The 243,793-nt window shown below is 45.6% G+C and overlaps 4 protein-coding genes across 13 annotated transcripts; 2 read left to right on the top strand and 2 right to left on the bottom strand.

Annotated features, from left to right (window-relative positions):
• The first annotated feature begins 5,905 nt into the window (after positions 1 to 5,905).
• UGP2 (UDP-glucose pyrophosphorylase 2) lies at positions 5,906 to 101,757 on the top strand. 2 transcript variants are annotated; one of them, XM_078786642.1, is made up of 11 exons: positions 5,906 to 6,089; positions 6,190 to 6,293; positions 56,474 to 56,592; positions 57,249 to 57,356; positions 57,514 to 57,699; positions 93,408 to 93,541; positions 98,022 to 98,313; positions 98,475 to 98,672; positions 98,849 to 99,091; positions 99,191 to 99,295; positions 100,707 to 101,757. In XM_078786642.1, the coding sequence occupies exons 3-11, from the start codon at positions 56,479 to 56,481 to the stop codon at positions 100,812 to 100,814; spliced, it is 1,488 nt and encodes a 495-aa protein (XP_078642768.1). In that variant the 5' UTR covers positions 5,906 to 6,089; positions 6,190 to 6,293; positions 56,474 to 56,478; the 3' UTR covers positions 100,815 to 101,757. The 2 variants fall into 2 exon arrangements, with proteins under 2 accessions (XP_078642768.1, XP_067955398.1); XM_068099297.2 differs by lacking the exons at positions 5,906 to 6,089; positions 6,190 to 6,293 and adding an exon at positions 7,966 to 8,020.
• A 5,559-nt stretch (positions 101,758 to 107,316) lies between these two features.
• On the bottom strand, positions 107,317 to 137,806 carry RAD52 (RAD52 DNA repair protein). Its single transcript, XM_078786641.1, has 9 exons — positions 137,529 to 137,806; positions 137,104 to 137,205; positions 136,922 to 137,015; positions 136,768 to 136,835; positions 136,367 to 136,485; positions 118,473 to 118,548; positions 110,509 to 110,702; positions 110,212 to 110,363; positions 107,317 to 108,596 (listed from the first exon to the last, which is right to left on the bottom strand). The coding sequence occupies exons 1-9, from the start codon at positions 137,583 to 137,585 to the stop codon at positions 108,397 to 108,399; spliced, it is 1,062 nt and encodes a 353-aa protein (XP_078642767.1). The 5' UTR covers positions 137,586 to 137,806; the 3' UTR covers positions 107,317 to 108,396.
• Positions 137,579 to 145,643, top strand: LOC144894268 (uncharacterized). The gene is made up of 2 exons (XM_078786640.1): positions 137,579 to 137,857; positions 141,708 to 145,643. Exon 2 carries the CDS (start codon positions 141,725 to 141,727, stop codon positions 144,380 to 144,382), a length of 2,658 nt encoding a protein of 885 aa, XP_078642766.1. The 5' UTR covers positions 137,579 to 137,857; positions 141,708 to 141,724; the 3' UTR covers positions 144,383 to 145,643.
• An 11,116-nt stretch (positions 145,644 to 156,759) lies between these two features.
• On the bottom strand, positions 156,760 to 187,491 carry LOC137436658 (E3 ubiquitin-protein ligase pellino homolog 1). 9 transcript variants are annotated; one of them, XM_068130645.2, is made up of 8 exons: positions 187,203 to 187,491; positions 182,370 to 182,501; positions 177,873 to 177,985; positions 177,453 to 177,573; positions 172,633 to 172,731; positions 172,331 to 172,513; positions 158,863 to 159,039; positions 156,760 to 158,720 (listed from the first exon to the last, which is right to left on the bottom strand). In XM_068130645.2, exons 3-8 carry the CDS (start codon positions 177,926 to 177,928, stop codon positions 158,115 to 158,117), a joined length of 1,242 nt encoding a protein of 413 aa, XP_067986746.1. In that variant the 5' UTR covers positions 177,929 to 177,985; positions 182,370 to 182,501; positions 187,203 to 187,491; the 3' UTR covers positions 156,760 to 158,114. The 9 variants fall into 9 exon arrangements, with proteins under 9 accessions (XP_067986746.1, XP_067986747.1, XP_067986748.1 ...); XM_068130646.2 differs by having other exon boundaries at positions 187,360 to 187,491; XM_068130647.2 differs by having other exon boundaries at positions 182,471 to 182,501; positions 187,203 to 187,460.
• Positions 187,492 to 243,793: the final 56,302 nt, after the last annotated feature.

Raw genomic sequence — 243,793 nt, 5'->3', positions numbered from 1 at the left:
TCCCAGACCATTCCTCCAACATCTCTATGGAACCCAAATCCACATCACCTTCCTTCTCATTCTCTTCGGAACGCTTCCTTCCCTTAGCAGAGTCACTGCACATGATGGAAAGATACCCGGAATTCCTGGGTTGGAGGTAGTGCACTTAGCAATGGCTGACAGGATGGATTGGAGGTAGTGCACTTAGCAATGGCTGACAGGATGGATTGGAGGTAGTGCACTTAGCAATGGCTGACAGGATGGGTTGGAGGTAGTGCACTTAGCAATGGCTGACAGGATGGATTGGAGGTAGTGCACTTAGCAATGGCTGACAGGATGGGTTGGAGGTAGTGCATTTAGCAATGGCTGACAGGATGGATTGGAGGTAGTGCACTTAGCAATGGCTGACAGGATGGATTGGAGGTAGTGCACTTAGCAATGGCTAACAGGATAGGTTGGAGGTAGTGCACTTAGCAATGGCTGACAGGATGGGTTGGAGGTAGTGCATTTAGCAATGGCTGACAGGATGGGTTGGAGGTAGTGCACTTAGCAATGGCTGACAGGATGGATTGGAGGTAGTGCACTTAGCAATGGCTGACAGGATGGATTGGAGGTAGTGCACTTAGCAATGGCTGACAGGATGGATTGGAGGTAGTGCACTTAGCAATGGCTGACAGGATGGATTGGAGGTAGTGCACTTAGCAATGGCTGACAGGATGGATTGGAGGTAGTGCACTTAGCAATGGCTGACAGGATGGATTGGAGGTAGTGCACTTAGCAATGGCTGACAGGATGGATTCGAGGTAGTGCACTTAGCAATGGCTGACAGGATGGATTGGAGGTAGTGCACTTAGCAATGGCTGACAGGATGGATTGGAGGTAGTGCACTTAGCAATGGCTGACAGGATGGATTGGAGGTAGTGCACTTAGCAATGGCTGACAGGATGGATTGGAGGTAGTGCACTTAGCAATGGCTGACAGGATGGATTGGAGGTAGTGCACTTAGCAATGGCTGACAGGATGGATTGGAGGTAGTGCACTTAGCAATGGCTGACAGGATGGGTTGGAGGTAGCGCACTTAGCAATGGCTGACAGGATGGGTTGGAGGTAGTGCATTTAGCAATGGCTGACAGGATGGGTTGGAGGTAGTGCACTTAGCAATGGCTGACAGGATGGGTTGGAGGTAGTGCACTTAGCAATGGCTGACAGGATGGGTTGGAGGTAGTGCACTTAGCAATGGCTGACAGGATGGGTTGGAGGTAGTGCACTTAGCAATGGATGACAGGATGGATTGGAGGTAGTGCACTTAGCAATGGCTGACAGGATGGATTGGAGGTAGTGCACTTAGCAATGGCTGACAGGATGGGTTGGAGGTAGTGCATTTAGCAATGGCTGACAGGATGGGTTGGAGGTAGTGCACTTAGCAAGAGCTGATAGGATGGGTTGGAGGTAGTGCACTTAGCAATGGCTGACAGGATGGGTAAAGGTAGTGCAGTTAGCAATGGCTGACAGGATGGGTTGGAGGTAGTGCACTTAGCAATGGTTGACAGGATGGGTAAAGGTAGTGCATTTAGCAATGGCTGACAGGATGGGTTGGAGGTAGTGCACTTAGCAATGGTTGACAGGATGGGTTGGAGGTAGTGCACTTAGCAAGAGCTGACAGGATGGGTTGAGGTAGTGCACTTAGCAAGAGCTGACAGGATGGGTAAAGGTAGTGCAGTTAGCAATGGCTGACAGGATGGGTTGGAGGTAGTGCACTTAGCAAGAGCTGACAGGATAGGGTAGACCCAGGTTACACCAACTCGCCTCTAAGCTGTCTCGCCTGCATTCGTATCACCGCCCCAGCTATAAACTGTCATTCCGGTGTTCACAGGAAGGGTAATTCATCAATGTATGTGCCATCCATATGGATGTTAAACTGAGCGTCACATCTGCTGGATTTTCAAACCCACCCTTTCCCCTCCTCACTCTCCCATCCCCCTCCTCATCCCCTTAGCTCCCACACACGTCCTCCCACCTTCTCTCCTCCCCTCCTCATTCCCCCAATCCCACTCCCCTCCTCGCACCACCCTTCTTTTCCAGAATGTACAGTATAGTGATGTGTGGTGAGACTTCGCTCTCCCACCTCCTTTTTCCCTCCCTTCTTTCTCTTCCCCCTCCCCTCTCTCTTTCTCTCCCCCACTCCTCTCCCTCTATCTCCCCCACCCCTCTCTCTTTATCTCCACCCCCACCTCTCCCTTTCTCTCCCCCCCCCCACCTCTTCCTCTCTCTCCCCCCCCTCCCACCTCTCCCTCTCTCTCCCACCCCCACCTCTCCCTTTCTCTCCAACCCCCCCCCCACCTCTCCCTTTCTCTCCCCCCCCCACCTCTTTCTTTCTCTCCCCCCACCTCTCTTTCTCTCACCCCACCTCTCCCTTCTCTCCCCCCACCTCTTCCTTTCTCTCCCCCCACCTCTCCCTTTCTCTCCCCCCACCTCTCCCTTTCTCTCCCCCCACCTCTCCCCCCACCTCTCCCCACCTCTCCCCCCACCTCTCCCCACCTCTCCCCCCACCTCTCCCTTCTCTCCCCCCACCTCTCCCTTTCTCTCCCCCCACCTCTCCCTTTCTCTCCCCCCACCTCTCCCTTTCTCTCCCCCCACCTCTCCCTTTCTCTCCCCCCACCTCTCCCTTCTCTCCCCCCACCTCTCCCATTCTCTCCCCCCCACCTCTCCCTTTCTCTCCCCCCACCTCTCCTTCTCTCCCCCCACCTCTCCCCCCACCTCTCCCCACCTCTCCCTTCTCTCCCCCCACCTCTCCCCCCACCTCTCCCCCACCTCTCCCTTTCTCCCCCCACCTCTCCCCCCACCTCTCCCTTCTCTCCCCCCACCTCTTCCTTTCTCTCCCCCCACCTCTCCCTTTCTCTCCCCCCACCTCTCCCCCCACCTCTACCTTCTCTCCCCCCACCTCTCCCTTTCTCTCCCCCCACCTCTCCCTTTCTCTCCCCCCACCACTCCCTTTCTCTCCCCCCACCTCTTCCTTTCTCTCCCCCCACGTCTCCCTTTCTCTCCCCCCACCTCTCCCCACCTCTCCCCCCACCTCTCCCTTTCTCTCCCCCCCACCTCTCCCTTCTCTCCCCCCACCTCTCCCCCCCACCTCTCCCTTTCTCTCCCCCCACCTCTCCCCCCACCTCTCCCTTTCTCTCCCCCCACCTCTCCCCCCACCTCTCCCTTTCTCTCCCCCCACCTCTCCCTTTCTCTCCCCCCACCTCTTCCTTTCTCTCCCCCCACCTCTCCCTTTCTCTCCTCCCACCTCTCCCCCCACCTCTCCCTTTCTCTCCCCCCACCTCTCCCTTTCTCTCCCCCCACCTCTTCCTTTCTCTCCCCCCACCTCTCCCTTCTCTCCTCCCCCCCCCACCTCTCCCTTTCTCTCCTCCCCCCCCCACCTCTCCCTTTCTCTCCCCCCCCACCTCTTCCTCTCTCTCTCCCCCCCCCCCACCTCTCCCTCTCTCTCCCACCCCCACCTCTCCCTTTCTCTCCACCCCCCCACCTCTCCCTTTCTCTCCCCCCCACCTCTCCTTTCTCTCCCCCCCCCACCTCTTCCTTTCTCTCCCCCACCTCTCCCTTTCTCTGCCCCCCCCACCTCTCCCTTTCTCTCCCCCCCCCACCTCTTCCTTTCTCTCCCCCCACCTCTCCCTTTCTCTCCCCCCACCTCTTCCTTTCTCTCCCCCCACCTGTCCCTTTCTCTCCCCCCACCTGTCCCTTTCTCTCCCCCCACCTGTCCCTTTCTCTCCCCCCACCTGTCCCTTTCTCTCCCCCCACCTCTCCCTTTCTCTCCCCCCACCTCTCCCTTTCTCTCCCCCCACCTCTCCCTTTCTCTCCCCCCACCTGTCCCTTTCTCTCCCCCCACCTGTCCCTTTCTCTCCCCCCCACCTCTCCCTTTCTCTCCCCCCACCTCTCCCTTTCTCTCCCCCCACCTCTCCCTTTCTCCCCCCCCCCCACCTCTCCCTTTCTCTCCCCCCCCACCTCTCCCTTTCTCTCCCCCCCCCACCTCTTCCTTTCTCTCCCCCCCCACCTCTTCCTTTCTCTCCCCCCCCCACCTCTTCCTTTCTTCCCCCCCCCCACCTCTTCCTTTCTCTCCCCCCACCTCTCCCTTTCTCTCCCCCCACCTCTCCCTTTCTCTCCCCCCCCACCTCTCCCTTTCTCTCCCCCCCCCCACCTCTCCCTTTCTCTCCCCCCCCCCCACCTCTCCCTTTCTCTCCCTTTCTCTCCCCCCACCTCTCCCCCCACCTCTCCCTTTCTCTCCCCCCACCTCTCCCTTTCTCTCCCCCCACCTCTTCCTTTCTCTCCCCCCACCTCTCCCTTTCTCTCCTCCCCCCCACCTCTCCCTTTCTCTCCCCCCCCCCACCTCTTCCTCTCTCTCTCCCCCCCCCCACCTCTCCCTCTCTCTCCCACCCCCACCTCTCCCTTTCTCTCCAACCCCCCCACCTCTCCCTTTCTCTCCCCCCCCCCCACCTCTTCCTTTCTCTCCCCCCCCCCCCCCACCTCTTCCTTTCTCTCCCCCCACCTCTCCCTTTCTCTCACCCCACCTCTCCCTTTCTCTCCCCCCACCTCTCCCCCCACCTCTACCTTTCTCTCCCCCCACCTCTCCCTTTCTCTCCCCCCACCTCTCCCTTTCTCTCCCCCCACCTCTCCCTTTCTCTCCCCCCACCTCTCCCTTTCTCTCCCCCCACCTCTCCCTTTCTCTCCCCCCACCTCTCCCTTTCTCTCCCCCCACCTCTCCCTTTCTCTCCCCCCACCTCTCCCTTTCTCTCCCCCCCCCACCTCTCTCTCCCCCCACCTGTCCCTTTCTCTCCCCCCACCTGTCCCTTTCTCTCCCCCCCACCTCTCCCTTTCTCTCCCCCCACCTCTCCCTTTCTCTCCCCCCCCCCACCTCTCCCTTTCTCTCCCCCCCCCCCACCTCTCCCTTTCTCTCCCCCCCCCCCACCTCTCCCTTTCTCTCCCCCCCCCCACCTCTCCCTTTCTCTCCCCCCCCCCACCTCTTCCTTTCTCTCCCCCCCCACCTCTTCCTTTCTTTCCCCCCCCCCACCTCTTCCTTTCTCTCCCCCCCCCTCTTCCTTTCTCTCCCCCCCCCACCTCTCCCTTTCTCTCCCCCCCCACCTCTCCCTTTCTCTCCCCCCCACCTCTCCCTTTCTCTCCCCCCCCACCTCTCCCTTTCTCTCCCCCCCACCTCTCCCTTTCTCTCCCCCCCACCTCTCCCTTTCTCTCCCCCCCACCTCTCCTTTCTCTCCCCCCCACCTCTCCCTTTCTCTCCCCCCCACCTCTCCCTTTCTCTCCCCCCCACCTCTCCCTTTCTCTCCCCCGAACCTCTCCCTTTCTCTCCCCCCAGCTCTCCCTTTCTCTCCCCCCACCTCTCCTTTTCGCTACCCCCCCCCCCGGACTAAAATCTCTTTTCTGGACTAAAATCGAGTAGGGATGGAATGAAATGAAGTGGAAAAGGATAATAATCGAGTAGGGAGGTGGAATTTTCGTAGGAAATATGCACCTTGAGGCAAATATTTATATTGACGCAACCGATATTTTCTGTGTTGTGGGAAAGCAATATGGCGGATGGAGCGCTTCCGGTGGCTTCAGGACCACCCGACCAATTAACGTTAGGCACCCTATCCAGTTATTATAGAGATCAGTGGTTTCTACTAATGAGAACAACTTGTAATGGCGAATGAATCAGTACAGCGAAGCATTTAACTGGTTAGAAGTTTAAAATGAATTCAATTTTTGAGTTGCTCCACCATTGAATGATCAAGGAAGTTCCTTTTCGACGAGGGGAAGTATTTTCCCCCAACAACTCGAGAAATGACGAAAAGTTGAAAATGTTAATCAAGAAAAACAATGTCATACCACTTACACATTATTTCTACTGATCGCTCGGATTTGACGCGGCAACAACAACAACCTTTAGAATTACGTCATGACGCAACGTCGTTGAGCGAATGATCTGCGTATTCACTATCAATATCGTTACCAAGGACGAAAGGGCCATAAAGTAAACCTTCCAAACTAAAACATCAACAATACCGATACCAGTGATACCACGACTACACCTAACAACAGCAGAAGCAGAAGCAGAAAGCGAGGTCGTACGAATGGGTTGTGCTGGTTGAAGTTCGAAGCTGCAGGACGTGTGTATAGTTAAGGTTAAAGAGAAGGAGACTGACTGGTTTTATCTCGCCGTAGTGGATTGACTGCGTGTGACGTCCTCTCCACGACTACAGTCTGCACTCTGAGTCTGAGTCCGAGTCCTGTTCCTCAACATCATCGAATCCGATCTTCATCTAAAGGTCATTTGAATGCCGCGGTGATGACTGCTGTGCTCGTCCTATCTGTCCCTCGTACCTCAGCTGTCCATGTCCATCCCTGTCCGTTTCTTCATTACCTCATCTCATGTGTTCCCCTTTTTCATTACCCTTGGTTTACTTGTTGGTTGCCATTATGATTATAAACCCGCGTTATCTTGATTGATGATAGTGGATCCTGATGTGGTTGAAAATGAAGGCTAACTTTACACTGGGTTGCTGATTTCCTGGATGTGGAGACGTAATGTGTCACTGGAACCTCGTCAGTGTGCGGTCAGCTCAATGTGACTGTCACTGGAACCTCGTCAGTGTGCGGTCAGCTCAATGTGACTGTCACTGGAACCTCGTCAGTGTGCGCTTAGCTCAATCAGTCAATGTGACTGTCACTGGAACCTCGTCGGTGTCCGGTTAGCTCAATCAGTCAATGTGACTGTCACTGGAACCTCGTCGCTCAATCAGTCAATGTGACTGTCACTGGAACCTCGTCAGTGTGCGCTTAGCTCAATCAGTCAATGTGACTGTCACTGGAACCTCGTCGGTGTCCGGTTAGCTCAATCAGTCAATGTGACTGTCACTGGAACCTCGTCAGTGTGCGGTTAGCTCAATCAGTCAATGTGACTGTCACTGGAACCTCGTCAGTGTGCGCTTAGCTCAATCAGTCAATGTGACTGTCACTGGAACCTCGTCGGTGTCCGGTTAGCTCAATCAGTCAATGTGACTGTCACTGGAACCTCGTCAGTGTGCGGTTAGCTCAATCAGTCAATGTGACTGTCACTGGAACCTCGTCAGTGTGCGGTTAGCTCAATCAGTCAATGTGACTGTCACTGGAACCTCGTCAGTGTGCGGTTAGCTCAATCAGTCGATGTGACTGTCACTGGAACCTCGCCAGTGTGCGGTTAGGTCAATCAGTCGATGTGACTGTCACTGGAACCTCGTCAGTGTTCGGTTAGCTCAATGTGACTGGCGCTGGTTACTGCACTAGAATCTCGTCAGAGTGCGGTCAGCTCAGTGTGACTGTCACTGGTTAATGCACTGGAACCTCATCAGTACATTAACCAATGTCAGCTCAATGTGACTATCACTGAAACCTCGTCAGTGAACGGTCTAATCAATGTGACTGTGACTGGTTACTGCACTGAAACCTCGTCAGTGTACGTCTCACGAGAATGTTAGCCATGATTGTGGCTTCACGAGAATGTGCTGTTAGTCACGATCCACGTCATTGTTCCACAATTTGTATTGTTTGTTCCTATTTAAGTGTTTGCTCCTATGGTTGCCTTAGACTTAGAAACAACAGAAGTTTAATTCAGTTTGCCTGAAAAAATACCACAATACCATATATGGTATACACCCAACCAACCACCCTAATCAAATTGCTACGTTTCATTCACTTTAACTGTTTGAGTGATTAATTTTTCAAGTATGCAATATATATGCAATATATTGCATACTTGAAAAATTAATCACTCAAACAGTTAAAGTGAATGAAACGTAGCAATTTGATTAGGGTGGTTGGTTGGGTGTATTAAATAAATTAGTTTTGTTCATCTTCTGTAAAATGAGTGAACTGACATTTGGAAGCAGAACCTGCAGGCAGGGAGGAGGTTTCAAATGCATATACTGTAAAACCAAAGAGCAAACTCTAAGCCTATAAGGGGTATGAGTATGTATATTTGAAGACTGAACAGCATGTCGTCTATCAGGAAAGAAAGGTACGTTTTGATTACAGCCCATGCAGAGGAAAGAAATTGAGGTAATGCTTGTTACCTTCACTGCCAAAGGTGGATGGAGGTTATGTTTTCACCCCTGTCTGTTTGTCTGTTTGTTTGTTTATGAACCAAATATCTCAAAACGTTGTGGACAGATTCGGACGAAATTTGGCAGAGATGTAGTGAATCTACTCAGCGAATCTAAAAGATGTAGCAAATCTAAATGTAGCGAATGTAGCGAATCTAAAATCGCGTATGTCACAAGGACGAAATGATTAAGATTTTGGTGAAGATCCGGATTCGGATCCGGCTACTAGAGTTTTTAAAGTGATTCTTCACCATTGAGAGATTGGGCCAAATGCGATACATAGCACGATATCTCAAAAAGTTGTGGACGGATTTGGACCAAACTTGGTGGACTGGTTGGGTGTCTGACAAGGGCAAGTAGATTCGATTTTGGTGAAGATCTGAATATGGATTCGGATATTAGAATTTTTAAATTTTTAAAGTGATTCTTCACCATTCGGGAAAAATCGATGGCCACAAAATAATCTTTACCCATAATGTTGTTTACCCAGAGGTCCTACAGTGACACCATTCCAGGCTTGGTTAACCACAAGAGGGCAACTACAATTTACATTTCAGGTATCTCGGATTTATAGACTAGACGGATTTATGGAAAAAGGCCATGTATAAGCTTCAAGGTGCATTTTTGGGTAAAAGTTGGGAACCTCACTTTTTAATATAATTGGGGTATGCTGAATTCGATTGACCCGGTTCCCAAGCCGAATTTTTTTTTTTTTTTTTAAGTTTTGAATAAACTGCTGAAGAACTTGGGCATTGGTGAATTCACAGAGGAGACAATCAAATCTGCAGAAGCGTTCGTCTGCAGAATATATAATGTGCACAGAACAAACAACATCTGATGTTGTTCTCCAAGACTGGTAAAACAGAAGCAATGTTACCGTGACCGTGGTGAATCACCATGGAAACGTGGTGATTCAGGACTAGAGCCTATTCTGATGTCACCGAGTCCTATCCCAGAAAGTTGCTTCGAGATGATTTGTTGTGCATGCCACAAGCAATGCAAGACTCGACGCTGCAAATGTCGCTATTCAGAGTTGAGGTGCACATCAATGTGTGCCTGTCAGCAACAGAGTGATGATCAGACCCCTTGTATGAATTTGATGTAGTTTGGCAAAACAACATGTGTGACATTCCTGAATGTTTGTGCTTCATGGCCATGTATACTTAATTTTAGAATAAATGGTTGTATGAAACATTCTTTTTTTTTTTTTTTTCTTTTTTTTTGTTGTATACAAGATCGAGGCTCGTGAAAGAGCGAACATTAATCACACAGAAAGACAAACCGACACATAAAACATATAACATCGGGAGCGGTAGACAAGATGGGGAGAGAGGGGGAAGGACACAAACACAACATTTGAGAGCAGGGACCGAGAGACATGGAGACATCGAGAGATCTGAGAGAGGGCGAGGGCTTTGGGGGGGGGGGGCATGGGAAGGGGGCGGTGGGAGAGGTATAAAACATATGGACGCTGCCAGGACTTCCAGGAAAGAAGTTGGAATTTCAAACAAGGTGGATCTGGGGTGAATTAGCGGGGGTAGAAAAGATCAAGGTTTTGGATGGGGGAAGATAAGAGATGGTGGTGAACAGCTGTTTTTAAGACCTGGAGGGAGGAGTGGGATTGAAGGGAGTGAGGGAGTTTGTTCCAGAGGCGGGAGAAAAGAGGAATGAAAGAGTGAAGGTGAGCAGAGAGCCGAGATTTCGGCAGTTTAACCATCAGAGGGTTGCTGGCAGATCTTGTGCGACCTGTAGGAATATTTGGGGGACAGAGCACAGAGAGAGCTGGGGGTGCAAGGCCGGAGAGGAGTCGGTAGAAGACAGAAAGACCACCTACCTGCCTGCGGTGAGTGAGTGAAAGGCCCTCAGAGATAGCTTCATCGCGGGAGATTCCAATAATTCTGAAAGCTTTGGTTTCAACAGCGTGAAGCCGAGCTAGGTGTGAGGCAGGAGCACCGGCCCATAGGGGAGAACAGTATTCCATTGAGCTGCGGATGAAAGCCTTGTATGTGGTGAGGAGCTCAGGTGTGCCGAGGAAGGACTTCGCACGACGGAGGATGCCCAGTCGGCGACTGGCTTTGGAGGCCAGCTTGGAAATGTGGTTTTCCCAAGAAAGATCATGGCAGATAGTGAGACCCAAAATCTTGAGCGACAGAACTTCTTGGAGAGGATTGTTGAGAAAGTAGATGGGAGGGTTGTCCAGTCGATCTTTTCGGAGAGACATAGTAAGAGTGTGAGATTTGTCAGGATTGAAAGACATGTTCCACTTGTTTGACCAGTCTGTGATTTTGTCCAGGTCTTCAGAGAGTGAGGAGGCAGCAGACTGCCGATCTGAGGGAAGAGGAATGGAGCGGCAGAGAGTGGAGTCATCAGCAAAGAGATAGAGAGGATTTTCGAGAGAGTCAGAGAGATCATTGATGAAGACCAGAAAAAGCACGGGGCCCTGTCATGAAAGAGCGAACCTTACCTTGTCTTATTAAAACCATTTCCCATTTTATAGCGTCCAATTTCAATATCAGTTTGAATGTCTCTTTCAATATGTCGCCAACCATAATATAGACGACGGATTTATGAAAAAAAGGCCATGTATAAGCTTCTAGCTGCATTTTGGAGTAAAAGTTGTAAAGTTAAAGTAAAAGAGCTGCATGTATATACATGATATAGAAATGCTTGTTCAAAGAAATCATACTAAAATACGCCATTTGTGTCTGTCTGTCTGATGAATTTTTGACGCCAATACATTCTGTCGTTACTTATCCAATCTCAACCAAACTTGACAGGATGACGAAGGGTTACACAATGAAGGTTGTAGCGGATTCATTTGCCCCCCTCCCCAAGGGGGTTTTCTCTCCCTGAGCTAGTTTGCACACCAATGCCATCAATGGGGTTGCACGTTGAGGTGTATATAAATTAGCTTTATCGTGGCGTATTTCCAAAGAAGATTTATCGTGGTGTTTTTCCAAAGACGCTTTTAAGAACAAAATTAATGATAATCACATATTGTTAATGTTATTACAAAACAATATTAATACTAATAATGTCCCACTTCCCCAAGGCGTTTTTCTTGCAGTGATAACGTGCATAAATAGCTTATAGTTATAATGGCGTTTCTGTGGGAGCAACGGCTTCCACAGAAGTAAAAATATTATACACCACAAGCACGTATGCTTAGCTTTTTAAGCAGTCACTAATGCTCTTTATAACACTAAATTAAGAAATTTGGAGGAATCCCGACATCCGTGAAGTAAGGTTTACTTACAGAACTGGGCGAAGATCTACTGTACTGTGGCGTACACGAAAGCCCACTGGCGTGGTGACATCATTCCGCGCACCAAGTGGGCGGTGGCCACGCCCTAGGGGTAGGCGTGGCCTCAGGATATACACCGGGCACGCAGCCCGCAGCGCGCCAGTGCTACAGTGACCTCTTTGGAATAAAGAACTATAAACTTACCGCGTTGTCCGCTTCCTCCTTGGTAGCAAGTCCTGCGCGTAGCACCGCGTGCTTCATTGGTGACCTCCGACATTCGAGTCAGCTGTCGCTGACTACCCGAAACCGCCGCAACAATGGCTACCAACGCGGTCTCCATCAAGCTCCCCGAATTCTGGGAGTCACAAGCCGAAGTTTGGTTCCTGCAGGCGGAAGCCCAGTTCCGACTTCGAGGCATCACGGTGGACGAGACCATGTACTGCCACGTGGTCGCCGCCCTTGGGCCCGGCACGGCCACCCGCGTCGTATCGGTCCTAAGGGATCCACCTGCCGACGGCAAGTACGAGGCGGTCAAGCGTCTCCTCCTCGCCACGTTCGGCCTTACGGTGGACGCACGGGCCGATCGCCTCTTGGAACTCCCCGAGATCGGGGACACGCGACCGTCGGTCCGTATGGACCATATGCTGGCGCTCATGGGCGACGAAACCCCGAACGCTCTATTCCGGGCGTTGTTTCGACGCCAGCTGCCAGCACGAGTCCGCCTCGCTTTGGCTGGTTCCGCGTTAACGGAACCCCGTGCGCTCGCTGCTGAGGCCGACAAATACTACGCGGCTTTGGACGCGCAGGCGAGTCTTGGCGCGGTTGCCGCTCTCGAGGCTCCCGAGGCTTTCCCCGATGCACCGCACCTCGTGTCCGGCGTCACGCCCCGCCCACCACCACCGCCGCCGCCGCGAAGAAAACCGCGGTCTCCGATGCCGCAGCTGCCCGCCTGGTGTTTCTTCCACGCCAAGTTCGGCCACGAGGCTCGGCAGTGTCGCCCGCCGTGCTCATTCGGCAGGTCGGGAAATGGGCGAGCCGGCGCTCGGTGGCAACGGTGAGCGTCGGCAATTCAAACAGCCTTTTGTACATAACGGACACCTTGTCCCGGCACCGTTACCTGTGCGATACGGGAGCGCAGGTGAGTGTCGTTCCTGCCGGTACGTCCGACAAGCACACCGCGGGCCGAGGTCCCGCGCTGCTTGCGGCCAATGGTACGTCTATACGCACGTACGGAAAATGCTGTCTCTCCCTGCGGTTCGGAGGTCAGGTTTTCCGTTGGTCGTTCGTTACGGCCGACGTGCCTATGGCACTGCTCGGCGCGGACTTCTTATGTGCTAATGGATTACTGGTCGATGTAAAGCGCAGAAGGCTTGTCCAGGCTGAGACGTTCAGCTCGCTCGCGTGTGCGCTGCTCGCCTCGTTGAGCAGCTCACAGAGCGGCTCATCGAGCGGCTCGCCGAGCGGCTTGCTGAGCGGTTCCGTTCCGGCCAGGTTCATCTGTACGCTTCCGGCAGCGGACGAATTTGCCCGCCTCCTCGCGGGTTTCCCGGCCCTCACGCGGCCCACCTTCTCGGCGGGGACCGTCAAGCACGGGGTGGAACATCACATCCCCACCGCCGGGCCACCGGTCTACGCCCGGGCACGCCGCCTCGAGCCGACGGAGCTCGCGGTAGCGAAAGCGGAGTTCGCTACGCTGGAGCGGCTCGGCATCGTGCGGCGCTCCGAGAGCGCTTGGGCGTCCCCGCTCCACATCGTGCCCAAGCCCGGCGGGGGATGGCGACCGTGCGGGGACTACCGGCGCCTCAACGACGCCACCACCCCCGACCGCTACCCCGTCCCCCACATCCAGGACTTCTCCGCCCGGTTGGCGGGGATGTCCTTCTTTTCAAAGGTGGACCTCGTACGCGGCTACCATCAGGTCCCTGTCAGGCCGGAGGACATCCCGAAGACGGCTGTCATCACGCCGTTCGGGCTTTTCGAATTTCTTCGGATGCCCTTCGGTTTGAAAAATGCGGCTCAGGCGTTCCAGCGCCTCATGGACAGCGTCTTGCGCGGCTTGGATTTTTTGTACGTCTACCTGGACAACATCCTCGTCGCCAGCACGTCCCGCGAAGAGCACCTTCGTCACCTCCGCACGCTCTTCGAACGTCTGGGCCAGCACAGCCTGATCGTGAACCCCGCCAAGTGCCGGTTCGGTGTTGCTGAAATCGACTTTTTGGGGCACCGCATCACCAGGCACGGGGCCGTCCCCCTACCGGCCAAGGTGGAGGCGGTGAAGGGGTTTCTGCGCCCCCGCACGATCAAGGGGCTCCAGGAGTTCCTGGGCATGGTAAACTTTTACCATCGGTTCCTGCCCCGCATCGCCCAGCTCCTGCGCCCCTTACACGAGGCCCTTCGAGGGAAGCCGGGCAAAGGTGACGTTACCTGGACCGAGCAGATGGACGCGGCGTTCTCGGGCGCGAAGCTCGCCTTGGCCAACGCCACCATGCTCGCGCACCCGGCGCCCGATGCACCGATTGCCCTCACCACCGACGCCTCGGACTACGCGGTGGGCACGGTGCACGAGCAATGGGTGCGTGGTGCTTGGCAACCGCTGGCGTTCTTCAGCCGGCAGCTTCGCCCGCCCGAACGCCATTACAGTACCTTCGACCGCGAGTTGCTTGGGCTTCACGTGGCGGTCAGGCACTTCCGCCATCTGCTCGAGGGCCGTGCGTTCATGGCCTTCGTCGACCACAAGCCGCTGGTTTTCGCGATGGGCAAGGTCGCCAAGCCGTGGTCGGCCCGGCAACAGCGTCACCCCGCGACCGTGTCCGAGTACACGACGGACATCCGACACGTCACGGGAAAGGACAACCCGGTGGCCGACTGCCTCTCCCGGGCCGTCGCCCACGCAGTCCACCTTGGCATCGACTATGCCCGGATGGCGGCGGACCAGGCCGCCGACCCCGGGGTCCAAGCCCTGCGGACCGCCGTCACGGGTCACCGAGGTGCCCTTCGACGGCGCGGGCACGGCCCTCGTTTGCGACGTATCCCTCGGGCGGCCTCGCCCCATCGTGCCCGCAGGCTGGCAGCGCCAGGTTTTTGACGCCATCCACGGCCTGTCCCACCCGGGCACGAAGGCCTCCCAGAGGTTGGTCGCCGACAAGTTTGTCTGGCATGGCCTCCGGAAGGCCGTCCGCGGCTGCACCAGGACGTGCCTCGCGTGCCAGCGCGCGAAGGTGCACCGGCACACCCAGGCCCCCTTGGCCCCGTTTACGGTGCCGGAACGTCGGTTCGACCACGTGCACGTGGACCTAGTGGGACCTCTGCCCCCCTCGCGGGGTTTCACCCATGTCCTTACCATGGTGGACCGCACCACCCGGTGGCCGGAGGCCGTGCCCTTGGCGGCGACGACGGCAGCAGACGTCGCGCAGACGTTCATCGCCACCTGGGTCGCCCGGTTCGGCGCCCCCTCGGACATCTCGTCCGACCGCGGCCCCCAGTTCACCTCGGAGCCCTGGGCCGCGGTCTGACGGGGGCTCGGGGTCCAGCTGCATCGAACCATGGCCTACCACCCCCAGGCCAACGGCCTGTGCGAGCGATTCCACCGCTCGTTGAAGGCCGCGCTCCGGGCCACCCTCCGCGACGGCGGTTGGGTCGACAGGCTCCCCTGGGTCCTGCTGGGCCTCCGGATGGCGCCCAAGGAGGACCTGCGTGCATCCGCGGCGGAGTTGGTCTTTGGACAACCGCTGCGGGTGCCGGGCGAGTTCCTCCCCGACTCCACGGTACCTTGGTCCGCGGCGCAGGAGCGTTCTGCGTTGCAGGAGACCGCCCAGAGGTTCGCCCCGGTGCCGACGGCGCACCACGGGCACCCTCCTACACACGTCGCCCCGGAGCTTCGCACCGCGGAGTACGTCTTCGTCCGGCACGACGCCCACTGGACACCACTGCGGCCCCCGTAGGCCGGGCCTTTCCGCGTGCTGGAGACCGGGGTGAAACATTTCACCCTGGACATCGGCGGCACTCCTGACCGGGTCTCCATAGACTGCCTCAAGCCGGCCCACCTCGACGTGGACCACCCACGGCCGGTGGCTCAGCCCCCGCGTCGGGGCCGCCCCCCTGCGGGCGTACCCCGGCACCGCCCAGCACCGCAGGCACGCCGCCCCCCGGTCCGGCACCCATCCCGGGTACAGCCGGGGGCATCCCACCTGGCATCCCTGCACCCCGGACGCCGCCGGTCGCCAGAGGGCGCTTCGGCCGGGTCATCCGTTTGCCCCGCAAACTGGCCCTCCAGGTGCGCGGGAATTCTGGGGGGGCGCGTGTGGCGTACACGAAAGCCCACTGGCGTGGTGACATCATTCCGCGCACCAAGTGGGCGGCGGCCACGCCCGAGGGGTAGGCGTGGCCTCAGGATATACACCGGGCGCGCAGCCCGGAGCGCGCCAGTGCTACAGTGACCTCTTTGGAATAAAGAACTATAAACTTACCGCGTTGTCCGCTTCCTCCTTGGTAGCAAGTCACGCGCGTAGCACCGCGTGCTTCAGTACTCTATATAACCCACAAATGTTGGGTTAATAACATGGCCCTTTCTGCTGCTACCGTGGCATTTTTTGTAGCGAACTTATGAAACTCGCTCCTGCTATTTCATACGAAACTGAAAGGGAGAAGCTCGGGTTGTGCTCCTTTACCAAGCAGCTAGCTGGCGCTTGCCAAGCCAGCCATTCCTTAACGGTTTTGAATGGAGTGCTTGCTCAAATGCTTAAACCACTTAACGATCTCTTCACAAGAAACTTGGTAAATGAACACACACCCAATGTTCTTGAGACCCGCCCATAGATCGACTGGAATCTATATACCCCAAAGAGGAATGACCCTTCCTGCCCCCCACCCCCGGAGTCTGCGGGTGTACGAGTTGTCCAAAAATGGCAATTTGGCGGCCATTTTGTTTATGCTAATTAGAAGGTCAAAAACTCAAAATTCGGCTTGGGAACCGGGTTATTCGAATTCAGCATACCCTAATTATGTTAAAAGGTGAGGTTCCCAACTTTTACCCAAAAATGCACCTAACATTCACATTTCTCAGAAATCCGTTTAGTCTATTATAGGTACACTGTATGTCACATGTACATGGCCATGTACATGTATTCATGTATTACATTACTTAATTGCTGGATCTGGCGAATTTGCAAGTGGCCATTTTGAAAAACCTTGCATGCATCAGTTAACTCAGGATGTCTAGATGTCATGCATGTCTTTGCCCATGGGTTTCCCATGGATGCTGGCCATAATCCAGTGCATCTTCATGGATGAGTGTCGATATCGATTGCTGTGTTAAATTAAAGAAGATAATCCAACTTTAGTTTTGTATGTAGCAGATGGGACCGACATTTTTTTCCCGCGCCATCCCTACATAAGTACTCTCTGATAAATCACTAGTAAAAAGCGTGTCAAAATGACAAGTTGGAACAGTTTATTTGACGGTGCAGCCTCGTGAGCGTGCTGAAGTCTGAAGCCTCGGCCCAGTGTCAGTTGTGCTTGTATCTTCTTTTTTTTATTAGACATCATACGGATGTAAATGAACACTTGTTTTACTCTGCGATCATTGCACATAACGTGCAGCAAATTCCACCTCCATGCACCTTGTATTTATTATTATTATTATTATTATTTTTGTTAACGCTTCTGTACACCGCCTTGAGCGCTCGGTTTACAAGCCACCGTCTACAATTGCAATAGAAGACATAATTACTCTTTTATGTAAAATGTTTTTCGAGTTTGTTTTATCCTCAAACATAGACCGAAGTGAACACAAATTTATGTTAAAAGGTTGGACTTTAAAACCTACCCTTATGAAGGGGGACAAACACCTGTACAAACACAAAAACTGACTGTGTTTTATATGGTAAATTGCATCCATAAATACGAGTGTAAATATGCATTGCTGTGCAATTGCATGTATCATCACATAATCATACATGGGTGTAGACATGGCTTGCTGTGCAATTACATAAATCATCTACTATATCTATATGTTACATAATGTATCATATCATATCATATTGTAGGAGCTGTGCTCCCACGTCAATCGGAAGAATGGACGCGACAAAAAGCTGGAATTCGTCCGAGTTTCTTTATTCAAACAAAACAACTCGGGTACTCTCCAAAAGCCCGTTTATCGGGCAGCAATATATATACACACATTATCCCGGAGCGTTTGCCCGGGAAAGGCGAGAGGGGGCGTGGCCAGGCGTCCCGGCCGAGGCCTGGCAAGTTGAGCGCGGGCCTGCCCGGGCGTCCTGGACGAGCCCGGCATGGTGATCGCTCCGCGTCCTTGGTAGGTGCAAGGCGATTGTGTAAACCCAGCGGTAGCCGCTACACACGTCCCCCCAGAATCGACTTGCACCGGCAGGGTCAATTTGAGGGGGGTCCTGATGAACCGGCCGAAGCGACCCCTGGCGGGTCATGGGGGGGGGGGGGGGTCCGGTGTGGTGGTGGGCGGTCGAGTGGGGGGCACCGTGGACGGGGGGCGGCCTCGCCGCGGCGGAAGGGCCAACCGTGGCGGTTGGTCGATGTCCACGTGCACCGGCTTGAGGTGGTCCACCGCAATCCGGTCGGACCTGCCGCCGATGTCGATGACGAACGACTTGTCGTCCCGGCGCAGGACCCGGAAGGGCCCGTCATACGGCGGCCGGAGTGGCCCCCGATGTGCGTCATGACGCACAAAAACGTACTCCGCTGTGCGAAGCGCTGGGGGGACGTAGGACTGGGGGTCACCATGGTGGGATGTTGGCACGGGGGCAAACCGTCCGGCGGCCTCCTGGAGGTCCGAGCGCTGGTGAGCTGCGGACCAGGGACTGGTAGCGTCGGGCATGAATTCACCCGGGACGCGTAGCGCCTGGCCGTAGACAAGCTCGGCGGTGGATGCCCGGAGGTCCTCCTTGGGGGCCGTGCGGAGGCCCAAAAGGACCCACGGCAGCCGGTCGGCCCAACCGCCGTCTTGAAGGCCGGCATGAGCGCGGCCTTCATGGAGCGGTGGAATCGCTCGCACAACCCGTTGGCTTGGGGGTGGTAGGCCGTAGTACGGTGGAGCTTGACCCCCAGGTTGCGGGCGACCGCGCCCCACAGCTCGGAGGTGAACTGCGGTCCGCGGTCCGACGAGATGTCCGCCGGTGCGCCGAAGCGGGCGACCCAGGTGGCGATGAAAGCCTGTGCCACATCGGCGGTGGTGGTGGAGACGAGGGGAACGGCCTCCGGCCACCTGGTGGTCCTGTCCACCATGGTGAGCAGGTGTGTGAACCCCCATGATGTGGGGAGGGGGCCCACCAGATCCACGTTGACGTGGTCGAAACGTCGTTCGGGCACGGTGAAAGGTGCCAGCGGGGCCTGGGTGTGTCGGTGGACCTTGGCCTGTTGGCAGGCTGTGCAGGTGCTGGCCCAATCGCGGACGTCCCGTCAAAGGCCGTGCCAGACGAATCGCGCAGACACCAGCTTCTGGGAAGCTTTCCGGCCCGGGTGGGAAAGGCCGTGGAGGGAGGCGAAGATGCGGCGTTGCCAGGTAACGGGCACGATGGGGCGAGGCTGGCCTTGGGAGACGTCGCAGAGCAGGACAGTGTCCGCGAAGGGGATGTCGGCCAGGCGGAGGCCCGTGTCCGCCGCCCGGAGGGCTTGCACCATGGTGTCGGTGGTTTGGTCCGCCGCCATAAGCGCGAAGTCCACGCCGAGGTGGACCGCGTTCGCGCTGGCCCGAGAAAGACAGTCGGCCACGGCGTTGTTTTTGCCGGCGACGTGCCGGATGTCCGTGGTAAACTCCGACACGGCGGCGAGGTGGCGCTGTTGGCGGGCTGACCACGGCTCCGTGACCTTGGCCATTGCGTAAACCAACGGCTTGTGGTCGACGAACGCCGTGAAGGGTCGGCCCTCCAGGAGGTGGTGGAAATGGCGAACGGCCAGGTGTAGACCGAGGAGCTCACTGTCAAACGTGCTGTATTTGAGCTCGTTCGGCCGGAGCTGCCGGCTGAAAAAAGCGAGTGGCTGCCAAAACCCTGTTCACCCATTGCTCATGTCCGGCGCCCACCGCGTAGTCTGAGGCATCCGTGGTGAGGGCGATGGGAGCGTTGAGCACCGGGTGAGCGAGCAGTGTTGCGTCGGCGAGGGCCCGCTTTGAGCTTTGGAAGGCCGCGTCCATTGCTGCGGACCAGACAATGTCGTGCTTGGCCGGCTTGCCCCGGAGGGCTTCGTAGAGGGGCCGCATGAGTTGAGCAGCGCGGGGCACGAAGCGGTGATAGAAATTCACCATTCCCAGGAATTCCTGCAGGGCCTTTATGGAGCGGGGACGCGGAAACGTGGTGATGGCCTCGACCTTGGTTGGCAGCGGCACGGCCCCGTTCTTGGTGATGTGGTGGCCCAAAAAATCAACGGCCGTCGTGCCGAAGTGGCATTTGGCCGGGTTGACGATGAGGCCGTGCTCGCTGAGGCGCCCGAACAGTGTTCGGAGGTGGAGGAGGTGCTCGGCCCGGGACGTGCTGGCGACGAGGATGTCGTCCAGGTAAACGAAGAGGAACGGCAGGTCACGCAGCACGCCGTCCATCAAGCGCTGGAACGCCTGAGCCGCGTTCTTGAGGCCAAACGGCATCCGTAGGAATTCGAATAAGCCGAACGGCGTGATGACGGCCGTTTTTGGGACGTCGGCCGCCCTGACAGGTACCTGGTGATATCCACGTATGAGATCGATTTTTGAAAAAAATGACCCGTCCTGCCAGACGGGCGGAGAAGTCTTGGATGTGCGGTGTTGGATACCTGTCGGGGGTGGTAGCGTCGTTAAGGCGGCGGTAGTCGCCACATGGGCGCCAGCCGCCCCCTGGCTTTGGGACGATGTGTAGTGGCGAAGCCCACGCGCTATCGGAGCGCCGCACGATGCCGAGGTGTTCCAAAGCGTCGAACTCGGCTTTGGCCACGGCGAGCTTGGCTGGGTCGAGGCGGCGGGCTCTGGCGTAGACCGGCGGGCCCGTGGTTGGTATGTGGTGCTCGATCCCATGTCGTACTGCGACGGCCGAAAACGTCGGCCGCGTGAGGGCCGGGAATTCCGTGAGCAGGCGAGCAAACTCGTTCGCCGCCGGGAGGGCGCATGCCAGCTCGGTCGGAGCGGAGCTGCTCAATGTGCATACCAGGGAGCTGAAGGTCTCGGCGTTGATGAGGCGACGCCGTTGGACGTCCACCAGCAGTCCGTGTGCGCAGAGGAAGTCGGCGCCTAGCAGAGCCATGGGCACGTTTGCGGTTACAAACGTCCAAGTAAAGCGTTGGCTGCCGAAGCAGAGGGTGACGTTGCGCGGGCCGAAGGTGCGGATGGCCGATCCGTTGGCCGCAACCAAGGAGGGGCCGCAAACTGCGGACTGCCTTTCCTGATCAGAGGCGGGTATGACGCTCAGTTGGGCGCCGGTGTCGCACAGGAAGTGCCGTCCGGACGCTTTGTCCATGATGAAAAGTAAGTTGCCCGTGTGGCCTGCGCTCATGGCTGGTAATGAACGCCGGCCCGGCCGTTTCCCGGCCTGCCGAAGGTGCACGGGGGTCGGCATGTCCGGGCCTTCTGTCCGAACCTGGCATGATAGTAACACCACGCTTGGTCAGGTGGAGGCCCCGGTCGTCGTGCTGGAGGTGGTCGGCTCGGCGTAGCGGCTGGCAATTGTGTCGGCAGTTCGGTCGTCGACCGTGCCAGGTGCTCGGGCGCCATGGGCGTTGCGTCGGACGGCGGTGGGCCCCAGGTCGCTGCTGCAATGCGTTGGCCTGCCGCGGAGATCTTGTCGGCTTCCCTGGCGAGGGCGCGGGGATCCGTGATCGTCGTGCTCGCCAGGGCGAGGCGTACCAGGCTGGGCAGCTGACGGGGGAACAGCTCCCGGAACAGGAATGCCGGAGAGTGCTCGCCGAGCAGCGAAAGCATGTAGTCCATTCGCTCGGACGGGCGCGTGTCGCCGAGCTCGGGCAGGTCGAGCAGGCGCCGTGCGCGTTCCGCGGATGGGAGGGCGAAAGCGTCGAGGAGGAGCTTTTTAAACGCGCCGTATTTGTCAGCGGCTGGCGGGCTCTCGAGGAGGCTCAGGGCACGGTCCGCGGTGGCTGAACTGAGCGCTGCTACCACATGGTGGAAGCGGGTGTCGTCGGCCGTGATGCCTCGCAGGGCGAACAGGGAGTCCGCCTGGGCGAACCAAACCGCCGCGTGAGCCTCCCAGAAGGTAGGCAGTTTAAGGGCAACTGCCGTGTCCATGTCGGTAGGTCACCAATGTAGGAGCTGTGCTCCCACGTCAATCGGAAGAATGGACGCGACAAAAAGCTGGAATTCGTCCAAACCAAAATTCGTTATTGTCACCAAACAACTCGGGTACTCTCCAAAAGCCCGTTTATCGGGCAGCAATATATATACACACATTATCCCGGAACGTTTTCTCGGGAAAGGCGAGAGGGGGCGTGGCCGGGCGTCCTGGCCGCGGCCTGGCAAGTCGAGGGCGGGCATGCCCGGGCATGCCCGGGCGTTCCGGACGCGGCCTGGCAAGTCGAGAGCGGGCGTGGCCGGGCATGCCCGGGCGTCCCGGCCGAGGCCTGGCAAGTTGAGCGCGGGCCTGCCCGGGCGTCCTGGACGAGCCCGGCATGGTGATCGCTCCGCGTCCTTGGTAGGTGCAAGGCAATTGTGTAAACCCAGCGGTAGCCGCTACAATATGATATATAGATTATATAGATATAGAGACATGGCCATGTAATCGGAAATGTGTAAACTGTTCTACATTAATCTGAAGACATCATTCGGGTTTCTTCACTTGTTTTGAAAGACCAGTACACATATTCCCCACGGGGGCTGCAGGAAGGGTCATTCCTATTAAGGTTATATAGATTACAGTAGATCTCGGGTCGGGCCTCAATAACATCGGGGGTGCATTCATTTACCCAGTTTCTTGTAGAGCGCTCGCCAAGTAGCTTAAGCATTCGAGCAAGCACTTCATTCGAAACCGTTGATAAGGAACGGCTGGCTTGGCAAGCGCCTAGCTAGCTGCTTGGTTACTGAACACACCTCAGGTTTCTTCCTTTTCACTTTAGTGTGAAACAGCAGTAGTGACTGCTTCAAAAGGTAATCAAACGTGTTCATGGTTTATCATATTTTTACTTCTGGTCGGGGCCGCTGCTCCGACGAAACGCCACAATGAGTTATTTATTCACGTTTAACAAGGCGTTTCTTCAAGGAGGAATAGCCCCTTGGGGAGAGGGGATATTCGTATTAATATTGATTTGTAATAACATTAACAGCATATTATAGTCACTAACTGTTAAAACTGCTAAGGTTTCTCAGTAAAGTAAATCGATGGAAAAATAATTATACGTTAATTGACTAAATAGTTTGTGTTTTTTATATATATATATTGTTACGGATCTCGAACGTCGGCTCTCCCCTTATCAAGGGGGGGTTAATCCCCTTGTCCTTTTATCTGGCCGACGCGATAGGTAGGGTTATTGGTCAACTTAGTCCCAAATACCTAATTACGAACACCGACCGCGAAGCAGGGAAATAACTCCCGCCCGAACCATGGCGTTGGTGGACACGCCGAGCGAAGCGAGCCGCGATTCGGGCCGTTAACAATGACTAGATCCGATTATGGCGGTTCCGATCGTGCCACGTTTACCCAAAGGAGAAAAGACTGATGCGATCGGATGGAGAGGAAACCCAGAAAATAGGAAGAACAAGCAATTTATTGTCCCCCGTCGCTCAGCGGAGCGAAAGGGGGACTATGGCTTTCCCCTCCGTCCGTGTGTCCGTCCGTCCGTGCAGGCGTGCGTGCGTGCGTGCGTAAGCGAAGGACCGCATTCGAATTTGGTGTGTGGGTGCAACCCACGTCAAAATCCAAGATGGCCGCCGCCATGTATGTCTGATGCCATGTATGTCTGAACCTTGTAACCTGCATATCTTGAAAAATAAGCGAAGTACCAACTTCTAATTTGGTGTGTGGGTGTATCTCGGCATAAGGACGAACGCTATTGAAAATTGGGTCGCCACGTCAAAGTCCAAGATGGCCGCCACCATATATATGTCTGAAACTTGTGAGCGAAATATCTCGAAAAATAAGCGAAGTACCGACGTCTAATCTGGTGTGTGGGTGTATCTAGGCACAAGGAAGAACGTTGTTTAAAATCAGGCCGCCACGTCAAAAGTCAAGATGGCCACCGCCATTTATGCCTGAAACTTGTGAGATGAATATCTTGAAAAATAAGCAAAGTACCAACTTCTAATTTGGTGTGTGGGTGTATCTCGGCATTAGGAAGAACGCGATTGAAAATTGGGTAGCCACGTCAAAATCCAAGATGGCCGCCACCATATATATGTCTGAACATTGTGAGCGAAATATCTTGAAAAATAAGCGAAGTACCAACTTCTAATCTGGTGTGTGGGTGTATCTAGGCACAAGCAAGAACGCTGTTTAAAATTGGGTCGCCACGTCAAAATCCAAGATGGCCGCCGCCATGTATGTCTGATGCCATGTATGTCTGAACCTTGTAACCTGCATATCTTGAAAAATAAGCGAAGTACCAACTTCTAATCTGGTGTGTGGGTGTATCTAGGCATAAGGAAGAACGCTATTGAAAATTGGGTCGCCACGTCAAAATCCAAGATGGCCGCCGCCATGTATGTTTGAACCTTGTGAGATGAATATCTTGAAAAATAAGCGAAGTACTAACGTCTAATCTGGTGTGTGGGACTGTGGGTGTATCTCGGCATAAGGACGAACGCTATTGAAAATTGGGGTGCCACGTAAAAATCCAAGATGGCCGCCACCATATATATTCCTGAAACTTGTGAGCGAAATATCTCGAACAACAAGCGAAGTACCAACGTCTAATCTGGTGTGTGGGTGTATCTATTGGGTCGCCACGTCAAAATCCAAGATGGCCACCGCGATGTATGTCCGAACCTTGTGAGATGAATATCTTGAAAAATAAGTGAAGTACCAACTTCTAATTTGGTGTGTGGGTGTACCTCGCCATAAGGAAGAACGCTATTGAAAATTGGGTCGCCACGTCAAAATCCAAGATGGCCGCCACCATATATATGTCTGAACCTTGTGAGAGAAATATCTCGAAAAATAAGCGAAGTACCAACTTCTAATCTGGTGTGTTGGTGTATCTAGGCACACGGAAGAACGCTGTTTAAAATTGGGTCGCCACGTCAAAATCCAAGATGGCCGCCGCCATGTATGTCTGAATCTTGTGAGAAGAATATCTTGAAAGATAAGCGAAGTACCAACTTCTAATTTGGTGTGTGGGTGTATCTCGGCATAAGGAAGACCGCTATTGTAAAGTGGGTCGCCACGTCAAAATCCAGGACGGCCGCCACCATATATATGTCTGAACCTTGTGAGCGAAATATCTTGAAAAATAAGCGAAGTACCAACTTCTAATCTGGTGTGTGGGTGTATCTAGGCACACGGAAGAACGCTGTTTAAAATTGGGTCGCCACGTCAAAATCCAAGATGGCCGCCGCCATGTATGTCTGAATCTTGTGAGAAGAATATCTTGAAAGATAAGCGAAGTACCAACTTCTAATTTGGTGTGTGGGTGTATCTCGGTATAAGGAAGACCGCTATTGAAAATTGGGTCGCCACATCAAAATCCAAGATGGCCGCCTCCATGTATGTCTGACCCTTGTGAGCGAAATATCATATCATAGCATGTTTTCTGCGTGTTCCACTTTGTCAACTCACATCACTTCCCCGACGGGGGACCTAGGCGTAACGCTTGTTACAAATGTACAAGAAGGAGAAGAGGAAACGAAAGAAATGTACAGGATAGGAAGAGGAAGAAGAAGCACACCGGGCAGCTTTAAACAGTCTTATTCTTAATACCCCAGGACAAACGGGCCCGTCTCACATACACACTCACACGGGGAATGTAGATGGTTGATGGTCACCAGCGCGTCCAGGCTCCAGCCCGGCTCCGGTCCAGGCTCCGGTCCAACGGACGAAACCCGGCAGGCAGCTTCGCGTATAGTGGAATGCGAACGGACAATTATATAACGGGAGGAAGGCTGGTGTCCTAGCGGCGGATATAATAAGTGCACGCTCGTGCCAAACGCCCCCACTCTCCAATGTTCTGCTTTAGTACAAGGTTCCAACCAGAGTCCTTTCACAAGCGCGCTCTTCTAGTCAGTCCTTCAAATCACAGTAGTCCTCCAAGTGTGCTCTCTGGTAAGTCCTGTGAAAGGGCTTTGCGTTCGCGCTTTTATAAGTCAAGCAGCGATCGCTCCGCGAGCCCAAAACCCACGCCTGTCAGGCGATCTTACTACAGCTCTGGTTGGCTGGTGCTTGCTTACCGGCCCCGCCTTTGACGGCTGGGTGACATGGCCACACCTTCTTCCTGGCGTTCCGCCCCCTTTCTCGGGCCTCACCTCGTGGCTTATGGCGGCATTTGGGCGGAAGCCCAGCGAGGCTGCGAACGCTGCTGGCAAGGCGCGTAACAATTGGGAGGGCTGTGGGGCACAGACAGGAGGGCGCGCTTAATGGCGTCACTTGGAGAGGGAGGCTGGCAAAATGAATGGAATGGGGACCTACTCCTTATTTGATTGACACAACACAGATTCAACTATTGGAAACATGGCCTTACCTATACACATACTAATGAAATAACTGAAGTCCTATGGTGACCTACATGTTGCTTGTGGCCTAACTATGGGGTGCAACCTTTAACCCTTTAATGTCATATTTACAAGTGTGGGTTCTCAAAACTGCAACACTGCACCCCCCCTTTTCCTAGGCTCGTCCCGAACCGAAACAATAGGACTATCTTTTAATTAGTGTGACACTTAGGTGTGGTTACCCTCTACTTTTAACCTACTACTCTGAGTGCGACAGTTTTAACACTAGATATGTCCCCCCTGCTGCGTTGCGTCCAATCTAACTGACTCACGCCCACAATTAACCGAATTGCGGAATGGTTCTCAAACTACACATAAAGCCGGTGGGGAGCATTATTTACAAGACTACTATTATTTACACGACAACCCGGGACCTGTCTTTTGTGGGAAAAAGCAGAAAGAATTTGATAAGAGGAAATGCCATTGCAATGCACTGCACAGATACACCATACCCATGTGTACCAAAATGCACCAATAAAAAAAAAATATGCACAAAAAGCACCAGCCCCAAAAATGCACAAAACAAAACATTTCAGAAATAAATCAATGATGTCTTCTGGGCTTCTCTGCTGGGCCGATGTATCTTGGCTTGATCTTCTGGCTTGATATTTATTTAATAAAAAGGGCACACACCGCGTCCGCTTTTTATTTATGGCCAGCAGGGCCAACTCAGGTGGTCCACTGCTGGGCATTGATGCCACTTAAAACAGTGGTCCGCAAGCCAGATACTGCTGGCAGCAAAGGTTTGTCCCAGCAGAGGTGCCAGGCCACAGAACGTGTGGTCCATAAGTGCCAGGCCACAGAACGTGTGGTCCAAAGGTGCCAGGCCACAGAACGTGTGGTCCATAGGGTGTACTGCCTGTACCGGTGCAGGCGGGCATGCAGGCAGCAAGGTGCAGGCAGCAAGAGTGCAGCCGCACAATTCAGGGCACCTGCACACTCCCCTCGGACAAAAGACCATGGTCCATGAGTGGGGAAGGAAGACAAAGCAGAGGTTAGCGGGGGTCAAGGGCGCAAGGGTACACATCAAAACAAGGCAATGCGACATGAAGGGCGCGGGAGAGCGAGCTGAGAAAGCTCGTCCCTAGCCGTACGTCACCCCCCATGTCAACCTACACTACCCTTGCCCTTCCCTGTATTTACACCATTTACAACTTTACAAATTCGTCTCTACTGTCACGTCCCCCATATCTCCCCTAATCCAAATTCGTCATCAATCCCTCCTAAGGAGGAAGGGATGGAATAACCAATGTCTCACCCACGTCAAGATGCGTCTCACATTTCCAACATTTGCCAAAACCTGGTGTGGAGTCCTATCACCTCGGTGAGTGGATGCGGATGGTGCGAAGAGACTTTCATCCTAGCTATACTTCTAATTTGACATTAACACTTTTAAACTACCCGGGGTCTCGCCCTGCCAATCCATTGGCCATCATTAAACTATGCGGTTCTAGAAACCAATTCCCATTGACCATCCCTGTGATGCTCACCAATTTGGGGTCTCACTCCCCCAATTTTTTTATACTGTGCCCTTGCACAATTTCGGGGCTGGGTCGTGTGGCTCTCCTAGCAGGTCCTACTTACCTGCGCACCTCCGCCACTGAACGTCACCACCCGAGCTTGCCTAGCTCCTCACTACCCTAACCTACCTGGGGAAGGCCCTCCCTGGCGCTTACCCCCTCGATGCCGTCTCTGGCATTGGGCTACCCAGGTCCTCTCTTTAGGATCCTCGGGCCCCGCTGAGCACTACTGAACTGAACACTAACTGGCTCCCAGAGCCTACCTGCGGCCTCACCTGGCCGACAGACTACCAGTGGCGGAGTGCTCATTTAACCATACGCACTAACAGGCCACACACCCAGCCATTCCACACACTAATGCACCCCTCTAAGCACTTCTTTGCTACTACACGCACCACAGATGTCAATATCCAACCAATTTACCTACTCCCTCTACCTAACGTTAAACTACCCTCCCCGGGTACTCGTGAAGGGGTCCATCCTTCCCCCATTCACTCCTTCGCACCATACGCTCCACTCCACTCATCCCACAATACTCACTCCACACCATTTATTCCACACACCTGTTTCCATACACCCCAAATCTCCACTTGCATCCTATGCAAGTCATTCACTCAACACCATTACACTCATCCACAATACCCTCACAATACATCACTTCTCCAAACCATTGCCTCATTCGCTCAGATTTTCCCACGCTCCAATTCCTCATTTCAACATGCTCACCAGCAAGACTCTCATTCAATTCCTCATTTCATCCTAAACTTCAAGCTCATACACACAGCATCATTTAATCTAACTATTTCCCCTAATACTGGTGCTTTCCCTGTCATCCCTTATACTCCCTCGTCATTATTATCCAACTACTCTACTCTACGTCCCCACTACCTGTACAATGTCACTACTTAAATCTCGGTCACCTACGGTCATCTCTAGATCCTAACATTATCCTAACCCTCCCTGGCTAGTTCGCACCGCCAAACCCCATAAGTCTATAGCTCCTTTGCCCCAGAGGATGTGAATGGTAAAACTACCATCCATCACTACTGCTATTACCAATCGTCCACTATACTTGAGCCTCTCGGTGCGGGAATACATTCTCGTCACAGCTCGGCTTCGAAAAACCAAGCCATGCGTGCGGATGGTCAGTCTCCTGTAGGTTGGGTCCGTCCGGCATTTTCGATTCTGGGGAGGAGGCATACTCGGACCGAGGTTCCAAGGTCCATCTCGGCGCAGAGCCCTGCGGTCTCCGGCCCGATGACCCAACCTCCCCCGGTCGGAACACCGCCCCCGCTAGGGGGCGAAGGTCCGACCTGGCCTTTCTCCCCCGGAATTGTGCCGGTCGCCGCTAAGACGCGGCACCGACCATACAGAGCGGGACCCGGCCCGAATCGTGCACGGCACTCCTTGCAAGAGCGCCGCGGCAACGATCCCCGCCGGCCCCCGCAGCACACAAAGCGCACCACGCCCCGAGAGCTCGCGTCGGCTATCCATCAGCCTAACCGCTGCCCAGGTCAGCGTCGATGCTCGGATCGCATTCTCACATCCACACCTCGTGACCCTTTTCTCACTCGCACATCCCATACACTCCGTCAATTCCGCCACCGCACTCTCGTGCACACCACCCAGGCACACTCACACGCTCCGTTCGCACTCCTCTCACGCACCTTCTTGCGCACTCTCCTCTGGTACGTACTCCGTACCACTCATGGGGGTGCACTCTTGCACATACACACTCAGCGCACACCTACCCACGGGTGTGCAATCCCCTGCTGCACACCCAATCACGTGCTCTGGTGTGCATCCCCGCACACTCTCCACAACCAACTCAGGTGTGCATCCTTGCACACTCTCTCCATCCATATCCATCTCACACTCTGTGTCGCTCTCACTCTCACTATCACACTGTGTTTCACACTCACTCTTCGGTGCACACTTTTTCCTCACACTCGTGCCATTTCCTTTCACACAGCGTACCACGGACCTCCCACAAGCGCCCCGGTGACGCCGGTATTCCAAGCGCGCGAAAAAGCCTCTCGCGCCAAACCTTTTCGTGCCATATACAGCCCGGCTTACCTTCGGGATCCTCTTCTCCACACGCACCTGCAAATCTTTATTGGGATTAGCAAGTACGGCATCATGATGCGAACACGGACAATTATATAACGGGGGGAAGGCTGGTGTCCTAGCGGCGGATGTAATAAGTGCACGCTCGTGCCAAACGCCCCCTCTCTCCAATGTTCTGCTTTAGTACAAGGTAACAACCAGAGTCCTTTCACAAGCGCGCTCTTCTAGTCAGTCCTTCAAATCACAGTAGTCCTCCAAGTGTGCTCTCTGGTAAGTCCTGTGAAAGGGCTTTGCGTTCGCGCTTTTATAAGTCAAGCAGCGATCGCTCCGTGAGCCCAAAAGCCACGCCTGTCAGGCGATCTTACTACAGCTCTGGTTGGCTGGTGCTTGCTTACCAGCCCCGCCTTTGATGGCTGGGTGACGTGGCCACACCTTCTTCCTGGCGTTCCGCCCCCTTTCTCGGGCCTCACCTCGTGGCTTATGGCGGCGTTTGGGCGGAAGCCCAGCGAGGCTGCGAATGCTGCTGGCAAGGCGCGTAACAATTGGGAGGGCCGTGGGGCACAGACAGGAGGGCGTGCTTAATGGCGTCGCTTGGAGAGGGAGGCTGGCAAAATGAATGGAATGGGGACCTACTCCTTATTTGATTGACACAATGCAGATTCAACTATTGGAAACATGGCCTTACCTATACACATACTAATGAAATAACTGAAGTCCTATAGTGACCTACGTGTTTCTTGTGGCCTAAATATGGGGTGCAACCTTTAACCCTTTAATGTCATATTTACAAGTGTGGGTTCTCAAAACCGCAACAATATATTACTTCCGGTAGATGAGCAAACCAACGACTGAGAATATACACCGCGTGCACAACAAAACTGAATCTAACTCGAAATTGCATGAATAATAATATTTGTAAACCTCCTCATGCACTGTCTGGACCCAAGAGCTCTCAAAATGAGGTGTAATTCAACATTGTATGTGCTATGGTTAGGACGTTTACCCCATTCAGACTCAATCGGGCATCTTGCATTTATATGTAGACAGAAGATAGATAGATATGCACAACAATGTGTATTCGTGCTGTTTCTAAAATTATTACATACACGGATTACACGCCAATAATCTAGAAGTAAGAAATAATTATTTTCTTTGTTTTTTGATGAGATGATTCAGAAATGTCATAGATTTCCCTGAAGCCTCATGATTCATCTGAATTTGATGAAAATACTTGCAAAACATGAAACTGAAGCAGCCAGGCAAGGTCCAGGTCTGACATTCCGAGCACCGAGCCCGGACTATGCAGGTGACGTGTGCCCAGAGTTAAGTATCATCGAGGGAGAGAGAGAGGTGTCATTTCACTGCAATTAATCAAATGGTGGACCAAATGTCCTACATTGTCCTACATTGTCCTACATCAATGTCTGACCAAATGTCATATCAAATGGATATGACAATTTTTGTCATAGGCGATGTTCAACTTCTTTTTTGTTTGTTTTGCATCAATTAAATTATGTTGCTGTTGGGTAATAATTATCACAAAACTGAGTATGATTCCCCTTTTAGATGGTGCAAAATGTATTCAAACAACAATTCTATTAAATCGTCATGCGTGCGGGCATGGAACGGCCTTTTATTATTTATTATTCATCTCTGCAGCAGTTTTCAATTTGAAGATAATTATCAGGCAAGGGTAGTTGTTGCACATACAAGTGGTTATATTTCACCACAACTGTTTATTATTCATCCGGATTAATACTCCAGTGTTTTCTTGGTGAAATGTAGCTATTTAAAGTTGCCAACATTTTTAGGGCTCTGGCACACAAATACAATGAGGTTGCAAGGCCATCATTTAATATTATCCCACACATTTTTTTTTTCTGTTTTTGTTTTTTTTTGTATACTGAATCGAGGCTCCTGAAAGAGCTGAAATTTGGTTCACAGACATTGTTGCATCATCTTATCTGAATGTAGCAGAATTCCTAGAAATGCCTCGTGGTTTTCAAGGATGGGTTTTAGCTTTTTATGTAATAGGTCGATGACCAAGCAAAGGCACCCCTTCCAACCGCATAACAGTTAATTATATACAATAAAGCAGGAACAGTCTGTGTCTGCTAATTCCTCCTCCAGTTTTTGGCCTATCTCGACCAAACGTGGCAGGCACGACTAGGAACGCCCAGAGGATGTTCTATTGTTCTAATGAGGTCAGTTTCACGACCTTTCCTTCATCACTAAGGTTAAAATTATCATTGAAGGTCTTGATGATGTAATGAGCAGCTGCAGAAACGGTCTTTGAGTAGTAATGCCCAGGTTTTTATCTCTTCCTTCTCAGGATCTTATTTGTCGGTCTCATCCTTCCTTGACAGGATAGAGTTGGAAAAACCGAACAAGCGCGCAAGGCAAGGCCAGGGCACCAAGCCACGTCCAAAACACATGTCGATTGGCGCAACTCCAGGCGCCCCCCACACGGCCTTCTTCCCCAGCATAGCTGCTGTCTTTGGCTGAGTTCTCACTCCCATCAAAGCCATTGTATTTGGTGCGGTTTTGGATCCCATGGAACTCAGCCCATGCGGGTGGAACTTGGCGAAAAAGGAGTTGTCAAAGCTCGAGTTTTCGTTCTCAGCATAATGGGGTCGGCAACCCCATCAAACCGCAAGGCCAGGCCACGTCACAAATGCATGTTGATCGACGCGACTCCGTGCCACATGCACAGGCCTTTGCCTCACCAAAGCTGCTGTCCTCGGCTCAGTTCTCACTCCCATCAAAGTCGTTGTATTCGGCACGGTCCTCAATCCCACAAAACTCAGTCTCTCTCATCCTCAACTGGCGGAACTTTGCAAGAGGGACTTCACCAATGTTCGGGCCTTCTCTCCCAGCAGCACAGTGTCAACAAGATCTAGGACTTGAAGTATCCACCCCTGCTTTGGTGAAGGGTTGCAATTCATGGGCTAAGTTGTGAAGTTGTGTTTTTCTCACAGGTTTGTTCCAAGGGCTCTTCTCAGGATTGTCACTCAGCTCCAGACAGCCTCAAGCTGTAGTTAGTTTGTGGTAATGTTCCCAGGGATGTTTTTTTTAAGGATATTTGTAAGGCTCTTCTTTATCATTCCTGTTGTTCCAATTATCACCGGTACTCTTCAGCTTCCAGGATCTTTTCACTTGATTCTTGAGATCCTGATATTTGGTTATTTTATTGCTTTCTGTGTTATTTAGCATAAAATCACTGGCTACTGAAACCTCAATTAGCAATGCCTTATTTTCCTTATTGTATCTGAGTACTATGTCCAATCACAATGCTTTATTTTCTATGTTCACACTGGATGGGATAATTAGGTTGTAAGTGAGCATTATGTCCTCGTTTTCAATGATTGCTTTTGCTTCATGTTTCCATGAGTTTTGTGGAATTAGGATATGAATTTTTTGCAGATGTGTCAGGGGATTACTCTACCTACCTTGTTATTCCTTTGTGTGTACAGCTGTTCTGACGAGTTTATTTTTTATCAACAGTTTTTTTTTATGTACAGCTGAACTTTTTTCATATAAAATTGTTGTGGTACAGCCTGAATTTAAAATGGATGAAATTGAGATTTGTTTTGCCTCTAATCTACATATAATACCCCATAATGTCAAATGGATTTTTATTTTTATAATTATTATTATTATTTATTTATTTATTTATTTATTTTTACAAAAGAAATAGAAATTATAGAGAGCTTCGTAAGCGAACCTCTATGCCAATTGCATGTATATGTAAATCCATTCAAAATTTCACTTTCATTTCAAATTTCCCAAAAAAAAAAAAAATTCCCCATCGCTTGGGAACAAAATTTCATGTTGTCATTTGAAATGTCCCTTCCATGATCCGCCATCTTGTCCCTTCCATGATCCGCCATCTTGCTCACGTGATCTTGCATTGGTCTGGCGCGACCGATAAATTATGTTCACCTGTTGATTAAAATCAATAAATTACAACACAGTACTGTATAGAACGGATTTTGATTTCGAAACCGCTCATCATTTACGCCAGCTACACCGACTTCATTTAAGCCAGGTACACCGATTTCAGTTTTCCGCCATCGACACCGACTTCAGTTTTCCGCCAGCTACACCGACTTCATTTAAGCCAGGTACACCGATTTCAGTACGTCCTTGCCAGTCGGACCTACGTACCTGGTCCAGTCGACTAGAAGTCTAGACTATATAATATTGGGTAATCTGTGGGTTAGATGCAAATTTAAGGGTGAATTTTGTGAAGAGAAATGGTGGACACTGTTTTGTGACACCATTATTGATCCAGGTGTGTAGACCAAAGTGTTGGAGGCTGATAAAATTGATAGGGTAGCAGGACACAGCTTTCAACTGGTTGCGGGGGCGACTGTGCCGATATTTGGGATGCTGGATCATGGGGATGTAGTTGTGTAGCCTGAGGGTCAACGTGGTGCTGTGCGTGTCCGAGGTGTGTGGACCATGTCTTCTGGGTGGGTCTCCTGGTGGAGCATGGCTGTCGACTGGACCTTGGTGTGGTCAAGTGTGGGTGAGCACTGGGGGGGGCTGCGGTTCTGTGGACTGGGGGACGAGAGGGCGGCGTCGGTGACGTGAGGGGAATGCCACGCACTGCGACCGTCTCCCCCAGGGCCGAGGTTGTATGTGCGGTAGTGTGTGTTTTGGCAGCAGGTGCTCACCACATTGGCCAGCTGGGGCTGGTGCAGCCGTGTTTCTCGCGGGGGGGCCGAAGGATGGATGGTGGGTCGCACCCTTGTGGACACTCATGGGCCATGTTGGCGTTTTGACTGCTCACCTTGTCCCGATGACCCTTGCACGGTAGAGGTGCAGGGCTGTCGTGGCCACAGGTAGTTGTGTAGTGATGATCACCGTTGGATGCGGATTCACATACCTGCCAGTGTAGTGGGGATAAAAGAGAAATTTGGAAAATTTGATTGGCCCAATGATAAATTTTTGGATTGTGATGGGTGGATGGCACTTTGGGCTTGACCAACCAGAAGTTACCTGTGCAGTGTGCATCAAGGTAGAGGTAAGGCCTTGATGGTTACTGTCCCACTACCCATGCCAAACATTTTTCACATTTTCCTAATCTCACCAAAGAAAGATGCTTTGCCATACACATTACACATGCCAGCCGAGCATGGCCCATATACTCGGCACGTTACACATCTCCCGATTCAACACTCCCATGGCTCTCTTCCCAAACCGAGAGTCCATAAATCATAACGGAACATCTGTGGAAGGTCACTCTCACACCATCACGTTCCACAGATGCCCCAATGGTTGTCCGGCAGGCTATCTCCGTTCCTCTCCATTCGGTTTGACCCGTGTCCATAGCCCAGCACAGCATGTCAGGTCACCACATACTGGCTGTCCCAGAGTCTCAGGAGGAGGGTGTCAGGCCGCATGCCTGGGTGGTCACTACATCAGGCCCAAGTTGGCTGTCCGCAGTGCCACCACCAAAGCACGACCCACAACACCTCCCCCTAGTGGTCCTCAATAAATGCCATCCCAGGCTTGAGAAACCACCTCAGACCCCCTGGAGGTCTTAACCCCCACCAGGGTCCGGTGACCCTGCCGGCCCGAGCCACACGCCCGGACGGCGCCCCGACGGACAAGGGACGCCACACTCCACCAGACCCTCCGTGGGGCCCAGGTCGTACCACGACACCCATGGCTGGACCCCATGTCCAAATCTCGCCAGCACAGCCCCCCAGCTGGCTGGCATGACCAATTTTACAAAGGGGCAACTTTTGCCCGAGGCCATCACCATTGACCTCCCCATGTCCAAATCCCGCAGCCCGGGGACCAACTCCAACCAAGGCTGCTCCAAATCAAACTCCCATTTTAATTTAATTTTAGATTTCCTCTTTACAATTTGCATTCCCCGTCCCAAACCGCAGCTGCAGGTAACAACTCCCTCGGGTTGTTCTGCCCCTCCCTGCAGCTGGTCCACATTCCCTACGGGGACCAAATCATCTGAGGCTCGATCTCCCGATCCTCCAAGATCCAAATCCAGCCCATAGCCAACACACTCCCCCAACTGGTTGTTCAATTTTGGAGCCTCCGTTTCCAAATGGCAGTGTATGGTGAGGGTCCCCTTGGTCACCTCAACCACCTCCTCGGACCAACTCACCTCATCCCCCAAGCTCATTTGGGCCCGGTCAACCTCTACCTCCATGGGACTGTCCCAGGTCCCCAGCCGCTGAATCACATCATCCTCATCATCATCCCCCATCAATTCCGGCTCTGACAGGTCTTCCCCAATATCCCCAATAAATACCCGGTCCGGCTCCATTACCCGGACCCCCCCTATTATCCCCTCTTGCTCTGCACCACCGCCCTGGCACAGCAAGGATTCCAATTCATCCCCCTGTTGAGGTGTTGTGGCATCCACCCGGTCCGGATACACAACCAGGCCAGCAGGTGGGAAACATTCCCTACTACAATTTTGGCACTCCACGCTCACCTGTTGGCACGCCCCATCTACCTGTACATTTGCAGTCTCCCCATCTACCTGTACATTTGCAGTCTCCCCATCTACCTGTAGGCATTCCCCATTAGCCTCTTCATTTACCATTCCCGGTGCAATTCCCAATTTGGCTTCCCCCCGTTCCGATTCAAATTCTGCCACCGTTGGCTTCTCCTGGGCCCCAATGGCACCATTCGTTCGTCCTTCCCTCAATTCATTCGTCCAGGCATCCATTTTGTTAATCAGTCCCTCAATTTTTCCTTCCAATTGTTCATTCCTTTCCTTCATTTTATTCCCTTGTTCATTCATTTGTTCATTCATCACCTCCATTTTTCCCTCCAATCCATCAATTTTGCTGTCCATCCCTTCGATTTGTTCTTTCAATCCCTCCTTTAATCCTTCAATTTGCCCCTCCAATTCTTCCTTTAGCCCCTCTATGTTTTTGCTTTGGCCATTCAATTCTCCCGTCAACCCCTCAATTTTTCCGGTTTGAGCATTAATTTGCTCCTTCATTCCCTTCATTTCAATCTTTTGTTCATCCATTTTGTTATTCATTTCTCCCATATCTTTACTCATTTTGTTTTCCAGCCCATCAATTTTATTACTCTGAGCATTCAGTTCCCCTTTTAACCTATCAATTTTATTTCCCATGCCTTCAATTTGCTCTTTCAATTCTCCCTTTAATCCCTCTATGTTTTTGGTTTGGGCATTCAATTCTCCCGCCAACCCCTCAATTTTTCCGGTTTGTGCATTAATTTGCTCCTTCATTCCCTTCATTTCAATCTTTTGTTCATCCATTTTGTTATTCATTCGCTTCAAGTCTCCCTTCAATTCCCTTTTCATTCCTCCCATATCAATTTTCATATCAATTTTCAATCCCCCAATTTTGTTATTTATTCCCCGAATTTCTCTTTTCAATTTCGCACTGGTTCGCTCACTGCACTCACTCTGAGCATTCATTTTATTGTTCCTTTCTCCCATTTGCTTACTGAATCCATCCATTTTGTCATTCATTCGCTTCAAGTCTCCCTTCAATTCCCCTTTCATTCCTCCCATATCCATTTTTATATCAATTTTCAATCCCCCAATTTTGTTATCTATTCCCCGAATTTCTCTTTTCAATTCCGCACTGGTTCGCTCACTTTGCTCCCTCTGAGCCCTCATTTCGTCCTTCATTTCTTTACTGGCTCGCTCACTTTTCTCACTCTGAGCCCTCATTTGATTCATTAATCCTTCATACATGGCCTGGAAATCCATCGGGGCCGTCTTGATAGCAGCGGGGGAAGCTCCATCACTACCCTGAATTCCCCCATCTACATCCGACCCACTCCCTATGCTTCCCACATCTTCCATCGTCCTTCCCTCCATACCGCTCACCTTCTCCTCCGTTGAGAGAAGGTCGCTACCCCGCATGGGTTCTATCTCCAAAAACCGAATTAAAATTCAATTTAATGACGCGCAGTCAGCGTCTCACGCACCGATCGCCGATGCAAAATTTTCGCCTCCGACTACAAAAAAATGTTTTTTTAAATTCTCCACACTCTTTACACCAAATTTACTACGGGGTTCAAATCCCACTCTTCGACACCAGTTGTCGTGCGACTCCCGGTTAACACCAGAAGGTCGTGGATAGGCCTGAATGGTTTATTCAGAGGCAACAACCAAACATGGATTTTACTATGTCGCACGGGAGGAAGAAGGAAAATGGAAGGCTGCGCAAGCGCTTACCTTCAACGAACCCACGGCAGCTTCGGTCCTGTAAGGGAATCGACTCAACCGGGCACAGGTTTAAAAGGGGATGGAAAATAATATGAGGGTTTATTACAAATAAGAAGGCAAGGACAGGAAAAAGCACGTGCCGGTAATAAAATGTCCTAAATCGGGACGTCCCCACGGACAGATATCAGAAACAAGACGAGGGAAGAATTAATAAAAGAACACGTTCGTCGTGTAATTGGGGAATGTGGGGTGCGAGCTTATCTGTCTGCAGTCTTGTAGTCGTGTCCACCGACGTCCCACGCGGCCCTCTCCGCCCGCCTCCGAGCACCACTAGGCCTCGCTCCAAGCGCCACAAGGCCTCGCTCTAAGTTCCAAAGCACCCACGAGGTCCCTCGCTCCAGCACCACAGCACCACAGCACCGAGCACCGCTCCAAGCACAAGCACCGCTCCAAGCACCACAAGGTCCCACAGCAGGAAAAGCACCGTGCGTCCAACGCAGGCTAGCGGCTCCAAGCGAGGTTGATCGATCGGCCTGCCACATCCCCAGTCAGCTCTCCCGAAGCGAACGTGCAAGAACGAGCGAACTCCACTCGGGCTATATCTCAACTCAACTCGGGCTGTGCAAGACCAAGCGCCGGATGTCCAAAAGGGCTAGCTGCGCAAACAAGAGCATGAACCGCAAGAGACTCTCCAGACCAACTCTCTCTCTCTCTCTCCCGCTCTCTTAAATAACCTTGCTGGTGACGTCACGTCAGCCTTGGCGCGCTACCAGGATCTGTTTTTGGATCTGTTTTTGGACAACAAACACCAGGATCTGTTTTTGCACCTTTTTGTGCAAAGTGGTGATGTTGGCTGATTTCCAAGCAGATGGCAGATGACCTTGAGCAAAAGAGAGGGTGAAGAGAACAGAAAGAGGGAGTGAAAGAGCGGAAGCACATGATTTTAGGACCTGTGGGCTGATGCCGTCAGGACCAGTTGCAGAATCAGAGTCGAGGGTTGACAGAAACTTTTCCACCTTGTCAGGAGGAAAGGACACAGAGTCCAGGAGCAGCTGGGTACGACTGGGTACGGTGGGTACAGAGAGGGATGGGTTTGGGACACAAGATTTAGAGGCAAACATAGAGTTGAGGCATTCAGCTTTTTCACGTGCGGAGTCAGCCGTTAAGCCGTTTGAGGTGAGGGAGGGGATGGAGGGGGAACAAACACCAGAAACAGATTTGACCAGATGCCACCAGGATTTGGAAGAGGGAGACAGATAAGAGAGTTCGGTCTTGAGAACGGTGAGATATTGTTTCCTGGCTCTCCTGAGGGTGGACACACACTTGTTTCGGGCTTTGTGAAAGGAAATGAGATTTCCTTCCGTTGGATTTGCTTTCCAGGAGACGAAAGCAAGTTGTTTCAGGGAAACAGCCTCACCACAAGATTCCGTGTACCATGGACGGGAGGAAGGGTATGACAACTGAAGATGAGATGGGATAAATCTGTGCATGAGAGAGAGCAATTTACTTTGAAAGAATTCCCAGGATGAGTTGATGTCAGAGGCGGTAGAGATGGGAGATCAATCCAGATGATTGATGGCTGCTTGAAGACCGTGCCAGTTGGCCTGAGTGAAATGCCAGACTCGTCGACGCTGAGGAGGCTCTCTGAGAATGGTCAGAGAGATGTCCACTTTGACAAGCACATGATCAGATGAGCCGATTGGAGCAGAAGAAGAGCAGCAGACATTTTCAGGGAAGTTTGTCATAACCAAATCCAGAAGAGAAGATGCTCCGTTGACTGAGATCCGGGTCGGGAAATTGACAGATTGTGTCAGTCCCAGTGAGTCGCAGAAGTCCTTTGCTGAAGAGCCATGGCTGGTGAGAGAGGTACCCACACCCAGCCAACTGGCATGGTGACGATTGAAATCACCACATGTGAGGAAGAGAGAGTTGGGATGGGTAGATAGAAGTTGGTCCATATTATCAGACAGCGAGATGTAGATGGAGTCATCGCTGTTTGGTGGACAGTACAACACACATATGAACAAAAGGTGGGAGCGAAGGGGAAGCCGTAGCCAAAGGTATTCCTGGGGGTGAGGTGGAGAGAGGGCAGTGGAGGGCGAGTGAGGAAGAGTTTTTTATAAAGATAGCAACCCCACCTCCAGGACGAGGCTCAGGTCTATCATACCGGAAGAGGGAGTAACCTGGGAGAGATACCAAGGCATCAGAGACATCATGAAGGAGGAAAGTTTCTGTTAAGCAGATCACATCTGGTTTGTCAGAAGCAACCTGTATGGAGAGATCAGTCAAGTTTGAGCGAAGGCCCCGGATGTTTGAGGTCCATACCGTTAATGAAGAGGAAGGGGGAGCATCGGGTCCAGAACTGGGGGGAGGGGTAGGGTAAGATGTGGAAGAGGAGGAAGAGGTAGGGAGAGCTGTTGAAGGTGTGTCAGAGATTTCAGAGATTTAAGAATAGCTTGGAGAAAGGGAAGAATGGGGCGGACAAAAGGTTTGATGGAGATTGGGTGAGGCACAGTGAGGTGTTATTTGAGGAGGAGGAAGAGCGAGGCAGAAGGTTGGGGGAGATGAAGGTGAAAGTTGGGAGGGGGAAGAAGCAGGGAGGATGCTTTGAGGAGGAGGGGTGAGAGGGGAGTCTAGGAGGGGAGGAGCGAGGGAGAGTCTCGGAGGGGATGGGTGTGGGGGGAGTTTAGGAGGGAGGGGAGGGAAGGGGCAAGGGGGGAGATTTGAAAGGGATGGGTGATGGGGAGGATTTGGAGGGGAGGGGTGAGATTGGATTTTGAAAAGTGTACGATTCATGGGAAACGAACATTTTTTGCAAAATGAGTTTGAGACCTTCGAGTCAAAAATATGTTTGAGGACACTGAAGGAGGGGTGGAGTTCTGGATAGTTTAGGGAATGTAGAAAGGAGGAACTGTAAGAGATGGTATTATATATATTTTTTGGAATGAATAGATTTGGTGAGCAAGACGAAAGCATCCTTTTGTAGGAAAAGAAGAAAAGGGTGTTATAATATATGAGAGAAAATAGTTGTTCAGGGGAGAGATTATACATTTCTAATCACGTGATCGCGTGATCGCGAACGAAGAACGAACGAACAAAAAAGAACAACAAATAAACGAATAACACCTGGGAAGGAAATATTTTTTTGGGTTTTTTTTTTTTTTTGAGTAGATATTAAACAAGGAGGTATGGGGTGAACGACTGGGACGAACCAGAGAACGAAAATAAATGCAGCGCATTCGGCGAATCGCTGAGAGAAAAACAAAACCACAAGGTCGGAGACGGTACGGTAGCCAAGCCTACGAGTACTAGGCCGCAGAATACTCGATACGCATTAACCGACGATTGTGTATACATGTACGAAAAATTAGCACCGAAAATTTTCCAAAAGATACGCTATAGGTACATACACCGAAAGATAGATACAGTCTCGACAAAAACACAATTGAGAAGGATCACTTAGGTTCGAAAGCGTGAGCGCATGGAACAGCTTCGAAAAGACGTGACCTCGCCGTGATCTCGCGAGATCTCCTCCTTTTTGTATATTTTGTTTGTCTGGTTGATTTGTTTGTGAAATAAATGTTAGCTCTTTCACAAGCCTCGATTCAGTATACAAAAAAAAAAAAAAAAAAAAAAAAAAAACCCCCCAATCAGTGCCCTCCACTGACTCGCCGGCTGGAGGTTCACGCCTACCACGCCATCCCAACTCTCGTCCCCTGTTCCGTGGTCATAACACGTGGCACTCGAGGTGGATAGGCCTGTCGGTGGTGTAATTGGCGGCAGCCATGCAGTGGTGTCCTGGCCTGGTTTCCTTCCGAAGTCATGTCAGGGGAAGGGAATCATTTAGTGTTGCGCTGGGGACCTATCTATGGTGTCTTCAGGTGTGCATTGCCATAAGGGACAAAGGTTTGGCTGACCAGGTGAGACATACAGGGGCGCTACTCTTTAATCCCTAACTCTATTTACCACTCGAACATCCTGGTATGCTCACAAGTATACTCCTACACGACAAAACGCCTACACATGAAACTTATTACAAGGTAGATTCCTTACCACGACAGACGAAGCACATTACCTACACAGATCTATCTGGCTCTACATATCACTACCCCACCCGACATAACAGTATTTTCATGCTCTTTCCAATGGTACCAGTTGCAAAGGAGTTCCTTGTTTTTGAATTTTTTTGTCACTTACCTAGTATATAGCCTACAGTAGGTAAGTCCTGCATTCTATCCCAATCTATCCATTCAATAAAATTAATTTGAATTTTAATTCTTAGCCCAAGATCAAACAACCTAGCCTGCTGTTTGCGAGGGCTGCGTACTCGATCAACTGACCATTGCCGACGAAGCTCTCGCTCTACGCAATGCGTATTCATATTATACAGAAATATCTAATTTACATAGATATTCAACCCCGAGTCGATAGTTCGTAGAAGTACCTTTGGTAGCGATTACAGCTTCGAGTCTTCTTGCGTATGTCTGTAATAGCTTTGCACATCTGAATTTTGGGAGTTTCTCCAATTTCTCCTTGCATATTTGCTCAAGTTCTCTCAAGTTGAATCGGGAGTGTCAGTGAACAGCAATCTTTAAGTCTTTCCACAGATTATCAATGGGAATTAAGTCTGGGCTTTCGCTGGGCCACTGAAGGACTTTCTCGTTCCTGCTCTGAAGCCATTCCAGTGTTGCTTTGGCTGTATGCTTTGGGTCATTGTCATATTGAAACTTAAAACTTCGCTGCACTTTGAAGCAGGTTCTCCTCAAGGATTTGCCTGTATTTGGCTCCATTCATTGTTCTCTCTATCCTTACAAGTTTCCCAGTCCCTGCCACTGAAAAGCATTCCCATAGCATGATGCTGCCACCACTATGCTTCACGAAAGGGATGGTGTTCGATGGGTGATGAGCTGTGCTCGGTTTCTGCCAGACGTAGTGCTTTGTATTCAGGCCAAAGATTTCAATTTTCGTTTCATCAGACCATGTAATCTTTTCCCTCATGCTCAGAGTCTTTCCTGTAGCTTTTTGCAAACTCCAGGTACGCTGTCATGTACTTTTTTCTCAAGACATTCTCCCATAAAGCCTGGATTTGTCAAAGGGCTGCAGAGACTGTTTCCCTTCCGGCAGGTTCTCACATCTCAGCCAAGGAACTCTGTAGTTCTGTCAGAGTGGTCATTGGGTTTTTGGTCACCTCCTTGACCAAGGTACTTCTTTTGCTCGGTTGCTCAGTTTGGTTGGACGGCCAGCGCTAGGAAGAATCTGGGCAGTTTCATATTCTTTAAATTTCTTAATGATGGAGCTCACTGTGCTCTTGGGAACTTTCACCACTCTAGAAATTGTTTCATACCCTTCCCTAGATTTATGCCTCCTCAAAATTATATCTTGGAGTTCTACGGACAGTTCCTTGGACTTCATGGTAGAGTTTCTGCTCTGACATGCACTATCACCTGTGGCACCTTATATGGAAAGGTGTGTTTCTTTCTAAATAATGTCCAATCAATTGAATTGGCCACAGGTGGACTCCAATCAAGTTGTAGAAACATCTGAAGGATGAACGTGTTATACCTGGCACACTAGTCTAAAGTTTGTAATTGTGCTGGGTCTGAAGGATTACTTTGCCGCCGTTGCCAAAGGCATTTCTTTTTCAGGTTGTCTGCACGTCTGTGCATGATAAGTTTTGTTGCTGTGATAAATTGTGAACCGCTGAAGGGATATTTTACCAAATCTTGTACAAGTATGTAATATGACACAAAGATAAATGAATAAAATTTTGGCATCAACAGTCATGTGACCTCTAGCTGAAAATACCAAGTTTTCTTTGCCATGATAACTTGCGAAATGCTGAATTGGATATTTACCAAACTTGGTATGACTATGGAATGTGATACGGAGATTAACTGATTAAATTTTGGTTTCAAAAGGTCGAAGGTCAAGTGCCTTTTAATTGGAAATCTATTATTTGCACATTCTCTATGACAAATAAAATTGTACTCCAGTGCTGTATTTTTTCAGTTATTTGATTAATGCATTAACTTATGAAGCACTCAAGAGATTTTGACCATACTTGACACATGTATGGACGATAATACATAGATGCATTGATTCAATTTGAGGTTCAACAGGAGAAAGGTCAAAGGTCATGTGCCATTTTAAAGTCATTTTGCAGACCATAACTGAAGTTAGCGGCATGTAATGTTCTTTCTTCTACTTATCTGTCTTTTCGTTCTTTCTTTTTATCTCTCTTTCATGCGACCTTTAATTGAGATCAAACATAACAGTGGGTTGACATCCATTGTGGGTGGAGGAATATCCATTGAAGCATTTGCATCAAATTATACAGTCTAGTATTGATTTTTAAGATTGGTGAGAAGAATTGTGCTGAAAAAAAAAACGTTTTCCATAAGTCAATAAATTCCTGTCCTGGTTTGTTGAATTAACCAGGATTGTCATTTAAGCATGGTGTGGCTATTCAAGGAAGAATGGACAGAGAGGCAGGAGGTGGTCACTATGCTGTGTTTGCAAGGGAACTGGATGTTTGTATGTGTGTAATCAAATGCCCCCTTAAAGGTCATTTTGCCATATCTGAGCACTCAAATTAGTGTGACATTTGGTAGTGCTTGTGTGTCGGTTAAATATAGCTACACTGCCCTTAATTTTTCTGCCTGTTTACTATCTGTGTTTGCTTCGGATTCATCTTCTAATATGATGCACAGTAAGTCTTGTTTGTTGCTTGAAGCACAAAACTCTAACTGGCGATTTGTTTGTTGTGGTTTTATTTGTTTAATCTTACTATAATTCACCAAATGTCCGTCTGTCTGTTCGAAGGTACCGTAAAAACTGCTGAACCGATCGCAAAGATATTTTGGGTGGGTAATCCTGGGACCGCTGGGAGTAAAATAGGCTATTTCGTTTTCCCAATTTCAGCTTTGGTCTCCAGCATTCTCAGGTTTGGACTCCCGCATAACATTCGCGTTCGCATAACGTTCATTGTGACGTTGTTCTCATTATGACGATGTTGTGACGATGTATGTGTTCACGGTAGTGTTTGACGTGACGGTGTGAACGTAATTTCGTAATGTTTTTCGTTTTGTAATCCTTTCATGAACGTTTAATGTTTAATGAACGTTTAATGTTTAATGAATGTTTAATGCCCTTCGATGTCCGGGGCCGCACGCGCGCTACACTGGACGGGCCAGCGTGTACTTTGCCCTTCGCCATCAGGCTCGGGTAAACCGCTGAGCCCCATCCGTGATGGGGACTGGGGCTTGAGACAGTGTCCCACGAACGAGGAATTCCCAGTAAGCGCGAGTCATCAGCTCACGTTGATTAAGTCCCTGGTCTTTGTACACACCGCCCGTCGCTACTACCAATCGGACGGTTTGGTGAGATCCTCGGATCAGCCCCTGCATGGGCCGTTCTCGGCTCGTGCCGTTGCACCGAAAAGATGAGCGAACTTGACTGTCTAGAGGAAGTAAAAGTCGTAACAAGGTTTCCGTCGGTGAACCTGCGGAAGGATCATTATCGGGACAATATGAGAGTGAGCGAGACGCGAGACGTATGTGGTACGTGATCGTCCATGTACTGTTTAGCAATGTACTGTTTAGATTTTGATGATTTGCGTGTGTTATGATTCAACAGATGTTTATATGAATCGTTTAAAATAAAAAAGCCTTCAATTTCTGATATTTTACCTTTTCTTTTGGGCTTCCCAATTGAAGCCCCGCCCGTAGGGCGGGTCGTGTTGCTCGTATTTATAATTTAATTTCCAGGCTTTAACAAGTCCAGACCTCATTTACAGCTCGGCCATGATTTTATTTTTGATGGGGCAGCTATTTTGTTTGAATATATTTTGCTATTGCAGATGACTGGTTTTGAGCAGAGTCTGCAGTTGCCCAATCACAATCATTGTAGGCCCATATGCTGGGGATTTAAAAAAAACTGGTCTATGGATTGCTCAGTAGGATCCCTATACTACCATGGACCACCAAACCGAAGGGTGCAGTTGTGCGCGATAATGGTCACTGGATTTTTCACAAGTTTATACCGACACAACCAGAATTATGTTTTTAATGAGAGGATGTACTTGTGGGATGATGTCGTAAATAGAACGATGAGGTATGAAAATTTTTCTCGACAACTGTAGGCTCTTCGAAACGAGAGGGAACACTGCTTGGTATCGGATGTGTACCCTCTTGGTATTATATGGACAGGTTGATTGGGCTGGAGTGGGTTTTAAAAACAACCCAGGGTTCATGTGTTATCGATCATTTAGGTCATCGAGCTGAAATTGTTTGGATGTAAATTGTTTTGCTTGTCTTTCTCCCTGAGTCTTCAGCAAAGTTCTTCCCACTCGATCACCTTGATTATTTTTTGCTCTTCCATTGACCCAATTGATGATTGAGATTTGAAAGTATATAAAGTGCCTCGTGTTAAATGTTGAGATTTCAGGATACATTATAAGATCGGTTACAAGATAGGAAAGTGCGACTTTCCTTGTGATGCTTGTACGAGGCTGGTTGTTTGAACATAAAATAATCTACCCTAATTTTAACATTATGTAATGAAACGGAAGACTAAATACTGCATTGGAGTCATCAGAAGGAACCCGAATAAGAAAAGAGCAAAGATGGAGTCATCAGGATAGGATTTAATTCGGGTTTCAGCCGCTACTCTACTACCCTCAAACTCATCCAGGCGAAGCCAAGTGAGCCCCCACAGAAAAAAAATTCTGCAAGAATTCATTTCTCCTTCACAAATAGATTTTTAAAACAAAACAAACCAAGTACAGATACATTCAAAGTACACCTCCCCCATGCCAAATAAATTAATATCCTCCAGTGCGGTATTGCCAGGGCGCCTTCGATGCCCAGCGATACCGCCGTGCAGCACATAGAGACGGTATTGGGAAGGAGAGGTGTACAATAATTGATTGATTAATTGCATAATTAAAATCAATAAATATTAATCGGAAAATAATTTCTTAATCAATTAGCTAACTGTTTCATGACCACCAGCGTTTCATCCAAAGCTGTAACTTTTTGAAAATGAATTTAATTGATTAATTGAAAATTAAATAATTAATTGCTTAATCAATAAATAATAAATCAAATAATTGATTGTATGGTAATAAGTAATAATGGTAAAATAATTAAATTATTAATCAATTGGCTACTAGAATACCTAAACCACCACCGTTTCATCCGAATCTGTACCTTAATTAAGTCATTAATCGAATAATTAATTGATTAATTGACTAATCAATAAATAATCGATTCATTGATTAATCAATGAATCAAAAATATCCTTTATAGCCATATCACTTGGTCAGTGTCATGTCTGAATATCAGCTTCCAAGCTCAAAAGGTGTCTCAGCTATTGCCCAGATGAGAAAGAAAATATATGTGATTAATAACGGAAATAAATAAATAATAGTCGTAAAATAATTAAATTATTAATCAATTGGCTAATAGAATACCGAAACCACCACCATTTCATCCGAATCTATAATTAAATATATATTTTAATTAATTAAGTCATTAATAGAATAATTAAATAATTAATTGATTAATCAATAAGCTCATGGAGACTGCATTGGGAGGGAGAGGTGTACAATAATTGATTGATTAAGTGCATAATTAAAATCAATAAAAGATTATCATAAAATATTGTCTTAATCAATTGGCTAATAGCATAAGTAAACCACTAGTGCTTCATCTGAAGATGTATCTTTTAGAAATTTAATTAAATAGGTCATTAATAAATAAATAAAAATAATTAATTGATTAATCAATAAATAATCGATTAAATGATGAATCAATAAATCAAAAATATCCTTTATAGTCACATCACTTGGTCACTGTCATGTCCAAATATTAGCTTCCTCGCTCAAAAGGTGCCTGAGATATTGCCCAGATGAGAAAGAAAATAAATAAATGATTAATAATGAAAATAAATAAATAATAATCATAAAAATTTAAATAGTTAATCAATTGGCTATTAGAATACATAAACCACCACCATTTCATCCGAATCTGTAACTTAAAAAATAATAATTAATTAAGTCATTCATTGAACTATTAAATAATTAATCGATTAATTAATTCATCAATAAATCAAAAATACCCTTTACAGCCAAATCACTTGGTCATTGCCTTGTCCAAATATCAGCTTCCTAGCTCAAAAGGTGCCTGAGATATTGCCCAGATGAGAAATAAAATAAATAAATAATTAATAATGAAAATAAATAAATAATAATCATAAAAAAATGAAACAATTTATCAATTCGCTAATACAACACATAAACCACCACCATTTCATCAGAATGTGTAACTTTAAAAGGGAAAAAAATTTTAGTCATTAATCGAATAATTAAATAATTAATCGATTAATTGATTCATCAATAAACCAAAAATAGCCTTTGCAGCCAACTCACTTGGTCATTGGCATGTCCAAATATCATCTTCCTAATTCAAAAGGTGCCTGAGATAATGGCCAGAAGAGAAAGGAAATGTATAAGTACTTAATTAATCGCTAATAATTAAATAACTCATCAATTAATTGATTAATCAAAAAATATATATACTGTTTTTGACAAAGTACTTGCTCACTATTGTGCCGAAATTTGAGCTACCTAGCTCAAAAGATGGCTGAGATATCGCCCGGAAAAACAAACAAACAAGAAAACAACCAGAGTAAAAACTGAGTACAGCAATACCCCGGCCTACGTCATTAATTGGTTCCATAAGCCGTAACGTAACTCGGTTTTTGACGTAAACCGGGCGTAATGCCTTAAAAATGCCTTAAAATTAAGACAAACACCGTAACCATGCAGCATTGATGTTAAGCACTGCCTGGTAGATGTTATAGTTTTTCCAAAACTGCCGGATGTTGATGCCTTCCTCCTCCGACGTTGCATCGACAGCCTGACGAAGATTGCGGCGGAGATAGTAGCGCTTAAAAAGCGCTATCACACCCTGGTCCATAAGCTGGATGAGCGATGTGGTGTTCAGTGGCAAGTACACCACCTTCGCATTGGGGTCGAAATCACCGAGGTTAGTGGGATGGCCAGGTGCATTGTCCAAAATCAGCAGCAATTTAAATTGAATTTTCTTCTCTCGACAATAGCTCTTGACAGCCGGGATGAAATGATTGATGAACCATTCTTCAAAAATTATGACGGTTACCCATGCCTTCATATTATTCATCCAAATGACGGGAAGAGACACCTTTGGGATTTTCTTAAGTGCCCGGGGGTTCGCCGCATGATACACCAAGAGCAGCTTCAGCTTGAAGTCGCCGGTGCAATTACCCCCAAGCATTTGCGTTAGCCTGGCATGGTCTGCTCCTCCTTCGAGATAAAGGATCCGTCGGGCATCCTCTTCCAAAAAAGGCCCGTTTCGTCGACATTGAAGATCTGCTCGGGCAAGAATCCCTCGTCCTCAATGATCTTCTTCAATGTGGCAGGAAATTCCTCAGCGGCTATGGTGTCGGCAGCTGCGGCTTCGCCCTGAATCTTGACGTTGTGCAAGCTGAAGCGCCGTTTAAAGCGTGCAAACCATCCAGAGCTTGCAACGAAGGTTGTGTCCTTATCCTCTGGGTACTTCTTCAGAAGATCCTGGAACAAAGACTTCGCCTTCTCCTGTATCAGCAGCTGGCTCGTTGGTATGCGTTCGTATTGGTATGCGTTGGTATTATGATGTAGGAGTGACGTAAAGTCGCACATAATGACGTTCGCTGAACTGAAATTTACTCTAGAAGAGTAGCGTAAAGTCGGATTTGACATAGGTCGAAATGGCGTAAAACGGGGTATTGCTGTACTCCCTTTCAGTGTGCGTCATTGCCGAGCCCCCTACGGTGCCCGGCAATGATGTTATGCAGCGCCTGGAGAAGGCATAGGAAAGGAGCGGTGTACAACAAGTACAGATACATTAAAAGTACACCAACACCATGCCAAATAAATAAATATCCTCCAGCACGGCTCATAGAGACTAAATTGGGTGGGAGAGGTGTACAATAATTGATTGATTAATTGCAGAATTACAATCAATAAATAATGATCATAAAATATTTTCTTAATCAATTGGCTAATAGCATACCGAAACTACCAGTGCTTCATTCAAAGCTATAACTTTTTGAGAATTAATTAAATAAGTCATTAAATGGAAAAATTAAATAATTAATTGATTAATCAACAAATAATTAATTGCTTAATCAATAAATCAAAAATATCCTTTATAGCCACATCACTTGGTCACTATTGTGTCCAAATATTAGCTTCCCAGCTCAAAAGGTGCCTGATATATTGCCCAGATGAGATTGAAAATAAATAAATGATTAATAATGAAAAGAAATAACTTATAATCATAAAATAATTAAATAATGAATCAATTGGCTAATATAATACCTAAACCACCACCGTTTTTCATCCAAATCTGTAACTTAAAAAAAATAATTAACTAAATAATTAATTGAATTATTAAACAATTAATCGATTAATTGATTGATCAATAAATAAAAATAGCCTTTTCAGCCAAATCACTTGGTCATTGTCATGTCCAAATATCAGCTTCCTAGCTCAAAAGGTGCCTGAGTTATTGCCCAGATGAGAAAGGAAATAAATAGGTACTTAATTAATCGATAATAATGAAATAACTAATCAATTAATTGATTAATCAAAAAACAAAAAATACAGTTTTTGACAAAGTACTTGCTCACTATTGTTCCCAAATTTCAGCTTCCTAGATCAAAGGATGGCTGAGATATCGCCCGGACAAACAAACAACCAAGAAAACAAACAACCAGAGTGAAAACTGAGTAATCCCTTTCAGCGTGGTCATTGCTGGGCCCCCTTCGGTGCCCGGCAATGACGTCATGCAGCGCCTGGAGATGGCATCGGAAAGGAGCAGTGTACAAAAATAAAAATCATGAATTAGAATGAATAAAGAGAAATGTGAAAAAGTATAAAGAAGTGTGAAAGGAACAACGAACAAAGATGTCGGGAAGAACCAGGATAGATAGATTTCAGAAGCTACTCCCTAGGCTCAAACGTAGCAACAGATACAAGCAACCAGAGGTCTGTAGTAATCTAATAATAGCTTAAGGTCCAATCCTATTTTTGTTCTTTTGAGAATCGCTGATTGTGTGATCTTGGTGACTATTGCAAAACTGGTGAATGTCACCATGTGAAAGTTTTGTAAGGCCCGTTGAGAATCCGAATGATGTGAATGAGTGTGAATATTATATACAGTCACGTGAAAAAGTAAGTACACCCCATGTAAAGTTTTGACTTTTTCAACATATTTCAACATACAGCTATTTCATCTTCATTTCAACAATATTGATAGATAAAGGTGATATAATATAACAAATATCATGAAACATTTACATTTTGTAGTCCATTGTATAATTTAAATAAACATAAATGCAAATTTCGCAAGTGGAAAAAGTAAGTACACCCTTGGCTCTAATAGGTGGTATTGCCCCCTTTGGCAGAAACAACCTCAAGTAGGCGTTTCTTATAACTGTCTTCCAGTCTCTGACATCGACTGGGAGAATTTTTTTCCCACTCCTCCATGCAGAATTCTTTCAGCTGTGCAATATTTGAGGGGTTTCTTGCATGCACAGCTCATTTCAAATCCCCCCACAACATCTCGATGGTATTTAAATCCGATTTAGATTTTCAGGTGATTCAGAACCCTCCATTTCTTTCTTTTCAGCCATTCCTTGGTGGATTTACTGGTATGTTTATGGTCATTGTCATGTTGCAAGGTCCACCTTTGGTTGAGCTTCAACTTTCTGACAGATGGCCTCACATTATCGTCAAGCACCCTCTGGTACAATGAAGAATTCATAGTGGATTCTATGATGGTGAGCTGCCCAGGCCCTGATGCAGCAAAGCTGCCCCAAACCACAATATTTCCATCACCATGCTTTACAGTTGGTATCAGGTTCTTGTGGTCAAATGATGTCTTTGGTTTTCGCCAAACATGTCTTCTGGTTCTGTGGCCAAATAGCTTTACCTTTGACTCATCTGTCCAGAGCACATTGTTCCAGAAGTTCTGGTCTTTGCCTAGGTGTTCATTGGCAAACTTTAGTCTTGCCCTGATGTTCTTTCTGGACAGCAAAGGTTTCCTCCTGGCACACCTCCCATGTAGATCAAATTTGTGCAGCCTCTTTCTCATGGTAGACTCGTGCACTTTGACATCAACAGTGGCAAGAGCTACCTGTCGGTCCCGTGATGACATTCTGGGGTTCTTAGAGACTTCTTTCAGCATCTTGCAGTCTGCTCTCGGGCTGAACTTGCTGGGGCCGCCTGGCCTGAACAAGTTGGCAGTTGTTTGGAATCTTCTCCACTTGTAGATGATCTTCCGTACAGTCGAATGATTGATTTAAAATTGTTTGGAGATCTTTTTAAATCCCTTCCCAGACTCGTAGGCATCTATAACCTTCTTTCTGAAGGCCTCAGAGATCTCTTTTGAGCTAGGCATGATGACACCGCACACTTCAACAACAAAGAGCAAACCAAACAAAATGTCAGGTTTAAATAAGACAGGTTCCTCCAAGATCTTCTCTAACGATGTTCTAATCATTTGCACCTGAGCTGGTGCACCTGATTCTAATTTTAGGTATTTGCAGTAGTGATAAATGTAGGGGTGTACTTACTTTTTCCACATGCGAAATTTGCATTTATGTTTATTTAAATTATACAATGGACTACAAAATGTAAATGTTTCATGATATTTGTTATATTATATCACCTTTATCTATCAATATTGTTGAAATGAAAATCAAATAGCTGTATGTTGAAATATGTTGAAAAAGTCAAAACTTTAAATGGGGTGTCCTTACTTTTTCACGTGACTGTATTTTTATCGACCATTGTGCGGCTTGAATTTTCTCTTCACAAGTATGTTGGGCATATTCAACGTGATTCAAGTATGTTGGCAATGTGCAGGTGGCTATGTTGGGCTATTTTTCTGGCATCGCATGTATGCCGAAACCCTTTACAATGGATTTCATCAACCGGAGGCTGATAAGAGTATGTTAGGCACCATGGGAAGCGAGGTTTCACTTCAAACATTAGCCCTTTGTCGGAGAAGAGGTGAATAGGGAATATAATCTTTTTAATGTTTGACTGGTAAGAGGATGAATATATAACAAACTGGACTGGCACTCGGAAGAACACATATAATACCTTCGGAAAGTATTCACACCCCTTGACTTTTTCACATTTTGTTATGTTACAGGCTGAATTTAAAACGGATTAAATTGAGATTTTTTTTTGTCACTAATCTACACGTAATACCCCATAATGTCAAAGTGGATTTTTTTTTAGAAACTGTTACAAAATGATAAAAAATGAAATACAGAAATATCTAATTTACATACAGTAAGTATTCAACCTCCTGAGTCAATACTTTGTAGAAGTGCCTTTTGCAGTGATTACAGCTTCTAGTCTTCTTGGGTATGTCTGAATCAGCTTTACACATCTGGATTTGGGGAGTTCCTCCCATTCTTCCTTGCAGATTTGCTCAAGCTCTATCAAATTGGATGGGAAGTGTCGGTGAACAGCAATATTCAAATCTTTCCACAGATTCTCAATGGGATTCAAGTATGGGCTTTGCCTGGGCCACTCAAGGACTTTCAAATTTTTGTTCTGAAGCCATTCAAGTGTTGCTTTGGCTGTATTATTGGGGTCATTGTCCTGTTAGAACGTAAATCTTCGCCGCAGTCTAAGGTCTTTTGCCCTCTGAAGCAGGTTCACCTGAAGGATTTACCTGTATTTGGCTCCATTTATTGTTCCCTCCATCCTCACAAGTCTCCCAGTCCTTTCCACTGAAAGGCATCCCCATAGCATGATGCTGCCACCACCATGATTCATGGTAGGGATGGTGTTAGATGGGTGATGAGCTGTGCTCGGTTTCTGTCAGACGTAGGGCTTTGCATTCAGGCCAAAGAGTTCAATCTTCGTCTCATTAGACCACAGAATATTTTGCCTCATGCTCAGAATCTTTCACGTGCGTTTTTGCAAACTTCAGATGTGCTGTAATTTTGGTACCATTTTGTGCCTTTTTCTCAGGAGTGGCTTCCGTCTGGCCACTTTACCAAAAAGCCTAGATTTGTGAAGTGCTGCAGACACTGTTGTCCTTCTGGCAGGTTCTCCCATCTCAGCCAAGGAACTGTAGTTCTGTGAGAGTGATCATTGGGTTCTTGGTCACCTCCCTGACCAAGAACCTTCTTGCCTGGTTGCTCAGTTTGGTCGGACTGCCAGCTCTAGGAAGCATCTAGATAGTTCCATATTCTTTCCATTTCCTAATGATGGAGCTCACTGTGTTCTTGGGAACTTCCAACACTCTAGAAATTGTTTTATGTCCTTCCCCAGATCTATGCCTCCTCACAATTCTATCTCTGAGTTCTACAGTTTCATACTGAATGAAAAATGTAGAGGTAGAGCATGGCGATTGTGATATATGACAGGTTCTATGATATGTTCGGCCTGAACGGCATATAAATCAAAATGGTGGTGTGTGGAGTCGGCCGTTGTACGCCATAATGACATTAGACGTAATCACACCACCTTGTCATGTGACCAGATCCTCAGCTCTGATTGGTATACGTTTGAGGGGACATGCATACATACATACATATGGACGGACAAACCCTGTTCTAGACGGCTTTGCCCTATGGGTCACGCCGTAAAAAACAAGGTCTGTTGAAAATTTGATGACAAAAGCTCAAATGGTAAAAACTTTATGCCCTGGGCAGATAGACAATCATTATCATTTTGTACCATTATCATTATTGTCGTTATCATTTTTGTTATGCACCATTGTCATTATCATTGTTATCATTCTGATTATGTACCATTATTATTGTCCTTGGATGTCGGAGGAGTTCAGTATGTACATCGGCTTGAGGCAGAGATGCGCTCTCAGCCCACTCCTGTTTATCATGGTAATGGAGCTGGTGAGAAGGGAGGTGAACATGAGAGGTAGTATGGGGAGGATATTGTATGCAGACGATTTGGCTGTTGTGGTGGAGAGTATGAGGGAGATGCAGGAAGTACTGGGGTAGTGGAAGGAGGAATTTGGGATGCATGAGATGAAAATGAGCATGGTGAAGATGGAGGTGATGTGGGTCGGTCATCACAGGAAATAAATGAATATCAGGTTAGAGGGGAAGAAGATCAGACTGGGAAATAGGTTTGAATGAACAGTAACCGGGAATGGTAAGTCAGAGACAGAGGTGCGGAGTAGGATTCAGGTGGGTGAGAATGCGTGGGGGAGGGTGGAGGGTGTAATAGCAGACAGAAAGATTTCAAGGAGATTGAAAGGGAAGGTTCTGATGCTGTGTGTAATGCCGGCCTACCTTTATGGTCTGGAGACAGTGGCACTGGCAGAGAGACAACAACAAAGGCTGCAGGTTTGCGAGAACAACTGGGTCCGGCGGATTGCGGGAGTGAAGAGGGTAGATAGAAGAAGAATGGATGAACTGAGGGAGGACATTAGTGTGCAGATGAGCTTGACTGGGAGATTGGTGAAATGCCAGCTGAGATGGGCTGGATACTTGGTATGGATGGTGGACTAGAGAATGGCAAAGAGAGCAGATAGGTTGAAGGAACAAGGTCAGAGGAAAAGACGTGGACCGTGGTTGAGATGGAAGGATTGTGTGAGGAGAGATTTCAGTAAGGTGGGGGTGATTGGAAAGTGGAGAGAGTTGGTTGAGGACAGAGGGGAGTGGAGGAGTATCATGGGAAAGGCAGGACAGAAGCTTTATACCATTTCACCTCACCACTTATAATTGGGAAGAGGAGGAAGAGGAGGAGGAGGAGGAGGAGGAGGAGAAGAAGGAGAAGAAGGAGGAGGAGGACGAGGAGGCCAAGAAGAATTATTATGTATCATTATCAGTACTAGCAAATTCTATACGTCGATTCACTGACGGGAATATATATATATATATATATATATATATATATAGAGAGAGAGAGACAGACAGACAGACATATCGATCGATCGCAAGTTAGCGTTTGCAGTTTTGTCACGTGTGCCCATACACAAACCTTTGTTGTTTGTATTTTTATTTTTGCCTCAAACCTTCCTGGGAATTCCCCGAATCGACCTTCGTTGGGTTCATTGAAATCCGTTAATCCGTACAGATCTATCGACTCCTTTTATAATACTGCATAGATCTGTCATTGTCATTATCATTATGTACCATTATCATTATGTTACCATTTTAATTATATATCATCATTACCATTATCACACTGTGTTTACTGAAGAATCCCTGAACACTTTTGATCGTGCCAATAAATAAACAGTTTACGTGGTCTCCATGTTATAGAGCTTTTCCACGAGCAACCGCAGTCTGGAACTCGTTGCCAAAGCGAAAAAAACAGTGTCTCGTGCATCTCGCACAGCTGTGCTGTAGCTGGACCAGTAAGGGCTATTTATAGTTGCCATGACCCTGCACTTTCACATTTTCACCCAATTATTAATTATTTTTCTCCGTATTCTCGTATTAAATGTTTGTTGAAAATCTGATGGCAACAACTCAAATGGTAAAGAAGTTAAGGCCTGAACAGACAGACAGACAGACCCCGTCTCCTGCTTTACGCCCAAACTCCCTCGTCCCGCTGAGCAGGGGACAGGATCACTATATGGGTTGTGGTGGCAGAGTCAGTATATTCATTTTTTTTTGTTTGTGCAGTTGTGATGGCCGGCCAAGATCAGGCAAGTTTCAAGGCACAGGGGAAGAGGGAGATTGAACAGGCAATGGAGCAAGAACTGAAGAAACTGATTGCAACAGCATCACCTGCACAAGTACAGGTAGGTATTTATGAAGGGTGAATGTGGTAACTGGGCTGTCAGGACAGCATGGAAGTAGCGCAATTTTCAATCTGGGTGTCATTCCCTACCTAATTATAAACTACCACCCTGGGGCTTCGCAAGCAGAGCATTGCATCAATGAGGCCTTTGGATGGGCATTGAGCAGGGTCTCCTGGCTGCCGGCGTTCGCTGGTGGACGTTAAAAATCACACAGTGCCTTTCAAAACGAAGAGGCTGTTATATGCAGGCTCCCTGGCCAAATTCCAAATTGTTGCCCAAACACGCAACCTGGCCAAGGTTGGTTCTCAGCCATTGAAACTGCTTCAGCAGTTTGGAAACAAGAGTATGCTGATAGAGTGTGGTAACTGATACCTTGCTCCCTGTCCTATCGCTTGTGGCAATCGAATGAAAGATTCTAATCGTAGTACATTTTATCATTGTAGCTTCTAAATGTGAGAAGTTTCATATTTCTAGTCGAAACGCCTTCTAACTTGTACATTTTCTTCCAAGTGAGTCAGCAAGATGGTGTATTTTACGCCACGTGAAGCATGTAGCTGATAACCTTTCCACCTTTGTTCTGTCTCACGAACGTGGTATAACATTCTTGTTTTGGCAAATTGGAGCAGTAACTTCACATGCATCTCTCTTGCTTCCAGGATATAAAAAAAGATTTTGATGGTTTTCAACGACTCTTCCACCGTTTTCTACAAGAGAAGGGCCCATCGCTTGACTGGGACTGTTTGCAGCGTCCTCCAGCTGAATCGGTATTGTCCTTTTTTTTTCTTCTTCTTCAGCCTAATCAAGAAGACCAACCTTTTGTACTTCTTCTCTCCTGAAATCCACTATTTTGCTGTTTGTACTTTATTTGCTCCAAATCCTTTACTAATCATTCATTAACTCGCTGCCTTCTGCCACTCTTAGGTCATCCCATATGACAATGTGCGAGAACGACCACTTCCACCTGATGTTTCTGACCTGTTAAACCAACTGGTCGTGGTAAAACTCAATGGAGGTCTTGGAACCAGCATGGGATGTAAGGGCCCCAAAAGCTTGATCAGCGTCCGGTCGGACAACACCTTCCTGGATCTCACTCTGCAGCAGATCGAAGTATGTGGCCTCCAACTCTTTCTGGATCTTCCTTGGATAATTGTGTTCCACACTTGCTTTTACATGCTAGTTACTATGGGGGCTTGCTCTTGAACCGTGAAAAGGAAAGTAATCGAAGAACGTTTTTGGATCCCAAGATAAATACCGTATGTCACTTTTTAAAAAAAAGATTAAATAATTTAAATTAAATTTAGGAGATTTTGGACAGTGCGGTCTTTTCAGATTTATCATTTTATTGCCAATCTCAGACCAGGGAGGCATTGTAATACCTTCTTTGTGAAGGTCATTTGTGAGTCACAAGGGTTTTTTTCAACTACTTGATGGCAATATGGTAATTTTTCTGAGTAGTTCTGTTTCCAGAAGCTTATAATCCACTGTACTGTTTCTTTTATATTGACAATATAAATACATTATCAACATGATGGTATTCATAGAATACTTACCCTGTGCAGTCAACTTGGTGTGAGCCAACTCTTCTGTTTTTGTCTTTGATCCAATATGGCTGCCAGACCACATGAGTGATGACATAATTAATTTATATTCTCTTCTTTAATTGTTGCGTAGATCACGCTCGATAAATTTCAAACTGATCAGACTAAGCGTTGTCACTGTCGAATTATGACGTCATAAATATGGTACCAATAACGTCATTGTTAGAACACTTATTCCTCACGTAGAGTTCTTTACAATTAGCCACGTTTCAATTTATTCCATGAAGCGGTTTCGGAGATATAGAGGTGCAACGTTTTTCGGTTTTTCCAAGATGGCGCCTGTACTACGTGACCTATGACGTCATAACCATCATTAAAATATTCCACAGGAGGAGGCGTTCATATGGTGAAAATTTCGTGTCCATCAGACTAAAAATTTCATAGAAAAAAAATTCATACTGATTTCGGAGATATAGAGGTGTAAAGTTTTTCCAAGATGGTGTCCGTACCACGTGACCTATGACGTCATAATTATGAATAAAAAATTATGCAGGTGTAGGCACTCCTATTTTGAGAATTTCGTTTCCATCGGACTAATGGTTGCTGAGAAAATAAATTTTAAAAATGCAGAGTAAAGTTTGGTTAGTGATGTTGCATTGATGGGTTGACTGCCTGGAGGCAACTGAGGTTGTGGATCTTCTGATGTGGGTAATCGATTGATGCGGATCTGCCATTTGGAGAGGTCCTGGGCTGTAAGGATCAAAACCTCAAGGAAGAACTGTGCCCATCTGATGATCCACACAGTCAGGAAACTCGTCAATTGCTTACAGGTTAAGGTTTTTACTTTAGGTAAAGGAACTATGGTTTGAGGATTATATTTTAAATACAATTGAATATGGGATGTTGTGAAATTAACATAATGATTGCAATCCTTCAAATTATATTAAAGTTTAGGAACAACCGATACTGTACAATTAATTAAGAGTGTATGCGTGCACGTATTCATGTGTATGGCCCCTCCCTGAACCGCAACAAATCAAAGATGGGAACCGTGCGCTTGCGGAATTTATATTCTGCAGATGTTAACGTATTTGAATGTCGCACTACCCAAATGGTCGTGTTCTCACACATGTCTAAAACACATGGGATAGGACAAAGGATTACCCAAATTTACTTATTTTTTTTCAGTTAGAAGATTCAGAATCTCAATTCAGAATTGAGGACGTTAGAAGTGGAGGAATGGTTGATCAGAGTAGTGATGGCAATGTACAAAAGAGCGCGAACAGTGGTGAGTTTGAGGTGAAGGTGGGAGTGCATTAGGGGTCGGTACTAAGTCCACTACTATTTGTAGCTGTGATGGAGGTGCTGGCTCAGAACGTAAAGGAGGGTTTACCGTGGGAGTTGTTGTATGCAGATGATCTGGTGTTGATTGCGGAAAGTATGGATGGATTGAAGGAAAAGATGAACAAGTGGAAGGAATGTATGGAGACAAAAGGTCTGAAGGTGAATATAGGAAAGACGAAGGTGATGGCAAGTGGTAAAGCATGTGGTGAGGTGGAAAGAACTGGGAAGTGGCCATGTGCTGTGTGCAGGAAGGGTGTCGGAGTGAACTCCATTCAATGTACAATGTGCGCTGAGTGGGTTCATCAAAAATGTCGTGGTCTGAGAGGGTCATTAACCAGTGTGGCAGCTACATTCAAATGTAAGGTGTGCACAGAGGGAGCTGCAGATGGAGGAAATGTTGAGTTGGATCTTGGAGGCGGCGTGAAGCTGGAAGGTGTGAAAACATTTTGTTACCTCGGAGACATGCTGAATGGAGAAGGTGGATCAGACACGGCAACGGTTGCTAGAGTGAGATGTGCATGGAAGAAGTTTCGGGAACTGAGTGGCGTGCTGATGAGGAGGGGAGTGTCGTTGAAGCTGAAGGGAAAGGTGTATGCTGCATGTGTGAGAAGTGTTATGATTTATGGGAGCGAGACATGGGTCATGAATGTAGAGCAGCAACGAAGGCTGGAAAAGGTGGAAATGCAAATGGCTCGGTGGATGTGCGGAGTATCGTTGAGAGAGAGGAAGACAAATGATGAATTGTGAATGATGATGGGAATAGAGCCTGTGATTGATGTTGTGAAGAGGAACAGGTTGGGATGGTTTGGTCATGTGTTGAGGAAGGATGAAAGTGACTGGTTGAGAAGAGTGATGGAAATGAATGTAGAAGGAAGTAGAGGACTGGGAAGACCGAGAAAGACTTGGCTAAAGATGGTGGAAGAAGAAATGCGGGCAAGGGGGTTAACAAGGAGAGATGCAGAAAATAGGGCAAAATGGAGAAGATTGTCATGGGGACCACAAGGCTAACCCCCGCTCTAGCAGGGAAAATGGCCTTAAAATGCATGTTGTAGTTAACTGAACGTGGGAATGATGTTGGAAACTAGGCACGCACACATAAATTCCGAAATACAGTAAATCATTTAATTGCACACACAAAGCCTGGTGTTGGCTTAGCGGTTAGGGTGCTGGCTTGGGATCAGAGGATCCTGGGTTTGAATCCTGGTTGATCGCTGAATTAATGCCAGGGGGGTTGACTCAGCCTGTCATCCTTCCAAGGTCGGCAAATTGAGTACCAGTTCACTGGTAATTCCCTGTGTCGCAAGAGGTGACTAACAGGGTTGGCGGCAGTAAGGGCATTCGGCCATAAAACATTGCTTCAAAAAGGGGACCACATTGGCCGCCTTGCGACGGCGACGGGTGGTATCGAAATCCCAAACATAAAAATATGATACCATGAACACCATTATTTTAGTACAATAAACTAAACATTGTTAAGGGCCCACACACAACTGTCATTCACAATGAACTGGACAAGATCATTAAAAGGGGGTTTAGTGCATCCCCAGAATGAACACAGCGGGTTCTTTCTTGCTGGAGGTGGGTGAAGTTCACAACTGGAACGTGATGTACAGAGAGAGAGAGAGAGAGAGAGAGAGAGAGAGAGAGAGAGAGAGAGAGAGAGAGAAAGAGAAAGAGAAAGAGAAAGAGAAAGAGAAAGAGAAAGAGAAAGAGAAAGAGAAAAAGAGAAATAGAGAGATGTATATATATAGAGAGATATAGAGATAGATAGAGACATAGACTTTTGACATAAAAGTATAAAACCAAAGTATTCCAACTCCACTCTACATACAAATCACAACCTCATTTCTAATGCATTTGCACAAAACACCCTCCATGCCCCATAACTCTTCAAACACAAGAAGGTTCCCCATGTTTATTTGATAAGGATGTTCAAGCTTTATACGTGCTGACACCATCCCTATGAAACAAAAAAGTGCATTTTCATTTTTTCCACTACCTAATCTGGCTTTTCTGGTTTTATAAATTGCAAGCTTAGCAATTCCAAGCAAAAAATTCAAAAGCAAAATCACAGAGTTTTTCCTAGTATTACATGCAAGTCCGTAAACAAAGATTGTAACAGAAAAAACAATTTTGAATTTACAAAAGATTCGGCTCAGATACAGAAACAGAGATGACAATCTCTTGCACTCAATAAACACAAGATACAAATGTTCAACATTACCACAAAAAGGACATAAATTAGACACAGCAGGGTTAAACTTCTGAACTAACACCTGTGTGGCCAGGGCGTGATGGACCAGTCTCCAATTTAGGTCTCCTGTACGACCGACAGTAGGACACCTGTACATTTCATTCCAATTTGGAGTGAGAAATGCTCCTGCAGGTAAAAACTCTTGCCACTTGTTCCTTAAGGGTGCTGCACAGCCCGGTAAGCACACCTCTAGACAAATTCTATACATTGCCCTTTTTCCCATGATGTGGAACACACCGGATTCTTCGCTGTTAGAGGAAAACATACCATGTTGTTCCTGGGCAGTGACTGAGAGTTCAGGGAAGGTTAAACGAAAATCTACTTCTTCATTTACCCCATTCCACCCAATATTTAAATCTAAAAAAGTCTGGGATACAATCTTTATGACCCTACTCACTATTCTAATTGAACGCAAGCCAATTTTTCCAGAAACAGCGCTGGCAGACAACCATCGCTTCAAGGATAGCTCCATAAGATCTCGCACTTTATTAATCCCATTGTTCGTAAAATGTTCCATAAAAGCTCAGCTGGAAGATACTTCAGCGAATAGTGAGTTTTGGAACAATGGCTCATGCACAAACCTCCTGGGATCATGAGATCTCCAACCGCTGCACTCCTAGAGCTTGCCAGGCATTCAGGAGAGACCGATGAAATGGAAGGAGCCGAGCTCTGTTGACCTGCTTCAAGTCCAGAAGGAAAAGTTCCCGGTCATAGTCCATTCCACCTACTTGCCTGAGCAAGGTATTCGTGAGAGGACGCCAGGGCACAACCTCGCTGTACAGCAGACGTTTTATTGTCATTAGCCGAAAAAGCCATTATTCGACTAGGGATGTGCACCAGGTTTTGACCACCTGAATTACGTGGTCTGCACAACACATCTGGCTTAAGCCAGTGGTGGCCTCCCCAGAAGAAGTCAACTAGACCCCTCTGAATGTTGTTGATCAGAGCTTGAGGAGGCTGGAGTGCTATGATCTTATGCCATACGATTGGAAGCACCAGGTTGTTTATTATATTGTTACTGATCGCGGATTAAGATGTTATTTACCGAGCGGTGGTATTGCCGCGACCGTTACAGGATCCCTGACTCACCCGATTCACCCAGAACTTTGGCCGGATCGCACCGCAGCTGCTCAATGAGGGGAAAAGACTAAAACGACGAATGCAAAGAGGAAAAGGAATAAAACGAATAGACGGACAGAAGAGTAATTGGATTTATTATTTACACAAGCAAAAAGGAGCAATCAAGGTTTATTTACAACACATAAGACGCAGGTGACACAGTGCAAATTTTAGCTTACCTACAGACTTAATTAAATACCCAGGGACAGAACAAACAAAACAAACTCACGTACACAAGAAGGGTGGAAAGGCAGGAGGTGGATGGCTGGAGGGAGAGGAAAGGTCCAAGGGGGTCCTGCAGCTCAACCGGCGCGTTTAGCAGCCGCCGTTCCTTTACGGTCCTGCTCCAAACCGCCGTTCAGGCCCCCTTTGGCTGTTGGGTGTTCTTGCTGCGGCGGCCTCCGCTGCGTTCCCAGGACTTGTCTGACTCGTTGGTCCACACCCTCAACTCTTTCTTGGTCCCTCACTCTTTACCACCGACTCCTCACCGCAACCAACGCAACCACTTGACCACCACCTCTACTGACTGACTCTTCACCACTCTCCACTTGACGACCGACTCTCAACCAACTCAGACCAACTCACAACTCACTTCCGTTCGCGCCTTTTATAGCGCCTCCAGCGATTCAGCCGCTGACGTTTTGGACACGCCCATCGGGGTGCTCACCTCGGCCCTGGTTGGTCGCGCGACCCTCGGGCTCCGCCCTGGATGACGACGGGCGGGCACGCCCCTCTTCCCCTCTATGACGAGGTGGAGACACGCCTTTCTTCCCCGACTCGAGCCTCGTGGTCAATAGCGGTTATTGGAGGGGAGGTGATTGGGAATCGAGGGCTCAGCAATGACGAAAGGGGATGTGATAGGAAATGGAGATTTTGGGGATGGGAAGGAAAGGGGATCTATTCTCTTTCACTGGTGCAATGGAGTACTTCAATTAATGGGAGACACAGCCTTACTCTAAAACACAGAATAAGAGATAACTATCAACAGGGGTATTCTATTATTTGGCTGACGTGTATGCTTGTGGACTAATTATGGGATGCCCTTTCACCTTTACACAGCTCCGGAGGTAGGGGGGCGCAGAATAAACAATAATAATAATAATACAGCACACAATCAAAAAATATACAGTCCTCATCTCCGCAACACTGCACCCTCCTCCTCTTAGGCACGTCCCGGGCCTACAACTTTTATTTTTAGTGTGACACGTAGGTGTAGTTCCCTCTACTTTTAACCTGACCCTGAGCGCGACAGTTTTAAAACATAAATAAATGTGTCCCGCTGCTCCATTGCACCCTGCCTAACAGACTTACGCCCACAGTTAACCGAATTGCGGAATGGTCTTCAAACTATACACTGACGGTGGGAAGCATTATTTACAATGACGCTATTTTTATTTACAAAACTAACCCAGGACCTGTGATTGTTCTTTCTGGGGGGGAGACAGTCTGCTCTGCATCAATGCACCATTAAAGCACCCAACAACGCACCAATATACACCCAAGCACCAATCGGTGCAGTTACCACTGTTCATCAATAAAGTAAATCCAACAAACCCAAACCCTGCAGGTGATCTCTTGCTCTTCGGCTCCCTCTGCTGGTTATTATTATTTGGTCTTCCAGATGTTGTCATTCTTTCATTTTCTTACTGGCAGCCTATTTTCAATAAAGTGTGCCCAATGTGTCCTTTTTATTTGCTTTATTTATGGCCCACAGGGCCGACTACGTGTGGTTCACCTGTGGGGCATCGGTGCCCTGTGGCCAAGGTCCGCCAGCAAGATTTCGGGCCCTCATGGCCGGTTCCAGCAGAGGGGCCATGCCCCAACCCATGGGGTCCATAAGTGGTGCTCGGCCACAGGCATGTGGTCCATAATGTGGTGCATCGATGCAGACAGCTGGTTCTGGGAATTTCGGGCGCACAATGGCCGACCCACGCACGCTCCCCTCGGCACCCAGTGGCGCACAGGTCATGTGGGAGACAAAAGGGGAAAGACAATTGAGCGAGGGGTAAGGTCACAAGGGTACACATCAATAAGGCAATGCAAGGCGAAATGCGTACGGAGGGCGAAGTGAGAAAGCTCGTCCCTACCGTACGTCACCCCCCTGTCACCTACCCTACCCTTGCCCTTACCCCATATGTACAAAAATCTACACATTTACAAATTCGTCACTACTGTCACGTCTTCCCCATATTTCCCCTATACCAAATTCGTCTCCACAATCCCTCTACTTCAAAATTTGCCATCACCAAATTTATCATCAATCCTCATAAGGAGGAAGAGATGGAACACAAAGCACAATGTCACACCCACGTCATGATGTGTCTCACAATCCAAACATTTGCACAGTAAAAATAATTAAACATGGCATGGTGCGGAGTACCTGTCACCTCAGGTGAGTGGGTGCAGATGGTGCGAGGAGACTTCATCCTAACTACTTTCTAAATGACATTAACACACTTTACACTACCCGGGGTCTTTCCCTGCCAATCCATTGGCCACTTACACTACGGGTTCTAAAAACCAATTCCCATTGACCAAACTGTGGTGCTTCTCAATTTGGGGTCTCACTCCCCCGATTCCTCTCCCGGTGCCTCGCACAATTTCTGGGCTGCGACGTGTAGCTCTCCCAGCAGGTCTACCCACCTGCACACCTCCACCACTGCAGTTGCCTCCGAGCTTACCTGCTCCTTACCCTAACCTATCTACCTGGGGAAGGCCCTCTGGCGCTCTCCCCACTCGGTGCCCTCTCTGGCACTGGGCTACCCGGGTCCGTCCTCCGGATCCTCGGGCCCCATCCACTACAACTACCGGCTCCCAGAGCCCACCTGCGGCCTCACCTGGCCGACATCCTCACAGTGGTGGAGTGCCCAAACCAACTACACACACTAACAGGCTACACGCCCAGCCATTTCCACAACACTAATGCACCCATCCAAAGACCATTCTTTCACCCGCACCACAGATGCCAATATCCAACCACAATTTACCTATACCCTCTACCTAACACTTACACTACCCGCCCCGGGTATCCGTGATGGGGGTCCACTCTTCCCCCATTCACACCTTCGCACCATCCACTCCACTCCACAATTTCCACCATACTCACTCCACGACCATCCATTCCAATACTCCATACCATTTATTCCATACACCTGTCCTTCATTCACCTGTCGTTGCACACCTGTGCAATCCTACCTGGTGCCACCTGCACCCTCCTCCTCTTCCTGGACCAGTTGGTCAACACAACACACATCACCATCACTCACTCATACACTGCTCCACACACCTGTTCAGTTGCACACCTGTGCAATCACACCTGTTCAATCACACCTGTTCAATTCTCAACACACACGGCATCATCTCAGCTAACTACTCCCCTCTGAAACTTGCGCTTCCCAGTCGTCCCTTTAAACTATTGCGCTCCCACGTCATTATCATCCACACTAAACTACCTGCGTCCCCACTACAGGTATCAGTCACTAACTAAACTTAACGTCACCTAATGTCATCTTCGCTAGATCCCTAACAATATAACCAAACCCTCCCTGGCTCGGTTGTCATAGCCACCCCATAAACTATTGCGCATTTGCCCCCACCTGTGAGGGATGGTGGATTTGCCATCCCACCACATCGGGGGTCTCTCACTATAAATTTTGCACATCCAAATCCAACAAATCAAAAATTTTCCATTTACTGCCAATTCTACTCACTTTTCTAAATTTCGTATCAAATCACTATCACTATCACCATCACCCATCTACTTATTAGGTCCTCTCGGTGCGCCAATTCACATCTACAGCCCGGCTTCGTACAGCCGAGCAATGAACGCGGGTTCTTTTGTGCCAGCGGCTGGATACGTCCCGCATTCGGGGCAGGGACGGGGGCTTACCCGGGCCGAGATCCCACGCACCACCTAGGCGCGTAGCCATCCAATTGCCCGATCTCGACCTGCCGGCACGTCTCAATAGAAAGTGGTCGCCATGACGACCCTTCCTATCGGCCTGCCCGCTCCGCCCAGTGGAGCCCGGACGCGGCCGTTCCAAGCGAGGCACAGCGTGGATCGCGTACGGCGGTTCTTTCGAAACCGCCGTGGTTCGGATCCCCGCTGGTCCTCGCGGCACGCGAAGCTGCCCGACGCGCACCGAGGGCCCGATTCGGCTATAAGTCGTTCTAACCTTTAACCCGGTTACCGTCGATGCCTCACCTGCATGCTTATACGCATACGCTACCCCTTTCTTGCTCATACATGCAGCCGTTTCCATGCTCCTCGTCGTACCTTTTCTTACACACCTCGGTACACTTATTCCGCTCACCGACTTGGTCACACACCTGACCACCGAACACCTTGGCACACATTCGTCGCTCGCACACCTCACCAACACACCTCTTCGCGCCCCTTCCTCGGGCACCTCTTCTGTGACAATCACAGGTGTGCTCTTACTCGCACACCCAACCACGTGCCTCACGACCAACTCAAATGTGCATTCCCACTCACGCTCTACCATTCCAGGTGTGCATCCTTCCATTCCAGGTGTACATCCTCGCTCACCTGCCACAACCAACTCACGCTCCATGTCACTCTCACTACTCTCACCTCCATTCTTGACAGCGCACTCACCCTTACTCTCGACAGCACACTCTTTCCTCATGCACCCGTCCGTTACACCCCTTTCTCGCGCACACTCTCCCGTTACATCCTCTGTAACACTCACCACCCCGCGCTTCCATGTACCCCCTCGCACACGCGCTTCGACCAACTCACTCTTGACGGCACACTCACTCCTCGGCGTGCACTTTTTCCTCACACACCCCATGGTCGGACATTCTCGCACACCTCTTTTTTCGCACACCAGACCTGTCGCACACTTCACCAACGGCCTTTCACGAACACCCGGATCCAAACCAATCCCCAAGCCGACTGTAGCTTTCCTCACATCATATACATTGCCACTCACCTCCGTACCTCGTCTCCGCACCTCCTTTGCCACCTGCAAACTCTTTATTTGGTTAGTGAGCATCACATCATGAGTTGAGCACCGACCTTGCACATATTCCATCACCTCCTCCTGGATTTCTCTTTTAGTTTCTGTCCGTCCCTTCTTAATTTCACTCACCTCTTCTTCCACTTCCTCTAATTTTTGTTTAACCTCTTTTATTTCTCGGTGCGTCTCCTCAAGTTCGTCCTCTAAGGCTACCGTGACCGTCTCTATGTGCATACTCACCTGCCGGTCCTTTGTCTCCATTATCTCTGTCACCTCGTCCACCCTCATTGTCAGTTCCTCACGTACCATCTGACATTGCCTCTGCGTCGCTATTAATTCGTTTTTAATTTCTTTTTGTGTCGCCTTTAACCCTCCTAGTACCGCAGTGTTCTTTTGAACCTGCTCCACTAGTTATTTTTGTCCCTCCGTCAGCTGTTCTACTCCCTTCGTCAGATCCTCTATGCCCCCCCTGTAACCTAGCCGTATTATTTCTCACTTCTTTCTCCATACGCTTCTCACCTCGCTTTACCTCCTCGCGTAGCCCCGAAACCTCCTCACCCACACCTCGTCGTATCTCCTCTTTCATCTCCTCCCTCTCTTTTGTGGATGCTACCCTCATCTGTCCCAATTCATCCCTCTGAGCATCCAGTTTACCTTCTAACCCGATTTGCACCTCCTCTATCTGGTTCCCCATCCGTTTGATTTCCCGGGCAGATTGTTCCCCTATTTCCTGCAATTTGTCCTCCATCCTATTTTCTAACCCCATTAACCCATTTTTCACCTCTTCTAACTGATTCTCCTGGGCAGCCATTCTATTTTCCACCCCCGTTAACCCATGTCTCACCTCTTTTATCCCGTTGTCTAACCCCTCAAAATTATTGTCTAACTTCCCAAATTTCTTGTCTAACTCCTCAAAATTATTGTCTAACTTCCCAAATTTCTTGTCTAACTCCTCAAAATTATTGTCTAACTTCCCAAATTTCTTGTCTAACCCCTCACCGGTACCCCTCGCTTCGTCCCTCATTACCCCCAATTGCTCACCCTGAGCATCCATCCGGTTCCCCATTACCCCCATTTGGCCCTCCAATCGCTCACCCAATCTGGCTTCCAATTGCTCACTATTCTTGTCCATAAGGGCCTTCATTTGGATCATAAAGAGATTCCAATCCACCACTGGCGCTGCTACGGTCGCGGGTGCAGCAAAATTTGGTGCCGCTACACCCACATGCGCGAGGACGCCATTTTGTGCGTCTGATACTCCCTCAACCGCCTCCTCATTGCTCCCCTCCATTTGATCCTGGGTTACTCCTAACCCCTCTATCTCTCCCACCGGCATCCCGTCGCCTTGACCAGCCATGGCGCGATTTCAAAATTCGGGTTTTTCTTAAAAAAAAACAAATTTCGGCAGCTCGTAATTTTGACCAAATTTTTTTTTCTCTATTCGTTTTAAAAATTTGGTTCGGGCCTCGAATCCCACTCCTGACACCAATTGTTACTGATCGCGGATTAAGATGTTATTTACCGAGCGGTAGTATTGCCGCGACCGTTACAGGATCCCTGACTCACCCGATTCACCCAGAACTTTGGCCGGATCGCACCGCAGCTGCTCAATGAGGGGAAAAGACTAAAACGACGAATGCAAAGAGGAAAAGGAATAAAACGAATAGACGGACAGAAGAGTAATTGGATTTATTATTTACACAAGCAAAAAGGAGCAATCAAGGTTTATTTACAACACATAAGACGCAGGTGACACAGTGCAAATTTTAGCTTACCTACAGACTTAATTAAATACCCAGGGACAGAACAAACAAAACAAACTCACGTACACAAGAAGGGTGGAAAGGCAGGAGGTGGATGGCTGGAGGGAGAGGAAAGGTCCAAGGGGGTCCTGCAGCTCAACCGGCGCGTTTAGCAGCCGCCGTTCCTTTACGGTCCTGCTCCAAACCGCCGTTCAGGCCCCCTTTGGCTGTTGGGTGTTCTTGCTGCGGCGGCCTCCGCTGCGTTCCCAGGACTTGTCTGACTCGTTGGTCCACACCCTCAACTCTTTCTTGGTCCCTCACTCTTTACCACCGACTCCTCACCGCAACCAACGCAACCACTTGACCACCACCTCTACTGACTGACTCTTCACCACTCTCCACTTGACGACCGACTCTCAACCAACTCAGACCAACTCACAACTCACTTCCGTTCGCGCCTTTTATAGCGCCTCCAGCGATTCAGCCGCTGACGTTTTGGACACGCCCATCGGGGTGCTCACCTCGGCCCTGGTTGGTCGCGCGACCCTCGGGCTCCACCCTGGATGACGACGGGCGGGCACGCCCCTCTTCCCCTCTATGACGAGGTGGAGACACGCCTTTCTTCCCCGACTCGAGCCTCGTGGTCAATAGCGGTTATTGGAGGGGAGGTGATTGGGAATCGAGGGCTCAGCAATGACGAAAGGGGATGTGATAGGAAATGGAGATTTTGGGGATGGGAAGGAAAGGGGATCTATTCTCTTTCACTGGTGCAATGGAGTACTTCAATTAATGGGAGACACAGCCTTACTCTAAAACACAGAATAAGAGATAACTATCAACAGGGGTATTCTATTATTTGGCTGACGTGTATGCTTGTGGACTAATTATGGGATGCCCTTTCACCTTTACACAGCTCCGGAGGTAGGGGGGGCGCAGAATAAACAATAATAATAATAATACAGCACACAATCAAAAAATATACAGTCCTCATCTCCGCAACAATATTATCGTTACCCGTGCCTTAAGTGACAAGATATGGAGCATCCCTTTCCACTTTGATAGTTTCTGCTTAATGTTATCTCGGAAACCATCCCAGTTTTTCTTCATATAGCTTGTAGTTCCCAAATGGATGCCTAAGTATTTAAACCCATCCGTTTTCCATAACATTCCTCCTGGAAGAGTTGGGGGAACCATATGTGAAGCCTGTGACCCCGATAGGGTATCTGGGTACAGAGAAAGAGCTACACTCTTGTTCCAATTTACTCTTGTTGACGAAGCAAGTTCAAATTTGGCAAAACACCGGGATAGCTCAAAAACATCTTCCTGGTTTTTAACCACAACACACAGGTCGTCTGCATATGTTGATGTAACAATTTTGGAATTGTTTGACAAGGACAAACCAGATAAGGTGGTACGAAGGAGAGCCAGTAAGGGTTCGATGGACAGTGTGTACAACATGCCTGACAGTGGACAGCCCTGACGGAAACCACGCTGAAAGGGGAAAGGACGACACAGACTGTTATTTACTTTTAGCAGGCATGATACATTGTTGTATAAAAGTTTTATGCAAGAAATGAATTTTTCTCCAAATCCTGCTTTAGTAAGAACTGCAAACAAAAATGAGTGATCCACACTGTCAAAAGCTTTCTCCTGATCAAGGAGTAATAACCCAAAAGCGTGCGACACAGTTTGACCGATAGTAATCAAGTCTCGAACCAAGAAAATACTGTCATACATGGATCGTTCAGGTATGCAATACGTTTGGTCATTCCCAACTAAGAACGAGATGACCTTTTTAAGACGCATTGCAAGCATTTTTGACACAATCTTATAGTCAGTATTTAACAATGACACAGGCCACCAGTTTGTAATCTGCTGCAAATCCCCTTTCTTGGGAAGAAGACATAAGACAGCTCTTCTGCAGCTCAGGGGCAATTCCCCCTGATTTAGGCTCTCGTGAAAAATCTCAATTAAAGCAGGACCCAGAACATTCCAAAAAACTTTGTAAAATTAAGCAGGAAGTCCATCAATTCCGGGGGCCTTGCCGTCTTCGAGTTGTTTCACTGCTGTTGTGAGCTCCTCCAGAGAAATGTCACATTCCAGTTGGAGTTGCTGCTCTTCAGAAAGAGATAGGAGAAGTTCAATCATCTCATTTGCCGTCGTTTAATCCACCGTTCTTGGAGTAAACAAGTTTGAGTAAAACTCTTGCAGTGAATGTTTAATGTCACTCTGGCAAGTAGAACACCGTTTGTTAGAGCGTAGACTCTGAATCTGCCGAGAAGTGTTGGCAGCCTTCTGCATTTTGAAGAAATCTTTGTTTGGAGTCTCGAGGTGTATTATGCTCATCCGCAGGTGAATCATTGCTCCCGCCGCACGCTCTTTGACCAGTTCGGCCAGCAGGGTCTTTTTTTCTATCAGCTGCTGATATTGGTCACTTCCCCAAGATGTTCCAGCTTCTTGTTCATATTTAAGTACATCTGCTTTTAGAGCACTCATCAACCCAGACGTATTACTGGTGGCATACGAGCAATATTGTTGGCAGAAAATCCAAATTTGTGACTTGGTACAGTCCCACCACTGTCGCATATTGACATAGGAACACTTTTTGTTCCCCGTCGCACCGCGGAGCGAAAGGGGGACTATGGTTTTCCCCTCCGTCCGTGTGTCCGTCCGTCCGTCCGTCCGTGCGTGCGGGTGTGCGTGCGGGCGTGCGTGCGTGCATAAGCGAAGGACCGCATTCGAATTTGGTGTGTGGGTGCAACCCACGTCAAAATCCAAGATGGCCGCCGCCATGTATGTCTGATGCCATGTATGTCTGAAACTTGTGAGCTGAATATCTTGAAAAATAAGCGAAGTACCAACTTCTAATCTGGTGTGTGGGTGTATCTAGGCATAAGGAAGAACACTATTGAAAATTGGGTCGCCACGTCAAAATCCAAGATGGCCACCGCCATGTATGTCTGAACCTTGTGAGATGAATATCTTGAAAAATAAGCGAAGTACCAACTTCTAATTTGGTGTGTGGGTGTATCTCGGCATAAGGAAGAACGCTATTGAAAATTGGGTCGCCACGTCAAAATCCAAGATGGCCACCACCATATATATGTCTGAACCTTGTGAGCGAAATATCTTGAAAAATAAGCGAATTACCAAAACTAATCTGGTGTGTGGGTGTATCTAGGCACAAGAAAGAACGCTGTTGAAAATTGGGTCGCCACGTCAAAATCCAAGATGGCCGCCGCCATGTATGTCTGAACCTTGTGAGATGAATATCTTGAAAAATAAGCGAAGTACCAACTTTTAATTTGGTGTGTGGGTGTATCTCGGCAGAAGGAAGAACGCGATTGAAAATTGGGTCGCCACGTCAAAATCCAAGATGGCCAACACCATATATATATGTCTGAACCTTGTGAGCGAAATATCTTGAAAAATAAGCGAAGTACCAACTTCTAATCTGGTGTGTGGGTGTATCTAGGCACAAGGAAGAATGCTGTTGAAAATTGGGTCGCCACATCAAAATCCAAGATGGCCGCCGCCATGTATGTCTGAACCTTGTGAGATGAATATCTTGAAAAATAAGCGAAGTACCAACTTCTAATTTGGTGTGTGGGTGTATCTCGGCAGAAGGAAGAACGCTGTTGAAAATTGGGTCGCCACGTCAAAATCCAAGATGGCCACCACCATATATATGTCTGAACCTTGTGAGCGAAATATCTTGAAAAATAAGCGAAGTACCAACCTCTAATCTGGTGTGTGGGTGTATCTAGGCACAAGGAAGAACCCTATTGAAAATTGGGTCGCCACGTCAAAATCCAAGATGGCCGCCGCCATGTATGTCTGAACCTTGTGAGTGGAATATCTTGAAAAATAAGCGAAGTACCAACTTCTAATCTGGTGTGTGGGTGTATCTAGGCATATGGAAGAACGCTATTGAAAATTGGGTCGCCACGTCAAAATAGAAGATGGCCGCCTTGCGTCTTCCACTTTGTCAACTCGCATCACTTCACCGACGGGGGACCTAGGCGTAACGCTTGTTCTTTTCTAATCCTTCCCATACCAGTCTGAAGGCATTTTTAAAATGTTCATCTTTTAACAATTTCACATTGAAATTGCAGTGTACACTCTTAATAATAATAATAATAATAATACATTTATTTTATATAGCACTTTTCAAGAAGCCCAAAGACGCTTTGACAGAGTACAAAAAACAAGTGCAAAACTAGAACGGGCACTCGGTAGAGCGCATACCTTCGCCGCAGCTACTGTTCTGTACTTGGCATGGGAGTGTAGGGAACAGAACAACAAAAATACGATTTTGACCTTTTCGTGACCTTGACCTTGACCTTTGACCCGATTGTTCCCAAAATCTAATCAAATGTGTCCCGTATAATAACCAATCATCCCACCAAATTTCATGCAATTCGGTTGAATACTTTTTGAGTTATGCGAATAACATACACACACACACACACACAGACATACAAATAAATACACAGCGATCAAAACATAACCTTCCGCTTTTGCGAAGGTAAAGACAAAAATCAATAGGTAAATAATCAAAGCAAAAGGAAGGAGAAGGAGAAGAGATAGTCAGGGGTTAAATGCTGTGGGTTAAATGTTGAATGCAGTGTTGAACAAGTGGGTCTTGAGTGATGTTTTGAATGTGGTGAGTGAGGAGGAGTCTCTGATGGTGTGAGGTAGTGAGTTCCAGAGGGTGGGAGCAGCGATGGAGAAGGCCCTGTCCCCCCAGGATCTGAATTTGGTCCGGATGGGGGGGGGGGGTCAGGAGGTTGGTACCAGCAGAGCGGAGGTTGCGGGTGGGAGTGTGTCTGGAGAGGAGGTCAGCCAGGTAGAATGGGGCCAGGTTATGGAGGGCTTTGTAGGTCAAGAGGAGGATTTTGTACTGGATTCTCTGGGGGATGGGGAGCCAGTGAAGCTTGTAAAGGACGGGGGTGATGTGGTCACGGGTCCGGGAATGGGTGAGTAGACGGGCAGCGGAGTTCTGAATGTATTGGAGTTTATTGGTGATTATTGAGGGTGAACCATCGAGGAGGCTGTTGCAGTAGTCCAGACGGGAGGTGATGAAGGCGTGGATGAGGGTTTCTGCAGCCGTGGAGGAGAGGGATGGACGGAGACGGGCGATGTTTTTCAGGTGAAAGAAGGCTGTCTTTGTGATCTGTTTAGTGTATTTGTCGAAGGAGAGGGTTTGGTCAAAGATGATGCCAAGATTCCGGATATGAGGGGAGGTGGATACTGGGAAACCGTCGATGTTGAGGGCAAAGTTATGGGTGGATTTGGTGAGCGTTTTTGGGCCAATGATGATTATTTCAGATTTATCATAGTTAAGTTTGAGGAAGTTGATTTGAAGCCAGGATTTTATTTCAGTGATGCAGTTTGTCAGGATAGAGTGGGTGGCGGTGGAGATGGACTTGGTGGAGATGAAAAGCTGGATGTCATCGGCAAAGCAGTGGAATTGGAGACCATGATAGCGGATTAAGTGACCAAAGGGGGACAGGTAGAGGATGAAGAGGAGGGGGCCAAGAACTGAACCTTGGGGGACACCTTGGGGGAGGGGAGCAGTGGGGGATTTGCAGTTATTGATGGAGATGAACTGGCGTCTGTCAGAGAGGTATGATTTAATCCAAGAGAGGGCAGTGCCGGTAATGTTAAAGGTGGTTTCAAGTCGGGTGAGGAGGATGGTGTGATTGATGGTGTCAAAGGCGGCGCTGAGGTCGAGGAGGATGAGAATGTTGAGTTTGCCAGCATCAGAGGAGAGGAGAAGGTCGTTGGTGATTTTGAGGAGAGCAGTTTCAGTACTGTGGTTGGAGCGGAATCCGGATTGGAATGTTTCATACAGGTGAATGTTTCATACAGGTGGAATGTTTCATACAATCCTGATAAATCTCACACTCTTACGATGTCTCTCCGAAAAGACCGACTGGACAACCCTCCCAGCCACTTTCTGAATAATCCTCTCCAAGAAGTTCTGTCACTCAAGCTTTTGGGTCTCACTATTTGCCATGATCTTTCCTGGGAAAACCACATTTCAAATCTCGCCTCCAAAGCCAGTCGCCGACTGGGCATCCTCCGTCGTGCGAAGTCCTTCCTTGGCACACCTGAGCTCCTCACCACATACAAGGCTTTCATCCGCAGCTCTATGGAATACTGCTCTCCCCTCTGGTCTGGTGCTCCTGCCTCACACCTAGCTCGTCTTCACGCTGTTGAAACCAAAGTGTTCAGAATCATTGGAATCTCCCACGATGAAGCTAACTCCAAGGGCCTTTCACTCACTCACCGCAGGCAGGTTGGTGGTCTTTCCGTCTTCTACCGACTCCTCTCTGGCCTTGCCCCCCCAGCTCTCTCTGGGCTCTGTCCGCCAAATATTCCTACAGGTCGCACAAGATCTGCCTGCAACCCTCTTATGGTTAAACTGCCAAAATCAAGACTTTCTGCTCACCTTCACTCCTTCATTCCTCTTTTCTCCCACCTCTGGAACAAACTCCCTCACTCTCTTCAATCCCACTCCACCCTCCAGGTCTTTAAAACAGCTGTTCACCACCATCTCTTATCCTCCCCCATCCAAAACCTTGATCTTTTCTACCACCGCTAATTTCGGTCCCTTTGTGTTTTATACCTCTTCCCCCCCCCCCCCCCCCCGTTCCCACACCTCCTCCCCCCAAGCCCTCTCCCTCCCACACTTCTCCCTGCTCTCAAATGTTGTGGTTGTGTGCCTCCCCTTCTCTCCCCATCTTGTCTTCCGCTCCCTCTTTTTGTATATTTTGTTTGGCTGGTTGATTTGTTGATTTGTTTGTGAAATAAATGTTAGCTCTTTCACGAGCCTCGATTCAGTATACCAAAAAAAAGAAGAAAAAAAAAAAAGTTTATTGGCAGAGAGGTGATGTTTAAGTTGAGTGGCTACAGCACGTTCCAAAACTTTTGACAGAAAGGGTAGGTTGGAGATGGGTCTGAAGTTATTTAGGGTGTCAGGGTTGAGTCCAGGTTTTTTCAGAATGGGGGTAACAGCAGCAATTTTGAGGGATGGTGGGACGATGCCTGTAGACAGGGAGGCGTTTATTGTCGCAGTGATAAGTGGAGAGAGAGCAGGAAGGGAGGCCTTGACAAAGCTGGAGGGGATGGGGTCAAGAGTGCAGGTGGCAGTTTTCATTCCTATGAGGAGTTCAGAGAGGTCAGTAGGGGAGACTGGGGAGAATTGAGACAGGGGTTGGCAGGATAAGGGGGGGGGCAGGTGGTTTGAGGGGGAGCGGGTGCGGTGGAGGTTAAGCTGTTGTAGATGTTGTCAATTTTGCATTGGAAGAATGAAAGGAAGGAGATGCAGTTGTCTACTGTGAATGACTGGGTGGTGGTGTTCAGGGGGCTGAGGAGTTTGTTTATTGTAGAGAAGAGTGCTTTTGGGTTTCCGGAGCCAGAGTGGATAATTTGAGAGTAGTAGGCGGAGCGGGCGCGGGAGAGGGCATCTTTGTAGTGTTGTAGGTGGTCCTTGTCGGCTTGGAAGTGAATTATGAGACCTGTTTTATTGCGGAGTCTTTCAAGTTGGCGAGCACGAGTTTTCATCAGGTGGAGTTCAGGGGTAAACCAGGGAGCAGAATGGGTGAAAGAAACTGTTTTGGTTTTCATAGGCGCAAGCTGGTCGAGGCAGAAGGAGAGAGTGTGGTTGTAGTAGTCAGTGAGGTCAGAAGGGGTGTGGAGGTCAACGAAAGGAGAACTGGACATTTTTTCAGAGAGGGTGGATTTGAATGAGGTAGGTGAAAGAGCGTTTAGCTTACGGAAGTTGATAGTGCGATAATGCCTTGGTGCTGGGGTGGGGATGTTGATGGTCATAGTGATGGCTAAGTGGTCAGAGAGGGTGAGGTCGGAGCCAGAGAGATGGTGCAAAATTAGTCCTAGAGCAGACAAGGTCGAGAATGTGACCACGGTTATGGGTAGGAAAGTTGACATGTTGAGTGAGGTTAAAGCAGGTGAGTAAATCAGTGAAGTCAGTGGTTATTGTGGAGTCGGTGGAGTCCATGTGGATATTGAAATCACCGAGGAGGAGGATTGAGGGGGAGAGGGAACAGAGCTGGGTCAGAAAGTAGGAGAAGTCAGACAGGAATGATGGGTGTGGTTTGGGAGGGCGGTAGACGACAGCCATGACTGACTGTGTGTGACAAGAGAGTTTAAAAGCCAGGTGTTCAAATGATGGAGCAGATGAGATGGAGATGAGGCTGGTCTTGATGTCTTGTCGGTGAATTACAGCAATTCCACCACCTCGGCCCTCCGAGCGTGGTTATTGATGTAAGTATATCCATTGGGTGTAGTGAGGTTGAGTGAGAAGTAGTCCAGAGGTTGTTGCCAGGTTTCAGTGAGACAGAGAAAGTCCAGTTTATTATCCAGAATGTAGTCGTTCAGGATGAGGCTTTTGTTGTTGAGGGACCGGGTATTGAACAGGGTGAGCTTGATGTTGTTTTGTACGGTGGGGATGAACTCAGGTGATTTAGCCAGGGTTTGCAGACAGGAGGTGCGATCGTGTGCGTTGCTGTGACCAGGTGCGCTGGGACGATGAGTGGGAGTGCGCTGAGCCGACCAAAGTACGGGAATGGAGTGACCTGTTTGTAAGTAAACAAACTTACGACCGGAGCCTCTATGAATGTATCTGGGTCGTCGCAGGAGTCCGTGGTATTTGATTGCAGAGATGCATGATGGGGTGGAGTGAGTATTGAGCAGAAGAAGCCTTGCGGCGGAGTACCTCAGAGCCATGCCAGGCAGGAGCGAAGGGACGAGTACGAGGCCAAGGTCGAGGAGGCAAAGCGGTAAACGCAGCGGCAAACGACCGCAGCCGCTAATCAAGACCACAGCGGCAAACAGCCACCGCCGCAAACAACCGCAGCCGCTAATCAAGCAAACCAAGACCGCAGCGGCAAACAGCCACCGCCGCAAACAACCGACACAAACAACGGGAGCGGGCCTGAGGAAACAGTGGAGGAGCCGGGCAGGCGAAGCCAGGAGCAGAGCCGGGACCGAGCAGAGGGCAGACCCAAAGGTCAAAAATCCGCCACGACCACCAGAAAAGCAAACTATGTGCAATGGCCCAGTCGGAGAAGCGGCGAACAAGTAACGCCAGCGTCCTCTCCAGACCGGACCGGAAGCGGATGTCGATGTCTTAGAGCAATGATAGGGTAACATACAATCCATTGCAATCATATGGTGATCAGAAAAGCCAGATGGAGTTATACATGTTCTCTAAACCAGATTCACCATTCCTTGGTTCACGTACAAACTGTCCAGTCGACCCATGGTTAACTGGTTTTTTGCACAGCACACCCATGTATATTGACGGGTGTTTGGATTTTGTAATCGCCATACATCTCTCAGTTTGTATTTTTCCACAAGTTGTGCCAAGGACTTTGCACTGGGTGGATGTGGCTCAGGAGTATTCCTGTCCAGTCGAGGGTTGAGTGTGCAATTATAGTCTCCCCCCATACAAATTAAACAAGTCAAATCAACAGTGCTTAAACAATCCGCTAATTTTGGAAGAAATAGAGCCCTTTCAGCTGGTCACTGGGCCAATACACATTAATAATGCTAACCTTTTGATTGCTGCTAATAAAATCCACCACCATCAAGAAACCCTTACAAATCTCTCTATAGTGAATCTCAGATGGTTGAAGGCGAGGATGCAAGATTATTGCCACCCCCGCTTTAGCTTCTTCAACCGCACTGGAGAAAACATAGCACCCTTTAAACATTCTGCGCCACTCGTCTTCACAAGATTGGTTGATGTGTGTCTCTTGTAACATGAAAATATCAATCTTTTCTTTCTCAAATAGTTGTAACACCTCCAGACGCCGCATACAGCTGCGGCCTCCGTTTATGTTGAGAGACGTTACCTTCATTTATTGTCCCCCGTCGCACAGCGGAGCGAAAGGGGGACTATGGTTTTCCCCTCCGTCCGTGTGTCCGTGCGTGCGTGCGTAAGCGAAGGACCGCATTCGAATTTGGTGTGTGGGTGCAACCCACGTCAAAATCCAAGATGGCCGCCGCCATGTATGTCTGAACCTTGCGAGATGAATATCTTGAAAAATAAGCGAAGTACCAACTTCTAATCTGGTGTGTTGGTGTATCTAGGCACAAGGAAGAACGGTGTTTAAAATTGGGTCGCCACGTCAAAATCCAAGATGGCCGCCGCCATGTATGTCTGAACCTTGTGAGATGAATATCTTGAAAAATAAGCGAAATATCAACTTCTAATTTGGTGTGTGGGTGTATCTAGGCATAAGGAAGAACGCTATTGAAAATTGGGTCGCCACGTCAAAATTCAAGATGGCCGCCTCCATGTATGTCTGAACCTTGTGAGCGAAATATCATATCATAGCATGTTTTCTGCGTCTTCCACTTTGTGAACTCACATCACTTCCCCGACGGGGGACCGAGGCGTAACGCTTGTTCTTTATTAATTTTCCTCCTCTTGGAGTTCTTTTCCTGCCTTAGTGGCACACTTCCTCAACCGCTGAAATTGAGGTTCTGAGATCCCAACTTGCTGGGGTTCACGAATCATGTTTCTAGTAGTTTTTAGGAAAGCATGTACGTTTGGGAAATAATCCTGAATTCTGACAATCCTTTTCCTGAAGGATTCATCGAGGAATTTTTTAACTTCATCTTCTGTAACTACAGTGTCCCCTTCCTCATCCTCTTGGGCACAAAACCCACTACCTGATGGGGTAGAGTAGGGTTCATCAAGATCTAACGCATCATCTTTGTCATTCTCTTCCTGATGCAAACTTATTTCTGAGGAACAAATCTCCCCAGGATCAGAAACATGGATATCGTTTTCATTCATGTTTAGCTGCTCATCATCACATGCAGCTTCCTTCTTATCATCCCTTTTATTTTGTTCGAAACGTGTAGGCTTACAGGTTTCTTCTGAGGAGCTGTCTGACTTATCTGTTTTATCATTACACCTGGTCATCCCTGCGCCCACCTCTGTGACCATTACATTAATGTCATGTAAGACATCAGATTCAGGGTTATCAATATCACCACTTGTGTCCTCCTGAGAGGTGCGAGGATGCTCGATGTCTATATCACACTCAGAACCCTCAAACAGTTCGGCAAGTGGTGCAAACGAATTGCTTAGACTTAAACCCGGTTCCGGTTCCGTTTGCAATCCCAAACAGGGATTCTCTACACAAGTTCCATCTTGCAAGCTCGGCGACACATTTGACACAACCAGTACCTTACTTTGTACTGTGCTTGCATCCTTCACGACGGGACATGAACGTTTATGTCCTTTTTTTACCAGCCACTGTTACGAACCCTTCCATATTGTCATCCGTACAGTCCTGTACAGTAGGAGAGGGATCAACCACTTTTGATACGATCGTACCGAACTTGCTCAATTGAGCACACAAGTCCTCACCTTTAACAAAGGGAGGGACATTAAACACATTGATCCTCACCGCAGATGTATCTAATGGGGAAACCACTAGAAACAGGTCGGGTTCTATGAGAAGGCCTTGCTCCACAACGGAGTTCACCATGTGCACCTCCGATACAAACACAACAACCTTCTTGTTCATTCGAGAGGCTGCACAGATATTATGCGAGCCGACGCATTTTCCGATTGCTAGAAGCACTTGCTCCATCTTTACCTCACCCGGAGGGTCACACACCAGCCCATGCTTGCGAGTGAGCGACTCGTACATGCTATTCCTCAAACAATCGTTTGCCATAGTGAATGTAAATAAAATAAATAAAAGGTGAGAAATCAACAAAACGATACCAACCACAAGCAACACTGGCAAGTGGAGGTAAAACCAAAACTAATGGAGTAGGTCCAAGAACTGTTTAGGGCAGCGAAACACCGCTGCCTGTACTAGGAAAACACGGCAAAATGGAGGCCAGGCCTCAAACCCGGAGGTTCGAAAAAAGGCAAACAAACACCACCTACCGTGTGCGCGCTCTCTCTCTCTCCCTCTCTCTTGTCTCAACAATGAAAGGACCCACAGGGGAAACTTTACAAGCATAAACAAGGACACAAGGGAGGGAAATGGGGGATAGGAAAACCAACCAACACGACAGAGAACTCACAGCTCAACATGCACAGCCACCATGATGCCACACCCACGCACGATTCACCAACGACCACCCTGGGCACATGAGAGAGAGAGAGACAGACAGAAAGACAGACAGACAGACAGACAGACAGACAGACAGACAGACAGACAGACTGACTGACTGACTGACTGACTGACTGACTGACTGACTGACTGACAGACTGACTTTGACTTTTGAAGCTCTTTTATTATAAAGGTAAGAAAACCACACAAGTCATGCAAATAATAGTCATTCCAATTCCAAACATGTGCAGCCGAACAACAACAATAAAAACACCAAACACTAAAATGAAAAATTTAACAAACCATTGTCAAGTTTACAAACCCCACCCTTTACACACCATTTTTCCACAAAGGTTTGCAAATCATCTTTCATTTGGCAAAAAGAAAATTCCAAGCGCAACCTTGCCATGACCAGAGCCTTAAACACAATTACCACATCACATAAAATATCAGCATTTGCCAGGAGCTTTGCTTTTCTTGTCTTGTAGATTGCTAATTTTCCAATAGAAATTAAGAAATTAGCAAGAGCAGTCTCAGAGCGTTTTTTGTAACTAAGTGGTATTCCAAAAATAAAAACCCGTGTAGAAAAAGAAAAGTTCATACGATTAAAAAAAGTTGATAAAAAACCAAAGAAGGGAGAGAGTCTTACACAATCTACGTAAGCATGGAAAAGGTCTTCAGAAATCATACAAAAAGGGCATTCCACTGAATTATCCTCATTAAAACGATGTAATAAAACATTGGAGGGCAACACTATATGGGCGAGTCTCCAAGCAATATCACCAGTTCTTTTAACAATCGGTGAAACATACATTGCAGACCATTGCGGATGGGAGGGAGACCCAGAAGGCAGTTTCTCTTTCCATCGAGCCCCAAAAGAAATTGGCTGTAACGAGGGAAACCGGACTGAAATACACAAAGGATACAGTCTCTTTTTATCCTTGCTGGAAAGTGGCGATGAGGATAACAAGATAGATGTTGTGGTGCTATCAGCCAGCAGGCTAGAGCTAGCACAGATCTGTGGTGGTGTATGGTGGTCACCAATGTTGGCGGTTAAGCTCAGGCCCAAGTGCCTAAAAACACACAAGATTTCCTGTAGGACCTTGGTGACACTCCTCAAAGATCTGATACCAGTTCTTACTTGGAGATGTCCTGCGGAGAACCAACTGTTCCTGTTACAGTCACGAAGGTCCCGAGCCGTTTTCACGCCAGCACTCAAAAAACGTTGCACAAAAGCACGTGAGTGAGGAATAGCAGGATAAAGGCCATTGTAGAAAAGGGGTTCCCGGAGGAACCTTTCACTGTTGTACGTCCCCATTTGCCGAGTTACTGAAATGGACCGCCAGACGTGCAAGACATCTTGGTAAAAGTCAGGAAGTAGCGAAGCATCGACATGTTGTAGCTCCATGAAAAAGAGTTCACAATTGTAGCCTAGCATGCCGGCTTGTTTTAATATACAGTTTGCAGTAGATTTCCAGGGCAAGGCCTCCAGAAATATAAAACGACGAGCTGTAGAGACTCGGAAGGCCATCACCCGACAAAGAATGTCCATAAGTCCATAATGTCCATAAATGTGACCCCCTTCCGCCAGTGGGAGGCAAATAGTCTCTGGCTTTAGCCAGTGTTTGCCATCCCAAAAGAAGTCAAGTAAGCATTTTTGGATTGATGACACCAACGTTGCAGGTGGCTGCAAGGCAATCATTTTATGCCATAAGAGAGGGGCCACCAGGTTGTTAATGACCAGGGCACGACCTCGAAAAGACAAGGTCGACAAAATTCCTCTCCATCTGTTTATTTTATTGCTAATTTTGTGGAGCAAACCATCCCAATTCCTTTTGACAAAACCAGGGGTTCCAAGATGAACACCGAGGTATTTCACACCTTCTTTTCCCCATGTCAAATTCATAGGGAGAATTGGAAAGGCAGAAGGTGGCGTACCGCCGACCCAAACTGCTTTGCATTTCGACCAATTAATTTGCGTTGTACATGCTTGAGAGTAGACCCGTAGGCACTCAAATAGCAGAGCAATGTCATTACTGCTGCGAACAGCAACACATACATCATCAGCATAGGCCGAAATGATAACGGGCTTTTCTGATGGAGTCACTGAAAAGCCCATAAGAGAAGATCGTAAACGAATCAAAAGGGGCTCAATGCAAAGAGAGTACAAGATTCCAGATAAGGGACAACCTTGCCGAATTCCCCTCCCAATCCGCAAAGGTGAACAGAGACCATCATTGATTTTGATCAAGCTAAAAATGTGATTATACAATAAGGATACATAAGAAATAAAAGATGCCCCAAAACCAAATTGCTTTAAAATGTGAAACAAATACTCATGATTAACAGAGTCAAAAGCCTTTTCTTGGTCAATAAAAAAGAGACCGGTATGTTGTTGTTGAAATGCACACACATCCCACAGGTCTTGTACCAAAAAAATGTTATCGTGCATAGATCTGTGCATAACACAGTACGATTGATCCTGATGTATAACTGTGCTTAAAACAGTCTTTACACGGTTAGCTAGCGCCTTGGCAAAAATCTTGTAATCTGTGCAGAGAAGAGAAATTGGGCGCCAGTTCTGTATCAATTGCAGGTCGTTTTTCTTAGGGATAAGGCAAACAACTGCACGTCGACAATTAAGGGGTAACAATCCCTCACGCAGACTGTATAAAAACACTGAGTGCAAAGCAGGACCAAGCATGTCCCAAAAGGTTTTATAAAATTCAGCTGGTAACCCATCAAAACCAGGAGCCTTATGATCAGCAAGGTCATCTAACACAGTTTTAAGTTCACCGAGAGTAATGTTCTCATCCAAGACATGCCGCTGATGCTCATCTATCTGCGGTAAATTGGTCGTAATATTCTGCATTGCAGGCACATCATTGGGCTTAAAGGAAAACACATTCTCAAAATAAGAACGAACAAAATGAACAATCTCCGTATTATCACTAAGAATATGCCCATCACTAGCCCGAAGACTAAGCATTTGCTGGCTCGCCTTGGTCGTCTTCTCAAACTTAAAGAAATCTTTACAACATGTGTCTGAAGACAGTAAACCATTCACTCTCAGCCTGACTAAGGCACCAATACCATTTTCTTGAATTAATTCCTCAAGCAGAGTTTGTTTTTCAAAGAGGAGTTGACACCGTCTTTCATCACTGAGGACCTCAGCACCTTCCTGCAATCATAGAATTTCTTGTTTCAAGGCATCAATACATAATTGTTTACTTTGAGAGCAATTGGTTTTGTATTGCTGACAGAAAACACGGCTCTGCGCTTCAGCATAGTCCCACCACTGACAGAGATTTAGGAAACGATGTTGGAAATACACAACCTTGTCCCAAAAAACTACAACGGATGATTTAAAGGATGATCATGGCGAGGTCACGTCTTTTCGAAGCTGCTCCATGCGCTCACGCTTTCGAAGCTAAGTGATATTTCTCAATCGTGTTTTTGTCGAGACTGTATCTATCTTTCGGTGTATGTACCTATAGCGTATCTTTTGGAAAATTTTCGGTGCTAATTTTTCGTACATGTATACACAATCGTCGGTTAATGGTATCGAGTATTCTGCGGCCTAGTACTCGTAGGCTTGGACTACCGTACCGTCTCCGACCTTGTGGTTTGTTTTTCTCTCAGCGATTCGTCGAATGCGCTGAAATTATTTTCGTTCACTGTTTCGTCCCAGTCGTTCACCCCGTACCTCCTTGTTTAATATCTGTACTCACAAAAAAAAAAAAAAAAAAAAAAAAAAAAAAACTATTTCCTTCCCAGGTCTTATTCGTTTATTTGTTCTTTTTGTTCTTCGTTCTTCGTTCGCGATCACGCGGTTAGAAATGTATAATCTCTCCCCTGAACAACTATTTTCTCTCATATATTATAACACCCTTTTCTTCTTTTCCTACAAAAGGATGCTTTCGTCTTGCTCACCAAATCTATTCATTCCAAAAAATATATATAATACCATCTCTTACAGTTCCTCCTTTCTACATTCCCTAAACTATCCAGAACTCCATCCCTCCTCCAGTGTCCTCAAACGTATTTTTGACTCGAAGATCTCAAACTCATTTTTGCAAAAAATGTTCGTTTCCCATGAATCGTACACTTTTCAAAATCCAATCTCACCCCTCCCCTCCAAATCCTCCCCATCACCCATCCCTTTCAAATCTCCCCCCTTGCCCCTTCCCTCCCCTCCCTCCTAAACTCCCCCCACACCCCTCCCCTCCGAGACTCTCCCTCGCTCCTCCCCTCCTAGACTCCCCTCTCACCCCTCCTCCTCAAAGCATCCTCCCTGCTTCTTCCTCCTTCCAACTTTCACCTTCATCTCCCCAAACCTTCTGCCTTGCTCTTCCCCCTCCTCAAATAACACCTCACTGTGCCTCACCCAATCTCCATCAAACCTTTTGTCCGCCCCATTCTTCCCTTTCTCCAAGCTATTCTGAAATCTCTGACACACCTTCAACAGCTCTCCCTACCTCTTCCTCCTCTTCCACATCTTACCCTACCCCTCCCCCCCCCCCCCCCCCTGTTCTGGACCCGATGCTCCCCCTTCCTCTTCATTAACGGTATGGACCTCAAACATCCGGGGCCTTCGCTCAAACTTGACTGACCTCTCCATACAGGTTGCTTCTGACAAACCAGATGTGATCTGCTTAACAGAAACTTTCCTCCTTCATGATGTCTCTGATGCCTTGGTATCTCTCCCAGGTTACTCCCTCCTCCGGTATGATAGACCTGAGCCTCGTCCTGGAGGTGGGGTTGCTATCTTTATAAAAAACTCTCTTCCTCACTCGCCCTCCACTGCCCTCTCTCCACCTCACTCCCAGGAATACCTTTGGCTACGGCTTCCCCTTCGCTCCCACCTTTTGTTCATATGTGTGTTGTACCGTCCACCAATCAGCGATGACTCCATCTACATCTCACTGTCTGATAATATGGACCAACTTCTATCTACCCATCCCAACTCTCTCTTCCTCATATGTGGTGATTTCAATTGTCACCATGCCAGTTGGCTGGGTGTGGGTACCTCTCTCACCAGCCATGGCTCTTCAGCAAAGGAATTCTGCGACTCACTGGGACTGACACAATCTGTCAATTTCCCGACCCGGATCTCAGTCAACGGAGCATCTTCTCTTCTGGATTTGGTTATGACAAACTTCCCTGAAAATGTCTGCTGCTCTTCTTCTGCTCCAATCGGCTCATCTGATCATGTGCTTGTCAAAGTGGACATCTCTCTGACCATTCTCAGAGAGCCTCCTCAGCGTCGACGAGTCTGGCATTTCACTCAGGCCAACTGGCACGGTCTTCAAGCAGCCATCAATCATCTGGACTGGTCTCCCATCTCTACCGCCTCTGACATCAACTCATCCTGGGAATTCTTTCAAAGTAAATTGCTCTCTCTCATGCACAGATTTATAGCATCTCGTCTTCAGTTGTCATACCCTTCCTCCCGTCCATGGTACACGGAATCTTGTGGTGAGACTGTTGCCCTGAAACAACTTGCTTTCGTCTCCTGGAAAGCAAATCCAACGGAAGGAAATCTCATTTCCTTTCACAAAGCCCGAAACAAGTGTGTGTCCACCCTCAGGAGAGCCAGGAAACAATATCTCACCATTCTCAAGACCGAACTCTCTTATCTGTCTCCCTCTTCCAAATCCTGGTGGCGTCTGGTCAAATCTGTTTCTGGTGTTTGTTCCCCCTCCATCCCCTCCCTCACCTCAAACGGCTTAACGGCTGACTCCGCACGTGAAAAAGCTGAATGCCTCAACTCTGTGTTTGCCTCTAAATCTTGTGTCCCAAACCCATCCCTCTCTGTACCCACCGTACCCAGTCGTACCCAGCTGCTCCTGGACTCTGTGTCCTTTCCTCCTGACAAGGTGGAAAAGTTTCTGGCAACCCTCGACTCTGATTCTGCAACTGGTCCTGACGGCATCAGCCCATGTGTCCTAAAATCATGTTCTTCTGCACTTTCACTCCCTCTTTCTGTTCTCTTCACCCTCTCTTTTGCTCAAGGTCATCTGCCATCTGCTTGGAAATCAGCCAACATCACCGCTTTGCACAAAAAAGGTGCAAAAACAGATCCCAGCAACTACAGACCAATCAGCCTTCTCCCAATTATCAGCAAAGTCATGGAATCCATCATTGCTTCAGATATTAAATCTTTCCTCTTCTCCAATGGCTTGATCTCTGATCATCAATTTGGTTTCAGACCTGGTCACTCTACTCTGGACATGCTGCTTCTGCTTTCTCAACAATGGATGGAGGTCCTCAACGCCAAACAGGAAATTAGAGCTGTCTCCCTTGACATTTCACGTGCCTTCGATACGGTCTGGCACCCTGCTCTGCTCTCCAAACTCTCCTCCTTTGGTATCCATGGAAATCTCCACGCATGGCTGGCGGATTTCCTCTCTGGTCGTAGTCAACGTGTGGCCCTGAATGGGTTTCTCTCATCTCCTCTTCCTGTTCAGGCTGGAGTTCCCCAAGGTAGTGTTCTGGGCCCTGTGCTTTTTCTGGTCTTCATCAATGATCTCTCTGACTCTCTTGAAAATCCTCTCTATCTCTTTGCTGACGACTCTACTCTCTGTCGCTCCATTCCTCATCCCTCAGATCGGCAGTCTGCAGCCTCCTCACTCTCTGCAGACCTGGACAAAATCACAGACTGGTCAAACAAGTGGAACATGTCTTTCAATCCTGACAAATCTCACACTCTTACAATGTCTCTCCGAAAGGACCGACTGGACAACCCTCCCATCTACTTTCTCAACAATCCTCTCCAAGAAGTTCTGTCGCTCAAGCTTTTGGGTCTCACTATCTGCCATGATCTTTCTTGGGAAAACCACATTTCCAAGCTGGCCTCCAAAGCCAGTCGCCGACTGGGCATCCTCCGTCGTGCGAAGTCCTTCCTTGGCACACCTGAGCTCCTCACCACATACAAGGCTTTCATCCGCAGCTCAATGGAATACTGTTCCCCCCTCTGGGCTGGTGCTCCTGCCTCACACCTTGCTCGGCTTCACGCTGTTGAGGCCAAAGCTTTCAGAATCATTGGAATCTCCTGCGATGTAGTCAACGCCGAGGGCCTTTCACTCACTCACCGCAGGCAGGTTGGTGGTCTTTCTGTCTTCTACCGACTCCTCTCCGGCCTTGCTCCCCCAGCTCTCTCTGTGCTCTGTCCCCCCAATATTCCTTCAGGTCGCACAAGATCTGCCTGCAACCCTCTTCTCGTTAAACTGCCAAAGTCTAGGCTCTCTGCTCACCTTCACTCTTTCATTCCCCTTTTCTCCCGCCTCTGGAACAAACTCCCCCACTCCCTTCAATCCCACTCCTCCCTCCAGGTCTTTAAAACAGCTGTTCACCACCATCTCTTATCTTCCCCCATCGAAAACCTTGATCTTTTCTACCCCCGGTAATTCACCCCAGAGTCCTTGCAGTGTTCATATGTTTTAATCCTCTCCCACCTCCCCCCAAGTCCTCCCGATGTCCCTGCTCTCAAATGTTGTGTTTGTGTCCTTCCCCCTCTATTTTGTGTCCTTCCCCCTCTCTCCCCATCTTGTCTACCGCTCACCTTGTTTTTTGTGTTTTGTGTGTCGGTTTGTCTTTTTGTGTGATTAATGTTAGCTCTTTCACGAGCCTCGATCTTGTATACAAAAAAAAAAAAAAAAAAAAAAAGAAAAGAAAGGATCGCTCAGAAGTGAGGTGTTAAAAGACCAATACAAGGTGCGGCGTTTGAAACGAGGAAAAGAAAAGCACAGTTTTAACAAAGAATGATCAGAGAAACCAGAAGGGACAATAGCCGTATATGTCACAAGGTTGATAGCAGAGTTAGGAATATAAAATTTATCAAGACGAGCAAGTGAAAGATGATTTAGTAAAACCCGACACCAGCTAAATAGCTGCAGGTTTGGGTGTTGTTGCCGCCATACATCGTTGAGGTCATGCCGCGAAATTATATTGGAAAGAGGCCTACTTGAAGCTGGATGTGGCTCTGCACTGTTCCTATCTAAAGTTGGGTTTAAAGTACAGTTAAAGTCACCCCCTAAGCACAACAACGTATCAGAAGAGAGGTGTCTCAGGAAATTAAAGGACTGATTTTAAAAAGTTCCTCTATCTGTACTATCGCTTGGAGCATAGACGTTAACAAACATAAATCGTTGCTGAATGTATTCAAACTCTACAGAGGCTAGATAGCCTGGTACGATTTCCTTAAAGATAGGGGGGGGGGGGGGGGGGGGGGGGGGGAGACAGACAAACGTGTACTGACAAAAAAAGCAATACCCGCACTCACAGAATCTGTATTACTAAAAAACCAAGTGTCAATCAGCTGTTGCTGCCAATCAGCCATGCAGTCTGCAGTGGCACGAGTTTCTTGCAATAAAAGTACATCAATCTTTTCCCTCCTGGCTAATTGCACAGTCTGGGACCTACGCAGCTGACTGCGCCCACCATTAATGTTCAAACTTGCTATGTTCATAAAAACATAGGCAGCAACACAGCCATTACAGGTTTAATTCTTTCCTTGCTGTGACAAGGTACCTCTTCAGTCTTTTCAGTGATTGATCAGAAATATGAAGGGCTGCAGATTGTTGTAAAACTTCCTGAGCCCCAATAATGAAGGCGTGAGTGTCAACGAAGAAATCGCAAATTTTCATGTGCCTTTTACGGTAAGTTTTTTTGTAGGAAATCCACGATTTCAGCAGGGGGGACAGAGTCTCCAGAGACATGCTCCGATGAGAAGTCGGCCTCACCATCACTCAGTGAGGCAACGGAAGAACCCCCATCAGAGTCACAATCATTGCATTGAGAGTCCATTGCCGAGGCAACAGGCTCATCAACGTGACAATCTGAGACTTCAGCACTATCACCCTGCTGACCATGAGCTTGACAAGGCTCAGCTGCCTCAATGGAGGATTCGATCACAAACGGATCACTAGTTCCAACACACTCACCACTCCCCGCAGAGGGAAGGGTGGCACAATCAACACAAGCTTCAGCAGGGGACACACATGGAGGCTCAACCTCACATGGAGGTTTACCCTCAGAACACCGGAGAGACACTCAGGTGCTGTCTGGCCAGCATATAAATTTTCAGCATTTATCACATTACCCTCAGAATATTCTGAAGGCAGAGGAGGCTGAGGGGTTACCTCAACTGGAGGAAACTGCTGAGGAGGAGGTCGCGCTCCACCATTACCTTCACTAACCACTCGAGCGAAGGTTGGAGGACCGGCCAAGACCTTATTTTCAGGCTCGTTGATGTCGCTAGAAGGTGGGAGGTTTCTTTTCCTGGTTCTCTGTTTGTCTACAATGGGGTTTGCATCAGCACCATCCATACTGTTTACATCATCGACAACGATCTCAGTAGAGCCCTGCTGTTCATCACCATTCAGGCTAGTGACTCTATCTGTGGACTTTTTCGGGCACGAGTCCTTTAAATGACCATATTGACCACACTCAAAACAAACTAGAGACTCTGTGGAGACAAAGACCCGATAAGTGTGACCTTCGACCTTGAAGGGCAATACCGCATTTAAAGAGGTTACACCACGCGGTAAAATCATATAAACGAAAGGACATGACGTGTTTTAAACGGTTATTTTTCCCTCGTACAGGAACCATAGTAACTGAAGAGATGACAGAACCAAGTTTGTTTAGTTCAGTAACCAGGTCTTTGTTCTTAAGGAACGGAGGAGCGTTCGAGAGAGAAACCCGAACTGCCAGCGTGTCGAGTGGACAAACCTGAACAAACACGTCGGGAGCAAAGAAAAGCCCGTGCTCGACTATTTGAGCAACCATGGGCACTGTGGAAACAAAGATTACCACACGTTTATTCATGTGAGAAGCCGCTTTTACATTATCCAAACCGATTATCTCTCCGACGGCAAGGATAATGGCCTCGACGTCGATTCCCGATGGAGGTGAACAAACTAAAGTATGCTTCCGGGTTATCGCTTCAAGAGACGTGTAACGAGAGCTATCCGCCATCGTTTCCACGTTTAAACAAAGCATAAATATATAAAGGGTTAATGAAGCCAAAAAGCTCCATTAAACTAACGAAAAATAGAAATATTTACGAAAAAAGAAACGGAAAAAGGTATTATGATTTGTAACACGAAGCGAAAAAAAAAACCAAAGAGGGAACCGCCCTAAGGGGGAACCTTTACCAGTCTCACCACGTGTGCTCTCTCACTTTTGCACTCTCAAGAGGGGGGGGGGGGGGGGGGGAGGGATGATAACGTGGAAGGGTGATACACAAAAGACGGCACAAAGGTGAGAAGAGTAAAGATACAAACCACGAGCACAGAGCTACAATGCCAAACCACGAGCAGACGCCATGACACCGCACCCAACGCACCAGCAGCCGACAGGTGGCGAGAGAGAGAGAGAAAGATCGAAAGAGAGAGAGAGAAAGATCGAAAGAGAGAGAGAGATCAAGAGAGAGAGAGATTGAGAGAGAGAGAGAATCGAGAGAGATCGAGAGAGATCGAGGGAGAGAGAGAGAGATGGAGAGAGAGAGAGATCGAGAGAGAGAGAGAGAGAGAGAAAGAAAGAAAGAGAAAGAAAGAAAGAGAAAAAAAAAAAAGAAAAAAAAAAAGGAGAAAGAGAGAGATCGAAAGAGATCGTGATCGTAGATCCATAACCTTTTTTGGACTCACCCCCCTGCACAGATGTAAACAACAAATGGGACACACACTTTATCCACATTTTGTAAATCTCCTGCATTCCAATTGACTCTTCTGTTCATAAAACAATTGAGTTCAACTGCTTGTCCTGTACTTCCTATAAATAGATATCTGATCTATGGGGTAAAATGGGGGTTAGATTAGAATATTATTTCATAATAAATGTGGTGTAATTCCCAGAATGCTAAAATGTGTTGAGCTCTCGAATGTGCCTGTCCAAGAGTCGGTATTTAAGGCTCCTCCCCCCCCCCCCCTCCCCACATTCTTGAATCTCTCCTGTCGTCTAACTGTCCTTTTAATGAAATTCCCCTGATTGTGACAGCCAATGAGCACAGACCAAAGTGCGATCGCAGGGTCAGCAAGAGGTCACCAAGCAGGCCAGAAACCTGCCCAAATAAGGAGATCTGTCTGACTGCATTGTCCAATGAGTGCACCCCACAGCATGCTTCGATGGGATTATAACCGTTAAACGGGCAAATTGGGTTTGTGCTTATGTGCCCCAAATGCAGATCGCCAGCAGGCTTTACTCGGCCATTTTGTCAGCAATTCCGCCACGGTCATTGCGTTCAGAAATGCCAATTTGCGCCAAATGAACCTGGTGGATGCAGAGGTCTTTTCGTTCCCTACCCGCCATGCAATGTGACGGTCGTTGAATACCACGCAACTGTAATAATATATCAATGTTCCCTCATTTTAGTTTTGTTCCAGATTCATTCCACTTTTTATTAGTGTTCGACCCATCATCCTAAATATAATTCAGGAAGTTTGTGTTTGTTTGACTTCTGTGTACTCTTAAACTGCTGGGTGGAATGAGTCGAAAACTGGTGGTTGTACGTAGGGTGTACAAGAAATGGTTTTAGGGGGTTTAAAAAAAGAATTATAGTCCAGGGGTTCATGGTGGAGGGAAGACCCCAATTCCATCTATGTAAATGTGCATTTTCCATCATTACCTGGTGGAAGCTGGTAATAGAATAAATGAATCATCAAAGTGGGGTTATTTTGCTAAATCACCATCGCTTTCTGACAAAGCTCCATCCACCCCAGCACTTGAACATCACTTACAATAGTGATGTGCCCTTGGTTCTGATGAACTCCTTTAATACTGACGAGGATACACAGAAGATTCTGCAGAAATATGGCCATTGCAAGGTCAAGATCTACACCTTCAACCAAAGCAGGTAGTGGAGGATACCTTATCCACCCCTCTCCCCCTGCCCCTCCCCCATCCCCCATGTCGCTTTGCCAAATGTAATGTTCCGCACACTCAATCCCTCACTCGCACTCCACACACTCAAACCCTCCCCTGCACTCCACACACTCCAACCTTCTCTCGCACCCCACACACTCAAACCTTTCCTCACCCCACCACCCCCTCTCCACAAAGCCTCACATCCCACCCCCTGCACCCTGACAGCACCTCCTTCCCCCTATCTCTAACTCTGTGGACCTCAAACATCAGAGGTCTTCGCTCTAACCTGACAGATCTCTCAGTTCAGGCCACTGCTGATAAACCAGACATCACCTGTTTAACAGAATCCTTCCTCTCACACAGGATGTCCCCAACTTCTTTGTGTCTCTCCCCAGTTATTGTCCCCTCTGATTTGAAAGGCATGAACCACACCCTGGCGGTGGAGTTGGACTTTACACCAATAATACAATTTCTTACTACTCTTGTACTGATCTTACACCTCCCAACCACCAGGAGTACCTTTGGTTGCGACTTCCCTTCTGCTCCCACCTCTTGTTCATCTTTGTGTTGTATCGTACTCCAAACAGTGACGACTCAATCTACATCTCTCTCAGCCAACATGGACAAACCTTCAACAACACATCCCAACTCTCTCTCTTCCTTATAGTTGGTGATGTAAATTGTCACCATGCAACTTGGCTGGGTGTTGGTACCTCTCTCACCAGCCATGGCACTTCAGCAAAGGACTTCTGTGACTCCATGGGACCAACTCGATCCGTGAACTTTCCAACCCGGATTTCTCCCAAAGGCAAATCCTCCCTTCTGGACTTGGTGATGACTAACTTTCCCGCAAATGGCTCCTCCTCTTCCTCTGCTGCATTGGTTTATCTGATAATATGCTTGTAAAAGTCAATATATCTCTGGCTATTCTCAGAGAGCTGCTTCAGCACTGGCGAGTCCAGCAGTTCACTCAGGCAGACTGGCAGGGACTGCAAGCAGACATCTCTCTTCAGGACTGGTCTCTCATATAAACTGCTACTGATGTTAACTCAGGCTGGGAAATCTTCCACAGAAACCTGCTCTCTCTCATGCTCGATTCATCCCATCTTGTCTTCAATTTTATCCTTCCTTCCTGTCAATGGTACACTGAATCCTGTGGTAAGGCAGTTGCTCTGAAACAACTTGCCTACTCTTCCTGGAAAGCTAATTAATCTCAGCGGATTCCAAAAAGTCCACAACAAGTGTGTCAACTCTCAGGAGAGCCAGAAAACAACATCTGTCCAACCTCAAGAATGATCTTTCAAACTTGTCTCCCTCCTCCAAAACCTGGTGGTGCATTGTTTAGTAAGTCTGTCTCTGAGGTATGCTCTCCTTCCCTCTCTTCAAATGGAAACACAACTGACTCTGCTCATGAGAAGGCTGAATGCCTCAATTCTGTGTTTGCTTCCAAATATTGTGTTCCCAACCCCTCGCTCTCAATACCCATCATTCCCTGTTGTACCTAACTGCTCCTGGACTCTGTATTTTGCACCTGAGAAGGTGGAGAAGTTTCTATCAACCCTCGACTCTGACTGCTACTGGACCAGATGGCATCAGCCCACATTTCCTGAAAACCTGCTCTGCTGTTCTTGCACACCTTCTCTCTGCCCTTTTCACAATAGCATATATGCTCGGTCGTCTTCCTTCTGCTTGGACACCAGACAACATCACTGCATTATATAAAAAGGTGCAAAAACGGATCCCCTTAACTACAGACTAATCAGCTTGCTTCCAATGATCAGCAAGGTCTATGGAATCCATCATTGCAGTTGATATGAAATCCTTCCTTTTCTCCAACAACCTTGTCTCAGGTCACCCAATTTGGTTTCAGACCAGGTCACTCCACCTTAGACATGCTGCTTCTACTCACCCAACAGTGGATGGACTCCCTCAATGTCAGATATGAGATCAGGACCATCTCTCTTGATATACAGTGCCTATAGAAAGTCTACACCCCCTTTCAAAATTTTCACCTTTTGTTGCCTTATAGCCTGGAATTAAATTGCATTAAATTAGACTTTTTCCACCTTTATTTACACATCATAACCCACAACTTCCAAGTGAAAAACAAATTCTACAAATTTCCCAAAAAATAATTTAAAATACAAAACGAGAATATCTTGGTTGGATAAGTGTCCACCCCCCTTCTAACAGCAATTGTGAATTGGTTCAGGTGTAACCAATCACCTTCAAAATCACGCACCAATTTAATTGGCCTCCACCTGTGTTAAATTGTAGTGACTGATAAAGTTGTGGAAAGGCACAGATTAGGAGATGGGTATAAAAATATTTCAAAGGCCTTGAATATCCCTTGGAGCACAATCGGACAATCATTAAGAAGTGGAAGGCGTATGGTACCACCAACCCTGCCTAGATAAGGCCGTCCCTCCAAACTGGATGACCAAGCAAGGAGGAGACTGATCAGAGAGGCCACCAAGAGGCCAATGGAAACTTTGAAAGAGCTAAATGCCTTTATGGCAAAGACTGGTCACTGTGCAAAATGTGAAAATTTTAAAAGGCGTTGTAGACTACCTATAGGCATTGGATCTCGTGCTTTTGATGTAGTCTACAATCCTGCCTTACTCTCCAAACTCTCTACCTATGGCATCCAAGGCCAACTCCACACTTGGCCTACTGACTTCCTCCACTCTTGTAGCCAATGTATGGCTCTCAACGGAATACTTTCATCTCCTCTCTCTGTCAAGGCTGGAGTGCCCCAAGGAAGTGGTCTGGCCCAGTTCTATTCCTGATCTTCATTTGCTTCTGAAATTTGCAGCCGATTTCGTCCAGTAGAAGCCGAGAAACGAATTTTCCGTCCCCATGTTAAAGCTTCATAGAGAGAAAAGATCTCATATAAAGGGAGAGGCGCTTTGCACAAAACCAATCCTCTTTATCTATTTGCCAATGACCACACTCTCTGCCATGACATCCATCATCCTTTAGACAGGCCGGTTGCAGCCTGTTTCTTCTCTTCAGACTTTGAAAAAAAGCACAAGCTGGTCAAACACTTGGAATATGTCTTTCAATCGTGAAATATCACTCTCTCACTATCTCTCTCCAAAAGGACCATCTGACAAAAAACCCCAATCTACTTTCTTACCAATCCCCTTGAGGAAGTTCAGTCATTCAAACTCTTGGGTCTTACTATCAGCCATGATCTTTATCGGGGAAAAAACATTTCTAAGTTGGCCTCCAAAGCCAGCCACTGACTGGGTTTCCTCCATCATACAAAGTTCTTCCTGGTGTTGGGCTAGCGGCTAGGGTGCCAACTTAGGATCCTAGGATCCTGGGTTTGAATCCCGGTCGATCGCTGAATTAACGCCAGGGGGGTTGACTCAGCCTGTCATCCTTCCGAGGTCGGCAAATTGAGTACCAGTTCACTGGTAATTCCCTGTTTGTCATAAAAGGCGACAAAAAGGGTTGGCGGCAGGAAGGGCATCCGGCCGTAAAACATTGCTTCAATAAGGGGACCAACAAAAAACAAACAAAAAAAAAAAACAACAACAACCACGGTGCCCGAAAAAGGCCAACCCCCGCTTTGCGGGGAAAAATGGCCTCTAAAGGTGTTTTTTTATTTATTTCTACAAAGTTCTTCCTTGGCACACCTGAACCCGTATCCACCTAAAAGGCTTTCATCCGCAGCTTGATAGAGTACTGCTCTGCTGTCTGGGCTCGCGCCGCTGCCTCACATCTTGCTCAGCTTGATGCTGTGGAAACCAAGGCCTTTAAGATTATTGGAATCTCCTGCGATTAAACCGAGTCTATTGGCTTTTGACATCGCAGATAGGTCAGTTGTGTCTCTGCTGCTTCCTTTATTGTCTTGCACCATCTGCTCTCTCTGTGCCTTGCCCCCACCTCCTAGGTTTCTGCAAGGCACACATGGTCCACTATCATCCCCATTCTGGTTCTGGTGAAACCACCTAAATCCAGGATCACTGCTCACCTCCACTCTTTTGTTCCTCTTTCTCCCACCTGTCGAACCAACTTCCATATCCTCTTCAATCTCACTCCTCCCTCCATGTATTCAAGACAGTTGTTCACCACCATTTCAGATTGTCCCCAATTCAAAACCATGATCTCTTCTACCTTCGTTAATCCCCCATCAATCCCACCCCAATCACTCCTCCTTCCAAATTTCCAGTTTTCCTTCCTGAGAATTTCCTTCTGTGTCCATTTTGTCCAACGCATGCATCCTCTCCTGCCCCACATTCCTCCCCACACCCATTGTTTGTCCAACTTTCCCTATTTTGGCCTTCAGCTATGCTGTTGGTGCTCCCCCCTCTCTCAACTGTTCCTTTTGTCCTGTTGTGTCCTGATGCATTCAGTGTACTTGTACTAGTTCTTCCACACGCCTCAACTATGTAGAACTAAATCTAAAATAATGTTGCTGATTCAAACAAAGTGTACCTCTCCTCTGATCCTGGTCCAAGGTTTCCACGCATCAACAAAGAGACGTTGCTGCCGATCGCCACATCCGTGGCCGACGACGGTTCCGAAGCTTGGTACCCACCGGGTCATGGAGACCTCTATGAGAGCCTCTTGTCGTCAGGTCTCATGTCCAAGCTCTTGGCACAGGGCAAAGAGTTAATGTTTGTGTCCAACATTGACAACCTCGGTGCCACGGTAGACCTGAAAATCCTGCACCATCTTCTTGCACCACCTAGTGGTGAGCGATGCGAGTTTGTCATGGAAGTCACAAACAAGACACGTGCAGATGTAAAGGTAAGGAAGTGTGATTTAAGAAGACCTTGGTTAAGCTTCCGGGTGATAATATCCTAAAATATGGTATACTTGTATGGAAGGAGATAAAATATGTTGAAGTTTCATCCATGGCAGGATTTCATAAAAATCCACTCATGATGTGATATTTTTGTGTGGATCAGGGCGGTACACTGATTCAGTACGATGGAAAGCTGCGGCTGCTGGAGATAGCACAGGTGCCAAAGCAGCATGTGGATGACTTCAAGTCGGTGTCAAAGTTCAAAATATTTAATACCAATAACTTGTGGGTCTCGCTGTCTGCCGTCAAAAGACTGTTAGAAAGCGGTTCTGTGGAAATGGAGATCATTGTGAATAACAAGGTAGGGTTATCGAAATTGCTGAAATCGTTTTTTCGCTTGGCAGGAATTTCATCGGTAAAAGGAAAAGGCCATTTTGTTATTATTATTATTTATTGTGGAGTGCATTGTGATTGATGAGTTTGAAGCTGTTCAATGTGTGGATCCATCTTTGGAACTCTTTTTCACTTCTGTAACAGACACTGGAAGGAGGTCTGAACGTAATCCAAATGGAGACTGCAGTTGGAGCAGCCATGAAGAGTTTTGACAACGCGTTGGGTATAAACGTGCCTAGGAGCCGCTTCTTGCCCGTGAAGACCTCATCAGACTTGCTTCTCGTTATGTCAAACCTATACAGCATGCGTGCTGGCTCCCTCACCATGAGCGAACGCAGGGAGTTCCTCACTGTGCCACTCATCAAGCTGGGCAGTTCCTTCACCAAGGTTCTTGTATATGTTTGTTGTTTGAATCTTGACTTTCTGGTGTTCGTTTTGCTGAGAATGGTGGAAGGTTTTCATGATGGATCGTTGTTGCGATTTCAGGCTCAGGATTTCCTCCGACGCTTTGCCAGTATTCCGGACCTGCTGGAGCTTGACCATCTCACTGTTTCTGGAGATGTTACATTTGGGAAGGATGTGACTCTCAAGGTATTTTCTTCTAATTGGTACTCTCTGATAACAAAGAGCAAGTTACTCAGGTTGAGTGTAGAGGCTTTTGTATATCTGTTCTAATGGGGCACCTTCGTCTTCCTCTTTAACGGCCATAATTATTCCCACATTCATAGGGGGTCGGCCGGGGAAACTTGGCCCAAGTCTTTCACAAACCGACACCATGGGATCTTTAACGTCCACCAACCCAAGCTGGCAGATGGGACTCCCAGTTTAATGTCCATTAAAAGTGAGGCAAAAATTCTTCCATTTTGTATGTGTCACATTCAGATGGATGCTAATGGGGAATCAGGCCTATGGAAAGCTAGTACATGTATTACGTGTTCGACAGACATTATTTAACACAAAGGACAGATCGACACAGTATGTGGGATTTAAACCCATGATCCCAGGTTCATGAGCCTAGTGCTGAGATAGGAACACAAGACAGGCGAACTCATATTGAAGCTCTTGCAGAAATAGTCACTTGTGAATAAACTTTAAAATTTACACCTATTTTACAGATGATTATGAAAATAACAAAAGCATCCAAAGCGTAATGTAGTTTTGCCTCCAAGGCTCATCAACTTGTATATAGCTTGTGTTGAAACTTGGAAATTCGGGAAGAAAACTCACAAATTCGCATACGAGTGATAATACTCATACTACATGGTCTCGGGAAACTTATAACCCGTAAATGGTTTGGAGAGAGAGACTGTGAGGGTTCGGTAATAACATCAAATGGCAATTCTGGAAGAAGGATTGTTCAAAGCACCTTATTATGAGCACGATGAAGTCGCTGGAAGCATTATGTTTTCGGGTTGTGTGCCCGTCCGTCCATGATAGATTTTCGTTACTGCGATAACTTGAGAACGGCTGAAGGGATCTAAGTCAAACTTGGTACAGGTATGTATAATGATGCAAGTATGAACGGATTTGATTATGGGGACAAGAGGCCAAAGGTCAATGGTCCCGGTCCCGTTAGGTAAAACTTCTGTTACCAAGCTAACTTTTGAACCAGTGATGGCATTTTGACTGAACTTGGTATAAGTATATATTATGATGAAAAGATAAACTGATTAGATTTTGGCATCAAAGGTCAGAGGTCATGTCAGTTAAAATGTGATACTTGAGAACAGCTGAAGGGATTTAAATCAAACTTGATACAAGTATGTATAATGATGTAATAATGTGGATGGAGGCTAGAACTTTGTTGATTGTACCTAAGAAAGACATTGCTGATTGTACCAAAGAGAGACTTTGTGTTGATTTTACCAAACAGGCTTTGCAAGTACCTGGCTTTTTTGAGGAGATGTTATCCCTTGGTGTGAATTTTGGATCCTTAGCCTTGTGCTATGATGATTAGCTCACCCCGAGGATAAATGCCACTCTTCCTCTTCGGTAACCCTAGGGAACCGTGATCATCATTGCCAATCACGGAGAGCGGATCGATATCCCCATGGGAGCTGTGTTGGAGAACAAGATCGTGTCTGGAAACCTTCGCATTCTGGACCACTGATGCTGTCTGTTTACTGGGAGCGGTTGGTTGCTAACCGTGCTTTAAGATTTATTTGGCTTTCAGATTTGAGCCCTAATGCACTGAAAGCCATCCTCATTTCAAATATCATTCTCCTGTCCTTGTAAATGCAGCCAAGGTGCTGCATGTGCTCTGGGTTTGAGTCTCGGTATGCTTGAAGTGGCCAGTCCTTATCGTTCGTGATAGCTTTGAATCTGACAGTCAGATTATATCCTCTAGTCATAAGACTTTTCACAATAACTGTCTTCCGAAGGACTCACTTTATCCCATTTGTGAACAGATGTATTAATTATGTATCGTGTAAAACTCTATTGAGGCATGACTTATTTGAAAAGCTTCCAAAAGTGAAGAACGATGCACACAAAATGGAAGGAGAATGGTCTTCACATTGTTGAAGTGATTTCTTATGTGTCAAGTCCTTTAATGTGAGAGGAGTCTTTTGATTCGTGCACAGAGAAACGACACGCCACTGTGTCTCACTGTTGTGTGTGTGTGTGTGTGTGTGTGTGTGTGTGTGTGTGTGTGTGTGTGTGTGTGTGTGTGTGTGTGTGTGTGTGTGTGTGTGTGTGTGTGTGTGTGCGTGTGCGCATTGTACTGTACTGTACTGATGAACGAGTGAAACTGGTGAACGGAATGGTTTGTTTCAGCGTTTGTGATTGCTGAACTAATAGCATAACAAAGTCACATTGTTAGTCCTCTGGTATTGCACATTGTACGTACTGTGTTTGGTAAAACAGCACGTTTATAGTCGTTTCATATGACGGATCATAGCTTCATGTGATTCCCTATGACAACTGAGTTTATTTTAATAGCACGCCTCTACTGTTGCATGTAGTGTAGAGTGGTTGTAGTGTTGGGCTTACTTGGTCCAGAGTGTTGCATTTCAAAGCTGTGCATTAAATGAGCCTACATCAAATAATTGTAATTTCTGTTTTGGACTTCTTGAACAAGCTACTTATAATGCATCATTTTTAACAATGGCTACTCCCCAAACAGCATGAGACAATGCTTGACTACCCCTTTGTGTAACAGAGTATCCAGTTTGGAGCTGCACGTGATACTCCTACGGCGCATATGCCTCATTCCTGCCTCTCATCCTGACGAATACCTGCTATGATTTTCACTAAGACGTGCTGTAACTGTCGGTCATTCCTCATTTTGGTTATTCAAACTTATTGAAAATTACATTTGACAAAGAGCATATAACTTCATTTATATATATATATATATATATTTTTGTATACTGAATCGAGGCTCGTGAAAGAGCTAACATTTACTTCACAAACAAATCAACCAGACAAACAAAATATATAAAAAGAGGGAGCGGAAGACAAGATGGGGAGAGAAGGGTAAGCACACAAACACAACGTTTGAGAGCAGGGAGAAGTGTGGGAGGGAGAGGGCTTGGGAAGGGGGGGGGGGGGGGTGCGAGAAGTATAAAACACAAGGACACCAAGGACTTCCAGGACAGAAGTTGGTATTTCAAAAAAGTGGAATTAGGGTGAAATTAGCGGGGGTAGAAAAGATCAAGGTTTTGGATGGAGGAAGATAAGAGATGGTGGTGAACAGCTGTTTTAAAGACCTGGAGGGTGGAGTGGGATTGAAGAGAGTGATGGAGTTTGTTCCAGAGGCGGGAGAAAAGAGGAATGAAGGAGTGAAGGTGAGCAGAGAGTCTTGATTTTGGCAGTTTAACCATAAGAGGGTTGCAGGCAGATCTTGTGCGACCTGTAGGAATATTTGCGGGACAGAGCCCAGAGAGAGCTGGGGGGGCAAGACCAGAGAGGAGTCGGTAGAAGACAGAAAGACCACCAACCTGCCTGTGGTGAGTGAGTGAGAGGCCCTTGGAGTTAGCCCTTCATTCCTCTTAAAGCAATGCAATTGGTGCAACTTTATTATTGATAAAGAAATCATATTATTTCAGCCACTAGAGCTTGAGGAGGGGTGAGTATTTTATGTTGAATTGCTGTCGTTGAATAAAATTAACATTTTTTGATTTTTACAAATAAACACAGCAAGCAATAGAAATAATAATAACAACTAGAAAGAGCAATCAGAGATTGCAAACCCTTGCCAGGATGTTTTTTCAGTGGTTTTTAAGGCTTTTCTGTTAAAACAAATATGGCGGCCGAACTACGTGACCGATGACGTCATCATTTTTTTTTTCTCCACCAATTTATCCCTAGGTTGTGCTCAAGAAATTTCATCTTGATCAGATGAAGTTTTGTACTTGTCGAATTATGACATCATAATGGAGGCACATCTGACATCATCATTAACAGATGTTATTCCACATGGAGAGTTCTTTACAATGAGCCATGTCTCAATTTTTTTTATGCAGCGCTTTCGGAGATATAGAGGTGCAAATGTTTTCAGTTTGTCCAAGATGGCAGCTGAACCACTTGACCAATGACATCATCATCATTTTTTTTTTATTCTCCACCAATTTATGCCGACATGATGCTCAACAAATTTCATCTTGATCGGATTAAGTTTTGTACTTGTCGAATGATGATGTCATAATGGAGGCACCTATGACATCATCATTAACATTTTATTTCCCATGGAGAGTTCTTTATCATGAGCCATGTCTCAATTTTTTTTATGCAGCGCTTTCGCAGATATAGAGGTGCAAAGTTTTTCGGTTTTTCCAAAATGGCGGCCGAACCACGTGACCTATGACGTCATAATTATCATAAAAAAATTATACAGGTGGAGTTGCACCTATGGTGACAATTTCCTGTCAATCGGACCAATAGTACATGGTGTTATGTAGAATTATTATATGTAAGTGCAAAATTTGCTACACTAGTGGAACCAATGTTTTTTTGCATCTATATACCCTTGGCAACAAGACCTGAGTTGGTTCCATTTTTTTCAATGGCGTCTTCGGCGGCCATTTTGAAATTCAAAATGGCCGCCGTTTTTTGCAATTTTGTATGTATTCTAATTTCTATAAACTACACATAGATAACTATAATTACAATAATGAAAGAAATATGAACATTTGCTTTATTCTTTTTTATCTTACAGGTGTTCATAGACAAGTTGGATTTCAGCTTCACCGCCGCATAATGTCATCGTTTGAAGAGCCGCCTTCTAAGAAGCAAATGCACAAGTTACGAACTTTGTGTATTCTGCCAAGAGAGAACTCCTGAACCTTTGGTTAACGTTGCTCATGCCAATTTCAAATGTGCTTCATATGAAACATTTCTTAGCAGCTTACACAAAAGAGTGCAACTTGGCAACTTAAGCTTTGCGTCAGCTAGTAGGAGACTATGTGATGTTTCTTCAGAAAGAAAGAAAACCTAAACCTAAGAAAAAAAGGCTGCATGGCACAAGCAATGTTACAAGGCAGTGACAAATCGTGCTCATATCAAACGTGATGAAGTGAACTTTCGTAAATCTTGTGAATCAAAGAATATTTCAAATCTGACGAACCGCAAGAGGGGACGACCGTCGAATCCTCAAAACCGAGCAGCACCGTCAACTTCAGCAACAACTGTGTCAACAGTTACAAGATCTCAAAGCAAAAGTGACTCATTCTTCAGAGATAAATGTTTCTTTTGCCAGAAAGATACTAATGAGGTTCTCCATCCTTGTACTAGTTATAGTAGAGGCTCGCATTTCACAGATATTGTCAATAAGAGTGGAAACAAGACTTGGCAGGTAAACCTAGGTGATGTGATAATTTCTGGTGATTTACTTGCTAGAGATATTGTGTACCATCACCTTTGTTACACTCGTAACTGGGAAAACTATGTTCAACGTCCACATCGTAAGGGTGGTGAGTTGTCCTTTGAAGCCAAACAGGAAGAGAACCTGAAATCCATAGCAGCTGAAGTAGAGTTTACAAGCATCATACAGCAAAGGATTGATGAAGGAGAGTTCATCCCCATGCCTGATGTGCACCTTCTGTATAAAGATATCTTCCAGAACCACACCTGGAATAGACTGCTGGCAGGAGACTTCGCACTAAAGAAAAGGGATGTGCCATTCACAGGTGTTGGTATAGATCAAGGACAAGAGTTCCTGAATAAAGTTCTCAAAGGGGATGGTGGACTAAAAGGAATCACCAATAAGCCTGCAACTCTCCTGAAATACTGTCTTTGTGCCCCAGAGTTAGCAAGACTGGCCATGGAGTCTGAGATGATGATTGGTATGTCAAAAGAAGCCAGTGCTCATCATCATCACCTGACGTCAGCGAAATTCAATCAACGGGAACAGAGTGTAAATCAGTTATTGGCAACATTGAAGGATTGTAATCCATTTGCTGACAAATAGGCTAAGTTGTACAATTTGATGACAAGACAGGTGGTGCCTGAGAACATTGAGAAGGACATACTGAACATGGAGGTCCGTGGACAGCAAGCATTCAAATCCTTTATTGAACAGCGCATATGTGGATCAACAAACCTATGGGTCCGCATGACCAAACTTAAGTATCTCAACTGGGATGACATGTGCAAAACCCTCAAACTGAGAGGAACTAAGGGGGAAGTTGAATTGAAAGCAACAAACACACCGTTTGCCAGATTGCTAATGATAGCAAAGTCAAGTCGTGAAATCGACCTTCAAGATGTTATCTCAAATTACGAGTTCACCGCCATCAATTCAACTCTTATGAAAACTGATGGGTCGCTGATAACTTCAGACAGTAAAAGTGATCTGATACATGTGTTAGAAAGCTTGGCAACAGAAAAAGAAACCAACAGAGAGAACAATACTGATTCACACTTGAACACTTTCGTGGTCGTTGATGGCATGTCAGTAGTTCATGAACTAATGTCTGCAATTTCACCAAAAACATGTAAAGATGTGGGAGATGTCTTTACTAAGACTATAGAAAGCAGATGCAAAAACTATGAAGGTTGCCGTGTGATCTTTGATAATTATGTTAGACATAACTCAATCAAAGATATAATCAGACGTCGCAAGTTAGGAGTTCAATCATCAGGGATGGCCTACATTGTTGCTGACACAACCCCCATCAAAGATCCAAAGCTATTTCTGGTTAACAATGAAACTAAGGATTCCCTCACAGTCTACTTGGCGGACAAAGTCTTGCAGCTGAAGTTTCCAGTGGTCATGGTAACACGTCTGCATGTAAGAAGCAACATGGACGATATTCAGCCATCAACAGGCGTTAGTACACAAGAAGAAGCAGACACTCTAATCATTCTTCATGCAGCTGAGATCTCTGCAGCTGGAAAGAATGTGCATATCATAACCCAAGACACAGATGTTATGGTACATGCTCTACAGAGACTCACAGTTCTTGGTCCTCAGACAACCATGCGTATGGGAACAGGTGACAAAAGACGAAAGGTGTCACTGAAACCAATATATGACCGTCTTGGTACATCAAAAGCTGCAGCACTTCCTGGATTTCACTGTATAACAGGATGCGGCACATGTGGTCATATTAGAGGTACAGGCAAAAAGACTGCCTTCAAGGCCTTTAGTAAAGCAACACCAGAAGAACTCACGGCATTGAGTCAACTTGGTGCTGAAGAAATGCCATCTGCAGATGTTGCTTCAGGATGTGAGAGGTTTCTCTGCAGGCTCTTGAGCACAAAAAGGGACTTACAGGCCAACACAGCCGGGAAGCTGAGGTGGAAACGCTTCACGAGCCAACCCGGGGGGATAGACAAAATACCTCCAACTTCTGGTGTGTGGTATCAACACATCCTCAGGGCGCACATGCAAGCATGTATTTGGAACCAAGACCTTGTGGAAAATCCAAATATTCCAGACCCGTTTAAGCTAGGCTGGTCACGTGATGCAGATAACATTCCAATACCTATCCTCTCAGAAATTGCTATAGCTCCCGAATCAGTGGTCGAGCTTGTTAGGTGTGGATGTGGAATAAGCAAATGCTCCAGAAGATGTTCCTGCAGGCGACACAATCTGACATGCACAGAGTCATGTGCATGTGGAGCAGATGAAGAATGTGCCAACACGGCTGTGCAACAAACTGAGGAACTTGAAAACCCTGATGATGACAACTAGGCATAGATATTACAATGAAGAAAACAAAACTGATATTTACAAAATTATGGACCTTTGAATGTTTGACCATTGTCAAAATGTATTGCACTATTGTCTAAAGAGATGATTATACCAGGAACATTATTCAATGTTACCTTATATTTGAATAGTAGTAGTAACTTTAATATTTGGCAGCCATTTTGAAATTCAAGATGACTAATGATACCTTCCTTTGGGTTGCAGTTTTGTTTGGTATTAACATTAACACACTTTGGCATAGCTTGACAAGACAAATAATAATAAATAAATAATAAAATTTACTTATAATATGCTTTTGCTTGCCTTTGTGCAAATGAAGCATAGCAAATACTTCAAATGGTGGCCATTTTGAATTTCAAGATGGCTGATATTCCACGAAAGAGTTTTTGTTAACTAGATATTAGTGTTCTAGTAGCGTTTCTGTACAAAGAATGACACAAATGCCAGAAAAAATGGTCAAAGTGTTTTATGTGAAAAGATACATCTTTCAAAATGAAAATAATGGCAAAATTGGTTCAAATGGCGGCCATTTTGAATTTTAAGATGACTGATATTTCTCAAAAAAACGTCTGTTAACTGGATATAAGTGTTCTGGTGGATTTTCTGTACAAGGAATGACAAAAATGCCAGAAAAAATGGTTAATCAGTGTTTTATGTGAAAAGATACATACAAAATTGCAAAAAAAGGGCGGCCATTTTGAAAGTCAAAATGGCCGCCAAAGACGCCATTGAAAAAAATAGAACCAACTCAGGTCTTGTTGCCTAGGGTATAAGGATTCCAAAAAACATTGGTTCCACTAGTGTAGAAAATTTTGCACTACAATGACACAACACCATGTACTACAATGGTTGCAGAGAAAATCATATTTATTCTGTGCGGACAAACAAACAAACGGACTCAAATGCAATACCCTCTCCTCTGGCGAGGGTAATAAATGGCAGGACATGTGATTGCCAATTCATCTGGTTAACCAATGAAAGGAACAAAAGTTTGATTTTGGATGAGAACTTTTATCAAGTTTTAATACAACTTTTCGAAATGCTTTTTGACCAAGTCATTCAAGAACCGGCTGGCCAGGCCTGACATTTGACTTAAGGTGGTGGTAATTTCTTCAGAGTGCTGGCGATAGCTGGCCTATTTCACAAAGGACACACCGTAGGATCTCTAACGTCCATCGACTAATGCTGGCAGATGAGATGCCCAGTTCAACATCCATCAGAGGAGAGCACGTGTGCAACACCAGGATGAACGTTTATAGCTGGGTCAAGATTCAAATCCAGGATAGACAGGTCAGACTATCCTGCCAGCCATCTTTATACAACAGTGTGAGATTTAGTCCCTCATTTCTCTGATGTTGAGGGGTCGGTGAAACTTTTATTGTATTTGCAAAATAGCAATAGAGAAATCGGTAAGAATCCATTTCACACTTGTGACGTCTCAAAGCAAAAAAAAACAGATAAACAAAAAAAAAAACATGAGGTTCATAGGTAATCCATGCAACTTAACGTCATTGCGTATGTCGAGAAGTAACAATCATTATTTACCGAGACTCTCGCGGGCAGTTTGCTGGCTAATAACATTAGGCAGAGTGGTGCGCGGTTGTGGAGCTGCCAAGCCGATCGGATGGATAGTGTGTTGGCGCGTGATGGACGTTTGGCCAAATCTTTGTGTTACGCTCTCACCGATCGCAAGCGCCGCTTCGGCTTGAAGCAATTCCGATGGGCTCGGGCTGGGAGCTGGGCAGAGAGAGGCAAGAGAAGGGAGGAACAGCAGTGGAGGTATGAAGTGTATTTACACAGTACTTCGTAAAATAAATAATTAAATAACAGTAATTGGTTTGGTAGGTTTATGATCCTGCTTGAAGGCAATTGTTACCCTGCGCTCGCGAAGCGAAAATCGGGGTTAGGCAATCGGCTGCGTACATGTGACGTGTCTGCATTTTTGAAATTCATTTTCTCGGCAACCGTTGGTCCGATTAACACGAAATTTTACCATAGCAGCGCCTCCGCCTATAGAATTTTTATACTCATAATTATGACGTCATAGGTCACGTGGTACAGACGCCATGTTGGAAAAACTTTACACCTCTATATTGCCCAAACCGCTCAATGGAAAAAGTTGAAACAAGGCTCATTGTCAAGTATTTCCCATGGGGAATAAGATATGTTGATGATGTCATTGGTGCCTTCATTATGACGTCATAATTCGACAAGTACAATGCTTGATCTGATCAGTATGAGATAAAAAAAAATTTGCTCTGCAACTGTAGGTCTGATGGACACAAAATTTGCACCATATGAGCAGCTCCTCCTGTATAATATTTTAATGATAATTATGACATCATAGGTTACGTGGTACAGGCGCCATCTTGGAAATATCGAAAAACATTGCACCTGCATATCTCTGAAACCACTCCATGGAAAAAATTTAAACACGGCTCATTGTAAAGAACTCCCCATGGGGAATAAGATATGTATCATCGGTACCTTAATTAGGACGTCATCATTCGACAAGTACAACACTTGATTCGATCAGCATGAATTTTTTTTCTCTGCAATTCTTGGCCCGATTGACTAAATTTTCACCGTAGGAGCACCTCCTTCTGTCGAATATTTTAATGACAATTATGATGTAATAAGTCACGTGGTACAGGTGCCATCTTGGAAAAACTGAAAAACGTTACACCTCTATATCTCCAAAACTGCTCCATGGAAAAAATTGAAATGTGGCTCATTGTAAAGAACTCCGCATTGAGAATAGTGTGTTGTTAACGATGACGTCATTGGTGTCGTAATTATGACGTCATAATTTGACAGAGACAACACAGTCTGATCAGCTTGAAATAATTTATTGAGTAATTTATTGAATAATAAGCGTGATCCATGCAACAATTATATTAGAGAATATAAATTGATGATGTAATCGCTCCTGTGGTCTGGCAGCATATTGGATCAAAGAAAAAAAAAACCGTTCAAAAACAGAAGAGTTGGCTCGCACCAAGTTGACTGTGCAGGGTAAGTATTCGATGAATACCATCTAGTTTCATGTAAACATCACAGTACAATTGTTTTCACTATAAATTGGCAAACTTTACTTTTGTATGAAATCGATCTTTCCTTAAAATAAGAACGGCTCCCAAGCTGCAGATAAATGCACAGTATAGCCCATCGTTGTCACTAAGACTGCCAATCCAATTTTAAAGGTTTATGAGAAGCTGAAATAGTTTTTCTTATCATATTGGGTTACGTGGCGCAGTGCAAGGTCTTCTACAGTTAAAGCTTCAACATGTAGCGCATGACCTATCGACCGGCTGTTAATAAGACAAACCAAAAAGTTAATCGCTGTCCCTACCCTGGTTTTTGATATCGTGAAAAAGGCTCAGCGGGCTCAGCTTGCTCTGTGTCATTCGCTCCCGGAACTGCCTCTGTAGCTGGCGTTGCCTCTGCCGGCGCCGTTCCAAAGCTGCTCGTGCTCCTGGAGATCGATCGTTCCACTTGCCATTCCTGCGTCAAGCAACAGCATACAACAGCAATCGCCGCATACAGCTACACTCATATCGAGCACGTTCCTCACCCGCACAATACACTCTGGTACTAAATATCACAACCTAAATGCAGTGGTCCGCATTCCTAGCACACCGTTGCACACCTTTTGCTGCAGGAAATGCTGAGTTGTGACTGATCTACACATCCAAAGCTGATGCTTTCTGAAGTTCCGTCTTGATTGTCACCATCTCTTGCTTGCGTTCTCCACCTCTCGGTTTCGTGGAAACTTGCACGGGCTTTGAGGGCATGAAGCGTCGAATTGCTGCATCTCATTTCAGCCTTGCTGTATGTTGGAGGCTGCAGGCCACAAGGGAAGGGTGGAAAATGGTGATTAGCTGAGGCGATCAGAGGTTTGGACCATTACAAGAAAGAGCAGTGTGCAACACTTACCTGTATTTTCATAACACCAGTCTTCATTTATGGGGAAGCAAAACATTCAAACTGTGTGTCAGAAATGACTGACTTGCTATGTAGAAATAACGTATTACTGGGTTAGAGCTAGGGTTAGAGTTAGACTAATGTTGGTAGGATGTAGGGCTCATTCCTACAACCCTCCACGGCAACTCCAGGATGCACACATTCTTCCAGTAACCCCCTCCTGGTTAAACTTCCAAAACCCAGGTTGGGTGCATACCTCACCTCTTTCGTTACTTGCAAAATCGAAGATTTTCAAGTATATTGGTTGGTCTCGTGCGTTATTCTGTCTGTTTGTCAATCGTCTACAGGTCACAATTTTAAACCGATCTTCACGAAACTTCACCAGAGGGTAGAGTTGGTCATTAGGAAGAAGCCTATTGATTCTGAGGTCAAAGGTCATCTTGAGTTAAAAAATTTAAAATTACAATTTTCATCTTGAATTAACTTGAAAATTAAACAGCAATTACATAGTGCATCACTGAATTGGGAAACCAACTATATTTGAGGTCAAAAGGTCAAAGATCAACTCAAGGTCCAACTTCTAATATCAATTTTCATCTGAAAAATCATCAATTTTAATCCGATTGACCCGAGCTTTGATTCAGATCATCTATTTTTTGATGTATCCATTGCAACTTTTTATTTTGGGAGGGGTGGATTTTGCAAGTATCATGCTCTGCATGATGCCTTTCTTGTTCCTTGCTTCTCTTATCTATCTATAGAACCACCTTCCAGGGACTGTTCCATCTCACTCTTCTTTCTAGGACTTCAAGCAAGCAATGCACTGCCACCTTGGGTCATCCCCGTTTCTGGCCCATGATCTTTATTACCCATTAACCTTTCCTAACCCAACCATTTTGATTACTAGTTCAGTTACTCCCCTTCCACCTCCCTGCTTTTCCTGTTTTTTTTTTGCTTTGTTTGTTTTTTGTACACAAGATCAAGGCTCGTGTAAGAGCTAACATTAATCACAAAAAAACAAACTGACACGTAAAACATGATAAAGGGAGCGGGAGACAACATGGGGAAAGAGAGGGAAGCACACAAGTACAACAGTAGTGAACAGGGACATCGGGAGATCTGTGGGAGGGAGTGGGCTTTGGGGGAGGAGGCACGGAAAGGGGGTGGGGGTGGGTGGGAGCTGTATAAGACACATGGACACTGCTAGGACTTCCAGAAAAGAAGTCGGTATTTCAAAAAAGTGGATCTGGGGTGAATTAATGGGGGTAGAAAAGATCAAGGTTTTGGATGGGGGAATAAGAGATGGTGGTGAACATCTGTTTTAAAGACCTGGAGGGTGGAGTGGGATTGAAGTTTGTTCACGGGAGTTTGTTCCAGAGGTGGGAGAAAAGAGGAATGAAAGAGTGAAGGTGAATAGAGAGTCTTGATTTGGCAGTTTCACCAGAAGAGGCAGCTGGCAGATCTTGTGCGACCTGTAGGAATATTTGGGGGACAGAGCACAGAGAGAGCTGGGGGGGGCAAGGCCAGAGAGGAGTCGGTAGAAGACAGAAAGACCACCTACCTGCTTGCGGTGAGTGAGTGAAAGGCCCTCGGTGTTAGCTTCATCGCGGGAGATTCCAATGATTCTGAAAGCTTTGGTTTCGACAGCGTGAAGCCGAGCTAGGTGTGAGGCAAGAGCACCGGCCCAGAGGGGAGAACAGTATTCCATTCAGCTGCGGATGAAAGCCTTGTATGTGGCGAGGAGCTCAGGTGTGCCAAGGAAGGACCTCGTACGACGGAGGATGCCCAGTCGGCGACTGGCTTTGGAGGCCAGCTTGGAAATGTGGTTTTCCCAGGAAAGATCATGGCAGATAGTGCAGGGGTCCCAGCCCTCCTATTTTTCCTATTTATTCCTACTTTTTAATAGGATCCTATAAATCTCCTATTTTTTGGTGGAAATTCCTATTTTTCCTATTTTTTAACCCTCAATGTTCCAAAATTTAAATTGATATATTAATTAGTAGAATTTCTGTATCTAAGCGTCAGAACAGACATTCCTATACCAATCGTCAGCCATGGAATTGCTTTCTGGGTCCATAATCGCAAGACAAATTTCCAAAACGACTTTAAGCTCAAATCCCCGAAGAACATATGTCTCTTTGTCTTTTTCTCGAAAACCGTTTGTTCGATCGATTTCACAAGTGGTGAGTGCATTTTTGAGGACTCAACAAAGTGCAGTGTTGAGGAAAAATTGAGTATGCAGTGATGACGTCACAAATAAATACTGTACGAAGTGGAGGCATGTCGTTTACACCATGGTGTAAAGTACGTGTTGTTATTGATCTCGACTGGAAATGATATGTATATCTTATGTATATTATGTTATTGTTATTTTTGACTTTGTCCTAATATTAAGTATATCCTTCCAAACAATTGTTTTACCTTTATGATTCGTGCTTCATGCTATTCAGTAACAGAATTATAAAAGATAAAATGAGATGAAAATAATATAACTATGTTTATCACGCATTTCTCTTGGATTATCTCATATACTTTGTGAAGAATGACTGAATGATACCTTGACCATTATCATTGTCCTTTGTCTTATTTCAAAAGTTCAGCTGAGCTCAATTTTTAAGGTTTGTACTTTACTTAGAGTAACAAAACCAACTGTGAACTTTGCGGTTATTCAGTTATTACTAACAACCTTTCCCTAAAGATTCTACCTGAAATTGAACTTTTCTACTAATTTGCTAAACATTGACATTTGATACTACATGTTTAACTCAATCTTTCGCTTATTACAATGAGATTGTATTTTGCCTAAAACTAATAGTATTTGGCAAAGAACTAATTCAATCGACAATTCACACATTTCATCATTTAATTGCAGATAATAAAGAAGGACCACGACACAAAATAGGGATTACAACTTAATTCTGTATACTTTCGTGTGGTAGTTGCATATTCAGCTTTTAACAAAATTACAGTAGAATTAAAATTTACATACGCAATGCTGCACAATAGGTAATGCAAGCAATGTAGGACAATAAAAAAACAAACAAACAAAAAACAATAAAGACTGTTAAAGTCTTGTTGTTTCATAATCTTCTGAAGATAGTACAACAACAATACCAAAGATACATAATTGAATTGTCATCGCTTAGCTTGAACTCAGATTAGTGTTCAAGCTATTCAGCAGTGGAGAAAATGCAATTATCGGGTGGTAAACATGTTAGGACATGTTATTTATCATCTTTCTTGTTTCAGGTATAATCTGCAGACCGGTAAGAAATTTGTTGATTTGCCTTTAAATTACTTTGTTTGTTCTCATTATTTTACTAACTTATGTTTCAGTTTTGAAAAAAAAAAACTGTTTGGTTCACAGTTCTTTCCACTTCATGCGTTAACAGGTTAGGATTTTCTATGCTAATTCATTTAATCTTATCTCATATTTGTTTTCTTTTTGACAGGTATACTCCCAGCAGTATAATGCCTGGTGGGAGAACTAAATTTAACCCAGAGTGGTTGAAAAGTGGACATGGATGTAGGCTTTCTGACTGGTGTCAGCCTAGCAAGTCCTCAGTGTTCTCAGCTTACTGCTCGTTGTGCCATTCGGAAGTGAGGTGTGACAATCAGGGTGTGAAACAACTGACACAACATGCCCAAAACAAAGGGCACCTGAAGCGTGCGAAGGAACTGCTGGGTGGGTCACAGACGTTGCTGACATTCGTTCAACCATCAACTTCATCTGCTTCAGCATCAGGGTCAGCTTCTACAGATGAGCCAAGTCGTGCAGCTTTAGTCTGTATGTCCAAAAAAGACGCTATTACAAAAGCAGAACTTCTATGGACATTGAAAGTTGTTCGTTCGAATCTGAGCTACTCTTCCTGTGACGGTTTGAAGGATCTTCTGCAGGCAATGTTTCCTGGTGTTATCCCGGATGGTTTCTCAATGAGCTCATCGAAAGTTTCATATCTCATTAGCGAAGCCACAGGTCCTTATTTTCAGGACATGATAGTCACTGATGTTAAGAATTCAGCTTCTGGCTTCAGCCTCATGTATGATGAAACCACCAATAAACAGAACTTGAAGCAACTAGAAATCCGTGTACGGTATTGGTCTGATGCCGAGGAACAGATATTAGTATTTCACCTCAAAACTTACCTCATGGGTCATGCAACTGGAGATTTGTCCAGGAAAATAATCTCTGCCTTGGATGAATCGAAACTGCAGCTTCAGGATATTATCATGCTCGGCAGTGATGGGCCTAATGTGAGCACCACTGTGTGGAGACAGATTGACAAAGCCATTCTCGACAACAGGGGCCCAGGTCTCCTTGATGTAGGGACATGTACTCTCCATACAGTACACAATGCTTTTGCCAAAGGACTTGCAGAGTACTGTGGAAACCTAACTGAGCTTGCAGTGGACATTTTCTACTGGTTCAAAGGCTCTGCTGCTAGATCTGTTGATTTTCAAGACATTCAGCATAAATTGGGTGCTGTTCCAAAAAAGCCTTTGAAGCATGTCGAGTGCAGGTGGTTGACACTGGGACCTGCAGTGGAGCGGCTGATAGAGATCTGGGAATCTCTCAAAGAGTATTTCTTGGTATTTCTTCCAAAGCAGCAGCCAAAGGACATGTTTAAACCCAGGTACAAAAGAATCAAAACAGAACTACAGCGACCGGAAATAAAAGCTCAACTGCATTTCCTGAAGTTCTTGGCAGCAACATTTGCAGAGTTCCTCACCTTCTTCCAGTCAGAGCAACCACTTGTGCACATTCTATATGACAAACTCCATGACCTGCTCAAAAAACTGATCAGAAGAATTATGAAGACTCCTTCAGTTGATGCTGTGAAAGACATCTCAAACCTTGATGTTTCCATTGTTGCAAACCAGCTGGAGAATGAATCCATGGGTGTGGGAGAGGATACCCGACGGTGTATCGCTAAGTTGAAAGTCTCTGAGAGGGAAAGGATGTATCTTGGGATGAGGAAGTGCTACCAGGCAGCCATAGTACACCTACAAAAGAAGCTTCCATTGACAAACAAAATCCTGAAGAATGCCAGATGTCTGCAGCCACAAAACAGGACTGCTGCATGGTCTCTTGAATCAGCCAAGAGCCTGTCCAGACAGCTGAAGAGGAATATTGACAGTGACAGCATTGCAGATGAATGGAAGGTGTACCAAGAGGAAGCCATTCCTACTGACTGGTCCCAGGAAACACAGGAGAATGAAGAAGAAGTCTGCATGAAGAGAGTGGACAGTTACTGGGGAAAAGTGTTGGCTTTAAAAGGCTGTACGGGAAACTGTAAATTCCCCCAAGTGAGACAAATGATAAGGATTGTCCTTGCACTGTCTCACGGAAACAGTGACGTGGAACGCGCGTTCTCAATCAGTGGGAAAAGTGTCACCAAGGAGAGAGTTAGTCTGAGCGAGGCATCAATCAATGGTCTCCGTGCAACAATGGATGGCATGAGATTGTATGGTGACCGGCCCGAAATGGTCCCAGTCACAAAGGGACTCCTCTCGTTAGGACGTTCTGCTCACATGCACTATATGCAGAGACTTGAAGAAGAACGAAAAGCCAAGGAAGATGAACAGAAAGCCAGGGAGAAAACCAGGCAAGAGAAAGAAGAAAGAGAGAGAACAGCTAAGATTGCTGTAGAGAAGGCAGCGGGGCTGTCTCGTAAGAGCGAGGACTTGAAGAAAACAGAGAAATCTCTGGCAGCAAAAGAGTCATCTCAGCAGATGTCACTGACTGTTAGCAACAGTCTGCTTGATCAAGCAAATAAAAAGCTTAAGGTGGCGCTTAAGAAAGGTGACATGACTGAAATTGCAGTAGCTCAGGCCATGCTTGAGTCTGCTCAGAAAAAGATTCAAGAGACACAGACTCGTATGGTGGAAACCAGGGAGGCGCAGAGAAAAGTGGAGAAGAAAAAGCAGACTTTGATAGAGTCCATGGTGGCTGCCAAAAAGAAGAAGTCATCGTTTTTGTTGTCGATGTTAAGACGGGTGGGCCCAAGTTCATTGGGGGTGTGTCCATGCCCATACATGTACATGTATTTGCATAAATCTTGCAGCAATAAAGCTACCGATGTTGTTCCAATGCTGAAATCTGTGCTATTACTTCCTAGTTTTTTCCTATTAAACTCCTATTTTTTGTGATCAGAATTCCTATTTTTCCTATTATTTTGTCAATCAAAGTGGCTGGGACCCCTGATAGTGAGATGCAAAAGCTTGAGTGACAGAACTTCCTCAAGAGGATTGTTCAGAAAGTAGATGGGAGGGTTGTCCAGTCGGTCTTTTCGGAGAGACATAGTGAGAGTGTGAGATTTGTCAGGGTTGAAAGACATGTTCTACTTGTTTGACCAGTCTGTGATTTTGTCCAGGTCTGCAGAGAGTGAGGAGGCTGCAGACTGCCGATCTGAGGGATGAGGAATGGAACGGCAGAGAGTGGAGTCATCAGCAAAGAGATAGAGAGTATTTTCCAGAGAGTCGGAGAGATCATTGATGAAGACCAGAAAAAGCACATAGCCCAGAACACTGCTTTGGGGAACTCCAGCCTGAACAGGAAGGGGAGATGAGAGAAATCCATTCAGGGCCACACATTGACTACGACCAGAGAGGAAGTCAGCAAGCCATGCGTGGAGATTTCCATGGATACCATAGGAGGAGAGTTTGGTGAGCAGAGCGGGGTGCCAGACCGTATCGAAGGCAAGTGATATGTCAAGGGAGACAGCTGTGATTTCCTGTTTGGCATTGAGGACCTCCATCCATGGTTGAGACAGCAGAAACAGCATGTCCAGATTAGAATGACCTGGTCTGAATCCAAATTGATGATCCGAGATCAAGCCATTGGAGAAGAGGAAGGATTTGATGACAGAAGTGATGATGGATTCCATGACCTTGCTGATTATTGGGAGCAGGCTGATTGGTCTGTAGTTGCAAGGATCTGTTTTTGCACCTTTTTTTGTGTAAAGCGGTAATGTTTGCTGATTTCCAAGCAGATGTCAGATGACCTTGAGCAAAAGAGAGGGTGAAGAGAACAGAGAGAGGGTGAGATAGAGCGGCAGAGCAGGATTTTAGGACCCGTGGGTTGATGTCGTCTGGTCCAGTTGCAGAATCAGAGTTGAGGTTTGACAAAAACTTCTCTACCTTGTCAGGAGAGAAGGATACAGAGTCCAGGAGCAGCTGGGTTCGACTGGGTAAGGTGGGTACAGAGAGAGATGGGTTTGGGACACAAGATTTTGAGGCAAAGACAGAGTTGAGGCATTCGGCTTTTTCACGTGCGGTGTCAGCTGTGTGGCTGTTTGAGGTAAGGGAGGGGATGGAGAGGGAACAAACACCAGAAACAGATTTGACCAGACGCCACCAGGATTTGGAGGAGGGAGATAGGTTTGAGAGTTCAGTCTTGAGAGTGGAGAGATATTGTTTCCTGGCTCTCCTGAGGGTAGAGGTTATCCTGAGGGCTCTCCTGAGGCTCTCCTGAGGGCTCCTGTTCGTTCATTACCTTGATATTTGACCCACTGTCATGAGCTTGCTCTTCCATGAGCCTCGCTCCTTTAAATAAATTGAACAAACTCAGTTTATGCTTCAGAAAATTGACTCCAACCATGACCAGTTGGTGCAAGTCAGAGTGCTACTGAATCAGTTAAAATGTTTTATTTTATTTTATACAATTTCATCATGTACATGCTGACCTACCTGTCTGGGAATCTTGTTTACATGTTTCAGGTAGTCTTTGTCAAGGAGGCAATTACCAAGACAATTACCAAAGGACCTGAGAGGGGCAGAGAACAAAAGGCAGGGTTAGGTGAAGACATTAACAGGTTTATGTTTTCATTTTAAATTGTGAAACTCTAGAAGTCTGGACCATGAAGTCACGAGCAGAGTACCCACCCTTGGGGCGATCTTGTTCCAAGCATGTAACACGTTGTTCTGACACATACCTTTATTTGGGCGGTGTATCGGCAACTGACAGCTCCCTCAATCGCTCCCGAAAATATAAAAAAATAACCCAGGTTACGTGCATGAAGCAAAAACATGCGTACTGCTTATAATTCAAAACACCTAACAACATTCAAACTGTATGTCAGACATACAGTTTGAATGTTGGGGGACTTATAATACCCTCACCCATCTAGAGCCGCGCTACACGATACACATTTACATAGATAATTTGTGGTCCTGCCACATTCCCCCCTCCCCCCCTCCAAGACCACAGAAAAAGAAAAAAAAACACCTCCATACACAAAGGGTCATGTTGATATCCGATGTAGCAAGTCTGGATGTAATGGGCCCAGAACTGTAGGAGTAGCGCAACAAACAAACAAACAAACACCGGTCTGTGAATTCTGGTGAGGAGCCTCCTCACAGTCTGCAGCCTTCTCACTCTCTGCAGACCTGGACAAAATCACAGACTGGGCAAACAAGTGGAACATGTCTTTCAATCCTGACAAATCTCACACTCTTACGATGTCTCTCCGAAAAGACCGACTGGACAACCCTCCCATCCACTTTCTGAATAATCCTCTCCAATAAGTTCTGTCACTCAAGCTTTTGGGTCTCACGATCTGCCATGATCTTTCCTGGGAAAACCACATTTCAAATCTGGCCTCCAAAGCCAGTCGCCGACTGGGCATCCTCCGTCGTGCGAAGTCCTTCCTTGGCACACCTGAGCTCCTCACCACATACAAGGCTTTCATCCGCAGCTCAATGGAATACTGCTCTCCCCTCTGGGCTGGTGCTCCTGCCTCACACCTAGCTCGTCTTCACGCTGTTGAAACCAAAGCATTCAGAATCATTGGAATCTCCCGCGATGAAGCTAACTCCAAGGGCCTCTCACTCACTCACCGCAGGCAGGTTGGTGGTCTTTCCGTCTTCTACCGACTCCTCTCTGGCCTTGCCCCCCCAGCTCTCTCTGGGCTCTGTCCCGCAAATATTCCTACAGGTCGCACAAGATCTGCCTGCAACCCTCTTATGGTTAAACTGCCAAAATCAAGACTCTTTGCTCACCTTCACTCCTTCATTCCTCTTTTCTCCCGCCTCTGGAACAAACTCCATCACTCCCTTCAATCCCACTCCACCCTCCAGGTCTTTAAAACAGCTGTTCACCACCATCTCTTATCTTCCCCCATCCAAAATCTTGATCTTTTCTACCCCCGCTAATTTCACTCCAATTCCACTTTTTTGAAATACCAACTTCTGTCCTGGAAGTCCTTGGTGTCCTTGTGTTTTATACTTCTCCCTCATCCAATAATTTAAATACCAATAATTTAAGACCAACATCGGCCCGCACGGGCCTGGTTATCTTCAACGAAAATCGTCACCAAACACCGGAACCAATGAGATGCGAGCATTTGAAAAAATATTTCAGAAACCAAATCACTCAATGAAGGCCACCATCTTCCAGATGTGGAAGTGATTCCAGATCCAGGATGCATAAAAAAATTGCGAAAAAGTTCAATAGGAGTTTGTTTCACCCGTATTTGTTTGATTCACCATCTTATGCACCTCTAATTTGTAATTAAAATACTTTAAGACCAACCTCGTTATCTCCAACGAAAATCGTCACCAAACACCGGAACCAATGAGATTCGAGCATTTGAAAAATATTTTTTTAAAGCTTACTACGCGTTTCGGAGGGTGAAAACGGCGTCAAATATTCTAAAATTGACGAATTATTTTTTAGAAATCTCGCGGCCGTAGGGGATAGTTTTTCACGGCCGGAAATATCTGAAGTTGAGACGGAATTCACCGAATTAATCAAGAAGTAAATTTTATCAATTTTAATCTCATCCAGAATGCAAATGGTGTCATTTTAGGTCTGAATTTGTGAAATTTTGTGAGCTGACCAATCAGCGATCAGCTTAGGTCAGCCAATCAGCGCCATCGACACGGTTTGATTAACGACAGTCACACATTGCCGTTGAAACGGCGCTATCGTCTGACCTGTCGGCACTGATCTTACTGCAAGCTTACTTCTTCTGGTGGGGGAAGCTGCAGTGCCCGGAGAGAACCATTCCTGACGGCGACTGAAGTTAGAAGACTACACACATACTGTGAAAACGTATGTTAAGCCCAGTTAAAATTTCTTAAAATAGGCCTTAAGCTAGCACATCGTATAGTTACTTCCTTAAGCTTCTTGTGACATTTATTGTATGTAGGTATTGGGGAGGACTGTCTGCTCTTCTCTTTTACCAAGTCTTACCAGATACGGTACCTACACCTACCTACTACCAACTACCTAACCTACTGATGCCATGGTGATGGGTAAAATAGTGGCAAGAGGCTTTGGCTTCGCCGGCTCATTGCGGCTTTGCAGTCGGGTACTAGTAGCCGACGAAGCCGGTGTTGTCAATGAACGCGTACGTATTATGTTGAAAAACCAGATTATGCTGGATCCCTTGGCTTGAGAATTTCGAAGCTTTGACGCACCAAATCGCTCAATGGAGGCAGCCATCTTGTGGATGTGGAAGTATGCATAACAAATTTGAAAAAGTTCCATAGGAGTTTGTTTCACCCATCTTTGTTTGATTCACAATCTTATGCACCTCTAATTTGTAATTAAAATAGTTTAAGACCAACCTCGGCCCGCATGGGCCTGGTTATCTTAAACGAAAATCGTCACCAAACACCGGAACCAATGAGATTCGAGCATTTGAAAAAAGATTTCAAAAACCAAATCACTCCATGGAGGCCGCCATCTTGCGGATGCGGAAGTATGCATAAATGCATTGTGAAAAAGTTCAATAGGAGTTTGTTTCACCCGTCTTTGTTTGATTCACCATCTTATGCACCTCTAATTTGTAATTAAAATACTTTAAGACCAACCTCGTTCCCCGGGCCCTGGTTATCTTCAACGAAAATCGTCACCAAACACCACAACCAATGAGATTCGAGCATTTGAAAAAGTATTTCAAAAAAGCTTTTTACCACATTTCAGACGCTGAAAACGGCGTCAAATATTCTAAAATTGACGAAGAATTATTTTTTAGAAATCTCGCGGCCGTAGGGGATAGTTTTTCACGGCCGGAAATATCCGAAGTTGAGACGGAATTCACCGAATTAATCAAGAGGGAGATTTTATAAATTTTAATCTCATCCAGAATGCACATGATGTCATTTTGAACTAGGTACGGTACTAGTACGGCTTCGCCGGCTACTACACCTACCTACTACCAACTACCTAACCTACTGATGGGCCTTAGTGATGGGTAAAATAGTGGCAAGAGGCTTTGGCTTCGCCGGCTCATTGCGGCTTTGCAGTCGGGTACAAGTATACCCTTTAACTTCCATTAGTAAGGGCATTTTATGAGATATTTCACAAATCTGTTAACTAAATTGTTACCAAAAATTTTCTTCACCAATATGTTTGTAAAGGTGTGTAATAACATGTGTTAAAATGTTGAAGTTCAACTCCCGTGGGAAACCCAGAAAAAAATCTGTTGAATTCGGGTACCGAAAAATTATTTTCGAAAATTTTTTTTTATTTAAATCGGCCCTTAAGTAACTTATGAGGGGCCAAATAAGGGTTTTTCATGATTCTGAGTTGATTGTTAACATTTATATTTTCACTTTTACATTTTCACACAAAGTAGCTTTTATTTCACATACATATATAATACTCAAGAGTTATTTCTCATTCACAATGTCAGAAGTTTCAACAGTCATTGTCTATGTCTTCTTCAGACTCAACAACATCATGGCTGCAGTTTCTGCATGTAATGCCATTACAGACTCCACAGGCCGAGATGCACGTGACCCCATTCTTCTTGCAACTGCATCGCCGGTTGCTGCAATCTCCATGACAATTACAGCTCGTGAACTGCAATAGCTCCTCAGGAGCCGTGGGGTCCAGTGTTGGAACTGGCTCATACCCATGCACACCTATTGTCCATCCATAGTCACTGGGGTTCAGAGACATGCTCTGTAGAAGGATCCAGTCCCGGGTCTGCAGGTAGGCACGGAGTGAATGTTGTGCAGCTGCACCCTCTGTTGGAGGTAGAGTCTCTGGTTTGATCACCCACCCCGCTGCCCAGAGTGTGTCACCTGGAGTGAGGAGTGGCTGATCATGAGCCAGGGAGGAGGAAAGCTCAGCGAGGGGGAGAAACATGATCGCGTTCGTTCCTATCTGTTTCCTGTTCGTAAATGGAATAATCTTTACTTCAGTTCCTCTCAGGATCTTAGCTTTGTCGAGTGCCTTCAACTTCACCCGGGGGAAAGCTGCTGTTGTCTGTGGATCTGGCAAAGGTGGTGCCGGAGAGGTGACTTCGATCCAACCCATTGAGTGAAAGGGAGTGTTTCCGTGAATAGAGACAATGTTTAAATCTATATTGTCTCCAACAAACTGAGTGACTGCATTGTTTGTTTCCCCAACCTCCATAAAGACCACCTGATCATTACTTGACAATTCACTTTCACTGGCTGGCACTTTGGCTGTCATCACTGATTGATCCTCAAGCGCAGCATCAACCGCAACCTCATCATTGATCTGTTCATCGGTTTCCTCCACAATGGTGTCAAGAGTGCCAGAAGTATCTGGAACATCATCTCCACTCCTACTATTAAGGAAGCAGTATTTGTAGTTTTGTGTCTCCGTGTAAGACTCAGTGTATCCCAGCCGGTGGAACTTGTTGAGCATCCATTTTGACCCAAATCTATGATCAAGTTGTATGGCAAGCCCCATTTGGTGTGGCAATACTCCAGACCGAGGTCGACAGGCCTTAATAAAATTCTGCCCCCAAACGGCAACTCTTTCGTCTGTCTTGACAATCGGTCTCAAGAACATCTGAAGACTTGCAGGAACAAGTGTCAGCTGACTATCGATGTCAGTCATACTGTGTGTGGTGGGGTATGACTTTGGACCTAAATCAATCAAGGCAATATCATTGGATATGAACTTGAGTGCCGTCTTTATGATCTGAGTCTTCTCATCTCCATGGTCAAGATTAGCATGATGCTCTCGCAGAATATTGTCGGTGCCATCTTTGAGACAGAGTACATCTGCCCTTCTTTCCTGTGTTGTGAAATACAAGGTGTCTTCGTATTTCTCTAGAAGTTTCATCTTTAGCCAATGCTTTGAATAAGAAAGGCTCTTCTCTGGTGACTGATCAAACTCCTGCAGCTTTTCATGGACTTGGTCCATGTTCATTACCCCATGCTCTAATTCTGAGTCTAACCATTCGCAGAATTCAATAAAAACTGCCTCTCGCTCCTCATCAATACTCCTCTGTCCTCTCTTCCTTTTTCCTTCCTCATCAGTCTTGGACAAACTGTCACCTCTCGCAAACATAAGTTTGCATCGCAAATGGTACAGTGTTTCTTCTGCTACCAAGTCGTTGATCCCTTCCAGGCGTCCAGTGACTTCAGTGCCCCAGTCATCCCCGCGACTCCGTGCTGTCTTCAGCAAGCTTGCCTTCAGTGTATCTGCAGTCAAATTATCTGGCACTCTGTATTTCTTTCTAGCTTGTGCTGGATTATTTTTGTAGAGCTGGGCTGGTTGGTTGCAAAGAATGCATACATCCTTATACAGGAGGTCAACTGACTGTGATCTTCTAGAACTGCAGCCAGTTGATGAACTGAACTCACAAGTAGTGCGTCTTCTCTTCAACTTTGATGACTTTCTCTGCCTTTGATGCTTGAGCTGACTTATTGGTGGTTGCAACAAAGTTGTTGTACAGATCATTTTTACACTTCTGGTGGTACCTCAGTTTTCCTTCCTTTTGAGCCTCCTTCATACGTTCCACAACAGTAACATTTTCGACAGTTTCTGCTTGTTTCAATAAAGTTGAGTATCCCTTTGGAGTTGCCTGTATGAGCCTTTCAGCTGGTGTATCCGAGCGTGCACAGATGAAGCAATTGAGCACAGGTGGAGTAACGTCTTCATCCATATTGCTAGACTCCATGTCCTGCAAAGTAGAAAATGAGATATATTTAGAAATTATTTTTCCACAAAGGAGTGTCTGTGGTGAAATATAAATGTTAACAATCAACTCAGAATCATGAAAAACCCTTATTTGACCCCTCATAAGTTACTTAAGGGCCGATTTTAAAAAATAAAAATTATCGAAAATAATTTTTCGGTACCCGAATTCAACAGCTTTTTTTCTGGGTTTCCCACGGGAGTTGAACTTCAACATTTTAACACATGTTATTACACACCTTTACAAACATATTGGTGAAGAAATTTTTTGGTAACAATTTAGTTAACAGATTTTCATGTTTCCCTTACTACATAAGTCAATGGTAACAGAGGGGGAAATTGCCTCCGAAGAACAGCATGTTGGCTAATCGATGTCCTGCCTCCAAAGTACCAGGATGGTGGTTTGTGGTTAATGTGTGGACAATCTCCTTTTGTGTGCAGCATAAGGACTCATGGTCACATCATTGACTGGGGGTGTGGCTGTGCTGCTGATGCAGTGCCCCCTTTAGGTTAGGATAGGAATTTTTTAATTTGTTTATGGTGCCGGCAATGGCTTGCCTACTCTTCGCGAGAGACACAGTGGGGTCTTTAGCTGTTTGAGAGCTGAATTTTTCCAGTATGCAAAACAAAAATGTGGCTTTTTTTTTCAGGCAAACTGAATAAAACGTCTGTGTTGTTTATAAAGCAACCATAGGAATAAACAATACGTGTTGTTGAACAATTACATGGGCCACGGTCGTGGCCAATAGCACATTCCAGTGAGGTCACGATCCTGGCCAACAGCACTCTAAACAGATAATGTCCACCAACTAATGCCGGCAGGTGGGTCACCCCGTTTAACTTCCATCCAAGGGACGGCACACACGTTGATGAATCACTGCATGTAAAACACCAGGATGGTAGTTAACATAAGCTCGCGAAGCGAAAAACAGGGTTAGGCATTCGGTTACGTACGTGTGATGTGTCTGCATTTTTAAAATTCATTTTCTCGGCAACCGTTCGTCCGATTGACACGAAATTTTACCATAGGAGCGCCTCTGCCTTTTTCATTTTTATACTCATTATTATGACGTCATAGGTCACGTGGTACAGACGCCATGTTGGAAAAACTTTACACCTCGATATCTCCCAAACCGCTCAATGGAAAAAGTTGAAACAAGGCTCATTGTCAAGTACTCCCCATGGGGAATAAGATATGTTAATGTTGATGATGATGTCATTGGTGCCTTCATTATGACGTCATAATTCGACAAGTACAATGCTTGATCTGATCAGTATGAAAAAAAAAAATTCTCTGCAACCGTAAGTCTGATGGACACAAAATTTGTACCATAGGAGCGCCTCTGCCTTTTTCATTTTTATACTCATTATTATGACGTCATAGGTCACATGGTACAGACGCCATGTTGGAAAAACTTTACACCTCGATATCTCCCAAACCGCTCAATGGAAAAAGTTGAAACAAGGCTCATTGTCAAGTACTCCCCATGGGGAATAAGATATGTTAATGTTGATGATGATGTCATGGTGCCTTCATTATGACGTCATAATTCGACAAGTACAATGCTTGATCTGATCAGTATGAAAAAAAATTTTTCTCTGCAACCGTAAGTCTGATGGACACAAAATTTGTACCACATGAGCAGCTCCTCCTGTAGAATATTTTAATGATAATTATGACGTCATAGGTCACGTGGTACAGGCGTCATCTTGGAAAAATCGAAAAACGTTGCACCTGCATATCTCTGAAACCACTCCATGGAAAAAAATTTAAACATGGCTCATTGTGTTACGTGGTCCCCTCGGTGAATACCTGGTCTCGGTGACCCCCGGACCGTGAGAGGAACTTCGCCAGAAAGCTGTATTATATATGCGCTTTCGCCACGCAATCCATATGAATTTCACCCAAGAGACAACTGACGTTCAAGGATATATTTCAATGGTAATGACACCATACAATTTCAATGACACAACCACGGAGATTTTCCCCGAGCAATCAACCATACACAACCATCAACAATTCCCAATTCACAAGCACTTCCCTATGAGTAAGATGGCCATCTTATATACGTGTGTCCCGGTGAGTACTCACGACACCCTTTTGGTCTCGGTCCCGCACAATGTCTCTGGGCCCCTCCTGACCAAGATGATAGTCGGCGTCGCCGCACTCGGGCGGTTGAACGAACCCCGGGTGGACGTGTTTCCACCGGGCAGGTATCGTACCCAGCACCCCGGCTACAGCCCCTCACGGCCACGCGAAGCGGGGACGGGAAAGCAAGCCAAAAGCCCCACGCCGCTTGCCAGGCGTGTTAGGCCCCAACGGGCGACCCGTACGCGTCTTTTTAGACGGTGTCGCGCACGGCGCCAAACGCTGGGTCGGTGCACGGCCACACGACAGTTTGCCGTCCACCGGGCAGGTATCCGTCCCGGTAACTCCTCTCGCCAGACAGGCTCGGGAACGCCGCTTTTCCACACGGCTCAATCAATCCCACCTTTCGTCGGTGCGGGGCGAGGAAGAAGAATACTCGTCCTTTTTTCCTCGTGTCTTTTCCTCTTCCGTTTCCGGTCACTTCCGTTTCCGGCCACTTGTTCAGAAGGGCTCCTGACCCTCAAATCACAACAACCCAATCACAACAACCCTCAACTCAAAAACAAAACAAAAAAAAACAACATTTCCTTCTCTGTTCTCATTCGTTTATTCATTCTTATTCGTTCGTTCATTCGTTCGTTCTTCGACCACGTGTTTCTCCCCCATTTCCCCAGATAGTTTTCACTCATTAACCTTCAATGTTTACACTTTCCCCTGAAGTTATGTATTCCGTCATATTTTATAACACCTTTTTCTTGTTCTTCTTTAAAAGGCTGCTTTCGACTTGCTCACCAAATCAATTCATCCCAAAAAAAATATCCATCTATAGTGCCTTTTTTCTACATTCCCTAAACTCTCCTGCACTCCATCCTCCATCCAGCGTCCTTAAACGTATTTTTAACTCGAAGGTCACAAGAAACTCATTTTGCAATAAATGTTCGTTTCCCATAAATCGTACACTTTCAAAAATCCAATCTCACCCCTCCCCTCCAAATCTTCCCCATAACCCCTCCCCTCCAAATCTTCCCCATCACCCCTCCCCTCCAAATCTTCCCCATCACCCATCCCTTTCAAATCTCCCCCCTTGCCCCCTCCCTCCTAAACTACCCCCTCACCCCTCCCCGCCAAGACGCCCCCTCGCCCCTCCCCTCCTAGACTCCTGCCTCACCCCTCCCCTCCAAATCTCCCCCATATCCCATCCCTTTCAAATCCCTCCCCTTGTCCCTTCCCTCCCAAACTCCCCCCTCACCCCTCCCCTTCAAATCTCCCCACCCTCATTGCTTCTCAATTTCCCCCCTCTCACTCCCCCTCCTCAAAGCGTCCTCCCCGCTTCTTCCCCCTTCAAACTCTCACCTCCATCTCCCCCAATCTTCTGCCTCGCTCTTCCCCCTCCTCAAATAACACCTCATTGTGGCTCACCCAATCACCATCAAACCTTTTGTCCGCCCCATCCTTCCCTTTCTCCGAGCTATTCTGAAATCTCTGACACACCTTCAACAGCTCTCCCTACCTCTTCCACCTCTTCCACATCTTACCCTACCCCTCCTCCCCCCTGTTCTGTATCTGATGCTCCCCCTTCCTCTTCATTAACGGTATGGACCTCAAACATCCGGGGCCTTCGTTCAAACTTAACTGATCTCTCCATACAGGTTGCTTCTGTCAAACCAGACGTGATCTGCTTAACAGAAACTTTCCTCCTTTATGATGTCTCTGATTCCATAGTATCTCTCCCGGGCTACTCCCTCCTCCGGTATGATAGACCTGAGCCTCGTCCTGGAGGCGGGGTTGCTATCTTTATCAAAAACTCTCTTCCTCACTCGCCCTGCACTGCACTCTCTCCACCTCACCCCCAGGAATACCTCTGGCTACGGCTTCCCCTTCGCTCCCACCTCTTGTTCATATGTGTGTTGTACCGTCCACCAAACAGTGATGACTCCATCTACATCTCGCTGTCTGATGATATGGACCAACTTCTATCTACTCATCCCAACTCTCTCTTCCTCATATGTGGTGATTTCAACTGTCATCATGCCAGTTGGCTGGGTGTGGGTACCTCTCTCACCAGCCATGGCTCCTCAGCAAAGGACTTCTGCGACTCACTGGGACTGACACAATCTGTCAATTTCCCGACCCGGATCTCAGTCAACGGAACATCTTCTCTTCTGGACTTGGTTATGACTAACTTCCCTGAAAATGTCTGCTGCTCTTCTTCTGCTCCGATCGGATCATCTGATCATGTCCTTGTTAAAGTGGACATCTCTCTGACCATCCTCAGGGAGCCTGCTCAGCGTCGACGAGTCTGGCATTTCACTCAGGCCAACTGGCACGGTCTTCAAGCAGCCATCAATCATCTGGACTGGTCTCCCATCTCTACCACCTCTGACATCAACTCATCCTGGGAATTCTTCCAAAGTAAATTGCTCTCTCTCATGCACAGATTTATCCCATCTCGTCTTCAGTTGTCATACCCTTCCTCCCGTCCATGGTACACGGAATCTTGTGGTGAGGCTGTTGCCCAGAAACAACTTGCCTTCGTCTCCTGGAAAGCAAATCCAACGGAAGGAAATCTCATTTCCTTTCACAAAGCCCGAAACAAGTGTGTGTCCACCCTCAGGAGAGCCAGGAAACAATATCTCTCCGTTCTCAAGACCGAACTCTCTTATCTGTCTCCCTCTTCCAAATCCTGGTGGCGTCTGGTCAAATCCGTTTCTGGTGTTTGTTCCCCCTCCATCCCCTCCCTTACCTCAAACGGCTACACAGCTGACTCCGCACGTGAAAAAGCTGAATGCCTCAACTCTGTGTTTGCCTCTAAATCTTGTGTCCCAAACCCATCCCTCTCTGTACCCACCATACCCAGTCGTACCCTGCTGCTTCTGGACTCCGTGTCCTTTCCTCCTGACAAGGTGGAAAAGTTTCTGTCAACCCTCGACTCTGATTCTGCAACTGGACCCGACGGCATCAGCCCACGGGTCCTAAAATCCTGCTCTGCTGCTCTATCTCACCCTCTCTCTGTTCTCTTCACCCTCTCTTTTGCTCAAGGTCAACTGCCATCTGCTTGGAAATCAGCCAACATCACCGCTTTGCACAAAAAAGGTGCAAAAACAGATCCTAGCAACTACAGACCAATCAGCCTTCTCCCAATTATCAGCAAAGTCATGGAATCCATCATTGCTTCTGATATGAAATCTTTCCTCTTCTCCAATGGCTTGATCTCTGATCATCAATTTGGTTTCAGACCAGGTCACTCTACTCTGGACATGCTGCTTCTGCTGTCTCAACAATGGATGGAGGTCCTCAATGCCAAACAGGAAATTAGAGCTGTCTCCCTCGACATATCACGTGCCTTCGACACGGTCTGGCACCCCGCTCTGCTCACCAAACTCTCCTCCTTTGGTATCCATGGAAATCTCCACGCATGGCTGGCGGACTTCCTCTCTAGTCGTCGTCAACGTGTGGCCCTGAATGGGTTTCTCTCATCTCCTCTTCCTGTTCAGGCTGGAGTTCCCCAAGGCAGTGTTCTGGGCCCCGTGCTTTTTCTGGTCTTCATCAATGATCTCTCTGACTCTCTCGAAAATCCTCTCTATCTCTTTGCTGATGACTCCACTCTCTGCCGCTCCATTCCTCTTCCCTCAGATCGGCAGTCTGCTGCCTCCTCACTCTCTGAAGACCTGGACAAAATCACAGACTGGTCAAACAAGTGGAACATGTCTTTCAATCCTGACAAATCTCACACTCTTACTATGTCTCTCCGAAAAGATCGACTGGACAACCCTCCCATCTACTTTCTCAACAATCCTCTCCAAGAAGTTCTGTCGCTCAAGATTTTGGGTCTCACTATCTGCCATGATCTTTCTTGGGAAAACCACATTTCCAAGCTGGCCTCCAAAGCCAGTCGCCGACTGGGCATCCTCCGTCGTGCGAAGTCCTTCCTCGGCACACCTGAGCTCCTCACCACATACAAGGCTTTCATCCGCAGCTCAATGGAATACTGTTCTCCCCTATGGGCCGGTGCTCCTGCCTCACACCTAGCTCAGCTTCACGCTGTTGAAACCAAAGCTTTCAGAATTATTGGAATCTCCCGCGATGAAGCTATCTCTGAGGGCCTTTCACTCACTCACCGCAGGCAGGTAGGTGGTCTTTCTGTCTTCTACCGACTCCTCTCCGGCCTTGCACCCCCAGCTCTCTCTGTGCTCTGTCCCCCAAATATTCCTACAGGTCGCACAAGATCTGCCAGCAACCCTCTGATGGTTAAACTGCCGAAATCTCGGCTCTCCGCTCTCCTTCACTCTTTCATTCCTCTTTTCTCCCACCTCTGGAACAAACTCCCTCACTCCCTTCAATCCCACTCCTCCCTCCAGGTCTTTAAAACAGCTGTTCACCACCATCTCTTATCTTCCCCCATCCAAAACCTTGATCTTTTCTACCCCCGCTAATTCACCCCAGATCCACCTTGTTTGAAATTCCAACTTCTTTCCTGGAAGTCCTGGCAGTGTCCATATGTTTTATACCTCTCCCACTGCCCCCTTCCCACGCCCCCCCCCCCCCAAAGCCCTCACCCTCTCTCAGATCTCTCGATGTCTCCATGTCTCTCGGTCCCTGCTCTCAAATGTTGTGTTTGTGTCCTTCCCCCTCTCTCCCCATCTTGTCTACCGCTCCCTATGTTATGTTTTATGTGTCGGTTTGTCTTTCTGTGTGATTAATGTTCGCTCTTTCACGAGCCTCGATCTTGTATACAAAAAAAAAAAAAAAAAAAAAAAAAAAAAAAAAATACTACACACGGATAAGCAAAGACCTGAATGGTAATCCACATACATTCACATAAATATGTAACACTCCCCCCCTTCAAGAAAGAAAGTTTGAACCCAGCGAAAACTTTCTTTGCCGGCCAATTTGGAGAAACAAACCAGATAACTCAACCCCCCCACATTATCAGTTGCCCCCGGGCACAGTTATCACTTAAAAATAAAGCAACCAAAATTTCACCACAACCCCTCCAGATTACTCACTCTGGACTAAGCACCAGCAACGACATTGTCCCTGCCAAATCAAACTCCATCTCATGACCCTCTGACTTTGACCGCCAGTTTCTTGTGAATGAAGGTTAAGGGGTTGATCAAAGATCCAAAGTTAAGCCACTCGATAGCACTTTTTCCGGGAGGCCAAGCCGAGTATTCACTACATGGATGCCTTTAGGAATGTGGAGTTCACGGTTAGTCCGTGCAGGAAAGTTCTCTACATGGGCGCCTTGAGGAACGTGGAGTTCACGGTTAGTCCGTGCATGAAAGTTCACTACATGGACGCCTTTAGGAACGGCGTTCACGGTTAATCCGTGTAGGAATCTTGGCTCGGCGGCTCCGCCGCATTCAGTGCTTCAACTTCTCAGAACTTCCCTAATAATTAGGGTGGGACCACTTGTCCCTGTAGTCCCATGAATAGCGGTCTCCTTCTCGGCCACTACTTTGCCAATCCTTCCTTTGGGAGCGGCCGTAACTCCGGGAGCCTACATAATAATATTGATTGCGGCCACCACCAAAACTACCGCCCAGTTGTTCTCTCCTGTAGACCTCTCGACGCCTACGAAATGCCTTCCCTACTGTTATGGTCCGACCCTCCAAATCCTTGCCATTCCAATTCTTCTCTGCCTCTCTGGCGTCTTTTGTGCTGGCAAACGTGACAAAGCCGAACCCTCTTGACTGTTGCGTTTCCCAGTCTCTTACCAACCGCACTTCCACCAGCGGCCCATATCTGTTGAAGACAGAGGTCAGAACTTCTTCCTCTGTTTTGAAGTTCAGTCCCCCTACAAATAACTTGGCACTTTTGTCGCCATCCCGAGCTGGTGTGGCGTTATTTTCCCTGCTGGGCTCTTTACCAACCCTCAGGTTACCATAAATTTGACCCCCGGCCAAATCATTCCCGATAACCACAGATACACCCTCTACAGGAAGCGTGGCTTGTAAACCGACGGTGACCGGTCCTGACACCAAATCGGACTCCAAATGGATGACATGAAGGGGAGCACTAACACCGCCCCCGATCCCCTGTAAACGAACACTATCCCCCGTTGCCGTCTCCTCGGACCATGGCAAAATGCCTTCAAGCATTAAAGATTGATGTGCCCCTGTGTCCCTCAATATCCTAACCGGTTTCCGGTTAGTCGAGGCTCCATCCCGTGACACAAACCCCTCTGAAATAAATGGTTGGTAACCCTTTTGATGGCGATTTCTCACAATGGCCATTGCGTTTGGAGTCGTAGTAGTCGGACTCCGCTCTGGGTCTTCGCTTTTCATGCGGTAACAACTGGACATCAAGTGTCCAGGTTTCTTGCAAAAAGCGCAAGTAGGCCCGGAGGAAAAACTCGTGGTCTGCCTCGGGCCCCCCGAACTATAAGTTTGTCTTGGGCCCGCATCCCTCTGATTTCGAACAGGTGGGGTATCATAGTTGTCCCCATAATCATCTCGAGGCCGCCGCCATGTATGGTCGTTCTCCGCACCGGGTGTTCCATAACTCCCCTGCTGAAGTCTAGGCGAGGAGTTAGGTTTGTGGACCCCTATTCGGTGGGTTAAGGCATAATCATCTGCCATGGTGGCTGCGTCCCACAACTTAGGTACTTTCTTTTCCTGCAGGTACACTTTGATGTCCTCGTGGACACACTGCTGGAATTCCTCCACCAGGATCAAGTCCCGCAATGTCTCGAAGTCTTTCCCGACTCCTTTTGACTCACACCACCGATCAAACATGTTTTCTTTCACTCTGGCAAACTCCACATGGGTCTCACTCTCCCTCTTCCTGGCATTCCTGAATTTTTGCCTGTAAGCTTCCGGAACCAACTCATAGGCCTTGAGGATGTGCTTCTTCAGTACCTCATAATCTGCACATTGGTCCATTGGTAGCGCCGAATAAATTTCCTGAGCTTTCCCCACCAGCACACTTTGCACGAGTATGGTCCAGGCCTCCTCCGGCCAGTTTAATTGTCGAGCCACTTTCTCAAAGTGTGGGAAAAATTTCGCGACTTCCTTTTCACTGAACGGTGGAACCAGCCTCACATGTCTGCCCACATCCCAGGTTTTCTGGTTAGGTGTCGACCCCGTCAGCAAGGGTGGTGCCTCTCCCCGTTCTCTCATTAACTCCAGCTCCTTGAATTTGATTTCTTGCTGAAGCTCCATGTCACGTTCCTTTAATTCCCTTTCCGCTTTTCTCTCCTCTGCTTCGAGGTCCCTTGCAGCTCTCCTCTCCTCTGCTTTTCTCCCTTCTAACCTTTCCTGGAGTTCTCGTTCCACTCTCCTTTCCTCTGCTTCTGCTTTCCTTTCTTCTTCTTTTAACCTTTCCTGGAGTTCTCGTTCCACTCTCCTTTCCTCTGCTTGTTTCTCTTCTCTCCTCGCTTCTGCTTTCCTTTCTTCTTCTTTTAACCTTTCCTGGAGTTCTCGTTCCACTCTCCTTTCCTCCGCTTGCTTCTCTTCTCTCCTCTCTTCTGCTTTCCTTTCTTCTTCTGCTCTTTCCTTTTCTGCTTTCCTTTCTTCTTCTTTAATCCGTTCCTGGCTCCGTAATTGCAACTCCAGTTTCCGGAGCTCAACATCTTCTGGTTCTTCGGGTAGCCACTCCCAGGCTAACTCGTCCCATGTTCCTAATCCCACCATAGATTGTATCACCGTGGCCTGCAACTCTGCCTTCCTCAAATTAGTTCGGACCTCCAAGTTAAAATGTTTGGCCAATTTCAAGAGGTCCGACTTTAGCAACGCTCGGAACTGTGCCTCACTCGAGGTTACCCCAAAGTTCTGTGCCACAAACGCCATGGTGCCTATCGTTAACACCTGTTAACCTTCCCCCAAGACTTTACCCCAATTTCTCAATTTTTTTTTACCAATTAATAATTAATTAATAAATTTTAATTAATAAAAATATTATTATTTTATTATTTTATTCAATTTTAAATCCCGGACGTAGACCCAATTGCGAAACCGCAAATCGTAATTTGGACGAGCCCCCAATTCTGTTACGTGGTCCCCTCGGTGAATACCTGGTCTCGGTGACTCCCGGACCGTGAGAGGAACTTCGCCAGAAAGCTGTATTATATATGCGCTTTCGCCACGCAATCCATATGAATTTCACCCAAGAGACAACTGATGTTCAAGGATATATTTCAATGGTAATGATACCATACAATTTCAATGACACAACCACGGAGATTTTCCCCGAGCAATCAACCATACACAACCATCAACAATTCCCAATTCACAAGCACTTCCCTATGAGTAAGATGGCCATCTTATATACGTGTGTCCCGGTGAGTACTCACGACACCCTTTTGGTCTCGGTCCCGCACAATGTCTCTGGGCCCCTCCTGACCAAGATGATAGTCGGCGTCGCCGCACTCGGGCGGTTGAACGAACCCCGGGTGGACGTGTTTCCACCGGGCAGGTATCGTACCCGGCACCCCGGCTACAGCCCCTCGCGGCCACGCGAAGCGGGGACGGGAAAGCAAGCCAAAAGCCCCACGCCGCTTGCCAGGCGTGTTAGGCCCCAACGGGCGACCCGTACGCGTCTTTTTAGACGGTGTCGCGCACGGCGCCAAACGCTGGGTCGGTGCACGGCCACACGACAGTTTGCCGTCCACCGGGCAGGTATCCGTCCCGGTAACTCCTCTCGCCAGACAGGCTCGGGAACGCCGCTTTTCCACACGGCTCAATCAATCCCACCTTTCGTCGGTGCGGGGCGAGGAAGAAGAATACTCGTCCTTTTTTCCTCGTGTCTTTTCCTCTTCCGTTTCCGGTCACTTCCGTTTCCGGCCACTTGTTCAGAAGGGCTCCTGACCCTCCAATCACAACAACCCTTAATATACTACACACGGATAAGCAAAGACCTGAATGGTAATCCACATACATTCACATAAATATGTAACAATTGTAAGAACTTTCCGTGGGGAATAAGATATGTGTCATCGGTACCTTAATTAGGACGTCATCATTCGACAAGTACAACGCTTGATTCGATCAGCATGAATTTTTTTTTGCTCTGCAATTTTTGGGCTGATTGACAATTTTCACCGTAGGAGCACCTCCTTCTGTAGAATATTTTAATGACAATTATGATGTAATATGTCACGTGGTGCAGGCACCATCTTGGAAAAACTGAAAAAAGGTTACACCTCTATATCTCCAAAACCACTCCATGGAAAAAATTGAAACGTGGCTCATTGTAAAGAACTCCGCATTGGGAATAGGTGTTAACGATGACGTCATTGGTGTCGTAATTATGACGTCATAATTTGACAGAGACAACTTAGTCTGATCAGTTTGAAATTTATTGAGCGTGATCTATGCAACAATTATATTAGAAAATATAAATTGCAATCGCTCGTGTGGTCTGGCAGCCATATTGGATCAAAGAAAAAAATGTTCAAAAACAGAAGAGTTGGCTCGCACCAAGTTGACTGCACAGGGTAAGTATTCTCTGAATATCATCGAGTTTATAGTTGGTTCAGGATTCAAACTCGGGTGAGAGGGCTAAGCTTAGAGGTGAGTGTGTGCTTCTCTTGGCCATCCTGATAAAATTGAACCCACACAAAACAGCTCAAAGGAAAGTTCGTACTTCAAAGCACGTTTGAGTGCGTCGGTGACCGATTCTTTCTTCGCCTTCTCGATGGCCTGGGCTTTGGATCGAAGACCTTCGCTCACACCATACCCAACATCTTCATGGAACGCACCATTCTGCAATCGCGCACACCAGTTCAAATCCTCACAGCTGATCATGATGCATGTGTGGTCCTCATGATTCACGTACATAAAGCTTTTTGCCACATTTGCATACCTAATAAACAGATGGCCCATTTGAGTTCCTCCATTTTAAAATTTTGTCATGACCACTGTTGCAAATAATGTCATTTCTCATTCTGTTCCAAATAAATCAAAAGGTTTTAAGTTCAAGGGGTACCCAGAGGGGGTAACAACCATAAAGCAGCCAAAATCTTAAATGGCACAACCATGCATCACCTTGATCTCTGCTTTGACAAAGGCTGTCACTCCAATGCTGAATCTGCCATCAACCTCATCAATAAAGTCTGCAAAAGGATAAAGTGTGACGAACTGTCCGCATTCAGCTTTTTGATTATGGAAAACCGATGGCAACGTCAAAAGGTCTCTTTACCGATGTTCTGGTAGGTGACCGAATGGGACCAGCCATCAAACCCAAATATCTCGTTGGCCAACGTCACAAGCCTGTGACCCTCGAGATAACTGAGCTGCAAATCACATCCGCACATTAGGACGAGGGGTCCATAGGAGAGCAAAAGAGAACTAAAAGCAAGACTCCCAATACCAGGACGAGACCTTCTGGCCGCCCGCGCCTGGACGTTGGGTGATGAACTCTGGTCCCAAGCGCTGGCGCAATGCATGATGGGTGCTCGTGAACTCTTGGGTCTTGTACTCACTCTGCACGGAGAACACACGTGGGATTAACCAAACGTACGTAATAAATAGATGGCCCTTACTCCGTTTATGATGTACTCTGACCCATTCCCCTCCCCTCATCACCTTGGTATTCTCCGTACACCGTTTATCCCCCAGTCCAACCCCCTCACAAATACATGGATGCAGAGTATTATAAACACATATGGCTCATCTATCTATTACGTACGCAAATTATAATTTTGATTTCTCCCCTTTTTGCCAGTTCATTTATACCTCCTCTCCCCACTCCTTCATTTATAGCCGATGACCTTTAACCTCGGAGCGATAAAGCAGTACCTATTTACCTTTCCGAAGCACCTTTTCCACTCTTTGATTTTGTTTTCCCCCTCTGCAGAAACCATCGCTCTGCAGGACACGTACGTGTGCGGACGCGCACACGTCCAAAAGGTGACGATTCGAGAAAGTCAGCAAGAAAGCTCACTATGGCCTCCTGGTGTTACATACGCACGTGTGGTCCACGTACAAGCGGGGTATGACGGACGGCTTGTGTGTACGAACCGTACACGGAATAAATAAACAGCAACTGGAGCGCACCAGGGCCCGTTAGCGCCGTGACGTCATCGCGCGTTTGGCGGGAAGCGGTCTCCATCGCGATTCACCGTCGGATAAGGAGGTTGGTGCGAGCGTTACTCTGAATCTCTGGTATTGTTTTGTTCACATGAAGAAACTCAAAAAAAGAGCTTGCGTGACTGAATATTGACCTAAAATACCTCGTTGTGTGTAACGTAGTTTATAAATTACTGATACTTAACTTAACCCGTCGTCAGGAACCATGAAACCCCCGGATTGTTAATAATTCTGATTTGAACCCGTAATATGGCGCAACAATCCCTAATATTAAATTAATTGCATCGTTGTGGAGGACCCTCGATTTAAACAAAGAAATAATTGCAGATTTCCACTTTGACAAACCTTGTGTTCCTCCTAATGGATACTCATGCTTGGTACGTAGCTAATGTGGCCAAGAAAACGAAACTCCGTATCGTTAACCAAATCTGCAGTAGACAGAGTGGGTTTAACGGGTAGTCCAGAATCCTAGAGAAATTTTGGCCCATGGAACGACAGGATCATAATGACTCGAGCAGGTCATTGGCTTTCATGGAGCGAGTGGCCATGTTTGCCTGGTTGATGGCGATTGCCATGTAGTTCCATTGAGAAGGTCATAACAAAAGGGGAAGGCTGATGGAACAGCGTGGTTCAGTGTAGAGTGTTCAGTTACGAAGTAGGTGATAGTTACAAAGTTAGTTACGAAGCAGGTACTAGTTACAGAGTCAGTTATGAAGCAGGTGCTAGTTACAAAGTTAGTTACGAAACAGGTGCTAGTTACAAAGTCAGTTATGAAGCAGGTGCTAGTTACAAAGTTAGTTACGAAGCAGGTGCTAGTTACAAAGTTAGTTACGAAGCAGGTGCTAGTTACAAAGTTAGTTACGAAGCAGGTGCTAGTTACAGAGTCAGTTACGAAGCAGGTGCTAGTTACAAAGTCGGTTATGAAGCAGGTGCTAGTTACAAAGTTAGTCACGAAGCAGGAGCTAGTTACAAAGTCGGTTATGAAGCAGGTGCTAGTTACAAAGTTAGTCACGAAGCAGGAGCTAGTTACAAAGTTAACTACAAAGCAGGTGCTAGTTACAAAGTTAGTTACGAAGCAGGTGCTAGTTACAAAGTTAGTTATGAAGCAGGTGCAAGTTACAAAGTTAGTTACGAAGCAGGTGCTAGTTACAAAGTTAGTTACGAAGCAGATGCTAGTTACAAAGTTAGTCACGAAGCAGGAGCTAGTTACAAAGTTAATTACAAAGCAGGTGCTAGTTACAAAGTTAGTTATGAAGCAGGTGCTAATTACAAAGTTAGTTATGAAGCAGGTGCTAGTTACAAAGTTAGTTACAAAGTTAGTTATGAAGCAGGTGCTAGTTACAAAGTTAGTTACAAAGTTAGTTATGAAGCAAGTGCTAGTTATAAAGTTAGTTATGAAGCAGGTGCTAGTTACAAAGTTAGTTACGAAGCAGGTGCTAGTTACAAAGTTAGTTACGAAGCAGGTGCTAGTTACAAAGTTAGTTATGAAGCAGGTGCAAGTTACAAAGTTAGTTACGAAGCAGGTGCTAGTTACAAAGTTAGTTACGAAGCAGGTGCTAGTTACAGAGTCAGTTACGAAGCAGGTGCTAGTTACAAAGTCGGTTATGAAGCAGGTGCTAGTTACAAAGTTAGTCACGAAGCAGGAGCTAGTTACAAAGTCGGTTATGAAGCAGGTGCTAGTTACAAAGTTAGTCACGAAGCAGGAGCTAGTTACAAAGTTAACTACAAAGCAGGTGCTAGTTACAAAGTTAGTTACGAAGCAGGTGCTAGTTACAAAGTTAGTTATGAAGCAGGTGCAAGTTACAAAGTTAGTTACGAAGCAGGTGCTAGTTACAAAGTTAGTTACGAAGCAGATGCTAGTTACAAAGTTAGTCACGAAGCAGGAGCTAGTTACAAAGTTAATTACAAAGCAGGTGCTAGTTACAAAGTTAGTTATGAAGCAGGTGCTAATTACAAAGTTAGTTATGAAGCAGGTGCTAGTTACAAAGTTAGTTACAAAGTTAGTTATGAAGCAGGTGCTAGTTACAAAGTTAGTTACAAAGTTAGTTATGAAGCAAGTGCTAGTTATAAAGTTAGTTATGAAGCAGGTGCTAGTTACAAAGTTAGTTACGAAGCAGGTGCTAGTTACAAAGTTAGTTACGAAGCAGGTGCTAGTTACAAAGTTAGTTATGAAGCAGGTGCAAGTTACAAAGTTAGTTACAAAGTTAGTTACGAAGCAGGTGCTAGTTACAAAGTTAGTTACGAAGCAGGTGCTAGTTACAAAGTTAGTTATGAAGCAGGAGCTAGTTAGAAAGTTAATTACGAAGCAGGTGCTAGTTACAAAGTTAGTTATGAAGCAGGTGCTAGTTACAAAGTTAGTTACGAAGCAGGTGCTAGTTACAAAGTTAGTTACGAAGCAGGTGCTAGTTACAAAGTCGGTTATGAAGCGGGTGCTAGTTACAAAGTTAGTTACGAAGCAGGTGCTAGTTACAAAGTTAGTCACAAAGCAGGAGCTAGTTACAAAGTTAATTACAAAGCAGGTGCTAGTTACAAAGTTAGTTACGAAGCAGGTGCTAGTTACAAAGTAAGTTACGAAGCAGGTGCTAGTTACAAAGTTATTCACGAAGCAGGAGCTAGTTTCAAAGTTAATTACAAAGCAGGTGCTAGTTACAAAGTTAGTTATGAAGCAGGTGCTATTTACAAAGTTAGTTATGAAGCAGGTGCCAATTACAAAGTTAGTTACGAAGCAGGTGCTAGTTACAAAGTTAGTCACGAAGCAGGAGCTAGTTACAAAGTTAATTACAAAGCAGGTGCTAGTTACAAAGTTAGTTACGAAGCAGGTGCTAGTTACAAAGTTAGTTAAGAAGCAGGTGCTAGTTACAAAGTCGGTTATGAAGCAGGTGCTAGTTACAAAGTTAGTTACGAAGCAGGTGCTAGTTACAAAGTTAGTCACGAAGCAGGAGCTAGTTACAAAGTTAATTACAAAGCAGGTGCTAGTTACAAAGTTAGTTACGAAGCAGGTGCTAGTTACAAAGTTAGTTACGAAGCAGGTGCTAGTTACAAAGTCAGTTATGAAGCAGGTGCTAGTTACAAAGTTAGTTATGAAGCAGGAGCTAGTTACAAAGTTAATTACGAAGCAGATGCTAGTTACAAAGTTAGTTATGAAGCAGGTGCTAATTACAAAGTTAGTTATGAAGCAGGTGCTAGTTACAAAGCAGGTGCTAGTTACAAAGTCAGTTATGAAGCAGGTGCTAGTTACAAAGTTAGTTACGAAGCAGGTGCTAGTTACAAAGTTAGTTACGAAGCAGGTGCGAGTTACAAAGTTATTTACGAAGCAGCTGTCTAGGTGCTTGCCAAGCGAGCCGTTCCTTATTAACGATTTCAAAAGGAGTGCTTACTTGAATGCTTGAGCCACTTGGCGAGCGCTCGACAAGAAACTTGGGAAGTGAACACACCCCTGACGTTATTGAGGTCCGAGCCAAGAACTACTGTATATCTACTGTAAGAACTACAGGGTGATTGAAAAGTAACTCCCTATTAGTGGGGGGGCCAATGTAGCAGATTGAAATGCCCGGTGAAATTGCTTGTTAATTTTTGGACACTGGTTGGGCTGTCTTTAGGGATGATATAAGTTCTAGAAAAAATATGTCTCCAATTGTTTCAAGTTCTTTATGGCGGCCATTTTGGATTTTCAAAATGTCGGATGTCGAAAACGTAAAATTCCATTATCTTGGCTTCTAAATGACCTAGAGTTTCGATTCTGGTGTCCAGTTGTACATTTTTGGGGATAGAGAATTGAATGAAACCTTCTTTAATAACCTACAAGGGATAAAAATAGGTTTTTATGGCACAGCCGAACCAGTGTCCAAAATCTAACTTAATGCACATCTATCTTAATTGTTATTTGTATGTTCCAGATTCGTGACCCTGAGCTATGATGGAGCCAAAAAGCAAGAAAACCAAGAAAGAAACTGATTTCACACTTTGCATTCAGTGCCAGGATCCCCAAGGTGCACTAGTGACTGAGCCAGCACTGGGCTCATATGCAAAGTTTCTCCAGTTCATCCAGGAGAGGGCACGATATGGTGATGCCGACTTCAAACAGATCAGCGAACGAATAAGCTGTTTCACTGCCACTGACTTGAGGAACAATAAAGCAAAGTGGCACCGGGCATGTTATGGATCTACATGCAACACTGCTCACCTGGAGCGTGCTAGAGTTCGCCACCAGAAAGCCTGCGAACATGGCGACACCCAGCATCTTCATAAGAGGTGTGGACGTCCTTCTTCTGCACCTGCCGCTGCAAGTACCTCAGGTTCTACGCAAGACGAGACTCTTCGCTTCACACGTTCATCATCAACTCCATTCAACAGAGACCTTTGTTTCTTCTGTCAAGAGGTCACTAAGGAAAGTGTACATGTTGTATGCACGTTCAACGCAGGTAAACAGCTGAAGAAAGCTGTTGAAGAAGGCAGCAACCACAAGTGGAAAGTTCAGCTGAGTGCTGCCATCAGTGCACATGATGCTCATGCGATCGACGTCAAGTATCATCTCCCATGCTGGGTGCAGAATGTCCAACGTGCTCCCAAGAGTGGGACATCAAGTGATGACAAAGAACACATACTGCAAGAAACTAATGTTATCAAAATAGCCGCAGACATTGAGTTTGTCAGCCTTGTTCGCTCTCTACTCCAAGCTGGTGAAATTCTCAACATGTCTGACCTGAAGTCGGTTTACTCCAGGATTCTTGACAATAATGGTGTGCACAATGTCCCATCACCTACTACCCAAGGCATGAAGGAGAAAATGAACTCTCACATTGATGACGTTCACTTCATGAAACCAAAACGTCGAAACGAGTCAGACTGTGTATTCTCCACTGCCGTGCGTGATGCAGCTGTCGAAGATGCAATGACGAAGACAAATGAAAAAAACATCGAACAACTGTTTGAGAGTGCCTCTGTTCTCCGCAGTGCCATTGCTTGTCAGAACAAGCACCCATGGCAATTTGAAGGAGAAATGAACACTGATGATGCTGAAAAGCATGTACCCAAAGTACTCTATGCTTTCCTCCGCTGGCTACTGGAAGGACCAGCCACGAGCATTGAGCCAGAGACTATGCGCTCAGCCACTATTCATCGAGATGTTATAACCATCAGTCAGAACATCATGTACGGCTACAAGTCAAAACGCCAAGTCACGTACAAGCCCAAAGAGCCAGATGCACCATTCCGCCATCGCTTAGAATGGCCACAGCAGCTTGCCGTTGCCATTGTAGTCCATCAGTCCACCAGAAACAAGAAGCTTCTGGATTTCCTGCATGGGTTCGGTCTGTCTGTTGATTATAGTCGGATCTTGCGGTTGGAGACACAGCTGGCCAACTCAGTCATAGAGTCTACGACAGAACAGGGTGTATACTTTCCAAGAACCATGCGCATAGGGACGTTTGTCTTCTTTGCAGTGGACAACAGTGACTTCAATGAAGACACACCTGATGGGAAGCGGACACTCCATGCTACAGCCTGGGCACTCTACCAACGACGGGAACATGCACCCTCCACAGATGAACATAGAACACAGACACTACATGACCGAAAGGCCAGACACCGCTCACTCAAGGTTCTGACTGCTCCAGACTTTGTTCCTTGCCAAGCACCAAACAAACAATCTGCCACAGGTACCACGTATAGCTTCAAGACACGGTCAAACCCAGATGTCACCAAGCCGTACTCTGCGACGGACACAGTGTGGCTACTTTCACGCACAATCATGCGAACAGCTGAAGCTGAGGACGTACAAGACGACATCATCCCACCAGATGACCAGCTGCAAGCTGCAGAACCCCAGCATGCTGACCCTGTTGGGTCACTCGTCCACGATCCAAAACAACCACCTGGCAGTAGGATCAAGCATCACGATATCCCAACTTGGACAGCCTACAACTCACTGCTCTCCTCTTCGAAGCCTCTGACAGAGGTCAACGCCCTGCCATTGGTAGCAGCACCAGCCCATGAATGGCAAACACTGATAACAGTCTTGAAACAGACACAGCAAATCAACTGCATGGTCATGGGTCCCGATAGGAAGACAGTGATCACCTTAGACATGGCCCTGTATGAGCGAGCCAAACAGCTGGAGATGACCAGAGATGACTGCAAAGGCAAGTGGGTACTGCGACTAGGGGAGATGCACACTGTGATGGCTGCACTGAGGGCTGCTGGGAATGCCATAGAGGACAGTGGTCTTGACGAGGCTTGGTCTGAGGCTGATATCTATGGCCCAACAACGACCAGACAAATACTGGAAGCCAAGCACATGAAGAGGGCTTTGGAGGCCCACATCACCACTGTCCAAGCCCTCTTCGACCTCTATGTGGACGAATTCTTCCAAGAGCATCCCCATCTGAGGGGCCCATGTACCCAGTCAGCACAACAGGTTGCCCAGAGCTGTCATCTACACAACCGAGAGGAGATGACAAGCGCGCAGAACAACATGCTAGCTGTCCTCGAGTCAAACGAAGTCCTGGAGGGAATCGATAACATGGGAATGTTATCGATTGTTATCGATCGAATTCCCCATGGGAATCGATAACACTGATGATGAGGAGGATGGAGATCCTTCAATGTAACAATGAACACTGCCAACTAAAAATATTGCACAAAGACATTATAAGTGTACATTTGAACACTAAAGTCCAGCCTTTATGTGATTAAGAAGTGAAAATGATGGAAAAAAATATATATATGTGTTGGCATAAGTGCGTGAAAATCCAAGATGGCTGCCATAAGAACCCTTTTGATCATATGTAGGTGTATAAATGTGTGTTTATTGGATTAAGTATCCGCAAATATGTACATTTGGACACCAAAATTAACACTCTAGGTCATTTAGAAGCCAAGATAATGACAATTTCGGTTTTCAACAAACGCCATTTTGATAATCCAAAATGGCCGCTATTAAGAACTTGAAAAAAATGGAGACATATTTTTTCTACAACTTCTATCATCCCTAAAGACAACCCAACCAGTGTCCACAAATTAACATTTGAATTCAACGGGAAAACATTGGCCCCCCCACTATATTTTAAAATACTTATAATTTATTTCTTAACTATAATTTTTACAAGAAATGGATATAAGAAGAAAGCGTATAGCATGAAGTTTTATTTAAAATTCGATATGGGCACCAAAATTCGCCACCAGCTTCTCAAGCCGCCCGGGAACCGCGTCAACTGATTTCACCAGGAACTCTTGTGGGATGGAAGACATAACTTCTCGTATTCGCCCTTCAAGTTCTTCCAACGTCGTTGGTTTGGTACAGTAGACTTGCTCTTTTACCCAACGCCAAAGACAAAAGTCACATGGTGTTAAGTCAGGGCTCCTGGCTGGCCACTCATACGGACCACGACGACCCATCCATCTCCCAGGGAAGTGGGCATTCAGCCATTCACGAACAATAGCAAAATGTGGAGGAGCGCCATCTTGCATGAAAATCAAATCTTCAACATTCTCCGAAGCACTGATAATTGGCCAGATTTCGTCTTGCAGCATGGTGAGGTACCTTTTGGCATTCATGGTATCGCGAAGAATGAAGGGACCTACAAGCCTTTCCGAAGTCATTCCACACCACACCGTTACCCTGGGCCGATATTGCGTTTTTTCAGAAATAACACGAGGATCTTCTCCTGCCCAGTAATAGCAGTTATGACGGTTCACAAACCCACCGATGTGAAATACCGCTTCATCAGACCAGAGGATATTTTAAAAGAGATCAGACCAATCTTCATACCACTAGCTGGGCACGCTCCTGCAGGGTAAGACGTCCAGCCATGTTTGTAGGGCTTCCGAATTTCAAACAAAAAATAATCTGAAAAAAAACCAACACAGATTAAATTCTCATACATTAAGGAACAAACACTAAAAATTTGAGAAAAATATTACAATAAATAAATAATTTCTAAATATTTTAAAATAGGGAGTTACTTTTCAATCACCCTGTATATACCCCAAAGAGGATAATTCCACAGTAGGAGAGTTGACAAAGGAGTCCTTTCCATTGGGTTGTCACCTGGTCAATTTCCGCAGTCCAGTGGTGTGATAGCCCAGAAAAACTCCAAGTTATCGAGGCTCGTGTAAGAGCTAGCACATAATACACAAAAAACATAAACGGACACATAAAGCAATAAAGGGAGGGGGAGACAAGAGTGGGGGTTAGCCTTGCGGGCCCCATGACAATCATGGTTCCCTGTTTGAGGCAATGTTTTTATGGCCGGATGCCATTCCTGACGCCAACCCTCAGTCGTCTCTTACGATGCGCAGGGACACGGTGTACCTATTCTAAATTGGGGTACACACCAGGATCATTCATCCCAGCAAGCTGGTACTCAATTTGCCAACCTCAGAAGAATGACAGGCTGAGTCAACCCCCCTGGCGTTCATTCAGCGATCAACCAGGATTCAAACTCAGGATCCTAAGATCCCAGGCCGGCACCCTAACCGCTAAGCCAACACCAGGCTGCAGTATAGAAGTTTAACAGACGAGAGAAAAACAGGACCAAAGCCAAAGCCCTCGAATATTCTAAACAAGCGGTACGCCTAGGTCCCCCGTCGTTGAAGTGATGTGAGTTGACAAAGTGGAAGACGCAAGGCGGCCATCTTGGATTTTGACGTGGCGACCCAATTTGCAATAGCGTTCTCCCTTACGTGAGCGGAATATCTTGAAAAATAAGCGAAGTACCAACTTCTAATCTGGTGTGTGGGTGTATCTAGGCATAAGGAAGAAAGCTATTGAAAATTGGGTCGCCACGTCAAAATCCAAGATGGCCGCCTTGCGTCTTCCACTTTGTCAACTCACATCACTTCACCGACGGGGGAACTAGGCGTAACGCTTGTTTACGAGTAAAAATCCCGTCAAAAATAACTGGTTAGAACAGTTTATTTGACGTTGCAGCCTCGTGAGCGTGCTAAAGTTTGAAGCCTCGGCCTAGTGTCAGATATGCTTATATCTTCTTTATTTATGAGACATGAACACTTGTTACCTCCGCCACCAAAGGTGGATGGAGGTTATGTTTTCACCCCTGACTCTGCAATTGTTGCACATGTGCAGAGAATTTCACCTCCCTGCGCCTTGTATTTATAGTTTTTTTTTTTAAACCGCTCATGTACACCGCCCTTGAGGCTCGATTTGCAAGCCACCGTCTACATTTCCAATAGAAGAGACATAATTACTCTTTTATGGAAAATGTTTTTCGCGTTTGTTTTATCCCCAAATATAGACCATGGTGAACACACATTCTTGTTAAAAATTGGCCTTTAAAACCCCTGCTGAAGGGGTACAGACACAGACATCAGGTGATGGTGAAAATATCCGAGTTGACAGCTAAACTCGGCTCGACTCAGACTCGGCTCAGAAGGGCAACTCACAGTGATCGAATTCAGGAACTCAGTTTGGTTACAACACGACATCTTCCTTTTAATACACAACTTCCTTCTTCCATCTCAAAACTTATTTTAAATTATATATTGCCCCTTTAAATATGCCATCTCACTTCACTCTCCATTAGAATGCCTTCCTCCCACACAGCTTCTTACCTAGACTTGTTTCCTTATCTCTGTCTCATCATGATCATTTGGCATGACTTCCTTATGTCAACCATCCTGCCGGCGATGTCCATGTTTGGCTGAGCTTGGGATCCAGAAGGAAAAAACGGTTTGCAGGAAGTGTGAGCTTCAGGCCATTAACCTCTTCATCTCTGGACCCCATACATCTTGTCTTCTCTCCCCAAATTCCCCACTACTCCTTTCTCACCTGCCCCAACACCTCCATTCATCCCACACCTAAACTGATCCTGGTCCTCATCCCCTTTGCTCACACACATCACCACCACCTCCCAATCAATTAGGGTTGAGTGGATGTTTATTTATTTTTAGCTCTCCCACCCTCCATAATAAAGTTGACCACAAATATTTGAGGTCTTTGTGCTAATGTAACTGATGTCTCCATTCAGGTTACTGTTGCAGCCCCACACATAATACTGTAAAATGCCTGGTGTCAAAAGATCATGATTCTGCTGGCCAGTTTCACCCCAAGAAAATCCGAGGGGCAAGACTCGTTGAGTGAAATTGAGCATGCACAAACGACACGTGGCCAGGGATCTCCGTTCACATGAACCAACAGTTGCTTCCGAAGCTGACTTTCCCACCAATCAGGATATTACCAACAGAACATTGATCAAGGTATAAAAACCTCTGTGGGAAACAAGCTCAGTGTGTTTCTGGATCCGGATTCAAATATACACCAAAACTTACGTGCAGGTTAGTTTCCTCCACTCCTCCATTCCATTGATTGTTTTGTCAAACTGTTTTGCCAAACAGTTCACTGGTGGTCACCTCACTTTTGAACATAAATAATTAAAAACAGGAAACAAGACTCAGTCTTTGTATATTAAAGTATAAATGCTTGTGTGTACATATTCTATCAATATTTATTTATATATATATACATACAGTCATGTGAAAAAGTAAGTACACCCCATGTAAAGTTTTGACTTTTTCAACATATTTCAACATACAGCTATTTGATCTTCATTTCAACAATATCGATAGATAAAGGTGATATAACATAACAAATATCATGAAACATTTACATTTTGTAGTCCATTGTATAATTTAAATAAACATAAATGCAAATTTCACATGTGGAAAAAGTAAGTACACCCCAACATTTATCACTACTTCAAATACCTAAAATTAGAATCAGGTGCACCAGCTCAGGTGCAAATGATTAGAACATCGTTAGAGAGGATCTTGGAGGAACCTGTCTTATTTAAACCTCAGACATTTAGTTTGGTTTGCTCTTTGTTGTTGAAGTGTGCAGCGTCACCATGCCTAGATCAAAAGAGCTCTCTGAGGCCTTCAGAAAGAAGGTTATAGATGCCTACAAGTCTGGGAAGGGATTTAAAAAGATCTCCAAACAATTAGAAATCAATCATTCGACTGTCCGGAAGATCATCTACAAGAGGAGAAGATTCCAAACAACTGCCAACTTGTTCAGGCCAGGCCGCCCCAGCAAGTTCAGCCCGAGAGCAGACCGCAAGATGCTGAAATGTCTCTAAGAACCCCAGAATGTCATCACGGGACCGACAGGTAGCTCTTGCCACTGTTGATGTCAAAGTGCACGAGTCTACCATTAGAAAGAGGTTGCACAAATTTGATCTACATGGGAGGTGTGCCAGGAGGAAACCTTTGCTGTCGAGAAAGAACATCAGGGCAACACTAAAGTTTGCCAATGAACACCAAGGCAAAGACCAGCACTTCTGGAACAATGTGCTCTGGACAGATGAGTCAAAGGTAGAGCTATTTGGCCACAGAACCAGAAGACATGTTTGGCGAAAACCAAAGACAGCATTTGACCACAAGAACCTGATACCAACTGTAAAGCATGGTGGTGGAAATATTGTGGTTTGGGGCAGCTTCGCTGCATCAGGGCCTGGGCAGCTCACCATCATAGAATCCACGATGAATTCTTCTTTGTACCAGAGGGTGCTTGAGGATAATGTGAGGCCATCTGTCGGAAAGTTGAAGCTCAACCGAAGGTGAACCTTGCAACATGACAATGACCCTAAACATACCAGTAAATCCACCAAGGAATGGCTGAAAAGAAAGAAATGGAGGGTTCTGGAATGGCCAAGTCAAAGCCCGGATCTAAATCCCATCAAGATGTTGTGGGGGGATTTGAAACGAGCTGTGCATGCAAGAAACCCCTCAAACATCACACAGCTGAAAGAATTCTGCATGGAGGAGTGGGAAAAAATTTCTCCCAGTCGATGTCAGAGACTGGTAGATAGTTATAAGAAACGTCTACTTGAGGTTGTTTCTGCCAAAGGGGGCAATACCACCTATTAGAGCCAAGGGTGTACTTACTTTTTCCACATGTGAAATTTGCATTTATGTTTATTTAAATTATACAATGGACTACAAAATGTAAATGTTTCATGATATTTGTTATATTATATCACCTTTATCTATCAATATTGTTGAAATGAAGATCAAATAGCCGTATGTTTAAATATGTTGAAAAAGTCAAAACTTTACATGGGGTGTACTTACTTTTTCACGTGACTGTATGTATATATACAGACTTGGCATTTAATATGGAATATTTTTTTCGTGGGGCTGAACTTACTTTTCAAGATGTCTTAGAACCAAAAGTTCATTGAAATTATGTTGAAATTATTCTAGATTTTGTTAATGTGACCTTTAAAAGAAACAAAAACCACATTTGACATTTCGAAACAAATAAATTGATCCTTGAAAGTGATGTAAACTGATATCGAACTCAATTCATGGACAGTACTGTGTTAAACTTCTATACGTTTTCAAGAAGTATCTCTTTATTTTGCACATTAGCCAAATTTTTTTAACAAAAACAAAAGTTAAATTACGACTGGGATTACGGACAGTAAAATTACAGTTCAGTACTTCGTGTAACCCCCACGAGCATCCAGGAGAGCACGTACACGTTGAGGCATACTGTTCATGAGATTTGCCAAGGTTTGGACAGGAATCACTTGCCATGCAGTGACAATAGCCTGCTGCAATTCACGCACAGAGGTCGGCTGCTGGTCCAAGTGGTCAGTTTGACGCGTTAATTTTGCCCACAAGTTCTCTATCGGATTCATATCCGGGGACATGGCAGGCCACTCCATATGCTCTACACCACGGTCAGCAAGAAAGTGTTGGATCATGCGAGCACGATGAGGCCGTGCATTGTCATCTTGGAAGACAAAGTTTCCTCGAAAGGCTGCACGAGCAAATGGAAGCAATGTTTCTTCCAGAATGGCCCTGTACTTGAACTGGTTCAGGTTTCCATTCAGAACAACCAGGTCAGTTTTGCCCCTTGCATGCATGAAAAGCAGCCCAAACGGTCACCCCACCACCGCCAGCTTGGACTCTTGGCACTATACAATCTTTGTTGTAGGCTTCATGCACTTGTCTGCACACTCGGACGCGGCCATCTTGACGATAGACCAGAAATCTAGACTCGTCACTGAAGGTCACGTGATTCCAGTGTCCTGGCTGCCATTGACGGTGCTCTCTGGCCCACTGCAATCGGCGCTGGCGGTGTTGTCTGGTCAGGTGTGGCTTTCTCACGGGACGCCTGGCACAATAGCCTGCTTGAACCAGTCGTTGGTTGACTAGCCTTCTGGATACAGGCACATTTGTCAGTTGCTGCCACTCAGCCCCAAGCCGATTAGCTGACTTGGTACGGCCATTGCGGACTAACCGGTGCAGCTGACGATCATCCCTCCTTGTGGTTCTGCGGGGACGTCCTGGCCTCGGTATTGGAGTAGGGACACCCCTCTGAGCATTTCGTTTCAGGATCTTTGACACCTGACCTTGAGTGATGCCATAATGCCGAGCAATAGCACGCTGTTTAATGCCGTAATTTCGTAAAGCCACCACTCCATGACGAACAGCATTGTCGAGTTGACGGACCATCTCCAGAGGAAGCGGAAATAACTTTTGGAGCCGTGCAGCAGTTGTTTTCCACTAATACAGAATGCAACAACCCTCGTATACCCGACTGTGAAGCCAATCATCAAATGCACCTGTCCGTACATTTTGCCATGCCACCTGTGATATAATCCTGTTGTTGACTTCTTGATGCGACAGACAATCAGTGACATGGTTCTTTTAACAAATAAATCACCAAAGTGTAAAAGAAACTCACCAGATTGATATACTGAGTTAAAAAAGTAAACCCAAGTCAAGAAAAAATATATATTCCATATTAAATGCCAAGTCTGTATATACAGACGTGGCATTTAATATGGAATTTTTTTTTTCTTGACTTGGGTTTACTTTCTGAACTCAGTATATCAATCTGGTGAGTTTCTTTTACCCTTCGGTGATGTCTTTGTTGAAAGAACCATGTCACTGATTGTCTTTCGCAGCAAGAAGTCAATAACAGGATGATATCACAGGTGGCATGACAAAATGTAAGGACAGGTACATTTGACGATTGGCTTCACAATCGGGTATATGAGGGTTGTTGCGTTCTGTATTTGTGGAAAACAACTGCTGCACGTCTACAAAAGTTATTGCCGCTTCCTCTGGAGATGGTCCGTCAACTTGACAATGCTGTTTGTCATGGAGTGGTGGCTTTACGAAATTCAGGCATGAAACAGCGTGCTATTGCTCGGCAGTATGGCATCATCACTCAAGATCAGGTGTCAAAGATCCTGAAACGAAATGCTCAGAGGGGTGTCCCTACTCCAATACCGAGGCCAGGACATCCACGCAGAACCACATGGAGAGATGATCGCCAGCTGCACCGGTTAGGCTGCAATGGCCGTACCAAGTCAGCTAATCGGCTTAGGGCTGAGTGGCAGCAACTGACAAATGTGCCTGTATCCAGAAGGCCAGTCAACCAACGACTGGTTCAAGCAGGCTATCGTGCCAGGCGTCCCCTGAGAAAGCCACGCCTAACCAGACAACACAGCCAGCGCAGATTGCAGTGGGCCAGAGAGTACCGTCAATGGCAGCCAGGACACTGGAATCACGTGACCTTCAGTGACGAGTCTAGATTTCTGGTCTATCGTCAAGATGCCTGCGTCCGAGTGCGCAGACAAGTGCATGAAGCCCACAACGAAGATTGTATAGTGCCAAGAGTCCAAGCTGGAGGTGGTGGGGTGACCGTTTGGGCTGCTTTTCATGCAGGGGGCAAAACTGACCTGGTTGTTCTGAATGGAAACCTGAACCAGTTCAAGTACAGGGTCATTCTGGAAGAAACATTGCTTCCATTTGCTCGTGCCGCCTTTCGAGGAAACTTTGTCTTCCAAGATGACAATGCATGGCCTCATCGTGCTCGCATGATCCAACACTTTCTTGCTGACCGTGGTGTAGAGCATATGGATTGGCCTGCCATGTCCCCGGATATGAATCCGATAGAGAACTTGTGGGCAGAATTAACGTGTCAAATCGACAACTTGGACCAACAGCCTCCCTCTGTGTGTGAATTGCAGCAGGCTATTGTCACTGCATGGCAAGCGATTCCTGTCCAAACCTTGGCAAATCTCGTGAACAGCATGCCTTGACGTGTACGTGCTCTTCTGAATGCTCGTGGGGGTTACACGAAGTACTGAACTGTAATTTTACTGTCCGTAATCCCAGTCATAATTTAGCTTTTGTTTTTGTTGAATTTTTTTTTGGCTAATGTGCAAAATAAAGAGATACTTCTGGAAAACCTACAGAAGTTTAACACAGTACTGTCCATGAATTGAGTTCGATATCAGTTTACGTCACTTTCAAGGATCAATTTATTTGCTTTGAAATGTCAAATGTGGTTTTTGTTTCTTTTAAAGGTCACATTAACAAAATCTAGAATAATTTCAACATAATTCCAATGAACTTTTGGTTCTAAGTCATCTTGAAAAGTAAGTTCACCCCCACAAAAAAAAAATTCCATATTAAATGCCAAGTCTGTATATATAAGTTCAAACCACACCTGGCCACAAGTGTGCCGCACTGACTGGGTCCTCAGTCGAGGTCCTCAGCATCATCCCGTTTCGGCCCTTCAACCTCGATATGGTCAGCTAAGGTGGGCCAGCAGGGGCACAAACACATCCACATGCAGCAACTACACCTGGATGCGTACATACCCCCACCCCCAGCCAGTGTGAACGCAGACTACAACACCACCTCCACATCCAGAATCCACAGCACCAAACAAACATGGTGGAACACTCAAACACCCACCTTTATATCCTTCACCACTCACCAACAAAACACACCAGATCATTCATACACACACAACACCAACCAACCACCTACCCTTACAACATACACCACTCAACATACAGAAACACACACACTCATGCAAAAATTCATTCATGCAAAAACACACACCCTCACCCACTCACTCACATACACAAAATAAGAAATAAATCATCGTAACAAAAAAAAAAAAAAAAAAAACACAACCAACCACCTACCCTTACCAACATGCACCACTCATGCAAACATGCAAAACCACACCCACTCATGACCCACTCCTGCAACACACACACACACACACACACACACACACACACACACACACACACACACACACACACACACACCTCCATTTATATTCCGTAACCTCAACCTACACCGTTCGACATGCCTCCATAAACTTCCTCCATATAAAGCCCAGATCGGTGGAGTGTTGCAGTGATGGTTGTCCTTCTGGAAGTTTCTCCCATCTCCACACAGGATCTCTGGAGCTCAGCCAGAGTGACCATCGGGTTATTGGTCACCGCTCTCACCAAGGCCCTTCTCCCCCGATTGCTCAGTTTGGCCGGGCGGCCAGCTCGAGGAAGAGTCCTGGTTGTTCCAAACTTCTTCCATTTAAGAATTATGGAGGCCACTGTGCTCTTGGGAACCTTCAATGCAGCACAGATTTTTTTGTAGGCTTCCCCAGATCTGTGCCTCGACACAATCCTGTCTCTGAGCTCTGCAGGCAGTTTCTTCGACCTCATGGCTTGGTTTTTGCTCTGATATGCATTGTCAGCTGTGAGACCTTATATAGACAGGTGTGTGCCTTTCCAAATCATGTCCAATCAATTGAATTTACCACAGGTAGACTCCAATCAAGGTGTAGAAACATCTCAAAGATGATCAAGAGAAATGGGAGGCACCTGAGCTAAATTTCAAGTGTCATAGCAAAGGGTCTGAATACTTATGTAAATGTGATATTTTAGTTTTTTCTTTTTAATAAATTTGCAAAACTTTATAAAATCCTGTTTTCTCTTTGTCATTATGGGGTATTGAGTGTAGATTGATGAGGAAAAAATTAATTTAAACGATTTCAGCATAAGGCTGCAACATAACAAAATGTGAAAAAAGTGAAGGGGTCTGAATACTTTCTGAATGCACTGTAAAAGGGGCCTTTTCTATGCCCCTGGCATTTTACCCAAGAGATGTATATATAAAATTTAAAAATTCTACTAGAGAGGTAGCGTATGTGACAAGAACGAAATGATTACATTTTGGTGAAGATCCAGATTCGGATCCAGCTGCTATAAATTTTTCAGTGATTCTTCACCATTGGGAGATAGGGCCAAAAACGATACATAGCAGGATATCTGAAAAAGTTGTGGACAGATTTGGACAAAACTTGGTGGACAGGTTATGTGTAGATTTGATTTTGGTGAAGATCCGGATCCAGCTAATATAATTTTTTATGCCTTCGCCGACAAAGCCCGTCTGTCCATCCGTACGCGCTAAACCTCGTTTTTCTCAGCAACCATATGTCCGATTGAGACAAAACTTTCAGGGTAGGAGTGACACCCATGCAGAATGTTTTTGTGATAATTGTGATGTCATAGGTCACGTGGTATGGCAACCATCTTGGATTAAAAACAAATAATTAAAAATATATTTCTCAGAAACCGCTGAATGGAAAAATTTGAAACTTGGCACATTGTCAAGTACTCCCAATGGGGAACAAAAACATGATAATAATGACAAAGGTCAAGTGGTATACCAGCCAAAAATGTTTTAATCGAATTCCTTATCCTAAAAATCAGAAATTGCATGCACATGATTTATGACCCATTTGTATTGAAATATTAAATTTATAACATCATAGGTCACATGGTTTGGCAACCATATTAGATTAAAGGAAAATATTAAATAATTATATCTCTGAAACCGCTCACCCTATGAGGTGAAATTTTACAAATATCATCTAACAGCACTGTTGCATATAGTTTTAAAATGACGTCGTAGGTCACGTGGTTTGGCAGCCATCTTGGATAGAAAAACGAACCTTATCCGTTCAACACGAAACTTCACAAACGTGATCCCCTCCCCATACATATGCAGTGTACATTTTTTTAAGGTCATATGTCATGTGGTATGGCAGCCATATTAGCTTGAAAGCCGATATTAAAAAAAAAAATTCCTTCTCTGAAACCTGTCATGTCTGGTAAAAATGTGATACTTGAGAACAGCTGAAGGGATTTAAATCAAACTTTTTTATTTTTAGGACAGTGAACGATGGCATCTACCCGTTGTGGGATTATGCGGAGGCATATTGGCGACGCAGTCCCATTGTTCTAGTTTTAAGTGATTATTCCCCATTGGGAGATAGGGCCAAAAACGATACAAAGCAGGATATCTCAAAAAGTTGTGGACGGATGATTTTGATTAAATGTGATTCTGTATTGTGATTTTCTGGTCTACTCTATGATACAAAACGTAAACTGTTCACCTGGCGGAGGTTTGCTCTCTACTGAGTGCCGTTCAAGTTTTAATAATATGGTGGTGAGGTGTTTTTGATAACATGGCATGTACATTGTATTGAGGCGTTTTGAATTACATGGCATGCACGTGGTGGTGAAGTCAAGTATTTAATATACAGTATGCATATCTGTGCAGTGTCTGTCACGTCCCATCACATCAAACCTTTGTAAAATTGTCCCAAACTTCCAGTGTGCACCTACCCTCCAATTTGTATGTACAATGGGGTTCCTTTTTTTTAAAAAAAACAAAATTTGAATTTCTATGAGGAAACTTCGCTGCACTTTTAAATTACAAGGACATTTGAAGACCACAACCAAATCGCACAATTGCAGGACTCAAACATGGGGAAGCTGCTTCAGCTGACAGTGCTCACCTTTGGTGGCAGGGGTAAAAAGTAGCCTCTGTAATGTTTAAAGCTTTCTTTAAAGCTATGAACTGCAATGTAATTCAAACATGAAGGTTCAAGATGTGGTCACGTGGTAAGCCTCAATTGAGAGGTTGAGGATGGTGTCGTCATATAAGGGGAGGAGTCCCGAGGCAGTTCTTACCAGAACCGAACCAATGGACCTGATGAAGGGTGTATCTACTCACAAATAGTAATATTAAATCTGGTACATGGAATTTATTCATTCGTCAAAACAAGAGGTCGACTGTACGAGGCACAAAAAACGCTGCAGGTTAATCATAAAACTACGATTTATTTCACATTTTTTTCAGAAAATAAATGTTCAACTTTAACATCATTAAAAGCAAATAATGTAACAACAAACTTTTAAAGAGCTTGAGGAATTTGGATTGGATTTAAGCTTCAAATGTACCAAATGTAAACAAGCAAGCCACTTGGCAATTATTGGCTGCCTTAAATCATACAACGATCGATTTATATATTTCTTTAAAGACTCAACGAAAGGAGGTCATGGAATCTAGGACTTCAGTTATCATTGGAACAACCAACAACCATGAAAAATTCAGGTAACATGAAAGTGTGATCTGTACACTACATGGATGCAACAGTTCAAATCAACTCCACCCGTGTACCTTAAAATGCATCGAAGATTGCACTGGACATACACCGGTAATGCTACTTCATCTTCAGTTAAATGTTTTAAACACAGGATATTTTAAAAGCCACAGTCCACTTGACTACCTAGTCCTAGTGTACTACACACCATGTATGCAAATGGTGTATGTTCTTGTTAGATCGACAACAATATGAAGGTGTGGAGGTAAATTGGACAAACCTTGGCATGAACAATTCAACATGTAAACCCCAAAGGTTATTCTCAAGGAAAACTAGTGTTACCCAGCTGATCCTTACAATCAAGGGACCTAAACATTTATCCCACAACAGATATGACTGGAAATAAAAGACGTCGAGTCGCGTTCAGTAAAAGGCGACAAATTGGTGAAGTTACAAAACTTGAACATAACTTAAAAACCTTTTCGTTTTTCATGAGCAACGAACAACGAAAAAGGATATCTTGGCAGTGAGATAGCTAAACAATAATAATAATAATAATAACAATAACAATAGAAGATAAAAGGATATCAACCTAAACCAAATATGCCCCATGACAAGTTGTACATCCGTTTTACAAGAGTTCATCAATTTGATTCTATTGCAGGAATGAGTTTTTACTTCACTCTTTTCTAAATTTCCTTCCCTCCTTCATTTCAGGAAAGTTTTTCAGTCAAATCAAATCGTTCAATAATCCTCACAATGACAAAAATATCAGAACAATAATTGTTCCTTTTTAATCACAATTGTCTGGCTCCTTGATATTTGTGATTCTGCAAGTTTTTTTTCAAATGCAATTTCCTAAAGCCTCGTTTATGAAAGCTGAATAGCAAATACTCATTGCTAACTTTTCATCCGCAACATGTTCAAACCAGTAGTAGCAGCTCGACAAATGTAATGTTCAAAATAACGAGACCGAGGCGATGTTCAAATTGTCGAAGCCAATCGTGAAAGTCACAAAGATGCTAGTCCTGGAAACAACACTTCAAGTCACCAAGGTTCATGAGGTTTATAATCACTGTTCGGAGTCAAAGCACAGCTCCACGTAGCCTTTTTCACCAGTCAGCTGCCGTCCACAAAATGGGCAAACGGCATGAAAAGCCTGAGTGCCATGTGGCAGACCGGTCGTAGCCCAGAACCTTGCTGTTGGACCCGAACAGACGTGACCACAAGGCACAAAGGCGTGTGTCGGTGGGCCATCATCAACACAAAGCCCTGCCTCACAGCCCAGTGAGAGCGGCGAATAGTTCCCTTGGACCTGACAAGTTGGACAACGGTCCGTCGATCTATACTGACCATGGCAGACATCCGACTGGCCCGATTTAGCAACACTGTAGCCAATATCCGACGAACCACCTAACTGTAGCGTCCTCGCACAACATGTCCATTCTTGCCGTTTGACCGTTTGCACCTGTACCACATGACCACAGGTGAGGCAAGCCTCCAGGTGAGACGCACTGCCTGCAGAAGAGGTAGCGAGAGAAAGAGGTGGCGTATTGTGGCTCTTAAGGTATGGTAGGTAAGAGCCACTGAAACTCTCTCGAGCCGAGCGCCACAGTAACGTTGCACCGCAAAGGTCAATGAGGGAACCATCTTGGAGTTCATTGGTCTCATTTCGCACCTGTGAATAGAATGCGACCATCATTATTTATTGAGAAAATCTGGGCAACTGCTCAAACCTGTCCATTTCCAAATCTCTTTCACAAACCTAGTGTTCACAACTGGATCATTGTTACCGTGGATGGTGCGCGCAGTTTACTGACCAGGGCTTCAGGATGGCGCGAGCTGCGCATTTCACTGAGAGGGAACACCTGCCCACCCACAGAGACCTCACGCCACACAGCGCATTCACCAGAATTTGGCGCTTGCATTAGCAAGACACCATTTGTAGTGAGGGCATCCATTTCACCAGACGAGCCTTGCCACTTGGGTGCCTTCTCCTGGGATTGATATTTGTTTATGCACAGGTGTGTGTATGTGTGTGTATATGTGTGTTTTCACAATGAGATGAAAAAAGTAGAGGGAGGAGCAGATGGGAAGTCAGAGGGCTTTATAATGCACATTATAAAGGGATATTTTTATGCGCAGACATCCATCAGATGGAAAACAATCAGAATCCACCTGAACACTCAAAATTACACCTTTACAACTACAAGATAACTTGGCACAGTTTTACAATTTACCAGGTAACCAACATTTCGATTTAAACCACCCTGCAATTACTAATAACACTTGCATTAGAACGTGATCTCATTAAGCGGAAAAGGTCATGTCCCAAGGTGGAATATATATATATATATATATATGATTGTAAAGATCCTGCACTGACCAACATTTGTAAAACATGGATCTAATTAAGGCCTGTTTTTGTTGTAGTTTGTTGTAGTACCCGAGTCTGAGCAAGATAGGGGGTGATGGGGCGGGATTAGCTTAGGGTGCTATTGCAACGGCTTCAAAAGTGAAAAATTTCAGATTCGGTCTTTAATCTTAGAATGTTGAAGGGACACTTCAGGTTATAGTTGCGGTTATCTACATTACAAGCATTATCTGATGAAAACAGAGCTGTGATTAAGATTTTGTTGTTCCATACTCTATGGCATAGTGTTGGTGCTGCCAACGCAATTTCTTGGTGAAGGTTATATTGGGTGGGTTGCCATTGCCTTCCCAGCAGTAGTTTACGAACGACCCTGGGATATTTAACGCCCACCAACCAATGCCAGGAGACGGGACACCCAGTTTAACGTGCATCCGAGGGACGGCGCACACATTGATGAATCACCCTGCCTGTGCAACACCAGGATGACAGTTTATAGCTGGTTTGGGATTCGAACCCAGGCTAGACAGTGAGAGCTTGTATCTTCAGGCCATCCTGCAAAATGTTGCGATCGGGGAGAGATTAAAAGCACATTTCCCCACCCACTGCTTAGTCCACACGATTGAGCACGTCCAGTCATCCAAATAACCCAAACGTGTCTACTTCCACTCAATGAAGAAAATGTTTAAAATATATATATATATTTCCACTTTCCTACAAATCCATGTAAAACCCCAAGAGAAAGAAAGTGGATTAGTGGATCAAGGCCTTGCTCCATTCTTCTATGACTCTATGTCGTTCATCAACCCAATTCCCCCGCACGTGTGTGCTTACAGCTTGTAAAAATGGCAGATCATTGGTGTTGTGGGCAATGATGTCATGACCTTCACATTCAGTCTTCAAATTTGATCTCGTAGAAAGCACAAATTCACCAAAATAGAATGTATTTATATACGCAGGTAAATGAGCAATGCACACAAATCAAGCAAATCAACTCCAACCTGAAGCATCCCTTTAAACAATCTCTTCTAATCAAATGGCTAACTACAAACAAACCTCTTATGATATAAAAAAAATATATAGATGCAATTATTCTTCCTTTTCATAATCAAGAGCACAAAATGTCAACACGGTGATCATTTAAATCAAGAGCATAATTGTGCACAAAGTTTAAAACTACTGACTAACGTACTCCAGAATAAATAAATAAATACTTTTTCATCATTTCAATTTGAAACTATCATTTCTTAGTCGTCATGCTTTCCCACTGACGGTAGCAAAGAAATCAGCCTACAAATTCTGATTACTGCAACTCCTAAAGGCCTGAAGAGCAAGCAAATTATCAAAGGATTAAAATGATGCAAATGGCAGAATAGCTGCACTTCTATCTAGGGCCTATAGCAGCAAGCCCAAGACCAGACAACTAGAGAGCTAGGCACAGATGGCAGGACAGGGAGCCTCTCAATGTCCCACACAGCCCAACTTTGTCCAACCCATTGTAGTCTGATTCTGCTCAGCAAAGGCCTCAAACAGGAACTTATCGTCATGTCTAAAACATGTTAGCAAAGAACTGGAGAGAAATACGAGGACATAGGGCAAGCGAAAAGAGGGAGACGACCGATAGGAGAGAGCTCTCGCCTCCAAAACAAACACCAACGGAGTGGCTGCGGTCGCGGCTGTGGCCAGGTCGGTGGCCGAGTCGAGCGGGTGGCCGACAAGCCGAGTGTCGGGCCCCAGGATGCATTACCCGAAGTGGTAGCGAGAGGGACACGTCGTGCCGAGCCACAAACACTCATCCCTGCCCCTGCCCTGCAACATCATTCTTGCTGCTGCTGGAAATGGGGAGAAGAGCGCGGGCGGGGGAACAGAGAGGTTACTCTCCGATACGCCTCTCGCCCGCGAATGTCGGCGTTTACTCTGGGTGGTCCTTTTTGGGTAGGCCCATGACACCGTGCCAGAATGAAGACTTTACGCAGAACCAATAGTGCACCATTCCTGTTCCAAATCTTACACCGGATGGCTCTATCAACTCAGCACTACCAGAATCCTGGCAGAGTTCAGAGGCAGAGCCATTGAAAGACGATAAAGGGAGAAAAGAAAAGGTGATAAGCTTTAATAATAATAAATAAATAAAATCGGACTAATTAGCCCCACATAAATAATACTGGCTTTAATATGTGTTTATTCAAAACTTTTGGTTTTGCCTAACATTTGAAGGAAAACGTTTCCCCCTACCCAAAAACGAACTACTGCACGCTTCATTCTTTCCTTCCCACGTATCCACATCAGAATTTCCTCTCCTGCATCGACTGACTACCAGCACATCCAACCCTACACTCTCCCTCCTACGCTGCCACCAGCCTTCCTCCTCCCTCCTCAATACTGAATTTGCCATGAAAGAAAACATGTTTTTTAATACCCGAAGAAGCGTTTTTAAAGTGTTTTGAGATGATCTCAGATCATATCTTTTGCTTTTAACCGAGTACGAGTGAAAGAAAACAATTTGTTGTGAAAATCCCCATCACAGCACGACCCCCATGTTGTGCTCAGCGTGAGCAGACGAGCAATAACCATAGAGATTGGGTTTGGGAATGTTTCGACCTCCCCTTATGAGCACCTTGCTGTGCAGGAATCCCAGGTTCAAATCGCATAAACTCGTACAATGATGCTTTGTCCATTCAACACTGATATATGTCCTAATATTCTGGTCCTACATGGTGTGTGTGTGTGTGTGTGTGTGTGTGTGTGTGTGTGTGTGTGTGTGTGTGTGTGTGTGTGTGTGTGTGTGTGTGTGTGTGTGTTGTGTGTGTGTGTGTCAGCTCAACAACGAGCTTTAAATTACGGCAGATGAGAGATATCGTTTTTAGAAGGGTTTACTCCGTTATTTGGAGGTTACATACAACACTTTATTGGAGGGAAGATTGGAATGGATGAGAAAGAAGAATGTGAGGGTCATTCCAGCTCTCACTCACTTGTGCTGTTAAAACGGCAAATCTGCTCCTCTTGAGGCAGTCTAAAACAAGGCCTGCCACACAATTGGAATCTCAAGGAAACAAGTAGATTATCAAGGACTTTCAGTGTCCCACTGGGAAGCAGATTGATGGGCTCTCTATTTTATAGAAGTTCACATCTGGCCTTGTTCCTCCTGCCCTCTCCTACTACTCTGAACAAGCCCCCCCAGGTCATATGTGTTCTTCAACAACTCATCTGCCCACCCTCCCAAAGTACAGGCCGGTTGACCATCTGCATTCGTTTGCCCCCGTGTAATGCCAATTGCAGAATGGTCTCCCTGTGTCCGTTGTCTCGTCCTCCTCACTTCAGTCTGTCCAACGTGCTGCCCATCACTACTTCACGCACTCACCGATGTGCAACCACAATCCATTCTACACACTGAGTAATTCCCATTATGTTCCTCTCCAAGCCACTGCTACTAGTTTTTGTGTTATTCCTCCTTTTATATGTCGACCTCCTTTGGTATTTTATGAACCTGCTGTCATTTGTCGTTTAGCTCCTCCGTGAGCCTTATTTAGTAAAAAGAGGTTATCCCAATAAGTTGACATTTATAGTTTAGTCCAGTGACCAGTTCTGAGAACCATGGATGGCAGAGATGGTTAAACAACAATGCCATTCAGGTAAAACGTCTACCATCTTCTAATATCCTGGGAGACTCCATAAGCCTGCCTACCTTGCACCATTAAAAACCAAAAACCTGAGAAAAAAAAAAACTCAACGGAAACAACCATTTTCTGGCGTTCCACTCGTGTCAAATTTAATACCACCGATAATGATAGACCCAAAACCACATCGAACATTTGTTAGAAAGAGGTAGCTTGACAAATGTACTTAATCTCAGCACATTCCTTGGTCAAGACTAAAACTACAACACGTTCCCCCCCCAACCCGAACAAGCACTCACTCTTCCTGGTTTGTCATACATTGCACTTATCGGGAACCTCGAACAGTCCTTAAAATAAATACAACGAAAAATCAGTCTTGTTCGTGAAAGATAGTGTCAGTCTGCATTGGCGGACAGAGGTATGCCAACCGCTGTGGGAAACAAGAAGTTGATATTTTCAGAAGTGAACTCTTCATCGAATCAAAAGAGGGACTGTTCTTTTATTAAATACTTAATGCACATCAAAAAGAAAAATCTTCCCATTTCAGGAGAATCCAATACCTCTGCCTGTGTTCAGCCAAAACTAACATTTGATATCGCACAGACTGTCTCGTCAATTCCGGAATGGAAAAATAAGAATGTTAGCAAGTGAAACAAATTCTTCTTGCCAGTCCTTCACTTGTGACCTCTGACCCAAGACATCTCGATGAGAGGATAATCCACCGTTATTACCTTTCCTGATGCACAAGATACAAATTGATAACCTAATTATTTTCAATTTTCCATACGTTTCTCCGGCAACACAACATGCCAACGTGCAGCAATACAAACAAAAGGTATCATGGGACTTTCGAATCACGTGGAGCAGAATAGCTAGCTGCTGTGGCTATGGGCCTAGGGCTTAGAGCTTAGAGGTGGGCCCAGGATCTGTGCCACGTCAAACAAAAATGGACCATTCTGTCGTGTGTCCTTGGTTCTATTGCGACCGAACACAATCTTCTTCATTCTGAGGAACAGTCTTCCGAAGATGAGCATACCTGTTCCAGAAGTCTTGTTTAACAGTTTTTGTAAAATGTTAATTTTTTTTAATGTAATACATTTACACAACACGTCTCGAGTGCCTTCGCTGTGCTTTTGTACTGGGTATATGTGTTCTGTGCCAATTCTCATGGGCCTCCCAAGAGTCTGTTACTGCAATTTCTTAACCTTTTCCTGTTCGTTCCTTCCTTCACCTGCTCTGTTCCCTAATGTCGTTGCATTATCTTTTCTCTCTTGTTTTGATTGATTGATTTCTAACCGCATGATTTATAGGGGCCTTAAGCCTGTCCCGAGATTATTGAATTTCTGATGCCAGGGATCAGAGGCGGTCTGAGGCTTCATGGCATACGGCCAATGCCAACGCAAAGAGCCAAATGATACGTTTCTAACCGTCTCCAGTAACAGATACAGATAACGAGCGTAAAATTCACCAATCTGCATTGTGCAAATGATTGCAAAGGTAGTTTTGATCACCATCAGTTCATGTCTCAATCAGTGATTGTTGACCATTTCACTCAGATCTCAAAACAACATGGCTCTACAGACTCACCTAACCCATTCAAGGACTTCACTTTTTAATTTCCCCGATGTCTTCATCAAATCGTCCATCAGCTTCAATATACTGGAACACTTCGGACTCGCAGCCATAGTGGAATCTACATCGGAATAAGCAGATTGTGTCGCATTATATTTCAATGCCAGGCGCCGTTGTGTACTTTTGAGGTCTTCCCACCATCAAATCACTCGTCAAAAGGTGCAATTTTGACTCAGGTGAAAAATACCTGCTTAATACATTTTATTTCTTTTTCCTTTTGTTTTACTTGATCGATTTTCAGTGCTCTATGAAAATGTAATCATCGGTAGGGTTCCACTTGAAAGGGAAATTAGAGGTTGAATTTGATAAACTGAGAATCACTTCATCTGGTCATGATGGAATTTCTCACTTCACATCCTGGGTCATGCAAAAATGCACCATGAAGCAATAAATGAAACTTGACGAATTTCCCAGTAACTTGTGGGGAGGCAGCCATGTTGGCTTTGTAGGTCCTTGATTGGCTGGGGGAAAACATGACCAGTTTCATCATCGATTCATGGCCGCAAAGGCAGGAAGTGGCAGCCTCCACATCAAATCCTGAGAAATTCTTATTTGCATTTACTACTTAACATTTCATGATTAACCTTTACCGCTACCACCAAAGGTGGACGGAGGTTATGTTTCACCCGTTTGTTTGTCGGTTTGTCCGTGAGGAGAATATCTCAAAGTTATGGACGAATAAGGACGGTATTTAATGGACAAGTTGTGTTTGTGACAAGGGCGAATTGATTAGATTTTGTGAAGATCCGGATACTATAATTTTTTAAATTATTCTTCGCCATTGAGTGATATGGCCAAAAACTAGATATAGCTCAATATCTCAAAAAGTTTTGGATGTATTCGGACGAAACTTAGTGGACAGGTTGGGTGTGTGAGAAGGACAAATTGATTCAAGGAAATAAAACCTGTTTAATCAATGGTGAACGTCCACATGCAGATCCGGCCTATCAGAAGGCTACACATCGTAAACTGTTCAACCTGGCGGAGGTACGTGCTCTACCAAGTGTCATTCCAGTTGAACAGGTGTTTTAAATGCAAAGTCGAAAAAATTGATAATGATCGAATCCAACTTCGTTTTCAAAATTCAAGTTTAGTTTCCTTTTCAGTTTCCTGCCTGGTCTGGTCTAAATGTGATGCTAGTCCACACAATTACTCCAGATAATTTCGAATGAAACTCATTCTTTCGCTATAAATTGGACATTAATAAAGATGCAATTCAAGCAACCAAAGATTGCCCAAGTTTCTTACAAACGTTTATCCCATTTCATCTGTAGCTATCGTATCCATCCTCGACGTTGGTGCACTGAATCCGGTGGTGAGGCTGTTATGGGCAAGCACCTTGCTTTCTCTTCATGGAAACACAACACGACTGAGGACAAATTTAGGTCAACCTGTAAAGCTCACAGGTGACAAACATTAGACAAACAAGAAAATAATCTTGCGAATCTCTGGACTGAACTCTCCAATCAATCCTTTATATCAAAGTCCTGGTGGTGCCATGTCAAGTCCATCTCTGGTGTATGTTCAAGCTCCATCGCCTCCGTCAACCAAAACAGCATCACCTTAGAACTCTGCTCGAGAGACAACAGAATGTCTCAAATGGGTATTCACCTCCAAATGTCATGTTGCCAACCCATCCTGCTACATCCCTACCTTACCCACTGAAACCCACTGCTTACTGGACTTGTGTCCTCACCTATGAAGGTAAAGAAAGTTCTGTCCAGCCTCAACCCCAATGGCATCAGTGCCCATGTTGTCAAGTCCTGCTCTACTGCTTTTGATTCCTGCTCTACCTGTGCTCTTCAGGCTGTACAACTAGTCCTTACCCTCCCCATCCCCCCCACCCCATGCCAGAAAGTCAGCAAATGGCACTCCCATCCAAAAGTAAGGTGCAAAAACAGAGAAACTCGACTACAACAAGTAAATGTACTTCCAATTACAAGCAAAGTAATGGAATGCATCATTGTTGCTCCTCCCTCAGCAATGGTTGTACTCCCTACTCCGGCATTCGACATAGTCTGGAATGATGTTCTGCTTGCCAAGCTCACTACCATTGGCATACAAGTCTGCAATAAATACCGGTTTGATAAATGGAACATGGCTGGGCATCCTCATCTTTCCATGAAAAATCAGAACTACTCAGCCTACAAGGAAGGCCTTTGTCCATAGGTCAATGGAGTACTGCTCTCCCCTATGGGATAGCACCCCAGCATTACATCTGTCTCCAGAAATCTGTGGAATCTAAGGTTCTCAACATTATCAATTTGTGTGATGTATAGCTGAAGCACAGGTCTGTTGCTCTCATATCACAGGTGGCATGTTTTTATTTTTTTTGGGGGGGGGAGGGGGGGGAGGAAGGGCTTTAACCACATATCCTTTGGTTCAGTTCAGCTGCCTGTGTCATCTCAGCTCTCTGACAATCCCCAACTCCCTTAAGTTGTACATGTATGTTTCTTCCAGTCACCCCACTTGGTTAAACCTTCCAATCCAGGTTTACTGCACACCCAAACTCTTGTTCCTCTTTTCTCCCAGTCATGGTCCCACTGAGATGCTGTTCAATTCCATTCTTCCATCCACAGCTTCAAGCAGGCAGTGCACTATCTCTACCAATAATCTTTTCTACACCCATTAACCCAACCTTGTACTCGGTTACTGTGTTTCATCCCATCCTCCATCTCGTCTTTTCCCATTGGTTCATGCCTTTGCTCGTCTCAAGCTATGGCCCGATGTCAGTTCATTACCTTTTTATTGTCTGTCACCTCGCTCCTCTATTTGTTTTGATCGTCTACAAAAAGAAGCAAAAATACTAAAGAAATTATGAGATAACAAAATTGATGCGCAAGATTGGAGGTCACGTCTCTTCAAAGCTGTCCATGCGTGCACGCTTTCGAAGTTAAGTAACTTTTCACAATTGTGTTTTTGTCGAAACTGTATCTTTCTTTCGGTGTGTGTAGCTATTGGTGTGTCTTTAATAGTATTCTTGGTGTTGGTTTTTCATACCTCTGTACAGAATCGTCGGTTAGTTCGTGTCGCGTATTCTGAGGCCTAGTGTCGTACTAGTAGGCTACCGTGCCTGACCTTGGCTTGAGGCTTTGTTTCTGTCTCAGCGGTTTTCAATTGCACTTGCAATTACTTTCGGTCTCTATTTTTCACATTCACGTTCGGTCTCTGTCTCTGTTTTCATCTCAACTCAAAAAAATAAAAAATAAAAAAAAAATAAAAAAATATTCCCTTCTCTGTTCTTATCCGTTGTTCGTTCTTATTTGTTCGTTCGTTCTTCGACCACGTTGTTCGTGATCACGTGTTCACGTCATTAAAAAATGTTTCAACTGTCCCCTGAAGAACTGTATTCTGTCATATACTATAACACCTTTTTCTTCTTCTTCTATAAAAGGATGCTTTCGACTTGCTCACCAAATCTATTAATTCCAAATTTTTTTTCCATCTCTCACAGTTACAGTGCCTCTTTCATACATTCCCTAAACTCTCCAGAACTCCACCCATCCTTCAGCGTCCTCAAACGTATTTTTGACTCGAAGGTCTCAAGAAACTCATTTTGCAATAAATGTTCGTTTCCCATTAATCGTACATTTTTCAAAATCCAATCTCACCCCTCCCCTCCAAATCTTCCCCATCACCCCTTCCCTCAAAAACTTCCCCATCACCCCTCCCCTTCAAAACTTCCCCATCACCCCTCCCCTCCAAATCCACCCCCTTGCCCCTCCCCTCCAAATCTTCCCCATCACCCATCTCTTTCAAATATTCCCCCTTGCCCCTCCCCTCCAAATCTTCCCCATCACCCCTTCCCTCCAAAACTTCCCCATCACCCCTCCCCTCCAAAACTTCCCCATCACCCCTCCCCTCCAAAACTTCCCCATCACCCCTCCCCTCCAAATCTTCCCCATCACCCATCCCTTTCAAATCTTCCCCCTTGCCCCTCCCCTCCAAATCTTCCCCATCACCCCTTCCCTCCAAAACTTCCCCATCACCCCTCCCCTCCAAAACTTCCCCATCACCCCTCCCCTCTAAATCTACCCCCTTGCCCCTCCCTCCAAATCATCCCCATCACCCATCTCTTTCAAATCTTCCCCCTTGCCTCTCCCCTCCAAATCTTCCCCATCACCCATCCCTTTCAGATCTCCCCCCTTGCCCCTTCCCTCCTAAACTCCCCCCACACCCCTCCCCTCCAAGACTCTCCCTCACTCCTCCCCTCCCCTCTCACCCCTCCTCCTCAAAGCGTCCTCCCCGCTTCTTCCCCCTTCCAACTTTCACCTTCATCTCCCTCAACCTTCTGCCTCACTCTTCCCCCTCCTCAAATAACACCTCACTGCGCCTCACCCAATCACCATCAAACCTTTTGTCCGCCCCATTCTTCCCTTTCTCCAAGCTATTCTGAAATCTCTGACACACCTTCAACAGCTCTCCCTACCTCTTCCTCCTCTTCCACATCTTACCCGACCACTCCCCCCCCCTGTTCTGTATCCGATGCTCCCCCTTCCTCTTCATTAACGGTATGGACCTCAAACATCCGGGGCCTTCGCTCAAACTTGACTGATCTCTCAATACAGGTTGCTTCTGACAAACCAGATGTGATCTGCTTAACAGAAACTTTCCTCCTTCATGATGTCTCTGATTCCTTGGTATCTCTCCCAGGTTACTCCCTCCTCCGGTATGATAGACCTGAGCCTCGTCCTGGAGGGGGGGTTGCTATCTTTATAAAAAAAACTCTCTTCCTCACTCGCCCTGCACTGCCCTCTCTCCACCTCACCCCCAGGAATACCTTTGGCTACGGCTTCCCCTTCGCTCCCACCTTTTGTTCATATGTGTGTTGTACCGTCCACCAAACAGTGATGACTCCATCTACATCTCGCTGTCTGATAATATGGACCAACTTCTATCTACCCATCCCAACTCTCTCTTCCTCATATGTGGTGATTTCAATTGTCACAATGCCAGTTGGCTGGGTGTGGGTACCTCTCTCACCAGCCATGGCTCTTCAGCAAAGGACTTCTGTGACTCACTGGGACTGACGCAATCTGTCAATTTCCCGACCCGGATCTCAGTCAACAGAGCATCTTCTCATATAGACTTGGTTTTGACTAACTTCTTCTGCTCCAATCGGCTCATCTGATCATGTGCTTGTTAAAGTGGACATCTCTCTGACCATTCTCAGCGTCGACGAGTCTGGCATTTCACTCAGGCCAACTGGCACGGTCTTCAAGCAGCCATCAATCATCTGGACTGGTCTCCCATCTCTACCGCCTCTGACATCAACTCATCCTGGGATTTCTTCCAAAGTAAATTGCTCTCTCTCATGCACAGATTTATCCCATCTCGTCTTCAGTTGTCATACCCCTCCTCCCGTCCATGGTACACGGAATCTTGTGGTGAGGCTATTGCCCAGAAACAACTTGCTTTCGTCTACAAGAAAGCAAATCCAATGGAAGGAAATCTCATTTCCTTTCACAAAGCCCGAAACAAGTGTGTGTCCACCCTCAGGAGAGCCAGGAAACAACATCTCTCCATTCTCAGGACAGAACTCTATTAACTGTCTCCCTCTTCCAAATCCTGGTGGCATCTGGTCAAATCTGTTTCTGGTGTTTGTTCCCCCTCCATCCCCTCACTCACCTCAAACGGCCACACGGCTGACCCCGCACGTGAAAAAGCTGAATGCCTCAACTCTGTGTTTGCCTCTAAATCTTGTGTCCCAAACCCATCCCTCTCTGTACCCACCGTACCCAGTCGTACCCAGCTGCTCCTGGACTCTGTGTCCTTTCCTCCTGACAAGGTGGAAAAGTTTCTGTCAACCCTCGACTCTGATTCTGCAACTGGACCTGACGGCATCAGCCCACGGGTCCTAAAATCCTGTTCTTCCACTCTTTCACTCCCTCTCTCTGTTCTCTTCTCCCTCTCTTTTGCTCAAAGTCATCTGCCATCTGCTTGGAAATCTGCCAACATCACCGCTTTGTGCAAAAAAGGTGCAAAAACAGATCCCAGCAACTACAGACCAATCAGCCTTCTCCCAATTATCAGCAAAGTCATGGAATCCATCATTGCTTCAAATATGAAACCTTTCCTCTTCGACAATGGCTTGATCTCCGATCATCAATTTGGTTTCAGACCTGGTCACTCTACTCTGGACATGCTGCTTCTGCTTTCTCAACAATGGATGGAGGTCCTCAATGCCAAACAGGAAATTAGAGCTGTCTCCCTTGACATATCACGTGCCTTCGATATGGTCTGGCACCCTGCTCTGCTCACCAAACTCTCCTCTTTTGGTATCCATGGAAATCTCCACGCATGGCTGGCGGACTTCCTCTCTAGTCGTAGTCAACGTGTGGCCCTGAATGGGTTTCTCTCATCTCCTCTTCCTGTTCAGGCTGGAGTTCCCCAAGGCAGTGTTCTGGGCCCTGTGCTTTTTCTGGTCTTCATCAATGATCTCTCTGACTCTCTTGAAAATCCTCTCTATCTCTTTGCTGATGACTCTACTCTCTGTCGCTCCATTCTTCATCCCTCAGATCAGCAGTCTGCAGCCTCCTCACTCTCTGCAGACCTGGACAAAATCACAGGCTGGGCAAACAAGTGGAACATGTCTTTCAATCCTGACAAATCTCACACTCTTACGATGTCTCTCCAAAAAGACCGACTGGACAATCCTCCCATCCACTTTCTGAATAATCCTCTCCAAGAAGTTCTGTCACTCAAGCTTTTGGGTCTCACTATCTGCCATGATCTTTCCTGGGAAAACCACATTTCAAATCTGGCCTCCAAAGCCAGTCGCCGACTGGGCATCCTCCGTCGTGCGAAGTCCTTCCTTGGCACACCTGAGCTCCTCACCACATACAAGGCTTTCATCCGCAGCTCAATGGAATACTGCTCTCCCCTCTGGGCTGGTGCTCCTGCCTCACACCTAGCTCGTCTTCACGCTGTTGAAACCAAAGCATTCAGAATCATTGGAATCTCCCGCGATGAAGCTAACTCCAAGGGCCTCTCACTCACTCACCGCAGGCAGGTTGGTGGTCTTTCCGTCTTCTACCGACTCCTCTCTGGCCTTGCCCCCCCAGCTCTCTCTGGGCTCTGTCCCGCAAATATTCCTAGAGGTCGCACAAGATCTGCCTGCAACCCTCTTATGGTTAAACTGCCAAAATCAAGACTCTCTGCTCACCTTCACTCCTTCATTCCTCTTTTCTCCCGCCTCTGGAACAAACTCCCTCACTCTCTTCAATCCCACTCCACCATCCAGGTCTTTAAAACAGCTGTTCACCACCATCTCTTATCTTCCCCCATCCAAAACCTTGATCTTTTCTACCCCCACTAATTTCACCCCAATTCCACTTTTTTGAAATACCAACTTCTGTCCTGGAAGTCCTTGGTGTCCTTGTGTTTTATACTTCTCCAACCCCCCCCCCCCCCTTCCCACACCTCCTCCCCCCAAGCCCTCTCCCTCCCACACATCTCCCTGCTCTCAAATGTTGTGTGCTCTCAAGTGTTTGTGTGCTTACCCTTCTCTCCCCATCTTGTCTTCCGCTCCCTCTTTTTATATATTTTGTTTGTCTGGTTGATTTGTTTGTGAAGTAAATGTCAGCTCTTTCACGAGCCTCGATTCAGTATACAAAAAAAAAAAAAAACAAGCAATGTGGGGGTGAGGGGGATTCTGAGAATGCCTACCCCAAGAAAAATAGAGTTGCTGGTGTCGAAGCCAGCAGCATAGAGACGGGCACGATGTGGTGGGTTTCGCTGACAGATCAACCGGCACGCAAAGCGCGAAACTGTGCATACACCACCAAGTTCGTCACCTTGTCGGCGTCCGGAAACCACCATGTCTATAGGAGCCTCAGGAGACCGACCCACCTGGTGAAACGAGAGATCACGGTGTAACGAGATGTACATGCCAAAATGAAATCCAGGACAAACATACAAAGGGGGAGAAGTGATAGTTAAAGTAAAAGCACCAATGCACAAGCTGTTACCTGGAACATATCCGTTGTATCATCTTGGACGTAGTTGATGACCAGAGGATGGTGCCCGGGCACACCAAAGGACACACTGTGTCCACTTTGACTGGAATCCTGAGGCCCAGGGTTCGGCACAAAATCAATCGGCAGCCTCATTTTCCTCAATGCACTTAATATTCCCATTCACGAGTTGAGCGTTGCCTTCACCGACATCAAGAACAGAAACTGGGTATTTCAGTTTGCAAGTTTGCCATATTCTTACGAGATGCTTCTTGGACAAGTCATTTAAAAAGGAATTGCAAAACACCACATGATTGTTGCATCTTACTATCCAACTCTATTTTAAACATTTGACTCACATGGCATTAACCACAAATGCAATCTGTAGAGGGAAGTTTGATTTTTGTTCACAAGGAGTCGTATTTATCTCAGATAACTCTTATGATATAATTGGATGATGGTAAAAGTGAACCAAGGTGATTGATGGAAATTGATGCATTTTGATGAGCCAGCTTACTATTGCCAAGGTCACTGCAGCAAGTTCATTTATCCTGAAAGAGGTAAGGATAATAAGGAGGAAAGTAATCCAAAACTGGTGGAAGAGGTGAGGAGAGTGCGGGATGACATTTTGGGTCGACCATGGAAGTTTGAACAGCAAAATACCTGAAAGGCTCGGTGCTGCTTCGAGATGAAGATAATGGAAGTATGACATCATTTTCTCACATTAAATGCCAACAATACAGAGAGACTTGAGTTCTGACACGTGACAACTGATGTACAGGAGATCCAACCCAAAGAGGAGAACCATGCTCCGTCGATCTTTGATTATATGCTTTACAACACGAGTAGCTGGAAGCACCACGGGATAAACTCGATCCGTTGTAAAGCTTGACCACATCCTGCACAAGAAGACATTGATGAAATATGACAGGCCAAAAGATGAACGGTTGATCAAACAAAGTTCTCTTCAGGACCATGTTTCAATCATTGAACAAGGAATGTTGCAACATCAATTGTAACGCACTCTCAAAAGAATACACAACTCTCAAAACAAAAGGAGGGAATTGCACTTTTTTCTTTCTAGAATCCTTCTAATTGGATGAAGATATAAATAAACTAGAACGGCACTCGGTAGAGTGCACACCTCTGCCAGGCTGAACAGTTTACGTTTTGTATCCCACTGATACGATTCAGATCTGGATTAGGAACGGAACCAGAATCGAATCGGCTTGTTCTCGTCACCTAACCAACTCATCCATCAAGTTCTATCAAAACCCATTCATAAATTTTGAAATATTGTGTATACATCGTTTTTCACCCCATCTCTCAATGGTGAAGAATCGCTTTAAAAATTATCGTATCTGGAACCGTATTCGCATCCTCAGCAAAATCGAATCAATTTGTCCTTGTCAGACTCCCAAACCATCCAACAGGTTTCGTCTGAATCCATCCACAATTTTTTGAGATATCACGCTACACTGTATAATTGCTTTTGGCCCTATCTCTCAATGCTGAAGAATCACTTCAAAAATATAGCACCCGGATGGCGAAGGTAAGGAAAACGGGTTGTTTCTCTGCAGTAGTACACAAAGTGGGACTCATTTAGTCCCACATGCTGCAATATCACCCTTATCAACACTTGCGAATCGAGCCCTGGCCACCTGCTCACCGTGCAGCTTGCTGCGGAAATAGAACGCATCAAAGCCATTCTGCTTGATCATGGTTACCCTGAACAAGTAAGTCATCGTCATTGCTGGATGCATGACAAGCAAAATTACCAATTGGTCTAAGGACACTATCTCCGGACCTGAGAAGCATCAAGTTTAGTGGAAGTCAAGCTGCAGGTTGGGTGCAACCAGCTTATAGGTTGGTTCTTCCAATACTGCACGCTTCAGCCTATCCTTCCTCTTTGTCTGCATAACATATTATTGGAAGTCAGCAAACATCACACCTGTCCAGAAGAATGGTGCAAACACACCCTCGCAACTACAGGCCAGTAAGCTTACTACCTTTGTAAACAAAGTCTGACAACAATCACTATTGCCGGCATCAAGTCTTTCCTGTTTTCAAATAACCTGATCTCCCACCATCAGTATGGATTCTGTCCTATCTACTCAACCCGAGATGCTACTTCCCCTCTCTCAGCCATTGGCTGAGGCCCTAAATCTTAAATAGGTCAGAAGTCACCCTGGACATATCTCGGACATCGGACAGTAAACATTCTGGCATAATGATCTGCTTGTCAAAATCGATGCCTGAAGAATACAATGTCGCTTTCATATCTGGCTTTCAGACTTCTTCCGCTTGTGCTTCAATGTGTGGATATCAATGGAACCCTTTTGGTTCCTCTCCTCTCCTCTCCTAGTGGAGGCTGAAATTCCCCAAGATAGTGTCTTGGGCTGAGTATTGCTCCAGCCTCCACAAACCACATCTGAGGCACAGGAAAATCCTCTTCTTCTTTGCAGATGACTCACATTCTGCTGTGTCGTACCTTATCCCAATGACAAGCAAACAGGAGCAGGGGCATTCTCTGCTGATTTGGAATTGATTAGATGCTGGTCTGATAAATGATACATGCCTTTAAATCTTGGAAAATCTCAATCTTACCCTGTTGCTCCAGAACGATTTATCAAGTGAACTCGTCTATCTATTTCCATGTTCAGCAACTGAAAGAGGTTCAGTCTCTAGAACTTCAGTCTTGATCCATTAGCCATGACATGTCGCAAAGTGGGCTGAGCATGTCGCAAAGTTAACCTCCAAAGCCAGCCTCAAATGGCAAAAAATAAATAATAATAATCAGAACTACTCACAGCTGCGGCATCACAATGGTCTCTCCTAGTTTCTGTGAAATTGAAGGCTCTTAATATTAGCATCTCCTTCGATGAGGCCGAAGCACAAGGCCTATTGTTCTCACATTTCAGACAGATTGATGGCGTCGTCTTTTCCGGTCGAGACCATTCTGCCCTCTCAGCCCTCCAACACTCTCTAGCAACTCCCTGATGCACGCCTTGTTCTAGTCACCCTATCCGAGTTAAACTCCTCAAATCTAGGCACACCGTCCACGAACATCTTTTATTCCTGTTTTCTCCCGTTTGTGGCCATCCTTTCCTTTTTCCTTTTTGTAACCATCCTTTCCGCAGCTGGTCAATCAGACTCTTCCCTCCAAGCCTTGCAGCAGGCAGTGCACTCCCATCTCATCTCCCATCCCTACCTGCAATCCTCTTTTACGTACATTAACCCAATGTAACCTAACACTCTTACTTGTTGATTACTGGGTTTCTTCCCCACTTCTCCCTTTCATCAACTCTCCATTACCCTTGTCAAGAGATGGTCCGTTTTTTGCTCGTCTGCAAATAATGTACCAACATAAGCCACAGTTTTTACACGTTATCTTTTGCCAAGTGAGTTCCTCTATAAAAGTACCGTAAGTATAATTAGAATGCGAGTAAGTCTATAAAATACGTACGATACTATAAAACCAGACAAAGCAAGTCCCGGTGAAGGTCTACAATCTCTGATCGCTCTTTCTAGTTCATTCCTGTGATTACTATGTCCAACTGTTGCCTCACTGTCAGCTTATTTGCCTTTTTACCCTCTCTTACCTCATTCTTCCATGATCCTCAATCTTGTATATAAAATAAATCCAGCATACTTTGTAATTCAGGTAAAAATCTCACTGATCCTCAAGGATCTCACTTTTTATAGGGCTGTTCACACTTATTAAATCCTGGTGTTGGCTTAACAGTTAAAGTGGCTAGCTTGAGATCTCGGGGTCTTGAGTTCAAGCTCTTGTTTTGCCATTGAATCAGCACCAGGTGGGGTTGACTCAGCCTGTCATCCTTCCGAGGTCGGCAAAATGAATACCGGCTTATTGGGAAGAATGAACCATTCAATTATCCTGCGTCCAAGTGACGGTCCATCCAGGACTGCGTCCAATAGCCGAGGAAAAACTGCTGTGGCACCCCTATGCATCGGAAGATGCAAAAGGAGTGGTCTTCTTCTTCACACTTGTTAAACATTTAAACTTGTTGAACACCTTATGCCATTTGGTCAAATTTATATTGCACTGCCAACTATTGTACAAATTTATTTTGTAAAGTACTGTTCGCTCTTTTATTATTGTTATTTTTACACTACACTTGATTGTATATGACATTCCTACCAACAAATTCAAACAAGGTCACTTGTATACAGCTTTTATTATTATAAAGGTGGAATTGCACTTATTTTCTACAATTTATCCTAGTTCCCTCATCTCATCTACATAATTGTCGGATGTATGCAGGAGGTAACAGACCAGTAAACAGTTATCACCTGTACCTGGTGACATCACAAAAGCAATGGGCAAGACAGAGACAGATATACTACGTTTTCACTTTTTCCAATCCATTTAATGCACATGTCATTGAAGATCCGTATTCCTATTCTGTCCCAGGTATTTACTATTTTTTAGATACTGTACATCAAAATAACACGGTGTGTTAATTTGCCAAAAAGTAGCCACACCACAGGGCTGTGTTATTTCATCATCTGATTACCATGGATACCTCATGCAACGTTGAAAGTCATGAGCAAGAATCCCGTTCAACCAAAATAAAAAAGGGAAAGAGATTGCTTCAGACAAACACCACTGGAGGTTAGGCATGGACTGAGTAGATGATTGGTGGGTCTGCAAATGGCTACCAAACAGCCAATTGTGGACAATAATTTGTATTATCTGATAAATAAAGGTGCATTTTCAAAATATGAAGATGCAAGGTGGAAACCTAATTTGCTATTAGCTTGCCTTTCATTGTCAAGGGGTCTAATTGTTGCTATTTAGGTGATGAGTATACCTCCTGTTGCCAAGCCTGACCGCCCAGACTCGGTTTAACACCGTTGGCCGTTGGACGGCGGAACAACGGCATACGACTCCGCTGTCGGCCTCGGTTTCCCCCTGGCAGCGAACCATTATACCTGCGTCACCAAACACATCCGACTGGGCAGTCATCATCACCTGTATATTCCAAAATTCAATTCTTTCCTCTTCTAACATTCTCTCAAAACCACTATATGTTTGCCCATGTTTTACCATTTCCCACCTATTTTATTCATTCGCAATTAATTTGCTAATCACTTCAATGTTCTATTCGTCGTACATAACCCACAATGTCCATCTCACAACAAACACTTTGGATTCCTGTCAGCAACTTCCTCCTCTCCTTTTATCCATCCCACATTGCAAGACAGTTATTAGATTCACTTGTGAGACCCACCCAATCACAAGGAGCTCTCCATACTTCAACCGCTCATCACCACCTGCATGACTCATCGATTATGGTTGGAAGTGCGTCACAGAGGCTGCAGGAAGAGCTAACGGCTTTCAATCCTAAGGACAAATAAAGTTCAGATATAGAAAGTTAGGTAGGATTATGCCGGCACTTGCATCAATGTCACTATGCCTTCACCTTAGGTACTACCAAAACGTATGCAACATTTGGTGGAGATCACGCCAGCCGTTTTAGTCTATGATTTTCAGATGTTTTCAGAGTTTTCCGAGAAAACTGGTTTATTTTTGGTTTGCAATAGAACTGGTTACCTCCGCCACCGAAGGTGGACGGTACCTCCGCCACCGAAGGTGGACGGAGGTCATGTTTTCACCCCTGTCCGTCTGTGGGCAGGATATCTCAAAATGTTGTGGATGGATTCGGATGAAATTTGGTGGACAGGTTGGGTGTGTGACAAGGAGGGAATGGATCTGATGTTGGTGAAGGTCCGGACCCGAAAGGTTTTTCAGACCGACTCTTCACACCATTGAGCGATAAGGCTAAAAACTATATTTATATCTACTAGCAACGGTACCCGCCCTATGGGCGGGGCTTCAATTGGGAGGCCCAAATGAAAAGGCAAAATATCAGAAGGCTTTTTTTATTTTAAACGATTCATATAAACATCCATTGAATCATATCACACACAAATCATCAAAATCTAAACAGTACATGGTGCCCATTTTGAAAAAAGATTGAATTCTGCAAAATGGAAGCGGCCGCAACAAGTCTTTCTCAGTCGCACGTTTATGTGTGAAGAGTGCACGCCGAATATGTAACACGGAAGCGGCCGCTACACGTCTTTCTCAGTCGCACGTTTAGGCCAAAAAAAATATATTGCTGGTCTCTGGTCAGACCAAAGTTCCAGAATTGATGTGGCGATGGGGGTTTTTTTTTTCTTTTTCTTTTTTGAAAAGCATGGATTGCACATATAGAGGTTTTTTTTGTGTCCTCATGCCTTGCCGTCCTCCTCATCTGCCGTGGCGCCATCCAGAGAGAAATTAAAGACAGCCAATGGGACAGGTCGGCCTTTTTGTAAATAATGAACACAAGCTTAAGTTATTTTAAAATGTATTTATTCTGAAAATCATTAAGTTCTTCAAGCATATCATAGATTGCCATTTCCTTCTCGAGATCGCCTCGCCGTACCGTTAAACATTCCAATGCGTCGATCGCGTCAACACTGCGCATGCGCAAGTGGTCTCACAGGCCGATGGTCTCCCACGATCTCTTCTCCCAGTCCACCAGATTATTACAGACACTTACAACTTCATGACAAACGAGATAGGATCCAGGCCTAACGAACGAGACCACCCGCAGCTCTCTATGTCTTCTGGTTGCTTCACACGAACCCGACAAAGAACGTCTTCGTTTCAATAAATGACAATATCCAGCCGATAGAGGCCTTCCATCGCGTGAGCGTCGTCCATGGCAACCGGTTCCGGCCGCCATCTTGGGTGGCATAAATAACATGGCGGGAAAGCTGCCGTTTGATCAGACGGACCTGTCAGTTTACGCCCATAGCTTGCCTGTTGAGGCGTTTTCGCGGTATTGCGAGAAACTGAGGCGGTGTCATCTGCCTGTGGACCCGTGTGGACCCACAAGTACGCCACACACACTCCACACACACTACACACATACGCCACATGTACGCGAAAAGTATGCCACACACACTCCACACGTACGCCACACACACTCCACACGTACGCCACACACACTCCACACGTACGCCACACACACTCCACACGTACGCCACACACACTCCACACGTACGCCACACACACTCCACACGTACGCCACACACACTCCACACGTACGCCACACACACTCCACAAGTACGCCACACACACTCCACAAGTACGCCACACACACTCCACAAGTACGCCACACACACTCCACAAGTACGCCACACACACTCCACAAGTACGCCACACACACTCCACAAGTACGCCACACACACTCCACAAGTACGCCACACACACTCCACAAGTACGCCACACACACTCCACACGTACGCCACATGTATGCCACGCATACGCCACATGTATGCCACACACACTCCACACGTATGCCACACACACTCCCCACGTATGCCACACACACTCCACACGTACGCCACATGTACACCACACACACTCCACACGTATGCCACACACACTCCACAAGTACGCCACACACACTCCACACATACGCCACACGTATGCCACACGCACTCTACACATACGCCGCAAGTATGCCACACACACTCCAGACGTACGCGCCACACACTCCACACGTACGCCACACACACTCCACACGTACGCCACACACACTCCACAAGTACGCCACACGTATTCCACACACACTCCACAATTACGCCACATGTACGCCACACACACTCCACACGTACGCCACACACACTCCACCTGTATGCCACACACACTCCACACGTACGCCACAAGTATGCCACACATATGCCACACGCACTCCACATGTACGCCACACACACTCCACACGTACGCCACAAGTACTCCACACGTACGCCACACACACTCCACACGTACGCCACACGCACTCCACACGTACGCCGCAAATACACCACAAGTACGGCACATGTACGGCACACGTACGCCACACACACTCCACACGCATGCCACACACACTCCACAAGTACGCCACACGTATGCCACACACACTCCACACGTACGCCACATGTATGCCACACGCACTCTACACATACGCCGCAAGTACGCCACACACACTCCACACGTACGCCACACACACTCCACACGTACACCACACACACACTCCACACACACTCCACACACACTCCACACGTACGCCACACACACTCCACAAGTACGCCACACACACTCCACAAGTACGCCACACGTATTCCACACACACTCCACAAGTACGCCACATGTACGCCACACGTACGCCACACACACTCCACACGTATGCCACACACACTCCACACGTATGCCACACACACTCCACACGTATGCCACACACACTCCACACGTATGCCACACACACTCCACACGTATGCCACACGTACGCCACACACACTCCACACGTACGCCACAAGTACTCCACACGTACACCACACACTCCACACGTACGCCGCAAGTACGGCACATGTACGCCACACGTACGCCACACACACTCCACAAGTACGCCACACACACTCCACATGTACGCCACACACACGCCACACACTCCACAAGTACGCCACACGTCCGCCACACACACTCCACACGTACGCCACACACACGCCACATACACTCCACACGTACGGCACACACATGCCACAAGTACGCCACACACACTCCACACGTACACCACAAGTACCCCACACACACTCCACACGTACGCCACACACACTCCACTCGTACGCCACACACACTCCACACACACGCCATACACACTCCACACGTACGCCATACACACTCCACACGTATGCCACACACTCCACACGTACGCCACACACACTCCACACGTACGCCACACACACCACAAGTACGCCACACACACTACAAGTACGCCACACACACCACAAGTACGCCACACACACCACAAGTACGCCACACACACTCCACACACACTGCACACGTACGCCATGCGGACTCCACATGTACGTAACCAAATGCCTAATCCTGCTTTTCGCTTCGCGAGCGAAGGTAACAACCTCATGAGCCATATTCTCACCTGAGTGCTGCAGTCAAGGCAGCCAAGAATCCGTTTTAGCGCGTTGTGTCGTCCGGAAAACGGTAGAATGACGCAGACAAGCCCGATCCCTTATGAAATCGGGCTGTACATCCGACAGCACAACAACTCTTTACCATCGTGTAGGGGGCAATTTATATGTGAGAAGAGTTTCAAATTGCCGCCATGACGTATGGTGGCAGAAGCAATGTTTTGCCACCCAAGGGGTCACGTGTCTAAGACGATGACGTCACATGCAACTTCCCGATTGGATTCATGACGTCACGGCACACAGAACTACTCATATCTTTGGAACGGCTGGTTGGATTTCGACATACTAAACGCAATTTTGTAGGGGAGAACCATGCGCGAACGTCGATACCAAATTTGAAATAAAAAAAACTTGTTGACGCGTAGGGTCAAAATCGATGCTTGCGCTGACCAGAACCCGGAAATATATTTTTCTCGGCCTTATGTGTGAAGAGTGCGCGCCGAATCTGTAACACGGAAGTGGCCGCTACACCTGTTTCTCAGTCGCTTTGCGCACACGATGCTGTGTTACTTCGGAGCCGCACGTTTCTATAGGAAGAGCTCGTCAGGAGTCGATCTACTCTCCTGGTCCGTAGAATTTCAAGAATAGCCACATCACTGTTCATATCAGTAAATATTATTCCATCGTGTTTGGAAAAACTGGAAAATTGGAAAACTTGGAAAAACAATATAGCCTATTTTACTCCCAGGGGTCCCAGGAATACCCACCCAAAATATCGTTGCGATCGGTTGAGCCGTTTTTGCGGTACCTTCGAACAGACGGACGGACGGACATTTGGTGAATTATAGTAAGATACTTGCAAAAGTACCCGGCATTGCTGGATAACAATGAGTCGCTTCCTGACGGGAATATGAAGAGTGGGGGAGAAGAGGAGGGGGAAGGGGAGGGGAGGAGAGAGAGGGAAGGAGTAGGGGAGAAGGGAGGGGGAGGGAGAGGAGGGTTAGAATATCGCACAAAAATATTAGTCAATAAAAAAAATGGGTACGTAAAAACAAAAAGGGAGCTCTGTCTACAGCAACACCATGGCTTGCGAAAGCAGCCTCAATAGCGTTCACCAAGTGGTGGTTAATCATATTCAAAAAGGGTGTTATAACACACCCAAACTTTTCCTGCCTTATGACTAATTAATTAAGAGCCCTCGCGAAGTGGCTTAAGCACTCCAGCAAGCACTCCAACGAAATGGGTGATAAGGAACGGCTGGCTTGGCAAGCGATAGCAAGCCGATTGCTTCTGGTTGAAATGGCTGAGGAATTTTTAAAACAGATCGCAGGTACAGTGGAGCGACACGCTATCCCATGGAAATATGAATTAAGTTAAAATTATTAAGTTAAATAAAAAAAACTAACCACAGAAGGAGAATGACAGCTTTGCTTGAATAAATGAATATATACACTCAGTTATAAAATCACTAGATATGGTAAATTTTGTCAGATTTCATTCCAGATTTGGACATTTATTTAGTCTACACTCTACAGCATCCAATCCTCATATCTGAATCCAGATTTTGATGATATGCTTCAATTATGTAATGATAAATCGATCGTGTTTCCAAGGCAAGGCACGTTTGAGAAGGGCGGAAACAAAATGGCGGCTTAAGAACCCAGCGAGTGGCAGTGGGCTGACCAAGATGGCGGGCCGCCATATTGGTATGGCTTTTTCAGGTTTTTTCTTATGAGCACCTCGTTAATCATTTTCAAAAAGGGTGTTATAACACACCCAAACACCCAGTTTTCATTATTGCAATCTGTTGGAGGTCCAGGTGTATGCCTGCAAAGTTTGGGGCCGCTAGGTTTCATGGTTTTGGAGTTATGGAGGAGACAGACAGAAGGACGGATGGACACTGCCTATTATTATATTTTATATATATATATATATTATACATAATCGGTATTTCGAAAATAGTTAGGGACGGATTTGGACGAAACATGGTGGACAGGTTGGGTGTGCGACGAGGAAAGATTTATTCATTTTTGGTGAAGATCCGAATCTGGATATGATAATAAACATTTTAAGTGATTCTTCACCACTGAGATATGGGGCCAAAAATTGTATGCGCTCTAACGAGTACCGTCCTAGTTTGTTACCGCCACCACCGAATGTGGGCAGAGGTTATTTTTCCACCCCTGTCTGTTTGTGTCTGTGAACAGGATATCGTTGTGGACTGATTTGGACGAGATTTAGAGAGGTTGAGTATGTGACAAGGGTGAAATGATAAGATTTTGGTGAAGATCCGGACAATACAATTTGTAAGTGATTCTTCACCATTGAGAGATAGGGCCAAAAACAATATATAGTACGATATCACAAAAAGTTGTGGCTGGATTTGGATGAAACGTGGTGGACAGGTTGGGTTTTTTTTTTTTGGTTTTTTTTTTGTATACAAGATCGAGGCTCGTGAAAGAGCGAACATTAATCACACAGAAAGACAAACAGACACACAAAACAAATAACATCGGGAGCGGTAGACAAGATGGGGAGAGAGGGGGAAGGACACAAACGCAACATTTGAGAGCAGGGACCGAGAGACATGGAGACATCGAGAGAACTGTGGGAGGGAGAGGGCTTTGGGGGGGAGGCATGGGAAGGGTGGGAGAGGTATAAAACATATGGACACTGCCAAGACTTCCAGGAAAGAAGTTGGAATTTCAAACGAGGTGGATCTGGGGTGAATTAGTGGGGGTAGAAAAGATCAAGGTTTTGGATGGGGGAAGATAAGAGATGGTGGTGAACAGCTGTGGTTGTGACAAAGAAGAATTTATTCCGTTTTGGTGAATATGTGAATGTGGATCCAGATGAGATAATTTAAGTGATTCTTCACCACTGAGTGATAGAGCCAAAAACGATATATAGCACGCTATGTAAAAAAGTTGTGGCTGCATTTGCATTTTTTCTTTTTAATATTTGTATTTTTTTTAATTGTTAAAAAAAAAAATTGCTTTTTTTGTATACAAGATTGAGGCTCATGTAAGAGCTAGCACATTAAACACACATTACCACATAAAACACAAAAAAACATAAACGGACACATAAAACAATAAAGAGAGGGGGAGAAAAGATGGCGGGGAGAGAGAGGAAAGCACAGAAGCACAACAGTAGAGAACAGGGACATCAGGAGATCCGTGGAAGGGAGAGGGGGTACACGGTATAAAACAAATTGGCACTACTAGAAATTTCAGGAATGAAGTCGGACAGTGAAAGAGGTGGGTTTGGGGTGTATTGACGGGGGTATAAACGATCAAGGTTTTGGATGGGGGAAAATAACAGATGGTGGTGAACAACTGTGTTAAAAACCTGGAGGGAGATGGGGGGGGGGGATTGAAGAGAGTGTGGGAGTTTGTTCCAGAGGTAGGAAAAAAGAGGAATAAAAGAGTGAAGGTGAGCAGAGTCTTGATTTTGGCAGTTTCACAAGAAGAGGGTTGCTGGCAGTTCTTGGGCGTCCTGCAGGAATATTTGGGCATTAAACTTGGTGGACAGGTTGGGTTGTGACGAGGAAGAATTGATTCACTTTTGGTGAATATATGAATCCGGATCCAGATGAGATCATTTTAAAGCGATTCTTCACCACTGAGTGATAGACCCAAAAAACGCTATATTGCACGATAAAAAAAAGATAAGAAAAAAAAGGTTATGGATTGATTTATGACAAAAATTAGTGGATGAGTTGGTTAGGTGACAACAAGCCGATTGGATTTTGGTTCGGGTCCGAATCCAGATCCGGCCCATCAGTGGGATACAAAATATAAACTGTTCAGCCTGGCGGAGTACCGAGTGTCATTCTAGTTTATGGTATGCTCTAAAATTGGACGAGTGAATAGTCATGCTATAGATTTCAAACACAACTGGTTTCTTTATGGTATAGAATTAGACTAGTTATGCTTGAGATGTCATATATAACTGGTTTCTTTATGGTATAAAATTAGACGAGTCATGCTATAGATTTCATATATAACTGGTTTCTTTATAGGTAAAGAACTGGTCGAGTTACGCTATAGATTTCATATATAACTGGTTTCCTTATGGTATAGAATTAGACTAGTCATGCTATAGATGTCATGTATAACTGGCTTATTTATGGTATATAATTGGACTAGTCATGCTATAGATTTCATATATAACTGGTTTCTTTGTGGTACAGAATTAGACATGTCATGCTATAGATTTCATATATAACTGGTTTCTTTATAGGTAAAGAACTGGTCGAGTTACGCTATAGATTTCATATATAACTGGTTTCCTTATGGTATATAATTAGACTAGTCATGCTATAGATGTCATGTATAACTGGCTTATTTATGGTATATAATTGGACTAGTCATGCTATAGATTTCATATATAACTGGTTTCTTTATAGGTAAAGAACTGGTCGAGTTACGCTATAGATTTCATATATAACTGGTTTCCTTATGGTATAGAATTAGACTAGTCATGCTATAGATGTCATGTATAACTGGCTTATTTATGGTATATAATTGGACTAGTCATGCTATAGATTTCATATATAACTGGTTTCTTTGTGGTACAGAATTAGACATGTCATGCTATAGATTTCATGTATAACTGGCTTATTTATGGTATAGAATTGGACTAGTCATGCTACAGATTTCATATATAAATGGTTTATTTATGGTATAGAATTGGACTAGTCATGCTATAGATTTCATTTATAACTGGTTTCTTTATGGTACAGAATTAGACAAGTCATGCTATAGATTTCATATATAACTGGTTTATTTATGGTTTATAATAAAGCCAAGTCGTTGGTATTTATGCTATAGATAGTTTCCTCTTCTGTAGGGAATATGTTTTAGAATTTCCCAAGGAAGTGTGAAATGGTAGCCGGTACACACGTTTGAAAAGACCTTTGTAAGAGGGTCCACCCTCGCAGGTTTGTGATCAGTATACACCGACATAAATACATATAAAACCTTCCTCTGATCTCCAAAACCACGTTAAACCACCCACCTGGACTACCCACCCGGGCGAGCGCGCTTGGACAAGGGCTCGTTCCCAGGCGCACCCGGACAAGTCCGGACAAGCCCAACCGCCAACCCCAAGCATGCGAATTCGGACCGCAGTGATGTCGCCGGTACCAACCATGTGCGAATCCACTGTCATTGACCCTCGGCAGAAAGAGGTGACTCGTGTTCTTTGTCGATGTCGAATTGATGTACGTGTACTTTGAATTGATGCTCCGGACATAATACGTCAGTTTATTACTATTAGTATTATCGTTTCCTTACAATTCCAAATACTACGTGTGTACGGAGGTGTTAATACGATTAATACGAGCAATACCTCGGGGTGTATTAGACGATGCGACCAAATGAACCCTTCGCCATGAGCACCAATTGTTTTATGGAAACGACCAATCATGGTTATGGGGATGAACTCAAACGTGTAATCACTAGCCAATCATCGGCCCGCACAACATACTCTACTCGATGCTTACACCTTCCACTACCTTTGATTGCACGGGAAGAACACTTCGTACTTTTTTATACCTCTTATACACACGCCAAACAATCGTGAAGGACCCTCACCTGTCCCCCAAGCTCGTGACCAAAGTAATGTGAATCGGCCCGAGTGAGTCCAGGCGAACCGTCCGGCGCGCCGAGTTACCGCCAAACATACACCGCCAACGCCAGTTCATTACGTACCGAACGGTCGCTGTACGAACTGAACGCTCATTGTACGTACCGAATACGCCATACAAACGCGCTGGATCCGTCACGAGCTACCAACATCACCACCTAACGTGATGGCGTCGTGGCAGAGACAGACGCACACGCAACGGCAGAGACTGGACGTGGGAGGAGTCACGCTTGGTGTGACGAATGGGGAAGTAGGAGGAGTCAACAAGGTTGATTCGGTGAAAGGGAAGTAGGAGGAGTCAACAAGGTTGATTCGATGAAAGGGAAGTGGGTGCATGGGTTATTTATGTTAATATACATCCATAGGCACACTGGTGGTACCAGCCAGTGTACAAACTACAAGGTCTCCCATTAGACTTTTTATTTGCAATTTACATGTTATGTTGCTGTACGTAAACGTAATCGATAATTCGGAGACATTTTATAGGCGGATCGCATACCTTTGCAAATCGAACACCCGGTTGGATCGTTGTGCGTGTGACGTCACCGTGTTTCCGATCCGCCATCTTGGAGTACAAGCAAACAAAGCGAAACGACACGTGGACTGACCGCATCATTGTTTGAAAGATTTTTTAAAAATCTTTTTTCTTTCATACTATAATTATGCATTTTTGCGCTTTATTGTGTCGTGTTTGTCGTGCCGATCGGGAGGATTGGTTATCGTATTACAAAAGTGCTAACAGGTCGTCTTACGCAAGGGAAACAGACGCGATGATTGTCCGAAGACGCAGGAGAGTGTGACTATCACACACAGAAAGGTCAGACATTGAAACCAAGAAACTGTCCCGACACTCGTGTCTGTTCATTGCATTTTGTGAATGGTAAATGGTCAGATGTTTTAAATAATTACATTTGTGATGAAAATTGCAAACCGTTATTATAACACGACGAGGATATACATTCCCCTTGCCACGTTTTTGTGGAATCTCATTCAAATGTCATATCGAAAGCGCTGAACTGTGATCACAGAGTAAATGATGTGAGAGTGAAATTCACTATTTACTGGCAAATATGATAAACTACCGAGGTACCCGTGCCCATGCTCAACACGAGTGGGAGAACAAAATGTAAAAAAACAAATGTTTGGATAAATTTTATGAAAACTCTCCCCTGCTTTATGGCACGTGCAGGGACCCCAAAAGCGGCGCAGAAAATTTGTTGGGGGAAAAGTGAGAAGGGGGTAGGAGAACCGTCGGGGTTGGGGGGGCAAGAGAGCCGACCGGTGAGGCGAGGAGGGAGATGAAAAGGGGTTGTGGGCTGGGGGAGGCGGCAGGAGAGCCGGCGGGCGCGGGTCAGGAGAGCTCTGTTGGGGTGGGGGGTGCTGAGGAGGGGTTAGGTGGGACAGGAGAGCTCTATGTGGGGGGGGGGGGGAGCGGGACTGAGAGGGGATAGGTGGGCCGTGGGGGGCGGGGGGGTGCAGGAGAGCCGGTGGGTGTGGGACAGAAGAGTTTCTGGCCCGGGGGGGGGGGGCAGGAGAATTCTGGGGGAGGGGGGGGGGGGAATGAGAAGGGTTTTGGTGGGCCGGGGTGGGGGTGGGGGAGGAGCCAGTAGGCACAGGATAGGAGAGCTTCTGGCCCAAGGGGCAGGCGAGCTCTTGGGGGCGGGGGGGGGAAGGGAGGTGGGCCCGGGCGGGGGGGGTGAGGGAGGTGGGCCCGGGGGGGTGAGGGGCAGGAGAGCTCTGTTGGGGTGGGGGGTGCTGAGGAGGGGTTAGGTGGGACAGGAGAGCTCTATGTGGGGGGGGGGGAGCGGGACTGAGAGGGGATAGGTGGGCCGTGGGGGGCGGGGGGGTGCAGGAGAGCCGGTGGGTGTGGGACAGAAGAGTTTCTGGCCCGGGGGGGGGGGCAGGAGAATTCTGGGGGAGGGGGGGGGAATGAGAAGGGTTTTGGTGGGCCGGGGTGGGGGTGGGGGAGGAGCCAGTAGGCACAGGATAGGAGAACTTCTGGCCCAAGGGGCAGGCGAGCTCTTGGGGGGGGGGGGGGAAAGGGAGGTGGGCCCGGGGGGGGGGTGAGGGAGGTGGGCCCGGGGGGGTGAGGGGCAGGAGAGCCGACGGGCACGGCCACAGGACAAGAGTGCTTCAAAAAACTTCAGAAAGTTCTGCTAGATATGAACATGTTGTTGGACGTTCCACTAAGCGACAGAAATTGGATGCCGCTGAGACCTTCTGTCTCTTCAGGGATACTAGTGGAAGACCAGGCTACTCAGGTAGAGCTGCCAGCTGTTGACAATAAGATGGCAACCCAAACCCATGCCACTGGTGATTAAAAGCATGCACTTTTTTTATATACATAGTCGAGGTTCGTGGAAGAGCTAGTACTGGTACACTGTGTTGTATCCTGGAGAAGCCAATATACAGAGTATTCCAGTCTCCTAGGCTGAGGAAATATGGACACGACCCAGACTGAGGGAAGCCATAACCAAAGTGCTTTATTGCGAGTAGGGGGAAAATGGGGGGTTTGGGATACATTAAATTTAACATTGAAGTCAATGGGGAAAAAGGGAAAAACTTATTGACTCACAACCCCTCTCTCGTAAAATTACACCCCCTTTTCTCTCAAAAAATTGCATCCACTTTTTACTAAGCTAATTTACCAACTACTAAAACACAGAATTTAAAATTGAAGGCAATGGGGAAAGAGCTAAAAAACTTAATAACTCACTGGATTTTCAACCACATTTCACCCTCTTTTGGGACAACCTATTTCCAAATATTAAATCCTCAATAGACCTACTACTACTCATAGGTGCAACTCCACACCTGTATAATTTTTTAATGATAATTATGACGTCATCGGTCTCGTGGTTCGGCCACCATATTTGTTTTCACACAAAAGCCTTAAAAACCACTGAAATTACACCCCCTTTTCTCTCAAAAAATTGCGCCCACTTTTTACTCAGCTCCGCCCACTTTTTTTTCCTTTTTTTTTGTACACATAATCGAGGCTCGTGAAAGAGCTAACATTTATCACACAAACAAATCAAACAGACAAACAAACAAAGTATATAAAAAGGGGAGCGGTAGACAAGATGGGGAGAGAAGGGGAAGCACATAAACACAACATTTGTGAGGGACATCGGGAATGTGTGGGAGGGAGAGGGCTTGGGGGGAGGCGGCGTGGGAAGGGAGGGGGGTGGGAGAAGTATAAACACAAGGACACCAAGGACTTCCAGGAAAGAAGTTGGTATTTCAAAAAAGAGGCTTTGGGGTGAAATTAGCGGGGGTAGAAAAGATCAAGGTTTTGGATGGGGGAAGATAAGAGATGGTGGTGAACAGCTGTTTTAAAGACCTGGAGGGAGGAGTGGGATTGAAGGGAGTGGGGGAGTTTGTTCCAGAGGCGGGAGAAAAGAGGAATGAAAGAGTGAAGGTTAGCAGAGAGTCTTGATTTTGGCAGTTTAACCATAAGGGGGTTGCAGGCAGATCTTGTGCGACCTTTAGGAATATTTGGGGGACAGAGCCCAGAGAGAGCTGGAGGAGCAAGGCTGGAGAGGAGTCGGTAGAAGACAGAAAGACCACCTACCTGCTTGCGGTGAGTGAGTGAAAGGCCCTCGGTGTTAGCTTCATCGCGGGAGATTCCAATGATTCTGAAAGCTTTGGTTTCGACAGCGTGAAGCCGAGCTAGGTGTGAGGCAGGAGCACCAGCCCAGAGGGGAGAGCAGTATTCCATTGAGCTGCGGATGAAAGCCTTGTATGTGGTGAGGAGCTCAGGTGTGCCAAGGAAGGACTTCGCACGACGGAGGATGCCCAGTCGGTGACTGGCTTTGGAGGCCAGATTTGAAATGTGGTTTTCCCAGGAAAGATCATGGCAGATAGTGAGACCCAAAAGCTTGAGTGACAGAACTTCTTGGAGAGGATTATTCAGAAAGTGGATGGGAGGGTTGTCCAGTCGGTCTTTTCGGAGAGACATCGTAAGAGTATGAGATTTGTCAGGATTGAAAGACATGTTCCACTTGTTTGCCCAGGCAGTGATTTTGTCCAGGTCTGCAGAGAGTGAGGAGGCTGCAGACTGCCGATCTGAGGGATGAGGAATGGAGCGGCAGAGAGTGGAGTCATCAGCAAAGAGATAGAGAGGATTTTCAAGAGAGTCAGAGAGATCATTGATGAAGACCAGAAAAAGCACAGGGCCCAGAACACTGCCTTGGGAACTCCAGTCTGAACAGGAAGAGGAGATGAGAGAAACCCATTCATAGACGATAGGGCATGTGGTCCTAAGAGCTTGTCTTGTGGTCTCCATCTCCCGACTAAATAAAACTTATTTTATAATTAAGTTAAATGTTTTTTATGAATTATTTATCGTTCATATTCCCGCGTCATCGGTTGGAGCATTTTGTCGAATTTTAGGTTATAATAACTAATGGGTCACGTGTGTAAACAGATGCTGTTTGGTGAAAAGTATCGGTGAAAATGGCATCAGTTGGTGTCAAATTTGGTGTAAAAAATAGGTGTTATGCACATGTTCCAGGTGCCGGTGGTGATATTGTGCCATTTACCGAAAAAAGGTGGAGAACATTCTTGAGTGCTGTAGATATTTGGAGCGATTTGGTGGGAAACCAGACCGATTTAGCGAGGTCTTTCGTCCGCGATCATGGTCTACACTGCAGCGCATGTGGAAGTGCATTGCCGGTCCCTGAAACTGGGGGTTGCCACGCAGTGTGTTACCGGTATTTCACTGATTCTACCAAGCAAAAACGTGCCCAAACTGCTAAACAGAAGCATCAGAATGTCACCCAATCATCCGGTAAGTTTAAAAGTAGCCTACAAATACATCACGAATGAGAAAATTACATGTACAATCACGTAGGGAGGCCTATGAAATTGGGTCAGGTCAGTCCCAAATGTTGTGATTACAAGGCGAGGCGAGGCGGCTGCGAGGCGAGGCGGCGAGGCTAACAAGGCGAGGCTGCTACACTACCTAGAAAGTGTACCTGAGAGTTCCACTGTCGTGGACCCACCAAAGGGAGGCGTATGGGTAGTTGATGGCATGGCCATGCTTCAGCAAATGAGTTCAAAAGGAATGCCCGCAAGCATGGGTCAACTGGCGGAAAAAATTCTGAGACAGTTAGTGTACCTGGCACTAAGTAGTAGCTCCAACTCTGTACACTTTGTAACAGACACGTATCCATCGATCAGTATTAAGGGTGCTGAGAGGAAACGACGGGCAGCGAGTGGTTCCCAGAGGATTAAAATATCCAAGGCAGACCAACCTGTACCTAAACAATGGAAGAAATATCTGGCAAACAGCTTCAATAAGGAACAGCTAGTTCACTTCTTGTTCAACCATTGGAGTACTTGTGGAGAGGACAACTTTAAGGGCATCACACTGTATGTTGCACATGGCAAGATGTGTCATTCCATCACACCAAGAAATGGTACCATCAGCATTGAAGAAATACCGCAGCTCCATTCCACCCAAGAGGAGGCTGACACCAGGATGCTCCTACATGCACATTACATCAGCAGCCAAGGCATCAGAAGCATCATCATCAAAAGCCCAGACACTGACGTGTTTGTTATTGGTGTGGCACTTGTATCGCACCTTGTGGGTTCCCAGTTGTATTTCCACACTGGCAGAGACGACAATGTACGTACCATTGACTTACAGGCCATACAGCAGGAGCTTGGAGATGACATCGCAAAAGCCATCATAGGTCTCCACTGTTTCACAGGATGCGATTCTGTAAGTTCCTTTTACGGCAAAGGGAAAACAAAAGCAATCAAACTTCTCACCCAAAATAAATCCTTTTCCCACGCGTGTCAAATGCTTGGCGAGGCTTTCTCCGTAACAGACGAGCTTGTTTCTTTACTGGAGGACTTCGTTTGCAAGCTTTACAGCCAGCAGGAGTACAGTCATGTCAACGATGCACGGTATTCTATGTTTTCGATGGCTACAAGAAACGAAAGTGTCATGCCACCAAACCGAGATGCCCTCATCAAACACGTACAACGAGCCAACTTCCAGGCAGCTGTTTGCAAGCGCAGCTTTGACAATCACCCAGATATCCCATCACCAGCTGGAGCTTTTCGTGATTTGATCGTAATTTTTTTTAGGTTGTGAGTGGGCTACATCCTTGAAAATTGGCACAATTGTTGATTGTTTTATGTACTGTGATCTAATGAGAGCATTTTTGGAAAATATCTTTAGTTCAGAATTTATGGTAGTCCGAATAGTTCATCAGCAAGAAAAAATCACAAAATTTGGCAAACCGTTGCCATGGCAACATGCAAAATATTTTTTCAAAAAACTTTCCATTAGATCACAGCTTGCTAACCTATAAACAACTTGGTGATGTTACAGCATGATCTGATATTTGTAAATGTGTACAAAATTATGAGCAAATTTTTAATTTTACCTTAGCCCAAATTTAAGGTCATTGACATTTGACCTCGGGTCACTAACAAGATTGACCTTGACTTGCGCTAATTAATGTATTTCTTAAAACTAGACACTTATATGATTATGTTGATACCAAACATGGCATCATTTGTCAAAACATTGGCAAGATAATACCTCTTGAATGCAGTCAGGTCTTTTTGACCCATAGTACCCCCTTAAAAAACATTACTTGTTTGACGCATTATTTTTAGGCGGGAATTACTAATTAATGCTCCACTTTTGAGCGTGGGAACAAAGGGGATATTGATAAGACATGCAATACCTATATTTTAAGACATAATATATGTAGTTCCAATGTGGAGACCACAAAAAGCACTTTCTGAAGGGATTTTGACTACATGCCCTATAGTCTATCAGGGCCACACGTTGACTACGACTAGAGAGGAAGTCCGCCAGCCATGCGTGGAGATTTCCATGGATACCAAAGGAGGAGTGTTTGGTGAGCAGAGCGGGGTGCCAGACCGTATCGAAGGCACGTGACATGTCAAGGGAGACAGCTCTAATTTCCTGTTTGGCATTGAGGACCTCCATCCATTGTTGAGACAGCAGAAGCAGCATGTCCAGAGTAGAGTGACCTGGTCTGAAACCAAATTGATGATCAGAGATCAAGCCATTGGAGAAGAGGAAAGATTTCATATCCGAAGCAATGATGGATTCCATGACTTTGCTGATAATTGGGAGAAGGCTGATTGGTCTGTAGTTGCTAGGATCTATTTTTGCACCTTTTTTGTGTAAAGCGGTGATGTTGGCTGATTTCCAAGCAGATGGCAGTTGACCTTGAGCAAAAGAAAGGGTGAAGAGAACAGAGAGAGGGAGTGAAAGAGCGGAAGAACAGGATTTTAGGACCCGTGGGCTGATGCCGTCAGGTCCAGTTGCAGAATCAGAGTCGAGGGTTGACAGAAACTTTTCCACCTTGTCAGGAGGAAAGGACAGAGTCCAGGAGCAGCTGGGTACGACTGGGTACGGTGGGTACAGAGAGGGATGGGTTTGGGACACAAGATTTAGAGGCAAACACAGAGTTGAGGCATTCAGCTTTTTCACGTGCGGAGTCAATTGTGTAGCCGTTTGAGGTAAGGGAGGGGATGAAGGGGGAACAAACACCAGAAACAGATTTGACCAGATGCCACCAGGATTTGGAAGAGGGAGACAGATAAGAAAGTTCGGTCTTGAGAACGGAGAGATATTGTTTCCTGGCTCTCCTGAGGGTGGACACAAACTTGTTTCGGGCTTTGTGAAAGGAAATGAGATTTCCTTCCATTGGATTTGCTTTCCAGGAGACGAAGGCAAGTTGTTTCTGGGCAACAGCCTCACCACAAGATTCCGTGTACCATGGACGGGAGGAAGGGTATGACAACTGAAGACGAGATGGGATAAATCAGTGCATGAGAGAGAGCAATTTACTTGGGAAGAATTCCCAGGATGAGTTGATGTCAGAGGTGGTAGAGATGGGAGACCAGTCCAGATGATTGATGGCTGCTTGAAGACCGAGCCAGTTGGCCTGAGTGAAATGCCAGACTCGTCGATGCTGAAGAGGCTCCCTGAGAATGGACAGAGAGATGTCCACTTTAACAAGCACATGATCAGATGAGCCGATTGGAGCAGAAGAAGAGCAGCAGACATTTTCAGGGAAGTTAGTCATAACCAAGTCCAGAAGAGAAGATGCTCCGTTGACTGAGATCCGGGTCGGGAAATTGACAGATTGTGTCAGTCCCAGTGAGTCGCAGAAGTCCTTTGCTGAGGAGCCATGGCTGGTGAGAGAGGTACCCACATCCAGCCAACTGGCATGGTGACAATTGAAATCACCACATATGAGGAAGAGAGAGTTGGGATGAGTAGATAGAAGTTGGTCCATATTATCAGACAGCGAGATGTAGATGGAGTCATCACTGTTTGGTGGACGGTACAACACACATCTGAACAAGAGGTGGGATCGAAGGGGAAGCCGTAGCCATAGGTATTCCTGGGGGTGAGGTGGAGAGAGGGCAGTGCAGGGCGAGTGAGAAAGAGAGTTTTTGATAAAGATAGCAACCCCACCTCCAGGACGAGGCTCAGGTCTATCAGGCCGTAGGAGGGAGTAACCCGGGAGAGATACTAAGGAATCAGAGACATCTTGAAGGAGGAAAGTTTCTGTTAAGCAGATCACGTCTGGTTTGTCAGAAGCAACCTGTATGTAGAGATCAGTTAAGTTTGAACGAAGGCCCCGGATGTTTGAGGTCCATACCGTTAATGAAGAGGAAGGGGGAGCATCAGATACAGAACAGGGGGGAGGAGGGGTAGTGTAAGATGTGGAAGAGGAGGAAGAGGTAGGGAGAGCTGTTGAAGGTGTGTCGGAGATTTCAGAATAGCTCGGAGAAAGTGAAGGATGGGGCGGACAAAAGGTTTGATGGTGATTGGGTGAGGCACAATGAGGTGTTATTTGAGGAGGGGGAAGAGCGAAGTAGGAGGTTTGGGGAGATGGAGGTGAGAGTTGGAAGGGGGAAGAAGCGGGGAGGATGCTTTGAGGAGGACGGGTGAGAGGGGGGAAATGGAGAAGAAATGAGGGTGGGGAGATTTGAAGGGGAGGGGCAAGGGGGGAGTTTATGAGGGGAGGGGTTAGGGAGGAGTTTAGGAGGGGAGGGGCTAGGGGGTGTCTTGGAGGGGAGGGGTGTGGGGGGAGTTTAGGAGGGAAGGGGCAAGGGGGGAGATTTGAAAGGGATGGGTGATGGGGAGGATTTGGAGGGGAGGGGCAAGGGGGAAGATTTGAAAGGGATGGGTGATGGGGAAGTTTTGGAGGGGAGGGGTGATGTGGAAGATTTGGAGGGGAGGGGTGAGATTGGATTTTGGAAAGTGCACGATTAATGGGAAACGAACAATTATTGCAAAATGAGTTTCTTGTGACCTTCGAGTTCAAAATACGTTTAAGGATGCTGGATGGGGGGTGGAGTGCAGGTGAGTTTAGGGAATGTAGAAAAGAGGCACTATAAGAGATGGAATTTTTTTTGGGGATGAATAGATTTGGTGAGCAAGTCGAAAGCAATCTTTTAAAGAAGAAGAAGAAAAAGGTGTTATAATATACGACAGAATACAGTACTTCAGGGGAAAGTTTAAACATTTTAAAGTTTCACAGTCAAAACTATCTGGGGAAATGGGGGAGAAACACATGGTCGAAGAACGAATGGACGAATAAGAACAACGAATAAACAAATAAGAACAACGAATAAACGAAAAAGAACAACGAATAAGAACAGAGAAGGAAATGTTTTTTTTTTTTGTTTGTTTTTTTTTGTTTTTTTTGAGTTGAGATTTTAAACAAGGAAGTAGGCTATGGGGTGAAAAGACTGGGAAAAACAGAGAACGAAAGTTATTGGAGCACAAACGACGGACGGCTGAGAGAAAAACAAAGCCTCAAGGTCGGACACGGTAGCCTACAAGGCCTCAAAAGACACGACACGAATTAACACGATTTTCTATACAGGTATGAAAGATTTACACCGATAATCTTCCTAGGGACACACTTTGGGCACACACACCATGAAATAAATACAGTTTTAACGAAAATACAAATGGGAACGATTACTTAACTTCGATTTCGATGGAGAGCGTGGACAGCTGCGAATAAACGAAACCTCGCCGGCGACTTTCCACTTTCCACTTTCCCTAAACCACTTTCCCTAAACCTTGCCCAGGCATGCCAGGCTTGAAAAATTACACCCTTTTTCTCCCTGCATTTAACTTATTAACTCCCCCCATTTTTCATTATACTCATGCAGAGACCCAACGAATATTTGTGTTTCATTTTTAGGTAATAACTTAATTCTCTTAGAAGAACAATCACCATCTAGAATATTTACAAATGTTATATTAGAATTTAACTCTCGGTTTAGGTATTGCCGTTGAGCTGATATGAAATGATAAACTTCTCTTAATGACCTCGTCTGACCCCCTTGGAGGTCCATTTTTTTTGTGGTCATTTTTGGGAGGTCATTTTGGAGGTTTTTTGGAGGTCATTTTCTGACCCCCTTAGAGGTCCATAACCACATACCATTTTGAGATTATAGTAAATTAGTTTCCCCTCATTCTCTTGACAATCACTTTTTTTTGTCTAACAAATACAATGTTTCAAAACACAAAAGACAAATTTCAATCAATCTCCTCATTTAAAAAGGATACTGAAATATATTGCACTGATGTAAAATTGAACAAAGATGATTTCAATAACTTTTGGATTAAACCTATTATGAAGGATAATATGAGCTACTCAATCCCTTTTAAAGGAAGAGCATTCTCTGTCTTTGGGAAGTCATCAATTAAAGTAATTATAACAAAAGTTTCACCACGATTTATGGAGATCTATAACGAACTAGAGGAGGTAATGAAAGATGTAAAAGTATCAAAAAAGAAAACTCTTTTTACTGAAGCTACCGAAAAGGAAGATAAAACTATTAGCTCTAAACACGGCGAAATTTCTATATTTTTTAATAACCCCAAAGATGTTAATCTTGATGAAATGAAAGATGTTAATATATCAGGAGAAATGTCATTTCGTTCAGTCGTAGCTAAGAACCATTTTAAAATTACCTTTAATATAAAAAATGTTGTAGTTGAATCTGTTAATGAAAAAAGGTATATGGATATAGACGGTAATGTTTTTTCTTCCAATTAAATACGAGTCATTATTCAAGTGAAGATTTTGTTGATTTTAAAAGTGATGATAGTGGTACTGAGACTTTGTCTTCGCAAGACAGTTATGATACTGAGAGTTTGTGTTCTAATGATAGCTATGAAAGTAGTTTTATAGATGATGATGATTATGAAAGCACCGATTATAGTGAAGATGATTTTTAGTTTAAGTAATCCTTTACTATATAAATATGATAAATCCAAACGACATACCAGATATTGAGCCTCTTGAATTCCCTGATTCTCCATATGATAAATTAGAGAATTGTCCAGCTTGTGATAGAGTGGGATTAAATACAGAGTCAAAAGCCCATAAACAATGTTTATTCTGTGATTATCTTTTAATTAATTATGATAAAAAAAATATATAACTCTTTTAAATTAGAACCAAAAATGAAATACTTTACAAGATTAATAAGAGAGATGAATGTTAAGTATTATGATGAGAATACACCATTTCTTACAAGGGAAGAGGCTATTTGTATTGAGGAAATGTATAGGGGTTTCATGATATTTATTATTCTAAATAATTTTAATGGAAATGTTAATACAAGATACTATATAAATAAAATAATGGATTATCTTGAAATTAAACTTGAACTCAGGATAAAATATAGAGTTTCTAAAAAAGCTCATTAAAAATTAGATGACTTGTTTTCCAAATATATAAATGAATGATTTTTTACCCATTTGGGAAAACATTGAACAACTAAAACATTGAACAAATTGAACAGAATTGAACAACCTTAAAAATCTTCCAAATTCATTAAGATGTCAAATAGTTGGTTCAAGCGGATGTGGAAAAACCTGTTTGCTTTTAAAGATGCTCCTTACCCCCAACTTTTTAGATTATGATAATTTAATAATTTTCACAAAGTCAAGTTTTCAACCCGAGTATCAACTACTATCACAAGGTTTTAATGCGGGCCTTCAAAAAGAAGATATAATCGGTTTATTTAAACTTTAAAAAAAACTAAATTATTATAACATTGAAGATATAATACAACTATTTTGTGACACAGAGAAATCAAAACCGAAACCAAAACCCATAACTTGTATTCTCAGTGATAATACGGATGATATGCCTTCACCCCAAAATTTAGATAAATCAAAAAAGAACCTCTTTATCTTTGATGATTGTGTTAATGAGAGAAACCATTCTTTTCAGTTCAGTCTTTTCAGTCTTTTCCCTCGCGGTCCCCATGTGCTGTCTTTGTCTTTCCCTCGCGGTCCCCATGTACTGTCTTTGTCTTTCCCTCGCGGTCCCCATGTACTGTCTTTGTCTTTCCCTCGCGGTCCCCATGTGCTGTTTTTGTCTTTCCCTCGCGGTCCCCATGTACTGTCTTTGTCTTTCCCTCGCGGTCCCCATGTGCTGTTTTTGTCTTTCCCTCGCGGTCCCCATGTGCTGTTTTTGTCTTTCCCTCGCGGTCCCCATGTGCTGTTTTTGTCTTTCCCTCGCGGTCCCCATGTACTGTCTTTCCCTCGCGGTCCCCATGTACTGTCTTTGTCTTTCCCTCGCGGTCCCCATGTACTGTCTTTGTCTTTCCCTCACGGTCCCCATGTGCTGTTTTTGTCTTTCCCTCGCGGTCCCCATGTACTGTCTTTCCCTCGCGGTCACCATGTACTGTCTTTGTCTTTCCCTCGCGGTCCCCATGTACTGTCTTTGTCTTTCCCTCGCGGTCCCTATGTGCTGTCTTTGTCTTTCCCTCGTGGTCCCCATGTGCTGTTTTTGTCTTTCCCTCGCGGTCCCCATGTACTGTCTTTCCCTCGCGGTCCCCATGAACTGTCTTTGTCTTTCCCTCGCGGTCCCCATGTGCTGTTTTTGTCTTTCCCTCGCGGTCCCCATGTACTGTCTTTGTCTTTCCCTCGCGGTCCCTATGTGCTGTCTTTGTCTTTCCCTCGCGGTCCCCATGTGCTGTCTTTGTCTTTCCCTCGTGGTCCCCATGTACTGTCTTTGTCTTTCCCTCGCGGTCCCCATGTGCTGTTTTTGTCTTTCCCTCGCGGTCCCCATGTACTGTCTTTCCCTTGCGGTCCCCATGTACTGTCTTTCCCTCACGGTCCCCATGTACTGTCTTTGTCTTTCCCTCGCGGTCCCCATGTGCTGTTTTTGTCTTTCCCTCGCGGTCCCCATGTACTGTGTTTGTCTTTCCCTCGCGGTCCCCATGTGCTGTCTTTGTCTTTCCCTCGCGGTCCCCATGTACTGTCTTTGTCTTTCCCTCGCGGTCCCTATGTGCTGTCTTTGTCTTTCCCTCGCGGTCCCCATGTGCTGTTTTTGTCTTTCCCTCGCGGTCCCCATGTACTGTCTTTCCCTCGCGGTCCCCATGTACTGTCTTTGTCTTTCCCTCGCGGTTGTCAGCTCTTTCACGAGCCTCGATTCAGTATAGAAAAAAAAAAAAAAAAAAAAAAAAAAACCAAACGGTTATGGATAGCTACTATACAAGAGGGAGACATTCTTCTTGTAATATTGTATTTATCTCAGTCAATCATACTTTCAACTCCCTCGTCGCTCAATAAGAAACAATGCCAATACCTTTATTTTATTCAAGTTAAATTCAATAGATATAAATAATTTTTGGAGAGACAGTTGTTCTACGTTATGTAGTAAAAAAAGAATTTGAGGCTCACACGAAACACATGATTGGAAAATATAAATATATTGTTGTGAAACAAGATGAGATACTAAATTATATTTTTCAATAAATAAATACAGAAAATGAATGCACAAGAAAGAGCAAGAAGATTTAAGGAACATCAGGAGTTAGTTTCAAAATTTGTAAAGCAACAGGAAGAGATAAAGAAGAAATGCAGAGAGCAACTAACGGGTGAAGAAACGTTTGAAAGAAAACAAGAGAAATTTTTTAAACCACTTTTAAAAACTTCCCAACAAAAAATGATTTTGTCTACAGTTCCTGCGATATAATATACTCCAAAAAAACTTCAAATGCTCAAATATTTTAGTCAAATGATGGAGCAAGAACTTGGAGATATAAGAGAATTAGAATATGATGATGAAGGATTATTTCGACAACTTGAGGAGGTAAATCAACCTCCCAATTATATTGTGGAAGCTCTTCAAAACAACGAATATTCGGCGGATACAAAAACCAGAGCAGGTCTCATTCCAACAGAAGAACCAGCGCAGTTCTATCTTGTTAAAGAAAAGGTATTGATATTTAATGATAAATTGATGTTCTTGAGTTCTGCTCAACCAAATGTTAAATTAACCCCCAGATTAATGTTTCTTCCAACAAAAGACGGTCTGCACCGACCAGAATCATCATATAATGATGCACCATTGAATATGAAAAATGAAGATGATAGGGTATATATTGATTTACTAAACTCACTTGATTATGGAGTTTCTGTTGCTGGTAAAAATAAGAAGAATGAGAAGGAAAAACATATTATTGATGCTTTAAGCAAGCTTGGTTCAGGTGTTAGCTTTCTTCCAAATAACCCATCACAATTAGTTAATAGGCTATTATTGCTGTTAGGTAGTAAGAAGGCTGGGAACAACAATTGTTTTAATGAAGCCTCAGACATTTTAGATCAGTTGATGAATATGAAAATAATTAATAAATGTCAATACAAAGATATTTTATTACATATTAAATAAGATGAGAAGCACAATTCTTAGTTTTAATTTCACAACGAGTGATTACACAGCTTCATTCCCTTACCCACTACAACTTGACCCCACAAAAGAATATGAGGCATCTTTATTGTCAATGGAAACTTATAATACCTTGTTTAATATCACAGAGAAAAACAACAAGTTTAGTTATAATTCAGGAAGTGGATATAAAACTATAACACTATAACAGTTTCATCCGGAGCATACGAGATTTCTCAAATATCTTCTGAAATTTCTCGCCTTATGAAAGAACAAGGTGATGAACCGAAAAATATTGAAATAGATATTCAAAAACATACTTCAAAATCAACTATTAGACTCAACAATAATTATAAAGTTGATTTCACAATTGATAATTCATTTAGAGAGCTATTAGGTTTCTCTTCAAAAAAGATTGAGACGAACGGGACATTATACAGTGATAATGTTATTCAAATATCCTCCGGTATAAATTCGGTATTAATTCATTGTGATTTGATTGATGGTGCTTGTAACGATGGAATAAGAACAAATACAATATTTTCATTCAGCGCATACTCAACCCCGATTGGTTATAAATTCAATATGGAACCAAAAAATCTCGTCTATTTACCTGTGTCAGGAAAAACCATTTATAGAGTAAATTTTAGGATAACCGATCAAGATAATCGGATGATTTCTTTCATTGATGAAATTATATCCATCAGAATTCACCTACTTGAAGTTTTCCAATAAATAAATACAATGATTGTGAGAAAACACGAGTTGGGAAAATATAAAATAATTACAGGGGATGGGATGTTCCTTTCACCATACTATAAGGGTGAAAGTATGTTTCTTGGTAGAGGATACTATAAACCAAAGAGACAACGGTTCAAAGAGACAACGGGGTGTAGGGCATCAATTTAGAAATAAAGGAGATGGGATAATTGATACTCTAATGGGTATTGGTTCAACTATTCTTAAACATAAAGACCTAGTTGGTTCAACCGCTTCTGCTGTGGGAAATGTAGCAGCTGCTATAAAGAGTACAAAAGATGCTCAAAAGGAGTCTCATAAATTACAAGCAATCAAAGAAATTTTAAAAAGGCAAAACTCAACTATCTTCACAAGAACGACAAAAAATCATTCAAATACTTGGGTCAGGGTTTCAACGATTTTAATGCTATATAAATACAAGTATGGAAGCGATTGATAGTATCTATGATTTGGATCATACGATTATCGTTTCAAACTCCACTAAAAAGGAAGACTATTTTAAGGTAAATGCTATAACAGGAACAGACTGGAATTCAAACGAAACAAAAAGTTTTGAAATAAATAATCAACAAACTTACTTGAATCTAGCTGATAGTTTCTTGTGTAAATTTAAATTCACTGAGGCTGCGAATAATACTGATGCTACATTCGTAAATGATTTCTTCTGGAAAATGTTTGATAGTATTCGTTTGCATATTGGAACGCAAGAAGTGGAAGCGGTTGATTATGTCTCTGCTACATCTGAAATGATGAAATTTACACTATATTCGTTTAGTGATAGAATGGGTAAGGGAGCTGTTGAAGGTTTTATTCCTGATATGTCAACGGGAACAAATGCAGATCCTGGTTATAGTCAAAGGAAGGCAATGTATAATGATGAAACAATATGATCTGGCCTCCAAAGGAACCACATGTGGAAGGAACCACATTTCAAATCTGGCCTTCAAAGCCAGTCGCCGACTGGGCATCCTCCGCCGTGCGAAGTCCTTCCTTGGCACACCTGAGCTCCTCACCACATACAAGGCTTTCATCCGCAGCTCAATGGAATACTGCTCTCCCCTCTGGGCTGGTGCTCCTGCCTCACACCTAGCTCGTCTTCACGCTGTTGAAACCAAAGCATTCAGAATCATTGGAATCTCCCGCGATGAAGCTAACTCCAAGGGCCTCTCACTCACTCACCGCAGGCAGGTTGGTGGTCTTTCCGTCTTCTACCGACTCCTCTCTGGCCTTGCCCCTCCAGCTCTCTCTGGGCTCTGTCCTGCAAATATTCCTACAGGTCGCACAAGATCTGCCTGCAACCCTCTTATGGTCAAACTGCCAAAATCAAGACTCTCTGCTCACCTTCACTCCTTCATTCCTCTTTTCTCCCGCCTCTGGAACAAACTCCCTCACTCTCTTCAATCCCACTCCACCCTCCAGGTCTTTAAAACAGCTGTTCACCACCATCTCTTATCTTCCCCCATCCAAAACCTTGATCTTTTCTACCCCCGCTAATTTCACCCCAATTCCACTTTTTTGAAATACCAACTTCTGTCCTGGAAGTCCTTGGTGTCCTTGTGTTTTATACTTCTCCCTCCCCCCCCCCCCCCCCTTCCCACGCCTCCTCCCCCAAAGCCCTCTCCCTTCCACACATCTCCCTGCTCTCAAATGTTGTGTTTGTGTGCTTCCTCTTCTCTCCCCATCTTGTTTTCCGCTCCCTCTTTTTATATATTTTGTTTGTCTGGTTGATTTGTTTGTGAAGTAAATGTTAACTCTTTCACGAGCCTCGATTCAGTATACAAAAAAAAAAGAAAAAAAAAAAAGCAAAGAATCGTTTTACCGTAGCAGTACCTCTTAAAGGTATATTTGGATTTTGTGATTATGATAAAGTTTTGTATGGGCTTAAAATTAGATTTCAACTACCAAGGAATGATAATGTAAATAGATTGCTTTTTGGGGCTGAAAATGCTTTCGGTGCTAATAATAAATTTGTTATTAATGATTTGTGTTGGTGTATTAGTGAATATACTCCTAATCTTAAAACGGAAGAGATGTCGAATAGAACACTTAGCTCAAAGAAACCGCGAAATGTATCATACCTTAAAAGAAGATGTCAACACATTAAACTGGAACACACCAACTACACTTGGAATTTAGATGTTCTTCAAGGAAAGCCATGCTACCTATGGCTCATTTTTAAGAAACCAGATCGATATAGTGCTACTGATAAGAATAGTGCGTTGAGTGATAATGCTAAGGTGAAACAGCTTCGGGTTTCTCTGGATGGTACATTTTACCCGCGAGATAAATTGGAAATTGATTGGGAAAAAATTGATTATGCGGAAGCCTACAAGTCTTACCAAATGGTGTATGAAAGCATCAAGCCTACAAGTACCTGAGTTGCTGTGTTGTCATGATTTACACCAATCATAATACAAACAATTATTTTGCACAAATTTATTTGTAGTGTTTGTGATATTACATTTTTATAAGCAATTTAGGTGGAAGATTTAAGTTGAAAAAAAAAACAATTAAAAAAAGAACCCCTCAGCACGTACATAGCGGTAGGTGCAGACTGGAAGTTTGGGGCGATTACACCTCACCACCACATAATTTAAAACACCTCACCACCACGAAACACGTAATTATAAACACCTCACCACCACGATATTAAAAACACCTCACAGCCACGAAACACGAAATTAAAAACACCTCACCACCACAAAATTAAAAACACCCCACAGCCTCACAGCCAACAATAAGTGATATAATCAATACAACAATAAGTGATATAATCAATACAACAATAAGTGATATCTCCTCAGTAAGTGATAGCTTCCCGCTAAAATAAGCCCGCTCCTCAGTAACGACGCGTATCCGGATTTATCCGGATGAACCTAGATTGGGGGGGATTCTGAACCCAGATTTGAATCCTGGTTGTATCTTGCTTGATATCATAAATCCACATCTGGATCCTGACTCTGGATTTGATTCCTGCATGGCATCTGGATTAGACCGGATTGCATCCGGATTGGGATTCTGAATCTAGATTTGACTCCTGATTGTATCTGGATTTCGGTCATAAATCCACATGGATCCTGAGTCTGGATTTGATTCCTGTATCCAGATTGCATCCGGATTGCATCCAAATTGGGATCCTGATTCAAGATTTGATTCCTGATTCCTGATTGTAACTGGATTGCGATCATAAATCTACATTTGCATCCTGCCACTTGAATTGATTCCTGTATCTAGATTTCATCCGGCCGGAATAGCGATTTATCCGGATTGCATCCGGATTGTGATTCTGAATCTAGATTTGACTCCTGATTGTATCTGGATTTCGGTCATAAATCCACATGGATCCTGAGTCTGGATTTGATTCCTGTATCCAGATTGCATCCGGATTGCATCCAAATTGGGATCCTGATTCAAGATTTGATTCCTGATTCCTGATTGTAACTGGATTGCGATCATAAATCTACATTTGCATCCTGCCACTTGAATTGATTCCTGTATCTAGATTTCATCCGGCCGGAATAGCGATTTATCCGGATTGCATCCGGATTTTGATTCTGAATCCAGATTTGAATCCTGATTTTATCTGGATAGCGACTGAAAACCCACATTTGGATCCTGACTCTGGATTTCATTCCTGTATCCAGATTGCATCCGGAATATCCGCATTGCATCCGGATTGTGATCCTGAATCCAGATTTGAATCCTGATTGTATTTGGATTGATTTTTATATTTACTGCAGTATTTATTCATTCCTCTATGTACTGTCATATATAGGCCTATATATATATTGAAATAATTATGTACATGTTTAGGAGGAGGGCTACATTTATGACACACAGAAAATGTGAAATTAAATATATAGGCCCTATATAGAAATTTAAGGGGCCCGGGAAGGTGGCCTACACTTTGCATTCATGGTAAGGTGCATATCATACTCGCTAGGCGGCGTGACGGTTCTCGTAGGGATATAATATACAATACTGATTCCACAAGGTGTCGCCACCAGCTACAGCTACTTCTATCAACTATTCCCACTAGGGAGAACACCGTCATCATGTGATCTGCAGGGGCACTGTAAAAAGTGGACCAGACGAAAGATTTAGGCCTATATGTGCATTCATTACATGATTACACATCATCACCAGTTTAACATTTTTATTAATTCTCTGTTATGAATATTATTATGTTCATTGTATATATATTATTAAATGCTAACTTAATGGTTTTATCCTTGTTGTCTCATATTTTTTTTACTCATTTTTTTATTGTATTATTATACCATTGTTAAAATACATTTAAATATTTATAAAAAAATTATTATCTCGACGTGTGATAACGAAAACATTTTTTTTCCTTATTTTATGTTACCCATGTAAAATATTATGAGAAAATAAATAAATAATACAAAGGATTTCATCAGGTCTTAATATGACCTCTTAAAATTCAAAGGCAGAACTTTTAAATATATTCATATATTGCAAAATAACTTGTAAAAAAAGTGTAATATTTCCTGTCATCCAAAAAGGTCAATATTTATATCATAATAATGGTTATATTTTTGTTTTCAGGTTGTTCTGTACTGGCGTAACTTCGCTCTTAACTGAAGAATTTACAAAGAACTTAACTGAATTTTGTAGTAATATATATCCACAGTCATGCCACATTCAAAGTCACAAAGTGCTCAGCAGAGAAGGACAAAGAGAAAGGAAATTATGAGGCGCATGCGCATGGAGGAAATACCAGAAGAAAGAGAGACACGCCATGCTACCGTAAGACAAAGGATGCAGAAGCTCAGGCATGGAGAAGATGCAGAGGAGACAGAAAAACATCGAGCTTCAAACAGACAAAGAATGAAGAGGCAACGGGCTGAAGAACCTGAAGAAGTGCCACAGGCTCATCCAGCTTTAGCCAGGCAAAGAATAGAGCAACAGCGAGCTAAAGAACCTGCAGAAGCAACACAGGCTCGGCGAGCTTCAAACAGGCAAAGAATGCAGAGACAGCGGTCTGAAGAACCTGCAGAAGTGGTACAGGCTCATCAAGCTTTAGCCAGGCAAAGAATGCAGAGACAGTGGGCTGAAGAACCTGCTGAAGTGGCACAGACTCGTCAAGTTTCAAACAAGCGAAGAATGGAGAGACAGCAAGCTGAAGAACCTGTACAGGCAAAACAGACACGTCGAGCTGAAGAAAGACAAAGTAGGCAAAGGCTCAGGGCTGATGCCAGAAACAACAAGCCTTCAATTGATGAATCTTCAGCAACATTTCTGTCAAAAGTTTCAGAAGGACCAATTTATCCTTGCTGCTCCTGTCACAGACTGCTTTACAGATCTGCAGTCAGACAAATGAATGTCGACAAATATAAAGCTACAACTGCACCTGTTGAAGATATACTGAGATGGACCAATAATGTACAAAAAATTTATGACAAATATTGGGTCTGCACTACTTGCCATACTGCTCTTAAAAAAGGACAGACACCTACAGTCATATGCCAATGGATTGGCACTAGATAATATTCTTCCTGAACTTGAAGATCTTAGGCCACTGGAACTGCGACTGATAAGTCTACGTATACCATTCATGAAGCTTGTGGGATTGCCCAAAGGAGGACAAAAAGCAATTCATGGTAGTGCTGTCAACGTACCTTCGAAACTAGACACTATTACATCCTTGCTCCCAAGACTGCCACAAAATGCTGAAGTTGTTCCTTTGAAGCTAAAGCGGAAGTTGTCATACAAGGGTCACTACATGTACGAGTACATACGTCCCAAGAAAGTGATGGATGCACTTCACTGGTTACAGCAAAACAATCCACTTTACAAAGACATTGTGATCTGTGAAGACTGGGAAAGCCAATGGGAAAATGATGATTCAGATCTCTGGGAAGCAATCTCACAACCACATGCTGATGTCATGGACATAGATCATGAAGATGGATATGATGATCTGCAACCACAACAAACACGTAAGTTTTTTTTACCATTGATAGAAGAATTATGTTACCATCACCTCATTTTATAATAATTACCTCTTTCCTATTTCAAGAAATATAATATTTTTCCTGTAATATTTTACAGACAACATCACCACTAGTCAGCTGCCATCACCATTACCTGCTGGTGCTCATAACATGGACATAGAAGTAGACGGTCTTGCAGCACAACAAACATGTAAGTTTTTATTCATGACATTAATAAAGGTATCATAATGTTATTATTTTGTAATGTTTATATCATAATAATGGTTTTTTCTTTTACATGTGTTACAGACAAAAGCAATAGTCAGCTTATATCAACGCTGCCTGCTAGAAATGAATACCAAATACTTCAGCGTTTAGCCCAGAGACACAACTACAATATCAGAGATGTTCCTGGAGATGGAGACTGCTTCTTCCATGCAATATCTGCTTCCCTTCCAAGAACAGGTGTTCAACCTATCAGTGGAACTGAACTACGAGCCCAGCTGATCACCTTTCTTCAAAACTGTGAATTTTCACAAGAGTATGCACAGTTTCTTACGCAGTCAAGACTACTGGGAACTGGTAAAGAGGTGGTCGTATTGCATCACAGTCGAGGTCATCAACAGTTGAGAGAGTATAGAGCATACATTGCAGGTTTACAAAATGGCGAATGGGCTGACAACTTCGCTGTACAGGGTGTGGCTGATATGCTCAACATTAACATTCAAGTATTCAGCACTATCATCCCAGACTCGAGACAAACCACAAGGTTCTCCTCCGGGCCTACTTGCGCTTTTTGCCATAAACCTGGACACTTGATGTCCCACTGTTATGCTCTGGGAAAGGAAAATCAGGAGCGGAGTTCGACTAGTACCATTCCGAATGCAATGGCAAATGTGAGTAATCGCCCTCAAAAGGGTTACCAACCATTTATTTCAGAGGGGTTGGTGTCACTGGATGGAGACCCGACTACCCGGAGACCTGTTAGGGTATTGAGGGACACAGGAGCACATCAATCTTTAATGCTTGAAGCCATCTAGCCATTGTCAGAGGAGACGGCAACTGGTGATAGTGTTAATTTACAGGGGATTGGTGGCTGTGTTAGAGCTCCACTTCATGCCATCCATTTGGAGTCCGATGTGGTGTCAGGACCGGTCACCGTAGGTTTACAAGCCACTCTTCCTGTAGAGGGAGTATCTGTTGTTATCGGGAATGATTTGGCCGGTGGTCAAGTTTATGGTAACCCGATGGTTGTTAAAAAGCCCAGTAGGGAAAATAACACCACACCAGTTAGGGATGGCGACAAATTTAGCAAGTTATTTGTAGGTGGACTGAACTTCAAAACAAAGGAAGATGTTCTGGAGTCGGCCTTCAGCAAATATGGACCGCTTTTGGAAGTGTTGCTGATAAAAGACAGGGAGACACAAAAGTCAAGAGGGTTTGGCTTTGTCACGTTTGAAAACTCAAAGGATGCCAGAGATGCAGAAAAGGATCTGAATAGCAAGGAGTTGGAGGGTCGGACCATAACATTAGGGAAGGCATTTCATAGGTGTCGTGGGGGCTACAGCGGAGGACAACGGAGTAGTAGTTTTGGTGGTGGCCGCAATCGATATTATTATGAAGGCTCCCAGAGTTACGGCAGGTCCTGAATGAAGGATTGTCAGAGTAGTGGCCGAGAAGGAGACCGCTATTCATATGACTACAGTGACAAGTGGTCCCACCGTAATTATTATGAAAGTTCGGAAAAGTTGAAGCACTGAATGCTGCAGAGCCGCCGAGCCAAGATTCCTACACGGATTAACCGTGAACGCCACGTTCCTAAAGGCGTCCATGTAGTGAACTTTCCTGCACGGACTAACCGTGAACTCCACTTTCCTAAAGGCGTCCATGTAGTGAATACCTCCAGGCCTCACCACCCAACCACCATGGAACCTGGCTTTCAGCTCGGCCTCCCGGGGAAAAGTGCTGTAGACTTGCTTGACTTTGGATTTTGATCACAGCCCCTTAACCTTCATTCAAAAGAAACTAAGGGAAAAAAATCAGAGGGTGCTGAGATGGAGTTTGGCTTTGCAGGAGTCCAACTGGGAAATTGAACCTGTAAAGGGCAGGGACAATGTCGTGGTTGATGCTCTGTCCCGAGTGAATTAACTTTGGAAATCTCTGTAAGTTGTTTGAAGATTTGTTGCTTTATTTTTGGGAGATGTGATAATTGTTGCTCACGGGAATTGGTGATTTGGGTTGTGAGTTTATTTTTGTTTGTTCAAAGAGTTTGCATGCAAAGAAAGTTTTCACAGTGTTCAAACTTTCTTTCTTGAGGGGGGGAAGTGTTACGGATTCGTCACTTCCGCTGTTGTGGTTTTCACCCACTTGACATGTTTCTGATATTATGTATTATTATTATTCTCAAAATGGGAACAGCTATCTAAAGTTAAAAAGGTTAACGTAAAATGATACAGGAAACCGAACCGGAAGAGAAGGAGGTGAAGAGGAAGAGGCGGCGCGAGCAAAGTTGGAGAAGACGTGTGACGTCAAGGCTCCATAGTGAGGCTGGTCTACCGACAGTCGCGAGGTAATTTTGAGTTCCTTGAAGGGACATCCGGCGATAGGAGTTATCGCTGGAGTGGAAAATCTGCGTAGTCAGATTTGGGGCGCTGAGATTTTGACGAATCCTCGCCTAGTCGCATCGGCTCAGGTAAGAGTCGTCGGCCATTTTGAACCCCGCGCTTCGGACACCTACAAAGGTTTTGCCTCGCGTCATCTGCACCCCAACCTCTTACCGTTTGTCGGGGATGTGTGTGTGCGACCGCTTCGTCTCCAATCACGTTGCAGTTCGCTGAGTGAGCGGTGAAGGTGCCCCTCTGAAGGGCCGTTGTACAGTTTCGGCGGGACGATCCCCATTGTCAACTGTACGCGATTCAAATATCGACTGGAGAGCGAGATTCGGGCTTCGACTGGATATCGTTCCAGCGACCGCTGAGGCGAATCAAATTCGCCTTGGAAAAGGTTATAGAGATATTGAGGAGTGTCTTTTTCACTCGCTGGGAGCAGTGAGTAAACTGACTTTATTGATGGTATATAGAGTGCACTCTTAATTGCCATTTGTTGTATCTTTATTCCTGTGTGAGATTCAATATATTATTTGTTCTTTTATAATCATTGGTGTGGTTTCACTATTGATTTCTAACACAGAGAATAACATATTTTTCTGCCGGGGCTCCTCTCGGGGTTCGGAGGTTTACCGAGACCAGGGGATCGGTGTGGAACCCATAACACTATCTACTAGCAGCACAGTATACAGTGGAGTCAAAGCAAGTTAAAGATGATCTCAGCATATCTCTCCGTCAGATCCGTGGACAAACATTTCAAAATAGAAGGGTCAATGCTGGATTAATGAAATGCTCTGAAAATGTACAAGCAATGATCCGCACAGACACAGCTTTCAGATTCTTGAAGAATGTTCGTGGATCTCCAGCTTACTGGAAGACTGTACTATTAGATCTGTTAGCCATGGTACGTCAGTTGGGAATACCAACATGGTTCCTGACACTGTCAGCTGCAGACATGCAGTGGCTAGAGGTAATCCAAAGCATTGCTCATCAGTATGGGAGGTTACTCACAGTTGAAGATGTCAAAAACATGCGCTGGGAAGAAAAATGCAAGTGGTTACGATACAATCCTGTAACAGCAGCTCGCCAGTTTCAACATCGTCTTGACCTGTTCTTTAAGGAATTTATTGGTGCCAAGAGTAACCCTATAGGTGAGCTACAAGACTACATGATCCATGTCGAGTTTCAGGCCCTTGGTTCCGCTCATGCTCACATAGTCCTGTGGATTAAAGATGCCCCGAAACTAGACAACAACTCAGATGAAGAAATCACTTCATTTATTGACAAGTATCAGACTTGTTCAATCCCAGAGGAGGTAAAGTGACTTGAAGAATCTCGTGACTTCTCTTCAAAAGCATGTACATTCAGTAACATGTAGGCGGGGTGGCACATGTGGATTCAGGTTTCTACATCCACCAAGCAAGGAAACACTGATTGCTAGACCATCAACAGAGCTAGATCCAGTTATTGAAGCTCGACAATTTAAAGAAAAAGGAGAAGTTCTCAGTAGAGTACGTGAAAGAATGGACAAGAAAGATATAGCAGAAGACATTTCTCTTGTGGATCTGTTGCAGATGGCGCATGTAGATCTACTGCAATATCAGGAGGGCACTTGGGCTCACAAAAACAGGACTAGAGATTATATTGAAACGACAGCCGTGTGAGAGGTGGACCAACCAATATAATCCAGATATCTTGCGTACTTGGAGAGCTAACATGGATCTTCAATTCATCACAGATCCTTACTCCTGCATCATGTACATCACCAGCTATATGCTGAAGAGTGAAAGATCTATGAGCGAACTACTGAAGAAAGTTGCAGAAGAAAGCAGGGGAGATGATATCAAGGCCAAGTTAAGGAAGGTTGGATCTGCATTTCTCAACAACAGAGAAGTATGCTGTTATTTAATTATTGATCTTATTTATTCATCATATTTGTACATTTTTTAGAATTTACTTGTTAACTTTTATTATTAAATATTTTAATACTCTTTATATGTTTTATTTTATTCCTGAAATTATACATCTTTATATTGTCAATGTTGCATTGATTAATTATTATTACTCCCGCCAGGGAGTAATGCATTCGATCGTGACCATCCTTGTGTGTGTTCGTGTGTTTGTGAACAAGATATCTGGAAAAGTTCTGAACGGATTTGGATGAAAATTGGTGGGATGATTGCCCTTGGGATAAGGAAGAATTGATTAGCTTTTGGTGAAGCTCAGGATATTATTGTGGATCCAGGAATTTTTTTGGGGAATGGTTTTGGGAATTTTTTTTTTCTGTTTCACTGCATTAAAGCTTTTATTCTGATTCTTAAATGATATTTTTCTCCTCTAATTCCGAGATATATCAAAATAAATTCTCTGACAGTTAGGGCTTACTTTCGTTTTCATTTATTGTTTTGGTGAGAGGGGATGTTAAACAAAACGTATTATTCCAACTTGACCCACTAGTCCATGGGCCAGAGCAGATATCGGTACCACCTGGGGGGACCAAACCAAAGTAGTACTAAAATGTTTATAGGGTTGATATGAGTGTAATAAGATATGATAGCCTTTTGAGATAGGTAGCTTTGTCAATAATTTTTAAAACTCATTTTTTTGTCATTAGCGCCATTGTGTAATTTGCAAAAAATGAAAGATACGCCAGTGTCAAATTTCTATCTCCACCAATGTGGATTAAAACAATGCAAATAAGGTTATTTCCTTTTGATTAAAAAGCAAAATGCAAAATAAATGTGATTCACACTATTTTTTACATTGTATTGTGTTTACTGCCTGCAATAATTGTATTTATCTTCAGCTGGAAACTTAACATTTTTAATTACAGGTAGATTTAAGCGTTTTTTTTTCACCAATTATACTTATATTATCTTTTCTTTCAAAACTAATATCTTAACCAATATTATCTTTTTGTATGTTGCAGATAGTGTTATACAGTGATCAGAGTGATGTCGATGGATCAAGGTACCACCCTGCCGAAGAAGCGGCCGTGCACAAACTGTCTTATTCATTGCTCAGACGATGACTCTGATTCCCTGGTGATATTGAGGGACCTGGATTCATGGAAGGCTTTGCTCCGGGCTGCAGAGATCAGACAGCATGCCCCAGTCCTTGACTTGGCAAAAGGACTAAAAGAAGGGGAAGTACCTCAGGTGCAGTACCATCGCAAATGCCGCAGCATGTTTACCATGAAGAAGTCTTTGGACTCGATCCTCTCCAAAGGTGCCAGTGCTGAACCCACAGAAGCTGCTTCCAGAAGATCATCATCCAGGACCAGGGATGCACCAAGTAGGCCTACTTCAAGACTGTATGACAAGATCTGCATCTACTGCCAGAAGCCGAAATACATCAAAGGACAAAAATCAAGGGAACCTCTTATGCAGTGTCTTGAGTTACGAGCAGACGACACCATCCGCAAGGCGGCAATAAAGAAATGTGATCTAAGAGTGCTTGCATTGCTGAGCAGAGACCTAGTTGCCGCAGAGGGGAATTACCACAAGACGTGCTACAAAGAGTACACAAGAAGAGTGTCTTCTACCAGCTCTTCAGAAGTACAACAGGAAGAGAGTGAGGCAGCAGATTATGAGGAGACAGAGAGACAAGCCTATGAGGAACTGTTCATGCATGTGAGGACTGAATTCCTCCCAAACCCTGAAATATTGCCTTTAACAGACCTCACAGCCAGGCTTGAGAGATCCATGAACTCCCATGGCATCACCAAGATCAAACCCTCGACAAAGAAGCATGTTCGTCGCAAGCTTGAAAGTGAGCTGGAAGGGTCACTTCACTTTGTCTCAAATGAGAAAGGAAGGGTGCTTCTCTATCCAGACAGCCTGTCAATGGATGATCTTGTCAAGGAAGCCCACAACATGAAGCAAGATCTACGTGAAGCACAGTCTATCAAATCCATGGATGTCCTCACCAAAGCAGCCATACAGCTGAGGAATCAGATCAAGAAACAAGATGTCCAACAGTCATGGCCACCTGATACACAGAAACGTGTCATCCCTGAAGCTGTCACAAAGTTCCTGTATACCCTGCTGACTGGGGATACTGAGTGTGCAAATCCCTCTGAAAGAGTCCAGCGTCTTGCTGCTTCTTTTGGCAGTGATCTAGTCTTTGCTGTCACCTGTGGCAAGACTAAGCCACCCAAGCACATACTCCTCCCATTTGCTGTGAAGTCACTGACAGGAAACACAGAACTGATACGAAGTCTGAATCGTGTTGGCCATGCTATTTCCTACTCCCAAGTAGAGGAGATTGACACAGCTCTTTGTGTCCAGAAGCTGGAACGCTCAGCAGAGGACATACCACTGCCAGAAGACATGCATCCTGGTGTGTTTACCACCCTGGCCTGGGATAACATTGACCGTCTTGAAGAGACACTGAGTGGAGAAGGCACCTCTCACAGGGTCAATGGCATTGCTGTTCAACCCAAAGTTGCAGGGCCCATGCCACAGAAGGTCCTGCCTGCAGTCAGCAAATCCAAGAAGAGGAGCATCAGTCCTGCCCCATTGATGCTACCAACCTACAATGTTGGACAGCGAACTGGGCCACCTAAGACTGAGACCCTTGATTCCGACACAAACAAAGAAGTTCAAGATGCAAAGAAGAAGAACCATGTATGGCTCCTGACTCGAATGTCAGATCCTGAGAACCAGACCATAAGCAGCTGGACAGGGTTCAACATCCAGATCCGCAATGATGTGACAGTGATCCAGGACACTGTGAGCTACCTTCCCACAATCATTGCTCCTGCAACTGAGATGTCAACTGTGAATGATGTACTGGAGCAAACACTTGGCATCATGCAGTCCTTACAGCTCAACAAGATCGTCTGATGGAAGGTCGCAGGTACAACCGGGCAGTTAGAGCACACAAGACTGCATATGAAGCACTGATGAGGCTTGCCTGGAAAGGCTTCCTTCTGTGGATAGAGAACACTCATCCTGAAGACAGCCAACACCTAGAAGAAGCCCTGAAGAGCATTGGAGAGTTCCACAACAATGTTTGCCAAGCATCCTTCCAGGACCTGCTTCAGGATGAATCATGCACACGTATCTTGGAGCTGTTCGAAACCTACCTGAACTCCCTCAGAGATGAGAACAGCCTTGCAGCCTTCTGGATGTCTTACCTAGACATGGTTGAGATTATGCTGGGCCTCATCCGAGCATCTCAAGAAGGTAACTGGATGCTTCACCTGGCAGCTATTCGAGAGATGATTCCCTGGTGCTTTGCCTATGACAAGGTGAACTACGCCCGGTTCCTGACCTACTACTATGCCACAATGTCTCGGCTACCCATCGAACATCCTGACATCCATGCCCACTTTATGCAAGGTGGGTTTTCTGTGCAGATCGGCTGCAAGAATCCCTTTGGGCGGATACCTGTGGACCAGACGATTGAAGAGACTGTCAACAAGGACACCCAGACACCTGGAGGCACAAAAGGGTTCAGCCTGAAACCTGGAGCTGTGGCTAGATACTACCTGACATCTGAGTACCGAAGCACTTATATGAGACAGCTAAGGGACATGGTTCATGTAGGCCAACATGACAACTTCAGTCATCCTGACCTACAGATGCCAAGAATCAGAAGAGATGAGGCTGACATCCAGTCCATGGTTCCACTGATGGAAACCAGCTGGTTGAATCCATTCAACCTTGACCATGGAGAGCTTTTCAGTCTGTCAACTGGTGCGGTGGCCCCAGCAGAAGTTGCCAAGGACCTTCTCGACGCCCGCAAGGTAGGAGAGGAGGCATATCAAACATTCAAACAAGAGCACTTGGAAGCAGCTGCCCCAGCTACAATGTTTCATGACAAGATGTCAAAGAAGAAGCTGAAGACGTTTTCAGACATCAGAAAGAAGTCATGTAGTAAAAGCTCTGCCAAAGAAGTAGTCATCAAAGCTGACAGGAAACTGTTTGGCCAGATGATACTTGTTGCCGAAAGCAGGAAACTACACATGAGTGACGTGCTGGCTCATCCACTGGGGCCCCTGCCATTGGCTCTGGCCAATGGTGATGGGTCTCTCCACAAGACCAACAAAGCTGCCCTTGCCAGGGAGTTGGAAAATAATGTTTCTCCAGCAGAAGTCATCCCAGAGCCCTCAGCAACAGTCATTGATGGGATGAGCCTAGTCCATAAACTGAAAGGAAATGAAAAGACCTTTTCACAGCTGGCAGAATCAGCACTGTCTCAAGTCCTCCACGAAGGTGGAAAGAGCCACCGCATTGATGTCGTCTTCGATGTCTACAGAGACACATCCATCAAAAATGTGGAAAGGGTCAACAGGGGAGGAGACACAGCATTGCAGTTCAAGACCATAGCACCTGGGCACAACATTCAACAGTGGAGAAAGTTCATCTCCAGTTCATCTAACAAGACCAGCTTGATCGAGTTCCTTGTGCAGACGTGGAAGGGGCCAGAACACAGGCAGAAGCTTGACAACAAGTTACTGTATGTGACCTGTGGACATCAATGTTACAAACTGTCGAAAGAGCACTGGGAGGAGGCCACAGAGCTAAAGTCCTCACAGGAAGAAGCTGACACCCGCATCTTACTACATGGTGTTCATGCAGCAGAATCTGGCATCAGGTCCGTTGTGATCAGTGCAGAAGACACAGATGTCCTTGTGCTGTGCCTGGCTGTTGCCAAGTCCATCCCATGTCCCATGTACATGAAGTGCGGAACCAAGGCCAGGACAAGATACCTTGACATCCAGAAGCTGAGCCATGCTCTGGGAGGTGAGGTGTGTGAGGCACTGATTGGTATGCATGGCTACACAGGCTGTGATACAGTCAGCGCTTTTGCTGGACATGGCAAGTTGGCTGCCTTCAAGCGAATGAAGTCTGACAAGACCTATCTGGAGGCCTTTGCTGAACTTGGTCAGTCATGGGAGGTATCTGGGGAGCTGTTCAGTAAACTCCAAAAGGTCACCTGCCATCTCTACATGCCTTCTGCACAGACTGCCACAGTCAACAAGCTTCGCTACCAACTGTTCTGTGCGAGACGTGGTGAAGTGGAGTCTAGCCAGCTGCCTCCCTGTGAGGACTGTCTCTTCCTGCATGACCTCCGTGCGAACTATCAAGCGGCCACCTGGAGGAGATGTTTGCAGAGTCACCCATTCATCTGACCCCAAGGGTCAGATGGCAGGTGACCTTTTGGAGTTGACCCTGACCGTGACCCTGACCCCAAGGATTGTGGTTGGACCACAGATGAAGAGGGCAAGCTTGCTGTGCAGTGGATGCGTGGATCACCTGCACCAGAAGCTGTGCTCCAGTTGCTGTCCTGCAAATGTGTGCGCTCATGCAAACTACCGGACTGTACCTGCCTGGCATATAGCTTGAAGTGCACAGACATGTGCAAACTACAAACCTGCACCAACCAAGCCAGAGAAAAAGAGCTGGAAGTAGAGTTGTCAGACTCGGACACTGATGATGACACTGATTAACTTGGCAGTGTACAGTCATGTATGAGAGTGTGTATCACGATAACAGAAATTTCAATTTTGACTTGGGTTATTAAGTGATGACATGATAAGTGACATATTGGTTTTATTTTATTATTTAGGCTTTTCTAAACAGAATAAGGGTGTGAATCCATGTAAATATAAAAAGTTCTTTGAAATGACATTGCCAGAAGTAACAACATTGAGTGTATGAACACATTTATTTCAATTTACCTTCAAGTGTGTGAAACATCCCAGTTCATAATAAGACACATTTTAAGAATGTTTTCTACTGAAAAATAACTCAAAATGTACTTTTGACTCTTTCCTAACTATCTTAATAAAGTTGTTATTCTTAGAGTAAAGTACAAGGAAAAACGTGTTTCGTCTTTTTTGCGCAGGGTATGTTTACATATGAGGTGATAACCACCATTAAGCTACTCATCTACAAAGGCTATCATACCAAAATGTAAACTAGGGACATCTAGCAAGCTGAAAATAGCAATTTGGTTTGGTATTTGGTTTGGAAAGACAAATTTGGTTTGGAAAATAGCAATTTTCACCAATATGTGAAAATTGGGGTCTGGGCTCAAGGACTACACGGCGGGAGTATGCGCTCTACTGAGTGGCGTTCCAGTTATCACTTATCACTATATCACTTACAGTGTTTAACCACTGTCCACAATTGCGCTTGTGTTGCAAAAACACTTTCCGACTTGGGTTAGTATTGCAAAACCACTTTCCGCACTCGTGTCAGTGTTGAAAACCACTTTTCACACTTGTGTTGGTATTGCAGAACCATTTCCACATTTGTGCTGGTGTTGAAAACCACTTTCCGCACTTGATCGAGTGTTGCAGAACCACTTTCCGAACTCGTGTTGACGTTGAAAACCACTTTTCGCAATCGTACTAGCATTGAAAACCACTTTTCGCACCTGGGTTAGTGTTGAAAACCACTTTTCACACTTGAGCTAGTGTTGCAGAACGACTTTTCGCACTCCTCTTCGTGGTAAAAACACTGCCGCACTTGAGCTCGTGTTGAAAACACTTTTTGCTCTTGTGGTAGTGTTGCAAAACCACTTTGCGCAGTTGTGCCAGTGTTTATAATCACTTTTCACGCTCCTGCTAGTGTTCAAAACCACTTTTAGCACTTGTGCTGGCGTTGAAAACCACTTTTAACTCTTGTGTTGGTGTTGCAAAACCACTTTCCGCACTTTTGCTGGCGTTGAAAACCACTTTTCGCACCTGGGTTAGTGTTGATAATCACTTTTTGCATTCCTGTTAGTGTTCAAAACCACTTTTAGAACTTTTGTTAGTGTTGCAAAACCACTTTTCACATTAGTGCTAGTGTTGAAAACCACCTTGCGCACTTGGGTTAGTCTTGAAAACCACTTCCCGCACTTGTTTTAGTGCTGCAAAACCACTTTCCAAATTTGTGCTGGCGTTGAAACCCACTTTTCGCACATATGCTGGTGTTTCAAAACCACTTTTTGCAGTTGTGTTGGTGTTGCAAAACCACTTTCCGCATTTGTGCTGGTGTTGAATACCACTTTCCGCACTTGAGCTAGTGTTGCAGAACCACTTTCGGCACTTGTGTTGGCGTTGAAAACCACTTTTCTCAATGGTGCTAGTGTTGAAAACCACTTTTCACACTCCTCTTCATGTTAAAAACAATGCCGCACTTGAGCTCGTGTTGAAAACACTTTTTGCTCCTGTGTTGGTGTTGCAAAACCACTTTGCGCACTTGTGCTAGTGTTGATAACCATTTTTCGCGCACTTGCTAGTGTTCAAAACCACTTTTAGCACTTGTGCTGGCATTGAAAACCACTTTTCACTCTTGTGTTGGTGTTGCAAAAACCACTTTCCGCAGTTTTGCTGGCGTTGAAAACCACTTTCCGCACTTGTGCTGGCGTTGAAAACCAATTTTCGCAAATATGCTGGTGTTGCAAAACCCACTTTCCGCACTCGTGCGAGCATTGAAAGCCACTTTCCGCACTTGTGTTAGTGTTGAAAAACACTTTTTGAAGTTTTGTTCATGTTGCTGTGGAATTGTAAAGATATAGAGGCAAGTTATTGCCCACTGTTAAAATTGTATTAAAGACAGAATGTGCTTTCAAAGTTTGCAGCCTGAGCAACGCAGTGAAAATGGAACCAGGACGATAAGCGGCCATCTGTAAGACAACCTTTGCCCTTTAATGGAAAAGCTTAGGGCAGAGTGTTGACTCAGCCCGGGTTTTGAATGTATTTGTCAATTAGAGAGATAGGACAGGGTCAAAGTAGGTTGACCTGTAGGGGCTAGAACAATGGTTTCTTTTTCGGCTGTATGTGATAGTTATCTATGGTATACTTTTTAGTGACTCCAAAATAGAAACCAGATGGGCTTTGGTGCCAGAAAGTCTGGAGTCCACCAAGCTCTGTGTTGACCTCGGAATTCCAATTGACCAACATCAAAGCAGCAGAGATCTACTTAAGAAAACGCTCCGAAGCTGCGAAAGAAGAAGTGAGAGAGAGAAGGAGAGAGAGAGAAGTCTTCAACCAAACGACGCGTCATATTTTGGTTATATTTGTGTAAGAAGTTCTCTCCGAAATTCGGAATAAATCTCGACCTGAATTGAACGAGTCTGAGTTCCTTTGAGTCTGAGCCTCGTCTTGAGAAATCTCTTTTAAGGGTTCAGTTAAAAGTTCCCTATCAGTTGGTGGCCCGTACGGGGATCGGCTGAAGGAGATTGACAAGTGGACATCCCAGGTGTACAAGGTAAGTGTGTGTCTCTTGTCGATCTTTACAGTACGATGCAAGAACCTGCTCAATTATTGTTTAAGGTATTAGAAATGTGGTCGGTGGGCACTGGGCAATTCCACAAGGCATTAAGCCCAGGAACATTTTTGTAAAGGTGCCATGGACATTATTCACAAGATCCACTATGGGACCCATTTTGGTCTTGTAGTAACGGTGCTGTGTACCATGAAGATCCACAAAAAATGGTGGTGTATACTCTTGTAAATAGGGTCGACCTTATGTGTATATGTATCACAATCAACGTTGTTTGAGGTAACGTCCTGAGATATCTGCTGGTACCTTCTTTTTTGCCGTTCGCAATTGGGTTGAATTCCCATTACATGTGTATTTATGCGCAGTTTATGGTTGAGATCCCTTATTTCGATTCAGTGAAGCGGAAGGAACGAACAGGGAAGGATGGTCCATCCATAGCGATTTTATGCAATAAATAGCGATAAATAGCTATTTTTTTGCGATTATTCGAGTTTTTACGATTTTTCTGTAAATATGTCCTCTAATGCGCTGTGTAAATCAATTACATGCGATAGGCACGCGCTGTGGATGTGCGCGGGTTGATCTGACCCGCGGGCTGTTTTGACACACGCGTTTGCATTTTGCGCACGTTCGCAGAGGAACGGGGAGTAGGGCTTCGCGAGTCAAAGCGTGCGTGATTGACACGGGTCTCGCACGATTGAGATGCGTGCTCGCATGAACACAGAACTATTGAAATTTCTGGAATGGCTGGTTGGATTTTTTTTACAAATAAAAGTCTTACGTTGCACTGGAAAGGAAATGGATTGATGTGTGCACCATGAATCCATTTTTTTAAAGTCATGTGAGGCTCGCACACAGGGACCGATATGTACCGATATGCTTAGTCACCGCTTCGCGAGTCAAACCGTGGGTGAACGCTGAGCACACGTACATGTACACGTACATAGTACACTTGAGTTTTGCACGATCGTTCAAATTCCCGTTCAATGTACACGAAATGCGCGACACCTACATATATATAGATTTTTTTTAGTTTCCCAGCTTTGAGATGGCACAGTCAGTAAATGCGGATGCATAATAATTTTTTCGTTGAGTTTGAATCCCGTGGGTATCTTGTGGCGGACACAAAAGCCCACTGGCGTGGTGACATCATCCCGCGCACCAAGTGGGCGGTGGCCACGCCCGAGGGGTAGGCGTGGCCTCATGATATACACCGGGCGCCCAGCCCGGAGCGGGCCAGTGTTACAGTGAGCTCTTACAATAAAGACGTTTATATGTTACCGCTTGTCTGCTTCCTCCTTGCTCGCAAGCAGCGCGCGTAACGCCGCGCTTTACTGGTGACCCTCGACGTTGGATCTGCCGGAGCGATCCTTCCACACGCGACGCCATTGCCATGGCCAACTTCGTCAAACTTCCGGAATTTTGGGAGGCTCAGGCCGAAGTCTGGTTCGTCCAGGCCGAAGCCCAATTTCAGCTTCGGCGCCTCACCGGCGATGACACGCGCTATTGCCACGTCGTCGCCTCCCTCGGGCCCGGCACGGCCGCTCGAGTTGTGTCCGTCCTTCGCCACCCACCGGACGGCCACAAGTACGAGGCACTCAAGCGGCTACTCCTAGCCACGTTCGGCCTCACGGACGACGCACGGGCCGACCGCCTCCTGGATCTCCCCGAGCTCGGTGACACGCGCCCGTCGGTCCGAATGGACCATATGCTGTCACTGTTGGGCGACGAAGCCCCCGGTTCCCTATTCCGGGCACTTTTCCGGCGCCAACTTCCAGCGCAGGTTCGCCTCGCGTTGGCCGGGACCGGGCTAACGGAACCCCGAGCATTGGCAGCCGAGGCGGACAGGTACTTCGCCGCTTCGGACACGCGGGCGAGAGTCGGCGTGGCCGTCACGGCCCTCGAGGCTGATGCTGCTGATGCTGCTGATGCTGCTGTTCCACAGCATCAGCTTCTACAGCATACGCAGCATGTTCCACAGCATCAGTTTCTACAGCATACGCAGCATGCGTATACGCACCTCGTGAACGCCGCCACGCCCCGCCCACCGCCGCGGCGAAAACCGCCACCGCGGGGAAACCCGCCAACTCCACCGGCCTGGCGGAGCCAGCCGCGCTCCTCCAGCTCCACCACCTGGTGCTGGTTCCACGCCAAGTTCGGCCACGAAGCTCGGCAGTGTCATCCGCCATGCTCCTTCAACAGGTCGGGAAACGCCCGGGCCGGCGCTCAATAGTGGCGATGAGCGCCGGCCGTTCGAGCAGCCTGCTGTTCATAACGGACACCTTCTCCGGGCGCCGTTACCTGTGTGACACGGGAGCGCAGGTGAGTGTCATTCCCGCCGGCACGTCAGACAAGCACGCCGCGGGTGGGGGCCCCGCGCTGCTTGCCGCGAACGGGACGCCCATCCGTACGTACGGAAAACGCTGCCTCTCTCTGCGGTTTGGAGGGCAGGTTTTCCGATGGACGTTTGTCACCGCCGACGTGCCCATGGCACTGCTTGGCGCGGACTTCCTGTGCGCTAATGGGCTCCTGGTCGACGTCAAGTGCAGACGTCTTGTCCAGGCCGAGACGTTCAGCTCGCTCGCTTGTGCGTTGCCCAGCTCAACGAGCGGCTTGCCAAGCGGCTTGCCGAACGGTGCGGTTCCGGCCACGTTGGTCTGTACGCTTCCGGCAGCGGACGCATTCACCCGCCTCCTCGCCGGCTTCCCGGCCCTCACGCGGCCCACCTTCTCGGCGGGGGCCGTCAAGCACGGGGTGGCCCATCACATCCCCACCGTCGGGCCACCGGTCTACGCCCGGGCACGCCGCCTCGAGCCGACGAAGCTGGCGGTGGCAAAAGCGGCGTTCGCTACCCTGGAGCGACTCGGCATCGTTCGGCGCTCAGAGAGCGCTTGGGCGTCGCAGCTGCACATCGTGCCGAAGCCCGGCGGGGGATGGCGACCGTGCGGGGACTATCGCTGTCTCAATGACGCCACGACTCCCGACCGCTACCCCGTCCCCCACATTCAGGACTTTTCCGCCCGTTTGGCGGGCAGGTCCTTCTTCTCGAAGGTGGACCTCATACGCGGCTACCATCAGGTCCCCGTCAGGCCGGAGGACGTCCCGAAGACGGCGGTCATCACGCCATTCGGACTCTTCGAGTTCCTGCGCATGCCCTTCGGTCTGAAGAATGCGGCTCAGGCGTTCCAGCGACTGATGGACAGCGTCCTGCGCGACTTGGATTTTGTCTACGTCTACCTGGACGATATCCTCGTCGCCAGCGCGTCCCGCGAAGAGCACCTACGCCACCTCCGCACGCTCTTCGAACGCCTGGGCCAGCATGGCCTGATTGTCAACCGCGCAAAGTGCCGGTTCAGCGCCGCCACAATCGATTTTCTGGGGCACCGTGTCACCAGGCACGGAGCCGTCCCCCTGTCGGCCAAGGTGGAGGCGGTGAAGGGGTTTCCGCGCCCCCGCACGATCAGAGGGCTGCAGGAGTTCCTGGGCATGGTGAACTTTTACCATCGGTTCCTGCCCCGCATCGCCCAGCTCCTGCGCCCCCTGCACGAAGCTCTCCGAGGTAAGCCGGGCAAAGGCGACGTTACCTGGACCGAGCAGATGGACACGGCGTTCACGGGCGGGAAGCTCGCCTTGGCTAACGCCACCATGCTCGCGCACCCGGCGCCCGATGCACCGATCGCCCTCACCACCGATGCCTCGGACTACGCGGTGGGCGCGGTGCACGAGCAATGGGTGCGTGGAGCTTGGCAACCGCTGGCGTTCTTTAGCCGGCAGCTTCGCCCGCCCGAACGCCGTTACAGTACCTTCGACCGCGAGTTGCTCGGACTTCACTTGGCGGTCAGGCACTTCCGCCATCTGCTCGAGGGCCGTGCGTTCACTGCCTTCGTCGACCACAAGCCGCTGATCTTTGCGATGGGCAAGGTCACCGAGCCGTGGTCGGCCCGGCAGCAGCGTCACCTCTCGGCCGTGTCCGAGTACACGACGGACATCCAGCACGTCGCGGGGAAGGACAACCCGGTGGCGGATTGCCTGTCCCGGGCCGTCGCCCACGCAGTCCACCTCGGCATCGACTATGCCCGGATGGCAGCGGACCAGGCCGCTGACCCCGACGTCCAGGCCTTGCGGACCGCCGTCACGGGCCTCCGCGTCACCGAGGTGCCGTTCGACGGCGCCGGCGCGGCCCTCTTGTGCGACGTCTCCCTCGGGCGTCCTCGCCCCATCGTGCCCGCGGGCTGGCAGCGCCAGGTGTTTGACGCCATCCACGGCCTGTCCCACCCGGGCGCGAGGGCCTCCCAAAGGCTGATCGCCGACAAGTTCGTCTGGCATGGCCTCCGGAAGGCCGTCCGCGGCTGGGCCAGGACGTGCCTCGCGTGCCAGCGCGCCAAGGTGCACCGGCACACCCAGGCCCCGTTGGCCCCGTTCACGGTGCCGGAACGCCGGTTTGACCACGTCCACGTGGACCTGGTGGGACCTCTGCCCCCCTCGCGGGGTTTCACCTACGTCCTCACCATGGTGGACCGCACCACCCGGTGGCCGGAGGCCGTGCCCTTGGCGTCGACAACGGCGGCCGATGTCGCGCAGGCTTTCATCGCCACCTGGGTCGCCCGGTTCGGCGCCCCCTCAGACATCTCATCCGACCGCGGCCCCCAGTTCACCTCGGAGCTCTGGGGGGCGGTTGCGCAGGGGCTCGGGGTCCGGCTGCACCGAACCACGGCCTACCACCCCCAGGCTAATGGCCTGTGTGAGCGATTTCACCGCTCATTGAAGGCCGCGCTCCGGGCCACCCTCCGCGACGGCGGCTGGGTCGACAGGCTCCCCTGGGTCCTGCTGGGCCTCCGGACGGCGCCCAAGGAGGACCTGCGCGCATCCGCAGCGGAGTTGGTCTTCGGGCAACCGCTGCGGGTGCCTGGGGAATTCCTCCCCGACTCCACGGCACCATGGTCCGCGGCACAGCAGCGCTCCGCTCTGCAAGAGACCGCCCAGAGGTTCGCCCTGGTGCCAACGGCATGCCACGGGCACCCACCGACGCACGTCGCCCCGGAGCTTCGCGCGGCGGAGTACGTCTTCGTCCGCCACGATGCCCATCGGACACCACTGCGGCCCCCGTACGACGGGCCTTTCCGCGTGCTGGAGACCGGGGCGAAGCACTTCACCCTGGACATCGGCGGTACTCCTGACCGCGTTTCGGTAGACCGCCTCAAGCCGGCCCACCTCGATGTGGACCATCCACCGCCAGTGGCCCGACCCCCACGTCGGGGCCGCCCTCCTGCGGGCGGACCCCCGGCACCGCCCAGCCCCGCCGCCACGCCGCCCCCCGGTCCTGCACCCATCCCAGGGGCAGCCAGGGGCATCCCACCTGGCATCCCTGCACCCCGGACGCCGCCGATCGCCAGGGGGCGCTTCGGCCGGGTCATTCGTCTGCCCCGCAAACTGGCCCTCCAGGTGCGCGGGAATTCTGGGGGGGCGCGTGTGGCGGACACAAAAGCCCACTGGCGTGGTGACATCATCCCGCGCACCAAGTGGGCGGTGGCCACGCCCGAGGGGTAGGCGTGGCCTCATGATATACACCGGGCGCCCAGCCCGGAGCGGGCGGGCCAGTGTTACAGTGAGCTCTTACAATAAAGACGTTTATATGTTACCGCTTGTCCGCTTCCTCCTTGCTCGCAAGCAGCGCGCGTAACGCCGCGCTTTAATCTAATTATTTTTTTGGGGAAACATTGATTGATTTTTTTTACCACATGGCACATTTTTGTTTGGATAACACTGTGGGTTGGTTTTAGGAAAGGGTTGTGAACATTTTTCAACGTTCTATAGGCTGTGAGATGTATGTGTTGTTCGTGTTGCGTCTACTGCTGACATTATTTGTGTGAAAAAATCTAGACAGTGTTTGTCAACCATGACGGAGTATTGAACGATCGGTTTTTTTGTTTTTTTTGAAAGACTAAAATTGAAATGGAGAAAATTGTCTGTTTCGCGGTTCATATATTACGTACGGGATCGGAATCGATTTTTTCTCAATGCAACCTCTGTCTCTTCCTTTCTTTTTCCCCATCTTTCTATCTTTTCCTCCTCTTCCCTTCCATCTTTCTCACCTCCACCCCACCTTCTTACCTCCCCCACCCCTCATCCACCCTCATCTCATCATCACCTCATCATCATCTCATCATCACCCATCCACCCCCATCTCGTGTACTCATATGGGAGGTATACTTCCTGATGCGGCACCCCCCCCCCCCCCAATATTCAGTCCCGTCTTTACCCCAAACCCTATCCCTTCGCCCCCAACATTCTATCTCCCCTCTGCCTACCTCACCTCACGTCAATCATGATATGGTTCAAAATTATTTTATTGATTTCAGTTGAACCTCTTTAATAATCGCCAGAGTTTTGTTGTTGTTGTTGTTTTTTTTCTCATCTTTTTCTTCTTTTTCTTCGTTATTATATCTTGTCTGCTTTTACCCATAAATCACTTCTCGTTCCTATCCAATCCCCATGCTTCTTCCCTCTTCTTCCCCTGCGTCACTCCTCCCATTCCTCCCATCCCTCCTCCATCCATCCCTCCACTCCTCTGCCCTATCTCTTTGCTTCACTTTTCCCTCCTCCCCTACCATACCTTTCTCCTCCCAATCTACCTGTATTACCTGTCCTGCCCTCCCCTCCTCCCCTCCACCCTCCCTCCCCTTAAACCCTTATTGTAGCTTCTTACTGGGTCCTGTCTTATGGTCCTGGGTCCTTTCTTTTTTTTCTCGTTTTCCTTTTTCAGATATATTATATATGTGGTTACCATTTTTGTGATTCCCCCTCAACAGAACGGGATACCTGCTGACTGATAAGGCATTTGATTTTGGTGTAATTGGCTGTACACCTGTCAGTGGTGGCCCATCTGCAATACCGATCTGTGAGATTGGGTTGTGGAAAAGCCGCAGGTGAGGGAGGCTCTCTGGAAATCACCTGCAATCACCGATTGAAAAGGTGGAGAGATCCTTCCTGGAAGAGTACGAGTGGAGCTTATAGGAATAAGCTAGGCAACAATGCATCTAACGCTACTCTGTACAAGGTGGAACAAACCTCAATAGATTTTATTTACAGTACACATAGTGGATAGCGTGTACAGGTGTATTCCAAAGTGCAGATCCTAGTAGTTTACCTAGTACATTGAGTGAGTACTGAGTGTTATTCACACACAGGCGAAATGGGAAATAGGGCCTGTCAGGGTACAAAAGTTGAACCAGATATTCCACGAAAAGGTACTTGTACATATTATATGTACAACCATTATGGTGTAGAGGCCATTAGGGAGGTTGAGAATTGGTATTTTTGGACAAAGGGACATGCCAAGGAGTTTCCAAGAGATGGTACATTTGAGCGAAGTCGATTGGATAGATTAGGACAAGAACTGAAAGCTAGGAAGAGACAGAACCTAATGGTAGACTGGCTGGAATTCCATCATTGGGATGTTGAATCCAGGAAATGAGAACAGCAAGAAAGGATAACGGACCTAGAACTTAAACTAAAAAGGATACAGGATACATTGAAGGAGATAAATGCACAACTGCCCTCGAATGTAGGAATAAAAGTGACCCCATCTGAAAGTGACCCCAAAGCCCCATCTGATTCCCATTTGTCTCCCCAAGAAGAACAGTACAGAGAATTTTCTTATGATCCAAGGGAAAATCAGAGACCTAATCGACAAGGAAGTAACAGGATGGGTAACCCTGAAAGAACAGGCAATGACAGAAACCGGTGTTTTAATTGTGGAAATATGGGACACTGGAAACGACGTTGTCCATATTCAAATAGGAGACTAGTTCATAGGGAAAAACCAAGATTAAGGGTACCAGTGTTTACCGGTACCTCAGATAACGATTAGGCCTTCATTGCTGCAGATCCCAAATGACGATTGGCCTCAACAGATTAGATCACGAGACCAATATGAGTAACTGGTGATGCTTCTTGTGTCTGAAAAGTTTTCGGAGCAAGAATGATTCATTCTTTGCTTATTAGCAAAATAAAAATTAATTGATCAAATGCCGAAATTGGACACTTTTTGGAACATAGAATTAAATGATCCAGGATTAGAATTCATTCTGGAAGCCTCATATTTGCCAATTATAAATGTGGCTTTAGGGAGCATTTTGGGCAAAACAATTTTTGAATTTACAAAGTTTGGAATAATTGCTTTGCAAATTTTTTTTTGGGGAACCAAGTGACAAGTCACATGATGATCAGGTGGGAATTTCGGACTTTTGTTTTGCATGATTGATAGGTCAATGGTCGACTGACATGTAAATGGGTGTGTTGTCAATTTTGGATAAGTTATTATGGGAAACAAAAGGGTGATTTCAATGTGGACATTATAGGGGTTTTCTAAGAATTAAAAAAAAAAATTTTTTGGCTGTTTGTGAATCTGCGTTTCTAAAATTGAGGGACAAATTTTTATGAAATTGACACCCATCTTGATCTGCAAATAATGGTTCCAATGCAAATAAATATATGTAATGCATGAATTTGTGTATTTCTTTTTTCTCTAAAAAGATTGCTGAAACTGACAGTGTGCCTGTCTTGAAATAGATAGTTTGATGTGGATGGGATTAAATATCCATAAAATCCATAAAATAAAATAAAAACATAATTTGATTATGAAGATTATCTCTTTTGTCAAGGCAGATGAAATACAAAGATTTGATGTGCTGAGTTGTAAGCAGCCATTAATTAATAGTAAGGAATTGTGAGTAACCTTGGTATTCCATTTTTGATAGAATTTATATGAGAATAAAAGCTATTTATGGATATGAGCATCATAAAAAATGTGGGAGTACAAAATTAGCTAAATTTGTAAGAGATCTTAAATGGATTTATCAGAATACTCTGCTCATGGATTTTTGATATATTTATAAACTTGAATTTTATCAGCATATAAATTGTGCTGTATGTGTATTATGGCGTGTATTAGGCGTAAATGTGTATTAGGCGTAAATGATATGGGAAAATAGTAAAGAAAATCTTGCTGAATTGATACCGAAAATGTAAACCAGACTTGAACGTATATTGATTTTCATAAAACATAGATTTTATGGGAAATGAAGAAGGATGGAAAATGGAAGCGAACAAATCAGATTGTGCAATGGACCAAGTTGGTTGATTTTATTAGTTATTAAAATCATAAACAGATGGGAAAATCTGATTGAGTGACATTTTGGTAATGGAATGAGATTTTAAGAGAGAAATAATAAATGGGAATATTCAGCCACTATTGTGAGTTTTTAAAACGGAATGCATTGTGAATCTTAAACCAAGGGGCAGACATGAACGCGCTGGTATGTAGTTTAAACTCAGAACGCGATGTTACGTGTACCTGCAACATATTTTGATAATCTGGAACACCTATATTGGCATACTGGTGTCATTAGTACTCACTACTTGCATAGAAATAGATGAGAAACAGCTATGGGGGCGTAACACTTATTTGGATATTTTCTACAACATAAAAAAAAGGGTTTGAATAAGTAGTGGTTGTACACATGTGATTCACCAAATTAAGCTTTGGAGTTTAAACAAAGTCGCTGGTTAACAGAAGGAGAATGGATAGTAAAGAATTTTTAGATGCTGGGTAAATTAAGTGAGATATTACGAAGACTCATAAGAGCTATTCTTCCTTACAGCAGTTGAAAGACAGATCCAAAACAATGAATCTATAAATGAATGTGATAGGGATAATATCCTCAATTTGTATTAATTAATTAATTGTGGGTAAAGGAATTAATTTATCGCAGTGGATTGTTAACAGCAGCCTGAAATGTCCTGAGAGTGTGCATCCATATAATTAGAAATCCCAGATTTTAAAGATTTGGTAGAGGTCTTCTGTGGAAGAATACTTGCTTGGTAGATAAAAAGGTACTGCATGTTGGCAGCCACTTCTGCGACCATTTAGGCCAAACAAATTGGGAGAAACTGTAATTGAATACGTAATTTACAGATGAGTATTTGCAAAGTAAAAAGGGGATTTATTGATTTGGGAGATATTTTTCAAAGGTTTATTAAAGTGTTACAATGTGACAGTTGGTAAGGAAAATTATTGGATGAGAATTAGATCTGTTTATAAAATGAATTTGTTGACCCTTTGAAGTTAATTCTTCGAATTGTTGTTTAACTAGCATTTTGAGTTCAAATTGGAAATAGTTTGGCAGAGGCTTGGTTAAAACCCTTGGTTACAGTGTGTTGGAACAAATTGATAAATCATACGATGTGGATGAGAATAGAAACAAATGTGGAATCAAGATAGAAAGACTTTTATGATGACATGAATACCGAGATTAAAAGATTGAATCAAGTAATGTTGCAAATGAGTACAGTAGAGTTAAGATAATGGCATAACGAATATGTTATGAATTGTGTCAGTTTTACAAGATCAGTGAACTCATATCACCATAAGCTACACACCATGAAAATTAAAGTAATGTAGGGTATCATTTGAAGATCACTTACTTGTAGTTAACACTATAGAATCAATTACTCATGTTAAAAAAAAAAGTGGGAGGAACATTATGATAATAATACATTATGCATAGTTTGTTTGTTTGCAAAATTTGTTGGGAATTAGATATACCTGTTTGTGATTTTCATCATATATACTCATTATTGTACACCGCACCTTTCCTATGCCATCTCCAGGCATTGCAAATCGTCATTGCTGGGCACCGAAGGGGGCTCGGCAGTGACGCACGCTGAAAGGGAGTACTCAGTTTTCACTGGTTGTTTTCTTGTTTGTTGTACACCGCACCTTTCCTATGCCATCTCCAGGCATTGCAAATCGTCATTGCTGGGCACCGAAAGGGGCTAGGCAGTGACGCACGCTGAAAGGGAGTACTCAGTTTTCACTCTGGTTGTTTGTTTGTTTGTTTTCTTGCTTTCTTGTTGTACACCGCACCTTTCCTATGCCATCTCCAGGCATTGCAAATCGTCATTGCTGGGCACCGAAGGGGGCTCGGCAGTGACGCACGCTGAAAGGGAGTACTCAGTTTTCACTGGTTGTTTTCTTGTTTGTTGTACACCGCACCTTTCCTATGCCATCTCCAGGCATTGCAAATCGTCATTGCTGGGCACCGAAGGGGGCTAGGCAGTGACGCACGCTGAAAGGGAGTACTCAGTTTTCACTCTGTTTGTTTGTTTTCTTTCTTGTTTTCTTGTTTGTTTATTTGTCCGGGCGATATCTCAGCTATCTTTTGAGCTAGGAAGCTGAAATTTCAGCACAGTAGTGAGCAAGTCCTTTGTCAAAAACCGTATTTTTTGTTTTTTGAATAATCAATTAATTGAGGAGTTATTTAATTATTAGCGATTAATTAAGTACTTATTTAATTAATTAAATTTCCTTTCTCTTCTGACCATTAACTCAGGCACCTTTTGAGTTAGGAAGCTGATATTTGGACATGCCAATGACCAGGTGATTTGGCCACAAAGGCTATTTTTGATTTATTAATTAATCATTAATCAATTAATCGATTAATTATTTAATTATTTGATTAATGACTAAATTTTTTTTTTTTTTTTAGTTACAGATCCTGATGAAATGGTGGTGATTTATGTGTTCTCTGACCGAATTGATTAATAATTTAATTTTTTTATGATTATTATTTATTTATTTTCATTATTAATCATTTATTTATTTTCTTTCTCATTTGGCCAATATCTCAGGCACCTTTTGAGCTCGGAAGATAATATTTGGACATGAGTGACCAAGTGATGTGGCTATCAAGGATATTTTTGATTTATTGATTAATCATTTAATAGATTAATTATTTATTGATTAATCGATTAATTATTTATTGATGAATCAATTAATTATTTAATTTTTTATTAATGAGTTATTTAATTAAATTTCTAAAAGATACATTTTCGGATGAAGCACGAGTGGTTTAGTTATGCTATTAGCCAATTGATTATGAAAATATTTTGTGATAAACTTTTATTGATTTTAATTATACAATTAATCAATCAATTAGTGTACACCTCTCGCTCCCAATGCAGCCTCAATGAGCTGCACTGCGGTATTGCCGGGCGCCGGAGGCGCCCCGGCAATGCCGCGCTGGAGGATATTTAATTATTTGGCATGGGGGCGGTGTACTTTGAATGTATCTGTACTTGTTGTACACCGCACCTTTCCTATGCCATCTCCAGGCATTGCAAATCGTCATTGCTGGGCACCGAAGGGAGCTCGGCAGTGACGCACGCTGAAAGGGAGTACTCAGTTTTCACTCTGGTTTTTTGTTTGTTTGTTTGTTTGTTTTTCTTTCCTGTTTGTTTGTTTGTTTGTCCGGACGATATCTCAGCCTTCCTTTGAGCTCGGAAGCTGAAATTTCGGCACAGTAGTGAGCAAGTCCTTTGTCAAAAACTGTATTTTTTGTTTTTTGAATAATCAATTAATTGAGGAGTTATTTAATTATTAGCGATTAATTAAGTACTTATTTAATTAATCAAATTTCCTTTCTCTTCTGACCATTAACTCAGGCACCTTTTGAGTTAGGAAGCTGATATTTGGACATGCCAATGACCAGGTGATTTGGCTGCAAAGGCTATTTTTGATTTATTAATTAATCAATTAATCGATTAATTATTTAATTATTCGATTAATTACTAAAAATATATTATTATTTTTTAGTTACAGATTCTGATGAAATGGTGGTGGTTTATGTGTTCTATGACCGAATTGATTAATAATTTAATTTTTTAATGATTATTATTTATTTATTTTCATTATTAATCATTTATTTATTTTCTTTCTCATTTGGCCAATATCTCAGGCACCTTTTGAGCTCAGAAGCTAATATTTGGACATGACAGTGACCAAGTGATGTGGCTATCAAGGATATTTTTGATTTATTGATTAATCATTTCATCGATTCATTATTTATTGATTAATCGATGAATTATTTATTGATTAATCAAATAATTATTTAATTTTTTATTAACGACTTATTTGATTACATTTCTAAAAGATACATCTTCGGATGAAGCACTACTGGTTTAGTTATGCTATTAGCCAATTGATTATGAAAATATTTTGTGATAATCTTTTACTGATTTTAATTATACAATTAATCAAACAATTAGTGTACACCTCTCCCTCCCAATGCAGCCTCAATGAGCTGCACTGCGGTATTGCCACGCTGTAGGATATTTATTTAATTTCCTTTCTCTTCTGACCACTCAGGCACCTTTTGACTTAGGAAGCTGATATTTGGACATGCCAATGACCAGGTGATTTGGCTGCAAAGGCTATTTTTGATTAATTAAGTAATTAATTAATCGATTAATTATTTAATTATTCGATTAATGGCTAAAAAATTTTTTTTTTTTAAGTTACAGATGCTGATGAAATAGTGGTGGTTTATGTGTTCTGTGACGGAATTGATTAATAATTTAATTTTTAAATGATTATTATTTATTTATTTTCATTATTAATCATTTAGTTATTTTCTTTCTCATTTGGCCAATATCTCAGGCACCTTTTGAGCTCAGAAGCTAATATTTGGACATGAGTGACCAAGTGATGTGGCTATCAAGGATATTTTTGCTTTATTGATTAATTATTTAATCGATTAATTATTTAATTATTCGATGAATAACCTTATTAATTAATTTTTTAAGTTACAGATTCGGATAAAATGGTGGTGGTTTATGTATTCTATGAGCCAATTGATTAACTATTTAATTTTTTTATGATTATTGTTTATTTATTTTCATTATTTATCATTGATTTATTTTCTGTCATCTGGGCAATATCTCTAGCACCTTTTGAGCTGGGGAAGCTGATATTTGGAAACGACAGTGACCAAGTGATGTGGCTCTAAAATATATTTTTGATTTTTTGATTGATCAACTAATTGATTAATTAATTATTGATTTATCAATTAATTAATTTTTTCGATTAATGGCTTTTTAAATTAATTTTCAAAAAGTTACAGCTTCGGATGAAGCACTGGTGGTTTAGGTATGCTCTTAGCCAATTGATTAAGAAAATATTTTATGATCATTTATTTATTTTAATTTCACAATTAATCAATCAATTATTGTACTCCTCTCCCTCCCAATTCCATCTCCATGTGGCTGCCATATTTACCCCTGCCACCGAAGGTGGATGGAGGTTGTGTTTTTTCCCATGTCTGTCTGTCTGTTTGTTTGTGAACAAGATATCTCAAAAAGTTGTGGACGGATTCGGACTAAATTTGGAGGAGAGGTAGCATATGTGACAAGGAGGAAATGATTAGAATTTGGTGAAGATCCGGATTCGGATCCGGCTGGTAGAATTTTTTTTAATGATTCTGCACCATTGGGAGATGGGGCCAAAAACGATACATAGCAGGATATTTTAAAAAGTTGTGGACGGATTCGGACAAACTTGGTGGAGAGTTTGGATGTCTGACAAGGAAGAAGTGATTCAATTTTGATGACGTTTCGAATCCGGATACGGATCAGATAATTTTAAAGTGATTTTTCACCATTGAGTTGCAGGGCTAAAATCGATAGATATCGATAAACACGATATCTCAAAAAAGGTATGGACGGATTTGGACGAAAATTGATGGACAGGTTGGGTGTGTGACAAGACAGAATCGATGCGATTTTGGTGAAGATGTGGATATGGATTCGGATACAAGTATTATTTAATTTCCTAAGTAATTCTTCACCATTGAGAGATCGGACCGAAAGCGATATATAACATGATATTAAAAAAATTATGGATGAGTTATAACTAAACTAGGTGGATGAGTTGGTTCGGTGACAAGAACAAGCCGATTCGATTTTGGTTCAGGTCCGAATCCAGATCTGGTCTATCGGTGCGTACAAACATAAACTGTTTTGCCTGGCAGGGGTCGTTCTACCAAGTGCCGTTCTCGTTCACCATATTTTGGATAACGCAGCCTTCGGCTCACGCATTAAACATGGAAACGCAAATCGATTACAACCCGCCCCGGAGGGAGGCAAAACGCCGATGCACATGACGCCGGAAAGGACGTTAATGACACCACCCAGTCGTCGCCATGGTGAAGCTCGTGACTGAAACACGCGAGGAAATTGTGAGACTGCAGCCAAGAGGCAGGCTTGTCATCGACTACGGAAAAGGGGTTAGGGTTAGGTCACATCTACCCAACCATGCGGCAGGTCGCACTGGGTTACATTTTAAATCAGCATACAGACATCATGATTTGTTCCATTTGATCCGTCTTGGAAATCATTGTCTTCCATTTCACGTAGATTGCAATTTTCACAAGTTTTATACGAGGGACATTCATACGATTCCACAAATGAGGTACTCACATTGGCCCAATAAATGTCAACATCATTTTCCATAAATAAGGATATAAAATCTGAAAGACAATGTTTTCTTTTCTTCACAATTATGTATCCTTGTTAATTCAAAAATATATAAATGTTGCTTTTTTATTGGACTATTTTGAGTATCTCATTCATTGTACTTTTTTGCACCTCACATACAAACAGAAACCTTCCATTACAGATTGTCCAATGGAAACACTGAAATCAAACCTCTTGTATGAGACTTTGATACTTTAAAACATTCCATTGATGTTAATTTAATAGCATCATCATTCAAATTCATAACTTCATTACCCTGCACCCTGTCCTCCACGATGCCACCTCCAGAGAACCTCAAGTATTTGTGGTTTTGTTCATTCACATAATCGCATTATTTTGGTGTGTTGGTACTACCACAATAAGTTTAGTGTTCATCCGTGACGTCATCAATTTCAAGGTACAGGGTGGCCTGAAAGTCACTTTTCCCTTCCCCAGTAAAGCATTCCGCCTTAAACTCTTAGTATGCAGTTTATATTGTGCAGTACTTGCAATAATTCATCACGAAGTCCTATTAGACATCTTGTGTAGCATTTCTTTGCTGCCTTTGAAAGAACGGATGCTTTGCTGCTGTGGGGTAAAGTAACTCTCAGGCTCGCCTGCAGATTCCTCTTCGACCCACTCCGGCTATGTTTCTGTGAAGTGCATTTCCACCTGGCAATATTCGACCTACGAGGATAGCAACCGAGGGTCAGAACATTCACCTCGAAAAAAAAAACTTTGACAGTCAAGTCCTATTGCAGGGTTCCTTTTAATATTTACTTGTTTACATAACATTCATACTTTTCAATGGTTTAGGGGTGAAGTCTTAATGGTCCTGCTGTCATTCTCTTCACTCTTCACCATCAGCAACTTAATTATTCTTTTACTTCACATCAACATGATTCAAAGATACGAGTATGCAAACTTTGGCTAAAATTATGAATTTAATTAACACCTTATTTGTAACTTACAAAACCAATGACATAATTTCCTCAGTACACATCATCGAACATGTTCATACTTTTTCCATTAAGAATTGTGCTAAAAAAACATAATTTGTGTTTGTTATATACTGTATTTCTATCCTCTGTCCAGCACCCATTTGGCAGGAGCTATTGCCATTGCTGTCCCACTTGGCACCTCAGCATCATCAGGGGCCCTGTGAGGAACCTCAGCAGCCTTGGGAGGCCCGTGAGGAACCTCAGCAGCCTTGGGAGGCCCGTGAGGAACCTCAGCAGTCTTGGGGGCCCTGTGCAGCACCTCATCATCCTCGGGGGCTCCTTCCTGCACCTCATCATTGGGTTTCCCATGCGGCACCTCAGCAGGCTTGGGGTCACGTGCGGCTCCTCAGCAGCCTTGGGGGCCCCGTGCGGCTCATCAGCCTTGGGGGCCCCGTGCGGCTCCTCAGCAGCCTTGATGGCCCCGTGTGGCTCCTCAGCAGCCTTGGGGGGCCCGTGCGGCTCATCAGCCTTGAGGACCCCGTACGGCTCCTCGGCAGCCTTGGGGGCCCCGAGCGGCTCCTCAGCAGCCTTGGGGGCCCCGTGCGGCTCCTCAGCAGCCTTGGGGGCCCCGTGCTAAACCTCACCATAATTTGGTGCCCCATGCAGCACCTCAGCAGCCTTGGGGGCCCCGTGCTGAACCTCGGCATCATTGAGTTTGATCTTTCATTGATCTTTATTACCCCTATAAACTTTCCCTAACCCAACCATCAAATTTGCTATTTTCATTGTTTCGTCCCCTCCTCCCTATCCTCTTTTCCTATTCGTTCATTCCCTTGATGTGTGTCCCACTCTCAGTTCTACTCTTCCATGAGTCTTGCTCCTGTAAATAAAAAGAGAAAGGTTAACAAGCGTTATGCCTTGGTCCCCCGTAGGTGAAGTGATGTGATTTGACAAAGTGGAAGACGCAGAAAACATGGAAGAGTTGATAATATTTGCGAGCGGGTTGGAGACACACCCACACACCAGATTAAAAGCTAGTAGTTCGTGTATTTTTCAAGATATTTCACTCACAAGGTTCAGAAATATATATGGCGGCGGCCATCTTGGATTTTGACGTGGCGACCCAATTTTCAATAGCGTTCTTCCTTATGGGTCCTTCCTTATGTTCCTTATGGAGAGAGAAGGGGCAAGAGAGGGGGAGGGAGAGGTGAGAGAGAGTACGAAAGAGAGGGGAGAGAGAGAGGAGAGAGAGGGGTCTAATCAGTTAATCTATACGTCATTATACATACCGGTACCTGTACCAAGTTTGAATTAGATCACTTCAGCCATTCTCAAGCTATCGTGGTAACGAAAACCGATCACGGACGGTCAGACGGTCGGACAGCCGGACGAACAACCTGAAATCATAATGCCCCCGGCGACTTCGTTGGCGGAGGAATGAAACACCTTTTTGATCATAACTTGAATAATTTTCCTCTGATTTTCACGATGTTGAGTTTTATGGATAGATTGTGGATGGGGACACATTCTCCTAAAATACATTTTCTACCAAAATGTTGAAGACCAAGATATACTTCAAACAAAATATGCCATCATTGGATTTAGGCCAAAGGTAAGGCTGGAGGAGGCTGGAGGCCTACCATTGGCAATCTGAATCGCTTTGTAATTGAGTTTTTCACATCGAGTTTAAATTGATTTTCTCATGATGCACACGATGCGTCGTGTACTTACTGGACGCTGTGAAATTTCAGCCGGAACCCGGAAGATGACAAACACGACGATAAAAGAATGGAGAAACCAGCCTCATTGCCAGTAACTACACCAATACACCATCTCTCCTCAGGTTCGATGTCGAAGGTTACAGACTTACAGTCCGTTCTCTTCCACATACAAAAGTCCGGCACTCTAGAAAAGAAAAGGAAAACGCAATAAATAAGTTTTTAAAAATAGACTCAAAACATGTCTGAAAACTACCAATCAGCAATCGGCTCGAATAAAGTTAATGATTTTATCTTTGCTGTTTCGTCTTTACACGAGTGTTGTATCCATTTATATTTAGCACAAATATGATAAACTTTCTTCCTCCATTAATTTGTCATTGTGAATTAAAAGAAAGAATAACATAATAATGTCGATCAATTCACATGACAATGATTCCATTTGAACACTGAAGCGTTTCTTGACAAACTGACTGCTGACATCGTGAAACTGCACGCTGCTAAACAGATGTCGTCTTGTGATTGGTTGGTTGGTTCGAGGCGCTTGTGATTCGTTGGTTCAAGGTTATTTTTGCACGTGTGCTGAGATAAGTGCGAAGGAATGAAGGTGTCGGAATTAAAATAAGAAAACAAGGTAGGATAATAGCCGGCGAAGCCGGTGTTGTCAATAAACGAGTACGTATTATGTTGAAAACCTGATTATGCCTTGGCTCGAGAATCCGAAGCGCCGTGGGCGCAGCCATCTTGCGGAGGCGGAAGTATGCATAACAAATTAAAAACGTTCATTAGGAGTTTCTTTCACCCGTCATCGTTTGATTCACAATCTTATGCACCTCCAATGTATTAATAAAATAATTTAAGACCAACATCGGCCCGCACGGGCCTGGTTATCTTCAACAAAACGCGTCACCAAACACCGGACCCAATGAGAGTCGAGCATTTGCAAAAATATGTCTAAAATGAAAGCGCTCAATGATGGGCGCCATCGACCGGATGCGGAAGTTTGCATAAAACAATTGCGAAAAAGTTCAATCGGAGCTTGTTTCACCCGTCGTTCTTTGATTCCTAATCTAATGAAACCTCTCATTAGTAATTAAAATACGTTAAGACCAACCTTGTTATCTTCAACGAGCTTCATCATCAAACACCAGAACCAATTATTATTATGCGTTTCGGACGGTGAAAACGGCGTCAAATATTCTAAAATTGACGAAGAATTATTTTTTAGAAATCTCGCGGCCGTACGGGATAGTTTTTCACGGCCAGAAATACGGTATAAGCGGTTTACATATTTAGTTTAGAAATACGGATAGTTTTTCACGCCCGGAAATATCCGAAGTTGAGATGGAATTCACCGAATTAATCACTGCAACCTAACGTCCTCTGGTGGACGAAGCTGCCGTGCCCGGAGAGTCAGAGAACCAGCCCTGGCGCCTGACAGCGACTGAAGTTAGAAGACTACACACTTACTGTGAAAACGTATGTTAAGCCCAGTTAAAAATAGGCCTTAAGCTAGCACATCGTATAGTTACTTCCTTAAGCTTCTTGTGACATTTAAGGTATTGTATGCAGGTATTGCCATCGGGGAGGACTGTCTGCTCTTCTCTTTTACCAAGTCTTACCAGGTACGGTACCTACTACACCTACCTACTACCAACTACCTACCTACCTACTACCAACTACCTAACCTACTGATGCCATGGTGATGGGTAAAATAGTGGCAAGAGGTATGCAGGTATTGGGGAGGACTGTCTGCTCTTCTCTTTTACCAAGTCTTACCATATATGGTACCTACTACACCTACCTACTACCAACTACCTACCTACCTACTACCAACTACCTAACCTACTGATGCCATGGTGATGGGTAAAATAGTGGCAAGAGGTATGCAGGTATTGGGGAGGACTGTCTGCTGTTCTCTTTTACCAAGTCTTACCAGGTACGGTACCTACTACACCTACCTACTACCAACTACCTACTACCAACTACCTACCTACCTACTACCAACTAACTACCTACCTACCTACTACCAACTACCTAACCTACTGATGCCATGGTGATGGGTAAAATAGTGGCAAGAGGTTTTGGCTTCGCCGGCTCATTGCGGCTTTGCAGTCGGTACTAGTAGCCGGCGAAGCCGGTGTTGTCAATAAACGAGTACGTATTATGTTGAAAACCTGATTATGCCTTGGCTCGAGAATCTGAACGCAGTGGGCGCAGCCATCTTGCGGGGGCGGAAGTATGCATAACAAATTTAAAACGTTCATTAGGAGTTTCTTTCACCCGTCGTCGTTTGATTCACAATCTTATGCACCTCCAATGTATTAATAAAATAATTTAAGACCAACATCGGCCCGCACGGGCCTGGTTATCTTCAACAAAACGCGTCACCAAACACCGGACCCAATGAGAGTCGAGCATTTGCAAAAATATTTCTAAAATGAAAGCGCTCAATGGTGGGCGCCATCGACCGGATGCGGAAGTTTGCATAAAACAATTGCGAAAAAGTTCAACAGGAGTTTGTTTCACCCGTCGTTCTTTGATTCACAATATAATGAAACCTCTCATTAGTAATTAAAATACGTTAAGACCAACCTCTTTATCTTCAACGAAAATCGTCAACAAACACCAGAACCAATGAGATTCGAGCATTTGGAAAAATATTTTTTTTAAAGCTTATTACGCGTTTCGGAGGGTGAAAACGGCGTCAAATATTCTAACATTGACAAAGAATTATTTTTTAGAAATCTCGCGGCCGTATGGGATAGTTTTTCACGGCCAGAAATATGGTATAAGTGGTTTACATATTTTGTTTAGAAATACGGATAGTTTTTCACGGCCGGAAATATCCGAAGTTGAGACGGAATTCACCGAATTAATCACTGCAAGCTAACTCCTTCTGGTGGACGAAGCCGCCGTGCCCGGAGAGTCAGAGAACCAGCCCTGGCGCCTGACAGCGACTGAAGTTAGAAGACTACACACTTACTGTGAAAACGTATGTTAAGCCCAGTTAAAAATAGGCCTTAAGCTAGCACATCGTATAGTTACTTCCTTAAGCTTCTTGTGACATTTATTGTATGCAGGTATTGCCATTGGGGAGGACTGTCTGCTCTTCTCTTTTACCAAGTCTTACCAGGTACGGTACCTACTACACCTACCTACTACCAACTACCTACCTACTACCAACTACCTAACCTACTGATGCCATGGTGATGGGTAAAATAGTGGCAAGAGGTTTTGGCTTTGCCGGCTCATTGCGGCTTTACAGTCGGTACTAGTAGCCGGCGAAGCCGGTGTTGTCAATAAACGAGTACGTATTATGTTGAAAACCTGATTATGCCTTGGCTCGAGAATCCGAAGCGCAGTGGAGGCAGCCATCTTGCGGATGCGGAAGTATGCATAACAAATTTAAAACGTTCATTAGGAGTTTCTTTCACCCGTCATCGTTTGATTCACAATCTTATGCACCTCCAATGTATTAATAAAATAATTTAAGACCAACCTCGTTATCTTCAACGAAAATCGTCATCAAACACCAGAACCAATGAGATTCGAGCATTTGAAAAAATATTATTACGCGTTTCGGAGGGTGAAAACGGCGTCAAATATTCTAACATTGACGAATAATTATTTTTTAGAAATCTCGCGGCCGTATGGGATAGTTTTTCACGGCCAGAAATATGGTATAAGCGGTTTACATATTTAGATTAGAAATACGGATAGTTTTTCACGGCCGGAAATATCCGAAGTTGAGACGGAATTCACCGAATTAATCACTGCAAGATAACTTCTTCTGGTGGAGGAAGCCGCAGTGCCCGGAGGGTCAGAGAACCAGCCCTGGTGCCTGACAGCGACTGAAGTTAGAAGACGACACACTTACTGTGAAAACGTATGTTAAGCCCAGTTAAAATTTCTTAAAATAGGCCTTAAGCTAGCACATCGTATAGTTACTTCCTTAAGCTTCTTGTGACATTTATTGTATGCAGGTATTGCCATTGGGGAGGACTGTCTGCTCTTCTCTTTTACCAAGTCGTACCAGGTACGGTACCTACTACACCTACCAACTACCTAACCTACTGATGCCATAGTGATGGGTAAAATAGTGGCAAGAGGTTTTGGCTTCGCCGGCTCATTGCGGCTTTGCAGTCGGTACTAGTAGCCGGCGAAGTCGGTGTTGTCAATGAACGCGTTCGTATTATGTTGAAAACCTGATTATGCCTTGGCTCGAGAAACCGAAGCGCAGTGGAGGCCGCCATCTTGC

This window comes from Myxine glutinosa, chromosome 11 (genome assembly GCF_964187855.1).
Source record: "Myxine glutinosa chromosome 11, kmMyxGlut1.1, whole genome shotgun sequence".
Taxonomy (NCBI): domain Eukaryota; kingdom Metazoa; phylum Chordata; class Myxini; order Myxiniformes; family Myxinidae; genus Myxine; species Myxine glutinosa.
This window is presented reverse-complemented; position numbering and strand designations above follow the sequence as displayed.

Excerpts from the sequence above, each read along its gene's own strand:
- UGP2 (XM_078786642.1), top strand. The coding sequence starts at position 56,479 with ATGGCCGGCCAAGATCAGGCAAGTTTCAAGGCACAGGGGAAGAGGGAG. Across the intron at positions 57,357-57,513 it reads AGCGTCCTCCAGCTGAATCG|GTCATCCCATATGACAATGT; the intron begins GTATTGTCCTTT and ends TGCCACTCTTAG. Across the intron at positions 98,673-98,848 it reads AGATCATTGTGAATAACAAG|ACACTGGAAGGAGGTCTGAA; the intron begins GTAGGGTTATCG and ends CTTCTGTAACAG.
- RAD52 (XM_078786641.1), bottom strand. The coding sequence starts at position 137,585 with ATGGTTTCTGCAGAGGGGGAAAACAAAATCAAAGAGTGGAAAAGGTGC. Across the intron at positions 137,206-137,528 it reads GGAAAAGGTGCTTCGGAAAG|AGTGAGTACAAGACCCAAGA; the intron begins GTAAATAGGTAC and ends TTCTCCGTGCAG. Across the intron at positions 136,836-136,921 it reads GGTCACCTACCAGAACATCG|ACTTTATTGATGAGGTTGAT; the intron begins GTAAAGAGACCT and ends ATCCTTTTGCAG.
- LOC144894268 (XM_078786640.1), top strand. The coding sequence starts at position 141,725 with ATGATGGAGCCAAAAAGCAAGAAAACCAAGAAAGAAACTGATTTCACA.
- LOC137436658 (XM_068130645.2), bottom strand. The coding sequence starts at position 177,928 with ATGAGTCATGCAGGTGGTGATGAGCGGTTGAAGTATGGAGAGCTCCTT. Across the intron at positions 172,732-177,452 it reads GTCAGGCTTGGCAACAGGAG|GATTCCAGTCAAAGTGGACA; the intron begins GTATACTCATCA and ends CCTGGGCCTCAG. Across the intron at positions 172,514-172,632 it reads ATACAACGGATATGTTCCAG|GTGGGTCGGTCTCCTGAGGC; the intron begins GTAACAGCTTGT and ends TCGTTTCACCAG.